We start from the raw sequence: 263,992 nt of genomic DNA, 5'->3' as shown, positions 1-263,992 counted from the left end.
CTTGGAATTCTCTTCTCCCAAACATCTGCCTGGCTTTCTCCTTCAGATTTGTGTTTACCTGTCATCTTTTCGGATGCCCTGCCTTAGCTATCTTCTCTGTATTAGTTAGGTTAACCTAGCTTCTGTAACACCTAGACCTAAACATACATCCTGGCTCAAATACAGAAGATGTTTATTTCTCAGTCACACAATGGTCCATGGCAGAGGCTGCTGATGTGAAGAATCCTTGGTTGGTGGGGAGCTTTCCTCCATGTGGTGATTCAGTTTCTATTGTATCTTGAGGTCAACCATTCCTTAGGCCAGGGACCAGCAAAAACCCGCCTGCTGGCCAAATCTGGCCCACAGACGTTTTTCTGATATTGTATAGCCCCCGGCAATTTTTTTTTTTTTTTTTTTTTACTTTACATTATTTAAGGGTTTGGGGGTGGGAGAAAAATATGCAAATGTGTATAGTTTAAAAAACTGAAAATATTTTATATCTGGCCCTTTACAGAAAAAAAAAATTTCCGTTCCCTGGTCAAGAGTCAAGGCCTTAGATTACAGCCAGATTAAATGTGATCATGTAAACGCCTTAACAGCTCATACCTTCTTCATCCTTTAAAAAAGAAACAAACAACAACAACAAAAAACCTAGTCTGTGAAACATACAAAAGGAGGTGGAGGGCTAGATTTGGCCTGAAGCCATAGTTTGCCATCTCCTGTTCAGGGCTGTTTACTTACTTTAGAAATAAAGTCCTCTTTGCTTTTTTCTTTTTCTTTTCTTTTTTTCCCCCTTCCTTTCTTCCCTCCCTCCCTCCCTCCCTCCCTCTCTCCCTCTCTCTCTCTCTCTCTTTCTTTCATTCTTTTTTTTTTTTCAGGTCTTGCTCTGTTGCCCAGGCTTGGAGTGCAGTGGTACCATCTCAGCTCACTGCAACCTCCGTCTCCTGGGTTCAAGTGATTCTATTTCCTCAGCCTCCCAAGTAGCTGGGACTACAGGCGTGTGCCACCACTCTCAGCTAATTTTTGTATTTTTTGGTAGAGATGGGGTTTCACTGTGTTGGCCAGCTGGCCTCAAACTTGGCCTCAAGTCATCCTCCAGCCTCTCAAAGTGCTGGGATTACAGGCATGAGCCACTGCACCTGGCCAATAAAGTCATTTTCTAGCTTCAATCCCAACAGACACAGTGGAATTTTAATTTTTTTTGATGATTGGTAAATGTGAAAACTATCAGCTTAATATCCTCACCTTATGTTAAAAGAGAGGGGTTGTTCGTTAAGGGGAAAAGGAGAAAATGCATTTATTCCCTCTCCAGTGTCCTTCTGTTGCTCTGATTGGTATGGTATCCAGCAGTAGGCTGGTGGCCAGTGGGAACAAAAAATTACAGACTGGAAGGTCCTAGGGAGGCCTTGGTGATGATTTTTACTTGAGCTAAATTTTTACTTTACTGGCCTGCAGGGGTAGCTACAGGGAAAATAATTTTTTGTACAAGTCAGGGCAATGAACTCTAGTTAAAAAGGGGACTTTCCCCTGTATGTCCTGATAAAGCTTAAGGCATAAAGCCCCTGTCAGTTTAAATATATCTCTGTTTCCTGTGGTCTCTGTCTGCATGCCAGCAACATTCACTGTGAATTGTAACATTTCCTTACATGTATGACCGGGATGATAAAAATAACTACCTCGTGCTAATAGAATTTATTTACTTTGTGTGAATTTCAGGCATACTAGCACATTGTGAAGATATAAAATTGTAACAAGCTGAACCAGTGACTACTATTGTTTGGAAACAGGAGAAATACAATTTTCCTAGTGTTGGGGAAATAAATATTTGGGTGGAAAAAAAGGACATGGAAACCACACTTGCCAAAATAAAAAAAGTAATGGGTGAAAGTTCCCCTTGTTCTCATGTGAACTGAGTTGATGTCAGGTGATGTTTAACTTAATAATGAGGATGCTGGTGAAGAATTGGCCACCACATAGCATTTAGGTTAGTTCACACCAGTCCTTGTCTCCATTTCACTGTATTTTGCAAGATGTAGACTGTTGAAATATCTGGATTTATAATGCTGTGAAACCAGTGCAGGCAACATGTTTTCAGTTCAATTAAACACGTATTTGCTGAGGGCCTGCTATGTGCCAGCCATGTTGCTGGTGGATGTGGATATCATAATTATTATGTGACTACCCCTGCAACTAAGAACCTATAATCCGTTGGAGAGGGTAGCAGCCAAAAAGACCATCATGATGCAATGTGGTCATCACTGCAAATAAAGCTGTCATCACAGAAGAAGTTACCTAGGCTGGAAACCAGCAGGTCTGAGTCCAACCTCCCAGTTTGCTCTGGTGACGTTAGACAAGGTTTTATGGGCCATCGCTGCTGTGTCTTCATCTTTAATAGTGGGGAATAAAACCTGCCTCACAGACATGAGAAGGTAGATAAATACAAGATAGATAGATGAATAAATAGATTGTGGGGGGGGGGATAGGTCACCTATTGATAACATTTGGCATCCAGAGTGCTCAATAAAGAAGTTTCTTCTTTCCTTTACCTAATTTTAAAGCTGGATTAACCTAACACACCTGAACATATCAAAGAGATGATCAAAAGTAGTAATATTTTTATAGACAATGTAGTTTTTTCTTTTAACACCACTCCATACATTTTACAGATACTTCATAAATTTCAAAACAGTGTCATTTTTGGCATGACATACATTTACCAGCTTGGCTTTCCTCACAGATAGCATTTTAATAAACAGCAAGACTCCCCTGTTTGTGAACTAAAGGCAGCTTGCCATATTAGATTCCTATATTATCAGTCATAGTCTCATTAGATGTAATAAAAAACACATTTGCTTTTAGTGTTTCATAGGTAATGTATTTCCTTTGTTCATTTATTAATCATAATTGGAGTGTTTCTCTTTTTTCTGTCTATGCCTTTGACTATCATTTTTGAAATACTTAGGATGATAAGTATTTGCACAGATTTGACATCTGCAAAATATTTCGCAATCAGTCATTGGCTATTCATAGTACAGTAATTAGCATATGTGAGGAAATATATGGTTTATACATCCACTTGTTAAAATTATCACTAATATGTACCTTTATTTGTAATGTCAAAGGGTCCTTGTAATGTATATCTTATTATAAATGTTTTAACTTATATTACAGGTGTGTCTTATTATACAATATTAGAGTAATGAAAATGAATTCATTACAGAATCCCACATGACCTGAATTAACAGGAACCTTCCAGGAGCATGTATAAACGTTTACTCCCAGCTGTGTGCTTCATCACAGCAGAATTAGATGTGAGAATATATCTCAAAGTTATCAATGAATTTAAAGGGGAAATATGACCGCTTTAAAGTACAGAAAAAAAAAAAAAATAGGCCCAGCATGGTGGCTCACGCCTGTAATCCTAGCACTTTGGGAGGCTGTGGTGGGTGGATCACCTGAGGTCAGGAGTTCAAGACCAGCCTGACCATCATGGTGAAACCCCATCTCTACTAAAAATACAAAATTAGCTGGGCGTGGTGGTGCATGCCTGTAATCCCAGCAACTCGGGAGGCTGAGGTAGGGGAATTGCTTGAACCCAGGAAGCAGAGGTTTCAGTGAGCGGAGATCGCACCACTGCACTTCAGCCTGGGAGACAAGAGTGAAACTCCGTCTCAAAAACAAAACAAAACAAAAAGAATAACTTTATTACATCATCTATGGACGTGCCTACAACACCTATTAAGATAATTTTCTTTCCTCTATTATTGTTTTGTTTTCATGGGTGCAGGCTCTAGTAAGTCTTCAATCGTTTTCCAGTATATTGGAAATCTGGCCATTCAGGGAGATTTATTTTTCTCATATGTGATTACTTTCTTGGATAGAGTGAGACTGATAAAAGTGTCTTGGCTGAGCACAGTGGCTCATGCCTGTAATCCCAGCACTTCTTTGGGAGGCCGAGGTGGGCTGATCATGAGGTCAGCAGATTGAGACCATCATCCTGGCTAACACAGTGAAACCCCATCTCTACTAAAAATACAACAACAACAACAAAAAAAAAATTGCCAGGCGTGGTGGCACACGTCTGTAGTCCCAGCTACTCAGGAGGCTGAGGCAGGAGAATCGCTTGAACCCGAGAGGTGGAGGTTGCAGTGAGCCAAGATGGTGCCACTGCACTCCAGCCTGGCCGACAGCGAGACTGTCTCACCAAAAAAAAAAAAAAAAAAAGTGTCTCAGGACTTGAGTTTTAAAAGCTGAAAAGACACAAAGTCATGGGCCCATCCTGAAGAGAGGGTTGTTGAATTCTTGCCTAGACAAGAAAGAGTGGTTTAGAGTAGCTAAGGGTATCAGTAGCATGGCATTGTGTGATGTAGCCCCAAAAATTCATGCATAGAAATTTGTGTTTAATCTTAAGGACGACCAGACACCATAGGGGCTTCTTGAATAAAGGTGGAAAGGGCAGAGACTCAGGCTGAAGTGCAGTGGCTCGATCTCAGCTCACTGCAACCTCCACTTCCTGGGTTCAAGTGATTCTCCTGCCTCAGCCTCCCGAGTAACTGGGATTACAGGCACCTGCCACCAAGCCTGGCTAATTTTTATTTTTGTATTTTTAGTAGAGATAGGGCTTCACCATGTTGGTCAGGCTGGTCTCAAACTCCTGACCTCAAGTGATCCTCCCACCTTGGCCTCCAAAAGTGCTGGGATTACACCGTGAGCCACCGTGCCTGGCCATCTTCACTACCTTCTATGCCTATGAGCCAGATAGGGAAAGAAGAATTAAAAGGATAGGATTCAGAGAAAAATATGAAGATTGTTTTTCCATGAAAAGTCACAGAAAGTCGCAAGACTAAACATTACAAATGTGTCAAGAAGAGGAAATGGTATTCCCAACAGCGGAAACAATTGGAGAAAGAAAAGGGACCAGGATGATGGAGTGTCATCAGATGTCATATTAAGCATATTCCAGAGATCATTTGTGCATGGAAATAGAGTTCCACAGTTTTTACAAATGAAGCATTCATATTAGTTGTGGTGGGTGCTACGGAAAAAGCTAAGTGCAAGATGCTGTCTTAACACACACGAAGCCATCTTCGCAGGCTGGAGCTATCAAAAAAGGTTGCCATGAAGAAGCAAAGTCAGAGCTGAGCGATAAAGAAAACTAGGAGTTAGCCAGGGGAGTGGGAGTGGGGGCAGGAGTGGGAGGAGTCATGCAAGAGGCGTGGGTGTGTCCAACAGAGGGAACTGGATCCTGTCCATTCCACGTAGGTCTGCCCTGAATCTTTTTGTAAGGGAGCAGCAAAGGTAGGAAAAAAAAAAGGGAAAGGGAAGGTGGAAGGAGAAAAGAGAGGAAAGTCAGATAAAAGTAATAAGCAAATGTTTAGCAGACTATTAGTTCTTTTCCACAGAATAAGTGACATATTGAATATTTTAAAACTCAGTTATCACTTTCAAGACACAATTACTTTGAATTATTTTGAAAATATCAGAATGATTCAGCCTTTCTCAGCCATCAATCTAACATATTTTGATGGCCTATGATTAGTTTCGAGTTCCTGACACCGAATTTGGTAATCAGGAGATATAGACAACAAAATTATTTTCATGCCTTCAAGGAGCCTATAGTCTAGTTTGACAAGGAATCACTATGTTAACTGGGAATATTTAAAATGTATTTTCTCGGCCGGGCGCGGTGGCTCACACCTGTAATCCCAGCACTTTGGGAGGCCGAGGAGGGCAGATCACAAGGTCAGGAGATCAAGACCATCCTGGCTAACACGGTGAAACCCCGTCTCTGCTAAAAATACAAAAAAAAATTAGCCAGGCTTGGTGGCGGGTGCCTGTAGTTCCAGCTACTTGGGAGGCTGAGGCAGGAGAATGGCGTGAACCCGGGAGGCAGAGCTTGCAGTGAGCTGAGATCGTGCCACTGCACTCCAGCCTGGGCCACAGAGCGAGACTCCGTCTCAAAAAAAAAAAAAAAAAGCATTTTCTCTTTAAAAAAATTGTTACTAATATAATTCTCATTTCCAGTTTCCTATCTCAGTAACAACTCCTTAAGAAATGATGCAACAGAATTAAGCAGTAATGAGCTGGTGATTCCCGTGCACACTTTAAAAGCACTAGTGTGTGTTTCAGAATTCTGTCAGCCATAGCAGATAGCAGCCAAAGCAGTCCAAAAAAATGTGAGTTTGAAAATGTGGTTGTTAGATCACAGTACTTAAAGTGGTTTTAGACAATTGACAGTGATTCCCTTAGAATTTCTGTGGAAATCAGTGTATCTCTATTCCAATTCTTCCAGTTCTGCAAAAGCATCAGAAACCCCTGTGTGGAAGGTGTGTGGGTGGAGGTTCTGCAGGCACCTTTCATCCTGAGGGGAGGGCTGACTTTCCTACCACAGGCTGGGCTACGCACATGATCTGCTTCAGAGACACGGTGTTTGAATTGCAAGAGTGACAGAAGACCAGACTTGTTTTTAAAACTGGGAAGTAAATTACAGATGATCTGATACAAACTCCTAATTTTATAAGAAAATAAATGATGACCAAGATGCTTAAATTATTTACTTAATAACACTTCGTTAATGACATAGCTTAGATTATAACCTATATCTTCAGTTCCTGAAACAACGTTCTTTCTTACTATGCCATGCTACTGTAAGTTATTTAGTGCAGACTTAAAAAAAAAAACACACCCAATAGATTTGAGAATGTATTTCCTTGGCAATCAGAGACAGGTTTGAGAAAAATAGTAATTGTGAATAAAATTTGATTCAAGTATTTTTAAACAGGTGCTCCCATCTGAAACAAGGGGAAAAAAGAACCTTTCTCTAGTCAACTGAACATGGGTATTATGTGAACAGAAATGCAAATTGGAGCATCATTCAGTCCTCTCTCCCCATTCTCTGAAAAATCTTTTGTTTCTAAGTAGAAATTAGCTAGAGAAAAGATCCCCTTTACAGGAGAGGCAGGGCACCCACGTTATCAGCTGTGCTGTGCCGTCTTCCTCTCTCCTCTTTTAGTACCCGGAAGGCACAATTGTATGTTCCTACTGGCATTACATTCTTCATTATGTAGTTTTTCCTTTATTCTGAATAACTCAAGAATAGTCCCAGAAAAAAAGGGGGAGAGGAGGACAAAATGAAAGAGAGAGACAGGAAGAGAAAAGTCAGAAATTCATTACCTTTTGCAAAGTACTCATTATGGTGAAAAGCCACGAAGGACACAGGAGAATGTAGAAAATTACTATTAAGCACAGACAAATGTAAGTATTCCCGACTATATTGGGGATGAGACATAGAATAAAAAAGCTTGCTGGTGGTAAAGCAAGCAGACGGGAAAAGAGTAATGGAAATGAAACATGTTGAGGCATCTTAGTAAGTGAGACCCACAAGGAGAAGGGAAAATAATGATTTTGTCATTTCTAGCTGAATGTATCGGATGAACCAATATCAAATACAAACTGCTTGTGGCTATTTTTAGCAACTCCCTCTGATTTCCTTCCATAATTCAGGAATGGTCTTTAGTGTCACGACCGTTCTTTTTCTTCCCCCTTTTCCCCTCAACCTTCTGCAATGGTTTTATTGCAACTCAAGTCCCGGAAGATCTTGTTTTCCAAATGGACTTTTCAGTGGCCACTCTGATTAGTACAAAGGACTGCAATAGAAGCCCATCAAGTTATAGGCAGAGACATTACGGTGACTTTTATATCCAACTTTAATCTCAGGTTCAAACATAAAGCCTATAGCTACAATCTCAAGAATAGATCAATGTCAAAGGTAGCAAAGGAGGTCAAACTGAATGCACAGAGAGCTTGAGGCGACTGAAAATCATATCAAGGTAGCACGTCATCGTCATTCCACTTCATGAATACTTTACAAAGCAGGGACTTGTGGTCCCCAAACCATTTAAGGCTTTTATTGCTTTGCCAGGCAGCCTGCTTAGAATCCTGACTGTCAAACATTAGCACCTAGAGGGCTCTCCAAGGTTGGTGGAATTTTCAGTTCATTTGTCGTTCTGTCTACATAAGAGCAGTTGAGTTTATAATAGACACTTTGGTGCACTGGTATAGTCATCCCTGATATCACGCTCATCTCTGCAACTGTGATGAAATAAGCAATGCTTTCAGGTTGCACATAGCAGAAAAACACAGCTGTGCATATATGGTGAGTATTCCATACGTTTCAATAAATTCAGCACATTCAAGTAAGTTTACTGAATAAAGGTGCAAAAAATGGAAAAAGAATAAAGGAAGAATTAATGAAACAAGAAAGGCAGGCAGGAATGAAAAAGGGTAGAAGAAATATAAATGGGAGAACAAAGGGAGGAAGTAAACTAGAGAAGACCTAGGTAAGAGGAAGGAAGCAGGGGGTCTTTCTTTTAGATTCAACTATAATTTTATTGACTTGTAGAATTCAACTTTTAACGGTGAAGTTATTTTTATAGTTGGTCATCAAAATGTCATTATTGAGAAAGATGTGGCTAGGAAATTAAGGGTGATAGTTCATTTTGGATTTTTAGGACAAACAATTGGAGCTTTAGTGAAGAAGACCCATATGTTATTTTCTTCGGTTTAAAATCTGATATGGGGCCATTGAGAACAAGCAAGCGGTAATGGTCAACGGAGGACACAGACAGGGACTCCCGTGCAAAAGTTTAGAACTGTAGAAATAGATGTACAGCTGTAATAGCAGAAATTCTTTGGCATATTATTGTGAATTTAGATGCTGTATTCCGTAACAGTGAATTAGTTATTATGGGTTGTTTATACAAGTTTTACCTTCTATACTCCAGATGTCTGACCCCTATGGGCCTAAATTTATTTTTGAGTTAATTCTCACATTCTACCAAAAAGGAAATACAGGATACACACAAATAAGTGCCTTGAATGTGACATTCTGTCTGCCTCTCCCTCTCTCTCCCTCTCTTTGTCTCTCTCTCTCGCATGCACACACACACACACACACACACACACAGAGAAAAATTCACTACTTAATAAAGCCATGCCATGAATCGCCTCTCTCTATCTCTACCTCTCTTTGAGATACAACATCCCATTATCTAATTTTCAGCAGCCTGGGAAATGCTTCCCTAATAATTTTAATGAAATAGCAGAATACAGACCACTATAGTTTTTAGGGTTCTGTGGAAATTATGCATAGGAAAACGCTGGAAGCAGACATAGAAGGCATAATGTTTATGCACGTGTGTGCACGCACACACACACACACACACACACACACAAGCACCTTAGCTCTCTGGTACACAATGGATTAGACATGATTTTAATTTTTTTTCTTAGTGCTTCTATGCATTCTTCAAATTTTCTACAGTGAACATACTACCTTTATATTATATCATTATTTAATGAGAATGTATTGCTGCTGTTGTTATTCCTATCCACGTGACAAGGAGAGTAAAATCTGTACTTCATAGCACAGTGACTACTTCTTAGGATTCTCTGAAACCTTAGACATCAGTGTAGATTCTTAGTTTTTATTTTACTGTATTTCTACCCAGTCCCAGATTTTACTTTATGGATAACTCAGCAGTGCCTCCAAGACCGATCAGTATCTTCCAGCAGCCTTTAGGACCATCAGGCTTCAGTACTATTTAACTTACAAAATGGGTATAGATTCAGGCAAACATACTATCCCCTTACAAACCCCATTCTAATATATTTACAAAATAAACACACCCCATTTTATATTGCATACATGTTGATCAAATTGAAAATTCACAGTCGCTATAATTTCATTGCATAAATAGCTTTTTAAAAACTAAAAATGAATTTTACACCCTGATTGATCCAAAAATGGGAAATGGAAAAACTTTGGTTCAGTTGTTTAGCTGAATTTTAAAAGGATAAAAGTATGCCAGATATGTAACACATATGAATAGTACTTCACTGGGGAAGCGATTATCTTATTTTAGAGCATTTATAAATTCAATGAAGTGAAGAAGAAAGAGAAGATTTTTGAACACCTAAGATTTCAAATGATTTTTTTTCACATTGCTAGACTATTTAATAATGAATGTGGGATTAACTAACATGACTGTTAATCGGAAAAACCAAATAAGGTACATCTATTTCTTTTTCTTTTCTTTTTTTTTTTTTTTTTTTTTTTGAGACAGACAGACAGAGCCTTGCTCTGTTGCTGGAGTGCAGTGCTGTGATCTCGACTCACTGCAACCTCCACCTCCTGGGTTCAGGAGATTCTCCTGCCTCAGCCTCCCGAGTAGCTGGAACTACAGGCACCCGCCACCATGCCTGGCTAGCTTTTGAATTTTTAATAGAGGCGGGGGTTCACCATGTTGGCCAGGCTGGTCTCGAACTCCTGACCTCAAATGATCCACCCATCTCAGCCTCCCAAAGTGCTGAGGTTACAGGCAGGAGCCACCACGCCCAGCCTCTCTTCTGTTTTTCTAAGTTAAGGGAGAATGTGGCAAGTAGTCTTTTGTCATGATGAAAGATTCATCCTTCCTTTGTCCCCACACATTCAGCAGCGTCCTTTTGTTAAATTGTTAAATTATTTTCACCTGTAAGGACACTCAAATTTCAGCTGTGTTTAATATAGATAATATTTGAGGAGTAAGGAGGGGTCGCATATAGTGTAATTTTCCTTTAGGATATCCCTGGCTAAAAGCCATGTGTTTGAGAATTGAGTTATAGGACTAGAATACAACCTCTGCATATCTTAGACACTGTACCGCTCCTGAAGAAAATGTCCGCTCCATGGTGAGCCGTACCTTCCTATATTTAAAAGCAAAGATTGAGAAAGAGATGATTGTAAAATCATAACTAGAAATGAGACGTACAGCCAAGGAGGTACACACACCAATCTCCGGCAGCCATATTACGGTCCCTAACAGCCCTCGCACACTTACAGTAGAGAACAAACCTTGAAAGTTTGTTCTCTACCATAAGGGGAAGATTTGGATTGGTAAATTCCTCCCTGAGCATTCTAGCCCCAGGTTTCATAATTCTTTATTCAGAAACCAAGCGGATGACCCATTTCAGTAGTGGTGGCAGAGCAACGTTCCCCGGAGTAGGCTTTGCATTGTTTTATTTGCATTGATAGCAATTTTCTGTCCAAATCTGCCTTAGGAAGTTTTCCTCCAGAATAGATGCAAAAGTTAGTTATTTCATGCAAATGGGAGTTCCACAGGTCCTCACACTCTCTTTAGTGTGAACCCCAGTATAATAAAAGGGCGGACAAGGAGTTATACTTTATTCTGCCAGCAAAACACTGCTAAAAGTGTGTTATACACTTGATCACTCTTTGTGCATGAATGTGTGTGTGTGTGTGTGTGTTTGTGCACAACTATCCCCACTTACTCCGGGAGTGACTCCCAATAAAAATAGAAACTTTGCTGCCTTTGTTTTTACACATTCCTTCTAATAAATCTTAAGCCCAACACATAGAAAGAAGCATAGAAATAACTCTTCTTCAGTATATTGAAAGAATAATACAGGAATGTGGGTCTCCAAAGTATGTTTTTAATTATTAGAAAAATAAATAAAAAATAGAACTAAATAACTTCATTATATGGAAAGAGTAGGGTTTGGAAGAGTGTGTATTTCTAAATGTACTCATAATTATCTGTCCTCCACAAATCATCATCTGAGCACCTGTTAGTCTTTTAAGTTGACAGTAAATCTTTTGCCAAGGCAAATAGTGTCAGGAAGAGACTGGTACCTTTACAAAGTTTTGCAGTTTTCTTTTTCTTCAAAATTTTGAAGTCATGATTTAGTACTGTGAAACCAGGAGGCTGCTGTCCTAGCAGGTTCCAAGATTGATTTCTTCAAGTTCATCCTCGCCAGCCCCATTTGACATGTACAAACACAATCAATATAGTTATACCACAGGTAATCACTCATTAGAAGGACTCCATCCATTCCAAGCACTGCATGTATCAATTTGTCATTTCATTTTCATGCATGTCAGAATGGTATGTTTACCTTTCAGTGGCATCATCTGAAAAGACAAGGTTAATACCAACTTAATTTCGTTTTAATGGTCATTTAAATTGAATACCTTGATGAACATGACGACTTGGATAGTCTGCTGAGGAAATTCAATCAGAAATTGTCTCAATAATAGGACTGTGGTTTTGATGGATGGTTGTTCATACTGTTGGATTTGGTCTCCACCCTGTTATGCAGCAGAGCAGAGGAGGGACATCACGGTGCCTGGGGCATGTTGATGAAGCTGATATTCATCACAGAACTGCACTCTTTTTTGGCCAAAGCCTGTTGCAAGAAATATCAGTTTTATTGCCTAAGGCTTTGAATGTTCTGTTTTTGTATATAATTGTCATGAAATGGGGTACACAAATGAATATTTCTATTGCTTTTTTGCTTGTTTCTCTGTGAAATTCGTTTCATAGTCAAGAGTCAGCCTTAGTATTGTTGTTTAATAAGATCTCCACCAGCTATGCCAGGGACAGCTGGTCTCTCCTGTGTGACGCCTCGGCACTTTCTCCGAATTCCCCCCATAACACTTATCGCATCCTTTTGGAATTATCTGTTCAACTGTTTATTTCTCTGACTGCATTCTGGTCTGCCTATTCCTTAGCAGCTGAGCTGACTTGTATCTCTTTTAGGTGCATACAAAGCTTAGGAGGCATCTAAAAAGCACTCTGTTGACATTAATATTCATTCATAATTAATTGTGTTTAATAAACTTTTGTTCTGTGGTAAAAATTCTTTTTTTTACTCACCTATTATTTTTCTTGTGTCCAAATTCCAACTGTGAACTGTAGCATTTATTTTTGAGATTTGAGTCATGGGTCATCACTTCTGAAATGCTTATAGTTTAAAACGATACTTTAAATCATGCTTTCAAAATAAATGAGTTCATTTAGAGCTAACAGCCACCTGTGAAGATAGGAACTGTAGTCTTCATTTGGAAAAAGGCAGAAAATAGTGACAGGGTTAAATAGGCTATGATTTACTTACTGTGTTTTTTTATTCACTCCCCCAATTCCATGTGAGTGGAAATTTCTTTTTTCATTTATTGGTAACTCCTCAACAATCAGATAATCCCTAGACATAGTAGATGCTCAATAAATATTTGATGAATAAATGATTATGTAAATGAATGAACAAATGCCACTAAACATATATTAAATCTCAGCCAAGCCTCCAATTCCTTCTTGATTAAATGTCCTGCCTTTTCTCCCTATAGCTGTTCTAAACCTTATCCATTGTGATCAAGCCTTTCCCTTCCCTCACGGCCCTCCAGATGAACATCAGAAACCACCCAAAAACCACCTTCGCAGAGAAGAAAGAGGCCTTGAGGAACGACTTCCCTCACTTTCTTGCCCTAAGTATCAAGAGAGCACCAAAATTTCATTTTGGTCTTCTCCCTCACCCCTTCAGGGTTTAACCTTCCACCTATACTGGATTCTGTTCGACTCCAGCTTCTCCCGGATGGTTTCTCATCAGGTATCTCATCTCTCCTGCATATGAATCCATTCCCTCTTTGCCTTCTTTCTCAAATCCTGGACATGATACAGCCACTCTTACTCTCTAAATTATATTTCTCCTCTTGGTATCAGCCTCCCTTTCTTCCTTCATAGACAAGAGTCTCCTAGGAGTCTCCTTGCTATGTCCACACATTTAAATCTCATCTACTTCTCCCATCATTTTATCTGATTTCTATCCTCACCAATGCTGCTAAATGGATGATCTGTGATCTCTTAATTGCTAAAATCAATGAATGTGTTTCAGTTCTTACCGTATGTAGTCTTTGTGAAGTTTTGCTTTCTCTTGACCTTTATGTGGATTTTATAACTCCTTTGCTTTCATGACACGCCTCTCTGTTTCTGCCTCTGTCTTAATGACCAGTATTCTTTCCTTTTTACCTGTTCCTTAAAGTAACAATGCTTCCTAATGTGTTCCCTTGGTTCTCTGTTGCTCTTTTTTATATGATCCCTTGGAAAGTCATCCCTATTCCAGCGATTTGATTGCCACATAAATGCTGATATCTCCTAGATCTAACTCTAATGTCTTGAGTTTTAAATTATAAATCTAACTTTTCACCAAACCCAATATTTTAAAAATTGAATTTCTTATTTTCCCTGGAACCTGTTTATGTTTGAAATTTCATGTCCTTTTAAAATGAGTACTACTATCAATGCAGTAACCTAAACCAGATAATTTAGCCTTAACAATTTTTTCTTCATATGCCACATCTAATTGGTTTTTAATTCCTCTCAAATTGTATGACTGAATAGTTCTTACTGTTCTTTCTACTCATGATACTTTCACTTGAGCTTTTATCATCTCGTGTCTAGAAAACTGTAAAGGTAACTGAGGGCTGTCATTGAATCTGGTCTTCTTTGTCCTTCTATCTATCCACCCTCTATATTGCCGCTATCACTTTATTCCTGACAAAAATCTTAATATCATGCACTGCTGTTTTATTCTTTCAGTGCCTTTTAGTCATCACAGAATAAATGCTAAATTTGTTAGCTTGCCGTACAAAAAGATCTGGCATGTCCCTGACAGCTTCGTCAATTAGGAATCTATGTTATTCCCTGTCCCACCCTCATTTCCTGCCAACCCTGTTCTATTCGTTCCAATCACACAAAATCATTCAAAGACCTCGAATTGTGTTATAGCTTCATCCCTTTAAAAGTATTTAGTTGGTCTAGAATAATCTTTTTGTTTACCAATCCTGCTTTCATCTGATAAGCTATTCTTTACTTTTTAAGATACAATTGTCAACAACTCTGTTATCCCTCCCTGATCCCATCCAAAGCGTAATTGATGACTCAATCCTTTGAATATCTACCATGATTTGTTCATCAACATAAATTTCTTGAACTGACTATAATTTTTCATCTTTATATTTCCAGGGTCTTACAAGAACATATAGTAACTGATCAGTAAATATTATTTGAATTAATTTAAAATTATCTATATTATAATACCAATTATGTATTATCATTTACTTCTATGTACACCTACTCATTAGTAATGAGCAATTCTTAATTAGTAATTAGTAGATTAGTTTGACCTCATGACCCGCTCTACTTCATCATTGGCTCTGTAATGTCTGTCACATCAGGTTGGTAAATATTAGGTGTTGATAAAAATATTTTTAAGAAACTTACTTAGGGAATTAGTAAATTGTTTCCTAAAATTATGTCGAATACTTGAGAGGATTGTTATATATGCTGGGGGCTGTTATGACTTAAAACTATTGCTTCATTTTTTGTTTTTTTGGGGTTTTTTTTTCTTTTTTATTAGTTTATATTACTAAGGACCATATAGTGTCAGAAAATAGGAAGTAGAGCATAAACTATTATAGAGTTTTACTTGAAACACATGAACTACAATATAATAAATATCTTTTAAAAATTTTAGTGAGGAAAGAACACTTAAAATGAGATCTACTCTCAACAGATTTTTAAGTGTACAATAGGGTACTGTTATCTATAGGCACAATATCGTATAGCAGATCTCTAGAACTTATTCATCTTTACAACTGAAATTTTATACCCATTGATTAGTAACTACCAGTTTCTCAATTCTCCCAGCCCATGACAAATATAATTCTATTCTTTGCTTCCATTGATTTAACTATTTTAGATACCTTAGATGTTGGCATGGATGTGGTAAAAACAGAACACTTCTACACTGCTGGTGGGAATGTAAACTAGTACAACCACTATGGAAAACAGTGTGGAGATTCCTTAAAGAACTAAAATTAGAACTACTATTTGATCCAGCAGTCCCACTACGGGTTATCTACCCAGAGGAAAAGAAGTCATTATACAAAAAAGGTACTTACACATTCATGTTTATAGCAACACAATTCACAATTGCAAAAATGCGGAACCAACCAAAATGCCCATCAATCAATGAGTGGATAAACTGTAAGATATACATATATGTGTGTATATGTACATACATATACATATATACACATGTGTGTATATACACATATACATATATACAATGTGTGTATATACACATATACATAGATACACGTGTGTACACATACATACACGTGTGTGTATATACATACATATACATTGTGTATGTGTGTATATATACATGTGTATATGTGTGTATATATACTTGTGTATATGTGTATATGTGTATATACATATACGTACATATGTGTGTATATGTATATATGCACACCTATATGTGTACATATACACACATATATGTATATATACATATATACATACGTACATATGTGTGTATATACATATACGTATATACGTATATACGTGTGTATATATGTATGTGTGTATATACATATACGTATATACGTGTGTATATGTATATGTGTGCCTATACATATATACGTGTGTATATATGTATATGTGTGCCTATACATATATACGTGTGTATATATGTACAGGTGTGCCTATACATATATACGTGTGTATATATGTACAGGTGTGCCTATACATATATACGTGTGTATATATGTACAGGTGTGCATATACTTATACATATATACGTGTGTGTATGTACATATATACACGTGTGTGTATACATATACATATATACATATATACACACGTGTGTGTATATACACATTTGTATATGTATATATATGATACAATACTACTCAGCCATAAAAAAGAATGAATTAATGGCATAGCAGCAACCTGGACGGAACTGGAGACTATAATTCAAAATGAAGTAACTCAGAAATAGAAAACCAAACATCATATGTTCTCACTCCTAAGTGGGAGCTAAGCTATGAGGATGTAAAGGCAGAGTGATACAATGGACCCTGGGGACTCAGGAGGGAAAGGGTGGGAGGAGGGTGAGGGATAAAAAAATACAGATTGGGTTCGGTGTACACTGCTTGGGAGACAGGTCCACCAAAATCTCACAAATCACAACTAAAGAACTTACTCATTTAACCAAATACCACCTGTTCCCCAAAACCTATGGAAGTAAAAAATTAAAAAAATAAAACTTACATAAGTGGAATCGTGCAGTACTTGTCAGTCTGTGACTGGCTAACTTCACTGAGTACAATGTCCTCCAGGTTAATCTGTGTTGTCATATATTGCAAGATTTTCTTCTTTTGTTTGAAGTCAAGATCTCAAAGATATATCAGCACTTCCATGTTTATTGCAGCACTATTCACACTAGCCAAAATACGGAAACAACCTACATATTCATTGGTGGATGAAAGGATAAAAAATATTGTATATATATTCAATGGAATATTATTCAGCCTTAAAAAAAGGAAATCTTGCAATATAAAAATCTTATAAAAGAAACACTATGAAATTGTTTATTTGAATACATAAAATTGGGTTTTCAAGCGTAAGATAACTTGCTATTCCTCCAGACAAAATGAGCTCTTAGAAATTATAATCAAATAAATGTAATTGTGATGAATTAAGTAAAAAAGAACCAGCAATGCATACACTTATGTTTCAATAAAATTCAGAAGGATATAAAAATGTGAGTAAAAAGGAAATTGGTAAACATCTTTCTATTTTGGCTAAACTCACAGTGTTTTAATAATGGCTGTGAGTATTTTGACAAACACCTGCAGCCCACTTTACCCATCCTTGGTTGGATTTATTATACTGTACACCCAAAGCCGGGAACCCGCAGGTCTGTGATCATTCATATTACTATTATATGAAATTAAACTGGTGTAAAGCCCTAAAAGAAGAGTTCTTAAGACCCTAGCATTACCTGTATATTTGCAAAACAGTAATCCTGGAAATAATCCCCTAAGGATTCCAGAATAGTGAAAGCATATTTAAATAAATTATAAGGCACAGTCAAAATTCACCAGGCTTATATTCTATTCACTACTTAACTGGTGAGTGAGACCTTGATATCAAATACATTATTTTTTTCCTGACATAGCCATAATATTATCCTCACATTTTACCTAAACCTTCAACTGCAGCAGTTAAAAAAAAAAAAGAGGAAAGCAGTACCTGCTGTAATGTATCTGTTGGTACAGGGCTACTGCACAAACTGGGTATACTTTTCTTGATAGGAAAGCAAGATGGACATAGTGTATCCTCCTCAAAATGTCTGGAAGCTAAGGTCAAATTCCTAGTTCTTCCACGTATTCGTTGTATGTCCTCTGTCACCTTACACACATCACAATGAAGTGAAGCCTGTTCCTAACCTTGTGAAGTCTCCAGTTGCAGGTGGGGTGGGGAGAAAATGTATTTGTTGGAAATATGATAGGACTATCAAAATATATGCAATCAGCTACCTAAACCGTTAAGTTCATTCTGTTGCAATATAAAATATATTTTTTCATGAAAATAAAAAACTATGAGAAATTTGACATGTTATTCCAGCTTAACCCTTTAATTTTTAACCTACCTCTCCTGCCCTTTTGAAATTATTTGTTAATAATAACAATGTGTAGCTTAACATTGCTTAGCATTCACCATTCTTAGTAGCATTCGAATTTAATGGTTCAGAACCATATCATTTAAAGTGAAAGAATCATGGGTTTGAGTTTTAGTCCACACCTGCTTTTGTGTGACTAGGACAAGTTACATTCTGAAGTTACTGTCTTTAAACTGAAAGTGTATATAATAAAAATACCCACCTCATATTATAAATGTTTTTTGTGGTAGCAACCATAAAGAGCTTAGCACGTTGCAAATATGTAGTAAGCGTAAAATAATATTTAGATTATTTTAATCCCGAAGATTCATTTGTTGAGATAATTAATGCCACTGTTTTTAAAGGCCAAAGTCAGGGCAGGGATGGCTGAATATAATATGTTTTCGTATAAGCAGATGTTCTTTTCTCCCAATTAAACTTCCATGGCCTGTGGTAAGGAAGCAGCAGTGTAAATACCTAGTTCTTCATTAGAATTTCTAAAGGACTTGACTTTCCAAGGAATCAACATGAGAAGGACGACTTTTATGGATTTGCAGTTACATTGGAGACAAAATGAGGAGGGTCTGGATTTCTCTGTAGCCTGTGGGGATACAGCTGGAGTTGTACCAGTTGGTTAACAGTTTTGACTTGGTAAATAAGCTATAAACAAAGGGACTCAAACTATAGGACAATCCGCTAATAAGAAGTAAGAAAAAGTGAGCCAAAAAGTTCACTTGCTTAAAGATTCATCTTTGTATTCAGTTTAGGGAGTTACTTAGATAAATTTAGTTATTAAAGGACTAGAGGCAAAAAAAACTCCCAGTGCTAGGAAGGGCCTGGTATATTACGGAGCAAGCACAGTTTCCTTGCAGCCATTCTCCTGCCCCCAAAGGCAGAAAACCAGCTGATCTAGGGCTCCTCTCAAAACTTGCCAGCCTTCCTGCTTCCATGTGTGCACATTAGTTATGTTATTGTCTAATAATATCTGCTTGCTTTCTATCTCACAGGGATATAGTAAGAATTAATGGTATGAATTCTGCAAGCTCTTCAAGACCCCTAGAGATATGCAAGATAAATATGTTATGTTTGTATATATTATTTCTTCAACTTGTTTTGTACCTGGTACATGAGAGAGGAAGATATATGCATTTATCTAGCCAGCTAACTGATATTTCTGATTTAATCATTATACAATGTATACACATACCAAAACATCAAACTGTATCCCATAAATATAGATAATACAAATATATGTTGATTTAAAAAATTTATGAGGAATTTCTTTTAAAATAAAATCAGATTTTATTCTTTGAATTTTGAAAAATACATAATTAAAAATAAATTGGTCTTGACTTTTTTGTATCCTCATCAATGATTTATTTTCATGATAGCTATACTACTAATAAATATCTATACACCTAATATATTTTAATTCTTGGAAATAACCATCAGACCATTCTATCTCAACATTATTTTGTTGTTGTTCAAGCACACCTGCTCTCTGCCTACTATCCTGGCTTCTCCCATCTTTTTATAAAAACTATCTGAAATAAAGGGATTGGAAATGCACAAAATATGTAAATATATAAAATGCATAAAATAAACCCAATAAACTACTACAGTTATTATTTAGATTAAATCATTATATTTTTCTTTAGTAAAAGAATATATTTTATGCCCAACTAATTAATGCCTAATGGCATTAATAGAATGCCATTCACTTCAGATAAATAATAATGACAGCAAAGTATTTTAATAAGATGAACAGCCAGCTGACCAGTGAGTCCAGCCCCTTCCTAAAGTGTGCACCCAGTCCCGATTCATCTGAAAGACACCTGCACACGAAGAGGACGTGCTTCTGCAGATCCATGTTAAACTGTCCTGTTTTTGAGGAAGGGAAACTTTCCGTAGCAGTATGCTGAGAATATTTTTCCCCTCAGAGCAGCAATGAATTATTTAGTACTTGATTTGTCAAAGAAAAGCTTGGCTACACTACGGTGACAGAGTTATGCTGTAGAAATAGAATATTGTTTAAGAAATTATTGGTGCAAAAAAGGCAACTAAAGCAGAAGGCACAGTTGGTTTTCCAAATATACATACATAGCACTCACATTTATCATTATTCAAGGGCTTTATGGGAAAAAATTCTAGCATGTTTTGCTTTTATAAAACTGTCTTTATGTCCTGTGTGCATCTGTTGGCTGGCTTTTTCCCCAGTCCCTGTCTCTCTGGCCTTCTGTATTGATTTCTTTTAAGGACCCCTTTTTGTCACTTAAGTTGAAGATAAGTAGAATATTTCTTTTTATGTTATCTGCCTACTTCTTAATCTCATATTGCATGGAATTATCTATATTAAATGTATTCAATAACATTTTCAATTCCTTTAATGTGTTTCTAAAAAATTGAATTTTGCTTGTTTTTAACAAATATCCCCCTTTCTCTCCTGTCTCTCTCTTTCTCTTCAAAACTGGCAATTTTCACTATTCAAACTCCTTGTGCATTAAGATCACAATACAGACAGTTCTTGCTTTTCCCAGTTGTGATATGCACAGATTTCAGTTATCCTGGTTTAGTTAAATAATGCCAATTCCCAATGATATGTTCAAGTTTCAGGTACCATGGCATATTAACTGTAAGTAATTGCATAAATTGCAAACTTTGCTGCTAGCCTTTTAGCTCACACATCACTACATACCAGAGGAGCATCATTACCATGACCAAGCAAGCCTCTTCTTTCGAAGTCTTTTGGTGACTGATCCTTCACAGCTGTTACTCAGTTCACACACAGACAGCAAAGCATGATGTTGTCTTTCTCTCTTTCTTGTCTCCGTGCTAACACCACATGACTGCAAAAAAATAAATAGATACTCCAAGTTGGGAACTGGCCATCAAAGATGGAAATGCAGCAAAGACACAAAACATGCTAACACTGGAAGCGAAATCTGGATTGAACATACATGGAATTGTAGAAGAAATAGCTGATCTAGGGATGCTGACCCTGCTGCCCTAGATTTTACACTCTGCGTAAGCTGCCTGGACTCTAGATATACAAACAGAGAATCACTGCAAAGGCAAACTTACTGACATTAATGAGGAAAGCAATTGTAATCAAAAGGATAAAGATGTCCCAGATCAAGTGATGCTAACACAAAACTTCACACAAAAGAAAATCTCAGAGATATTTTATGTCATTGGAAACTAAATGATACAATGTTTACAGCTAATAGAAACTTAGCAAAGGAAAACTGCAATCTACTACAATGTAGAAAAGATGCTCACGGCTTACTGTAATTTATGCTATTAGAAGGCAAGCATTGTTGAAATGACTCTAGATCAGCATTTTACAAAGAACTAAAGCAGTAATTTTCTTTTTTTTCCTCAGAGAAAAGGTCTCGCTTCATCACCCAGGCTAGAATGCAGTGGCATGATCATAGTTCACTGCTGCCTCAAACTCCTGGACTCAAGGGAGCTGGGATTACAAGCATGCACCACAGTGCGCAGCTAATTTTTTCCTTCCTTCCTTCCTCCCTCCCTCCCTTCCTCTCTCTCCTTCTTTCCTTCTTTCTTTCTTGCTTCCTTTCTTCCTTTTCCTTTTCCCTTTTTCTTCCCTCACTCCTTTCCTCCTTTCCTTTCCCCTCCCTTCCTCCCTTCCTTCCTCTTTCTTTCCTTTCCCCTTTCCTTTTCTCTTGCCTCACTCCTTCCTTTCCTTTCCCCTTCCTTCCTTCCTCTCTTTCTTTCATTTCCCTTTTCCTTTTCCTTTTTGCTTCCCTCACTCCTTTCCTTTCCTTTTCCTTTTATTCTTCCTTCACTCCCTCCCTTCTTTCCCTCCCTCCCTCTCTCCCACTCTCTTTTCTTTCCTTTTCCTTTTTCCTTCCCTCCCTTCCTTTCTCCCTCTCTTCCCTCCCTCCCTCCCTTCCCTCTTTCCCTCCTTCCTTCTCTCCCTCCCAGCTTCCCTCCTTCCTTTCGAGATGGAGTCTTGTCATCTTGCATAGGCCGATCTCTAACTACTGGGTTCCAGCAAGTCTCCCTCCTCGCCCTCCCAAAGTGTTGGGATTACAGGCATGAGCCACTGGGCCCAGCCTAAAGCAGTAATTTTCAATGTATCTAGCGTTTGAAATGACAGTGTACTACATAAATATTGGTTTTACTATTTTTCATTCCTCTATACATTTATAACTGACAATAAGGTTTTTAACGTGTTGGCAAAATTTTTTAAGGTCACATGACAATTGTACTTTTCCCCACTGATAAATATGATCATATTGCATAGTTTTGCCCTGCACAGTCATATTTACAGCATCGCTCTGCTCAGCCAAGTGAGAACTGCCTGTACCTAAAAGTTTAAAATGTAGGAACGTGTGTAGTTCTGTCAATATGGTCTCTTGGATTAAGACTTTAATTATTATTTAAAATATTTACCATATTTTAACATCACACTGTATACTTCATGATACACTGACTACTACAAATCAGAGGTACACCTTGTTTTAAGGCCATTCTCTAAGTGTGTATGTTCCAGAGAATTCATGTCAAAAAAGCTACTGTTCAGGTATCAAAATCATGATCCTAAAGGACAGTAGGATGCTATCATTATTTTTATTGTAAGAGATGAACGTCATTTTAATATCTAAGGATTTTTTTTAGTTGGGGCTATGTTAACTGTTTGTTTGTTCCTTAAAGTTCTCCAGGTTTCATCTATGAACCCCATCCCTCTGACTTCCTACTGTGGGTCATTTTTCACTTTAAAATTATTACTAAAAATAAGATAATAAGATAGAATCTTAAACATAATAAAATTAATGAATAAAAATAAACAGGACAGCCATATGAAGAATGCCTCTGCAATTTTCTTTGGCTTTTTATTTTGTCTTGTTTTGTTTTGAAAAATTGCAATTGGGATCATTGTTCATTAGCTTGCTTAATTAACCTTTTATAAAGCTTCTAGGAGTAAAGTTATCTTTCTAAGCTCAGGAGCAAGGACACTTTTTTTTCCTTTCCATAAACAGTCTTGCATCTTCAGATCTGTGTTAGTTTTCTATTGCTGCTGCAATTAATTACTGCCAATTTAGCGGCTGAAAACAAGAAAAATTTGTTATCTGACAGTCTGGAAATCAGAAGTCCTAAAATCAAGGTGTCAGCAAGGTTGTGTTATTTCTGGAGATGCTAGGGGAGAATCCATTTCCATTCCTTTTCCGATTTCTTGGCCTTCGTTCTTGTCCTTGCATGTAGCTCCCTACGTTGTAGAACCAGCAACAACATGGGGAATCCTGAGGCTGCCATCACTCAGGCTCTCTGCAGTTGAGGAATGTTCCCCACAATTTCAAAGACTCGCATGATTAGATCAGGTTTCCCCGGACAATCCCCATCCCAAGATCCTTAACTTGAATCGTTACTGCAAAGTCCCTTTTGCCATGCAAGCTAACATGGTCACAGGTAACCAGAGTTAAGGGATGGGCATCTTTGGAGGCTTTTATTCGGCAGCCACCATATGTGAAAATGAGAATGAGAAAAGGGTTGAATTTCTCCTGACTAGGCATTTACGAAACTCAGAGCCATGAAATATATCTAGTTGTCTTAACTTCAAGTTCTGCTTTGCCTTCTTGACCTCTTCTCTGCTATTGCCTCTTTCCTATCTATTTGCTGTTTTTTTTTTTTTTTTTTTTTTTAAATTTAACAGAGTTTAATTGAGCAAAGAATGATTCACAATTTGGACAGCCACCAAACCAGAATAGGTTCAGAGAGATTCCATCAGGGCCACGTGGTAGAAGAAGATTTCTGAACAGAAAAGCAGAAAGTGATGTACGAAAGATGGAAGTAAGTTTCAGAAACAGCTGGATTGTTTACAGCTTGGCCTTTGCCTTATTTGAACATGGTTTGAACAGTAGACTATCTTTGGCTGAAAATCAGTGATTGACACAAGAGTAGATTATAGGCTGTTTACACATCCAGTTAGGTTACAGTTCCTTATGCAGGGAGAAACCTTTAGGCCACACTTAAAAGGAGGCAGCTTTAGGCTAAACTTAATTTAACACAGTAATGGGCTTGAGGCCCAAGCTGGGCCAAGTAGAATTCTCCTTGAATCATTCCTCTCATTTCAGGAGAAAAATGAAGGAAAGAAAATAAAGATAGGATGCAGAACAATGCTGAAAGAAGCAGTAAAGAGAAGGCAAGAAAGAGAAAGACCCTGAAAGCATTGAAACCCTGGTTTCAGGCACCCGTAAGTCTAGCAGTGCCTCTTTTTTTTTTTTTTTTTTTTATTATACTTTAAGTTTTAGGGTACATGTGCACATTGCTGTTTTTAATGTGTTAAGTTTCTTATTATACCTGTGCTTTTACTACAAATGAATAGTGGTTTTATTTTTTCCTTCACTAACAAGTAAACAAAAATAATATTTGCAGTGCATATTTAATACTTCAGCCTTTTAACTTGCCAAACAGTAATGTTAAAAAGAAAAAAACTGATGCCATATCCGTTTTATTAATAATGCAAAAATGTAAAATGGATATGATTATAGAATAAAGGCATTTCTTTCAAAGAAAATAGAATGGCAAATTAGTATTTATAACCCCATCTCTCTAGTTTCATTTAAAATGCAGATAAATGAGATTGTGTTTTGACTTTGTGTACTTTTTTTTCTTGTTGTGAATATATTGACTCGAACTGTCTTGAGTAATGACAACGGAAGTAGAGATCAAATGACGAAAGTAATTTGGTGTTTTATAGTTATTCCGTTTCACACGGATAAACTGACCAAAATGGAAGCAACATACTTTTACTTCACTCAATTTGGAATATTTGGTTTTTGAATAAAGATTTAGTTGATTTTTCTCTAAATCTTCTGGTAGGTTAGTTTGGATAAAAATTGCACATGAGGATATAACCGTATTTCTTTGCAAAATGGCAGAATCTCAAACAGGTACCGTTTTGCCGAGATGAATACAAATGCATTAAAGATGCCAGTCAATCATTTTCTCTGCAATTATAGACTTAGCACCCCACACCTCTCTTTTTGGAGCAGCTGCTTGCTTTCACCTTTCATAGAATGTGTTTCCATGGCCTCTTTTGAGTGGACAGTGAGCCAGGCAGCCCAGATTGAATTCTTGCTTCCAAGAACTTAGACTCAGAACATGGAGAGACTGAGTCAGTTAGTTGGCGGCGCTATTGCTGTGAGCTCATGTAGGAACTGGGCTGGAGTGACTGTTTTCTGTCATGTGTATGACATCATAGCAGAAAAATCTAGGTGAGGAAGTAAGGAAAGAATGAAGAGATTCTGAGAGAGAATAAATGTTGAAAGAACGAGTGAGGAGGGGAATCACTGGGGCCACTCGAGTTTGTTACTGGTGCTCTGTTTTATGTTTTTGATCTTGAATCCCATGTATCCTTCTAATAAATTCATAAGTTTATATTTAGATGAGGCAAAGGTGGGATTTTTGGTTTGTTGTTTGTTTTTTGAGACAGGGTCTGACTGTCGCCCAGGCTGGAATGCAGTGGTGCAGTTATGGCTCACTGCAGCCTCAGCCTCCCGGGCTGAGGCAGATCCTCCTACCTCAGCCTCTCGAGTAGCTAGGAGTACTGGCACGCACCACCATGCCCAGCTAATTTTGTACTTTCTGTAGAGATGGGGTTTTGCTATGTTGCCCACGCTGTTCTCGAACTCCTGGACTCAAGATGCCTGCCTTGGCATGCCAGAGTCCTAGGATTACAGGCATATGCCACCGTGCCTGGCCACAAAGGTTTTTTGTTTTTGTTTTTGTTTTGTTTTGTTTTGTTTTTTGTTTTTTGCCATTCGTAACCCAAAGGTTTTGTAACTAAGACCTTAATCTATGTGAACACTCCACTTATCTAAATTGTGCAATAAAATGTTTTGATGAATATCTTGAGGTCAATTAGGCATGTCTGGTGTAACAAATACTTAATGAGTGCTTGTTATGTATCATATGCAGAACTAGGCTCTAGGACTACAAAGACAGGTAAGACATGGATCCTATCCAGTCAAACATTTTTCCTGCAAAAGGAATAAGTGCAAGTCCTGCTCTGGGTCAGACAAAAGAAAGAAGCTCCCTTTACTGTTCATTTTTAATGCAGGGTAAACCTTCAATATTCAATAACAGTGTGTTTCCATGTTAACAATGATTGGATGTACTGCAGCAATTTTTCTGATCATTCAGATCTGTCAAATTTGAATTTGACTCTTTATTGAAATAGAACGAGTATAGTAAAGGAATGATGGAAGTGTGATGAATTTAATCAGAAGAATTTCCTAGATGAGATTTTTCAAGGATTCTATGAAATCCAGTTATACTTAGCCTTAAGAAATTTTTTTAAAAAATTGTATTTTAGGGGAAAGGCCATTTGCAATTGTTATGCTTTTTTTCCTCTGCCTCCAATGCCAAATCCCTTTATTTTGAAGTATAGCTCATTGTTCAGGAGCTCAGGCTCCTGAGACAGACTTACTCGTTTTGAATCTCATCTTGCCATTTTCTCATTAGGTGATTTCAGCTAACTCAAATACTTGCTCTCCTTTCCTCATCGTTAAAAAGGGGATAGAACATACCTACCCAATATAGTCATTTTGCAAACTAAGTGAGATAAAAATGTAAAACTCTTAAAACAGTACCCAGTACATATTAGCTGCTGAATATGTAACAGTTGTTGTTATTGCTCTCTTTAAATGTATACGCAGAAACACAGCACAGCTGTGCTCACACAGCAAACACACTCAGCCCAAGTAGAGGGAAGCATGGGGTCTAAACTCATTATATTCTATAGGGCCTAAGGGATGGGAAGTGCTCCAATAAATAAATGTATGTAGAGTGACTACATTATGTTCAGCATCTTAGAGTTAAGTTAGTTAATTATGCAAGCCATCCCTCCAAAAATAAAAACAAATGATTTCTTCTTCCTTTATCCAGCTTTGCTATTCAGTACAAATCAGTTTTATTGTTATTTATTTGAACATTGATTTTTCTCTGGTGCAATAATTAATGGAAAACGAATGTTTATGGTTACCTTTTTTTCATCAGAGAATAAAGATGACTGGGATACAGAGAGCAAATACAGATTTATTTCTGACAATAGTAGTTTAAATAGAAAAGTTATATGCTAAGTTATTCTTTCCCTGTGAAACTTATACAAATATAACTGAATTTATTTGATGGATTGAGGTTAAGTGAATGTGGTATAAATATTTATAAAACACAATTGTATTATATACATAATTTATATATACAGGTATATGTGTGCATATATATGTGTGTGTGTGTGTTTATATATATATATTTTATATATGTATGTAATGGAGTATGTACTGCAGAATAAACTCGACACACAAAAATAGTGCTATGAGATTTGAGATTTAAGTATCCCTGTCACAAAATGAGAAAATGAGAAGACAAGGAAATATATCTCAATCATCAAAAACAAACCTACAACGTGCCTCTAGGGTTATTCAAAGGATTGGGACATTACGGTTACTAATTATATATAAGAATGTTCATTCTTGTAATGATCAATAAATGCTTAACCCAGATAAAATATTATACTGTTGCCACATTATCCTGTTCAAGGAAATATATCCCTCATGTTATCTTAACCGTCCCTCCCTGTACTAATCAAGTGTTGATGACCATGACTTAAGGCCTGAAAATATTATGGCAGAAAACCTTGGCAGAGGGAAAGCCAAATTGTAGTGCCTGGGGTTATTTATCAAGCTGTCACTGAACACCTAGGGAAGTGCAGTTCCAGCTAATTTATTACAATGTTGTTTTCATTTTTACTGGGCGCAGAAGGACTCACACTGAGGCCATCGAGCTGTGATCTGCACTGGAACAGACGCAGTGACAATGCTACTTCACTTGCACATTTTTTATGGCATGTATTTTTCCCTGACTCTGCTATTTTCTCATAACATTTAAGAATGTTCGTTAAGCTCAAAAGAAGCTAAGCGCTATTTATATAGGTGGAATGAAGATGGAGAGGGGAAGGTGAGAAGGTTGAAACAAACGAATGCTGCCCCAAGAACTACGCGCATGTTACTTGCAAATGTGACTTGTTTAAACCCCGAATGTCTTACATGGGGTGACTCTATCAACGAGACCTTTAAGCTGCAATCCAAATGCGGTGGTGCTCCACACGGAAAGGGTTGAGAGTGGTATCGAGCTGCTGGAATTGCTAACTCTTTCTTTTTCCAATATAAATGCACATACAAAATGAAATTGGGGATAGTGGAGACTGATGAGTGGTAAGTCACAACACCTAAAGAAGTGAAGAATTTGTCTTAATCTTGTGCAAACATCACATAACAGATTCTCATATTTTCCTCCCATACACTTAGAAAGTAGCTGATTTTAAATACTCATTTAAGATTTGCCTCCTCAAACATATTATCAACTAGGAATCAGTCATTGTGAGTTGTGGATATTTCCTGATGACATGCAATAAATCTAAATAAATACACGTATATGTAAGTATATATACACATATGTGTATACACATATACAGGCATACACAAATATAATTAATATAAATAAAAGCAACATCTAATAGAAATGCCTACTAAATATTTAGTTCAGTTTTAGAGTGGAAGCAAAACACAAAAAAGTCCTTTATCCACAAAGTTTAGGTATACATCTTACGTTAGCCCATTCTCTGTTACCCACATGCCATTACAGACTTTATCCATATGAACGAGCATTTGCATTGGAGAGTGACGTCTTTGTGCATCAATCATCTAAGAATGTGCAATGATATTAACAACACATGTTGTGTGAATATATGATACATCTATAAATGTAGAAATTGCTTTCACATCTGTTATTTCATTTTAAATGTCCAGCAATCCCTAAGAACATAATAAAGTGGCTTATCTTTTAGCAGCTAAAGTAACTGAGGAACAAAGATGTCAAAGGTCTACTTTATGTTATTACTTCATTAGTGACAGTCACAACTAGAACTAAGGACTATGGGTTACTAAATTGTGTCTTATATGGATATTTTAATAGAAAATTTGGATGTTATTACTGATGCTTTATACATCTATGCAGATGTTAGATCTTTTGTTGCAATTACACTTGACCCTTGAACAAAATGGGGGAAGGGACACTGTCACCACCACAGCTGAAAATCTATGTGTAACTTTTGACAACTCCAAAATTTAACTACTAATAACCTACTATTCACTGGAAGCCTCACCAATAACATAAACAGTTGATTAACACTTATTTTATATGCTGTATGTATTACATACTGTATTCTTAAGTTATAAAAAAGAAAGTGTTACTAGGAGAGTCACAATAAAAGAGGCCAGCCCCAGTGGCTTATGCCTATAATCCTAGCATTTTGGGAAGCCTAGGCAGGAGGATCACTTGGTGCCAGGAGCTCGATACCAGCCTGGGCAACTTAGTGAGATCGCCATCTCCACAAAAAAGAAAAAAATCAGCCGAGTGTGGCGGTGTGTGCCTGTAGTCTAGGTACACCAGAGGCTGAGGCAGGAAGATCACTTGAGCCCAGAGGAGGTTGAGGCTACAGTGAGCTGTGATTGCTCCAGTGCTGGATGACAGAGCAAGACCCTGTCTCAAAAAAGAAAAGAAAAGAAAAGAAAAGAAAATATATTTACTATTCATTAAGTGGACCTGGATCATCAACATAAAGGTCTTCCTCCTTGTTGTCTTCTCTTTGAGTAGGTGGAGGAGAAAGAGGAAGAGGAATGGTTGGTTTTGCTTTCTCAAGGGTGGTAGAGGCAGAAGAAAATCCACATGTAAGTGAATCCATCAAGTTCAAACCCATGTTGTTCAAGAGTCAACTATGTTTAACTGGTTTGAGGGCACATACTAACATGGTTACAGATTCGGCATACTTAGGGGCCGGGTGATTACATTATTACGGACCATAATCTAACTCCAGCTATGCTTCTTCTCTTTTGGGATGTATCAGTCAAGTCAATAAACATTTATGGAGCCCCTACTTAGGAAGGGCTTGGTTCTAGGATTGGGAAAGTTAGTTTACAGTATAAATTAAAAAGCAAATAACTACAACTAGAAAAAATCCTCATATCTCCCATTCTACTGACAGTCAATCAGTAACATTAGCTTAGTAAATTGAGAGATGATGTCATCATCTATCATTAGAAAAAGTTAACATTCCCCTGAAATTATTATGGTCTAATCTCTCTGATAGCAATATTAAACAAACACTAGCTGTAACTTTTTCATTTCACAGACTGAAATTAAACTTACTGTTCTAGTTTTGGAAAGCTATAAAATAAAGGTCTTGGGAAATTATTTTGGCAGTTTCTCCAATTATAAACACAGACTTTCTCCAACATAATCATTGATTAGAGACATACAAGAAAAAGAATGGGTGACTAGATGTAAACATATCTCACCTAGCGTTACTATCCTATTTAACACTGAAATAAAAGAAAAATAATTATGGATAAATTATCAAAAGTTTTACACATGCTAACAGAAAAATCATTTTCAAAGGTTGTTAGTAATCTAGTTTACAGAATATTGAAGTTTACATTTTTTTACCTACTTTAATCAAATTTATCTTTTTCTATACCAAGGCAGTAAAAAGTTAAAAAAAAATTGAAATTCTGGATCAACTTAAAAATAATTTTCGCCTGTAGTCCCAGCTACTTGTGAGGCTGAGGCACGAGAATGGCGTGAACCCGGGAGGCGGAGCTTGCAGTGAGCCAAGATAGCGCCACCGCACTCCGGCCGGGGCAAAACAGCAAGACTCCGTCTAAAAAAAAAAAAAAAAAAAAAAAAAAAAAAAAAAAAAAATTTGTGTGTTTTTCCTCTTCTGTCTGCCTTTTAAAAATACTCCAAACTAAGTATGTTCAATGTCCTCAATGTGAGATTTTTGTTCTCAATGTGTCTTTTGTTTGTGACAAATATCTCTTCAATAAAAACTTCAATAGACAATGTTGTAAAAGTATCCAGAATACTTTTATAAAACCAAATTCAGGCCTAACTAACAAAATAGAGAGGATCCTGTTTGCACAAATGCCATTGTTCTGGACTCTTTTCCAAAATCCTCTCTACTTCACTTCTTAACTCCAGCCTTTGCTGCCACAAATATGGTAGCCAGTATACACATATGGCTGAGAACTTGAAATGTAGTTAAACCAAAATGAGATGTGTTGTAAGGATAAAAATACATATAAAATTGTAAAGACTTATTTAAAAAAAGGAAAATATTAATAATGATTATTTAAATTATGTTGGATATGTTGGGTTAAATTATTAAATGTTATATATAAAACATACATAGGTACAAAATATATTAGTAAAATTATTTCAATCTATAGCATTTGAATCTTTCATATGAAAATTTAAACATGTCTGTGGCTAACAATATATTAATCTACATTATTTGGAAAACAAGTACTTATAAATAATTTATGGTGAAAGGAGAAATCACAAGGGATATTCAAAACTTTCCAACTGAACAAATATGAGAATGTAACATTAAAAATTGTAGAATGATGATGAAACAATGCTTTGAAGAAAATTTATAGTTATTGGTTTATTGATTGTAAAAGAATGATGTACAGTCATCTTAGTTTCTAGCTTAAGAACTGAAACATTATACCAATTTTAGGGGCAGTCAGAACAACCTCCCAACCCATTTTATGAGGTTTCTGTACTGTTGAAACAAAGTCTGACAATGACAACTCAGCCAAACAAAAAGTTTAGATCAGAAACTCTCAGGCTACACATGCAAAATTCTATAATAATCATTAGCAAATCAAGCCCTCTAATGCATCATGACATCATGAAAGAAATACACCGTGACCAGTGGGTTTACCCCAGAAATGTAAGCTTGGTTTAACATTAGGAAAAATCAATCAGTTGATATAATTCACCATATGAACAGAATGAAGAGAAAACCCCTATGATTATCTCAACTGATGCTGGAAAGAGGTCTTGACAAAATTCAACACCTATTTATAATAAAACCTCTCAGCAACTAGAAAATGAGAGAAACTTCCTTAAATAATGAAACACATCTATGGAAAATCTACATCTGACATTATTAGTTAAATATTAGAAGAGTTTCACCAAACTTGACAATAAGAAAAACCTAAATACTGAAAAGAAATACAACATTCATCCATCTGGAGAGTCAATATTTTCAATATAGTCTTTCACTCCAGATTTTCAAAATTTCATCAGGGTTTTGGTAAAATTGACAAGCTAATCAAAAAATTTCCATGTATTGTAAACCACCTAGAACAGGTAAAGGAATTTTTAAAAGAAGAACAAAATTGAAAGGTCTTTTTATTATCTGATTCCAAAATTTGCTACAGTGCTGTGGTAATCGTGAGAGTGTAGTAATGTACTAAGCACACAAAAATGGATAAATGTAACCCACCACAAATAGACCCTGTAGAACTAATTTATGGCCACAGCACCAATTCAACTTAATGGGGATATCTTTCAACATACAGTGTTGGAACAAATAAATAAATATTTTTACTAAAGACAAGAACCGTGACCTAGATGTTACTTAATGCACAACTTTAATCCAGGAAGAATTATAAACCTAAACATAAAAGCTAGAACAATAAAGCTTCTAGAAAAAAAAAAGGATCATATGTTCATCGCATTGGAATAGGACAATTTTTTACAGGATATAAGAAGCACCAAAATGAAAAGGACAAAAAAGAAAAAAAATGACAAGTTGGAATTCATAAAAATGAAAATTTAAAGATGTAAAAATCAACCACAAAAAAACAAGTGACTGTGGTAGGCAGAATAATGTCCTCCACTTCAAAGATGCTTATATTATAACCTCCAGCACCTGTGACTATGTTACCTTGCTTGGCAAATGGCACTTGTAGATGTGATGTGATTGAATTAAGGATCTGGAGATGGAAAGATTGTCTTGGAGGACCTGGGTGCTCTCAATCTCATGACAAGCCTTCTTACAATTGGAGAACCTTTCCTTGCTGAGTTCAGAGCAAATTACTTTGAGTGACTACTCTGTACTTTAGTTAGTCAGGGATTTGTGACTACAGAAGAATGGTTAGAGAAATGCAACAGGCTTGGCTTGAAGACAGAGGAAGGGTCCACCGGTAAAGGAATATGTGCAGCCTCTAGAAATTGCAAACAGCAAAGAAAGGGACTCTGCTCTAGAGCCTGCAGAGAGGAGTGCAGCTCTGCCAACACCTCGATTTCAGCCCACTGAGACCTGCATCAGACTTCTCACCTACAGAACTGTAATACAAAATAAATTTGTGCTGTTTTAGGCTACTAAGTTTGTGGGAATTTATTACACAGCAACAGAAATGAAAAATGGGCAAAGACTTGAACAGATACTTCACCAAAGATAAAAAATGGCCAGTAAGCAAACAAGGTGCTCCACTTCGTTAGTCTTTAGGGAAACACAAACTAAAACTAGAATGAGATACCATTCTACACCCACTAGAATGATTATTGTTTGAAAAAACAACAACAACAGGAAACATATTCCGTTGGCAAGGGTTTGAAACAACTCATGGGACTGTAAAATGGCCCCATCATACGTAAACTGCTCAGCACCATTGTGCTAGAGCTAAATATGTACTCTATGACCCAGGAATTCCATTCCTAAGTGTTTACCCCCCCCAAAGAAATATAAACATATTTCCACAAAAAAACTGGTACAAGATTTTTCAGAGCAAACTTATTCATAAGGCCGCAAAACGGGAAGCAACAATGCCATCAATAAGGAACTGGATAAGCAAATAGTGATCTATTCCACCAGAAAAATACTAGCCAACAATTTTTTTTTAAAAGTGTACTACAGCTACCCATCATCACGTGGATGAACTTCCAAAACATTATGTTGAGTGACAGAAGCCATGGACAGAGGAACATATACTTCTTTTTATTACATTGTTATAAAACAGATAAATTAAAATTAAATCCCCACTTTACAGTGATAGAAGTCAGAAAATAGTTGGGAAGAATTGAAGAGAAAGAGAATTTAGAGCCCTTCTAGGGTGATGGTAACAGTCATATGAGGTGATGGTTTCGCCTGTAATAGAAGATGCTCAACACCCTTTTAAATGAACCCTTACGATCTGTTCATTTTACGTAAATTTAAAGGAGAAATTTACTCTAGTCTTGCACAGGTATATGTGGGTGACACATTGCCTCACTCCTGTACTGCATACCTCCATTCTCTGCTGTAGCTCTTCTGAACGGCTGAAATGGGGGAACGGGGAGAATTTGCTCTGCTCTCAGGCATACACAACCCAGGAGTGGAGGAGTGTGAATGCCCATTTGACCATCATCGTCCAGCAAATGATGGGAGACAGCAGATAAAAGCTTCTCTTCTTTCATTCCCTAGGGAAGGAGATCTAAGGTCTATTTCATTAGTGTCCTCTGAGGCTTCTTTTGGGATAGAGTGGCTAACACAAAGCCTCACCCACATGTTGCTTTTCTCTGCTAGATCTTTTATACCACAATCTGAATCGCCAACTCCCAAGACACATTACCACATACACTGACTGAATACAAGAATTTGTCTCAATCTCTTCTTGGGGAGTGGGGAACAGGCTAAAGTGTCCTATTAAATGTAACTCCTCCTCCCCAGTAGTACGGATATATATTTTTCCTATCACTGACCCTTTTGCAGCTATGGTATTTTTAATAAAGAGGTTGCCCTCCTAATATAATACTTACATATAATATTTGTATTGAAATTTATGTATCTTTTTAAGATTTATATAATATAAACAATCGTAATCAGAAATTACTACACAGGTTTTTAAAGGTCAAGTTTATTACAGCATGTTTTATATGTTAACTAGTTAGAATACTTGCAGAAATGTTTTGTCTACTACTCGCAATCCTTTGATATTGGCATATATCTCACTGCTTAGGTCCTGATTTGTGATTATACATATGCTGAGTATTCCTTTCACATCATTTACATATTAAAATCAATACTACAGTTTACATCTGCAAAAACCTTAGCCATAATTGTGATCAAACTTAACTTAAAATTTATAGAGTTTTAAAGTTGGAAGCTTCTTTATGGCTACTTGACAAAAAGTCATTCAAATAATATTTAATTCCCATGAACCAGCCTGGTGTGATGCCAGTTTTGTGAAGTACCCCAGTTTGCTTTCATTTTGTCTTTTTATGAAATTTTATTTCCCTGAAGATGTCACCTCTCCATCAGGATGTATTAGTCAGGGTTTTCTAGAGGGACAGAACTAATAGGATATCTATGTATACAGAAAGGGGAATTTATTAAGTAGTATTAACTCACACAATCACAAGGTCCCACAATAGGCTGTCTGCAAGCTGAGAAGCAAGGAAGCCAGTTCAAGTCCCAAAGCTGAAGAACTTGGAGTTTGATGTTCGAGGGCAGGAAGCATCCAGCATAGGAGGAAGATGTAGGCTGGGAGGCTAAGCCAGTCTAGCCTTTTCATGTTTTTCTGCCTGCTTTATATTCGCTGGCAACTGATTAGATGGTGCCCACCCAGATTAAGGGTGGGTCTTCATTCCCCAATGCACTGACTCAAATATGAATCTCCTTTGTCAACACCCTCACAGACACACCCAGGATTATACTTTGCATCCTTCAATCCAGTCAAGTTGACACTCGGTATTAACCATCACAAAGGGCTACTCCCATTCAGCTGGGGTTAGTATGTCCTTACTGTTGCATAATTGAAAGAAGGATTTGTTCTCTGCCCCAGACCTTACCAGCTGTGGATCTGCTGAGTAAATCTCTTAACTACTCTATACTATAGTTTCCTCATTGGAGCATATTATATTTTCAAAACAACATCATGGCAATATTTCTGATCCCTCGTGCTCTTCCAGAACCTCGCCCACTTCCTATCAAGAGGTGAAGCCTCCCCTCATCCTCCCTTTCTGCTTGGACCTGGGCAGGCTTTCCACTTTTATTTCTGGGCAGAAATAATACTACATGACTTCCACAGCTAGATTAGGAAAGACCACATAGCTTCCTCTTGGCTGTCTTTCTCTTGGGATATTTGCCCTTGGAACGCAGCAACCATGCTGAAGGGAAGCCCAAACAAGTTCACTTAGAGAGGTCAAATGAAGAGGCCCACAGGGAGAGAAACCAAGGCTCCCAGACCAGTCAGCATCAACAACCACACATTAAGTGACTTCAGTACCTTCAGATGATCCTAGTTCCAAACTTCCAGTCTTCCACTGAGACCCCAGAACACATCAGGGAGCAGAGGAAGCTATCTCCGCTGCATTTTGTCCAAACACCTGAACAACTCAATCCATGAACATAGAAATGGTTGCTTTATGCCACTAAGTTTTGGGATGCTTTGTTATGCAGCCATAGTAACTGGAAGAGATTTGGGTACTTGGGACTACTGGGGGTCTACCACTACAAACCCTAAAAATGTAGCAGTACCTTGAGGACTAAGTGGCTGCCCAGTCTGAAGGACCTTGGAGAGTGTTCCCCGGGTGTGGCCCCACTCACAGCCCAGAGTAACAACAGGAACTGACAACTGTCTGTGGTTTCGATGATGCCTTGAAGTGCTTCCAGATCTGAGGGGAAATAGAAAGATGGGAGTTTGGGCATGGTTACTGGGAAATAACTTTCTTATTGACAGCATTAGGACTGATTTCCTGTTTACTATATTTTCGATCCTTCTGAGGCTTGATTTGTCTACTTTTGGTTCAGAGATATAGTATTTGATAAAGAAAGAATACGATATTTTGAATTTCATTGTTTTCTCAAGTGATAAGAGATCACTCCCTATATGTGATTCTATCACTTTCTCAATAAACATTTTCCTCTCCTTCAAGTCCCTTTTATTTTCTTATCCTTTAAATCAATCTACTCCTATCCCAGAGTTTACGGTAAGAAAACAGCTGACAGGGATACAATATAATTTATCAGCTTTACCATTTCCTGCAGTTTTAATAGTTCATTTTTCTTCCTATCTAGACAGTAACTCAGCTTGACTGTTCCATCTTCAAATGCTGAGGAAGCCATGGATACAAAATTCCTGCAAGATTCCTCATTCCTGGATCCTATGCTGGTGAAAGAGTGAACTGAAAGGGATATTATTACGATGTTAGCAATAACTCAAGTCTGTGAGCTCTGTCTATTCTTTTGTTGCCCTTTTTTTGTTTCAATTTTTCTTTCCTGTCCTTTACTCTTTCCCTGAAGTAAAAATGCGATTGTCAAACTGTGCACAGGTAAAGATAAAATGGTTTAAGGAGCACCAAAAAGGTGCTTTGTGTCTTTCAAATAAACGCAACAACTAGAGCCCAGAGAGGTTTATCATTGCACTTTGTAAAATCCTTTTGGTTCACTTATTTATTTATTTTTATTACACCTGCATCTCCCCCTCACCTTCCTCCTTATACTCTATGGCTGCTGGTTCCTGTTTATCATTTATTTAAGGGGCATGTTTTCATTTATTCACAAAAAGGTGACATCACATCTATTTCAAGTGACAGCTACCAAATAGCCTGGTCTAGCCTGATTAAGTGCACAGATAGTTTATTTCCTTTTTCCCTAAAGAAGAATCATCCTCATAGATTGGAGGTAGGTGAGGAAGAAGTAGAAGGGCCGTTGGAACACATTAATCTTTTACTAATAATTGTTAAAATTTAGCTAAGTTTTAAGGCTTTGTAGATTGGGGACATTCTACATTTCTGAAAATATTTGTTTAATTGCCTGAAAAGGGAGAGCTGCATTTACCAAGGCAATTATTCAGTAAACATAGGTAACAATGAGCTACTTGGAGGACTATAATTTTATACTTAAATAAAACATAAACAGTTCAGTTAGCCAGGCTAAGACCAATTTTCTATGAATCAGTCAAGTAAAGATTCGGAAGGAACAGGGTACAAATTTTGGCAAATATATAACCTTGCTAAAGTAGATAGGAAAAGCATAATGACAACCGTTTCTTAGGCCCTTTAAAAGTGGGAGACTGGGCATTCCTCCTCATGTAGAATTAAGGTATTAGTTAAGCATGCTAAGGAAACTAAATTAAGAGACTGTCTAACTTTCTGCACATTTAGTGGTTAGAATTCTGTTTTTTAAAAGTCTAGATGAAAACAAAAATCGCTAATGCCAGCTAGAGACTGGGTGCATACTTTTTGATGTCAGATGGTTCTATCTGGTTAGTTTCTTCTGTCCTGAGAGCAATAGAAACTTGGATAAAAGCAACCATTTAGGTCTGTTAGCCTCTCTGGCTCTCCCTCATGCCTGGAGAGAATTGTGTAAACTGTATATCACTGTACATATCTCCTTGAAATTCAAATATACTGTTTATTTGTTCATGTTGTTTGCTTTCCCACATTTTACAATTGAGCCTCATAAATAGGCAGTCCAGGATTTTCCTCTCAAACTGCTCATCTGAAAACTCTAAAGACACATGGAGTCATACTCAGTTTAAAGGCATTAGGGCTATTTCCAAGTGCCAGAGGGAATCAGAAAATGAGTGTCAAATCAATGAAAGTGATATTCTTGCCTGGCTCTTTTCATGGTGCTGTGTGTGGGACTGTGTCTACTACAATGTCCTTATTAGCTCAGTTCTCTGCACAGGACCTGGTGATACCCCAGAATTGGATGTAAAAAAAAAAAAATAGGTTTTTTAGTTTAGACTCACAGACTTGGCCGTTCTCTCCCAGTCATGGCATTATGGCAGGGTAACTGAGCCCTGAGTGTGTATAGCTTCAGCCATGGACTCTGCTGCCATCCAGCCTTCTCCACAAAATGCCAGAGCTTGCTGAAAAACTCAGATGGCCAGTCCAAGCTCTGCTATCCCTACAGGGCGTTCTCCTCTGGGGCCTGTATTGTCCTTTACTGCCCCCATATCACAGTCACAGCCACTCCCATCCATCCACTGAATCTCAAAATGGAGTCAGGTTTGAAATTTTCACCCAGAAGGTCTCCTGAATCCAGGGAAGATTTACCCTGTGACTTCCAGGAATGTGCCAAACAAGAATGGTAAAAACAGTAACACTGGTTCAGCTAGAGAAACGTTTCAGAAGGGAAAATGACACCTCCTAGATTTGCATTTTTATAACTAAAAATGATCATTTAAGAGCTTTAGAAGGAGGCAAAAAAGTTTTCTACCCAGACGACCTTCTATCTAAGTTGCTAAACACAGAAACCTGGCAGGATGTTTAAAGCTTATCTTACCAGGAGACCTATTTTATATGCTTAGTTGAGTTTTTGTTTCATTATGTTATTATTTGTGAAGATCCCCAGTATATGACACTCATAAGTAACCTCAGTAAAGTTTCAGTTTACAAAATCAATACAGAAAAATTGGTTCCATTTCTATACACCCATAATGTTCAACATGAGAACCAAATCAAGAATGCAATCCCATTTACAATAGCAACACAAAAAATACCTAGGAATACACCTAACCAAGGAGGTGAAGGATCTCTACAAGTGGAACTACAAAACACTGCTGATAGAAATCATAGATGGCATAAACAAATGGAAAAACTTTCCATGCTCATGGACTGGAAGAATAAATACGATTAAAGTGGTCATACTTGCCAAAGAATCTACATATTCAACAATACTCCTACTAAGCTATCAACATAATTTTTCAGAGAACTAGGAAAAAAAACTATTTTAAAATTAATATGAAACCAAAAAAGAGCCCAAATACCAAAGCAATTCTAAGCAAAAAAGAACAAAGCTGGAGAGGCCTCACATTACCTGACTTCAAACTATAAGGTTACAATAATCAAAACATCACAGTACTAGTACAAAAAGAGAAACAGAGACCAAAGAAACAAAGTAGAGAACCAAGAAATAACACCACACACCTACAGCCATCTGATCTTCAATTATATTGACAAAAAAAAGCAATGGAGAAAGGACTCCCTATTCAATAAATGGTGCTGGGATAGACAGCTAACCACATGGAGAACGATAAAATTGGACCCCTACTTTCACCATATACAAAAATTAACTTAAAGTGGATTAAGTATTTAAATATAAGACCGCAAACTCTAAGAATTCTAGAAGAAAACCTAAGAAATACCATTCTGGACATTAACCTTGGGAAATAATTTATGATTAAGTCCTCAAAAGCAATTGCAACAAAAACAAAAATTGACAAGTGGGATCTAATTAAACTAAAGAGCTGCACAACAAAAGAAACTATCAACAGAGTAAACTGACAAGCTACAGAATAGAAGATTTTTCCAAACTATGAATCTGACAAATGCCTAATATCAGGGATCTATAAGGATCTGAAACAATTGAACAAGCAAAAACCAAACAATCCCATTTTATAAAGGGGCAAAAGACATGAACAGACACTTCTCAAAGGAAGACATACAAGTGGCCAGCAAACACATGAAAAAATGCTCCACAACACTAATTATCAGAGAAATGCAAATCAAACCCACAATGAGATACCATCTTACACCAGTTAGAATGGCTATTAATAAAGGGTGAAAACCCAACACATGAGGGCAAAGTTGCAGAGAAAAAGAAATGCTTAAACACTGTTGGTGGGAATGTAAATTAGTTCAGCCACTGCGGAAAGCAGTTTGAAGATTGCTCAAAGAACTTAAAACGGAACCACCATTTGATCGAGCAATCCCTTCACTGGGTATGTATCCCAAAGAAAATAAATGTTTCTACCAAAAAGACTTAGGCACTTGTATGTTCAACACAGCACTATTTACAATAGCAAAGACATGTAATCAACCTAGGTGCCCATCAGTGGTGGATTAAAGAAAATGTAGTACATATACAACATGGAATATAACACAACCATAAAAAAGAATGAAATTATATTCTTTGCAGCAACGTGGATGCAGCTGGAGGCCATTATCCTAAGCAAATTAATGCAGGGACAGAAATCCAAATGCCACATGTTCTCATTTATAAGTGGGAGCTAAACTCTGGATACTCGTAGACACAGAGATGGCAACAGTAGACACTGTGGACCAATAGAGGAGGGAGGGAGGGAGCAGGGCAAGGTTTGAAAAACAAACTAATGGAAACTACACTCACTATCTAGGTAGCAGGATCATTCACATCCCAAACCTCAGCATCATGCAGTATGCCCACGTAACAAACCTGCACATGTACCCCTGAATATAAAATAAAAGCTGAAATTACTTAAAAAATAAGCTCTTTTTTTTTTTTTTTCCTTTGAGACAGGATTTTGCTCTGTCACCCTGGCAGGAGTACAGTGCCATGATCTCGGCTCACTGCAACCTCTGTCTCCTGGGTTCAAGTGATCCTCATGCCTCAGCCTCCCGAATAGCTGAGATTACAGGCACCCACTATCATGCCTGGCTATTTTTGTACTTTTAGTAGAGATGGGGTTTTGCCATATTGGCCAGGCTGGTCTTGAACTCCTGGCCTCAGGTGATCCGCCCGCCTTGGCCTCCCAAAGTGCTGAGATTATAGGTGTGAGCCACTGTGCCCAGCTCGAAGCTCTTCTTCTTATAGGTTTCAAACTCATTTATATATTTAAAAAATCAATACATGGGGTACGGTATACAGCTACATGGCAGTATAATCCAAATATAACTGTTAGTAATTTTAAAAAGGAATACATTAAGTGCTCATAGCAGCCACTTTTCAGTTGTTTGATAATGCATTACTCCTCTTAATTACTAGTATCAGAAATAAATGTATATTATTTTATAATGAGAAAAATACTAATTTGAAAATCAACATGTAAGAGTTGGTAACTGTGGTTTTTCCTTATTGTTTTTGAAAGTAGAAGTAACATAAATTTCCAAAACATATGTATATAGTCTAAAACATAGAACTATAGGGATTTTTATATTGCTCTATGGTATAACTTTTTAAAGGAGAGTATCTGAAAATAGAAAACAAAAGGAAAATTGGTAGTTGCTGTTCACACAATTCTACTAAAATATTATTAGCTTCTATTTACCCTCCTATTTATCACCTGTTAATTTAAGTCAAATTTCTTAAATTTAGTCTAAGAGTCTCTAATAGCAACACATTCCAGGTGTTTACTTGCAACTGTGTAAAACTGTACTGATCTTAAAACTCTTTCCCTTGCAGTGTAGATTTCATCACCTTTAATACCCTCCATAAAGTTGTGTACTGCTATTATGTATTCACTTGCCTTTCACTTTCCCTAATGAAAGATCTTGCTATCATTTTTCACTGTATTCTGTACCAGGAAATGGCTGAAATCTCTTCATAATTTAATTTGTCTTTCTTATAACAATTTCAAAGTTTTCTGGAAGGGTGCTGACCTGACCTGTGTAGGAAGTGTTTGTGGATTGTGTTTTCTTGCTTTTTCAAACCTGGCTAAGATAATTCATTTGACGTTATTTTGAATGTCTCTTTTAAAAAATGCCTCAATCAAAAAGGGACTCTTTAGGGAGGGCTTTGGCATCACAGCTCTGCTTCCCACATGCCCCCTCTGCTTTTATTTTCTCTTCAAATATATAAACAAATAAATGAACAGTCTGGACAGCACTTAAGTGAGAAACACAGAAAAATAATTCAAGTAATTTTTAGCAAATTCAAAAGTTAATAGTATTTTCCTATGGTTATATCTGGATTTTGCATATGCTTAATCTCTAATTAGCTCTAGTTCATAAAGAAGGTAGCTCTGGTCCTCAAAGCTTTACTATGAACCCACTCCCGTCTTTATTTATATGCCAACAAACAGCTAAATTTGTTTGTTGGCCTCAATGTTTAGGTTATGTTGGAGTAAAAAAATTATAAAGGCATTAATTATATTCATATATTATTAAAACCCTTATATTAATCATTTTCTTTGTCTTGCATTTATATATATATATTTATTTGTTAAATTGAAGCACACGAACTAATTTTGTAAATGGAACTTTCTTTCTCTCTCTCTCTCTCTTTCTTTCTCTCTCTCTTTCTTTCTTGGTGTGGGGGACAGGGTCTCACTCTGTCACCCAGGCTGTGATCACGGCTCACTGCCACCTCGACCTCCTGGGTTCAAGTGATCCTCCTACCTCAGGCTCTCAAGTAGCTGGGACCACAGGTACGTGCCACCATGCTTGGCTATTTTTTTTGTTTTTTGGGTTTTTTTTGTTTTTTAAGAGACAAGGTCTCCCTATTTTGCCCAGGCTGGTCACCAACTCCTGGGCTCAAGCAATCCTTCCACCTTGGCCTCCCAAAATGCCAGGATTACAGGGATAAGTCACCATACCCAGCATGAACGTTCTTTTGGTAAAAACAACTACAAGCTATCAATTGATGCTAGAACTACTGAGTGCAAGATGTTGGGATACTGCATATTTACTGGGTTTAAAAATATCATTCACTCATTAATGGAACAGGTGCCTTTATAACACGCAGATTGCACAGTGCCACCTTAACCAAGTGATCAAATTTAGCACCACCAATAGTGAAATAAAATTGAAGTTAAGTGCTACTTGCTATGAAGCAATAAAAAAAGTACACAAGGTCCCCCATGTGGTATTTTTGAAAACAAAAAGTTAACATAAATGTAATCAGTTATGAGGAAACAATCAAAGAGACCCAGACTGTGAGACAGTCTACACAAACTCCAGCCTGAATGTTTAAAAAAAAAAAAAAACCATGTCGGGGCCAAGTGCAGTGGCTCACACTTGTAATCCCAGCACTTTGGGAGGCTGAGTCGGGTGGATTACGAGGTCAGGAGTTTAAGACCAGTCTGACCAAGATGGTGAAACCCCGCCTCTACTAAAAATACAAAAAAAAAAAAATTATCCAGGCACGGTGGCGGGCACCTGTAATCCCAGCTATTCGGAAGGCTAAAGCAGGAGAATCACTTGAACCTGCAGGGCGGAGGTTGCAGTGAGCCGAGATCACACCACTGCACTCCAACCTGGGCGACAGAGTGAGATTCCGTCTCAAAAAAAAAAAAAAAAAAAAAGTCATGATTCAAAATATGGACTAAATATCAGTATAATTAGATTTACTGCTCACATGTGTTTAATTGTGAGTATTCTGGTTATATGCAAAAATGCCTTTATTCTCAAGAAACGCATGACAAAGTATTTAGAGGTGAAATATCACAATGTCTGCAGTTTACCTTCAAATGGCTGTCCACCACCATTAACAAAGTATTAGCATTTAAGACAGGGAGAAAGAAAACAATAATAGCTAAATATTGAATTAATTTTTAAGTGAAGAATAGATGAATGTTTGTTGTGCTATATTTCAATTTTTTATAGATTTGAGAACTTCCAAAACAAAATATGGGACTGAAGAAAAAAAGAACACTAAATGTAGCAAGAAAATTATCCCTTACGAATAAAGTTGCACAGAGTCCTGAAGTTGCATTTCTGTTTACTGTTTTTGCACTTAGAAACATTGCCCTGATGTCTCAAAAGGAATTGTGTCCTCCTACATAGTTAATGTGACTGCTTGTTATGTTTGCCATTTCCTGAAGGCATGTATTTAGTAGATGCTGAATGATCTCTCCTACTCTTAGCTAAAATATTTGAAAACAAACAAACTGAAGGCAGCTCAAAGCAGCATGTTTCCTTCCAGGGTTTCTTTGCGAGCCATGTGTGCAATTCATTCATAGTCAGGTATCTCTTAATGGCTTGAGATTGTTTAGAGGGTGAGTACAGAATAGATATCACAGAGAGACATCTGGGAGTGAAATTTGTGGCATATGTGACCATAAAAGTATGAATATAAATGTGCGGGTGTGGATAAGAGAGGGAATATATATGTATATATCACTATATGATGTTTATAGCTGTAGTAAATTTAGAAAGAGCTATTTATAATTAAGAGCATATTGAATGGCTTCAGATCATCTATAAGACTGTGCACATTCTCACTCATACATGATTCTTCAAGGTGCATGGGAGAATGACAGGAAGATCAATACCACTCCGGTTGATTATAAGAGGCTGGAAAGATTAGGTTGAACATTTTCACAGACTAAATGACAATATAACAAATCAAAAATGTTGAGGTCAAATAAAAGGCAGCTTAATTCCCACACCTCTGTGGATAGTACTGAGATCATACCTCAGCCTGACACAGAATTAGCAAACACAGATACTTGCTTATATATTTCACCTCTTTATGTCACTGGAAGCCATTGTTCCTATTATCTCAAACCTTCTCTAAGACCAGCGAAAGGAAAGGCTCGTTTTCCCTTCCAGTTAACTTACTATTTCAATTCATTTTATTCAAAAAACCTTAATATTACAAAATACAAACACAGAAGTAAAATCAACTTGAAATTTCTTTGGAAAAAGAATCACTCCTTGGCCATATGTTAAATATATTCAAATAGGTCTGGCAGAATGTTGCATCTGTTCTTGTCTTCCCTTATAGCTTTATCAGCTTTAAAGGTCAGTTATGATGGTGTTTATTAAATAAAAAGAACAACGGAGTTTGCTTCACCTTTAAATCTTCCACCTACTTTGCATTAGGCTCTCCGCTCGAGACAGATAACCCATTAAAGCAATTTCACCATATTTGTAGATTATATATCCTGCACTGGTTTTTCTTCCTTATGAAAGGTCTTATTTTCTTTTTAATTATTACAGGTTAATTCAGAGTGTGAGTAATAACTGGAAATTGAAAAAAAGTGTTATGTGCATGTATCTTGAATTAAATCATTAATATTGAATAATATTCTTCTTGAATTACCAGTCAACATAAGTACTTGGGAATTTTGCAGATATAATTCAGTAATGGACACAAAGTGAGATCATCAATGTTTTTTGCTTGCATATTATTTTTAATAAAAAAGAATATCATTTTAATAAAAAAGAATATCCATCCAAATTATGTTATTCTTTTAAGGAGAAAAGTGAATATTTTCTATTTATCAACTCCTTTTAAATCAACTCCTGAGTAAACTGACTGGAAGCCTAAAGAAAACTTTAACATTTAGGTAAATATTTTGTGTGGGACAAAGCATTTCTGGAGGTTATGATTGTTTTTGGAATTGAGGTAGATACATTGGCAAAGGAGATGGGGAAGCCATGCCCAGAGACATAGGCTGGCATCCAGGAGAAAGTGACATAGTGGGAATCAAGGACAGAAGGAGCCTTGAAGAAGTCAAGAATGCCAACTGGGTCAAATGCTGCTGAGAAAATATGATAAGGTTGGCAAGGGTCCATTGGATTTATTGTCATAGAAGTCATAGGCGGCCAATTTGGAGGAATGGTGAGCACAAGAACCAGACTGGAGTGGCTACAGAAATTCAAACCAGGAGCCAGCACTGGTTTCAATGTTGAGAACCCCTTACATCCTTCAGAACCGTCTGACGGTGAAATGGACTCCTTAAGAGATCATGTGTTTCCTGTACATGGAAATGCTCAAGGCAAGGTTGAATTGCCAGTTTTCAAAGATGTGATGGCATGAATTGAAACATCTGTTGAGAGATGAAGAAAGGTATCTATTTAATACTCCTAAGGATCTTCCAGATACTAAAAACAAGCTTTCTAACTTTTACAGGGTTTGGTCTTATTCAGCCATAAATAATAATATTATCAATAATAGCATGTATTATTATTATTATTTGAGACAGAATTTTGCTCTGTCGCCCAGGCTTCAGTGCAGTGGCGTGATCTAAGCTCACCACAACCTCCACCTCCCAGGTTCATGCAATTCTCTCACCTCAGCCTCCTGAGTAGCTGAGATTACAGGCGCCCACCACCACGCCTGGCTAATTTTTGTACTTTTAGTAGAGACTGGGTTTTACCATTTTGGCCAGGATGAACTCCTGACCTCAGGTGATCTGCCCACCTCGGCCTCCCAAAGTGCTGGGATTACAGGCGTGAGCCACCATGCCCGGCCAACATGTATTATTGATAGTTAAGTGCTTTATAGCTTATACAAAATAAGTCTTGCTTACACAGTTTGCCTAATCCTCACAACAATCCTAGAAAGTAGGTAGGCAGTCATTAACAGTAGAGCTGTTAAATGTTAAGGCAAAAGCTTCATCCCAGGTCTTCTAACTTTAAATGCAGTGCTCTTTATACCACATTATAATTCTTCACATTTATTCACATGCTTCTGATTCATTCTCTTTTGATTCAGTGGCAGCCAATGTTGCACTTTGTGAGGTTACAAATGGAAGAAAACCCTCTAACCACATAGTTCAGTATTCTGTGCTACAACCATGTCTGAACCTTGGGTCATCTGAGAAGAGGCCCAGGATAGGTGGCAGGAGTGAGGTAATGTACACTGACGATAACCATTGCATTTTTAATCACAAGGAACTATGACAAGTGGCTACCAAAAATAATGGCTGTTGACCCTGCTAAAATAGCAAAGACAGATCATTTATATATTGAGGGTACAGCCTCTGGGGCTCAGTGGATGCCCAATATCTTTTAAACTTAGCTGCTCTCACATTATTGAATACAATATATTTCTTGTGAAAATGAGCTCCATGCCCTTGATTTCATTTCTGGATAAACGTCACTAACCCCACTTTCCTGTCTTGGACAAATTTGTGACATAGGTGAATACCAGGGATGCTCATTTTCTACTAACAGATTCTGAAGGGAAATTGAAAATTCAAATGAAAAATTCAAAAGCACATGCATCAGTACATCATGGTATTGGTATATGCTGACTATGAACAAATATGCCAGATGCCCATTTCTAAGTGTCACCTTCCTAAGCCCTATTCAGAGGTAGGCCATGTCATGGAAAAGGCCTACCTAGATGCTAGAGAGTGGAGAAAACCCTTTGCTACTTGCTCCCTTGAGTCTTTATTGGCAAAGTTGTTGTTGAAATTAACCACAGTTGTAATCTCATAACCACATACATGATGGAAGTTCTCAAAATGGTTTTATAAGGGTCAGGCAACAAAAAACAGAGGGAGAATTTTTGATGTTGGTTCACAATACTATTAAAATGAAAAAATAATTTTTGACTTGAATATTACCCTATTATAATTAATATAACTTATAACCTGAAAATGAGAACATGTACATTTTGATCTATCTAAACTCAATGAGGAAAGAGACAGTTTATGAGCTAAAGAAAATATAGGAATTTTGTTTATATTTCTATATATTTCCATGCAGCCTTCTTATGCTTTTAACTCTAAATTAGCAGTTACAGATCATGATAGAGATGTACAGATTCTGAGAACTTGCTACAAGATTAAGCAAATAGAAGTCTCATGTAGTTGGAAGGCAAAAAGGAATTAGAAATATCTACAAAATCGTAACAGAAACATCATTCCCTCAGAATTACTGGGGAAAGAGAGATTTTGGTTGACAAATATACAATCCCTCTAAATATAATCTAGAATAATAATGCCTTCAATCTAAAGTAAGTAAAAGTAAGAAGGAAAAAACAAACAGAGAAAGTAGGAAGAACTTTGGCCTTAAGAAATTAAAATATATCAATAAACAAAATTTTGAGTATAAACATAAACATATTTGTACATGAGCAAAAAATGGATTGTTAACAGCTAAAAGGTAGATAGTAAAAGTGTCAAAGTTATTCTGAACAATAGTAGATCTCACAATAGGAGATATTCTATTCTGAAACACAAAAATACGAAATATCCTGTCTGCGGCTCCCCATGTCAAAGAAGGCATGGTATTAATAGGTATATGAATATGGGATTAATGTAACAAATATTTATGAATACCTACTCTATCCAAGGCATTTTTCTGGGTACTAGGGAAATATCAACAAACAAAACCGAAAAAAATCCCTGACTTAATGGAATCAGTGTTCTAATACAAGACATCAGCAATTAAAGGATCATTAACTAAAATGCTATGCTAGAAGCAATAAGCATCCAAGGGAAAAAGTAAAATATACAATGAGATATGCAGTGTCAGGGAACAGGAGCCAACATCTTAGATGGGTGCCAAGAGAAGACATCACTAACAAAGTAACTATTTTAGCAAATGACTGAAGAAAAAGAGGGAGGGAACCAGAAGAGTGTCTGAGAGAAGACCATTCCAGGAATAGAAAAACTTCTACCTCAATGCACACTTGAGGTAGAAGTGTGCATGTCTTGTCAAGGAAAAGCCAGAGGCCAGCATGTCCAGGGCAGCAGGAACAAAATGGAGAATAGTTGGGGATGACCTCAGAAAGATAACGAGAAGTTGAGTAGATCCAGTAGGGCTTTGCAGTCGTTGTATGGATTTTATCCTTTACACCAAAATGACAATCCACCAGAGGGTTGAAACAGAGGAGTAATGTTACCTGTCTTAGATTGTAAGGTTCTCTCTGACTACAGGGTTGGGATTGCACTGAAGGGTAGCCCTTGAGGAAACAATTAAAGGGTGACTTCAAAACTCCACATGCTCATGCTGGTGGTCTGAGCCAGGAGTATGACTGTGAGGATGGAAATAAATGGTTGCATTACAGACACATTTTGGAGACAGAGCTGACAGTATTGGCTGAGAGATTTTCTGTAAGTTGTGAGTGAAAGAAAAAAGTCAAAGATGGCACCATAGCCTTTGAAGCCTGAACACTGAGAAGAAGAGACAACCCATTTCCTGAGATGAGGGAGGAGTTCATTTGGGGGTGTGGTTAGGTTAAGATCAGGTTCTCCTCTTTTAGATACGTCAAATTCGCAATCCCAAATTAAACATCCAGCTGCAGTTCTTAAAAAGGCAGTTAGTTAGAAAAGTCTGAAATTCAGAAGAGAGATCTGGGCAAAATATAAATTTTGAGACTCATCAGCATATATATGGTAATTAAAGAGTTAAATCCGTGAGAGATGATGATATCATTGAATGAAACCTTTATAGTAATTTAAAAAAAAAAGTATAACTAAAATATCAAATGATTTTGTCATGATTTTATATACAAACAGCCCTTTGTATGTGTGGGCTGGGTTCCCACATCTTTAGATTCAACTAAGCATAGATAGAAAAATATTCAATAAGTAAATAACACAATAAAAAAGTACAAATTTAAAAAATGGTATAACAACTATTTACATAGTATTACATTGTAGTAGGTATTATAAGTAATCTAGAGATGACTTAAAGTATATAGGAGGCTGTGTGTAGCTTAAATGTAAATACTACACCAATTTATATAAGGGACTTGAGCATCCCTGGATTTTGTTATCTCTGGGGGTCCTAGAAACAATCTCCCAAGGATACAATTGAACCACTGTAACTTACTAAATGTGCAGATGTCCAGTCACTGTAGCTATGCATGCATGGGTATATATGCACACACTTTTATATATACATATGCATATGTATGTGTATTAATATTGTATAATATTAAAGATATTAATACTGTAAAGAAAAACTAGCCATTGTATGAAAAAGTTGTTCATATGTACACCTAAAGAAGAAAAATATCACAGAAGTGTAGTGTTTCTTTTGTAGAGAAGGCTATCTCTACAGTCAGCTGTCTGTCTATCTATCTATCTATCTATCTATCTATCTATCTATCTATATCTATCTGTCTGTCATCTATCACAGTCTATTCCCACAAGCACCTCATTATGTGACATCTATTACCTTGTGGAATTTACTATTCATTCAAAGGTTGGCTGTCAGCCTTATGGTCTCGGAAAATGGATTTTATCAGTACAATGAGCCTATATTGTGATAGGCTGTTAGTGGTTGAGCAAGGCTATTTTTTCGTCTTCTTGGGGACATACTAGACTATATTGCTCATCTCCTTTGCAGTTATATGTGGCAAGAAGCAGTGGAAGTGATGTATGCCGATTCCAGTGCTGGCATCTAAAAATATCCCAGGCATACTTCTCTATGTTCTTTTCTCTTTTACTGAGTTGAATAAAAACTGTTCCAAATGATCTAAGAGCTACATCTGCATACATTTTTACTGTTTTGTTATTCCTGTACTGTTAAGTGAATAAGAACTAAACGTTTATTCTTTCTAAGCCATCATTGTTAATCTATCAAATAAGTAGATTTGCATTAATCTTTCTGTTCTGAAATATAAAACAGAACACCATTGAGAACACCAGCTTGAGCCTACCAAGGTTTCCATAAATTCTTCCTGCAAACCTCCCCAATTTAAATGCAACCAAATTTTATTTTAAATTTTCACATTATTTGAATGCAGCCTTGAGCCTCCCCTTTAATTCTATACTTCCAGCTAATATCTCCCCAGATTGAAATTTTAAAGCTTCTAATGTAGATGTGTATAAGAAGCTAAAACATAATCAAAATGTTGCTTGGTGAACACATATTTGGAGCAAAGAGAACTGAGTGAATTAAGTATTTATCAGGATAAGATGGCCAAATATATTTATTTAATAATAGAATAGGGATACATGTGGGTGGTGCCAAGATGACTGAATAGGAAGAGCTCCAGTCTACAGCTCCCAGCATGAGTGACAGAGAAGACAAATGATTTCTGCATTTCCAACTGAGCTACCGGGTTCATCTCACTGGGGATTGGCAGACAGTGGGTACAAGACAATGGGTGCAGCGCACCGAGCATGAGCCGAAACAGGGCGAGGCATTGCCTCACCCGGGAAGCGCAAGGGGTCAGGGAATTCCCTTTCCTAGCCAAGGAAAGGAGTGACAGATGGCACCTGGAAAATCGGGTCACTCCCACCCTAATACTGCGCTTTTCCAACCATCTTAGCAAACGGCACACCAGGAGATTGTATCCCGCACCTGGCTCGGAGGGTCCCACACCCACGGAGCCTCGTTCATTGCTAGCACAGCAGTCTGAGATCAAACTACAAGGTGGCAGCAAGGCTGGGAAAGGGGCGCCCACCATTGCCAAGGCTTGAGTAGGTAAACAAAGCAGCCAGGAAGCTCGAACTGGGTGGAGCCCAACGCAGCTCAAGGAGGCCTGCCTGCCTCTGTAGACTCCACCTCTGGGGGCAGGGCATAGCCAAACAAAAGGCAGTAGAAACCTCTGCAGACTTAAATGTCCTTGTCTGACAGCTTTGAAGAGAGTAGTGGTTCTCCCAGCACGCAGCTGGAGATCTGAGAATGGACAGACTGCCTCCTCAAGTGGGTCCCTGACCCTCGAGTAGCCTAACTGGGAGGCACCCCCCAGTAGGGGTGGATTGACACATCACACAGCCGGGTACTCCTCTGAGACAAAATTTCCAGCGGAACGATCAGGCAGCAACATTTGCTGTTCATCAATATCCGCTGTTCTACAGCCTCTGCTGCTAATACCCAGGCAAAAAGGGTTTGAAGTGGACCTCCAGCAAACTGCAACAGACCTGCAGCTGAGGGTGCTGACTATCAGAAGGAAAACTAACAAACAGAAAGGACATCCACACCAAAACCCCATCTGTACGTCACCATCATCAAATACCAAAGGTAGATAAAACCACAAAGATGGGGACAAAACAGCAGAAAAACTGAAAATTCTAAAAATCAGAGTGCCTCTCCTCCTCCAAAGGAATGCAGCTCCTCACCAGCAATGGAACAAAGCTGGACAGAGAATGACTTTGATGAATTGAGAGAAGAAGGCTTCAGACGATCAAACTACTCCGAGCTAAAGGAGGAAGTTCGAACTCATGGAAAAGAAGTTAAAAACTTTGAAAAAAGATTAGACGACTGGCTAACTAGAATAACCAATGCAGAGAAGTCCTTAAAGGACCTGATGGAGCTGAAAACCACGGCACAAGAACTACTTGACGAATGCACAAGCCTCAGTAACCAATTCGATCAACTGGAAGAACGGGTATCAGTGATGGAAGATCAAATGAATGAAATGAAGCAAGAAGAGAAGTTTAGAGAAAACAGAATAAAAAGAAATGAACAAAGCCTCCAAGAAATATGGGACTATGTGAAAAGACCAAATCTACATCTGATTGGTGTACCTGAAAGTGATGGGGAGAGCGGAATAAAGTTGGAAAACACTCTGCAGGATATTATCCAGGAGAACTTCCCCAATCTAGCAAGGCAGGCCAACGTTCAGATTCAGGAAATACAGAGAACGCCACAAAGATACTCCTCGAGAAGAACAACTCCAAGACACATAATTGTTAGATTCACCAAAGTTGAAATGAAGGAAAAAATGTTAAGGGCAGCCAGAGAGAAAGGTCAGGTTACCCACAAGGGGAAGCCCATCAGACTAACAGCAGATCTCTCGGCAGAAACTCTACAAGCCAGGAGAGAGTGGGGGCCAATATTCAACATTCTTAAAGGAAAGAATTTTCAACCCAGAATTTCATATCCAGCCAAACTAAGCTTCATAAGTGAAGGAGAAATAAAATCCTTTACAGACAAGCAAATGCTGAGAGATTTTGTCACCACCAGGCCCGCCCTAAAAGAGCTCCTGAAGGAAGCAGTAAACATGGAAAGGAACAACCGGTATCAGCCGCTGCAAAAACATACCAAATTGTAAAGACCATCGATGCTAGGAAGAAACTGCATCAACTAACAAGCAAAATAACCAGCTAACATCATAATGACAGGATCAAATTCACACATAACAATATTAACCTTAAATGTAAATGGGCTAAATGCTCCAATTAAAAGACACAGACTGGCAAATTGGACAAAGAGTCAAGACCCATCAGTGTGCTGTATTCAGGAAACCCATCTCACGTGCAGAGACACACATAGGCTCAAAATAAAGGGATGGAGGAAGATCTACCAAGCAAATGGAAAACAAAAAAAGGCAGGGGTTGCAATCCTAGTCTCTGATAAAACAGACTTTAAATCAACAAAGATCAAAAGAGACAAAGAAGGCCATTACATAATGGTAAAGGGATCAATTCAACAAAAAGAGCTAACTATCCTAAATATATATGCACCCAATACAGGAGCACCCAGATTCATAAAGCAAGCCCTTAGAGACCTACAAAGAGACTTAGACTCCCACACAATAATAATGGGAGACTTTAACACCCCACTGTCAACATTAGACAGCTCAACGAGACAGAAAGTTAACAAGGATATCCAGGAATTGAACTCAGCTCTGCACCAAGCCGACCTAATAGACATCTACAGAACTGTCCACCCCAAATCAACAGAGTATACATTCTTTTCAGCCCCACACCACACCTATTCCAAAATTGACCACATAGTTGGAAGTAAAGCACTCCTCAGCAAATGTAAAAGAACGGAAATTATAACAAACTGTCTCTCAGACCACAGTGCAATCAAACTAGAACTCAGGATTAAGAAACTCACTCAAAACTGCTCAACTACGTGGAAACTGAACAATCTGCTCCTGAATGACTACTGAGTACATAATGAAATGAAGGTAGAAATAAAGATGTTCTTTGAAACCAACGAGAACAAAGACACAACATACCAGAATCTCTGGGACACATTCAAAGCAGTGTGTACAGGGAAATTTATAGCACTAAATGCCCACAAGAGAAAGCAGGAAAGGTCTAAAATTGACACCCTAACATCACAATTAAAAGAACTAGAGAAGCAAGAGCAAACACATTCAAAAGCTAGCAGAAGGCAAGAAATAACTAAGATAAGAGAAGAACTGAAGGAAATAGAGAAACAAAAAACCCTTCAAAAAAGCAATGAATCCGGGAGCTGGTTTTTTGAAAGGATCAACAAAATTGATAGACAGCTAGCAAGACTAATAAAGAAGAAAAGAGAGAAGAATCAATGCAATAAAAAATGATAAAGGGGATATCACCACCGATCCCACAGAAATACAAACTACCATCAGAGAATACTACAAACACCTCTACGCAAATAAACTAGAAAATCTAGAAGAAATGGATAAATTCCTCAACACATACACCCTCCCAAGACTAAACCAGGAAGAAATTGAATCTCTGAATAGTCCAATAACAGGCTCTCAAATTGAGGCAATAATTAATAGCTTACCAACCAAAAAAAGTCCAGGACCAGACGGATTCACAGCCAAATTCTACCAGAGGTACAAGGAGGAACTGGTACCATTCCTTCTGAAACTATTCCAATGAATAGAAAAAGGGGGAATCCTCCCTAACTCATTTTATGAGGCCAGCATCATCCTGATACCAAAGCCTGGCAGAGACACAACAAAAAAGATAATTTTAGACCAATATCCCTGATGAACTTTGATGCAAAAATCCTCAATAAAATACTGGCAAAACGAATCCAGCAGCACATCAAAAAGCTTATCCACCATGATCAAGTGGGCTTCATCCCTGGGATGCAAGGCTGGTTCAACATATGAAAATCAATAAACATAATCCAGCATATAAACAGAACCACTGACAAAAACCACATGAATATCTCAATAGATGCAGAAAAGGCATTTGACAAAATTCAACAACCTTCACGCTAAAAACTCTCAATAAATTAGGTATTGATGGAACGTATCTCAAAATAATAAGAGCTATCTATGACAAACCCACAGCCAATATCATACTGAATGGACAAAAACTGGAAGCATTCCCTTTGAAAACTGGCACAAGACAGGGATGCCCTCTCTCACCACTCCTATTCAACATAGTGTTGGAAGTTCTGGCCAGGGCAATTAGGCAGGAGAAGGAAATAAAGAGTATTCAATTAGGAAAAGAGGAAGTCAAATTGTCCCTGTTTGCAGATGACATGATTGTACATCTATAAAACCCCATCGCCTCAGCCCAAAATCCCCTTAAGCTGATAAGCAACTTCAGTAAACTCTCAGGATACAAAAGCAATGTGCAAAAATCACAAGCACTCTTATACACCAATAACAGACAAACAGAGAGTCAAATCATGAGTGAACTCCCATTCTCAATTGCTTCAAAGAGAATAAAATACCTAGGAATCCAACTTACAAGGGATGTGAAGAAACTCTTCAAGGAGACCTACAAACCACTGCTCAATGAAATAAAAGAGGATACAAACAAATGGAAGAACATTCCATGCTCATGGGTAAGAAGAATCAATATCATGAAAATGGCCATACTGCCCAAGGTAATTTATAGATTCAATGCCATCCCCATCAAGCTACCAATGACTTTCTTCACAGAATTGGAAAAAACTACTTTAAAGTTCATACAGCACCAAAAAAGAGCCTGCATCGCCAAGTCAATCCTAAGCCAAAAGAACAAAGCTGGAGGCATCACGCTACCTGACTTCAAACTATACTACAAGGCTACAGTAACCAAAACAACATGGTACTGGTACCAAAACAGAGATATAGATCAATGGAACAGAACAGAGCCCTCAGAAATAATGCCGCATATCTACAACTATCTGATCTTTGACAAACCTGACAAAAACAAGCAATGGGGAAAGGATTCCCTATTTAATAAATGGTGCTGGGAAAACTGGCTAGCCATATGTAGAAAGCTGAAACTGGATCCCTTCCTTACACCTTACACAAAAATTAATTCAAGATGGATTAAAGACTTAAACGTTAGACCTAAAACCATAAAAACCCTAGAAGAAAACCTAGGCATTACCATTCAGGACATAGGCATGGGCAAGGACTTCATGTCTAAAACACCAAAAGCAATGGCAACAAAAGCCAAAATTGACAAATGGGATCTAATTAAACTAAAGAGCTTCTGCACAGCAAAAGAATCTACCATCAGATTGAACAGGTAACATACAGAATGGGAGAAAATTTTTACAATCTACTCATCTGACAAAGGGCTATTATCCAGAATCTACAATGAACTCAAACAAATTTACAAGAAAAAAAAAAACTCCATCAACAAGTGGGCGAAGGATATGAACAGATACTTCTCAAAAGAAGACATTTATGAAGCCAAAAAAACACATGAAAAAATGCTCATCATCACTGGCCATCAGAGAAATGCAGATCAAAACCACAATGAGATACCATCTCACACCAGTTAGAATGGCAATCAGTAAAAAGTTCAGGCAACAACAGGTGCTGGAGAGGATGTGGAGAAATAGGAACACTTTTACACTGTTGGTGGGACTGTAAACTAGTTCAACCATTGTGGAAGTCAGTGTGGCGATTCCTCAGGGATCTAGAACTAGAAATACCATTTGACCCAGCCATCCCATTACTGGGTATATACCCAAAGGAATATAAATCATGCTGCTATAAAGACATATGCGCATTTATGTTTATTGCGGCACTACTCACAATAGCAAAGACTTGGAACCAACCCAAATGTCCAACAATGATAGACTGGATTAAGAAAATGTGGCACATAGACACCATGGAATACTATGCAGCCATAAAAAATGATGAGTTCATGTCCTTTGTAGGGACATGGATGAAGCTGGAAACCATCATTCTCAGCAAACTATCGCAAGGACAAAAAACCAAACACCACATGTTCTCACTCATAGGTGGGAATTGAACAATGAGAACACTTGGACACAGGAAGGGGAACATCACACACCGGGGCCTTTTGTGGGGTTCGGGGAGAGGGGAGGGATAGCATTAGGAGATATACCTAATGTTAAATGACGAGTTAATGGGTGCAGCACACCAGCATGGCACATGTATACATATGTAACAAACCTGCACGTTGTGCACATGTACCCTAAAACTTAAAAGTATAATAAAAATAATAGAATAGGGATAATCTCGTCAATGACACCAGGATAAGATTAATTTTAATTTAGGTTTTCTATATCTGAAACACTCCTCCGAGGACACGACCAACAACTAATTTTGTTTTTTTTCCATGCTTCTACTACCTGACCATCCTTGTTTTGATTAACCCTCCCCTTCTTCACACTACTGTTACTATGATGTCTCCCTGGTCCAGAACATTCAACTCTAACTGATTGGGCTTTGCTTTTACATTTTAATAGAAGATAAGTTGTTATCCATTTTCTAAGTTCTTGGGGAACAGGTCGAACTTCAAGTCCAGAGATATAGTTTAAGCTAATAATCTTTGGCCCCCTCCAAGATCTCTAGAAACTAATTCCCATAATGCCCAAAGATTAATGATACAAGCTTCTAAACCACAGATGTCAAAAGCCTTTCCTCTACTGAATGCTCCTGAGAAAAATTATCGTGAACTCCCAAAGTTTATGCTGGTCGTCAGTTGTCACTAACTTAGCCTCCTAACCTGCCAGAGCATTTCATCTTGGATCTTTGTGGATTAACTCTTACAACAGGCTTCTCCATATGTCTGCCAATTACTTTGCTGGGAACTGCTTGCCCCAAGCATCGACATAACTAGTCCCTCCATTCCCCAGAGCACAGCTTACACTAAGCTCTCTCTATTGCAACTTTAGAGGTCACTGGAAAATAACAAAACTAAAATACCAAGAGAAATTACAATTGCTGGGACCTGTCTTGTAGGCTAACTTGGGGACAAGGTGAACCTCTCATTCACCACTTCAAGCCCATCTCCCTCCTTTCCTTCTCTAAGATAAATGATATGAGACTAGCCACGCCACTCAGGGGAAATCACTCATCCCAACCATGGAGATGGTCTTCAGATAGAAAGACACACATATTTCCAAATGTCTGTCCTATTCTGTCTTAAATTATGTCATTCACATGATGCCAATAGTTCAATGTATTTTGTGCTACATTAAGTCCTGTGCAGTTTTTTTGTCAAAATTTCCCTCTAAGGTGAGATCAAAAAGAAGTTCAAATCTTTAGGATTTTTGGTACTATACTTTTATTTCAATTCTGCCACATTGTTTTTCAGTACAGAGAATATTTAAATACATATTTTTTAAACTTCCCTTGTTGTCACTTTCTTACAGTTGGCAGGCAGGCAGTTTCCCTGACCCATTTGTTATAAATCTAAAAGTGTTGCTTGGGGTCAGTCCTATACTAGCAAGAAGTCTATGTCCTGATACATGTGACTGTCCCCATCTCTCACTGTCCAAGGATTCTTAGCCATGGCTCTGGAAATGAAGTTTTTTTAGAGGAGTCAAAAGTTATTAGGAAAACTGTAGACATCTGAAATGCCCATATGTTTCAAACACCACTGTCAAAAATGCATGTGGTGTGTGCCTGCAAGACAGAATATAATTTAATCTTTTTTTAAAAGGCAAGGCAAAGAAAATATTTTAATATCATTATACATTACTGGTGGATAAAAGCCATGATTCCCTGAAATGTTACATACTGTTTTGTGTAAAATGGAGAAATTTACCAGAAAGATACTATAGTAATTTGGAGTCCACATACTCATAGATTCTTCTAATTCTAATTTGTCCTTTCCTGGTAGTCAGCAAGATCCTAATGCTTTGCTTGACTACTCAAAGAGGTGATTTCTTTTCAGTAAATTAAATCAATTTCCATTTGTTCTGGGTCTAGGAAATTTTATTTTCTCTTGTCTTTATTCAATTTTCAATTCATTCTTCCCAGAGCATAAATCAATGTCTTCCTTTGATTTCATGGCAGGTATTCCTATTTCTTCTGCATTATAGTAAAGCCAGAAAATAAATCATTATATTAAGCATTATTCCAGGCTTTAAAACTATAGTGGTAAAAGTAATGAACTAATATCAGGGCATTTCTAATGCTATGGAAAATATCAAAAGCTTAATGTCCAAATATATTAAAAATTTAGGAGAAATAATTAGATCCCCTTGGATAGGTTTACCATTTCAGCACTGTATCATGGAGCAGGAATAGTATAAACCGAGTGAAAAAAATGTTACTCCTGTCTTAACTCTCAGAAGAACTTAGGTCATAATGATAATTTTATTAAGACTCTTCTCTTCCTAGCACAATTCTACCTGTCTTGGTTTAGATTTGCAATTATATATAGAGAGAACTAATATAGTTCTCTCTATAATATATAATATATAATTATAATATAGTTCTTTATATATTATAGATAGTATCATATATATTATATATTATAGATAGTATCATATATATTATATATTATAGATAGTATCACATATATTATATATTATAGATAGTATCATATATATTATATATTATAGATAGTATCATATATATTATATATTATTATATATCCTATAATATATAATATTCTTTATATATTATATATATTTATGTATATATTTATATATTATATATAAAGTACTATATATTATAGTATAATATATAATTATATATTATAATATAATTATACTATATATATATATATAATATACAGAGAGAACTATATTAGTTCTCTAGGGCTGCCATTGCAAGGCACCACAGACTGGGTGGCTTCAGCAACAGAAACAGAAATTTGTTTTCTCACAATTCTGGGGCTGGAAGTCTGAGATTAAGTTGTCAACAGGACTGGTTTCTTCCGAGGCTTCTCTCCTCGGCTTGAAGATGGCCATCTTCTCTTCCCTTTATCTTTACATGGCCTTCCCTGTGTGCATCTGTGTCCTAATCTTCCTTCTTAAAAGGACACCAATTATATTGCATTGGGGCCCCCCAATACAATATAATTAGCTTAATAATTATACTTTTGTATAAACCCTGTCTCCAAATAAAGCCACATTCTGAGGTCCTAGAGATCAGGACTTCAACATAAGAACTTGGTGGGAGAGGGACACAATTCAGTTCATAACAGGAACAATTATTCCTAAAGAGCACTATGTGTGGCCTGGCAGAGATCATAGAGACATTCTGTCAGGAAACTAAACACTGAGATGAAATTTGTATCTGCCCTAATAAAAGGTAAAATATAAAAAATAAGAATGCATACTTTTAGCCATATGTGTCAAAACAATGGTGGATCAATGAAAACTTTAAACTTTTCCTGTTAAATAGCATTGAGTGGTTCAATTCTTTCTCCAGCCCTGTACTCTCTTACTCCCTTGCATTCCCCTCCATTTTCATGGACATTATGAATACAGGGCTTTGATGTTTCCTGCGTTTATGAAAGGAGTGATTTATTTTTGACCAATTGAATCAATATCCCATCAGTTTCAAGAATTCTCTTATCATTATGTAACTTATCATTTAATCTTTGTAGTGTATACATAATTTTTATTCTTCTTAAAATTATTAACCAATGCAGAAATATTGGATTAAAAAGTAGAATATTCCTAATGTAGATGATGGGTTGATGGGTGCAGCAAACCACCATGGCAAGTGTATACTTATGTAACAAACCTGCACGTTCTGCACCTGTATCCCAGAACTTAGTTATAATAAAACAAACTTTTTAAAATGTAGAACATTTGTTTTAAATCACTATTTACCATAAAACAACAGAGTTGGAGATTAAATGGATTTTTAAAATTAGAATTCATTTATACCAGTTGATATGTTCATGCAATACTAAAAAAAAAAAAAAGAGAGAGCTATAGCAAATGACATCATGCCAGAACCTTACTCCTATGGGTATTAGGAATTACAGGTTAATCCTGGTGGCAGGGAATAGTGGTGAGAGTGACCCAGAGCCACAATATCTGGACATGTACTTCCTTAGTTTAAAAGTCACTTTTAATGTCCTCTTAGATGAATTTGTAATTGTACAGTTTTTAACTTATACTCTCTTAGAGCAATAAACTCAAGCTGATTTACATTCAATGCTGTCAAATTAATGGAAAGTGTAAAAATACAATAAAAAATTGCTAAATTCCAACCCATTCAGGTGGAAAGTATATTGCATATTTATATCATATTAAATATCCATACATTTAAGAAAATCTAGTCACTAATGCTCAATAATTCAATTAATTGTCACTCCAGTTGGTGACAAGCTTATCAACTGATATTTTACATTATATGAGGAAAAATATAGATGGTTGATAGTTTCACTTTTATCATCAATTCCAGGTGCTCTTTAAACTCACTCTTTATTGTTCTGAGTTTACTTCTGCAGTTGCCCTTGACTTTTTTTGTGTTTCTTTTAACTTCAGAAATGTTAAATGGTGAGAAATAAACTTAAGGTCTAAGAAAATCTCCAAGGTGTTTAATTCTGTGGCTTTACCAAAACATGAAAGCCAAGGACAATTATGGCTTAATTCATTTCAATCACTGAGAGGTTTTTTATGCAGTTGTTGATATTAAAAATGTATAGCAATCAAAAATTTTCTTGTGGAACATGCTCCTAAGATGCCAAGATACATTAAAAGAAAGATCATTTCAATAGAACTTTCACTCAAATGACATACAGTGTCAAACTATAAAGAACAGAGATTAAATAAAGTGGACCAAATGGTTCTAAGCTTTCCCAGCTCAGTTATTAGACCTGCTTGAATAAAATAAACATGTCAGATCAAGACATTTGCTTTATCTCAATTTATGTATATGAGCACCTAGCAAACTGATAACAGTTTTTCAGCACTGATTCTCACAAATATTATATTTAAAGCCTTTTTAAGTGTCATTATTTTTTAATATTACATTAAAATTATGTATGCATATGTATAACAGATATATATACACACACATATATATTTATATTCCTAAGTAATTTATAGTCATGACACATGTAAGAAACCACAAATGCAAATGCTGGACCATATGTAAAATGTAAAGAATCGTATAACTTCTCATTTTATGTGGCTTGTTTTTGTAAAACAAAAAATACAATATTTTCTGAGAGCACATATTTCCTTGAACCCTATCAGCACCCAGAATATTGTTGCTCACGTATTAGATACTCAATAGATGTTTGTTTATTTAATTTAGTTTGAACTGGATAGACAGATATACACTTTGTTAATGACAGGAATTTTTTTCCTCCCTCTTAAATTGTTTTTGGTTTAACAAAAATAACACTTGGATAAGGACCAACAAAACAAAACAACAACAACAACAAAAGCAAGAAATGGCTTTTATCTCTTACGTTTTATAAAAGGAGAATGCTGACCTAAATTCTTTTGGTCCTTTTAATAGAAGTAAAAAAGACTGAAGACTATAGTTGTATTTTTTTAGCTTTCTCATAAAAAAGAATTACAATATAAAGTAGTATGTAATTACTGACTATATTATGTGCAAGGCATTGTTCAAGGTATTTACAAACAAAAACACATAAAAGGTTGAAAGAAAATGGATTATATAATATATACAAAAAGCATTCTATTAAAAATTGTGTGTCATATAACACACATTAATTTATTATAACACACTTAATTTATTAGAAGATAGACATCAGGATCTTTCTTTAAAATATTAATAGTGGAAGGCCTAGCCAGAGTAATCAGGGAAGAGAAAGAAATAAAAGGCATCCAGAAGTAGTCAAACGATCTCTCTTTGCTGACAACATGATTTTATACATAGAAAACCCTAAAGACTGTGCCAAAAGGTTCCTGGAACTGATACACAGTTTCAGGAAAGTTTCAGGATACAAAATCAATGTACAAAAATTAGTAGCATTTCTATACACCAATAACGTCCAAGCTGAGTGACAAATCAAGAACACAATCCCATTTACAATTAACCAGAAAATAAATAAAATCCCGAGGAATACATCTAACCAAGGATGAAAAAGATTTCGATAAGGAGAACTACAAAACACTACTATGAAATAAATCATAGATGGCACACACACACACAAAACGGAAAAACATTCCACATTCATGGATTGGAAGAATCAATATCGTTAAAATGGTCATACCGTCCAAAGCAATCTACAGATTCAATGCTATCACTATAAAACTACGCACATCGGCCGGGCGCGGTGGCTCACGCCTGTAATCCCAGCACTTTGGGAGGCCGAGATGGGCGGATCACGATGTCAGGAGATCAAGACCATCCTGGCTAACATGGTGAAACCCTGTCTCTACTAAAAAATAAAAAAAAATTAGCCAGGCATGGTAGCGGGCGCCTATAGTCCCAGCTACTCAGGAGGCTGAGGCAGGAGAATGGTGTGAACCCGGGAGGCGGAGCTTGCAGTGAGCAGAGATCACGCCACTGCACTCCAGCCTGCGCGACAGAGCGAGTCTCAAAAAAAAAAAAAAAAAGAAAAGAAAAAAAACTACACAGATCATTTTTCACAGAACGAGAGAAAACTATTCTAATATTAATGTGGAGCCAAAAAAAAGAGCTTGTATAGCCAAAGCAATCTAAAGCAAAAAGAACAAAGCCGGAGGCATCACACTGACTTCAAACTATATTATAAGAATACAGTAACCAAAAGAGCATGGTACTAATACAAAAACAGAAACATAGACACATATCAAAGTTTTTAACCATCTGGTCAACAGCCCTGGATATCTTTGTACTAATATATATTAGTCATATTAGATAAGGAAGAATTATAATTTTATCCTTGTTGCTCTTAAAATTACAGATAGATTGTGAATTATGATGTGGTCATAATGTCTTTGCTATAGGTTTTCTGAAATCTCTAAAACTCTTTGTTTATATTAACTTGGTAATTATTTGAATAAGTAGGATTATGATGTTATTATTTTGAAATCTCAGGTTATAGTATAAAAACCCTCTCCCATTCTGGTCAATCACTTAAAAGATTTTTGGGCATTCCCACTGTCCAGATACACAATAATTTAGGATTTTGCCACAACCAAACTTGAAACTGCATTACAAGTTGCATATGAATCTGAGGAGTCACTTATTTGTGATTCTAACTGATATTTGAATTCTAACTGATGGTTAAAATTAACATTCTCTGAACAGGTTCAAATTTTAATACCTTTTCTTAAGAAAGAGAACCAAGAAGGCTATGCTATAAAAAATGTGGCTTTTTTAAATAAAGAAAAAATAGTGGTTTTTTATTCCATTAATCCCTGAATCTGAATAGATGGATATTCCTTTTCAACCAGGTACGTGCACATATACCTTATCTATATATAAGATAATAGAGGAGACAAATAAATAGAGAAAGAGATTAATGCAATCTGGAGTTAGACTTCTACTGCAAGAGGTGATAATCAAATGGCATTCATCATTATTTAACAATCTTACGTACTTAGGATAAATACTTGCTGCTACAGCTTAGAGACAAGGACATCAACCAGAATTCTATTCCTTCCATTTGTCAATTCATCTCCTCTATTGCCTCCTTATCTCACTCATTCTCCCATGCCAAAGCAGGATTATTAGTAGATCTTTGGGTTTGGCTAACCAATTTAGTGTCAGGATGAATGGAGAATAACATTTGTTCCAAAGTGTATTGGGACAAAGAAAAAAATGATAAGATTAACTAGCTATGACAATGTAACATATGTATTCTTTCTTCCTAATTAAAGACAAATGTTGAACTGGAAATTAAAAAGCAACATATTCTGAGTAAATGTGATGCTTAAATTACTCTAGTTTAATTTTTTACCTCCCTCTTTCTGAAAAAAAAAAAAAAACAATTTTTCAGAGCAGGGAGTGACAAAGATGGTTCATAGCAGGGTGAGTAGTTGGGAGGTTGTTGAAAGATGATCTATTCCAAACATAACAGATGACATGGTGTTGGAAGAATGTGACTATCAGGGCTACCTGTGATGATGACAGGACTTTCTATGCATACTTTATTCATGTCAACAGAACCAGGAGTTGACTCTTAAATATTCTTTTCAATTTCAATAAGAACTTCAGATTAATTCAGAACAGGTTCAACTGGAGTCCAACCATAGTAACAGTGAAGTACTCAGTCTGTGGCAAGAAATGATGTCCAATACTCTTCTAAATATTGGTGATTTCATATGAAAAAGAAAAATAATGGAAGTCTAACATACAAGATAAAAGTTTTCTCTTTACTATTGGTCTTTCTATGTGCATAGTCATGATGACATAATTCCTTTCCCTATGGTCTTATTTATCTAAAAATGCAGTTCCTGGAACTTGGAAAGCACCTTAGAAGAGTGGGGAAGAGGATGTCATTGAATAATGTTACTTCCTAAATCACAAATCTCTATGTTAGGATTATATCACAGAAGTCTGCCTGAAACTACATTGTGAAGGAGAAATACTCTATCTTGGGCTCCATCTCACTCTCTGTTCTTTACTTCTAGTTCACAATTTGCTTTCCATGCCACAGAAGATCCAGGGAGTCTGCTATTCCTTCCTAGAATAACTAACTATAACAGAATCCCCAGTGTCAGGTCTTCCTTGGGACATCACCTTTCCAGAGAGCAGGTCTTCTGTTCCAGGTCAGGAGGGCAAACAATCTGAACATGTGAAAGATTTTCACATAGTAAGAGGGAGATTTCATGAAATAATAATATGTTGGCAACCATAAGCTCTAGCCAGGCTATATATGAGTAGGACAAATAAATAATGCAAAATTCCTCTCCCTAAAGGGTTAATTAACGTTTGGTAAAATTCAGATCAGACTTAGGCACGTCTTTCTAAACAGCTTACACATTCATCTCAGTTTCAATTTTACTTACCCTAAATGCAAATCAAGTCAAATCAAAACATTTACTTTGAGAAAGTGAGAAACATATGCCAGTTCATGGTCTCTATGTATACTTGGTATAGATTCATGCTACCCAAGAACCTCAACATGCATTTTAAACTCAGTGCTCTTTTGGTCAATTATATTCCCAAAAGTTTGTCATAATCAACTGAAGTGAAGCAAAGTGATTTTTCCTCTAGGGAGTCACTAATTAGAATAGAAATATTGGTGATTCAGGCCACTCTTTAAAGTCCAGAGAGTGCTCTGGTTTCGGCATTAGGCACTAATTCAGTTTGTTTGACTGTTAGAGTTGATCCTCCAGGCATAAAAGGATGTTTAGTCATCAAACAAACAGGATTACTGCATCTTGGACTCCTGCCACTGGAAACCATTAGTGGGGTGTGTCATGGGAGAAGGAGATGGAGATACAGATGGGGAAAGTTGGGTTCCTATCCTACAGAGACCCATTTCAATGAAATAAATTTATACTTACTAAAAGACTTTAAATGCCAGTCCCTCTCTGTTCCCAGTCCATTCCATATAATCTTGGATTGTAAAGAATTGAAAGGAGCCTTAGGTTTTAAGCAACTTGCCATCTTGGGCAAAAAGAAAAAAAATCTCTAGAAAATAATTATGACAAATGGTTATCACAGACTCAAATGTAAAAATACATCTTATATTCAGTAGAAATTTGCTTTCTGTATATTTTATCTCTTGGAGATATTTTACCCACTGGAGCAATGAAGATCAATAAATCAAATCCCAATTTCTTTTTGACAAACCTGGCAGACAATCTAAAACAATTATATCCTCTAAATTCGCTTTTTCTAAGATTAACAAGCACAGCTTTGTTATTTCCAATTCTTTTCATGAGCCAAATAACGTAACCTCACATATCTGTGGAACAGATTGTATTTGGAAATTCAGTTTCCTGAAGAAGTACTCTGAAGCCTTGTGACTTATGAGGTTATGAAGGAGATTATATTGGGGTTTGAACCATTGCTTATTGGGTTCAAAGTCAACTGCCCTAACACTATTCCACAGTCTCCTCAACACATATGACCACCTCATTAAAGATGACTCCTTCCCCAAACTATATCAGCCAAAAGCAAAATTAAGACTTATCTATGAGTGGGTTTTCTTATAAAAGAAAAGAAGGCTGCCAAAATAGATAATCTGTGAATAATTCAGGCACTGAAATTCCTCATGCAGTTTCATTGCCCCACATGTCACAGTCTTCTCTCTGGTCCCTCAGTGTGTTTTCATTTTAATATATCCTTGATGGTGGCTGCACCCTAAAGCCCTGTTCACTTGAAGTGGTAATTATATGGTTTTTCAAAGTTTAAACTAGAATGCATGCAGAGAAATACTGAGTTATAAAGAAATACTGAGTTATAAACGTGTTGCATGTTGTTGCTAAATATGAATTTGCAGGAATGGTAATGGCAAGAGTATGTTGTTACATCATCAAATTAAATAGTTAAAACTATTTCCCCCATACATACACGCCCCCCCATCACCAGCTTTATGGCCAATAATTATAACAATGCACTTAGATGCAAGCATGGATATTATTAAATAATGCCTTAAATTCAAAGTGGCCTCATCAGCCACCCAAGGCAAAGCATAATTGCCCTGTTTTTGTGAATACCAGAGAGCAGACAATGTTGCTGAATGTTATTACTTAAGCATTTTAATTTTTCACTGGGTAAGGAAATTAAATTCCAGCTCTAAAAAGTGATGTGTCTGGTCAGGGAAGGGGTTGCTGTGTGGAGGAGACCTGGGCGCATAGTTGGAAAGGGTGAGGTTTGCGTTGAGAAGACATGCATTTTTCCTCTCTTGTAACACACAGGGAAGAGAATCTTCTTAGCCCCTGCCTTCTAAGGAAAGCAAAGCTCACTGTTCTCAGTTCACTGAAGACATAAGTGTAACAAAAAATTTTCTGACAATCTGTCAAGCTTTTAATTTTTTTTTTTTTTTTTTTTTAGACGGAGTCTCACTTTGTTGCCAGGCTGGAGTGTAGTGGTGCGATCTTGGCTCACTGCAACCTCTGCCTCCTGGATTCAAGCGATTCTCCTGCCTCAGCCTCCCGAGTAGCTGGGACTACAGGCACATGCCACCATGCCTGGCTAATTTTTGTATTTTTAGTAGAGATGGAGTTTCACCATGTTGGCCAGGATGGTCTCGATCTCTTGACCACAGGTGATCTGCCCGCCTTGGCCTCCCAGAGTGCTGGGATTACAGGTGTGAGCCACCGTGCCCAGCCTTGTTTTAATTTTGATAGCGGAAACTATCCTTCTTCACTAGAAGGCAGAGGCCATGAGGCATTTAGTATTATCACAAGCCACCAAGATAGATTCTCCTTGGCCCATGGTGCATCTTTATACTGCTGTTGCTGATACAAGCAGCCATGCCAGATGTGTGACCTCTGCTAGGCTGATAGAGTATGTATCCATCTGTTGGAAGAGACTCAAGACTGCAAGGGAATGAGCTGTGTCTCTTGCAGTCTGGTCCCTCTTGGAGTAGAAACCAATTGCTATATTAGGGACTAGTAGCAGGTCACACAGAATAAGCATTACATTTCCCTGTTCATCTCACACTTTATAAGCATTTCATTATGTTAGAGTTCATCCAATGGCATTGCTGGAGTTCAGTTTCTTTGTTGGTTGTTTTTTGAGTGTTTTGTTTTGGCAAACCTCAGAATCATTTTCATTAAACTTTGCTTTGGTTCACTGTCCTCATGTTGAAGGCCAGATTTGTTAACACGGCTTATGAATCCCTTTATGATCTAGTTACCAGCATACCACTGTAATCTCCCCTTTCCTTCATTCTTCATGCCCTCTGTGCACTGTGCAAACTTTCAGTTCTCAGAATGGCCATTACTTTCTCCCTTCAGGGTCTTTGCAGTCTTTACCCCTATGCTTAGAAGACGCTTCTCATTACTTCTCCAATCATAGGACTCACTTGCCTATCTTTTCATAGCTCCACTAGGCTGCAAGCACCGTGAGGGTCGGGAGGGTGTCTCTCCTTCACCATTGCTTCCCTAACACCCAGCACTCATTATATATGCCACCAACAACTGTTGAATAAATGGGTCATGGGAAATTATTAGCCATTATTGTCATAATCATTAAACATTAAAATAAAAAGTCAAAAGAAACTTCATATCACATCTATGACCAGGAGGTTTTAAAGACTTAATCCAATCTCCCTGCTTGTGGGTCCATGGTGGAAATTCCTTTCAGTTCTCACTTCCAGAAAATATTTCAGAATCGAGAAACTGGTTTGCTTCATTTATTTATTCATGCATTTTTAATTTATTTATTTATATGAACCAACAAAATATGTTTTGTTCTTTTTGCTGGCTGCTGTGAAGCACAGATCGAAATTTGAGGCTGTATTTGGTTCACTGATGTAACTCCTGGGTACATCATATTTTACTTTAATTCTCTTTTTTTTGTGTTGGTTCTGAATGTCTGAAAGTTGCTTCATAGGATCCCTCATCTTTATTTTTATTTGGTATATTTTTGCAGAATGAGACAAAACATAAAATTGTTAAATGAATTCATTTTCATTTTCAAAGTTTTCAGAATTTTATTTTATTGGAAATCGGGCTCGAAATACGTTTTTCCCAATTATGCTATGAAAATTTAAAGAATTCCTTTTTACAAATGGATAAACAAAGGCAGAGACAGAAAGGAATTTTTTTTTTTTAGTTGTACAAAAAGCCACTACTCTTACCTGAATGAAACAAGCAGTTTTTCAACTCAATGCTGGAGTCCCATTTAAAAATATATTTTATGCCTTACACAAGAAACTATTAGACTGAAAATTCAGACTGAGCTATTTGGTCTGAAAATTCAGACTGAGGTACATGTTATTGTCAGAAAAGTTCTAAGTAATGGGTTTGGGTTAACAGCTGCCGTTTTCCTAAAAAGGTGTTAAATGGTTCTAGAAATAATCATTTCTCTAATCCTCCTATTGTATAGCTGATTTTTGCTAATTGATTTGAGCCTGTTTTAGTCAAATATAAGCTCAGAAATATTCCATTTGTAACCATGTTTATTCTGCCTCAAAGAGCTCAGGGAAGATAAACCTTAAAACATGCACGGCTGTGGGGCCATCTCTTGCCACAGTTTATAGCCTGTGGTTTGAATGGATATTATGAGGGTCTGATCGAAAGTGAAGAAAAGGAAAAACATCCAGCAAATTATCTTTAAGCTACTTTTTAAAATTTTATTAGTTCAATACCTCCATTTAAAAAGTATGAATTTTAACTGTTCTTTCATTATCTTATTTTGAAGTGCACCACTTGACTAGTGAGGTATCGCGATCATTTCATAGCTAGTAAAATGACCTCACAGTTTTTTCTTAGTAAATAAAAATGCTCATGGAGCTTTTACTGAAAATTTTGAAAAATAAAACAGTTAAGGACGCCAAAGGTCCTAACTCCGTGGATGTTAAATCTTAACTGATCAAATCTGGTTTTTCCAAAGATTTGAACTAACAATACTGATATTTTCTGTGAAAACTGATTTAAAAAGCAATGCTATGGTTATTTTCTGTTTGTTTTCTGTTCTGTTCTTAGTCTCTACATCTAATTGAATTGTGATATGTAAAAATATAACTGACCACCTAGGACTGTGTTTTGATTGTGAAAAGCATTCAATGTAGCATACTTGATCAAAACATCCTGTGGTAGAGACTGCCATGAATTCCCATGTCTGGTTCTATACTCCTTAACAAGCACAACCAGTGACCCTGACCTTTGAACTAGATGCAGAGACTGGATGCCTTTACATTGGGTCACTTGGAGAGAGGTCAGTCCATTATGCTTATGGAAAGGAGAGTGCATTTAATTAATACATGGTGACAAGGGGGGATAACTAGGTAGAAACTGGCCAAGGTAGGGTCTAGCAGGTCTTTATGACTAGTTTTAGCCAAATAAAGGACACCAACAGTGACATATAATTTTGGTCCAAAGCAATGGAGAGCTCACCTGCTGCCTCCAGGGCTGCTTACCATGCTGCAACCAGGCTGAATGGTGCATATTGGACTGGAACCTGGATCCCTGAGTAAATGAAAGGAGAAAAGCCCCTATCCAGTATATCAGATTTGTGTAAACCAAAAAATAAACTTTCAATATGGTAAGTCTCCAAGATTTAATTGTTATCTAAATTAATATATCACCACTAAACCACATTGTGGTCCAGCCTTTTCAGTTTTGTAAACACAAACTCAGTTCTGCCAACTCAATTGTGTTCTAGTTTATTTTCACACCTTCTCTTTGGAAATAATAAAATGAATTAATATTCTACCTGTGTTTCTTGGGTACATGAATATCAATCAATCCAAAAGAACTTCATTGCTAATTTTTTGAAGAATGGTTCAAATGAACTCTAAAGTATCTTTAAATGGTAAGATTTTATAACGTTTGGGTACAATGTAATTAATTTCCATGCAGATTTTTGATGAGATTTAAAGAGTGTCTTAAAGATAACAAAATAGAAATCTGAGAAACCAACAATTCGTTCAAAGATTGCTTTGGGAAGACTCAATTAAAGAATATAGCAAATATTTTGAATTTTTAAAAAATGGAACTATATGGTGAAACTGCTTCTAAACATTGGTGTTAGTCTAAGGATGAGCATGGTTATTGTCACATTTTTATTGATGTAATTTGAAACAAACAATAAAAAATAGATTGGGTAAAGGTAATTATGATAATAAATAAAATTTTATCTTTGAATATAAATAAAAATTAGCTGACATTTATTTATTTTGACATCTATAGTTATTTACTGAACTACTTACACCCACTCACAATGCGAGGTGCTGAAAATAGAGTTGAAAAAGATCAGACTTGTGCCCTCAAGGATTTCACTGTTACTATGGGGAACAGATTAGAAAAACACATGATAGCAATACAGACTAAAAGAGATGCTATGAGTACATTCAATAAGCTAGGGAACCATGGGGTAGGAGTCGGGGGTAATATGAGCTAGGTAGGGAAGATTTTTATAATACTGGTGTGTATTTTGAGTCTGCAAGAGATATATAAACAAGTCGTTCTACATTAGAATTTCTCTTTGAAGTAATGAAAATAACCAAATTAAACAATTTTCTATGAACTAGATAATTACTTCTAATAAAGGAAAGGCTAGGATCATAAGAGAGGGAGAAAATGCAAAATTGATGAGCAATGCAATAAAATAATGTAGGAATAGGGAAGCATCCTTACAAAATCTTTCACTTGACAGTATGTCGGGAAACACAAGGTCATCTTTAACAGGTAACACATAAGAAAAAGATAAATTACATACAGTAGATCTCTTACTAATTACAGTCACATGGTTATTTATCTGTAAATAAATACAAAGTCATTTTTTTCATAAGTCCACTTCCCAGAGCCCTACAAGTCTGAAAAAATAGACTCCTCTTTTTAATGAAATATTTAATTTTAACTATGAAAAGCTAGACTATAATGTCAAATGTTTTCTATATAAAATCACTATTGAGGAAACCAAGCATGGAAAAGGAAAGGAATTTTTAAAAAATGTCTCTAATAATAGTTGAATAGGATAAGGGGAAGGAAGAGAGAAAAGTAATGGTAAAATTTAAGTTGATGTTTTAAGGAAAGAGATCATGAAGCCTTGGCCAAAATTGGACAGAAGAGCATTGATTTGATTTTTAGAAGCTCACACATGTTGAAATAGGTGCTTAGCTTATGTAGTAAACACTAATTCTGGCAAGTTTATTTTGTAGGTAACTAAACTGGAATAATGCATATGACGGGGGAGAGTTCCCTGACCCTCTTGTGAGTCTTGCCACAGGGAGGGTGTAGGGGGTTGGTGGTAGCTTGTTTTGCTTTGTTGCTGAACTCAAGCCCCTTGCAGGAGGGGGAGCATGTAGGTAAGTGGGTACGGGAACCAGGGCTAGTGCCTTTGGGCGCCAGGGGCAGCATCTAGCAGTTGACCACAACCTCTGGAGCCCCAGAGGGCATGTGTTACAATTAATGCTCTTTTAGCAGTTGCTGTCCACAGAGGGCTAAGTGTTAAACAGTCCCGTGGAGAATCAGGGTGACATATACCCTGCCCTCTTGGAACCTGGGATTCTTGTCCAGAGTACAAGAAGAATCAGGTCACATGGACTTGAAGGATGGTGAATGCAGAGGTTTTACTGAGTGATGGAGGTGGCTCTCTGTGGGTTGGGGGGCTGGAAAGGGGATGGAGTGGGAAGATGATCTTCCCCTGGAGCTCAGCTGTCCCCAGCCAAACTCCTCTCTGACTGTCCAGCTCCCTCTTCGACATTCAGACACTTCTATTCTTTCCTTCTCTGCTGTGCCACTCTATTCCTCTGCCAGTGGAGTTTGGGGTTTTTATAGGTACAGGATAGGGGGCATGGTGGGCCAGGGTGGTTTTGGAAAAAGCAACCTTTGGGCAGGAAAGCAGCAATGCCTGTTCTCATTCAGGGCCACGGGTCCAGGCTTGAGGGTGGAGCTCTCATCAGGGACTCTGCCCTCCTGTCTCCTCTCCGTATCACATACAATGTGGAGTGCATGTAACATTCCTTCCCAATTTCTTTAATTTTATAAGTAACCTCAGGAGGTAGCCTCACCACCGTTAGTCGATGAAGACAGAATGTCAGAAAAGAAAAAAGAGCAGCTTTATAATGAGGAATGGATATAATTATAGTTATTATTACAGAGAAAACGAGGCAGAACATGTTTAAAAGAATAAAAATATGATCAAAGATCAATTTAAAATACATTCTCATCTTGCTGTAAATACCACACAATATACCTCTGAAAAATTTTGATCACATATTTAGATTGGCCCATTTAATATTTTGGAAAGTCCTAATCCATTCCTGCCCTCAAAACACTCAAAATAGAGACCCAAATTTATCTCACGTAATCATCATACACATAGATGTTAACATTTATGTCTCATTTTTCTTTTCTGTAAAATTGGAATAATAAGCCACTTGTCCATTTCACATAGTTAGTAGTTCACTAGGATTTCAATTCTGATGCCTTTCCATGTTGCTGGAAAATTTTCCTTTATTATATAAGGTTTAACAAAAATTCCTTCCCACTTCTTTAGCCTTTTTCAACCCTTCAGAACAAAATACATTTCAGTTCAACAAAATGTGTTTTCAAAAAGTCTACTTACAAGCAAAGGTTAGGGTGGTACAAAATCAAGCATGGTTACAGCCTCCCACCTCCAACCTGTTTCCTCAATGGAAAGTATTTTGATACCTTCATCTAATAAATCTGCCTTGCCTATAGGGGATAAATGTGCAAGTCCCCCATGAGTTATTATTATTATTATTTGTAGAAAGAGTCTTGCTCTGTTGCCTATGCTGGAGCACAGTGGTGCAATCTTGGCTCACTTCAGCCTCTGCCTCCCAGGTTCAACCGACTCTCCTGTCTCCCGAGTAGCTGGGACTACAGGTGCGCGCCACCACGCCCGGCTAATTTTTGTATTTTTAGTAGATATGAAGTTTCACCATGTTGCCCAGGCTGGTCTTGAACTCCTGGCCTCAAGTGATCCACCTGCCTCAGCTTTACAAAGTGTTGGGATTATAGGGGTGAGCCACTATACCCCATTTAATTAATCTTGTGTACAAAAGAGTCTGGAAAACATTCTAGTTGAGAGGCAGCACTCTTCTCTACCAGAAACATTTAAAGTATCTTTATTAATAAAACAGAATAAAAAGATACCAGGGCCAAAGTCCATCAATGTGACCAAACAGGCCTGAATTCATCCTTTTGATTGGCCTGACTCCTTATGTTTCTTTGGCCCTACCACCATATGACCTGACCCAATTGAACAACATTGGTTTTGCTTTCAAAAAAAGTGGGAAAGTGGATCCTGATAAAGTGAAAGAGTCTGTACCTGAGTCAACCACAGAATGAAGTTCTTGAAGTTGTGGTTACTCAGACCTTAGTGACATTGAAGATATTGCCAAAATCTTCTAATTATCCCCAAAGCACTTAGGTCTCTTAGGCTCTATTATCATGTTATACCGTGCCTCCTACAGTCCCCTTTTTTGCACAGTGCTTTTGCTTAGATTTTTATTAGCCGTTTGTCACAAGAGTCCTGTAAGATGTACCAGCCATCATCGCTCTATTGTTACAAGGCAGTGAGGTAAAAGAGACATGGATACATTAAACGATTTGCCCCTGGGCTCCAAGTCTTTGCTAGCCTGTGACGCACAATGTCACTGCAATCGGCTGGGGGTGGAGGTTGCTGAACCTTGTTCCAGCGTGCTTGCAGTCATTTTTCTGGATTACATATCTGTGTTCAGGGCAAATGAGCACGTGTAACACGAACAAGGTTTCGTTAGGCCATTCTTCTACTGCAAGTCAGTTAGAAGGATAGATGCCAAAATCTCCACATCTTTGAGACACGGGACTGGTCTCTGACTTCCCATGGCTGATTTTAAGTCTCTTAAAGTTAGTGGAGAAAAACAAGTGCAGAAGATTCCTGTGGGTCTGGAAAGCATTAGTGGTAAATCTTGAGTATAAAGCTCATATACACCACTTTCCCTTAATGAACATCTAATCCAGCAATACAACACAGTCCCCGTTGTCAGGACTACACATCTGCTATCCACATCCCGGCAGGGGTTCCAGTTTTCTTGGAAGAGGACTCCAAGTCCCTGCAATATCCATTATGCCCTTGAAATCATGCATGGGCATTTGGAGTAAATATAGCCAACATACTTGGCTGAATGCAAACTGTTCAGGACTTTTCACTATCCCTGAAATGCTTGAAAATAAATGTAAAAAATAAGTATGCCAAAATATGTATATTGATGCCTCTTCTTTATTTTCGGTAAATATTTAGCACTAATTGCAGTGAAGGTGCTAAGGTAAGTAATGAAAATGTAAAGTGTTTGAGGTAAACAAAGCGTTTTAATATAAGAGGAATCCTAATAGGAAAACAGATATATAAAACAGAATCAATAGGAGCCCGGGTAATCCCAGATGGTGTAATTTCCAGTCCAAGAGCAGAAGACCAATGTTCCAAATCAAGTAGGCAGGCAGAAATGAAAACAGGCAAATTCCTCCTTCTGCCACCTGTGTTAGACGCTGTTCACCTACACTGGGGAGGCAACCTACTTTATTGGGTCAATTGATTCAAATGTTAATCTCTTCTGGAAACACCCCCCAAGACATACCCAAAAATAATGTTTAATCTGGGCACCCCATGATGCAGTCAAGTTGACAGATAAAAGTAACCATCACAAACACATAATCTAGAAATATTTCATACACAGGAATACCTCTATAGGCATACACGTAGTTCTTTCTTACACCAGTTCTGCAAAACCCAGGTCAAGAAGACCCATCAATCACCAGGTCCTGGTATTCATGCTTTTGTGTAGTTTCCTCCCACACTGAATTAAGCTGACCTGTGTAACTCACAAGACATTGCAGGAATGATGGTGTGTGTGCTCAGGCTGAACATAAAAGACTCTGAGACTTCTGCCTTGCCCTCTTGTAGCAGTCTCCAGGAAAAGCTGCCTGCTAGATAACATGAAGACACTCCAGCAGCCTCATGGGGGTGGAGGGAAGAGAGGCCTCATGGTGAGGAACTGAGGCCTCCTACTAAAAGCCAGCACTAACTTGTCAGGCATGAAAGTGAGCCACCTGGAAGCGCATCTTCAGCCCCTGTGGACCCTTTAGATGACTGCAGGCCCTGCTGACATCTTGACTGAAACCTCATGAGACGGCTAGAACCAGAATCGCCCAGGTAAGCTCCTCCTGGATTTCTGACCCATAGAGACTGTATGAGACAGTTTCAATAAATATATTAGGCCTCTATGTCACTGAGTAATTTATTATGCAATGATTAATAGATAATGAATACAACTTCTATATTATAAATCAACATTATCCACATTGTACTTAAGTCAAGAATAAGGCATAATCTTTGAATTGCTGTCATATGATTTGTGGTAAACTTAGTGAAGGGACACCTTATCTAAATCCCCTCATCACCAGAAATTCAAACTGATAAGATGGCTGGTCAGAAAGGTACGGTCTGCAGCCATACAGGGAGAAGCTTTCTGTCTGTTCGAATATTTAAGTCTACCTTAATTGTGCTCTAACCTATTCAAAGAGTCTGGAGTACTGGTGTGATTTTTAAAAAATATTTGTTACTAATAGCTATGTTAGAATTTATAAAAGTACTAACTTAGAGATGATTTAATGTTATTCCTATAACATAATTCATATTCATTATGAATAGGAGGAAAAAAGGAGAATTTACTGCAAGTGCTCAGGGAAAAGATGAGCATTCCAAGGTGTCCTCATGAAGAGTATGCTATCCTAGTGAATACCATATATCCTGTGTGTCTCCATGCAAAAACAATCTGAAGCTAATCCACTCATAAAAATAGCAGATGAGTTATACCATTGAGTTAGTATTTTGTAAGGAGTCTCTGACAACTTCATAAAGGAGGTGAGGTTTTCTCGTGCGTTTACAAGAGACAAGTTTGACTGCAAAACAGGCAGAAAGGTTGCCTTGAAATCTCAGATAATCCATGCAATGCTCAGAGGTGGAACAGAGAGACCAGGTACAATGTGGTTGAGTTGGTTAAGAGGGTGAGATGAGGATGTATACATGTAAGTAAAATAAAATGAGTCATTCAAGACATGGTGGAATTAAGTGGAACTAAACAACTTAGGCTGGAGAAAGAAAGTGGAGACAGACGTGTGATCACATCATGTCTAATTGTATTTAAGTGCAGAGAGAAGAACATCAAAGGTGCGGGTTTAGGGCCCAGAAAGCCACTGGCCCCTTAATATCCCGAAAAGGACAAAAACTCAGGGGAGTCAAGCTCTGTTTGCCTGGAAGAAGAAAGATAAAGACACTGACAAGCCTCCCTCCCCCACCAGTCAAAAGTACTATTCTACCTGTTTCCTGATTCTGACCCACGTATATTCACTTGTTTCATCATTATCTCATTCAAAAATATATTCATTCAATTAATAATGATTTACTGAGTGTGTATTATGTAGCCAGTGCTTGCATGGAACTCAGGTTACAGCTGGAAATGAAACAGATCTGGTCTTACACCCTCTGTACATCTTCCTCCTGTTACCACTCTATCCTGTCTTCAACCTCAACTTCACTACTAATTTCATACTTAATAACTTAACAGCTCTCAATAAAAATGTAAAAACATAGACAAAATTATTCCTTACTCAATATTTCTGGCAAGGCTACTGCTGTTCTCTTCTCTCTCTCAATTATCTGAAAAGAGGAATAATACAATCACCTCCTCTTAATCCCTCAATCCTTAGCACTCTGATTCTATTCCCACCTCTGCAGGGAAACCACAGTGGACTTCTTTATGAGGTCATTTATAAATTCCTTCTGAGTGCTCTATGGCATTTAAAGCAGTTTTCCACAACTGCTTCCATTGTCACCTGGGACCTCATTATCTCTTGTTTTTCCTAATTCCTCAGTGCTGCTTTTTTGGCATCAAATGACATTATCCATCCAATGTTTTGCCTACGGTTTCACTCTATGCCCTATTTCATGTCCATTGCATATAAGAAGTAAACTCCTCTGAAGACACCTTTTCAACTACAATTCTGAATAATTCATCTTTTTAGTAAATTTTTCCTGAGTGCTCCCTGTGGTTCAGGCACAGTTCTAGATGGTGGAAATAAAGCAAAGTTCTCACCCTCGTGAAGTTTATTTCTAGTCAGGGAAGACATGAAATAAAGAATGTGTCAAGAGATCATACATGCTATGATAAAGCACTGCACAATCTCAACCTCTCAAATTTTTCTTCTCTCTCTTATGCCCAAATCTTGTCTTTCCCACTACCCTAAACATTTCTCTGAATATGTGAATTCAACATATTCCAAACTTAGTTCATCATGAATTCCCCTCTACTTGCCACCCCCTTAGGTCTCTATCAGTTCTCATTCTCAGCGACTTGAACCATGATGTACCCAGTGGCTTCAACTTTGATACATTTTCTGTATTGCCAGTGGTATCATTTTTTCTAAAATGTAATAGTTGTGTCTTTGCCTTACCCAAATTCTCCTAGCAGTTCTCCATCCAGGGTCAAGCCCAAACTCTTTAGGATACCAGAGATAGCCTTCCTGCCTCTTGTCCCTTCTGTGTCCTTCAGGATACACTTTCTTGCCTTCACCTCTTGGCTCAAGCTCTTTCTTTTGCTAATCATGTCCCCTCTCACTCAACCACACCTCCATTTAGCTAACTCCAACTCAGGCATTCTTCAAGGTGACAAAGTAACATTTTCTTGGAAATATGTAGCATTCTTTGCCTTTCTACCTTTCTACTTGAGATTCACATGTCTAATCAATGTATCTCTCTTTTTTTTTTTTTTGAGATGGAGTCTCGCTCTGTCGCCAGGCTGGAATGCAGTGGCACCATCTCAGCTCACTGCAGCCTCTCCCTCCTGGGTTCAAGCGATTCTCCTGCCTAAGCCTCTTGAGTAGCTGGGACTACAGGCGCGCACCACCACACTCGGCTAATTTTTGTATTTTTAGTAGAGACGCGGTTTCACCATCTTGGCCAGGATGGTCTCGATTTCTTGACCTTTTGATCTGCTCACCTCGGCCTCCCAAAGTGCTGGGATTACAGGCATGAGCCACGGCACCCAGCCCCCAATGCCTCTTTATGTTCCCTTAACACTCAGAAACTTACCTTGTCATTGATTGTAACCACAATATATGATAAGTTATTCTATTTCTTGTCTTTCTCCCGCATTCATCTGTGACTTCCCTGGAGGGAAAGACAGTTTCCTGCATCTTTTCCCCCAAAGTATAGTGCAATGCTACCCAAAGAGGAAGTTTAATACTTTGCAATTATGAATGAGCTTAGTATATTACTAACTCACAAGGTTGGCAAGCAGATCGATACATTGTACCAATATTATGCTGACTAATGTTTCCACACGCTTACAGGTATTGCGCTGTTGGAAAATAGTAGCTCCCCCAGTCACAGTTTCACCTTCTGCAGTTTCAGTTACCCACAGTCAATGGCAGTCCAAAAATATTAAATGAAAAATTCCAGCAATAAACAATTTATAAGTTTTAAATTACCCACCATTCTGTGTAGCATGATGAAACCTGGTGCCCTCCTGCTCTACTCTGCCTGGGACGGGAATCATCCCTTTGTCCAATAAATGCAAGCTGTAGATGCTCTCCACACAAGTCACTCAGTAGCCATCTGTGATCAGATTGACTGACGTGGTATCACAGTGCTTGTTTTCAAGTAACTCTTGTGTTACTTGATAATGGGCCCAAAGTGCAAATATTTAATAAGGAAAGAAAAAAATATCCTAATGCTGAGGTTGCTGAGATCTACAGTTAGAAGGAATCTTCTATACGTGAAATTGCGAAGGAAGAAAAAGAAATTCAGGCTAATTTTACTGTCACACCTCAAACCACAAAAGTTACGGCCACAGTGCATGATAAGTGCTTAGTTAAGATGGAAAGGCATTAAATTTGTGGGTGGAAGACAAGAAAAGAAATGTTCCAACTGATGGTGGTTTCGGGCATTCACTGGGGAGGGTAGGGGCTTGGAACTTATGCCCTTTGAAGAAGTGCAGACTACCATCATTTCATACATCGGTATTCATACACAGCCGTGTGCTCTTCTGCAATTTTAAACTTGAAGTGGTAACTTAGGGAAGTATCCTGTTCAAGTCAGTTGCTGGGCAAGGTCGTTTTGTTTATTCTCAATTCTCCTTAAGAGTAGAGCAGTGTAGTTTCCATATGCAGCCAACTGTTTAAATCCAAGAGAGTTTCATTAGAATACCGTGAATCATTCCTCAGCAGCCATACCTGACCCTCTCATGCTGTGGCATGAGCCTCTCCCATCGTGTCTGCCCAAATAAAAACAAAGAAACTGTTGTTCATGTTTTCTCTCTGAAACCATCTGTCATCTTCCTCACCTTAATTTATGCCCCTTGTATTTATAGGAAAAGGGAAGAGAAGAAGAGAGGTAATTTGCAGAATATTGTTTAAGAGAAAGTAATCTTTAAACTCTTCACTATTTACCTTACCTCCAACATCCTTTGTATGTTCAGCTCCATCCAGGAGCACATTATTTGACTGTGGCGTGACTCCTCCTTTCTCATTACCAGCAGTTAAGCTGGGCGTAGTGTGTCAGAGGCTTAACTCATAGCCAATGGTCCCGCTGTCTGGTGGAGACAGAGGGACCCAGGCACTGGCAGCTATGGCTGAAAAGTAGATCCTGAGCTGACTTTATATTGCAGGGCATAAAAAAGAGAGAAACTGTGGCCCTTGGCAAGGTCGAGTTTTGTGGAGATTTTTCCCCCCCACAGCAAGACTACAAAAAAAACAAGCAGTGTTCTTTGGAGACTCTTGAATGCTCACTCAAAGGCATACTGCCGCGCAGCTATTTTGTAAAAGTGGAGAAATGGGAAATGATCATGTTCCGAGGTAGCTGGAGGCTGTCTGGGCTCACAACCAGGCTGCACTTCCTTGGGAAGAATAATTACCCTGCCATATGTGGCACTCTGGAGAAGAATGAGACAAGAAGTGGCTATGAACTAAGTCGTAAGAAAGTAAATTAGGCCAAGTACTAATGCAAAAACTCACTACCACTTACTAATTATTCATTCATCAAATATTTTTTGAGCACCTACTTTATGCCAAGCACTCTTATAGGTGTGGGGGATAAGTGAGTGAACAAAGCTGACAAGAACAACAACAAAAAATATATTTTTATGATGCAACATTCTAGTGAGGGAAAAAATAAATAAAAAACATACCAAATCAATGATATAGTATATTAGAGAGGGTCAGGTGTTATAGAAAAAAACAGAACAGGATGGAGGAAATCAGGCGGGCTAAGAGAAGGACTGTCGTTTTAAATGGAGCCACACTGAGAAGGTGGTGACTGAGCCAAGAGTTGAAGGAGGAGAGGAAGCGAACTATGTGGCTTTTGGAGGAAGGTTATTCCCTGCAGGGAAACAGTGCAAAGGTTCTGAGACAGGAACGTGGCTATAAGGTTTGTGAAGAATCAAGGAGAACAGGCCATCGGAGCAGCCTGAGCCAAGAGAGGGTTATAGGAAATGAAGATGAGCAGATAACAGGCCAGCAACGAGGACAGATAGTGCTGGGTCTTCTGGGCCACTGTCTGGACTTTCGCTTTCACTGTGAAAGTATTGAGGGGACATCCATTAAAGAATTTTGAGCAGAGGAGTGGCATAAGATGACTTCAGTGTTTATAAGGGCTATGTTTGCTGCATTGAGAATGGTTTGTAGGAAGATTGTGTTAAGTCCCGGTCACTAAGGCACTGAGAAATACAAGTTATCTTGTTAAATCATTTTAGCAAAATAGATATTATTATCTATTTTGTAGATGAGGAAACAGAAAGGGGCAATCGCCTGAACAACGTTACATAAATAGAAAATGATAGGTCTAAGATTTAAACCATGAAGTAAGCAATAACATATATTCTCCAAGCCCTATAGCAGTGTCAATTCTGGTTTAATTGCAGTGAGGCTCAGGGTTACCAATGGAGTGTTGTCTGTGTCAGGAAACAGTCTACAGACTTTTGGAGTTACCACATGAACTAATTTCCGGGCCATATATGACTGATATAATTAAAAACTTTCACTAAAATTGTGGATGCTTTTAATAGTTAATCAACTAGTTTTCTACATAAAGAAGAAAGAGTTCCCTGTCTCTCCTCATAGATGTATCTGCAGATTGCTTTGTTCTCCTGCGCAAGGATTCCTGCATCATTGAAGAGGTAGCACACTTGTTAGGTTACTAGCACAGGCTGAGTTGACATCTTAATAATTTCCTAATAACTCCACACTGTTTCTGAAAGATACAGTATTTTTCAGAAGCAAATATCAGAAAAAGTGATCAAACTAAATAAAAGCAGGGACCACAGGCATAATCAGTGGTTTTTAGTGAAGGCTACCTGTTGAAGTACATCCTCATGATTCCTGTATCAGTTTGTTTTTAACAAATAATATCCCTCCTTTTAGCTAAGAAATATGCAGAAAGGCTTGTAGGGAAAGATCAAAAAAGGTAAAAAAAAAAAATACAAAAACTGAAATCTGCAAGGTTTGGTACCTGCTCTAGAATCAAAATATTGAAAAGAATTAATACACTATGAGGACTTCACATTCATCAAAGCAGGTGAGCCATCACTTTAAGATGCAGATCAAAAAGCAAAGATGTAAAAATATTTTCTGCAAATGTATTTGATTATAAATGTTACAATTACTTGAGGAGGTAATTTAGAGGATATTGTTAATTTGCTAACTTATTTGATTATTTAATTGCACACATTAGTTTTCAAACCATTTAAATTCCAGACTTCCTGAATATAATCAGATGTGATTGGACATGACTTTCTTGAGCTAGACCTGCCAAGAATATTGCTCTTGTTATTTTCCTAGTGGCAGATGACCAAAATATAGGCTTCTGCTATTTTCTTCAGGTAAAATTTAGTCAGGTTTCAAAGATCATCATAGAATTCAAAAGAACTGAATTTCAGAAATTTTAAAACTCCACTCGAGGGAAGAAAATCCCAAAGTCTATTTAAACCATATAAGGCTCACAATTATATCCATGCACTACCACATGAAACTGTTTTGCTTATGTGATGTGAAGCATGAGAAAATAATTAGTAGCATTCAAAGGTTTGGCCTCACATGGAGAAGAACATCTGGATAATCAATTTATTAACTAAAAGAATCTGAATGTTTGGGTGTAAAGAATTGTTCCTGTTCTTTGGTTAGAAAAGTGGACTTGAAGTCATTAGAGAGAAGTTCCTTAGGAGAAGGAATCTCATTAAAGTTTCAGTGCGACTTATTTTAAGCTTGACTGGAAAATACATAATAGTTCTGATAGAAACCAGGAATAGAGCAAATCAACATCCCAGTAAAGTGCCTGCTTCTACATAGATGCCATAAAGATTCCTAGGAAAGTTGACACTTTTCAATGTATAGCATCTGAATGGAAACACAGTTGTATGTGAGATTGGTTAAATAAGTTTCATTACTTTACAGTCACACTGTACTTGGGTTTGTGCATTCTACTAAATTATTCTTACCAAATTATTTTATAACATTAAAAAAAACTGTCTCTGGTTCTGATGCTGTCATAATATTCAGGGAACTTTTCTGTCATTTTATTTTTATTGCCCTCTGCAGATGGCTTTCAGAAGTTCATCTACAACAATTTATTGTATATATATTGTCTTTGTTTCTTATTGATTCAAAGCTACATTCAGTTGCTTTTAGGTATGCTTCTATATGAAGTAATGTGACCCATCTTTCAAAACCATTTTACAAAGACTAATGCTGTTGGACTCCTGAATTCTGATATTTTTTCAACTGCAGAAACACTAGCTAGCTATTGAAATTATGGCAGGTATTTCTTTGATTGATTGACCCACATCAAATTCCAGTGAGAAGCCATAATGAGTGAGTGGCTTGACTTTCTATCACTGAGGTATCTGATTCATTTTATTAGTCAGAACTACATTTTAACCTTATAGAAAGATTTTTTTTTCATTAGACACACATACATACATAAATACCCCTAGCCTAGGCACACCCCATATGTAAGAAAGTTAACACTAGAAGAAAAAGCATGTGCATGTGTGTGTGTGCTTATTTTATCTGTCTATCCATATGTAGATACTATATCATCAGATCTAGATCTAGATATACAGCTAACTAGATATGGAAATCACTTATGTCTGAGAAAAAGATAGGGACTTATAGTAATATGGGCAATGCATTTCTGTTCCCTTAAGTGAGTGTCTTCATCTCATTTTACCTGTTGGATCCAGGCTCCAGGTTACTAACATAAATCTGTCAGTCTCAAAGGCTATGGTGTAAGGTTTCCTTTAGAGGAAAAGACATAGTAAAGCATACATCATCTTATTGCTATGGATTAGTTTAAAATGAATTAATCATTTTTGTCAATAATTTTCTTTCATCTCTCTGTTGTCACCTCATGGCAATGTCCCTGAGGCCATCATCTCCCCAAAAGGCATGGGGTGGAAAAAGAGGTAAAATCCTATGATAACTATTTTACTATTTAGGTCTAGCAGCTCTTCTAAAGAACACAGTAGAAAATGAAACACAGAATCTTCATTAATTTCATTATGATTGGTTTAGATTGTGCAAGCAGTTCTCAAACTTTCATTTCTTTTATGCCCTGTTTTTGAACAGGCTTACAAAACAAAGATCATTGGCAATGATATGGTTTGGCTGTGTCCTCACCCAAATCTCATCTTTAATTGTAGTTCCCGTAATCCCCACATGTTGTAGGAGAGACCAGGTGGAGATAATTGAATCATGGGGCGGTTTCCCCCATTCCGTTCTTGTGACAGTGAGTTCTCATGAGAACTGATGGTTTCATAAGGGGCTTCCCCTTTTGCTGGGCACTCATTCTTCTTCTTCCTGCTGCCATGGTGAAGAAGGACATATTTGCTTCCCTTCCACCATGATAGTAAGTTTCCTGAGGCCTCCCCAGCCCTGCAGAACTGTGAGTCACTTAAACTTCTTTCCTTTATAAATTACCCACTTTCCTTTATAAATTACCCAGTCTCATGTATGACCTTATGCAGCAGGAGAACAGACTAATACAGGCGGCCAGTTAACCTTTTTTTAGCATATTGCCTCTAGTTATCCATAGTGTTCAATTATAGGAGTTCAACTTATGTTATTATGTCCTGGTAATGCCCTTTTAACACTCCACTTATTAAACTATCTGGTTTTCTTTCACAATCCCAATATAAAAATAACTATTCCTTAACTTCGACAATTCAGAAAATTGGCTATAAATGTGCTAGGGGATAAGAGACAGGCATGAAGAATAAAGATTATAAATACCAGTTGTCGTCTTCATTCCAAGATCAAAGTACTCATCCAGTTACAAAAGTTTCCATAGTAGAGTATTTCCTGAATCTTGAAAATATCTGCCTTTGTCTTTTTATATTCTCTAGATGTACAGTTTATTAGTCTCAACTCTTCCTTTGATAACTCTATAGATATTGTTCCAACATTTGTAGACACTTTTATTTGCTTGGCTGCTTGTAGTATTTTTTTTATATCCATGTAATTTCAAACATGCGTCGGATTATTTGGAGTGAGAATTTCCAGTCTGTATAATCCCTGACTTTCTGACATAAGAAGCTTCTTATAAAGAGTCTCATGGGATATAAAGAGCCTTTTTTACCTCTTTAAAGATGCTTTTCTGAAGAACCATGTAGCTAGGCCTTGTGACTTACATTGGGTAGATTACTTTCTATTTAACTTTGTTTTTGCCATCGCCAATGTTTATTAGTCTGCACTTTATGTTATAGATCCTCTTGTCTTTAGTGTATTTTCATAAGCATTCTGGTGGGATATTGGGAGAGGCCATATTAGTGGGTTAGAGAAGGGTGTAATGTTTTAAAGCTGAAGCCTATCAGTAATGAATATGAGTGACCTGTAAAGAGAAGGGCTACCAGGATTAAACAAATAAAAATTGTTGCATTTTCTTAAAAAAAAAAATTATAAATACCAAATAGCCCAGGGCATATTAAAATAGCAATAATAAAAATCATACTATTCCATAACCAAATCAAGTTTTGATGGAAAGAAACACATAACTGATTGCCTTCTCATTAGAACAACAGAAAATCAGTTGTCCTATTGGGCTCTAATTGAGAAGCCAGATGGAGGCTGGCAGAGTGGCATTCCTGGGACACACAGAACCACAGGAGGCAGTGAGCAATAGGTTCATATTTCTATTTGCATATAGCCAGAACTGCATTTGACAGCAAGAACAGATTTCCCAAACCAAGCATCTCTCATCAAACATATATTCCTCTGGTAGACAGCAGGAGCAGCTTCTCTTTTAACAGGCATTTTCTAGTTTTTATGCACACTCCTAATGATTTTAATGTAGAGAGAAGAGGTAGGTACAAATATATGAAGATTTGAAGAAACGATAGGTAATGAATTATTTCTCTGCTATTTCTGATTTGAACAAACATGCTGCTAGAATGAATAAGGATGTTTAGCAATATCACATGATACACAGTCTATACATATAAGTCAATTGTACTTCTGTATACTAACAATGAAAAATTGGAAATTGAAAAAACAGCTGTGATAGCATCATAATGTGATAATTTAGGGATGACTTTCATAGAATGTGTGCAATACATGTACCTTAAGATTACAAAATATTGCTGAGAGAAATTAAAGAAGACCTAAACCAATAAAGACATACACTGTGTTTGTGGACTGGGAGTCTATATATCATTAGGATGTGTATTCTCCCCACAGTGAAATATACACCAAAAACATTTCAATCAACATTGATACATTATTTTTGTAACAATAGGCAATTTGATTCTTAAATTTACATGACAATACAAAAGCAATAGAGAACCAAGATGATTTTTAATGAGAATGGCAAAACAGACTACTTACACTACCTGATTTCAAAACATGATAAAGTTACTGTAATGAAGATGATATGGTATTGACATAAGAATAGACATGTAGGTAAATGAAATAGAATAGTGTGTTCAAAAATAGACATATACAGTATAGTCATTTGATTTTTGACAATGTTGCCCAAGTAAATTAATGGGGAAAGAGTAGCTTTTCAATAAATGGTGCTGAAACAATAGAATATTTGTACTTAATTATACCATATACAAAAATTAAATTAAAATGAAGCATAGGCCTAAACATTACATTTAAAACTATGAAACTTCTAGAATACACGGCAGAAAAAATTCTGGCATTTGCTTAAGCCAAAATATTTTTATGACACAAAGCATATGAGAGAAAAAGTGATTTTGTATATGGTATCGGATGGGGTGGAGTTTCACTGTTTCCATATTTCCAGCATATTAAAAATTTTGATGAATATCAAAATTATCATTATAATTTAATATTTTTTCCAGAATTTTTGTTTCATGAAGACTGTGGAGTACAATCCATCTCCAAATAACCTATCTGAAGCCCCTATTTGAGATTTCATTATTAATGTTGAGGTCTAGTTGTCTATATCTTCATCTTATGATTTTAAACTTTTCAATGTGTCATAACTTTTTTCTCAAGTAGATACAAACCTTGAGAATCATCCTTGCTATATGCTTGTTGACATGATTTATTAGCTGAAGGGATATATTAGTGGGCCAACTGGCATTTGTTCATATTTTTATTACATCTCTCAGAAAAGAGAGAGGGAAAGACAGCAAGGGAGAGATATGGGTCTTAGCAAAGATAAGAAGTATAAGAGAAAACAAGAGCGCCGTGTTTTCCTCTTTTTCTCACAGTGGTGTTCTGGCACAGCACTCAGCCTCTATTGGAACCACCTGGCTCCCTTCACTTCCGCAACCAAGAATTACAAAATATACCTGAAAGGACACTGAAACTCTTCAAGATGGTGATAGTGATGGTGGTCTCTTTGTTCCTATGCATATCAATCTCTTGTGTTTCCCTCTTCTGATGCCTTTACCATTATCTTCAAATGTTAGTTGCTTATACAAAGAGAGGTGGTCAGGGATCTTAAGACCGACAAAATTTATTTGTGTTAGCAACTGATTATTAACTTGGTTGTCATACTGACAGTGAGAAGAACACAAGATTAGAAATAAAGATCTAATATTTACTTAACTCCAATTCCATGATAAGCCCTTTTTAACTTTTCTCTTGCTTAGTTCTCAAAAATTTCATACAATGCTAATGACTTTGGTATTATTTCCACTTTAAAGATAAGGAAATTGAGACTCATTGAGGAAAAAGACACTTGACGAAGCCTAAAGAGAAAGTAGACAGCAGTGTTTTAATTCAAACTGAGATCTGTCTGAAGTCAGAATCTGTGCTCTTTTTGCTACTTTATCCTACATGCAGGAGGATCAGTAACCTAGATTCACTTTTGTGGCCCTGTCAATGAGTAGTGGCAAAGATGGTGCATTCATCATCTATTGCTGTGTAACAAATTCTCCCAATAATTACAGCTTAACATAGAAGTAAACATTTATTTTACATAATTTCTGTGGATCAGAAATTAGGGAGTAGCTTTGTTAAAAATGCATCCATAAAGTTTTATTTTATTTTATTTTTTTGAGACGGAGTCTCGCTCTGTCACCCAGGCTGGAGTGCAGTGGCGCAATCTCGGCTCATGCAAGCTCTGCCTCCTGGGTTCACGCCATCCTTCTGCCTCAGCCTCCCAAGTAGCTGGGACTACAGGCACCTGCCACCATGCCCAGCTAATTTTTTTTTTTTTTTTTTTTTTGTATTTTTAGTAGAGACAAGGTTTCACTGTGTTAGCCAGGATGGTCAAATTTTAATTTTTTGAGTGATGGCATAGGGAGGTATATTCATTGAAGGAAGAACGTCTTACTTGCAATTCCCCAGAGCAGGTGGGTAGGCCACTCTGCACAGGGTCATGTGGGGATGCGCCAGAGTTGGTCAGGAGGCAGAGGAAAGAAGGGAGGAGAAACTATGGCCCAGAGTCTTTATTGTGTTTTCTGTGAAAGAGGCACAGCGGGTCAGGGATAACGTTTAGCACTGACTGACTAGAATAATGGGGGTTTCTGTGCTGTAGGGGTGGTCTCTAGTTGTGTGATACCTTCCTGGCCTTGGGTTGATTTAGGGCAGGAAAATATTGGCTTGGTGTGTGAGTCAAATAAAGCAGGTGGTTGGAGGTATTGACTTGAGATTGAGATTGGCTGGTTCACATAGGAAATATGCATTTTTGATCATCAGTGAGTTGTTTATTATCTCTGAATTTGCTAGCCATAGGAGGAGGAGTTTATCCTGCCAGCTAGGCCTCTAAAAAGATGTTAAAACGTTATAAAATATATTTTTAACCAAACAGGATGTATACAGGAGCCTAGTTATGCCATTCTGACTTAGAGTCTCTCATGAGACTCCAGTTAAGATGTCAGCCAGGACTGCAGTCCTTGAGGATTTGATGGGGGTTGGAAGATCCACTTCCAAGATGGTTCATTCATATGATGGTGGTTATTGGCAGAAGGCCTGAGTGCCTTTCAGTATTAGTTTTGCATTGCTCTATAACAAAGTACTACAAATGTAATGACCCAAATGAACACATGTTTGTTATCTTACAGTTTCCATGGGTCAGGAGTCAGGGCATAGGTTAGATGGAGGTCTCTGCTCAGAGTTTCTTCTGAAGCCAAAATCAAGACATTGGCTAGGCCGTGTTCTCAGCAGGCTCAGGGTCCCTCTCCAAGCTCACTCAGGTTGTTTGTCAAATACAGTTTCTTATGGTTGTAGGGATGAGGTCCCTGTTTCCTTGCTGATTGTTGGCCAGGCATCTCTTCCAGCTCCTGGAGGCTGTCCTCAGGTCCTAGCATGTGGCCTTCTCGCAGCATGGCAACTTACTTCTTCAAAGGCTGCAGGAGAATCTCCTTCCAGTCTGCTATGACAGTGTTACATCACATAATATAACCAAGGGGTAACTGTCCCTTTACCCTTTCCATATATGCTTATTTGTTCATGCATGTCTGATGGTATTCATATGTTCTTCCCACACTCATGGGGCAGGGCATGCACATCAGGGGGTAGGAAGCTTGGGGTCCTGTTAGAATTGGCCACATGTAGCCACTACATAGGAAGGTTATGTTTCAGAAATATGAGTGTCTTATAATAAAGATGTTTTCTTCATGAGGCAATGTTCCTAAAATATATGCTGGGTAATCTATGATCCACTAGTGAGTCTGAAGCTTGGGGCCCTGTTAGAATTCTCTGTTGACATGGACATGGCAGCTGGCTACTCCCAGACCAAGCTATCCAAGAGACAGCAAAGAGCCGTGCTATTTATGACCTAGTCTCACAAGCCCTGTACCACTACTTCTGCCACATTCTATTCTTTGAAAATATTAATAAGTTGCTAAATCTGCTCTACCCTCAAGGACAGGGAAATTGGGCTCCACCGTTTGAGTGGAGCTTATAAAAACTTGTGGACTTATTTTAGAACTACCATAGATGACATTTAAATACTTTAGCTCTCTGTCTAATCAGCTACAGAATGAAAAGCTTCAGCCAGTTGGTTATTAAGTTTCTTGGAGTATAATATGTGCATGTTTATGTATTTGTCTCTTTAGTAACTTCACTTGTGCCTCCAGAAGGAATATCACTGGTGAGGGTGTGACCCTTTCTCTAAGGAAAATATAATTTATGTTGAAATTAATTGGTCTTGATTTTATATTATTGCCTTTTTCCATCAAAGTGAACAATTTTTCTCATTTCTATAATTGAAATAATAGATAAGAACTTACGTGAATGATTTTAATGTGTGTGTGTATGTGTGTGTTGGGGGGATTATCACAACATGTTTTGCCACATTTCAAACTATGAAATTGTTTTTATTGCTTCTTTTTTTGCAGAAGGATTTTTTTTAATAGGTAACTTTTTCTTCTGAAATAATGAGTGGAGTTAACTTTGTCTATTTTGTGAAAGGAAAGGAAAAAAGTGAAAAAAAGTTAACTTTAGTCATCCTCACCACTCTTGACATTCAGGGAAATATACAAATCCACATCGAGTTTTCCCATCAAGGAATTGCTGTGGTTTATGGCATATATCTCAGACCCATTACTTCATGGATTTAGTGGATCATGGATTACCTAGCATACATTTTAGGAACATTGCCTCATGAAGAAAATATCTTTATTATAAGGCACTCATATTTCTGAAACATAACCTTCCTATATAGTGACTACATGTGGCTGCACTGCCTAGGAATATATATTAATAAAAAGCCTCTGTCATTAAGATACCTGATCTTAGACAAAACAGTTTCTTCTGGAGGGCCAAGTGAGCTAACACTATTTCTTGCTGACATTTTGTGAATTAAATACTGCTATGCAATTCAAGAGAATATTTGCCAGAGGAAATTCCATTAAAGAAAGCTACAGCCATGTTTTCCTCTTTTCAGAGTTTCCAAATCCGCAACAGTCCAAAATTAATCTCAGAAACTGGTCTTCTCAAGTGGTCAACTAGCTGTCACTTGATTTTAGCACTGTTTATTTAATAAGTTTAAATAATTGGCTGGGCATGGTGGCTCACGCCTATAATCCCAGCACTTTGGGAGGCAGAAGTGGAAGGATTGCTTGAGCCCAAGAGTTCAAGACCACCATGGGCAACATAATGAGATCCTGTCTCTTTAGAAATACAAATAAAAATAAATATATAAATGATCAAAGAAGATACTGAAAACCATTTTGTAAGGCCCTTAAAACCGAACCCAAATTAAAGAGTGGAAATCCAGGCACTTCTTCAGGGTGCCATTATTCTAGGGCTACTAAAAAGTCATATGGCAGCACACAAAAGAGACGCACTGGAATGAAGAAGAAGGTTGGATGAAATAGTCTAAAAATTTAACATAGGTATGGAAGAGTTATGATCTAGAAATGTCTAATTTCTTATGTGTATATATTTTTTGAACTTTTAGGTTCAGGGGTACATGTGCAGGTTTGTTACATGGGTAAATTGTGTGTTGTGGGGGTTTGGTGTACAGATTATTTTGTCACCCAGGTAATAAGGATAGTACCTGATAGGTAGTTTTTCAATCCTTAACCCCTTGTCACCCTTCACCCTCAAGTAGGTGCCAGTGGCTATTGTTCCCTTCTTGGTGTCCATGTGTATTCAGTGTTTAGCTCCCACTTATAAGTGATAACGTGGTATTTGGTTTTCTGTTCCTGTGTTAGTTTGCTTAGGATAATGGCCTTCAGGCCCATCCATGTTGCTGCAAAGGACATGATCTCATTCTTTTCATGGCTGTATACTATTCCATGGTATATATGCCCCACATTTTCTTTATCTGGTCTACTGTTGATGTGCATTTAGGTTGATTCCACGTCTTTGCTATTGTGAACAGTGATACCTAATTTTTAACAATTTACTATTTGCCAGAAACTGTCCTAAGCACTGTACCTTTATCTTAATCCTCATTACCTTGTAAAAGAAATACTATTTTATATGCAAATGAGAAGAAAAAGGTACGTCAAGAAAAGTCAAGTAATTTGCGCCCAAGGTTGTCTCAGTGGGAAAGTGGCAGAATTAAGGTTTCACCCAAGGAAGGCTGATTCCAAAGCTTGAACTTTTAAACATGGTACTCAAAAAATCTGACACAGCAGCTACTAAGGAATGTTAGTTCAGGTAATTCCGAACTTCTGATTTGCTAAATGAAATATCTAAGCTAGGCACTGCCACCAGTAGAGCAGCTTCTTTGTTCTTCCATGCCATAACACTCAGCCTCTTTTCTAAAGAAATACAATGAAACAATAAGAATATTTGTTCAAAAGGATATTTCATTAGTTATATTTCTTTTCTGCAATAATACTACATAATAAAAAGCTCCCAAAATCTAAGTGGTTTTTTGTTTTTGTTTTTGTTTTTGAGACGGAGTCTTGGTTTGTCACCCAGGCTGGAGTGCAGTGGTGTGATCTCGGCTCACTGCAAGCTCCACCTCCTGGACTCACACCATTCTCCTGCCTCAGCCTCCTAAGTAGCTGGGACTACAGGCACCTGCCACCAAGCCCAGCTAATGTTTTTTGTATTTTTAGTAGAAACAGGGTTTCACTGTGTTAGCCAGGATGGTCTCGATCTCCTGACTTTGTGATCCACTCACCTCAGCCTCCCAAAGTGCTAGGATTACCAAAGTGCTGGGATTACAAGCATGAGCCACCGCGCCTTGCCATCTAAGTGGTTTTTAATGATTAACATTATCTATAATTTTTTCCTGTGGACAGGCCTATGGGCTGACGGAGATGGCTCTGCTTCATATAAAGTTCTGGGATCTTCCACATGTGAGTCACCCTGATAAAGAGATGTCTAGGGCATGCTCTTCTCATGGCAGATGCTAGAAGTATAACAGCCACGACAAACTGCATATGCATACTTCAGCCCATGTTCACAGCAAAACGGCTTATATTCCATTGGCTAAAGCAAGTCATGTTCAAGATCAGAGCCAATGGGGCAGCGAAGTCATGGCAAGGGTAAGGAGTGAACAAAGAATTGTGGGCAAGTAATACCATCCACCACAAGCACCAATTCATTAGCTCTCTCATGTTTAAGTGACTTTATGGGGCTTTCCTTTAGAGTAGCCAGCCTTTCTTCAAATGCCATGTTACCCATTTTCTTGTTTTAACACTCTAATTCTCATAGTTTCTTTGTTTACTAGGGCTTCCCTTATTTTTTGGTTATTTATTTGATTTATAGAGGAAACATTCTCTCTGTATGAAGCCATACCATTGACTGCCAGTCTTGGGTATTCTATATCTGCATATCCACCCCATTCCCTGTACCAAGACACATACACACTTTCTTACCCTAATGATCTAAAGACCATTTTTCTGGGCACAGTATGCAATCTGCTAAGCCTTTTATCTTACCACTCAAAAATTCAGAAAGTAAGGCCATCTCTTTCTCATAAGCAGGTCACAGCGATGCCATCTTCTCTAAGAAATCTTCCTCCTCCTCTCAAGTTCTGATTAACTGACCATAGAAATATGATCCCTTAGGCCCTTGAACAAACTCTCTTAGCCCTCATCACACTGTACAGCCTCTGCCCATTTTCTCACCTGTATGCCCATTAAATTGTAAGATCCTGGAAGGCAGACTTACTACTATATCAAGTACCTTGATTAGTGTCTGACACTCTTAGATAAATGTTATTTCTTTTTATTGTTACAGTCTTCACAATTATATCCCTATACTTAGAACATTTTCTAGCACAGAGTGAATGCTCAACAATTACTAATTGAACTTTTTTTTTTTTTTTGTACCTTGAGAGCAAGTATGACGAATTTCCAATCAGGAGATAAGAGTGAAAAGTAGCTGGTGCTCACTTTGGGTCAGGACATCATTTACTGTGTCACATTTAGTAATCACAAAAATCATGTGAATAGGTTTTATAACTGAGGAATCAGAGAACAAGCAACTTGTTCAGGATTTGACAGCATTGAATTTAAACCCAGATCTGTCCCCCAAATTTGAGCTCCTATCACAGAGGTTATAAGCACAGCAGCATTGTGAGAGTAGAGGCAGTGGTCACTGTAAACTAGGCTTGCTTCACTCAGTTCAAGAATGAGAAAAACATCTTTGCTCTTGGCTTGTGATATGTGTCCTGCAGGATTTTTACTTTCTCTCCTTTATTAAGTTTGTATATTCCTGATTTTGAAACAGATCATAATAGGTATGTACTCCAAACTCATTTTCAACCTTAAGATTGTGCAATCCCCAAACCCTATCTACTAGCCAAGAGCTTTGCCAATTTGATTTTCTAGTAAGACAGAAAATTCTATTGCAAATTTATCCTGAGGCTTATAACCAGTATCTATTGGCAAGATTTAGGAAGACAAACATAAAATGCATGCTCTGTAGCAAAGCACCCTCCTGAATTGCCTCCATATTTCCTAGCAAACATACCGAGGGCTTTTATACCCACAGTATATAAAACTATGAGCCCAGCTCATATGGTTCAGCATACTTTCACAACATACATTAAAAGATATTACCTGTACCTTGTAACATGTTTGCAATTTTCCCATGAATTAGCATTTATTTTCAATAACTCAGAGAGAAAGTCTGTAATGCTTATAAATTGATTTCTTTTGGCATGCTGATGGAATGAAACAGAAACTAAATGCATAGGAACATCAGTGAAAAGATGAGCATAAACCTTTTGTGAGAACTGTAGCTTTAAAATCACCTAAATTTTCTTCTCTTCAGAGAGAGAGAAAAAGACAAAGAGAGAGGCAAACAAACAAACAAAAAATCATGAACATTGAGATTTGAGTTTTATGCTTGGGCTACAGTTATTCTGCGTCCCATAATATACTTTTCTTGGTAGAACCAAGATTATTTTTGAGCAGATATTTAATAACGTATTCTTCCATTAGGTATTATTCCCTACATATGCTTTAGGTTATGTTCTTTTACTTAAAACACAAGGTTACCTCTTCTACTAGAAAATTTTAATGAAATGTTTCCTGATGCAGTGATTTGAAGGCTGACCCTGAAGAGGCAGGGTTTCCTGTGTCCTGTTACAATGGATTTTTCATGTCCTGGGATCTCCAAAGGATACGGGAGCATAGTGGTAAATTCAGTCTTGCTACAGAGAGCTTACATATGTATGTACACTTCCCTCACCTTTCCTTCCAAAGGCCCCAGGAGCAGATGTTTGCAGATTGATTTATGCTCCATTATATTTAGCTGTCACTTCACCCAGAACTGAAAAGCAGTCATCTCTGGAGAAAATATGACAGTAGTTTAATGAAGTACATGGATACTGCAACGAAGGGCAGGAAGTGAAGGCGCGTGTGAATCTCAACCTGCTATCATAGAAATGTAAGAATGGTTTTTCTGTCAGGTGTTCTGTGAACAAATTTGGAACATGGAATTAACATTCAGAGAGGACTTGGTAATCACTCTAGACCGTAAATTCTAATGCTTTCAAACATCTCCATTTATGGGGACCTCTGCCCTTCAAATGTAATGTCATCCAAGAAAAGTACCATCTTCCTCTTTAATTCTTTATCTCATTGAGCAAATAAAACTTTGTTTACTCTTCTGCTTTATTATATACTTTATTTGTTGCTTTGTGCAGCACTACATTATGCATTTATTGACATATATGTTTATTTTTAGTAGAGTCTTGGTGCATAGGAAGCTTTTGGTCATTATTAGTGAGATTGGATTACATTTGATTAATCTGTGGAGAAGCAATTTATGCTTTCCCTGTTTTGCAGGAGCTCATCTCATGGTTATTGAAACAAATAATTTCAAGAGTCTGGGGAGTTTCCTTGGGCTCTGAGTGGCCCAGTATGACACTAAGAACCCGAGGTGAGATTTGGGAAGGATCTTCTTACCTCAAGACAGGGCAGGCATTTCTGTAAACACTCTATAAGGATTTCAATACACTGTCTGCACTAGGCTGGCCATGCTCCTCTGTCTTCATCTCAGTCATTGCCCCTCATGTTTTGCAAGTCAATGGCTGTTTCATCTGGGAAAAAGGTATTTCCCAACAGTCAAATTAAACTCATTCATATTTTTATCCAATAGTCAATTATTGGAAGCTTTCTGTACCCCAGGTCTTTGCTAGGTACTTTAATATGCAAAAGCAATTTAAGGCCTTCAAAACCACTGTGTGATAGGCATTATTACACCATTTTACAGTTGAGAATACTGGAGTTTAGGGAGGTTAAGGAAGTTGCTCAAAATTAAGCATCTAATATGTGAAACAGACTTCAAATTTACAACCAAATCTGCTGACTCCAGGCCCAACATCTTTTTCACTTTACATCACAACTGCTCATCAAAAAAGATTCAAGTTGTGTTCAGTCTTATCTGATTACTCCCAGGTGTTTATCACTTTCCACAAAGTGTGGCATTAAAATTTTGGACTAAATCTACCAGATCAGATTCGAAGTGCTGCCTACCACTCTCTGGACAAATAATTTTTGCAAATATGGTCCAGTGCAATTAATGGAACCCAACACACTCAATTTCAGCTCTGGTTCTTTGTGTCAGAGTGTACACCTGTTGAAAATAAATCATAATTCAATCAAGAGATCAAATATTACTCTAGGAAATGTTACAGAATAGTTCTTTAAAAGAGACAAGTATTGTGAGCCTGATTTAGGTTATTTTATTTGAGGCTGTTTTTTTTCTTTTTTTAATCCATGTGTATGTTCTGGCCTGTTGCCAATGCAGTACCATCCTCATCTGCCTAATTGGATACTGATACTGGTCCATGTATATCTGTATATGTGTATTGTTTTGAAAGAAACTCTTTTTCTATGCAATTTATGAATAAGTTTATTTGAAACAGGGCAGAAACCCTAGCCAGTTTCTAGACTTTTGACCCCAAATGGGAGAATAACAGCATATTTAGTGATGGAATTGGGTGGAGGAAAGCAGTGGTAAAATACAGTGCTAACAGCCTGTCTTCATCAGGAATATTCTCCATGTGTGCCTTGCTGAAACATTTTCAAAGCAACTTTTTCCTCTATTCTGAAAGGTGTTAAGTATCTCAGAGTGCCAGAAACACATCATTCCCAGCCAATTCTAGTGAATTATTTTTTGCCAATATTGCATTTCTTCCTTCCTGCCTGAAGGTATGAAGCTAACTGAGAGTTAGGAAAGTTATACATATCAAGAAGAAAAGCCTGTATTTTTTTAAAGTGTGGTTTAACATGCCTTTTAAAATTGCAAATATCCCCCCAAATGCTCGACTTCTCATTGTTCCCTCATGGAGGCAGGCCACCTATTCCTTGGGGATGGTCTGATCATAGATATACTTCACACCCATTTGGTAGACTGTCAAGAAAATCTTTGTTTGTGTGTCCTGTAGATAATAAAATTCCCATAGCTGGTTATTTATAGAGAAATTTGGAAATATGATGGAAGAATGCCAGGTGTTCTGTGAACAAAGTAGGGATGTGAAATCAGCATTCAGAAGAGATAAAGAAATGCAAGAAGAGGGGCTGAATCTTCTCCAGCTGAATACCTCTTCTCCAAAGCACCAGGGAGAGTTAGGTTTTGAAAGGAGAATAAAAGTCAATGAAATTGAGAGGACAGAGAGGAGAAAATCATAAAGAGGAAGCTAAAGAAGACAGAACAGATAAAGGCTCTGAAACTCCCAGAACACAAAAGTAAAGTATATTTATGTACAACAACTTTGCCTATGGGAGAAAAAAAAATATACTATCAACTTTGTTTCCTGTTTCTTCTTATCACCTTGCTTGACCCACTTCCCTTCCAACTGTCTATAGCAAAGTTTTGTTTTTGTTTTTTTAGGAAAAGCTTCATGTTACAGCAAATGATACTTATCACCTCCTGCCCAGATCCAAATTTCCTGCCTGATTCATCCTCTTTGTGTACTTTATGCTCTTGAAGTGCTTACTTGCCATGCGCTCTGAGCTCCACACACATGCACACCATACTGTTCCATACCCTCATTCCTTTGCTCATGCTGTTCCCTCTGCCTGATCAGCACCCCCTGCAAACATACCTATTCATTCTTCAATGTCTGCTCTAGAGAACAACTGCGGACATTAGCCTTTCCTGAACCTCACAGACCTCAAGCTTCAGCTGTGTTTTATATTCTGAATTTATATATTCTTCTGTTATTATAACTTCTAACAAATATATTTTTTCTATACCTTTTCTTCCACATGAATGTGAAATTCTGGAAGTCAGGAACCGTGTTTGTCCACATTTTTATCTCTAGTACACAGTACAGTGCCTGGTATAAGAAAAACTCAATGTATTTTACCATCCTAACATATTAAATAGAGCTCTATGGCAGATAAATGTTAACTCTCATGATCATATCACTAAGAAGATGTAGCTGTAACAGCCTGTCGTTGCTCCAAAAATAAAGAGCCAAATTCTCACCACTGCTGCAAAGGCCTGCCTGATGGGTGCCCTTCCTTCCTGTCTACGTTCTCGCTTTTCCCATCCCTCTTCCCTTCTCAGCCTGGTTACCACCTACCCTTCCTTCAAAACCTGTTGAAGCCTCACTTCCCCTTGGATGCTTCCCTGCCACCCTTGAATAGATCTATAGCTTCTATTAATCACTTCCATAGCACCCAGTAATTGTCCATTAAGTATCCTGCCTAGCTCTTATCACAGCTATCATTTTACATTTATTTGTATAATTCTTTCATATATTTATGTCTCTCTCACTAAGTTCTATGAAGATAAAAACCATGTTTCTCTCTTTTTTTAAATTTCTATTTTCCAGAGCTCAGAACAATGCCTGGTACACAATAGATACTCGATAAATATATGTTGACTAGATGAACAAATGGTGTCTTCATTTTTATATTTAAATATTTTAGATAATGAGTCAAGATTGATCCTTTTTTTTCTCTTTTAGGGGAACAATAATTTTAAACACTGGCAACTTCAGATATTTGTCAATTCAAAGGCAGAGCATGACCAAATGGCCTATTCATTTCTATGGTTTGTTATTTTATTATTTTAAGTAGGTGATACAGTTTGGCTGTGTCCTCGCCCAAATCTCATCTTGAATTGTAGTTTTCATAATCCCTACGTGTCGTGGGAGGAACCCAGTAAGATGTAATTGAATCATGGGGGCAGTTACCCCCATGTTGCTGTTCTCGTGATAGTTTCCGTGAGATCTGATGGTTTTATAAGGGGCTTTTCCCTCTTTTGCTTGGCACTTCTCTATCCTGCCATCATGTGAAGAAGGACATGTTTGCTTCCCCTCTGCCATGACTGTAAGTTTCCTGAGGCTTCCCCAGCCATGCATAACTGTGTGTCAACTAAACCTCTTTCCTTTATAAATTATCCAGTCTTGGGCAGTCCTTTATGTATAGTTCTCACTTTACAGAAGTGAGAACAGACTAATACAGTAGGTTACAGGGCATAGGGTAAGAAAAAAAAAAAAAAAGGCTGGGTGCTGGAAATTCAAAGAATAGAAAAGACCTGATTCCTGCCCTCATATTGCTGCTGTTTCGTAGAGGCGTAGAGAAGAAAAAATTTTAACTACAATGTGAAGAGGAGTAGAATGGTGAACTTAAAAGATATAATGGGCATACAGGAGAAGGGATGTCTCAGGGCCAACTCAGGGAGTAGACGGCTTTCAGAGAAGGAACTGTCCTCACACTGAGACCTGAGGGCAGGTCGCATGAGTACTGCATCAGGTAAACCAACAAGGAAAGGGTCTTCCAGGCAAAAGGACTAGTGTGAGCCTGGCCCAGAGACGGAATCAATAGCAAAGTCAAGCTGTTACAATTCACTGGCTATTGGTAAAGTTTTACATTCCCATGCAGGAGCAGAAAGGAAGGAAGCTAGAGAGCAAGGTGAGAACAGGAAGGCCTTGCCCTGAAGAGGAGCTTAGATTTAATTCATGATCAGGATTATGAAGACTCCATTTTACAATTGATACAACTGACTTTCATTCTTTAGAGACTATAAAAATTATTCAGGAACTTTTAACATTTTCTCAGAGTCATTTTAGGATCAGATACTACGCTGTCTTGGGAGGTACCTAAAATTAACTGAGATATAAATACATATACACCACATATTTGGATAAAAAATAGAATTTTCCTAAAAGTTGAACCACCACTTCAGAGAAGGGATGTGCCTGCCCCATTTGTTGCATTCCCAAAGCAGTCCTTCACCATCACAGGAAAATAGATCACAAATCTTATGATTTTTTTTTTATGGAAAATTTACCACCAAACATTACATCACCATGGAGAAAGGAAACGCTAAGTATTATAACAAATGCATATCAGATAAGAGATAATTTTGCTTCAGTTAGAATGATTTGGCCTTCAAAATATATTGACAATGAGTATCCCCCACTTCAAATGGGACAACTTTATAGATAATGAAAACATTGGGATTGAGCCCTTCTTTTGAAAGTCAGAAGTGTGTGTGTGTGTGTGTGTGTGCATGTGTGCACAGAGAGGCAAAAGGATGGGAGTAGGGGCGGGGGCATAAATAATTGAAAATTATTTTATGCGTGGGAGTTACTCAAGACTCCATCATACAACCCCCCTCACTTCTCACTTTGTAGCCCCTAGACAATTTCATTTAAATCCATGGATTCAATTATCATCTATCTGATGATGACTCACAAATTCTTACCATCAGTTCAGATCTCCCTTATGAAATGTAAGAGAACTACTTATGCTTACTTATGAAAAGTAAGCGGTGAGATTATATACTCTGTGTCTCTGTATAAAGAAAATCAACATGCCTAAACTAAATCAATAGTCTCTCCTCTGCACCCACCCAGGCTACCGATCCTCCAGTGTCCCTCACTGTAGTAAATGTCACCACCATTTATTGAGTGGAGTAGCAGCATCTTTTCACCACCTTTCTCAGAATCCCACCCATCTCCAAGTTTGTCTATTTTTTACTATTTCTCTATTTCATACATGAATGTTTATCTGCTGCTTCAAACCAGGATCATCCTTTTTCTAAGTTATACAATGACCTCCTAAATGATCTCCTTGCATTCATTCTTCTCCCTTTCAATCATTTCTCTTTCTGTCATCAAAGTAATCTTTTCAAAGTCAAATCTCATCCTGTCACTCATCTCTCACCAACTCCTGCCTAGCCCCTGTGCCCACCATGGCCAAAAACCTACATGGCTTCTCCTCGCTTCTGGGACCAAATAGCCTGTAAGGCATTATAGGATCTGGCTCTGTCTTAATCTGCTTGGGCCACTATAACAAAATACCATATACTGGGTGGTTTAAACAAGAAATTTGTTTCCTCACATTTCTGGAGGCCAGAAGTCCTGGACAGGGTGCCAGCATGTTTAGGTTCCGGCGAAGGCTTCAATTTCTGGCTGTGTCCTCACTAGGCCTTTCTTAGGTGCTTGCAAGTAAAAGAGATGGGGAGTGGGGAGGAGAGGGTGCCAGGCAGAGAGAGAAGGCATACCTCTCCTCTTAAGTACACAAATCCTGTGGAGTTAAGATCCCACCCTTAATACGACATTTAACCTTAATGATCTCCTAAAGGCCCTATCTGCAAATACAGTCACGTTGGAGATTAGGGCTTCAACATATGAATTTTGGGGAGACACAATTCAGAACTCTAGCAGGCTCCTACTGCCACTATTTTTTTGGTTTCTGACCTCTCTTATTTCCTACTTTCATCATGCCATGCTACTTTCCACCTCAAGACTTTTGTACCTGCCATTTGCATGCCCCTTTTCCTGGTTAATCCTTATTCATTGCTTAGATCATTTCCTCAAGCAACAATTCTCTCATTACCCAGCCACTCAGGCTAGGAAAAGTTTTGCTGCTAAATGCTATAACAGAAAAGTTCACCTTGTCTTTGTAATTGTTCACTTATTTTTATGTTTACTGTGTTCTCCACTAGACTTCAAGGTACTTATGAAGAGGGACTATGTCTGAGTTTATGCATTATTATGTTCCTAACACCTGGGAGAAGGCCTGGTACCTAGTTGACACTTGGTAAGTATTTGTTGAATAAATGAATGAATGAATGAACAAGTGTTTAATAAATATTTGTTGAATAAATGAACAAATAAGTCCTGATAAAGACGTGAAATTGCTGAGTTTAATTATTAGTTTCATTGTTCAGGTGAAACATTGAGATGGAGCTGTCACTCCTCTCCACCCCAAGTGAAAGATGCTGGGGGAAGCAAAATCATACTTCAGAAAAAGCCAATAATACCATGTTCTTTATCAGCCATTTCTACCTGGAGGAAGAGCATGCCTGGTCGCTGGAGAATAAAGTCCTGGAACAAGGCCTGAGTGAAGAGTGGGGGCCAAGGCAGTTCATATTACTTTTGCTTTATCTACAATACCCTTTCTTTCTTTTGTTTTTTTTTTTTTGGTTTGTTTTTTGTTTTTGTTTTTGTTTTTGCTTCATCTTAAATGTTTCTGGCATTGAATACTCAACTTGGCCATTTGGGCAAGTTAAGAAAACTTGGAAGCAGTTTTCTTTAATTTCTCTAGTGAGCCATTTATAATAGGCTTGATGACCCTGGAAGGTTATAGCTAAGAATTAAAAAGAATACTGAAACAATATCAGCTTCTAATCCCAGATTTAGTAAACAGTATCTAAAAATTGATTTATAAAATTTTGATACACAGCTTATACCAAGTTTTCAGTAGCTGTTTTGGGTTAAATCCCTTCTCACAACACAAGTAATTAAGTCATCGACACCAGCAAGCAATTTGAACAGTTCAAGATGTTTTCAAAACAAAGATTAGAAATCAGAAAGATTTTATTTCTTCACCTAAATTTAACAAATTTTTGTTGAGCTAGCAAAATCTCCAGGGAAAGGACATCACTAAAAAGACAAAAATATTTATTAAAAATAAATACCAGATAAAAATAACCCTACAGGATTTTTGTTTTTGTTGTTGTTGTTGTTGTTTTGTTGTTGCTTTGGGTAGACTTTAGTCATGGAAATGAATGAATTGTATTGCACCAGAGTCATATCTTCTATATTTAGAGAAAAGCTTTGTGTTTAGGAAAAGTGTCATATTTTGCATTACAGATAGGCTGAGCTAGGTGAACTTCAGTGAGACAGGAAACATAGGTCCTGTTATTCTTTACTTTCAGAGGGATATAGAAAGTACTAATGGATCAAATCCAGTCATAACCAATTGTGGGGTGATGGGAAGGCAGGGAGCCCAGTATTGCTGTATTTTCTAATTGTAAAGTAAGTCAAAAGATGAGAAATAATAAACAAAAGGCTGAATTCAAATAAGCAGTTTACAAGGAAGCTATTCATGGAGTAAGAATTCCAATGGCAGGACAGGTTTGATGATGCCTAGCAGATATAAGACAGGGAGGTCGGAAGCTGTCACATTAAAACACAGTTGATAAAAAAGAAATTAAACCTATTTATTACTCTGGGATTGAATTTGGCTAGTTAAACTCCAGGCTTCAGCACCAAAGACACAATGAAGGGCCTTGGAAACCATGAAGTCAGCCTTTGAGTTACCAGAACGTAGAACAGAGTAGTATAATAATTCCCAGTTATTGGACAATTACCACCCTGAGGGCTGCCATCAGTAACAAGTAAGAGGCAGTTTATGACCCAAAATAAGACCGCCTGCCCACTGTGAAGGGTACACATATATCTGGAGTAGAACCTCTGCAGACTACCATTGGCAGGCATCATGATTGTCCAAATATTCAAAGTATGAGCACCTCTCTTCAAGAAACCTTACCTCTATTAGCAGAAGCCAAGTAGGTATGCAAGAACTCTTCCTGTCTTAGGAACACCCTACAGTGCCCCCTCCCCCCACCATGTACAGTCTTAGAACGGTGAGGACTATCCAGGTTTAATTTCATCACACACCTTGTCCTGTTTGTGGAGGTCACCCACGGAAGCTCAGAACTCACGCTCATCCCTTTAACTCTAATCCTGATACCACCCAGACCTTAGCCTTTTTTTGACTTTCTCTCCTACCTTGCCCCAATGTGTTATCTTAATTCACAGAGCTTCTGGAACTCGAAATCGATCGTTAGTGAACCCTCCTATATCTTCTGCTTCTTCTTTGAGCATTCACTTTATCTTCTTGCTCCAACTGAAATTTGACTCTCCCCTCAAACAACTGCTTTCCCTACAACCTTCTCATGGCTTCTCATACCCTTGGGGCCTGTCCATGCGATAAGTGTCTTCCTTGCTGCTTATCACCATTTTCAGACCATTGTTCTTCTCTTTACCATGTAATCATTCACCTTGAACTCTCCTGTCATCAGACAATATCAACCATCCCCCTGGTTTTGCAGATAAATACTTCCCCTCTTCAAGTCATGGAACTTCATTCTTTGAAGAATTGAGCTCCTGGCTCACTTTCTGTCTCTCCAAAACTATTGCCATGGTCCTTCATGGTTATTTGAACATGCACAGAGATGACTCTTCCTACAGGTGGGCTTTCCATTCCTTGACCTCCAAATACCTTGTACTCTATTCCCTTGTATTCTATTGTACCCTTTCCCATCAACTCATTCTCATAGACTTACCTTGACTTTTGTGATAAATACATGCAACCCCTCCATAATCTCAGTGGCCAACAGACCACTCAGTGCCCATGTGGCTATAAACTGATGTAAAAGAAAGGAACAGGCTGCTATGTTCTGATAATAAAGGAGGTTGGCCTCCACTGGATATGTCAGGCAGGTTTCCCACAAGAACATGGTCCTTGAGCCAAAAGCTAAAGTATGTTTAAGCACTCAGTAGAAGGAAAAGGATTTATGTGGGGAAGCAGAAGACAGGGTATGGGGAAAGAAGTCTCCAGGTAGCAGGAAGACTATGCATCTGTTCTGGGGTTAAGAGGCAACATACTTAAAGAATAGAAAACAAAACAAAAATAAATACAGTTGTGCAGTATGCAGAGCTGATACATAAGGCCCTTAAGCAAATGATTTCCCCAACTGTGAGTTGCTCCTGGAAATGAATGCCTAATGCTCCATTAACCATCACCTTTTCTAATGGTACCTGGATCTGTGACTTATTTTTGGACATTAAGACCATGAAATTGACCCAAGGTCTCTATTAGCTTATATGGTCATAAGATATCCATTCCTCAAATAATACATTTTTAAGTTACTGTATTATGGATTACACTCAACTGCTCTGTGCTGGGGTCACCTAGTACTGAGGACAGCGACCCTAGCTTCTCACAAATGATCTTGCCCACTCATTATTAGATAGCAGGGCACACAAGCCATGGGCAACAGGATGCTCCTGGCCCTACTTTCCCTTTTCCCTGCCCTGACCACAATGCTGGATTCATAATCCAATGGGGATTGGGCCCAGGGGAGTAGCAGACACACTAAGAGAGTGTGACAGCCCAGGACACAGCCACATCCATGTAGTCACCAGTGAGTGTGCATGCACATTCTCTCCCATGTGTGCACATGAGTACATGGCCAGGAGTGTTCGCGAGGATTTATGGAAGAGGAGCTTTCTCCCCTTCCATTCCAGAACTTGGTTGGGAGCCTTGGAACCTCCATGTTATGTGCCCACTGCCATTAAGAACCACTTTATGTCTACAGCATGAATAGTTCTACCTTGTGCAGTAGACACTCAGAACACTGATTTCTTGTGTCCTGGACTTAACCTCTTATCTCTGCTTTCACTGTCTACTTCTTGGACTGCATCTCCTTTTGTTTTGACTCTTTGACAGTTGCTGTCCTGACTTCCTGTTAATTAGATCTTTAATTCACTTTTGATCACTCTTCCTCAAATGATAACATTTTTACATGCCCTATCAACTCCCAGTAACTGATCCAAAACACTGACTTTTAATCAGTCCTCTCATTGGGGCGCCTGGTACACTAGGCTGTATAACCTGTTTGACCAGATAGACACCAATCACATAAATATATGCTCATTTTTCTGCCAATGGGAATAACTTCAGTTTTATCGCTTTGAAGCTGATAGTTAACGTGATGTTTGAGGACTTCTAGTTTGAGTTCCAAGAAGTATGAACACTATATTTTGGTCAATGTTCTTCAAACCACTTTTTAAAAATTTTTAATTCTTGTAAGTGGAAGAGTGTATATGTTTATGGTGTACATGAGATATTTTGATACAGGCATGCAATGTATAATAAGTACAACCAGCGAAATGGGGTATCCATCACCTCAAGCATTTATCTTTTATGTTACAAATAATCCAATTATACTCTTATTTACTTTAAAATGCAAACTTTTTTTTACTTCTTAATTATCAGTGTGTGCAGTACACTTTAATAAATTCCTAATGCCATTTGCTGAAAATCACAAACCGCATTTTATGATCCTTTGAAAATGAAAAATGCATGGGTGTATGAATGTGGCAAAAACATACTTCATCATTTTCAACTGTTAAGCTTTTGCTGCAGAGGTTTTTCCTAGGCAGAGTGTTGGAGTTTTAACTTTGTACTCAAGAATATTGATTTAACAAAGGGGGAGAGAGCCTGGCGTTTTTTGTCAGCTCTTTCCACTTGAAGACTGATCACTTACTTTTGGCAATCCCCTTGAGCCTAGCGTGTCTGTACTTATTTATATAAGCAAACTCAGTCAGAAGATTGCAGCAGTAGACATGGTCTACTATTTTGTTAACACAATGACTCCTGCCATATCTAAGCAATCAAAAATAAGTAGAAATTTTAAATAATAATCGAAGTTTAATAATCGATCATTAAAAACAGAGGACTTGTACTTAAGTTGCATGGAATATTGTATCATTGATCAACTTCATCTAAATGGTTTTCCAGCTCTTCTTGGCTTATTCTCATTTCCCCTAAATGTGCTTTTAACAATAATCAACCATCAGAGGTTCTAAAAAAATTAGCAGTGGGACGTTTGCATGGGAAAATGATTGAACTAAGGTATAAATCATAATATTTGATCATCAATGTTTTGGTTTTAAGAATAGTAATAGTTTTAGTGAAATATTTATAAAGATTTCCTAACTGATTCTTTGGAAAATTATTTGTTTCTAGGGTATTTTTTTTGGAGTTAAAGTTATATATAATAAAGATTCAGAAAAACAAAAAATACACAACTGTCTTAAAAATCCATTTGAGTTGGCTAAATGTTTCTGATAAAGTATGCAAATGACCGCTACTACTTTTTTCTTTGTGTTAAGATTAAAAACAAGCTGGAAATGAACAATAGCACACTATTTACAATAAAATATATCAAAACAATGAGAAACCAAGGCAGGTAGTAAAACATAATACTGCTGCACCTTCCAGAAAAAAAGATAAATAAGATTGGGAATTTTTCTCCTTGCTTGTATATATCATGTTATATCACACAATAGGAAATCTGCTGTGAATACAATAATGGAGAGAAGCCATTTAAATCTATCTATTGTTGTAGGCATATAACAAATGAACCTTCATTGTATCCTCCCTTCAAGGTGGTTCAGGAATAATAGCACAGTAAAAGCATGTCAATACTGATGACACATCATTTTTCTCCACTTGGAGGAGGAGGAGAAAAAAATACATTTAATAAATGTATTTTAACAATGTCATATTTTTATATCATAAGCATCTTAAGCCGCATGGCCCCACACAGCACAAATAGGACTTAGTTAGCAGCTCTCCTTTAAATTGTGTTTTCACAAAAAGCTGATCTGAATAAATCGAGATTAAAAAGTGGATTTGCCCTAAGAGAACTGAAGTATAGATAAATTTATGAAGAGAGCTGCCTTTCCCTTCTTTTGGTTTAGACGAAGCTGTCCCTTGTGGAAGGCAGACTGCTTTCAACATGTCTTGGCAAGAGTATTTGAATCATGGTGCTTATTATCTGTGTGGCTTTCAGCAAGTTGCTTACCTTTTTTGAGAGTCAGTTTTCTTATAAATGAGGATATTACAATATTGTTGTAAAGCTTGGACATGACAAAATATTATTTCATAAATTATTATTTACAAACGAATCTATTCTAGGTATAGACTGCCTAGAACCTTAGTAGCAAATAAGCATCAAAGAGCTAAAATAGTTCTAGAAAATGATGGTGATGATCAAGATAGACAGACAGATAGACAGACAAATAAATAGACTCCAGTGGCTATAGCATGTTTTTACTGAAATTTAAAATAGTTAATTCAATTTGGAAATTCAACTACAACTTAAATGCCATATTTAAGGGCATTATTTTATGAAGGGACATAGTTTTCCATCTCAAATTATATACTTTTAAACCCAAGTTTGCATATATTAGATGTCCCTCCAGAAAAGCACACCCATATATCTGGAAGGCAGCCATTCATATATTTCAATGAAAGAATAATCTTTATCTAGTCCTAACTCTGTTCAAAGGCCTGAAATTTAATGAGCAAAGCTGCCCAGTGCAAAGTAAAGCTTAGCATGTACAGACATTAGTGAACTCTAACTTCTCAAAACATTTTTTTCCTTGTGCTTTTATGTTGATAGGCACTGGCTGAATGTCAGTAACTTATGTGGCAACTATTCAGGCTGTGTAAACAGCCAAAGTATCCATATTCATTGTTTACACTTTAGAACACATTAAAAAGTGACATTTGTGTCAGGGTTCTCTTGCTCTGTCTCACTTTCCTCTATTTCTTTCACCTCCAGTATCTCAAAACCAGAACACGGCAATGCTGGCCCTTATACCCTCTCCAAGGAATATTCAATAAACACAGTTGAGTGATGGAAACTTGAGCCCAAATTTACCAACCCAATTAACCTTTGAACCTTGGATGATGATCCTTACTGCCACATGCAACACCAGCAAATGGTCTCTTGAGCAAGAGTTTATGGTGTGTTTGCTTTTTATCAATTTGCTTTCCAGTCAAGCGCATAATAACTTTGAGTACTTGCTGCTTTTAGTTTGCACTGGTTCACACAAATAGACCAGAGCTCACGTGGGTAATAAATATCTAATATGCTAACAATGTGTGTTTTTCTCAACACAAAATGGTGAGTGAAGTGGACAAGATGAAAGCCCACCCACAGTCCCTTTAATTGTATCCTGAATATTCAGCAAAGATAAGTAATGAGTAATTTGCAATGAACCTAAAAGGACACATGGAATTGGTCTTGGCCCTTCACAGATTTTCAGTACTGTTCAATATAGCTTTTCCAGAAATAAAGTGAATTTTTTGTTTAAATGTTGGAATGCATTAAGGAAATACAAGGCCTTGCTCAGGAAATGCAGGAAGCTTCTAAGCACAGACTTCACTCAGGAACTTTAGCAGGTGCTAAATCTTAAATAAAAACTTCAACATACTCTTAATTGATCAATTTGTCTTGAATTTAAATGTCAAGATGTTTCATTTTATGTTAAAGAAAACAAAAAATATTGTGAACACAAGTTTGCTGTTTTGCTGTGTTCCTGACAGTCTATGCAGCCCAAATATTTTTCACATGAAAAAAGCACTGACGTTCATTCTTCACTTGAGAGCATGTCATGGAATGAATTTGCAGGATTCATGAAAGTAGACTTTATCAGATCTTAATATTTCTATAAAGATTTCAACTTTACCCATAGAAAAATATCTTGTACAAAAATTACTATTCTTAGTGCATATATCTGATTCTTGTCTTGACTCTATAATCCTATTATTTAGATTGCATATCAGAATCACTTCAAAAATCAGCTTTTATTGATGTCCTTCAAAGAACATCACACATTAAAAAAAATATATTCAGCAAGCTTACAAACATGCTGAATATAATACAAACATAAGCAGGATATGAAAAATGTATACTTTGCAATAACTGTGGATAGTTTTTGAAATGTCACCTGCTCTGTGGGATGTAAAGGAGATGAACATTATCATTTGGCATAACTGTCTATTTCTTTGGATGTAGAAATAAAGTACTGATCATTAATCTATTTGATTTTATAGAACACTTAAATGTCTTGATGTATGTAGTTTTCAAAAAAACTGACAATGAGTCTGAATCTGGATTTAAGAATGCTGGGATAATAATGCTAACAAAAATGGTACTCTCTAGGATATTCTGACAAGGACTGTAGAAAGCACCTATCACTCAACATGACATTCCATTTTACCCATACCAGTTTTAATAAATTACTGATAGAACCATTAGTATCTTCATATATAGTCAAATTTTCTCCATCTAGTGAATCAGGAATGTAAATTTTGCCTTTGCCAGATCCTCTGGAATTAGATTTAGTGAATTTCCCAAGGTCATAAAAGGTCCAAATTGCACATCATCCAGTGTGACACGACATGGTTGGTCAACTAAAATGCAACTACAAAGGCACAGAAGCCTTTCCAAAGATACTTACAGAGTTTTCCTTTTAGTCCATAGGGTAGTGTGGATGAGATTCCTCAGGAATCGCTAGTGAAACAAACAAGAAAACCACAATATTAAAGTGGTTCAGCTATTTTTATCTTCATTAAAAATATTTCTTTATAGCTCTCTTCCCGTGAATCAAACACTTGGCCATTTGCTCACACAAAGACTACCTCCCTAACTAGTGCTGCCTACCACTTTAATTGAATCCAGATGTCTTTCTTCTAGGTTTCTTTGTATTCCTGAGCATGTCCCATAAAATAATTGAATTGATAAATTATTTCAGTGAGATTCTTGCCCTTTAATTTCATCTGTAACAATTTTTATCACACATTGAATAACAGAATCCTTCCACTTATACAACAATATTACTATTGCAAATTTCTTCCATACCTTCCCTGTCCACAGCATCAGGTTCCAGTGAATTTCAAAGTCAGTAAACAAAAGGAAAACTCAGTGTTCACAAAAGCGTCTTCAGGATTTCTATCAATTTCCTCTTTTCTTTCACTTTGGCTATGTCATTTAGAGAATGACTGTGAGACAGGGATCTGGCTAAAATATGAGTCAGCAGCCCTAGTTTTGACACACAGTTTTGCAAAAGGAACTCCTATTTTATCTAAAGTTGTGGCAAAGAAAGGTCCCCAAGTTTATTTGTAGATTCAGTTTCCTGTATGTGTGCGTGTGTGCACGTGTGCGTGTGTGCGTGTGCCTGCGCACACACACGCATGCACGTCGTTTTGACTTTGTGAAGCAGAACAATGCCTCTCCTTCACAAAGATACCCATGTGCTATACTCCAGAACCTAAGAATATGTTAGGTTACATTGCAAAGGGTATTTAAAGTTGCAAATGAAATTAACTTTTCTAATCACCGACTTTCAGATGGGTGATTATTCTTAATTATCGAGGTGGCCCCAATATAATCGCCAAGATACTTAACAGGAGAGGCATGAATGAGAAGAGGTCAGAGTAACATGTTGTGAGAAAGGCCTAGCCCACACCATTGCTGAGCTTTAAAGGAGTCACCGTCAAGGAATGTGGGCAGACTCTAGAAGGGGGAAATGCAAGAAAATGGATTTTTTTTTTTCTAGAGCCTCCAGAAAGGGAAGCATCTTGATTTTTAACCCCATGTGACTATTTCAGACTTCTGACTTCCAGAAGTGTAAAATAATAAATTCATGTTATTTTAAGCCACTAAGATTGTGGTAAATTTCTTATGGCGGAAACAGGAAACTAATAAAGATTTCCTGTAGTTCCATCCTGGAATATTATGTACTTGTGTCCTACACTATTGGCATAGTGGGTGCCAAACAGACTGTGGTAACGGTGCAGTTGCAGCAGGAGTGGAGAGAGGGTTTTGAAATGAAATACAATGCTAGCTTAGAAGAGCATCATGTCACCAAAGAACTGTCTCCTTGAAAATTTTCCATTTCAATTCCCCTTTGCAATGTTAACCATGGCAACAGATTGGTAACACATAAAATATTATCTAACTTTAGTTTAATCTAGAAAAAGAGAGTCTGATTTCAAAGGTATTATTTTTAATATGCTTTTCCTTTTGTAAAATAAAAAAAAGTGTGTTTCAATATCCTATTTAACTAAATAAGATTAAATGCCATCTGAAACTTTTTCTACGTTATAAATCCATCTACTAAATGTGTGTATCATAAAAATCTGCATTTACATGCCATAAGTCATTTTCCTTGCAACTACCTCTCACTTTATACATTAAATTCCTTTCCGTTTTTGTTCTAACCAATTTCTGAAAAAGTAGAGACCACTCTATTTTTGAGTTAAATGACTTTGTATGGATTCTGCATGTGATTTATTGCTCTAAGCTTAAATATGTGAAGACTTATATCTTAAGAGAGATATGCTTAGCCTGGAGATTTTGCATTTTTAGTCACTGAAAATCTGAATTACAGGATTGGAAGGGAAATCAGAATTCTCTAACTTCTCTTTTTGTAGACATCTACGCTAATGTTTTAGCCAGATATTGTCCTTTTCCTTTTTTCTTTTGGCTTTTCCAGTTTTCCTGGGAATACATTTTCATAGCACATAAAAATAATGTGAAGTTATATTTCAAATCCATTACACCATGTTTTGTTATGTCTAACCTAAGTCCCTTCTAATCCATTTCAAATTCACTTCCTATTCTGGTCTTCCCAGTAATATGTAACAGCTCTATATCTTCTGAGTCATGCTTTTCATACTTGAAGTCTTCTTAAGTCTTCACCCTCAACCAGCCACAGTTTTGTTATTTCCAAGCTTAATAAAAGCTAACATTTTTTTTAACTTGTAAGGAAAATTCAACAATTAATCACTTTTATTTTTCTCCCATGGATGTACCCTATAGATCAATTGTGGAATACAAACAAGCTACTATATCCTAATTCAATTGTGATCATTATGAATCAAATAATATTAAGATGTTTCAATTGCTGTTATCTGTGTCATTGTCATATTTCTTATAATATTACTGCATTAATGACTCATATCTAATCCATAGCCTCCATAGCCTGATTTTTCTAAACACAGTGAAAACTAAACCACATTCTTTTACAGAAATTAGTTTTTTTGCCCTCTTTGAAGGGGTAATATAGTTACAGGCCAAAGACTAATGAACTGGGAAGCAGGGAACAAAGCGTTCACAAGACCTTTCTCTTAGTTGGGCCTCAGTTTATTTTGTAAAATTAGACAACTGAAGTAGGTAGATTTACTCTCCTATGTTCCTGCTCTTGGGATGTTTTTAGAGTAAATGTGGAACTCATGAACAAAAATATTTCACTGCTTGCTGTGAAGTGCTACTTGATTTTGTCTCACATAGAATATTTCACTAGTCTGTTAAAACTAAGAAAGACAGTGGAAAAATCCACAAAGCAATTGGTCTATAATCATCCCCTTCTAAACATTTTGAAACAGCCTCATTGTCTGGGGTGCCACCAGAAGTTCTCTGTCTCACAGCTGAGGAAATCAAGGATGCAGACATGCCAAGGGTGAGGTTAGAGCAGAAGTTAAATAATCAGAAGAGAGAAAGCTGTCTGCCACAGAGAGGGGTCCTGAAAAAGGGTTTCCATTTCACAGTTGAATACAGAAGCTTTTATAAGAAACCAACGACAGCTAGGCATCTCATTTGCATATTGTGCAGATTTCTGGTAGCTCCACCCCATCCTCCTAGTATGCATGTGGGCCCTTAGCTTGAGTTACTCCATATTGCTTTGTTCCCCTTACTGTGTATGTGTGATGGGACAAAATTTTCCATTTTGGGCATGTCTGGGTAAATCTCCTGTGTAGCCTTTCTTACCTATGAGGCTGTGGGCATGCCTCAGGCAAGCCTCCCTGTGCAAGTTCCCTTATCTATGCCTGCAGGTTGTTCTTTTGTTTGAAATAATTCAACTGAAGACCCATCCTAACTGCCTGCCTAACCAGTTTATTCCTTCCTCCTCTCTCAATTTCACAATTTTTAAAAAATATTTTCTCAGGTGGTAGTTAAGGTAGCACAAGCCTCTAATATTCAAGGTTATTATTCTTGTTATTCAAGAATATAATATTCAAGGTTATTATATTCTTGTAATTTTGAGATAGATTTTAAATTTATGAGATCTTATCTGAGGCTATCTACCTGAACATTAACAAGTTGAAGAAGATATACTTATAAACAAATATTCACTGTGAAATTATCTGTACTTATGAAAAAATGAAAATTAAGTTTCGTTAAGTAAATCTTAAATGTTAGGACCCTTAAGAACATGAAGAAATGTTTAAGATATAATTTTTAAATAAATTAAAGCAACATAAGTATCTAGATATTTTGGCTGCAACTTTATAAACATATTAAACATATTTGTTGAATATAAGAAAACACAACTAATGAATTAAAGACTTTTATTGCAAATTTATCTTTACTCATGCTATATGTTTGAAATTGTAGCTCATAGCTTGAAGGTAATTCAATACATTTTTAAAGAACTGTTACGTAATATAAAGTTTAAAAACCTCTATATATTTAGTTAGACATAGTCAAAGACTCCCCATTCACAATGCTCTATCTGAGCTGTATTCTAGTTATTGCAATACTGCTGAGTTTGTGGTTATTGGTTATATCTTGAAATAATTTGCTTTATCCTTTTAATGTTTTATTATTTTTTCTTCCTTTTATATTGCTTTTAGATTTGTTTTGCTATTTTTAGAGATGAGGATATAATGGTGATTTTTCAAACAGTAGTTAAAATTGACTCCATTTATAACCCAAGACATAATTCTCTTCGAAGAAAGTTGTCTGCCTCAGCAATAGCACTCCCTTTGGAAGAGAGGACCCTGAAGGCTAAGTAGGAGTAATTGAAGAGGAATGAAATGTTTTTAACTATTAAAAATCACCTTTGGCTTACAAGATTTAATTAAATGTAGTTTGTACCTCTTCAACCATTTGTATCCAACATTAAAATTGTCAGCATATTTTTCTGCTAATAATAGAGGACAAACCAAAAATTTGTATATCCGTCTCCAAATTGAGAAATCAATGTATAAGGAGCATACATACACACGTAAGTAGAATAGTTTGTTCCCTTTGACCAAATGGTGGCTGAATATTCTTTATTTTCTTCTAATGTCTCATATATTAAGAAATTTTTTTGTTGTTATTCTCAAAATGTAATTGTCATCTAAAATTGGCCAATACAATACATGAACATCTCAGTGATGAAGTAGCTACTAACAAATTCAGAAGACTGTTCCAGGAAATATAGTTGAGTAATTGAAAGATGTGATCATCTTTCTTCACTCCCAGTTTGCATGAAAATTGTTCCAGGAAAAATGGGTTCACCTATAATGGTGCCTGTCAGAGTCTTCCCATGAGAAACACAGATTCTCAGTGACACACTGAAACACGGGGAGACATAGAGATGGATCGCAGTCAGACCTTGAACTTCAAATTAGTGGACAATAGCTCTATAGAGATACCAACTAATTTTCTCCCTACAGGAATACCATGCAGGCTGACAGGCCAACATCATCCATTATTTTTAATTGGAGAGAAAAATGCCACAGTTAGAGTGACACACCACATATCCATGGCCTAACTTTGTGATGGGTAGGAAATTCACTAGCAAAGTGGACTTTCATTTTGTATTCAGTTCCTTTTCACACCAACGGGAAGAGGTGAGGGGAGAAATGTCTAAATGTCAGACAGTCAGTGAGAAGGAGCCTGCTGCTTCTTAGCAGAAGTAATTAGGTGGGCCTTTCTCAACCCTGGACTAGGCAGTGAAGGCTCCTTCCAGGTAACAGTGCCCTTTGTTCTGTTTTCAAGAGTCGCAAACTGATGTGTCTTCTCAAAAAGGAGCTTTCCCCTCCGTGATTAAATATTTATCACAGCAAGAAGCTAGTAGTGGTACTATGTGCCTCCAATTAACCACAACAGAGGATGATTAGTGCCTACAGGACAAGCATCACTATTTTGAAAGGGAGGGGCAGATTAGTGCATCCATGTGGCCAATCTTTACTCCCCCCCAATAAGCCCATTACAAAGAATATTGTTTGTTGGTAAACATCAGCACTTGCCAGTCTTCCACTCTATCAGCAAGCTTCTGGTGGTGAGCCTGTCTCTGGCCATTAGAATGTAACTTACGTGTACATCTCTTGGTTTCCAGATGGTCTTACGAGTAAAAGAAGCCTTTTAAGATGAGACTGATCAATTTCAATGCTATAAGACTTAGAAGAGTTGCTCACCGGGAAATAAATTGGTTTATGTTCAGGCAAAAATAAGCTCCTTGAAGGTAGGGGCTGTACTTTCTATGGGTTCCATCAAGAACTCAGTGCCTGATGAAAAAGAGTGTTACATGGAGGGATGATGGCCACATTACACTCAGCCATCTGAGTCAAAAAAGGTAGTGCTCGTTTTCAGAAAAACACCATCATTACATTCTTCAAGGATATGAAAGTAATGTAAATATGACAAAATGTCTCCATAGTGCCCAGAAAAGAAAAAATATATATATAGTATAACTCCTTAGAAAAGAGGTACCGATTTAGTCATGTTACATTTCAGAGTTAGGGTACAACAGCATTTATATGATAGAAAGTCAATAAAAATTCCTGTTTTCAGTGAGAAATTCAGATGTTTCACACCTGTTAAAAGCTTTAAAATTGAATTTGAAAGTACAATTGTTTGATACTGTGTAAGTAGCCCTGTTTAGCTTGAATCATAGTGTTTTTATCACCCATAAACATGGTAGTAATATTTTCTACCTCATAGAGATAGTACACTATAAGTAAAAAAGCTGATAGTGTAGATGTTCTCAACTAGCACTGTGCCTGCAACATAGGCATCCAATAAAGGTTTCTCTTTTTCCTTAGTAGAGATCTACATGCTTGAATTGCTAGTTTATCATAACAAGTTTTTTATAAAAATAGTAAACATAAATGATCTATTAATATGTTTTCTGGCTGGGCGCAGTGGCTCATGCCTGTAATCCCAGCACTTCGGGAGGCTGAGGCGGCCGGATCGCGAGGTCAGGAGATCGAGACCATCCTGGCTAACACAGTGAAACCCTGTCTCTGCTAAAAATACAAAAGATTAGCCGGGCATGGTAGTGGGCACCTGCAGTCCCAGCTACTCTGGAGGCTGAGGCAGGAGAATGGTGTGAACCCGGGAGGCGGAGCTTGCAGTGAGCCAAGATCACACCCCTGCACTCCAGCCTGGGTGACAGTGCAAGACTCTGTCTCAAAAAAAAAAGTTTTCTAGTTGCCAAACTACCAGCAGGTCAGCTTTTACTGATATGATAATTCAATGGATATTTCCTCAATTTCCTGGACCTTTCCATGGGCCTATCCATGAAAAATCCAGATGATGTAAAAATTCATATTTTAATAATAACATCTAACATTTATGAATGGCCAGCCTCCACTGGAGTGCTTTATGTACTTTAATAATCTTTACAAGAACCCTGAATGCATCAGATCCTTTGTTTACTATGATAGCCTCACAATTTGCATCAGAAATATTTAAACAAACAAACAAACTGGCCTCTCCAATGTCTCTTGGACCAGCCTTACTATTTCCCAGCAATGCATTAGTGTTCACACGCTTTCTTTTCTTTATAACCCTACTACCCTCTTCTGTATATGAGCCTTCTTCCTCAGATGGATGGTTCATGAGACTATACTCAAAGTGTGCTCAAAATTGATTATCCCGAGTTGGAGATTCACTATTTTGCACCATTTGGCTATCACCTAATTTCAGACCCAGTTCCAAATAATGGCTGACACTCCAGTCCCATGCTACATTCTACTTTCTCACGTGGTAATGTGTCCAGAATTGGCTCCTTCCGGTGGGTTCTTGGTCTCGCTGACTTCAAGAATGAAGCCACGGAAACTTGCGGTGAGTGTTACAGTTCTTAAAGATGGTGTGTCTGGAGTTTGTTCCTTCAAAATGTTCACATGTGTCTGGAGTTTTTTCCTTCTGGTGGGTTGATGGTCTCACTTGACTTCAGGAGTGAAGCTGCAGACCTTCGCAGTGAGTGTTACAGCTCTTAAAGGTGGCACATCGGGAGTTTTTTGTTTCTTCTGGTGGGTTTGTGGTCTCTCTGACTTCAGGAGTGAAGCCACAGACCTTTGCAGTGAGTGTTACAGCTCATAAAGGTAGTGCAGACCCAAAGAGTGAGCAGCAGCAAGATTTATTGTGAAAAGAGAAAGAACAAAGCTTCCACAGGGTAGAAGGTGACCCAAGCAGGTTGCTGCTATTGGCTCAGGTGGCCAGCTTTTATTCCCTTATTTGGCCCCACCCACATCCTGCTGATTGGTCCATTTTACAGAGTGCTGATTGGTCTGTTTTTACAGAGTGCTAACTGGTGTGTTTACAAATCTTTAGCTAGACACAGCGCTGATTGGTGCATTTTTACAGAGTGCTGATTGGTGCGTTTACAAAGCTTTAGCTAGACACAGAGTGCTAATTGGTGCATTTTTACAGAGTGCTGATTGGTGCATTTACAAACCTTTAGCTAGACACAGAGGGCACTGATTGGTGTGTTTACAATCCTTTAGCTAGACAGAAAAGTTCTCCAAGTCTCCACCCGACCCAGAAGCCCGGCTGGCTTCACCTCTCAGAAATTTAGGATTAATTTTGTTAAGACTCAACAGAATAGTAGGTTGTCTCCCCAGTGTCACACAGAGAAAAAAAGAAGACTGTCAGAGAGTCTTGGGGAAGTTTGTTTCTATTTACTTTGATTTTTGTATACTTTTTTACAAGATAGATGGTAACTCATGGCTATGTTGTTTAACTGTGCCCCCAAATGAAAATTTTCAGTGTGGAACTATTATGTCTATTCAGTAATCCAGCTTAACATAATTGAGCATTAAATATGTTACTATCAAAATGTATTAAATAAATGTATCAAAAAGATGTGCTAGTTAATACTAATCTATGCCAAAAGGTCAATTATTAGTTATTTTTAGTTGTTATTGTTGTCTAAGGAAAGACCATTCATTCAAGGGGCAGTTTCATGTGATCATAGTCTAGGTCAAAGACTATTTCAAACTACAGAGCAGCTTGTATGACTCTTCCATACATATTTACGAAGAAATGTTACTACATTTGGTAAACTTTGCAATTAGAGTTCTTTTCTTTAGAAGGTACTCCTTTCCTTCCTTTAACCCTGGTTAGTTTACTAATATTTGCAAAACAAAAAGAAAAATAATAATAATAAACAACAAAGAAAGAAACCTTGATATCAGCTGAATGGCCTAATTGACTTAGGTTAGTTTATTAAAAAGATATATATTTCCTATTTATGAGTACTCATCAAATTTGTGTCCTCCTTATTCTGTGTAAACAGCACCACAGCTATTATGCTTATGAAGAAAAGTTAATATTTGTCTTGTTTACTTGGCATCACAATGCTTAAAATAGTTCCAACAAGCACCCTCTAAATGTGCATTTGGTTGTTTTGCTCATTAGCAAGTAGGTCAGTAAGCAAAAGAGGTGGCTGTGTAACTGAACCTCTGCATCAGTAAACATGTCAATGGAACTGTAGATACATCTTAGAACCTATAATGGCTTTTGTTATGAGTTCTGAGTTCTGTGATTCCTGGAACAGTAGATAAGGTTGAAGTACTTTTTTTTCAAGGAAGGACATACAATTAAAATAAAGTTAATTGACAATTGTCTTCTTGAAGTCACAATATATTCCACTAAACTAACAAGTCATCATCGATCAAAAAATTATATAAGCATTATTTCATACAGTGTATAAATTGCAACTAAACGGCTAATATTTATCATCCCCAAATGGTGCAGGTTGGAATAAACCTGTAATATCTCACATGTTCCCTGGTTATTTGAAAATATAAAGGATTTGAATGAGTTACAAGATGAGTGTCAGGCATTTCACTTCGGAACAAACTACAATCGCTACCAGAAGATCATTTATATGGCTGTTCTCGTGTTCTGTTACAGCACTATCTGTCCAAAAGTTCTTTATATTCATCTTATCTGAACAAATTTTTAAAAGCAAGTAACAATGCTTAATTTTTGTGACACAGTCAAAGTCGTACGAGCAAAAGAATAGCCAAAAAGACCCTAATAGAATGTAAAATGTGAAATTTGTTGTGTATGTATGCATCCTCTGAGTGGATGGCCCCATAATAAGCCATGCAAGACAGTATAAGCCTGTTCCCAGAGATCAATGCCATGACTGCAGCCATCCATCATCTCTAACACAGGCAGGATGCAATCAATGGTAATCCATCTCTTTCCCATTGGATAATTGATTTTTTTAAAAAATTTGTGGGATTGATCTTTTTTCATTTTAAGAAACCGTCATTGCATAATACAGCAGTCTTAAGGGCTGAGGGAAAAGGGGTTTCGTTGTTTCAATAAAATCCTAATGACATTAGATTTAATTATACTCTCATCCACAATTTGCCCTGAGAAAAATTATGAAGCTTTTATCTTGAGTATTTTTCCATGTTTCTATCTTGGCTATATTCTCCACCTTTGGGGTGGGACCATACATAACCCTTTTTAGGTGCTGATCAGTTTTCTGTTTGTGTAGGTTAACACACATTAAGGTGTAACATGGTTTGGCTCTGTGTCTCCACCAAATCTCACCTTGAATTGTAATCCCCATAATCACCATGTGTCAAGGGAAGGACCTGGTGGGAGGTGATTGGATCATGGGGGCAGGTTCCCCCATCCTGTTCTTATGATAGTGAGTGAGTTCTCATGAGATCTCATGGTTTTATAAGGGGCTCTTCCCTTTTCACTTCCCGCCCTCTCTCTTTCCCTCTCTGTGTGTCTCTCTCTCTCGCTCTCTCACCTGCCGCCATGTGAGACATGCCTGCTTCCCCTCCCACCATGATTGTAAGTTTCTAGAGGCCTCCCCAGCCATGCTGAACTGTAAGTCAATGAAACCATTTTTCTTTATAAATTACCCAGTCTTGGGCAGTTCTTTATAGCAGTGTGAAAACAGACTAATACAAGTTGTTTTCTAGGAAAGATATTACCAATCCTGGTACTTCCATCTTCACAAAGGTTTTTTAAAATATAAAAACTTTAGTTACATTTTCAGGACAATGACAACTAATAAAACATATTTTTGTGTGCAGGCTTGCAAAAAGATACAAATATTGTATTTCTATGCCAAGCTTCTAATTTTCTCTTCCAGTTTCATATTCTTAGCACTTGAAAACATACCTCACATTCATTTATATGTCTATTCATTCATTCAAGTGGTATTAATTTTTCATCTTCAATGTGCTAAAGACTTTTCAATGCACTGAATATGCATTAAAAAAAATAAAACAATCTCTCCCTTAAGGAACTTACATTGCAATAGGAGGAAAAGCAGAAACAAACAATACATAAACATCTTCTAGTATTGATAGGTTCTACAGAATATAAATTAGTCTAGTTTCAGAGTGATAGAGTGATATATATATCTAAATATATCTGTATGTGTATATATAGTCCTATGTATCACTAAAGCACTATATACACACACATATATAAAATATATATGTCATCAAGATTATAATATTTGAAAATTATTAAGACTTATTTTATGGCCCAACAGATAATTTGTCATGGTAAACATTCCACAAAGAAACAAATGTATATTCAGTTGTAATTGGGCATAATGTTATATAAACATAAGTTAGATCAAGTTGGTTGACTGCATTGACTTTTACTATCATTTATACCCTTACTGAATTTTTGTCTATGTCTAATGTACATTATATACTATGTATATTGTCTAATGTACATTATATACTATGTATGCTGTCTAATGTACATTATATACTATGTATACTGTCTAATGTACATTATATACTATGTATGCTGTCTAATGTACATTATATACTATGTATACTGTCTAATGTACATTATATACTATGTATACTGTCTAATGTACATTATATACTATGTATAATGTATAATGTACATTATATACTATGTATAATGTATAATGTACATTATATACTATGTATAATGTATAAGGTACATTATATACTATGTATAATGTATAATGTACATTATATACTATGTATAATGTATAATGTACATTATATACTATGTATAATGTATAATGTACATTATATACTATGTATAATGTATAATGTACATTATATACTATGTATAATGTATTATATATTATGTATAATGTATATTTTTATTTTATATATTAATATAAGATATATATTTTTAAAAAGCAGAATCTCTCCCTTAAGGAAATTTATAGATATATAAAACATTATGTATTTTTATATATTATATAGATATTATACATAGACAAAAATTCAGTAAGAGTATAAATATATATGTATGGTTCAACTGGTTACATACATATATGGTTAAACTGGTTTCTTATATATAGATATAGTTGAACCATGTAACCAGAGTGCAGTGAATGCCATCTGGCGTGGCACCCCTCAACAGACAAACACCATTGCCACCTACCTGACAGTATCTCCCACAACGAACTGAGACTATTAACAAAGCCTTCTTCATGGAAGATTCCCAGCCTGATTTCTTTTGTTAGGGTCTTACTTTGAGCTTATCGTAATAAACGCTAACTTCTATAAAATTCATTCATCACAGTATTAATTTTCACCAAGCACCAAACCAGAACTTTCACAGGACAATCTAGAATTCAAAGTCTTAAGTCCCTTGAAATAGTCCTAAGTATATTGATTGACTTTAGCCTTTAAGTATACAAGATAAATTTTCTAAGATAACTTCTTAGAATATAGAAGTATATTAACTAGAAATATTTTCCTGTAACTTTCCTTTTCTTATAATGTCTTTGTCAGGTTTTGATATTGGTGTGATGCTGACTTTATAAAATGAGCTGGAAAATGTTGTTTGCTTCTCTATTTTGTGCAAATATTTGGGTGATATTGGTCTTATTTCTTTCTTAAATGTTTGCTGAAATTCACCTGCACAGCTGGGTTTGGAATGTCTTTCTGGGAAATGTTTTGTTAATTTCAATTAAATGTTTTGAAAAATATGGGGCTATTCAGATCTATTTCTGATAGTGTCAGTTTTAGTAGTGTTTTTCAAGGGATAAGTCCATTTTATTTAGATAGTCATAATTATTTTTATAAGGTTGTTCTGATAATCTGTCATTCATGATGTAAATCTCTGCCAACTGCAAAATCAAAAGTGATATTTTCTCTTTTAATCTTGAGATTGGTAATGTACATTTTTATAGCCTCTTTTCTAAGCACTATTTCTTGGGATTATTCATTTTAATAGTCTTTTGAAAGGTTTCCTTTAGTATTTCTTTTAGTGCAGTCTTGTAGGTGACACATTCCTTAAATTTTGGGGTAGCAGAATATATCTGCATATAGAATTCTGGATTGAGAAGTTTTGGCTTTATTGATTTTTCTCTTTAATTTCTATTTCATTGATTTCTGTTCTTTGTTATTTGTTTTCTTCTATATGTTTTGGGTTAACTTTGCTCTCCTTTATTTAGCTTGCTAATGTGACAATTTAGCAAGTTAAATAAAGGAGAGCAAATTTAAAACTCTCCCTCAGTAATTTACAGAGAGAGTTTTGCCATTACTTTTAATGCCAAAAACTGCAAGTACTTATGCACCAACTTACCATTTGTGCAAACTTTTCCTTTTTTCTAATACAAGCATTAAAACATACAGCTCTCCCTCTACGCCTTAGTATAACTATATCTCACAGACTTCGATCTTGCCTTTTCTTTATTATTCAGTGTGAAATTAATAATCCTGTGATTTCTCCTTTTACCTGTGAGTTATTTAAAATTGTCTGGTCTAACATTGTATTGCATTGGTAGCTTTCTAGAAATCTTTTTTGTTGTTGTTGATTTCTATTTAAATTCTGTAGAAGTCAGAGAACATGCTTTGTAAGATTATAATATTTGAGAATTATTAAAACTCATTTTATGGCCCAACATATAATCTGTCATGGTAACCATTTCACAAAGAAATATATGTATATTCGGCTGTAATTGGTTATAATGTTGTATAAATGTCAATTAGGTCAAGTTGGTTGACTGCATTGTTTGACTTTTACTATCATTTATATACCCTTACTGATTTTTTGTCTATAAATTACTTTTTCTTGATATTACTGACAGAGAGTTTTTAAATCTCCACTTACGATTATAGATTCACCTATTTTACCCTTCTTTCATTTTTTCATATATTTAAAATACTATTTTTAGTTGCATGAACATTTATGATTGTTGTGGCTTTTTGATAAATCAGTCATTTGATCATTATGAACCGTTCCCTTTATCACTAGTAATGCAACTTCTCTTGATGTCTACTTGGTCTGAAAGTCATGTAACCACCTCATCTTCTTCATGCTTAGTGTGCACATTACATTTCTTCTTTCCTCTTACTGTCACTCTGTCTGTGTCTGTACATTTAAAGTGCTTTTTTAAAGCACTTTAAAAAGTACTTGGTTGGTCTGGTTATTCAGTCTGATAATATCACTCTTTTAGTTGAAAATTTTAGTTTATTTACTTCTAATGTAATTAGTAATACAAATATATCTAGGATATATGATGTGTAGATCTCTGTACATCATATATCCCAAACTCTCTGAAAGTACTTTAGGCTTGCCTTAGATATATTTGTAGAGATATTTGACCATATATATATATATATATATATATACACACACACACATTTATAGATATTTGACACTCTTTCTCTCTCTATATATATATTTACACATATATACAAATATATCTAAGCCCGAAATGCTTTCAGAGAGTTTTATATCTTGTGGCAGCTACTACAGCTATACAGCCTTGCTCTCAAATAAATATACAAATATATCTACATATATCTCTATATATATATCGGATATCTAATTTTTTCTTTAGTTTTTAATTTACACACGATAATTTTATATATTTATGGGGCTTGGCATGACGTTTTAATACATGTACACATTGTATAATAATCAAATCAGAATATTTCATCTCATATGTTAATCATCTCATATTTATTATTTCTTAATGGTTAGAACATTCAAAATTCTCCCTCCTAGCTATTTTGACATATACAATACAATACTATGAAGCATAATCACCCTACTGTGCAGTAGAGATCAGAACTTATTCCTCCTATTAGGTTGCTGCAAAAGTTATTGTGGTTTTTGCCATGACTTTGATTGCAAAGACTGCAATTACTTTTGCACCTACCTAAATATAACTTTGTATTCACTGACTGGCCTTTCCCCATCTCCCCTTCTCTACTTCTTTCCCCAGTCTCTAGTAACCACTATTAAGCTCTCTACTTACTGAGATCTACTCTTTTAGATTCCACATATGAGTGAGATTATGTGGTATTTTTCTTGCTGTGCCTGGTTTTGACAGACTGACTTCATTTCCTTTTGATGTATACCCAATAGTGGGATTGATGGGTCATATGGACATTCTACTTTTAAATTTTTGAGGAACCTCCATACTGTTTTCCTTTATGGATGTATTAATTTACATTCCCACCAACAGTGTATAAGAGTTCCCATTTTTCCATATCCATGGCATCATTTGTTATTTTTTGTCTTTTTGATAGCAGTCATTCTAATTGGTATGAGATAATATATCATTGTAGTTTTGATTTGAATTTCTCTGATGGTTAGTGATTGCATTAGTCCATTCTCATGTTGGGGAGGCCTCACAATCATGGCAGAAGGCAAAAGGAGAAGCAAGGGCCCATCTTACATGGCGGCAGGCAAGACAGCATGTGCTGGGAGCTGCCTTTTTATAAAACCATCAGAGCTTGTGAGACTTATTCACTATCATGAGAACAGCATGGGAAAACTCACCCCCATGATTCAATTACCTCACACTGGATCCCTCCCATGACACTTGGGGATTATGGGAACTATAATTCAAGATGAGATTTGGGTGGGGACACAACCAAACCATATTGATGATGTTGAGCATTTTTCATATACCTACCTGTTGGTCATTTGTATGTCTTCATTTGAAAAATATCTATTCAAATCTTTTGCCCGTTTTAAAATTGGATTATTTGTTTTTTGCTATTGAGTTATCCATCTATCTGTTGTTGTCAATACTTTCAGCAGTAGACAGATTATTTGGTTTCAGTTACAAGATGGCATGTGCAGCAGCAGCTTGGGTCACAAAGGGGAGGGGGAACAACATGGGCTCCTTCTCCTGGCCAATGCAGCCATGCAAGCTCCTGGAAGCTCCCCAAACTGGGCTCAAGTTCCTTGAGGACTGCCGTATTTTAAAGCAGCAAAGACTGAAGATGTCCACAGCATTAATGGGGGCTGCTGGATGCTGCCTGCTTACCTTTATTTCCAAAGTGTAAAGTGCCTCCTATTCTGTGCTGATCCTGACAGAGATGGGCAGCAGTGGCTCAGTGTTTCACTGCTTTCTGTATGAGGCCATCCTGAGTCTCCACATTTCACGAGGTATTAACCACTCCCTTGTTGTACTTCAGTGCTTTACTTCAAATGCTCTTGTAGAAATGTAGTTTTTTATTTGTTCTTTTGGTCTTTTCTTTGGAGGGTTGGGGGTTGGATAAGTATTAGGTACTGGTACTCATTCATTTTGCTGATGTCCTCTGATATTTAAATTGTTGTTTTATTTGTAAGTAGTTAGTAAGGAGGAAAAAAAATGCATAGGATATCTTGAATTACCTCCAAGGTTTTACCTTTTATCAGTATAAAACGAAAGTCCTAATGGCTATGTTGATGCTACCAACTTGAATCTACTGTGGTAGTAAGGGATACTAGGTTGCTCACATTTACATGGATCAACCAGGACACACTTTTGAGGCTGAGGGTTAACCCACTTTCCTTGAAACATATATACTTCATGAATGAGAAGTGATACCTGGAAGGAGAGTTGGAGTATTAACAGAAGTAAGGGGATGGATGTTGGCGTGTCAATCATTTCTAGCATAATGTACCATAGGTCATTGTATCTTCACACATTAAAGACATGACAAAGAGGAACTGCGCTCTCAATGCTGGAGTTGAGGAAACAAGGACATTGTTACTTCATGCATTAAAAACAAATATAACGGTATTTAATAATAAAATGACAATTAGTAAATAGAATGCTTTACTAATAAGACAATAATAAATAGAATGCTTTACTAATAAAGCATTAGGTTGATCTGTATAAATGCCCATTTATAAGCACTATAGTTTACAGAAGATAAACGTTAATTAAAGCTACATTGTTATAGATTGTTATATGTGTTCCTGAATTCTTTCTTTTTCTTTTTGACAGAGTCTTGCTCTGTCACCCAGGCTGGAGTGCAGTGGTGCAATCTCTGCTCACTGCAACCTCCACCTCTCAGGTTCAAGCAATTCTCCTGCCTCAGCCTCCTGAGTAGCTGGGATTACAGGTGCATGCCACCACACCTGGCTAATTTTTGCATTTTTAGTAGAGACAGGGTTTTGCCATGTTGGCCAGGCTGGTCTCAAACTCCTGACCTCAAGTGATCTGCCCGCCTTGGCCTCTCTCAAAGTGCTGGGATTACAGGCTTGAGCCACCATGCCTGGCCGGTGTTCCTGAATTCTTGCAAACAAGGTTAATGGTTATATTATTACATAGACAACACAATGACATTTATGTTCCTCCCATTGGGTAAATCCATTGTCAGCTTTTTACCCTCTTCAGAAAATTACTATTCTGACCAAAACTGTAAAGTCTACTTCCAAAGTAGGGGTAGAACACAGACGCAATAGGTCAGAAAAAGACAAAAATAAATAATAAATAAATAAGCACAGAACATTGAGGTAGCAGTTGAAAATGTGCAGCATGAAGCAGAAACATGGAAATCATTCCTCTGGCATTAAGCAAAGCAGGCAGCCAACAAATTACAGACCATTCTGGAGGAAAAGCAAAACTTTCTGAGAAGCGCCATGATGATGTATAAACTTTGAATGTACTCATTAACAAAGATTGAGAATTTTATGTAAATAGAATGACTGTGACCTGGAAAACTGCACACTCTCACGACAAGAACAAACTTGCATAGAATAGTCATGGTTTTGGGGCCCCCAGATTATTAAATATTATCGACCGTTGCTTTAACAAACGTAATTCATTCCCAATGCGCTACTCGTTAAAATTGAGCTGCTAAATCTTTATAAGTTTTTAAAAGCAAATTTGTTATGGCAAGATTATTCATGGATATATGTGCGCATAAATTTAATCACTTCCAAAAATCATTCCAATAAAGAATTTATTGAACACCTATGAGTACACATCTCATAAGCAGGCTTAGGAGAGCCAATTACAGTACCCAAAGGAGCAACTCCATTGCTAATATCTTACAAATAGCTACTAAATTCATTGAGGTTAACAGCTACCCAGAAGTGTATAGATATTAATTCACCGTATTTCTTTGCTTAAGACAAATTACTCCAAAGCACTTATATTTTTGACTGTCTACTTCTGCCATATTCTAAACATTTTCATTTTCTAGCACCTATAGGAAACTAAAGATCTGTAAGATACTCTCTATTATGCCAAGAAGCAGTGCAGTTATGTTGATGGGCTCTAGAGAACCTGCTGCAGCTCCTTTTAGCAGCTGAAACTACTCACTCCATCTCCCACCCCAGCCTCCTCCAGGTATCTGTGGTCTTCCTGTGGGAGTATCATAGAGGTCTTTGTTTATAAATCATTGGGTGTCATTTATTTAAATATTTAGATCTGCTTAACTTTGGGGAAAAATCTCCAATGACCCTGACTCCCTACTACACATTTAACATAATTTAAAATCTATTCTCAATAATTCTTTGTTAGAATTCAGCAAAATCTATCTGAATTCTCTAGCTGGTGTCCTATAAGGCTCAGCTGCCTTAACCTCCATAGTGTATGACCATCTGAAAAGTAATTCATGGGCTTCTGTTTCCTCATTTGAAACATAAAAATAATTGTACTACCTATCTTATAAGGCTGTTTTGCAGTTCAAAGAAATTAACTCATAAAACATTCAGAACATTACCAGTTGTGTAATAAGTGCTCAACAAGGACTGGTAATGTGGTCGCATTATTTATCTTGCAAATAGAAATAACTTTGGGAATAGAAGGGTATTACCAATATTACACAAGGCCAAAAGGTATGAACTGGAACTGCTTAGAGCAAATGAAGATGTATGGTTAACTAATAGCTATTATTAGCTAAGAATTCATGACTTACAATGTAGTGCTTATGATTTGGCACTCCTGATTCAACTTAGATAGATCTCATCCCCTAATACCTGTTTTGTTTTCCACTATGACACGTATACATGATAATCAGTCTGACTTGCTTGCCAGTGAGCCTATAGTCCATGCCATAATGTGAAATACCATTATTACTTGGGGCCATTAATGTCCCAATAAGAATCTCGAGAGTATTCCATTTGAAACCCCCATCTTTATAGATTCTTGTCTCTCCTAACATTTCTTCTATGTGTAGCTGTACACAATTTCATTCTAACCCACACACCCATGTGTGGACCTACAGCCATTATAAGTGACTGAGTATCAACGCCCATTGGTATCATGGCTAATTCCAATAGACAGTGAAATAAAAGAGGTAGGAGCCAGAATAACTTCTTCTGATTACAGCACTTTGGGCATAGTCTACAATAGATTAAACTCTGAAAACTCAAATTTATTCCTCTTTTCCAACCTCCTCTTTGAACTCCAGCACAATGCAGATGGCTCAAGCTCTTCCTTGGTCACAAATTTTCTACAGTTTTCTTACTATAGCATCTATACTAACTCTATTCCCACATTTTTAACAGTGCCTATTTTTACATATTTTAAGCTGGCTATTCCTTCAACTCTGCCATCTTGCATTGTCTAAACTGAGAATGCCTTATCCTAGACCCCAAACCTAAAGAATACCAGAACTGTTTCTACAGTGGGAAACTTCAGACAAGCGATCACTGAGGCTTGGAGTAATTATAGAGGTCTCTAAGGCTGGGCAAACTTTGAACATGTTGAGGTAAAAGAGAGTGCATTTCTAAGGAAACCATGTCTAGCAGTACTAATAATAGCACACAGTGTACCCAGTGGAGAATAGACTGATAGGAATAGATGTTTATCCGGGGCTGGGCGCAGTGGCTCACGCCTGTAATCCCAGTACTTTGGGAGGCCGAGGCAGGCAGATTATGAGGTCAGGAGTTTGAGATCAGCCTGGCCAACATGGTGAATCCCTGTCTCCACTAAAAATACAAAAAATTAGCCAGGTGTGGTGGGATGTGCCTGTAATCCCAGCTACTCGGGAGGCTGAGGCAGGAGAATCGCTTGAACCCAGGAGGCGGAGGTTGCAGTGAGCTGAGATCATGCCATTGCACTCCAGCCTGGGCAACAATAGCAAAATTCCATCTTGAAAAAAAAATGTTTATCTGGGTAAGGTGGAGACTCGGTATCAAGGGACTTAAAAATGAAAGAGAAAAGTCAGGGTTTAGTGCAATCAGAACATAAAGTTTAGGAGTATTTATCTGGACAGCAACATTAAGACTGTTAGAAGAAAGTTGCAGCATTCTGCAAGTAGACAGTGACTTAAAAAATAAAAGTCTGTTTCTTATTAGGCAATTTGTTATCTCAAATCTTGAATTGAGGGCATTTAAAATAATTATTCATTTGTGCGTTTTCTCATAATCTACTTCCTACTTGCTTTAGGCCAATTATTTTCGGGCTATCCTTAGTGCTTATTTTCATGTGTCCTATAAATGTGTATAACATGCACTCTGTCCTTAGTATTCTCAGCGCTGAGCATTCATGTCAGGGAGGAATGACAGTAAACAAAGATGTTAATTTTGTAAGTTAAATGTAGCTATTTCTTCAATATTCAATTTAGGGAGAGAATTTTATACAAAAGCACTGATTGAATATCCATCTGGTAAGTCTTTAGCATTGATATCTAATTTCTTTCCACGGCATGTGTAGCTGCTGAGACACCTCAGGGACTGTTTGTATAACATCGTTGCTGCAGGCCATGGAAAATTCTGTGCACTGCTTTCCATACATGTTTGGTTACAGCTGGATCTGGTTTGTGTGTTTTGGGGTTTTCCAATGTAATTACTGCCTCCTTCATGTATACCAAATGGATCTGCCTCTTTCCGTTTCAACTGAAGGCTTTTAAACCGGGCTTGGAAATGTGAATACACTGATTAAAAAATAAAAATGCCCAGACAGACTGAGGGAAATGCAGAAAGACCCAGAGAGAATCCCATTGTAACGTTTTCCTAAGCAAGAACTACCAGAAGTACTAAGAAAGAGAAAAAAAAGAAAAAGAAAAAGAAGAAAAAGATGTTCTTTCTGTTCCATGTTCAAGGTTCTCTTAGAATCCGTTGTGAGTGTGTTTATTTTTGTTTCAAGTGTTTCATTGGAGGGAATAATTATTTCCCTTTTCTGTGGAAAGAATTCTCTCACCAGGAGCAGGATGCATTCTGCCTGGCCCTGACAGATCCATCCTATTTCTACTAGATCAATGTGGGCCTAGTCTTGCAGTCGCTGTGGCTTTTGTTCGATCTCAGTAATTCTCAGATTGACTCCCCACAAATGCAGTGAGGAGGAGCCAATTATCCCACACAGCCACTGACTTGTTATTGCCATACACAATTATTGAAGAGGTGTGCAGCATAAACCCCAGGAATGGCATCCAGAAGGAATGGCTTTTTCCATCATCACAGTCTCAATAAAGTCAGATATTGCTCTATCAACTGGCTTTTTAAATGAAAGTTTGCATCATTTTACTGAAAATATGAACAAAATGCATGGGCACTGACAGAGAAAGGCTGTGCCTTCCATGTATGCCAGCAAGACAATTCGTATTTTAACTCTAGTTTCCTTTATGCTGCTGATATTGCTGACAGCAAGTGAAATAATACTCAGATGCACTGGCCCTTTCGATGCTGTTGAAATGACACCTGCAAACATGATGATGGATTTGTGCTTGGGACTCCTTCGGCGCTGTTTTCTGACATACATGCATTTAGCACAAGAGAATGCTAAATAGTTATGCATTAACAGTATGGTTAATATCTCAGTGATAGCCTATCTTTCAGTTAATAATATGATAACTATATAACAGGCATTTAACTCACTCACTATGGATTCTTAATTACATGTATCAATTGAACATAAAAATAGAAAAAAAATTCTTTGAAATGAAAGAAGAAAAATCCATTGCCAAGAATTGTAAAGCATTTCTTCTAGATCCATTTATTCAAAACAAAGTTGAATTGAGGTATGGGCTATGACTCTTCTCATGGGAAGGCCTTGTGGACCAGGAAAGCAAAGAAAGGGAAATCTGGCAGAAGGCTCCAAGTATTTCTGAACAATGATATTTGAAGGATTGAGGGCGGTGTGTGTGCCTGTGTGAATGATGTTTGGGGAAGCATGAGGGTTGGGGAACATGAGGAAGTAAGAATTCTGGAGGACATCTGAATTCCACTAGGGACTCTGGAAAGTAATTCTGGTTCTGGGTACATCAAGTCTGGAGGTCACAGAGGCACTTATCACCTGTTTACAGCTGGTTTGGCTCTTTATTCTGGGCAAACAGAGGCTCTATCAGGGCTGGCTATAGATGAAGAAAGCCATGCCAGGCCAAAAAAGTAAAAATAAAAATAAAAAAGAAAGACACTGTGCCAGTATAGAAATGTTTTAATACAAGAAAAGAAAAAAAAAAAGCAAAAACACATCACTACATTTGCCTTTCACGAGGCTCTCTCCCATCCCTCCCTACTTCTCTAACTTGCTCAATCGCTGACCAAGTAAAGGAAATACTGTGTTAATTCTAAACTTCACACTTCTTACATCATCTGGGCCTGATTTAGGAAATGACTCCCACAGGCCTTATGCAAAACCTGGCTCAAAACATAGTAAGAAAATGAAATAATTGTTTTAAGTTGACTAAATACCTAATTCTATGCAGCAAAGAGCTTCTGCAATTAACAAATATTTAGGTATCTAGTGGAATCCACTAATACTTTTCAGAACCTTAAAGTTACACGTCATTTACATACTTTCTCAAAAAATAAATTTCAGATAGGTTGAGACATTAAGTACAGAAAAAGAAACAATAAAAAAGCAAAGAGAAAATATAAATTAATATTTAATTTGGGGAAGAAAACAATTCTTTGTAAATATATAATTGAAGAGATAGACCAATTGAAAAAATATTGATAGATATTACTATTTAATTATAAATGCCAAAAAGTGTCACAATATCTTTCTTCAAACTGGGGAATACTTACAACATTTCTAATTAAAAACAAATTGACTCCCTCAATATGTAAAGAACATGCCCAAGTTCAAAAACAGAAAGTGCATGAAAGAAAAAATACAAATGACCTGTACCCCCCACCACACACACATTTCTCCTAACCTTTACTTAAAGAGACAAAAATTAGAAGAAAATTCCAATATGTCATCCTTTAGAGTAGCAAAGATATTTCACAAAGTACAACAGAGTCGGGCATAGTGGCAAAGGAGCACCTGTGACAGTTGCCTTTGGTGCCATCTTTATGGGGAGCAATTTGGTCATATTGTGGAGGGCATTACAAATGTGTATGTCTAATCAGACATGAGCACCAAGAATTCTGTAGCTGGACTTTATCAAGGTATTGTTGATAATAAGAAAAATTATACCAAACGGCAGAGGCTAGAAAATTGTTTAAAATGGTCAAAAATCCATACACGGTATTGTGCAATTATGAAGATCATTTAAAAAATAATTTTTAATTGAAATTATGATCATAATAAGAAATGGGGAAATCAGAATAAAAGCATCATATGCTATTTAGCCCCAATTTTTAAAAGAGGAAGAATGTCAGCATTAGCACTGCATGAACCTTGGACGGAAACAGAGTGGTACCATATATGAACAATGATGTCCTTGAGGATTATTCCTTTGATAATAGACATACTTGCTGACCTACTCCTTCCTTATCTTTATCCAAACCTGATTTTATTTTTTCACAGGTGCTTACAGCCTTTATAACTCTGCTGCCCAGTGCACCAATATGGTAGCCACTAGCCACAGGTGGCTACTGAGCATTTGAAATGTGGCTATTGGAAATGAGATGTGCTATAAATATACGCCAATTTCAAAGACATAGTATAAAAAGTCAAAGTGTCTCTCTAAAAATTTTTAATATTGACTATATTAAAATAACATTTCACAGAATGGGTTAAATAAAATATATTATTAAAATTAACTTCACCTATTTCTCTTTTTTCTTTGTTTCAATGTGGCTACCAGAAAATTTAAAAATACTTACGTGGCTTACACTGTACTTCTAGTGGACAGCCTTATTATAGAATATGGCGATGCCTTCTGCTAACATTCGCCCTCTGTCCTGTACCGCCCCCAAAACTTTGGCATTCTTTATTACAGTAGCTTTGTTTTCAGGGCTGGTTCTACAGCTTAGAAGATGGACACAGGGGGTTGAACAGGCAGGAATTTTAAAATTAAAACTGCTTTTGAGGAGTTGTTATCCCTGACCTTACTAATAGGAAATGTTGCTTCATGAGGTTGCTCAAGAGTATGCCAAATAGAAAATTCTGGAACAGAGGAATAGTACTACTCACACCTCTATCAGAGTAATCTCTGCTAGGTTATTTTACTAGTTTTTACTCTTTAATGTATAACTTGTCTGAGGCTAAGCAAGTAATAATGTCTCTGGGGCTCAGTTATTTTTCAACTCTAGGAGGAATAAAAAAATTCCTCATCTGTAAAACAAAACAGTAAAGTTTTAAAATGATAAAGTTGTGAAAACAAAATGAGTAAATAATGCAAATGTTTAAAGAATAACAAGTACATAGTTAAAAAGTTAATATATGCCACCTATTAAACTTTGTTAAATATACAAATACATGTAGGGAAAAAAGTGAAAAGAATCTGTTAGTTGAAGAATATGTTTATCTTATTAGAGAGGTAGCTTAAAAGAGCAGTTAATACTGCAGGCCAGGGAATAGGACTCGCTGGCTCTGAAACTTACTCTGGCTTTCAGTAGCTTTCATCTTGTACAAGTCACATAAAGTCTCTGTGTATAGTTTCCTCTTCTGTACCATGGAGCAATGTAACTCACAAGGGAGTTGGAAAAATGAAGTGAATAAATGCATTTAAAATGCTAAGACAGTGCTCTGCTCAGTTAAATGGTTTAATCATTGTTACCTATTATTCTTACCATGATGGGGAAAGTTGTCAACAAATTCCCATACCTTAAACAAACATAAATCAGAAAACATTAGCAAATATCATATACTGTATTCCACAAGTGAAATTCTTCGTGTGGGTTAATGATCCTCATGGTATTTCTGAAGGCAGGAAGATCAGTAGCCTAGAGCAGTGCCTCTCATGCTTTACAAGGTGCAGATACATGACCTCAGACCTTATTAAGATGCAGACTCTGATTCAATAGGTCTGTGGTGGAGTGTGATTGAGATTCTACATATTTAATAAGCTCCCAATTGATGCCAGTGCTGCTGGGTCTCCCACCACAGAGTACCAAGGGCTAAGGCAATATTGTCTACTTCGACAGCAGGAGTAATTAAGGTGCAAGATATAGAACAAGTATCAGCACAAGTGTGCGAAACAACAATCCTTTCTGTTTCTTGCATTGACTGCTTGCATAAGGATAGATTAGCTTCTTTCTCCTTTAATTGAATTCATCTCATTAAGTTAGACAGGGGTCCGACAACATCCCATTATAAAGATTATGATTCTGTAGCACAATTTATGACATTTGCTCCGAGTTTCATGACAAATACTTTGTAAAGAATAAACAGGCTTTTCAAAATGCAGTTTTCTAGAATAAACCATTGTTTTAACACTATGCTTTGAATGGTCCCTTTTTCACTGAGGATTTTGTGGACATCAGTTATTCAGTTAAGAAAATGCCCTTTTAATGTTAGTGTGCGAAGAATTCTAACGATGAAAGAGTGTTGAATTATATCAGATGCTTTTCCTGCATCTGTGGGTTTTCTCCTTTAATCTTTTAATATGAAGGCTTGCCATATTTATAGTTTTCTAATCCTAAGGCCTTGCATTCTTTGGGAAAACTAGACTTGGTCACAATATTATGTACCACTGGATTCAGCTTACCAGTGTTTTGCTTGGCCTGCAATGTACTTTTTTTGGTTTTTATATCAAGATTACTAAATCCTTGTAGAATTATGTGAATGTATTCCCACTATTAATCCCATTCCCTGGAGAAGTTTGTACAGGAGTACTTTTCCCGACACAGGGATTTCTTCAATGCTTTAGAATAGTCTGAAGTTCAAAAGTTCACAGATTTTTTTTTTTTTTTTTTTTAAGACAGAGTTTCACTTTTTGCCCAGGCTGGAGTGCAGTGGCACGATCTTGGCTCACCTGCAACCTCCACCTCCTGGGTTGAAGTGATTCTCCTGCCTCAGCCTCCCAAATAGCTGGGATTACAGGCATGTGCCGCCATCCTTGGCTAATTTTTTGTATTTTTAGTAGAGACGGAGTTTCGCCATGTTGCCCAGGCTGGTGTCAAACTCCTGACCTCAAGTGATCCACCCACCTTCACCTCCCAAAGTGCTGGGATTACATGGCCACCAAGCCTGGCCATGAAGTTCATGGATTTTTGCACATTTTTCCACTTTTACAAAATTTGCATTTCTGATAACTTTCAGCTGCTACTGTCTGTCAGGTACAATGAAACTTTATGCCAGGGGTATGCATTATCTCATGAGCAGTGAACACATGAATGACTATTTAGATAAATATGCAGTTTGTATCATGTATAGTAAATTATAATCATATAGACTTTTAGTTCACAGTTTTGCACTAATTTACTATTTGAAAATACATGAATCTTTGACCTGTGCCCTGGGGATGTTAAATGTCCACTTTCTGTCTCAATCATATGATAGAAACCATAACAGATGCAGAATCTTTGCATCCAAAAGATCAGGAAGTCAGTTGCTGAAGGGAGAAACACCCCATGTTCCTTGGGCCTTCAAGTAATTTGCCATTACTTATTAACTTGGCCATGTTACACAGACTTAATGCTTTTTAATTATCTCTTTTCATCCTCACGATAAGAAAGAAACTACTTTTATTCCCATTTCATGTAAAATTGAGCTTCAGAATGGTAATGTCCTAGAGTCAGAGAGGTTAAATGAAGAAGGCAGGCTTCCAACTCAAGTGGCTGACTCCAAATCCAGATACTTTTTATTATAGTGGCCTCTCTCTTGTAATTTTACTTCCCAAAGCAGTGTAGGCAGTCTCCCATTATTCTCCAAAAAGCCCCATATTTTTATTTTGTCCCAGATTCTGGGCGAAAAGGTCATGAAATGGAAATTTTCATCAAGCCTCCCTCTTCATTCCTCATTCTCCATTTTCATTGCTCAGTTTCACTGTTCGTCTTATAATTATTGTTTCTAAATCACTATATACACACAAATAAATGAATAGATTATTTATAATCAGGACTGTCAGTTTGCTCTTCATTGATTCGAGCACTTGGTTGATCACTTAACAAACATTTTTAACAGACAAATTCTCCAAGCTTAAATCCTAAAGTCTTTCTTCTTTTTTATACTTAAAATGTTGAAAGCTGAAAAATACATTTCTATGAAACAAATAAAACTGCATATAAAACGACAGAAGGAGTAGCATTAACAAACTAAAATAATTTCAAGTTTATATCATTTAGTATATAAGCTTGATCAATATGAACAAAGGTATTGGGTGTACCACGAAAAATGGCTTTGTACACCACAAATATTTAACCTGCCTCCTCAGTAATGTGTTTTCTAATTTCAAACACCATTGCATTTGTATTCCAGCCAATTTCCATGCTATAAATGTCAGTCAACATAGGCTGATTATTTCTAAGAATGATTTAAAAAGAACCTTAACAACAGTAAAAGTCATGTCCGCATTTTCATTATGCATCTGAGCCTTTGGATTGTAAATATTCCCTCTGAGCTAATATTTTAGAATTCAAGGTCATATACAGGGGATTCTTTCCTTGCTAATTAGAAAATAGATTACTCCACTTGAAATTATGTAGGTGGAAATTCTTCCCTGAGGAATCTATCTCTTTCAGATGTGTTTGATCATGTTCAATATTTTTTTAAGTATATTATATTTGCTTTTCCCCTCTCACCTACCAAATATGATGCACAGAATGCTTAAGGATTTGACTTATTATTCTGACATTAGTAATAAAGTTATATTAAAAATAATGTACTAGAAATGTTTCACCTGCTTACAATTTTCCTTATTAGATTTCCTTGTTATTTCACTTGTAAAATTTCACATCTAATGTTCCCTCTGTATATTTATAAAAAAAATACTTTGTTGCACATGAGTCTAATCACTATGTAAATTAGGTAATTATTTGGTGAATATTAACATTCTTTCTCATAGAAAATAATACATATATTTTGAATCTTCTTTCCTTGCTTTTGGGGGGAATATAGCAATTACAATAGTTATTGAACCTTATGTGCATGCAAATGAGGCAAGTGAAGTAGCATCTCAGGATATGCAAAAGTACATTTAATTTTCAATTTCAAATGTATTTCTTATTAGTTAGACTACATTGTTTTCAATGCAATTTTCTTTTAGTATGTTAGAATCATGTATTACAGAAAGCTTTTCTGTTAACTACTTGCTTGTAGGAATGGGCTTTTAGTTTTTCTGAGTTCTTTTATATCACGACAAAATAAATCTTTTTAAAGAGAGAAAAAGTTAACATGATGATATGATTAATAAATAGTGAGCATAAAGTAGGTACTTAATATCGTATTGAATGGATGGTTTGAAAAGGTAAGAGAATTATGAGAAGATATGCTGATCATAAAAATATGAACATACAACTGTATCTGAAAGAAAATAATAGATATGCCTTTGGGTAAATTATGAGAGCAAAACAAAAACCTTTCTTGTAAAGAAGAAAACTCTTGTTATTGATATTTCTATAAACATGAATAATGTAAAGACAGTCAACAAGGCCTGGTGTGGCGGCCTGTAATCCCAGCACTTTGGGAGGCTGAGGCAGGTGGATCACGAGGTCAGGAGATCAAGACCATCCTGGCTAACATGGTGAAACCCTGTCTCTACTAAGAATACACAAAAATTAGCCGGGCATGGTGGTGGGCGCCTGCAGTCCCAGCTACTCGGGAAGCTGAGGCAGGAGAATGGCGTGAACCCAGGAGGCGGAGTTTGCAGTGAGCCAAGATCGTGCCACTGCACTCCAGCCTGGGTGACAGAGCAAGACTCCATCTCAAAAAAAAAAAAAAAGACAGTAAACAAATATTTAGATTTCAAGTGTTGTAACCTCAGAGGAACAAGGGTATCTCTTGATATTTAAAGAAAATAGCTCTAAAAGAAACAAAAATACTACAATGTTAAGTGAGTGATGAATTGAGGAATATCATACCCTAAAGTGTAATGAATATAAACATGTGTAACATGGGTGTGATCTTTAGATCTGGCTTTCAGCGATGAGCTACTAAGGGCAAGTTCAGGTGTGTCTGTCACTCTGTAAGGTTGATGGGATCGTGTTTACAGTCACACATACATTCCGTAGTATTGATATCAGACATCAAAACTGGCTATAAAGCCTATTGGCTGGACTTAGTGAGACATGTTTCAGATGTTTTTAGTTTGAGACAAAACAATACTTCTTAACAAAAAAGTAAAATATGTTTCAAACCAGAAATAGTTTTTTGGAAATTGGATGTATGTTATTAATATGATTAACTATCATTGTAATGGCACTTATTAAAGAGGATTAGAAATTATTTCCAATAACCTTAAGTCTTTATTATAGGCTCTCTTATCTCTATCTGCCTCTAACCACCTTTTTCTTTTTCCCTGCCATACCATTCTCTGACCTTCCTCAGTGAATCACATAGTCTTCTCTGATTTCACTACCATGGCTCTCTGTATAGCCTGAATTCTGATCGCTCCCTTGATTTCTGTGGTACCTGTGTTGATATGAGAAATTCTGTCAGCCAATCACAGCCTTGGTAAGAACCCCAATTAATATGAAGTGTGCTTACCTTCCCACTAAGGGATGAGGGCCGATTTGGACCTACGCTCTGTCTGAGGTTTTTGGAACTTTATCTGAAATATATATTTATGGTAAAAACTGAAGCTCTCTCTCTTGTTTTTGTACATTTTTGTTTGTCTTTAATCCAAGGTAATTGAAAAGAATGAGACTGGCATATTAATCAGTTTATAGATTATTCAGCATAACAAACAGGTTAATTGAATGGCTAGTCAAATGCCCAAATAAGAGCAAGCCTATTTATTTAAAACATACAGGATTTTAATGTCTCTAACCTCTCTAAAGAAAGTCAGGTTCTCTATTACTAGTCATTATGACCCCCCACCCCACAAGCAGAATTTCTCAGGGTTGCAACTTTACAGTCTATTTGTAATCGCCATATTCATGTTTGTATGTATCTATAGCCTGATCTGTCCCAAAGACAGAGATGGTGACTTTTTTTGCTCACCACTGTCTTACCAGAGTCTGACATGCAGTCAATCTGGAGTAAATTAATTAATAAATTGAGGTTTAGAAACAACTAGGTTTAAGCTCAGTTCAACCACTTAATAGCTGCATGATCCTAGCCAGGTCCTATAACTACCTATGTCTGTGTCTCACTTTGCAAAATTATTATGTGGAGCAATAAAAAGTGCATGACTGAAAGCAATATACAGATGTTAATCATCATTGTAATGACAGTGTAATAATGAACTATGTACAGGCTGTCAGGAAAGCAGTCACGTGCAACTCAGTTTTGGTTTATCTGTATGTTACATATCTTCCTTCTTTTGTCACAATGAATTTTAAGCAGAACCAACAGTCACTGAACACATACCATGCAATATATGCCCTGAATTGACCACCAGAATGTTAGAAGAAAAGGTCAAGTCAGTGACAATGCAACCACATTTACTTCTTTGCTATTGCATGATAAGATGCTGTTTTAAAGAAAGATAACACATTGATACAACTAGTGTGGCTGGTACAGATAAAGTTTCATCTCCTACATGGAATATTGCCCCAGATTCCACTCTGTAAATCTACAATTGATGATATCTGATTATTGTGGAAGGACCATGGGCATGTTGTGGCAGGTGCTTGTTAGAAATGGTCTCTGCCTGGAAGCAGAATTCCAAAACTGAGATCCTGGAGGGAGGGTGTTCAGTGCAGGAAAATAAGGTCTATGAAAATTGAAGGTAATGAAAATCTTTTGAGACTGCTGTTGGGCCTTTCCCCAAAACTTCAGAGATTACCAGTATAATAAATATGTGTGGAAAGCTCAGGTATAAGAAATAAAGGGCTAACAAGGGGCAAACAGAGAATGGGGATGAAATGAGAATGTTTCCTGCAACAATAAATGAGATCATAACAAATATGATCAGAAATATTTTGGACTGAATTATGTCTCTTCAAAATGTATATGTTGAAGCCCTATGCACAATACTTCATACGTGACTGTATTTGTAGATGGGACCTTTAGCGCGGTAATTAAGATGAAATGATGTTCTAGGGGTAGAGCCCTGATCTGATGGGACTGGTGTGTTTAGGAGAAAAAAAAAGTGAGTGGTCTCTCTTTCTCTCTCCACCCATTGACAGAGAAGAAACCATATGTGCAAGAAGACACCAAAAAAAGCAGCCCTGATGGCACTTTGATCTTAGACTTCTAGCCTGCAGAACTGTGAAAAAAATAAATTTCTATTGTTGAAGTCAGTCAGGCTGTAATATTTTGTTATGGCAGCCTGTGATGTTATGATATATGTATATGTATTGGTTTTCATCCACGGTTCCTGGTTCATAACTCCCATAGCCCTTAGTTAGTCTTTTGTTATAATCTTAGGTTCTTTAGGTTTCAGGAGCAAGTCTGAGAAAATAGAATCCCTCTGCCCTTTTCCTGCCATCCTTTCATCTGTGCCAAGGCAGGATTTTAATCTTCCCCTGCCTTTCTGATTATGGGTCTTAAGACCCTCCCCAGAGAGGGTCCTGCTCTTTACCCTGGGGGAAGGAATGCTGACATGCTGAAGTTTCCATAAAAACCCAAGAGGGGCTGGGCGCAGTGGCTCATGCCTGTAATCCCAGCACTTTGGGAGGCCAAGGTGGGCGGATCACAAGGTCAGGAGATCGAGACCATCCTGGCTAACACGGTGAAACCCTGTCTCTACTAAAAATACAAAAATTAGCCGGGCGTGCTAGCAGGCGCCTGTAGTCCCAGCTACTCAGGAGGCTGAGGCAGGAGAATGGCGTGAACCCCGGAGATGGAGCTTGCACTGAGCAGAGATCACGCCGCTGCACTCCAGCCTGGGCGACAGAGTGAGACTCGGTCTCACGAAAAAACAAACAAACAAACAAAAAACCCAAGAGGACTGGGTTCCAGGAGCTTCCTGATAGCTGAACATGTGGAGGTTCCAGTAGGGTGGTGCACCCAGGGAGGGCATGGAAGCTTCAGGTCCCTTCCCCCATACCTCACCCTATTCATCTCTTTATCTGTATCCTTTGCAACATCCCTTAGAATAAACCAGTGAATGTAACTCAGTGATCCCCTGAGTTCTGTGAGCCCCTCCGGCAAATTAATTGAACCCAAAAAGGGGATCGTGGGACCCACCACTTGAAACCAGTTGTTCAGAAGTCCCAGAGGCTCAGACTTGTCACTGGTGTGCATGGTGAGAGGGCAGTCTTGGGGACTGAGCCCTCAGCCTGTGGAATCTGACACTCTCTCTAGGTAGATGGTGTTGGAATTGAATTGGAGGATACCCAGCTGGTGTCATGCTGCGTGTTGGTGGAGAGAAGAGAAACTCCTACACATTTGGTCACAGAAGTCTTCTGTGTCGATGGTTGTGGTGTGAGAACAGGGGAGAAACAGGATTTGAGAGTTTTTCCTGAAACACGCCCTTGGCTGACAAACATAGGAAAGTACAATTTAATTTTTCCAAGTTTAAAGAAGAAAAACTCAGGTTTCTGGATAACTCACTAAGCACTGATGGTCTCTGACTTACTATGCTTCAACTCAGAAGATTTCAACTTTAAAATGGTGCAAAAGCAATACACATTTAGTAGAAAATGTACTCTGATTTTTGAAATCCGATTGTTTTCCCAGGCTAGTGACATGCCACAGATATTTTCTCCAGATGTTGGGCAGTGGCAGCAAGCAGCAGCTCCCGGTCAGCCATAGGATCATGAGAGTAAACACTCCTTACCCTACAATCCACTGTGATGCCATATGATTTTACCCAACCGTAAGCTAAAGTAATTGTCTGAGTACATTTAAGGTGGGCTAAGCTAAGCTATGATGTTCAGTAGGTTGGGTGTTTAATAACCCATTTGTCACTTAGAATATTTTCAATTTATGATGGGTTTATTGGGAAGTCACTCCATCATAATTCAAGGAGCATCTATTGCTAGATGAAGGTAGGTATATGAGGTAATATATTTCAAATCATTTTAACAGTGAAAAGAAATACAATATTAGAGTAAATGAGATTTTAAAAAATATTGAGCAAAACAGTTTCCTCTGTTTTCCGGTGCTTTTCCCTGATCTTACATACAGCTCAACTTTTTCACAAAGGCCTTAGTATAAATCCCCAGATGCACTGAATTGGGAGCCCACAGATCACAGTTCTAGTTTAGGCTATGACACAGTCTTAAAGATCATGGTCATATTATCTACCTTTCCGGATCTCAGTTTCCTCCTGAGAGTAGTTCAGTTTCCTCCATCTGAGAGTAGTTGGATTAGGCTAACATGACCGATGTGCGAATGAATTTTATGCCAACTACAACAACAGAAGTCCATGGTGAAATATATTACAAATATTGCAACACTTCTTCTCAGAGCATTTTAAATGTTAAACCTGTAAGAAGACCCAGCATTTCTCAAGTGTGCTTTTACCATACATCCCTGAAAAGACACTGCCACTCACTGTCATTCACTTGGGGTCCCAAATTGTAAGATCCTTTGACCATGATATATTAGGGTCACATAAAGAGCTCTCCTCATGGTCCTTTGGCTGTTCATCCACGAAAGAAGAGGGATAACAAAGAATCTTTGAGGAGATTTACACCACAGAAAATATATTTTAAGGAAACACAATTATGCTATAGATCCTAAGGAAAGTGTATTTTAAGGAAGAGTTGGAGGATTTGACATGGAATCCTCTAACTCCATACACTACTCTTTCATTCTCAGTAAAATTTTCCATTAGCCACTAGAACAATCCCTATTTCAATTAATTGGTTTCACTCTTCTCTTATAAACATAGGTGTGTCTCAGTCCTATTGGCCTACTTTAACAAAACACTATAGACCGGGTGGCTTATAAGTAACAGAAATTTCTTTCTCACTGTTGTGGAGGCTGGGAAGTTCAAAATCAAGGTGCCATCATATTTGGTGTCTGATGAGGGCCTGTTGTTTTCTAATTCATAGATTGCACTTTCTAGCTGTGTACTCACATGGTGGAAAAAGGAAAGAGAGCTCTCTGGAGTCCCTTTTATAATGGCACTAATTTCTACTCATGAGGGGTTTACCCTTATAACCTAACCACCTCCTAAAGTCCTCACCTCTTAATACCATCACTTTAGGGGCTAGGTATCAACATTAATTTTGGGGAGATACAAACATTCAGACTATAACAATGTGCTTTTTGTTTGGGGGGCTTTGTGTTTGCTTTTTAGCATGGGATAACATATGCATGCAAACAGCGAAATGTAAGGAAATGCAGGCAACAACGGGCAAGTCATTATTGATAAATCAGAATTTGTCAGAATTATCTTAAGAGACAGTCGTGGCACAGCCACAATACCCAAGCCTCATGAACTGTATTCTGCTGAGGGAATAATTACTGACTTGCATCATCATTCTCATCATGGAAGTACAGCACGTAACAGTTCCTTGCTTACGATTGGTGCTGTGTGGTATAATACAGCTTCCTTTCTTTAATCTGCCTTAAATGGTGCATAATTTACCAGGTTTTCTTATACTTCCTTTTCTTAACCTGAGTAGAAACTGCCTCAGATGGACTCATTGACCATCAGTCATAAATCAGCCCTTTATTGGTGAAGAGGTGAGATGGGTTAACAATGGATTTACTTGTAAACTGAGAAGAGATAAATCTTTGTTCCTTCAAGGGTAGCAGTGTATTTATAGGTTGGGAGGCAGTATTACTTTTCAAAAAGTACTTTATAGGAAGGTAAAGTCTTCAAGACCTTGGTGTTTATGATCTCTGAAGCTCGTGCATCTGTAGAATTGTTGTAAAATACACTAATAAAATAAAATAGGATGTTGCTTTATATTTGCCTGTGTTACCACATGAAGTACTTATATAGGTAGAATAGAGGTTCCATAAAGTAAACTCATAACTAAAATTGAATTCTTTGGGGAAATCTGCCACTTTCATTTACAGGTCTATAAGCCTAGCAGATAAAAGTAACTAAGAGAAAATATTGCAAAGATATTTCATATCACCTTACAATCAAGGTCCCTGAATGATCTGTAAGCATTTCCAACCCATAAACCTATCTGGCAATCATTGTTGACTTGAGTACGTGGAATTAATCTCCTCATCAGCAATAACCTAAACCTACTTGCAGAATAAGATAAACCTGGGATAGACTTAGTCTTTAGCTGGGTTATGGTTATATTATTACACACTTATATTCTTGACTGCAAAATAATAGATTACTTTAGAAATTTGCTGTATTAAAAACAATTACATTTGGCATATAAAATTGTGAGAGAGATCTCAGAGCAATATTAAAATCTGAATTAGATTTTTTAAAAAACATGGAAAGTTTCTTCTAACAAGAGTCAAGCAGTTTAAACATTTTGAAAGAAATGACTGAATCAGTTTTTGGATATTCTAAGCTATTTCCATTCCATCTAAGTCAGCTTTTTGGATAATCTATGCTATTTTCATTCCATCAGAAAGCATTCAAACAAATAAAAAGGAGTTTGATAGGCTATCAAGAATTTGAAAATTAGAAAACTTGTATATATTATTTGTTCTGCACAAATATGCTGTACTGTGTCATTTATTCATGTACTACTCAGATGACATGTTACATTAGGTGGGAGATGACCACATGATCCATGCTGCCAACTCTCTGAAATGCCGAATTCACACCTCAAACTGAAATCCTCCAGAGCTGATCTGTTCTACACCCTTCATAAACCTGCCCCACCCACAGTCTTTCCACCTCAGTTGATGGCAGCTCCATCTTTCCAGTTGCTCAGGCCAATCATCTTGAAGTTATTCTTCGCTTCACTTTTTCCCTCACGCCATATATCCAAATGTGTCACCAAATTCTGTTTACCTTTAGAATAGAACCATAATGTGCCACCACCTCATCTCTTCCCTTAACCATAATACAATAGCTTTTTCCCAGGCTTCTTGCCTTCCTCTTCCAACCCCCACCAAAAGGTAGAAAACTTCTTTCCACACAATAGTGGGAGTGATCTTTTATAAAGCCTCCGTCAGATCATGTCTCTCCTCTGCTTCAATTCCTCTAGTGACTCCCCATCTCAATCAGAAGGAGAAGGGAGAAGCCGATGAACTGGCCCCTCTATCTCTCCGATGCCACAAGGTCTCTCCCGTCTCTGTGGTGTTCTTCTCTCCACAAGGTCTCTCCTGTCCACTGTGGTGTTCTTACTCTGTCATGTGCTCTCTGCCCTCAGGGCTGCTTCACCAGCTGCTTCCTTTCCCTCAGATATCCCATGGTTAAATCCTTCATCCTTTGCTTATAAGTTGATACTGAGAGTTGTTTTTTTTTTTTTTTTTTTTTATGGAGTCTTGCTCTGTCGCCCAGGCTGGAGTGCAATGGTGTGATCTCAGCTTACTGCAATCTCAGCCTTCCGGGTTCACGCCATTCTCCTGCCTCAGCCCCCCGAGTAGCTGAGACTACAGGCACCTGCCACCATGCCAGCTAATTGTTTGTATTTTTAGTAGAGACGGGGTTTCACCGTGTTAGCCATGATGGTCTCCATCTCCTGACCTCATGATCTGCCCGCCTTGGCCTCCCAAAGTGCTGGGATTACAGGTGTGAGTCATATTTTAAATACAATGTAACTCCTAATCCTCCTGCTTGGTCTCCCTTTCAGTGCTCTCCTTTCAAGATCTTTTTATCTTTTCAAGCACTTATCACCTTCAAACATACTCTCTTTGTTTATTTTATTTACTGACCATTATCTTTCTCTTCTCTCTGGAATGTAAGCCTTCTGAAGTCACAGATTTTTTAAAACTTTTACTTATTCTAAGTGTTTAAAACTGTACTATGTACATAGTTTAAGTATTCAATAAACTCTTATTAAATGAGGAAATAAATACTGAAAGTATATAAATGTAAGAACTGCTCAAAAAACAATTGATGTTTTTGACTGTTATCTCACTGTAACCTGGCTCAAAACAAAGAAACATCATATACTTATAGATATGACTAGAAACTTGGAATTTTGAAGATGTTTTCCAATATAGTTTCTCAGTAGAGTGCATAAAAATATCATGAAGATAGCTGGGTGCAGTGGCTCACACCTGTAATCCCAGCACTTTGGGAGGCTGAGGTGGGCGGATCACAAGGTCAGGAGTTCAAGACCAGCCTGGCCAATATAGGGAAACCTCGTCTCTACTAAAAATACAAAAATTAGCTGGGCGTGGTGGGGGGGCGCCTGTAGTCCCAGCTACTCAGGAGGCTGAGGCAGGAGAATTGCTTGAACCTGGGAGGCAGAGGTTGCAGTGAGCCAAGATCACACCACTGCACTCCAGCCTAGGCAACAGAGCAAGACTCCATCTCAGAGGGAAAAAAAAAATTATGAAGACAAAAAATTGATTCGGTCCGATAAAGACAACGAGGCCAATGAGGTTAACAGAAGTGAACACAGGTCAATGTACCTGTAGTGGTGCAACCGGGACAGACTCCAGATCTCCCGACTCCTGGTTCTTTTATGTTTTCACTGGAGAGGTAGTAACCACAATGTGGTTATTTTGATCTGTACCTCAGATTATTTTTAGCACAAGTCTGATCTTGAGGTAGGCTTCCAATGAACACGAGATCATCTTTCTATGATAGGTGCCAGGCGAGGTGTCAGAGCCCCAGCATCGAGAAGCAGTTGAGTCACAGGTTGGTAAGAAGAATGTATCGATAACAGTACAGGATTGAAAAAGAAAAGTTTATTAGAAAGAAAGTAATGCGGCAAAAGTGCAGTGGAGAGCCTCAATGAGCGAGGACTGAGCTCATGGAGGTGGATTTTTTTCTTAATGGTATTTATGAACCTTAAAATGGAGCTGATGGACAATTTGCATAATAAATTATTTGTGGACATTTTAGTGCCATAATGTCAGCAAGAATTGCAAAATGAGTTTTGGCATGGCATTCCGGAGGTGTATAGAAATTCTGGTTACTTATAAAAGTTGAAAGAGGCCTGGAACCAGGTGCCGACTTTAGATACTAGGGAAGTTTAATTACTTCTAAAGTCTCCAGAGAGGGAGCTCTGCCTTCTGATGTCCTGTTTGATTGTCACCAGGCGGTCTTTGCTCCCTTCTAAATTCTTCATATAAGGAGTTCTTGTATCTGGGGCCTGTTTAATGGTCACCAGGTGATTTTCGCTTTCTTCAACAGCTAGCATTATATTTCATCCAACTATTCAAGTTCAAAGTCCAGCTACTCTTGTATTCCTCTTTCATTCACGTACTCTCCACCACCACACACACAAAAACATTTAATCAGTAAAGTCCCATTAGTGTCTACTAAATTTCTTCTGATTGTATTTTTCTCAAGTCTCTTTTTAATTTCTCTAATTCAGAAAACAGACATGTCTCTTCTAACTTTCTAAAAAAAACTTCTTGTTCTTTTCTCCCTCCTTCCTGTTACAATAAAGGAGCTGTATATATTTTTTTCCAATTCAGGATAACTTCCTCTGTGTACAAGATGGGTTACACCACTATTTCTCAAGTACCTTTCACTATTGTATATCCTTTCTTCTTCTCAGTGTCTTTTTCTCTCAGCTGATCCTTCCCATTGGCTTTTAAGTTTGTGTCAATTCTTCCTTCATTACAAGATAAAATGAAGTAAAATAAAATACGCTCCTTTTGAATCTACATCCTTTTTCATTTACTGCCATATCTTTTTTCTTGACAAAGTTGTTTTTACACTGTAACCGCATTTTATCACTTTCCATTCTTTTCTGAACCATCTCCAATCTGGCTTCTGCCCTCATCTCTCCACTAAAGCAGCTTCTGCTACTTGTCACTCACAATTTTTGCATCAAATTTGAACGAGTATTTTCTATTTTTCAACTTAGTGGATTTCTTAAAAATTTGGTTAAACATTGAAGAGATACAAAAAAATGTATAAAGGCAATTTAATACCAATGTATCCAACACACAACTTAAGAAATAAATTTCTACCATGGCATTTGAAATCCCCATTACTTCTTCCCATTTCCATTCCTTTTCAAACTTTCCTCAGATGTATTTTCAAAATATAAAATAAAATATATCAAAGCAGAAAACCTAGTAAATATTAATTTATAAAGGCTTATTTTCACTGGACAGCTATAAAGAATTTATTTTTGATGATCATTTTAAATTAATTGTATAGTATTTTTACTTTAAAACACTTTGATCAATAATATGTTCTGTATGCTTTCGAATTAAATAATAATTAGTGTTGCAAAAGCTTCAAAACATGTATTCTTAGGCTGCTACTGTGCAACAAGTATTTTATTTAAAAATCTATCTAGTTAACTTTGAGTGAACCTGTTCTCAGGCCAGATGACAAAAAAGGAGTTTCTTAATATATTAATAAGGGACCACTCTCAAGAAAACAATTTCCATTCGTCCTATTTTAAAGTACAGTTTTCCCTGATTATACTGAAATTCTGGCTTAATTTTCTTTCAAAACCATTTATATTCTATTCTGTTTGCATGTTACCAAACATCTGGGATAAAAAAATGAGAAAAACTTTATAATTAACACTTTATAAATCAAATTGTCAAATAAAATGCACAGCATTTAGCAATATATTTGGTAAGTTTTGTAGAAATTGTTGCCTTGGAAAGAAATAGCAAGGCAATTGTGATGATTAATTTTATGTGTCAACTTGACTGGGCCAGAGAGTGCCCAGATATTTGGTTAAACATTATTCTCAGTGTGTCTTTGAGGATGTTTCTGGATGAGATAAACATTTGAATCAGTAGACTGAGTAAAGCAAATTGCCTTCCTTGGTGTGGGTGGGTCTCATTCAATCCATTGAAGGCCTGAATATAATAAAATGCTGAGTAAGAAAAAATTCTCTCTGCCTGTCTTTGAGCTGGTATATTTATATTCTCCTGTCTTCAGTCTCAGACTCAGACTATAACGTGTCTCCCATATCTCAGGTCTTCTGACTTCTCCCATGTCTCAGGTCTTTCGACTTAGAGTGGAACTACCATTGGCTCTTCTGGGTTTGAATTTCTCAACCTTCATAATTGTGTAAGCCTATTCCTCACAATAAATCTTTTTATATACTTATATACAGTATATCCTATTGGCTCTGTTTGTCTGGAGAATCCTGACTAATACAACAATGCCCAGAAAAGACATGTAGTTTAATATATTAATTAGCTTTTCCTAGATTATTCTATAGTAACAAAGGTTATTTCTGTGGTAACGAAGACTTCAAAATCTTCATCATTTACAACAACAGTTTATTTATTTATTTATTTAACTGCAATTCCCATCCATCATGGGTTAATAGAAGCTCTGTTCCACAAATTCTCCATTTTGAATCCTGGCACCTACCAGGTCATGCTGGTCTCATGGGAGAATAAAAAACCTATGTAGTTACTCTTTAGGTTTCTGCTAGAAAGCAATATATGTCAGGTTCATTCGCATTTCATTGACCAAAGCAAGTCATATGGCCAAGTCTGACTTCCATGTTTCAGGGAGGTATAATTCTCTCATAAGAAGGGGCAGTAAATAATAGAAAACAATAATGAAATCTTATACACCTAACCTAATATAGAAGATTATGATTAGTGCTTCATTTGCATAAGGGGATTTGGAGTCAGTTTCTTCCTTTGAGGCTGAATCAGAGAAGTGGATTCAAATGATAGTGTGGTTTCTAATAGTTAACTCGTTATTAATAAGTAATGTTTGTTTAATGTGAGTTGGCCTTGTGCTAGTGCATTCCACTTAGTATCAGCACTTCTAATAAATATGCTTCTATTTTACAGATGAGGACACTAGGGCTTAGAAATATTAAGTCAATTGTCCAAGCAAATATAGAAAATGAATGATAGAGTTTGAGATTACACCCAGGCAACCTATTAGCAGAGGCTATTTTTTAAACGTATACGAACCTTGACAAGTCATATAAACAACAAAATAAGGGAGTTAAGATAGATAATTTTTAAATTCTAAAAACTATATTCCTGACACACTCATCATACATATTTTTTATTTTTTATTTTTTATTTCTTGAGACAGAATCTTGCTCTGTCACCCAGGCGGAGTGTAGTGGTGCAATCTCAGCTCACTGCAACCTCCATCTCCCAGGTTCAAGTGATTCTCCTGCCTCAGCCTCCCAAGTAGCTGGGATTACAAGTGCCCGCCACCATGCCCAGCTAATTTTTGTATTTTTAGTAGAGACAGGGTTTCACCATGCTAGCCAGGCTGGTCTTGAGCTTCTGACCTCAGGTGTTCCACCTCCCAAAGTGGTGGGATTAGAGGTGTGAACCACCACTCTGGCCCATAATATATAATTTTTAAGTAAATGAATTTTGAATTTATATGTTACATCTCTGATTAATTGTAAAAACAATTTTTAAGCTAAAATAAAATCTACTAACATGACACTATATACTCATTAGGCATATGTAAGGAAGTTTTAAAAAAAGAAAAAACATATTAAAGGAAAGCAAGAAGGTTTTGGTCAAGAAGAAAAAACAGACACTGAATTTGCATCATCTCCAAATATAACAGCAACAACTACAAAACAAATGTGCACAAAACATTATAGCACTTCAAAGATAATTAAAATGTCAAGTATCAGAGACAAGAAACGAATATGAACTCTACAATCATCCCATGAGTTCTACGAGATGCTTCCAAGCCATGGTGTAGGAAGGAGAAACTCAGATAGCACTAGGTTATCTCTCTGAATTGAGGTAAGGGAGCTGGGACTCTAGTGAGGTCAAGATGGCTTGACTTCATGGAGCAGAGTGTGGACAAGAAGGGAGATACCAGAGAAAATTTTCAGAAATCTAAAAAGAGATCTTTTTTGAATATTCAGCTGAGAACTGATTATCAAACACTTCTGAGGAAACTATGTGAACCCAGAAAAACACAAACTGAAAGGATTAGAGAGAACAGTGCCAAGCACTGCTACCGTGGAAAACCTCATAATTCAGGGGGCATTGTTCACAGTATATAGAAGGCTCTTGCCTCAGTGAGGGAACGTTAGCTTTAGGAAAATGCAGTTCTGGTTTCACTTAGCAGCCCTTAAAAACAAGACCCAAAAGATCAAACTGCTTAGAAATAACTTAAACATGTCCAAGAATAAAACTTGATAGTATTTGTAGGAATACAAAGCTATACTTGCCCAATAATGTAATATCCGAAATGTCTGACATCCAATTAAAAACTACCAGACATGTAAAAAAGAATTAAAATAAAACAAAAATCAATCAATTGAAACAAACCCAGAAACAACACAGATGGCAGAATTAGTAGACAAGGATGTGAAAACAATTATTATGACTGTATTCCATATGCTCAGGAAGATAAAGGAAAGATTAAACATATTAAGATGAGAAGAGATAAGGAAAGATGTAAAAAAAAGTCACTCATTAAACTTCAGGAAATAAAAATTGCAATGTCTGAGATGAAAAGTATGTTGAATGAGATTAATGTGTGCGAAAAAATTGCAGATGAAAACATTACTGAGTCCAAGAAGGCCGAATAGGAACAGCTCCAGTCTAGAGCCCCCAGCGTGAGCGACGCAGAAGACGGCTGATTTCTGCATTTCCAACTGAGGTATCGGGTACATCTCACTGGGGCTTGTCAGAGAGTGGGTAAATGACAGTGGGTGCAGCCCACCAAGGAAGAGCCAAAGCAGGGCAAGGCATCGCCTCACCCAGGGAAGCGCAAGGGGTCAGGGAATTCCCTTTCCTAGCCAAGGGAAGCTGTGACAGATGGCACCTGGAAAATCAGGTCACTCCCACCCTAATACTGCGCTTTTCCAAAGGTCTTAGCAAACTGCACACCAGGAGATTATATCCCGCGCCTGGCTCGGAGGGTACCACGCCCACAGAGCCTCGCTCATTGCTAGCACAGCAGTCTGAGATCGAACTGCAAGGTGGCAGCAAGGCTGGGGGAGGGGCGCCCACCATTGCTGAGGCTTGAGTAGGTAAACAAAGCGGCTGGGAAGCTTGAATTGGGTGGAGCCCACCGCAGCTAAAGGAGGCCTGCCTGCCTCTGTAGACTCCACCTCTGGGGACAGGGCATAGCTGAACAAAAGGCAGAAGAAACTTCTGCAGACTTAAATGTCCCTGTCTGACAACTTGAAGAGAGTAGTGGTTCTCCCAGCACAGAGTTTGAGATCTGACAATGGACAGACTGCCTCCTTAAGTGGGTCCCTGACCCTGGAGTAGCCTAACTGGGAGACACCTCCCAGTAGGGGCCAACTGACACCACACACGGCTGGGTGCCACTCTGAGACGAAGCTTCCAAAGGAACGATCAGGCAGAAACATTTACTGTTCAGAAATATTTACTGTTCTGCAGCCTCCACTGGTGATACCCAGGCAAACAGGGTCTGGAATGGACCTCCAGCAAACTCCAACAGACGTGCAGCTGAGGGTTCTGACTGTTAGAAGGAAAACTAACAAACAGAAAGGATATCTGCACCAAAACCCATCTGAACGTCACCATCATCAAAGACCAAAGGTAGATAAAACCACAAACATGGGGAGAAACCAGAGCAGAAAAGCTGAAAATTCTAAAAATCAGAGCACCTCTTCCCCTCCAAAGGAACGCAGCTCCTCGCCTACAACGGAACAAAGCTGGATGGAGAATGACTTTGACGAGTTGCAAGAATAAGGCTTCAGACAATCAAACTTCTCTGAGCTAAAGAAGGAAGTTCAAACCCATTGCAAAGAAGCTAAAAACCTTGAAAAAAAGATTAGATGAATGGCTAACTAGAATAACCAATGGAGAAAAGTCCTTAAATGACCTGATGGAGCTGAAAACCATGGCACGAGAACTACGTGACGCATGCACAAGCTTCAGTAGCCAAATCGATCAACTGGAAGAAAGGGTATCAGTGATTGAAGATTAAATGAATGAAATGAAGCGAGAAGAGAAGTATAGAGAAAAAAGAGTAAAAAGAAACGAACAAAGCTTCCAAGAAATATGAGACTATGTGAAAAGACCAAAACTACGTCCGATTGGTGTACCTGAAAGTGACAGGGAGAATGGAGCCAAATTGGAAAACACTCTTTAGGATATTATCCAGGAGAACTTCCCCAACCTAGCAAGGCAGGCCAACATTCAGATTCAGGAAATACAGAGAATGCCACAAAGATACTCCTCGAGAAGAGCAACTACAAGACACATAATTGTCAGATTCACCAAAGTTGAAATGAAGGAAAAAATGTTAAGGGCAGCCAGAGAGAAAGGTCAGGTGACCCACAAAGGGAAGCTCATCAGACTAACAGCGGATCTCTCAGCATAAACTCTACAAGCCAGAAGAGAGTGGGGGCCAATATTCAACATTCTTAAAGAAAAGAATTTTCAACCCAGAATTTCATATCCAGCCAAGCTAAGCTTCATAAATGAAAGAGAAATAAAATTCTTTACAGACAAGCAAATGCAGAGAGATTTTGTCACCACCAGGCCTGCCTTACAAGAGCTCCTGAAGAAAGCACTAATGGAAAGGAACAACCGGTACCAGCTACTGCAAAAACATGCCAAATTGCCAAGGCCATCGATGCTAGGAAGAAACTGCATCAACTAACGAGCAAAATAAACAGCTAACATCATAATGACAGGATCAAATTCACACATAACAATATTAACCTTAAATGTAGATAGGCTAAATGCTTGAATTAAAAGACACAGACTGGAAAATTGCATAAAGAGTCAAGACCCATCAGTGTGCTGTATTCAGGAGACCCATCTCATGTGCAGACACACATAGGGTCAAAATAAAGGGATGGAGGAATACCTACCAAGCAAATGGAAAACAAAAAAAAGCAGGGGTTGCAAGCTAGTCTCTGATGAAACAGAATTTAAACCAACAAAGATCAAAAGAGACAAAGAAGCGGGGGAGGAGCCAAGATGGCCGAATAGGAACAGCTCCGGTCTACAGCTCCCAGCGTGAGCGACGCAGAAGACGGGTGATTTCTGCATTTCCATCTGAGGTACCAGGTTCATCTCACTAGGGAGTGCCAGACAGTGGGCGCAGGTCAGTGGGTTGCGCACCGTGTGCGAGCCGAAGCAGGGCGAGGCATTGCCTCACTTGGGAAGTGCAAGGGGTCAGGGAGTTCCCTTTCCCAGTCAAAGAAAGGGGTGATGGACAGCACCTGGAAAATTGGGTCACTCCCACCCAAATACTTCGCTTTTCCGATGGGCTTAAAAAACAGCGCACCAGGAGATTATATCGCGCACCTGGCTCAGAGGGTCCTACGCCCATGGAGTCTGGCTGATTGCTAGCACAGCAGTCTGAGATCAAACTGCAAGGCGGCAGCCAGGCTGGGGGAGGGGTGCCCGCCATTGCCCAGGCTTGATTAGGTAAACAAAGCAGCCTGGAAGCTCGAACTGGGTGGAGCCCACCACAGCTCAAGGAGGCCTGCCTGCCTCTGTAGGCTCCACCTCTGGGGGCAGGGAACAGACAAACAAAAAGACAGCAGTAACTTCTGCAGACTTAAATATCCCTGTCTGACAGCTTTGAAGAGAGCAGTGGTTCTCCCAGCACGCAGCTGGAGATCTGAGAACGGGCAGACTGCCGCCTCACATGGGTTCCTGACCCCTGACACCCAAGCAGCCTAATTGGGAGGCACCGCCCAGCATAGGCACACCGACACCTCACACGGCAGGTTATTCCAACAGACCTGCAGCTGAGGGTCCTGTCTGTTAGAAGGAAAACTAACAAACAGAAAGGACATCCACACCAAAAACCCATCTGTACATCACCATCATCAAAGACCAAAAGTAGATAAAACCACAAAGATGGGGAAAAAAACAGAACAGAAAAACTGGAAACTCTAAAAAGCAGAGCGCCTCTCCTCCTCCAAAGGAACGCAGTTCCTCACCAGCAACGGAACAAAGCTGGATGGAGAATGACTTTGACGAGCTGATAGAAGAAGGCTTCAGACGATCAAATTACTCTGAGCTACGGGAGGACATTCAAACCAAAGGCAAAGAAGTTGAAAACTTTGAAAAAAATTTAGAAGAATGTATAACTAGAATAACCAATACAGAGAAATGCTTAAAGGAGCTGACGGAGCTGAAAACCAAGGCTCGAGAACTACCTGAAGAATGCAGAAGCCTCAGGAGCCGATGCGATCAACTGGAAGAAAGGGTATCAGCAATGGAAGATGAAATGAATGAAATGAAGCGAGAAGGGAAGTTTAGAGAAAAAAGAATAAAAAGAAATGAGCAAAGCCTCCAAGAAATATGGGACTATGTGAAAAGACCAAATCTACGTCTGATTGGTGTACCTGAAAGTGATGGGGAGAATGGAACCAAGTTGGAAAACACGCTGCAGGATATTATCCAGGAGAACTTCCCCAATCTAGCAAGGCAGGCCAATGTACAGATTCAGGAAATACAGAGAACGCCACAAAGATACTCCTCGAGAAGAGCAACTCCAAGACACATAATTGTCAGATTCACCAAAGTTGAAATGAAGGAAAAAATGTTAAGGGCAGCCAGAGAGAAAGGTCGGGTTACCCTCAAAGGGAAGCCCATCAGACTAACAGCGGATCTCTCGGCAGAAACCCTACAAGCCAGAAGAGAGTGGGGGCCAATATTCAACATTCTTAAAGAAAAGAATTTTCAACCCAGAATTTCATATCCAGCCAAACTAAGCTTCATAAGTGAAGGAGAAATAAAATTCTTTACAGACAAGCAAATGCTGAGAGATTTTGTCACCACCAGGCCTGCCCTAAAAGAGCTCCTGAAGGAAGTGCTAAATATGGAAAGGAACAACCAGTACCAGCCGCTGCAAAATCATGCCAAAATGTAAAGACCATCGAGACGAGGAAGAAACTGCATCAACTAACGAGCAAAATAACCAGCTAACATCATAATGACAGGATCAAATTCACACATAACAATATTAACTTTAAATGTCAATGGACTAAATGCTCTAATTAAAAGACACAGACTGGAAAATTGGATAAAGAGTCAAGACCCATCAGTGTGCTGTATTCAGGAAACCCATCTCACATGCAGAGACACACATAGGCTCAAAATAAAAGGATGGAGGAAGATCTACCAAGCAAATGGAAAACAAAAATGGCAGGGGTTGCAATCCTAGTCTCTGATAAAACAGACTTTAAACCAACAAAGATCAAAAGAGACAAAGAAGGCCATTACATAATGGTAAAGGGATCAATTCAACAAGAAGAGCTAACTATCCTAAATATATATGCACCCAATACAGGAGCACCAAGATTCATAAAGCAGGTCCTGAGTGACCTACAAAGAGACTTAGACTCCCACACATTAATAATGGGAGACTTTAACACCCCACTGTCAACATTAGACAGATCAACAAGACAGAAAGTCAACAAGGATACCCAGGAATTGAACTCAGCTCTGCACCAAGTGGACCTAATAGACATCTACAGAACTCTCCACCCCAAATCAACAGAATATACATTTTTTTTCAGCACCACACCACACCTATTCCAAAATTGACCACATACTTGGAAGTAAAGCTCTCCTCAGCAAATGTAAAAGAACAGAAATTGTAACAAACTATCTCTCAGACCACAGTGCAATCAAACTAGAACTCAGGATTAAGAATCTCACTCAAAACTGCTCAACTACATGGAAACTGAACAACCTGCTCCCGAATGACTACTGGGTACATAACGAAATGAACGCAGAAATAAAGATGTTCTTTGAAACCAACGAGAACAAAGACACAACATACCAGGATCTCTGGGACACATTTAAAGCAGTGTGTACAGGGAAATTTATAGCACTGAATGCCCACAAGAGAAAGCAGGAAAGATCCAAAATTGACACCCTAACATCACAATTAAAAGAATTAGAAAAGCAAAAGCAAACACATTCAAAAGCTAGCAGAAGGCAAGAAATAACTAAAATCAGAGGAGAACTGAAGGAAACAGAGACACAAAACACCCTTCAAAAAATTAATGAATCCAGGAGCTGGTTTTTTGAAAGGATCAATGAAATTGATAGACTGCTAGCAAGACTAATAAAGAAAAAAAGAGAGAAGACTCAAACAGACGCAATAAAAAATGATAAAGGGGATATCACCACCGATCCCACAGAAATACAAACTACCATCAGAGAGTACTACAAACACCTCTACGCAAATAAACTAGAAAATCTAGAAGAAATGGATAAATTCCTCGACACATACACTCTCCCAAGACTAAACAAGGAAGAAGTTGAATCTCTGAATAGACCAATAACAGGAGCTGAAATTGTGGCAATAATCAATAGCTTACCAACCAAAAAGGGTCCAGGACCAGATGGATTCACAGCCGAATTCTACCAGAGGTACAAGGAGGAACTGGTACCATTCCTTCTGAAACTATTCCAATCAATAGAAAAAGAGGGAATCCTCCCTAACTCATTTTATGAAGCCAGCATCATTCTGATACCAAAGCCAGGCAGAGACACAACAAAAAAGAGAATTTTAGACCAATATCCTTGATGAACATTGAGGCAAAAATCCTCAATAAAATACTGGCCAAACAAATCCAGCAGCACATCAAAAAGCTTATCCACCATGATCAAGTGGGCTTCATCCCTGGGATGCAAGGCTGGTTCAATATACGCAAATCAATAAATGTAATCCAGCATATAAACAGAGCCAAAGACAAAAACCACATGATTATCTCAATAGATGCAGAAAAAGCCTTTGACAAAATTCAACAACCCTTCATGCTAAAAACTCTCAATAAATTAAGTATTGATGGGACATATTTCAAAATAATAACAGCTATCTATGACAAACCCACAGCCAATATCATACTGAATGGGCAAATACCAGAAGCATTCCCTTTGAAAACTGGCACAAGACAGGGATGCCCTCTCTCACCACTCCTATTCAACATAGTGTTGGAAGTTCTGGCCAGGGCAATTAGGCAGGAGAAGGAAATAAAAAGTGGGAATGATAGTATTTGAAAAAATAATGGTCAAAAATATTCCAAATTTGGTGAAAATTATAAACCAACTGTAGTAGCTCATTTTCACATTGCTGATAAAGACAAACCTGAGACTGGGTAATTTATGAAGTAAAAGAGGTTTAATGGGTTCACAGTTCCACATGGCTACGGAGGCCTCACAATCATGGAGGAAGGTACAAGGCACATCTTACATGGCGACAGACAAGAAGAGAATGAGAGCCAAGTGAAAGGCGAAACCCTTTATAAAACCATCAGATCTCATGAGACATATTCACTACCATGAGAACAGTATGGAGGAAAACCTCCCCATGATTCAGATATCTTTCGCTGGGTCCCTCCCATAATACATGGAAATTATGGGAGCTACAATTCAAAATGAGATTTAGGTGAGGACACAGCAAACCCATATCACCCTCAGATCCAAAAAGCTTATCTATCCCTAGTGTACCCCTTTCCCACCCCCACAAACACTAAATATGATGCAAATTCTATCAAGAACCAATATATTCAACTTGCTTAAAATCAGAAACAATGCAAAATTTTTAAAGCATTCAGTGAAAAAGATATGCTAAACACAGAAAAACACTCATGAGACTGACAGCAGACATGTTTTGGAACTATTGCAAGCTAGAATGTAAACAGTGAAGCAACAACTTAAAGCACTGAAAGAAGAACTATAAGCACAAAATTCTTTTTTTATCTTTTTTTTATTTTACTTTAAGTTCTGGGATACATGTGCAGAATGTGCAGGTTTGTTACATAGGTATAACTGAAGCAAAAAATTATTTACCAAGTGAAAACATCTTTCAAAAATAAAAATCAAACCCTGTTTTAGAAATTTAAAAAACAAAGAGAATTAATCAGAATCAGATGTGAATGAGAAGAAATGTAAAGGAAGTTATTCAAGCAGAAGGAAAGTAATACCAGAATATATCAATAATTATATGAAAACAATCTAAATATACCAATAAAAAGATGGGTTACGTGGATGAAATGAAAAACATGACTCAACTGTATACTGCCTAGAAAGGACTCACTTAAAATATAGGTGAGCTGAAAGTAGAAAGATACAAAAAGGTTTATCTTGCAAATGTTAATCAAATGAAACAGGGTTACTTATATTGATAGCAGGTAAAGTAGAGTTTAGAGCATAAAAAATTGCTAGAGACAGAGAAGAACATTATATTATGATAAATTATCAACTACCAAGAAGTATAAAATAGCCATTGTCAATGTGAATGCACCAACAGAGTTGCAAAATACGTAAAGCAAAAATTGATTGATAGAAATGAATGGAGAAATTGCTAAGTCCATAATTATAGTTGGACATTTTAATATCCCTTTCTCTAGAATAACTAGATAGAAAATTAGCAAAAGTCTAGAAGAAATTAACACCATGAACCAGTAGTATTTAATTGACTATTATAGAACATTCCACTAAAATAACAGTAGTATACACCTTCTTTTCTTTCTTTTTTCATGTAAGTAATAAACAGTTAACTCTCAGTTTTAATGGAGGAGCATAAGGATAAATAAATAAGACAATAATAACAAAAATAAAAGTAAATATATGTGGCTTGTCAACAGATGCTGGCATTTTGTGAATTATAGAGTCTTCTTTCTTTTCTGAGGGGCAAGAAGGCAGTCATTTTAAAATCCTGAAAAACTGTATTTATGTTTCTCTATTTAATTGTATTGCTAACAGCTAAGTGCATTTTTATTTTTTTTTTACTTATTTTATATATATATTTATATATTTTTTTAAATTTTACTTTAAGTTCCGGGATACATGCGCAAATGTGCATGTTTGTTACATAGGTATACATGTGCCATGGTGGTTTGCTGCATCTATCAACCCATCATCTAGGTTTTAAGCCCCACATGCATTAGGTATTTGTCCTAATACTCTCCGTCCCCTTGCCCCCCACCCCCTGACAGGCCCTAGTGTGTGTTGTTCCCCTCCCTGTGTCCATGTGTTCTCATTGTTCATCTCCCATTTATGAGTGAGAACATGAGGTGCTTGGGTTTCTGTTCCTGTGTTAGTTTGCTGAGAATGATGGCTTCCAGCTTCATCCATGTCCCTGAAAAGGACATGATCTCATTCTTTTTTATGGCTGCATAGTATTCCATGATGAATATGTGCCACATTTTCTTTATCCAGTCTATAATTGATGGGCATTTGGGTTGGTTCCAAGTCTTTGCTATTGACACACCTTCTTTTCAAGTGCCCATGGAAAGTGTACTAAGATGAATGATATATTTTGTATTTCTGTACATAACAATTGTATTACTATATCAATACAATTATAGTATAATTTTATATACTAGCAATAACCATATGTCCACCAAAATTAACAATGGAGTATGATTCACAATCAATCAAAAGTGAAATATTCAGGTGTACATCTAGCAAAACATGTAGAAGATTTGTATAATAAAAATTACAAACACTGATGAAAGAAATCAAAGGAGATTTAAATAAATGGAGAGACATATTATATTAGTGGATTAAAAGATTCAACATAATAAAGATGTTAATTTTCCTCAAATTAATATACAGCTTTAGCATAATTTTAATCAAATCCCAGCAAGACTTTTTATAGATATAGACAATATTATTCTAAAATTTATATGAAAAGGCAAAGTACTTAGAATAGCTAAAACCATTTTTAAAGGGAGCAAAAATAAGAAATCAGTCTACTCAGTTTTATGTCATATTATATAAAGTCAAAGGAGTACATCCACAGATAAACGGAACAAAATAGAGAACCCATTAGAACCATGCAAATATGTTCAACTGATTTTTGACAAAGGTGCAAATGTAATTCAATCAAGGATATATATAGCCTTTTCAAAAAATAGTGTTAGGGCAATTAGACATCCATGGGCAAAACATTACATTTAATGTAAGTCTCATGTTTCACAAAATTTACTTCAAAAAGGATCACAGAAAAAAACATAAAATGTAAAACTATAAAACTTTAGGAAAAAACACAGATAATTTTTAGGATTCAATGTTAGGCAAGGAATTCTTAGATTTGATACCAAAATCATGTAAAAGTGAAAAAAATGACAAATTGAACATCAAAATTTACAGACTTTTGCTCTGCAAAGGAGACTTTGAAGAAAATAAAAATAAGAGATTCACGCTGGGAGAAAATATTTACAAACTACATATATTACAAAAGACTAGTATCTGTAACATATAAAGATCTCTCGAAACTCAACTGCAAAAAAATGAACAATCCAATTAGAAAATTGGCAAAGGCTTTTGTCTTTGGCTCTGTTTATATGCTGGATTACATTTACTGATTTGCGTATATTGAACCAGGCTTGCATCCCAGGGATGAAGCCCACTTGATCATGGTGGATAAGCTTTTTGATGTGCTGCTGGATTCGTTTTGCCAGTATTTTATTGAGGATTTTTGCCTCAATGTTCATCAAGGATATTGGTCTAAAATTCTCTTTTTTGGTTGTGTCTCTGCCCGGCTTTGGTATCAGAATGATGCTGGCCTCATAAAATGAGTTAGGGAGGATTCCCTCTTTTTCTATTGATTGGAATAGTTTCAGAAGGAATGGTACCAGTTCCCCCTTGTACCTCTGGTAGAATTCGGCTGTGAATCCATCTGGTCCTGGACTCTTTTTGGTTGGTAAACTATTGATTATTGCCACAATTTCAGCTCCTGTTATTGGTCTATTCAGAGATTCAACTTCTTCCTTGTTTAGTCTTGGGAGAGTGTATGTGTCAAGCAATTTATCCATTTCTTCTAGATTTTCTAGTTTATTTGCGTAGAGGTGTTTGTAGTATTCTCTGATGGTAGTTTGTATTTCTGTGGGATCGGTGGTGATATCCCGTTTATCATTTTTTATTGTGTCTATTTGATTCTTCTCTTTTTTTCTTTATTAGTCTTGCTAGCGGACTATCAATTTTGTTGATCCTCTCAATAGATGCAGAAAAAGCCTTTGACAAAATTCAACAACCCTTCATGCTAAAAACTCTCAATAAATTAGGTATTGATGGGACGTATTTCAAAATAATAAGAGCTATCTATGACAAACCCACAGCCAACATCATACTGAATGGGCAAAAACTGGAAGCATTCCCTTTGAAAACTGGCACAAGACAGGGATGCCCTCTCTCACCACTCCTATTCAACATAGTGTTGGAAGTTCTGGCCAGGGCAATTAGGCAGGAGAAGGAAATAAAGGGTATTCAATTAGGAAAAGAGGAAGTCAAATTGTCCCTGTTTGCAGACGACATGATTGTATATCTAGAAAACCCCATTGTCTCAGCCCAAAATCTCCTTAAGCTGATAAGCAACTTCAGCAAAGTCTCAGGATACAAAATCAATGTACAAAAATCACAAGCATTCTTATACACCAACAACAGACAAAGAGAGAGCCAAATCATGAGTGAACTCCCATTCACAATTGCTTCAAAGACAATAAAATACCTAGGAATCCAACTTACATGGGATGTGAAGGACCTCTTCAAGGAGAACTACAAACCACTGCTCAAGGAAATAAAAGAGGATACAAACAAATGGAAGAACATTCCATGCTCATGGGTAGGAAGAATCAATATCGTGAATATGGCCATACTGCCCAAGGTAATTTACAGATTCAATGCCATCCCCATCAAGCTACCAATGACTTTCTTCACAGAATTGGAAAAAACTACTTTAAAGTTCATATGGAACCAAAAAAGAGCCTGCATCACCAAGTCAATCCTAAGCCAAAAGAACAAAGCTGGAGGCATCACACTACCAGACTTTAAACTATACTACAAGGCTACAGTAACCAAAACAGCATGGTACTGGTACCAAAACAGAGATACAGATCAATGGAACAGAACAGAGCCCTCAGAAATAATGCCGCATATCTACAACTATCTGATCTTTGACAAACCTGAGAAAAACAAGCAATGGGGAAAGGATTCCTTATTTAATAAATGGTGCTGGGAAAACTGGCTAGCCATATGTAGAAAGCTGAAACTGGATCCCTTCCTTACACCTTATACAAAAATCAATTCAAGATGGATTAAAGACTTAAACGTTAGACCTAAAACCATAAAAACCCTAGAAGAAAACCTAGGCATTACCATTCAGGACATAGGCATGGGCAAGGACTTCATGTCCAAAACACCAAAAGCAATGGCAACAAAAGACAAAATTGACAAATGGGATCTAATTAAACTAAAGAACTTCTGCACAGCAGAAGGAACTACTATCAGAGTGAACAGGCAACCTACAAAATGGGAGAACATTTTTGCAACCTACTCATCTGACAAAGGGCTAATATCCAGAATCTACAATGAACTCAAACTAATTTACAAGAAAAAAACAACCCCATCAAAAAGTGGGCGAAGGACATGAACAGACACTTCTCAAAAGAAGACATTTATGCAGCCAAAAAACACATGAAAAAGTGCTCGTCATCACTGGCCATCAGAGAAATGCAAATCAAAACCACAATGAGATACCATCTCACACCAGTTAGAATGGCAATCATTGAAAAGTCAGGAAACAACAGGTGCTGGAGAGGATGTGGAGAAATAGGAACACTTTTACACTGTTGGTGGGACTGTAAACTAGTTCAACCACTGTGGAAGTCAGTGTGGCGATTCCTCAGGGATCTAGAACTAGAAATACCATTTGACCCAGCCATCCCATTACTGGGTATATATCCAAAGGACTATAAATCATGCTGCTATAAAGACACATGCACACGTATGTTTATTGCGGCATTATTCACAATAGCAAAGACTTGGAACCAACCCAAATGTCCAACAATGATAGACTGGATTAAGAAAATGTGGCACATATACACCATGGAATACTATGCAGCCATAAAAAATGATGAGTTCATGTCCTTTGTAGGGACATGGATGAAATTGGAAATCATCATTCTCAGTAAACTATCGCAAGAACAAAAAACCAAACACCGCATATTCTCACTCATAGGTGGGAATTGAACAATGAGATCACATGGACACAGGAAGGGGAATATCACACTCGGGACTGTTGTGGGGTGGGGGGAGGGGGGAGGGATAGCATTGGGAGATATACCTCATGCTAGATGACGATTTAGTGGGTGCAGCGCACCAGCATGGCCCATGTATACATATGTAACTAACCTGCACAATGTGCACATGTACCCTAAAACCTAAAGTATAATTAAAAAAAAGAAAATTTGCAAAGGCATAAACAGACATCTCATCAAAGAGGTAAAATAGGTGGCAAATAAGCCCATGAGAAGATTGAAAGAAACACTTAACCAAGAAGATATATGGATGACAAACAAGAACATGAACATCATTCGTCATAGGGGGAAGTGAATTAAAACCACAATGATATAGCATACACATCTATTAGAATAGCTAAAATAAAAAAATAGTGGCAACATCAAATGTGAGAATAGATGCAAGAATGTGGATCACTAATGCATGGTCAGTGGAATCTATTCTTTATTTATTACTTGAAACAACATGGATGCCTTTCAATGAGTGAACGGTTAAACAAACTGCTGTGTATCTGTAACATAGAATACCATTCATTATTTAAAAACTAGACTTTTGATACACACAATAACCTGGATGAATCTCCAAAGAATTATTATGCATGAGAAAAATCAATCCCAAAGGATGATGTACAGTTTCATTTATATAACAATCTTGAAAAAACAAAATTACAGAAAATAATAGATTAGTGGTTGCCAGTGGTTAAGGAAGGGGTAGGTGCAAAAAGAAGAAGTTGTGACTACAGAAGATCAACATGATGCTTACTTGTGCTGATGATAAATCTACAACATTCTAAACATAAGAAGTTTAAATAATAACAATGGTATTTAAATTAAACAAAACATAAGTAAATAGCATAAATCTTCCAATTAAAAGAAATTGTCAGATTAGATAATGTACTGAGACCCCACTACACAGTGGTCACAAGAAATACACTTTAAATATAAAACCATAAATGAATTCACATTTTAAAATGGAAAAATATGTGTCACTGTAATCCTAATCAAAGAAAGATGAAGGGGCTATTTAATATCAGACAAAGTATTTTTGAAAGCAAAGATTAAAGATGTTTATTATATAATGATCAAAGAGTCAGCTAATCAAGAAGACATAAAAATTCTGTGTTTTAATGTAACTAATAACAGACCTTCAGAATATTTAGAGCAAAAGCTTATAGAAATGCAGGAAGAGATAGGGAAATTCACAAATATTATCAAAGATTTCAATACATTTCTTTCAGGAGATTATTGAGCAAGTTGATAGAAAATGAACAAGAATGTAGATTAGAACAATACTATGACTAAAATTACCTTAATATTTATAAAATACCCAATGACAGAAAAGTACACAGTGAATACAATATATAAAAATATATTCTGGGTTATAAAACAAGTATTAATTTATTTAATATGATTTAGGCATACAAGGTGTTTTCTAACCACAATGAAATCATATCAGAAATCAAAAACAGAAAGACAGCAAAATATCCTCTAAATAATTAGAAACTAAAGAACATAATGCTGAATAACTTGTGTCAACAAAGAAAGAAAAAGGGAAAATAGAACGTATTTTGAGTTGAACAAAAATGGAGACACAGTATAGCAAAATATGTTGGTTGACATTAAGAAAATATTTAAGGGAAGTTTTATGTTACAAAATGCCTGTATTGAAAAGAAGACAGAGAGGTGTCCAAACCATTACCTCTGTTTCTGCCTTAAGCAAATAGAAAAAAAAGGAACAAATTAGATCTCAAGTTCTCAGAAGTGATAATAAAATATATATTACAGAAAAAAAATCACTCAAATAGAAGCAGAAAAACAAAAAGTTTGTTAACTGAGAAGATGGAAAAAAATGAGAAACTTCTAGCCAGATTGATCAGGAGAAAACAATTGAAGTTAACAATATCAGGAATGAAAGAAGTGCCATCACTTAGATTCTGCAGATATTAAAAGATTAAGGGAATATTATGATCAATTTTATGCAAGTAAACTTGAAAATATAAATGAAATGGACAAATTTCTTGAAACAAACGACGATGAAGAAAAAGCATTTCACAAAATCCAACATTAATTCCTGATAAAAATGCATAGCAAACTGAAATAAAAGTGAATTTCTGCTTGATAAAGAATATTTATGAGAACCCTATAACTAAAATTATACTTAATGAAGAAATATTAAACATTTTCTCCCTAAGATCAGGAATACCAATAACAACAACAAAAAACAAACTTGAATTTTAAAAGCATTTAAAATAGCATCAAAAATATGCAATACATAGGAATAAACTTGAAAAAAGTGTGAAAGATATATATACTGAAAACTACAAAATATTACTGAGAAATTAAATAATTAAATAGATGGAATACTGTGTTCATAGATGGAAAAATTCAATACTGATAGGTTTTAAATTTTCCTGAAAAGAGTTCTGTAAATTAAAATATTTTAAATCAAACTATCAGCAGGGTTCTCTTTGTAGAAAATGGCAAACTGATTATAAATTTCATATGGAAATTCAAAGAACCTAGAAGAATCAAAACAACTTTTAAAAGAAAAAATATTTTCGAAAGACTAATACCTGAGTTCAAGTCTTAATCAAGAGTAATCAAGGAAGTGTAGTGTTGTCATCAAGATAGACAAGTAAATCAATAGAACAGAATAGAGAGTCCCAGAGATGGTCCCAATTTATATTATAAATTGGTTTCTGACAAAGGTGCAAATATAGTTCAGCAGAAAAGAATAGGTTTTCAAAGAATATTGCTGGAACAATTGGATATTCACTTCAAAAGTGAACTTTGATCTATACACCACATAAAAATAAATCAAATGGATCATACACCTAAATGTTAAACTTAACCTATAAAACTTCTAGAAAAGATAAAAAAAAATCCTTGTGACTTTAGTTATTCAAAGATTTTTTTAAAACATACACCAAAAGCATTATCCATTAATGAAAAATTGACTAATTGAACTTCATAAATATTAAGAACGTATGCTCTTTGAAAACACTGTCAAGAAAATGAAATGGCAATCAGAGCATTGGAGAAAACATCTGCAAATAACGTGATCTGACCAGAGATTTGTAAGCAGAATACATGAAGAACTCTCAAAACTCAAAAAGAAAATAAACAGTTTAATTTTAAAAACGAGCAAAGATTTAAATAGACATTTCACCAAAGAGGATATATGATTGGCAAATAGGTAGATAAAACATGTTCAACATCATTTACTTATTAAGGAAAAGCAAATTAAAACCATAATGAAACAACGTTAAACACCTTTTAAAATTTGTAAAAGTTAAAAAAAAAAACTTATAGCAAAGGCTGACTAGGAAGTGTATCAGCTGGAACATTCAAACACTGGTAGGACTGACTGTAAAATGATACACAAGCCTCAGAAAAGAGCTTGGTGGTTTCTTTAAAAATTATACCTGTCGTACAATTTAGCCACTCTGCTCCTGGGAAAATTCCCAAGAGAAATGAAAGCCTGTGGCCATACAAAGACTTGTACACAAATGTTCGTAGAAGCTTTGGTTGTATTAGCCAAAAATCTGAAACATTCAAATATCCACCCACAAGTGAATGGATAAATTGTGGCCTGTCCATATATTGGCATACTACTCAGTACCAAAAAAGAATGAACACTGATACACACAACAAAATGGATGAGTCCCCAAAGCATTATTCTCAGTGAAAGAAGCCAGAGGAAAAAATCCAATATATTTTGTATGTTTACATTTATACTAACCACTAGAAAATATGAGCTAATCTATACTGACAGAAAGTAGATCAGTTATTGCCTGAGGATCAAGGAGTAGGGCAAAAAGGAGCAGGTAAGGATGATAAAATTACAGTGGGGCATGAGGAACTTTTGGGGATGATAGTTTGTGTTGATTATTGCACATATATTTGTATGAATTTATATGTATATACATAAGTAAATGTCAGATTTCACTTAATTGTATGCTTGAAACAAGTGCAGTTTATTGTATGTCAATTACATCTCAATAAAGCTGTTTAAAAAAATGAAAGCAAGAAAAGAATAAAAAAACATTTTGGATGATGTTTATCCCACTACAGAGATTGAAGTGTATGCATTGCAGGAAGACCTAATGGTCAGCTGTATTTCATTGTTGAGATTTTAGCTTTTCTGTTGAGTGATGTGTTCATGGGTGTTGATTATTACAAATAAAATAATTAAATAAAACCAGGGCAGAATAATCCAATAATGAGAATGTATTTTAAAATAATGGTAATGTTTAATAATTCTATTTTCTATACCTCTCTATACCTCTCTTCCAAAAGTTAATTATAATAACAATATTTTTATAGGGTCTACTCAAATGTTCATGATAAATTGCAGTAACAAGTTCTACAATATCTCGGAATTGAAGACTATTTCTAGTTCTATCTCCAGTTTTGATCCAAATAAAAATAAAGATGCACCCAGTTTCCTCAAAGATATGCTTTTAAGCATTTTAGCTGTTCTACTTCAGGATGTTTTTAAATTTAATAACTCTAGCACATGAAAAATCACTTGTTAAAATGGGTTGTAGGATGCTCTCTCTCACCTATGACTTAAGCCGTTTCATTGTGCATTTGGACATGAAACTTAACAATCTGGCCTGCCCAGGGTGGTTGTTACTGCCTTGATTTTGGAAAAGGTGGAAATATGTTAGCCTTGTATTGCCTTATTTATTTGTGGTGAAGGGTGGAGTGATGTGTAGATATGAAGTTTTTCCAGGGTTTCTGGCAACCATTACACCCTCTGACCATGATCTCAACTGGAGGACTTGAGCCAATTATTTCCCCACTGGTTTTTCTTCTCTAATATATGGGCTTGTAACAGGCCTTAAATCATGGTTTTGTAATGTATTTAAAGCTATGACTATAACAGTCCTGAAAGGCTCAGCTTTTGCTAGAAAGATAATGAAATAAACTAGATAATAGCTACAGATTCTTCAAAACAGATGCTGGTGGAGGCTTTTCTCATTGCACAATTCCAGGCAGAAAACTCAAATCAAATACAATCTGAAAGTTGCCCCTGGAGTTGTATAATTGTTCAGCCCTTGAAGTTTAGAGATAGATGAAGAGAACAATTTAAGATACATCAAAGTCAGTTTCTATTCTGTTATATACATTCTTAAGTTTTGTACTCTAGAAGTAAAATCAGTTGTTGGCTATATAAGGGAATATTACATAAGGTTTTGATTTTATCAGATTATTTGATTCTTTTAGTAAAATCACTTCCTAACAACTTTTGAACACACACACTTAACTTACTGTTCATACTCAAAAATATTCAAAATCTTGCATAAGAAATCACATAAATTTCTATTTTGTATTCAGAAGTGCTATCACTTTTTCTTCCCACAGTTGTGAAAATAACACATGACTAAACAAAGCAAAGCAAAAACAAAACAAAACAAACAAAAACAGCAGCTGAGAACAGAGCTTTGAGGTGGGGCACAAGAGGTTTATAATACACTCCAACTCTGCCTTCTCCCTCATCATCTATGCATATCCAGTTCATTATAGACTCTTTAGGATGCTGGCATGCTTGATCTCCACAAAAGTCACAATGGAAGAATGTTGGGGGAGTAAAATACAGTTTCCTCTGCCAGGCCTGTGTCATAATTAATATCATTTCTCTCCTGTGCCCCTCAGTCTACTTTTTACCCACCTCCAATCAGTACTTTGGCTTTGGTTGATTTTGTGGTTGGAACATTCAGTTCAGTTTTACCTGTTAGCCTATGGTTATTGCAAATATCAGTTTCCAGTTATTATCAGGCATGCAACCATCAAGAATCCCTTGGTCCCTTAATGTATCTCTTCCTACTAAGGGTTACCAGGGTGATCAGATAATCACTAATGTATAAAATTCTTTACTTGCCTGTTAGTACACCAGAATAAGAAGCCCCAAATAAGCAGGTAGTTCCTAGTTTCCTCAATTTCACTAGTATTTTTATTTCATCCCCTTGCAGAAATTTTCTGTCTTCCACTCCCACTCCTACTACCAAGAGGCAAGATTTCTTGGTTGTTGTTGGTTATTTAAGGGATCATTACATAAGGTTTTGATTTTATCAGATTTCTTGGTTCCCATAAGTTGCAAAAATGGGAAGCACAGATTACACAAATGAGTCAATATGAGTGATGGTGAGTGAGGTTAATCATACTTCAATTCCTGAGTTCTCAGGCTCATGTATTTTAGCTGTTGGGGATACAATGACATAAAGGTCCAGTTACACAAATAGTTCAGTTTCACATACTGTGCATGTGAACATACTACCCCAGTTCTGCAAAAAGTTTTCCCCTACCTGTCACCATAGCTGAATTTTAAATGGCTATCTATATTCTGAATTCGATTCTATATTCTAAAAGAACCTTAAGATCCTTATACCATACTTATACCAACTTATATATACTTATACCAACTTAAGTCTTTGATTTGTAACATTGTGGTAAAATATACATAACATAAAACTTTCCTTTATAACCAATTTAATTGTACAGTTTGGTGGTATTAAGTGCATTCACAATGTTGCGCAACCATCCCCATTATCCATTTCCAGAACTTCTTAACTGGCTACTCCGGGTGATGTTGCATATGGCAGAACAAATGATTGCTCTGGCCATGTGTCCATTGTCACACTTTATTCATCTTAGTCTAAGGCAATAGTACGCGGGATCCCATTAAGACCAAAATAGCTGGGCTTTTATACCCTTATCTTGCTTGATCTCCACAAGTGGGCTGTCCTGGAAAGTGCATGACCTTAAATGAAGCAGCTCTTTGGAGTTGCAGCCAACCCTGTCTAAAGTTGAGGCTGCCTGTTGACCTCACTTCTCATAGCTGTACATCAAGTTTTTCCAGAAAGGGAATCTGGATGACATATCTCCATAGACAACAGTTACTTTGGCCGACTTTCCCTTTTACATTTGAGAAAGATCTTCTCCAGGATTCCAGTGGGATTCTCCTTGAGGCAAAAGTTAGAAGGAGCAGGTTAGTAAAATGAATGGCAGTCCCCACTGCTATAGTTGGTTTCAGGGCCACAACTGACACTCATAATTTTCTATTTCCACTATCCATTCTAGATACTCCTTAATCAAAGTTACCATTTCTGCTGTCCTTGGAAAACTATCTGCTAGTATAATGCAGATCCACATCTGTGAGAAGCTTGAGTCTTTGGTTATCATGCCATCTCAAGCCAAGGTTGCTCCAACTGCCCTTTTAAAGCCACAGTTGGGCAAGATAGCATCAAGATGTGTCCAAATGGATTGCCTGGGTTCCAGTTCCATAAATAATGTCTTTGCCTCATCTTGTTTATCAGGGTCAATTATTCATACAAAATGACAACACTTAGTCTTGCATCTTGATTCCTGTACACACAAAAGTACCAATATGCCGAAATGGCAACCAAAGCTTATTGTTCAGTGGAGCTCTTGCTATGTTCCCTGATGAAAGTACACTCCTTGATGACCAAGATCTCTAACCCTACAGGTCCTAAAATTGCAAGAATGGGAAAAATCCATTCTTCTGGTGGCTCTTGGTGACTTGTAAATGAGTCCACCATTGCACTGACTTCCTGGTTTCCCAGACCCATGTAATCTTCATATTTGGGACATGGAGCTATGCAGAGGTTTTGGTTCAATATATGGATAGTGTCCTGTAGAATGGAACTGTTCCGTGTTGACCCATCAGTTGCACCTTTACTTTTTTTTTTTTTTTTGAAATGGAGTTTCACTCTTGTCGCACAGGCAATAGTGCAATGGCGCAATCTGAGCTCACTGCAACCTACACCACCCAAGCTCAAGCAATTCTCCTGCCTCAGCCTTCAGAGTAGCTGGGATTACAGTCGCCTGGCACCACACCAGCTAATTTTTGTATTTTTAGTCGAGACAGGGTTTCCCCATGTTGACCAGGCTGGTCTCGAACTCCTGACTTTTCAGGTGATCCACCTGCCTCTGCCTCCCAAAGTGCTGGGATTACAGGTGTGAGCCACCACACTTGGCCCAGTTACACCTTTAGCAGGCCATTTTCATTCTCTATTAATCCAGCTTTTGGGTGGCCAGTATGGAGCACAAAGAATGAATTCCTTGGTTTGGGGCTTGCTCTCACATTTCCTTTCATATATAGTGAGTTTCTTAATATAACATGACATTATGTGGAATTCCATGTTGAATACTGGTGCTGGAAAAGGAAACTGTACCTGAAAAAAATGAATTCTAGGAATAAAATGTTGGCTTTCTCAGGATGGAAGAAACCAAATGTAGTCAGTTTCCATGAAGGAGTCAATTGACGTCTTTGAGACATGGTGCCACACTGTGGGCTCCATGCTAGTTTTTGCTGCTGAAAGATTAGATAATGAACATGAGCAATGTGTAGCTCAGCCTCGGTAATTGAGAGTTCATTCCGCTGGGCCCGTGTGTAGCACTTGTCTTGCTGTCACGGTCACTTCATGTGTTCATTATGCCCGCTCTGGGATGGCTGATCACAGAAGCTGGCTAAGTCAACTGGCTACACCACATTTTATAGTTGGCTGTTTAGTCCCTTTTCTGTGTGGATGTTGTCTGTGGGTGTTTACATGTCGTACATAAATCTATAAATCTACACACTTGATTCTCATTACCATATATTTATCTATTTGCCTCAACTCGGACCTCATTGTCTATTATTTTTTCATCTTCTTTTCTCTAGGCCTTAGACTAATCAGGCCATTTGCAGCCATAAATATACTAACTTCAGGGAACTTCTCTTTGCACATAAAATGGATGACCAGATGCATTCCTATAGCTCTGCCCATTGGGAAGATTGTTTTGTCACCATTATCTTTTAAGGCTATCTCTGAATAAGTCTACTGTATAATGCAGCTGTCAACCATTTGGGGCTTGCTCTGACATAACAAGCTGACCAATCTATAAACCAAAATAGTATTTTTTCCACTCTTCATTTAGTTAATTATTTAGAATCCCTATACAAACATAGATGTGAGATAAGAGAGAGGCAATGGTGCAAGAGTGGAAGACATGGGATACTGGAATAAAATCAATGTGTTTTTGTTTATCTCACAGGTCATTTTCAAGCTTAATTTTATGAACAATTTGAGGTTATGGGCCTTTATTTCCTTCAAGTCTTTCAAATAAATTTAATTTATATAGCATGCCAAGTTTCTTCTAAAAAATATATCATTAAAATGCCAAAAGAAAAATAACCAAAGAATAAAATCTACCTAAGGGTCTTAGGAGGCAAAATTTTGAATTGTACCCAGAGAATCACATGGCTAGATTAGTACTGTGCACGTAAGTTTAAGAGTAAGTAGGACAGTGAGAAAATCCACGAGTGTATATAATACAAATATTTGCAATGCAGGCAAATATTTGCAGGCCTGCAAGGCAGGCTTGCTCATCTTGGGTACTGGTAGACATTTTATAGTAGACAGTTTTTAGGTACTGGTAGGGATTTAGGATATAATAACCAGATTGACTTTTTAAAGGTGATTGTTGCTCTTTCTACTACTCATATATTGGGCACAAGTGAACAAAATGCTAGCCAAAAAATATCATTAGGAGTTTCTATGTTGTTCAATTTCTTTTTCTTTTTCTTTTTCTTTTTGCTTTAAACAATCTTTTTAATTCTCATAAATCATGGGAAGAAGTGCTAATTGGCTACTTTAAATGTAAAAAAAATTATTGAGAAGCAGGAAAAGATGGAAGTGCTAGATTATGGTAGAAACTTGATTCACCCTTAAAAGAAACCTATGGGGAGGGACTGATATGTTAAAAATATAAGAAATATATTAGTTTGCAGATAAATGGCCATGAAAACACACATTTTATTAAAAAAGGTGGTTCACAAAACTTTATATTTTCTTTACCTTTTTCTATAAGGTATAATTCTATGTCTCCAAAGATAATATACAAATGGCCAACAAGCATGTAAAAAGATTCTTAACATCCCTAACCATTAGGGAAATGCAAGTAAAAAAACACATTGAGATATTATCTCATATCCATTAAAAAAAAAAAAAACAGAAAATAACAAGTGTTGGTGTGAACGTGGAGAAATTGGAATACTTGGAGACTTGGTGGGAATGTGAAATGATGCAGATACTATGGAAAACAATTTGGCAGTTCTTCAAAAAACTTAAAAATAGAACAGTTATATACTCCAGACATTCCACTTCTGGGTATATGTCCAAAAGAATTAAAAGAAGGATCTCAGTGAGATATCTGTACATGCATGCCCATAGCAGCACTATTCAGTAGCACTATTCACAATAGCCAAGAGTGAAAGCAACCTCAGTGTCCATCAATGGACAAATGGATAAACAAAATGCAGTGTATACTCACAATAGAATATTATTCCGCCTAAAAGAAGAAATAAATTCTGAAACATGCTATAACATAATAAGCCAGTTAGAAAAATATAAATACTGTATAATTCCATTCATATGAGATACCTAGAGTAGTTGAATTCATAGAGACAGAGAGTAGAATGGTTTCCAGGGGCTGTGAGAGAGGGAAATGGGAAGTTATTATTTAATAAGTACAGAGTGTCAGTTTTACAAATGAAAAAGTTCTGGAGATTGGTTGTACAACAATGGGTCCATACTTAACACTAATGAGCTGTACACTTAGAAATGATTAATATGGTACATTTTATGTTCTGCATTTTTACAATATTTTTAAATATATAATTGTATTTCTTTATGAATTGGATGACAATTATTATTCACTGATGTGTGGCCACAAAGCACAAGCATTTTGACTACAGGTATCTACTTAACCAAGAGGGACATTAGAAAACACTGGATCTGCACAAAACATCTTGATTTTCACCATTCATTGTTTACCCCCAAATACAATAATCTCCCTGAAGTTTCTCATCAAAATTTATTTGATAGAAATATTAAGATAATTAAGTAAAAAAGGAACTTGCATTTTTAACTACAGTTTACCAAATTTTGAGGATAGACAAAAATTTGCTTCTTCAAATATATAAAATAATTAATTGCTTTTTAAGGGAAAAAAACCATCAATTTGTAAATTGCAAACCCTTTATTTAACATTTGTAGAATACAAACTCACTAAGTATGTGCTGAGTTTATGAATCAATGTTTTACAAGAATAATTTAGACAGATTTTCTGTCACTGATCACTGTATTGGCCAATCCCAAATGATATAGGGAAAAAGGTATGAACAAGTTAAGACATTCTTGTGGCCTCTTCCAGCTGTTTATCAACTTCGACATAACACAAAGGAGACTCTAAACAAAGCTACATCAAAATGTAGGTCAAACCTAGTTACTATTTGCTACTGATAAGGATTAGCAGCACTTTCTGAGTGCTGAGTTTCAGGCATTGTGCCGAACTAACTCTACATACGTAATGTATTTGTCTTCATGACCAACATCAGGTTAAAAATTATCAGTACTACTTTACAAAGAAAGTAGCTGAGATCAAGCAGTTGATTAAAATACTCGAGGTTACACTGAAGCTAGGAATCCAGATCAGGTGTAAATAAATTTGAATCCCATATCACTGATGAATGCTACACAATCATTTCTTTAGTTCCTGTAGTATACAATAATTGCTTGTGAAAATAATAATTACAGCTCTTATTACCAAAAACTTACATTGTTCTGAGATTTTGTTCTGTGTCACCTTCATTTAAATTTCACAAGAACGTTATGGTTGATACTACCAGTGTCTCTCTCTTATTCATAAGTAAAATAAAGCACAGGAATAAAGCCAGTCTGCCAAGTTGACACAATCAGTAAGTGGTTGAATTGAAATTAGACTTCCAAGCCTATTACTCTTGAACACTACTCAGAATTTCCTAGTAGTAGGGGCTTTATATCAATAAATACTAACAATAAGTGATTTGGGGTCATTTTAAAGTTCCACTTAAAAAATAACTTTTGGAGCTTTCACATTCTGATTTCTACTATGATGAACGTAGGACTTAAAAGTCATTCCCATCCACCTTCACCCAACAAACAACCAAAAAACTAAACTGAAAATGAATGACTTAGATCCATGAGAATTGAGCTGGACAAACCACTAACCTTAAAAACCAACCTTAAATACTAGAGAAACAGGCAAATACAGAGAATATAGTTTGGCTTCCCTGAAGATGAAGCCTCTGGAGCCAGTAATTCATAAGAATGCTTAACTTTGACCAGTTCTTGCAGGCTTACTTCAGACCACTTGACAGTGAGAAGATTTTGAGGGCCAATCCCCCGGGGCCCCACACTTTTGTGAATTTTACTTTCAGGAGCCCCACAAACTGCTCAAGGTAAAGATTTAAAAACGGTTTAGCCAGTGGGATGAAAAAAGTAACCATTCTGAAATACCCTGAGGAAAAGTAACCATTTAAAATAATCCAGAGCATTCCCCACAACAGAAGCCTACCTAGCAACAGAAATAACTACACCAGAGCATTGAAATAAATTACCCAAATGCACCCCCTCTAGCCTTGCTGCCTCTCATAAATGGAAAAAGCAGGCAAGAAGTACTTGTGAAGGTCACAGCCAAGGAGCACAAATCCATTATAAGACTGAAAAGACTGAGACTTAATCATAAGGTTATACACTGCTTCACCTTTCCTACCCTTGTTCACCACAGAGATCCAGTATAGTAACAGTGGATTACTGAAAGAACTGCAAGCCTCAGACTCTATTTAAGAAGGAGATTCTAGGGAAATCCAAAAACAGCAAAGAGACAAAAACGACAACAGAGGCCATTGAAGCCTATGACAACTACAGCTACAGAAAACAGTAAACACAGATGAGCTCTTAGGCAAACAAACATAAAAATCTCACACTAAAGACCTACATACCTTAGTTCCTATTAACCAATATATTATTTATAGTTTACAACAAAAAATTACAAGGCATGCTAAAAGGAAAGAAAAAATGAACTAAAGAGACAAAGCAAACACCCAAACCAGTGAATATTTTGAAATTATCACTCTAAATGTAAAGTAACTATGATGAATATGCTAAGGAATCAAATGGTAAAAGCAGATAACGTGCAAGAATATGTAAGTAATGTAAGCAGAGAAATGGAATCTCTAACAGCATGAAAAGGAAATGTTGAAAATCATAAACACTGTCACAGAAATGAAGAATGCCTTTGATAGATCATCAGTAGGCTGGACACAGCCAATATGTTAACAGAAACTTAGCCAAATTAAAAAAAAAAGGAAAATTAAAAATGGGATAGAATATCCAAGTACTGTAGGACAATTACAAAAGGTATAACATACATATAATGGAAATACTGGAAGGAGGAAAAAGAGAGAAAGTAGTAAATACTTGAAATAATAATGGCTGAGTATTTTCCAAAATTAAGGTCAGAAATAGAACCACAAATTCAGGAAGCTCAGAGAATGCCAAGCAGAAAAAATTTAAAAGATATATATTATAGCATATCATATTCAAACTATAGAAAAATCAAAGGCAAAGAGAAAATTGTGAAAGAAGCCAGAAGGAAAAACAAAAGAAAACAAGAACAACAGCAAAAAACACCTTACCTATAAAGAAATAAAGAAAATTGTTATATTGGACTTATCTTCAGAAACATGCAAGCAAGAAAAAAAATGAAGGGAAATATTTAAAGTGTTCAAAGAAAATAAAAAACAAAACACTGGCAAATTAGGATTCTGTACCCTATAAATTTATACTTTGAAGGTGAAGAATAAAGACTTTCTCAAAAACTGAGTGTAATTGCAGCCATTAGCTCAGTCTTGCCAAAAATGGTAAAAGAAGTTCTTCAGAGAGAAGAAAAATAATATAGGTCAAAAACTTGGATCTTCTTAAAGAAGGAAGTCCAGAAAAGAAATCATAAAAAGGCAAATAAATCTTTTATTTTTCTTATTTCTATCTGATATAACCAATATCTGTTCACAGTAATAACAATGTTTTATATATATATATGTGTGTGTGTGTGTGTGTGTGTGTGTATTCACACATCCACAGCATATGGATAAGTAAAAAAATGGCAACAATGTTATAAGAATTGAGGGAAGAATTTAAAGTATTCTGTTGATTTATATGTGCACTATCTTTGAAGCAGTATAGTTTTTTTGAAAATGTTCTTAGACTTGCATAGTCTTTGTTCACAGATGACATCATTGTTTATGTAGAAAATATCAATGAATTAGCCCTCTTCATAAAAATCTTTTAACTAGTAGATGATTTTAGCAAGACTGAAGGTATAAAGTCAGTATGCAAAAGTCAATTGCTCTCTTATATAGTAACAATGGACAATTGGAATTTAAAATTTTAAACACACCATTTGTATTAACACCAAAAAAGGGAGACACAAAATATATATAGAGGATACTATACGTATTAGAGAAAATCTACAAAATTTTGATTAAAATAATCAAAGAAGATCTTTAAAATTGGACAGATATTCTATATTCACGAATAGAAAGACATAAAAATGTTTAATATACCAATTTTCCTCAAATTGATCTATAAATTCAATAATAATCCCCATCAAAATCCCAGCAAGTTATTTTGTGGATGTCAACAAATTGATTTTAAAGTTTATAAGGAAAGACAAAAGACCTAGTGTAATCAACACAATATTGAAGAACAAAGTCAGAAGGATGACACTATCTGACTTTAAAACTTATAAAGCTACAGCATTCAAGATAGTATGGTATTGAGATAATCATGTGGTTTTTGTCTTTGGCTCTGTTTATATGCTGGATTACATTTATTGATTTGCGTATATTGAACCAGCCTTGCATCCCAGGGATGAAGCCCACTTGATCATGGTGGATAAATTTTGATGTGCTGCTGGATTCGTTTGGCCAGTATTTTATTGAGGATTTTTGCATCAATGTTCATCAAGGATATTGGTCTAAAATTCTCTTTTTTGGTTATGTCTCTGCCCGGCTTTGGTATCAGAATGATGCTGGCCTCATAAAATGAGTTAGGGAGGATTCCCTCTTTTTCTATTGATTGGAATAGTTTCAGAAGGAATGCTACCAGTTCCTCCTTGTACCTCTGGTAGAATTTGGCTGTGAATCCATCTGGTCCTGGACTCTTTTTGGTTGGTAAGTTATTGATTATTGCCACAATTTCAGATCCTGTTATTTGTCTATTCAGAGATTCAGCTTCTTCCTGGTTTAGTCTTGGGAGAGTGTATGTGTCGAGGAATTTATCCATTTCTTCTAGATTTTCTAGTTTATTTGCGTAGAGGTGTTTGTAGTATTCTCTGATGGTAGTTTGTATTTCTGTGGGATTGGTGGTGATATCCCCTTTATCATTTTTTATTGCATCTATTTGATTCTTCTCTCTTTTTTTCTTTATTAGTCTTGCTAGTGGTCTATCTATTTTGTTGATCCTTTCAAAAAATCAGCTCCTGGATTCATTAATTTTTTGAAGGGTTTTTTGTGTCTCTATTTCCTTCAGTTCTGCTCTGATTTTAGTTATTTCTTGCCTTCTGCTAGCTTTTGAATGTGTTTGCTCTTGCTTTTCTAGTTCTTTTAATTGTGATGTTAGGGTGTCAATTTTGGATCTTTGCTGCTTTCTCTTGTGGGCATTTAGTGCTATAAATTTCCCTCTACATACTGCTTTGAATGCATCCCAGAGATTCGGGTATGTTGTGTTTTCGTTCTCGTTGGTTTCAAAGAACATCTTTATTTCTGCCTTGATTTTGCAATAGATGCAGAAAAGGCCTTTGACAAAATTCAACAACCCTTCATGCTAAAAACTCTCAATAAATTAGGTATTGATGGGACGTATTTCAAAATAATAAGAGCTATCTGTGACAAACCCACAGCCAATAGCATACTGAATGGGCAAAAACTGGAAGCATTCCCTTTGAAAACTGGCACAAGACAGGGATGCCCTCTCTCACCACTCCTATTCAACATAGTGTTGGAAGTTCTGGCCAGGGCAATTAGGCAGGAGAAGGAAATAAAGGGTATTCAATTAGGAAAAGAGGAAGTCAAATTGTCCCTGTTTGCAGACGACATGACTGTATATCTAGAAAACCCCATTGTCTCAGCCCAAAATCTCCTTAAGCTGATAAGCAACTTCAGCAAAGTCTCAGGATACAAAATCAATGTACCAAAATCACAAGCATTCTTATACACCAACAACAGACAAAGAGAGAGCCAAATCATGAGTGAACTCCCATTCACAATTGCTTCAAAGACAATAAAATACCTAGGAATCCAACTTACAAGGGATGTGAAGGACCTCTTCAAGGAGAACTACAAACCACTGCTCAAGGAAATAAAAGAGGATACAAACAAATGGAAGAACATTCCATGCTCATGGGTAGGAAGAATCAATATCATGAAAATGGCCATACTGCCCAAGGTAATTTACAGATTCAATGCCATCCCCATCAAGCTACCAATGCCTTTCTTCATAGAATTAGAAAAAACTACTTTAAAGTTCATATGGAACCAAAAAAGAGCCCGCATCGCCAAGTCAATCCTAAGCCAAAAGAACAAAGCTGGAGGCATCACACTACCAGACTTCAAACTATACTACAAGGCTTCAGTAACCAACACAGCATGGTAGTGGTACCAAAACAGAGATATAGATCAATGGAACAGAACAGAGCCCTCAGAAATAACGCCACATATCTACAACTATCTGATCTTTGACAAACCTGAGAAAAACAAGCAATGGGGAAAGGATTCCCTATTTAATAAATGGTGCTGGGAAAACTGGCTAGCCATATGTAGAAAGCTGAAACTGGATCCCTTCCTTACATCTTATACAAAAATCAATTCAAGATGGATTAAAGACTTAAACGTTAGACCTAAAACCATAAAAACCCTAGAAGAAAACCTAGGCACTACCATTCAGGACATAGGCATGGGCAAGGACTTCATGTCTAAAACACCAAAAGCAATGGCAACAAAAGACAAAATTGACAAATGGGATCTAGTTAAACTAAAGAGCTTCTGCACAGCAAAAGAAAGTACCATCAGAGTGAACAGGCAACCTACAGAATGGGAGAAAATTTTTGCAACCTACTCATCTGACAAAGAGCTAATATCCAGAATCTACAATGAACTCAAACAAATTTACAAGAAAAAAACAAACAACCCCATCAAAAAGTGGGCGAAGGACATGAACAGACACTTCTCAAAAGAAGACATTTATGCAGCCAAAAAACACATGAAAAAATGCTCATCATCACTGGCCATCAGAGAAATGCAAGTCAAAACCACAATGAGATACCATCTCACACCAGTTAGAATGGCAATCATTAAAAAGTCAGGAAACAACAGGTGCTGGAGAGGATGTGGAGAAATAGGAACACTTTTACACTGTTGGTGGGACTGTAAACTAGTTCAACCATTGTGGAAGTCAGTGTGGCGATTCCTCAGGGATTTAGAACTAGAAATACCATTTGACCCAGCCATCCCATTACTGGCTATATACCCAAAGGACTATAAATCATGCTGCTATAAAGACACATGCACACGTATGTTTATTGCGGCATTATTCACAATAGCAAAGACTTGGAACCAACCCAAATGTCCAACAATGATAGACTGGATTAAGAAAATGTGGCACATATACACCATGGAATACTATGCAGCCATAAAAAATGATGAGTTCATGTCCTTTGTAGGGACATGGATGAAATTGGAAATCATCATTCTCAGTAAACTATCGTAAGAACAAAAAACCAAACACCGCATATTCTCACTCATAGGTGGGAATTGAACAATGAGATCACATGGACACAGGAAGGGGAATATCACACTCTGGGGACTGTTGTGGGGTGGGGAGAGGGGGAAGGGATAGCATTGGGAGATATACCTAATGCTAGATGACGAGTTAGTGGGTGTAGCGCACCAGCATGGCACATGTATACATATGTAACTAACCTGCACAATGTGCACATGTACCCTAAAACTTAAAGTATAATAATAATTAAAAAAAAGAAAATTTAAAAAAAAAGATAGTATCGTATTGGAGAAGTAATAGACAAATTGATAAGTAGAGCAGAATAGAGAGCAACACAAATATTGCCAACTTATCTATTTCAAAAAAACAAAGGCAATTTATTGGAGAAAGAATAATATTTTCAACAAATGGTGCTGGAACAATTTGATATCTATTTGCAAAAATATGAATCTAGACATAGCCTTACACATTGCACAAAAATTAATATAAAATAAATCTAAGTGCAAAACACAAAACTATAAAAATTTTAGAATACAGCATTGGAAAAAACCTAGATGATATTAGGTTTGTCAATGAGCTTTTAGATATAACACTAACAGTGTGATTAAAGAAAAAAATTGATAAATTTGACTTTATTAAAATTCAAAAGTATAAATGATAGTTCTGAAAAACTTATCAGTATTGGCTCATTAACTGTAAGAAATGTACCAAATAAAAGCAAGATGTTAATTATAGGAAAATCTGTGTGTCTGGGATGGGTGTGGGGTAGATATACTAAACTTTATGTACTTTCTGCTAACTTGTTCTGTAAATATATAAGAACTGAAAAATAAATTTGATTTAAATAAAATAAAAATAAATTGTATGGAAAAATAAATTTTATTAAATATTTTTAAAATTTATTCATTTCATTTCCTCATGCAAAAGCAATATGTTAATTTTAGGACACTCACAAAATAAACATAAGCAATAGAAGAAAATATTTATAAACACTTATAATCCTTATATGGAGAGGTAAGCATTGTTAATGTATTATATATGCATAGTTTTATTATTTTTTAATGATATTTTACAAAATGAATTCATAGGGTATATACTAATTTTTATTATCCTTTTAAATTTAATATCATTTTTGTGATCATTTTATGGGTTGTTAAATATTTTTCCAAAACAGTATAATTTTAGACATAATGAACAACATACTGAATGTCTATGTATCTAATACCTAATAATATTTTAAATTATTACCTTAAGTAAGAAAATGCATATTACTAGAGGTATAATTACTATACGTAATAAAATATACAACTGTAATGATTTTAGCTTTATATTGATTAATTTCCTGCCAGTTAAACTAACTTCTATTTCATTAACAGTAAATGAGAAATCAGCCACATTCAACTCTAACCAACATGGAAATTTCCCATTTCTTTTGAAACCTCTCTTTGATTTAGGTATTATGATAAAATAAAACCCAGATAATTAAGTTATTAGGTAGCTTGGTCATGAGTCTTTCTACTACAGCTTTCAGGAAAACCTCTTCAATTAACTAGCTTTTGAATATGAAGCTCAGTATTTAAACATCAAAAGCATAATAGAAAAATTTACCCAGAGTGTTCCAGCACTCATCACACATTCTTACTCTCTGGAGGATCAACAATTCAGCACCTTTCTCTTTTCAACTTGCTTTCTCCTATTCTTTAACTTGACAATTTCTACTTTCCTTAAGAAATAACTTTCAGTATTGACCCAAATTGCCTAAGTGAATATGCATTATTTATGGGAAGTCTGATAACTAATATGCACTCCCCCTACCAATCTGATAGCAATATACAGTGCCCCACAGTGATGAAACTCATTAGAAAATGCAGGGAAATTGGTATTAAAATTGAGTAAGTCTAATAAAAATTTACATTGGATTAAATAATAAAAATGAAAATTATATTCAGTAAGAAACTAAACCTTAGTCTAAGCTTTTCAGTAGGATTGATAAATTAGAATGAAAATAGGAAAGAAGGGACAAGAAAAACATGTTAGATCCTCTTTGTGCTGGCAGTTTCTTTTTCAATTTTTATTTATTTTCTTTTTTTTTTTTCTTTTTCTTTTTTTTTTTTTTACTTGAGACGGGGTCTTGCTCTGTAGCCAGGCTGGAGTGCAGTGGCGCGATCTTGGCTCACTGCAACCTCTGCCTCCCAGGTTCAAGCGATTCTCCTGCCTCAGCCTCCTGAGTAGCTGGGACTACAGGCGCCCGCCACCACTCCCGGCTAATTTTTGTATTTTTAGTAGAGACGGGGTTTCACCATGTTGGCCAGGATGGTCTCGATCTCTTGACCTCGTGATTGCGCGCCTCGGCCTCCCAAAGTGCTGGAATTACAGGCATGAGCCACTGCGCCCAGCCCAGTTTCTTTTTTTAAACTTTTACTTTAAGTTCAGGGATACGCGTGTAGGTTTCCTTTGTAGGTACACTCATGTCACAGTGGTTGCACAGATTATTTCTTCACCCAGGTATTAAGCCTAGTACCCCTTAGTAATTTTTCCTGCTCCTCTCCCTCTTCGCAACCTCTACCCTCAGGTCAGCCCCAATGTCTGTTGTTGCCCTCTATGTGTCCATGTGTTCTCATCATTTGGCTCCCAGTTAAAAGTGACAACAAGTGGTATTTGGCTATTTGGTTTTCTGTTCCTGTGTTAGTTTGTTAGGGATAATGGCCTCTACCTCCATCCATCTTCCTGCAAAGGGCACGATGTTGCTTTTTTTTTTATGGCTGCATTCTACTGGAAGTCTTGCTTTAAAAATACTCTATTGAATACATTTGCACATGCATATACACACACACACATATCCTCGAAATCCCAAATAATTGTTTCTATCAATTTTGTATCCATTGTTTAACAAAAAAATTTATATCTTTCCTTGATCAAGTTTTAAGTCTTAGATAACTACATGATAATGGTTTTAGATCAAGATGGCTTAAGGATTTACATAAATCCATAATCATTTATTCTCCCATTATTTAATAAAATCTTATTTTTTGAATTGATTTCTTTTTCCTCAGTTACCCTTTCTTTTGTGACTGTATGTTCAGTCTCTAGTTTTAAGAATGTATTCTATGAATTCTATTATCAATGAAATCGCTAAGATGCCATGGATGATTGACTCAGAGCATCACTGCTATCAGACAACATGACTCTAATTACATTCCTTATTGAGAGTTCATTCAAAAGACTGCACCATGTCTTTTATCATACAGAACCTTGCAATATTTACAGATATTTTGGTGGATAAAGGAGAGGAATTTAATTCAGAAAGACTGTTAAATACATAAATACCCCCACTTCTTTGCTTGTGTTTCTAAGGCTTTTTAATTATTTAAATTAAAACTAGAATGTGCATTGCAGCTTCCATGGTTTCTTGGATATTTACATGTGGCTATAGCATTCTTACTGCCCCAAAAGAACTCTTTCTCGGGCTCCATTTATTGATAGACATTTAGGAAAATGATAACTGGGCAACTCATGATCCTTTATAGAACTAGGTAACCAGCACAATAAGCTCGAATAGTCTTAGATGTTTGAAGCTTCTTGTGCTTGGAGAAAAAATGATCAAATGGAGGATCAATTATGGCAGACAGGAGGCAGGACTAGATTGCAGCTCCGGACAGAGCGGTGTGCAGAGGCTCGCATTGTGAATGTTAGCTCCCGATCGACTGCAAGAACAAACCAGCAATCCTGACAGGTCCCACAGACCCTTTGAGGGAAGTGGGCTGCTCCTGCAGGACCCAGGGGACACCCCAAATACTGTGAATGCCCCAACTGTGGAAGTGGGAAAGGGAGACCCTCCTCTCCCGAGACCCTCCTCTCCCAAACACACACCCCCACTGGAGAAACTGAAGGGCTGTTTGCGGGAGAAATTTCCAACCTTACCTGGAGCTGAGTCAATGTAGAGAACCAAGCAAAATATACGGGTAGAGGAAGCAGCAGAAAGGTCCTGGGAGCTCGCTGGGTCCTTAAGCAGGTCATTCCTGCCTGGCACCACAGGGATCCATCAGGAGGGTGGCCAGAGGAGCAGAAGATAAAACTCCACAGGAAGAAGGAACCCTCTAGCTGAACTTTGTAACAATTTGCAGGGGCGAGAAGCCTCCAGGCCAGAACTCAGGGGAAGATGCAAATCCGGTGTGCAGACTCCTCAGTGGGGGAAGAACCACGCCCTTTTCTTGCGCAGCTGGGAGGCGGGTAGCCTGGGGCAAATTTTCAAACCCCTCTCGCCCATCACCTGGAAACAGACTCAGGGCTGTTGTGGGGGGCCCGGTAGGAGTGAGACCGGGCCCTTGAGTTTGTGTGAGTGCTGAGTGAGTCCTGTAACTGCTGGCTTTCTTCCACTTCCCTGACAACCAGCATGAGTCAGCAGAGGCACCCATAATCAGTAGGTATACAACTTTAGTGACCTGAGAGTCTCATCCCCATTCCCCACAGCAGCCGCAGCAACACCCGCCCAAGGAGAGCCTGAGCTCAGACATGCATAACCCTGCCCCAATCTGATGGTCCTTCTCTACCCACCCGGTAATGGAAGACAAAGGGCATATAATCTCGGGAGTTCTAGGGCTCCGCCCATGGCTCGTCCCTCTCCATACTACTAACAGCTGAGGGTCTCTGGAAAGTGCCACCTCCTGGCAGGAGGCCAATTAGCACAAAAATAGAGCATTAAACCACCAAAGCTAAGATCCCTCACAGAGTCCATTGCAACCCCGCCACCCCCCGCCCCTACAACCATCTCCACCAGAACAAGTGCTGGTATCCACAGCTGAGAGACCCATAGATGGTTCACATCACAGGACTCCGTGCAGACAACCCCCAGCACCAGCCCACAGCCGGGTAGACTCGCTGGGTGGCTAGACCCAGAAGAGAGACAACAATCACTGCAGTTCAGCTCACAGGAAGCCACATCCCTAGGAAAAGGGGGAGAATACTACATCAAGGGAACACCCCATGGGACAAAAGTATCTGAACAACAGCCTTCAGCCCTAGACCTTCCCTCTGACAGGGCCTACCCAAATGAGAAGGAACCAGAAAAACAACCCTGGTAATATGACAAAACAAGACTCTTTAACACCCCCCAAAAAAATCACACTAGTTCACCAGCAATGGAGCCAAACCAAGAAGAAATCCTTGATTCACCTGAGAAAGAATTCAGGAGGTTAGTTATTAAGCTAATCAGAGAGGCACCAGAGAAAGGCAAAGCCCAATGCAAGGAATCCAAAAAACGACGCAAGAAGTGAAGGTAGAAATATTCAAGGAAATAGATAGCTTAAAGAAAAAAAAATAAAAAATTCAGGAAACTTTTGACACACTTTTAGAAATGCAAAATGCTCTGAAAAGTCTCAGTAATAGAATTGAACAAGTAGAAGAAAGAAATTCTATACACCAACACCTACCAAGCAGAGAATCAAATCAAGAACTCAACCCCTGCCAGGCGTGGTGGCTCATGCCTGTAATCCCAGCACTTTGGGAGGCCCAGGCAGGCAGATCATGAGGTCAGGACATAGAGACCATCCTGGCTAACACGGTGAAACCCCATTTCTACTAAAAATACAAAAAATGAGCCAGGTGTGATGGCGGGCGCCTGTAGTCCCAGCTACTCGGGAGGCCGAGGCAGGAGAATGGCGTGAACCTGGGAGGTGGAGCTTGCAGTGAGCCGAGATGGCTCCACTGTACTCCAGACTGGGCTACAGAGGGAGACTCCATCTCAAAAAAAAAAAAAAAAAAAAAAAAAAGAACTCAACCCCTTTTACAATAGCTGCCAAAAAAAACCAAAACAAAACAAAAAACAATTTAGGAGTATACCTAACCAAGGAGTTGAAAGACCTCTACAAGGAAAACTACCAAACACTGCTGAAAGAAATCATAGACAACACAAACAAATGGAAACACATCCTATGCTCATGAATGGGTAGAATCGGTATTGTGAAAATGACCATACTGCCAAAAGCAATCTACAAATTCAATGCAATCCCTATTAAAATACCACCATCATTCTTCAGAATATTAGAAAAAACAATTCTAAAATTTATATGGAACCAAAAAGAGCCTGCATAGCCAAAGAAAGACAAAGCAAAAGAACAAATCTGGGAGCATCACACTACCTGATTTCAAACTATACTATAAGGTCATAGTCACCAAAACAGGGTGATACTGGTATAAAAATAGGCACAAAGACCAATGAAACAGAATAGAGAATGCAGAAATAAACCCAAATACTTACAGCCAACTGATCTTCAACAAGCAAACAAAAACATAAAGTGGGGAAAGGACACCTTTTTTGACAAATGGTGATGGAATAATTGGCTAACCATATGTAGGAGAATGAAACTGGATCCTCATCTCTCACCTTATACAAAACTCAACTCAAGATGGATGAAGGACTTAAGGCCTGAAATTATAAAAATTCTAGAAGATAACATTGGAGAAACCCTTCTAGACATTGGCCTAGGCAAGGCTTTCATGACCAAGAATCCAAAAGCAAATGCAATAAAAACAAAGATAGATAGCTTGGACCTATTAAACTAAAGAGCAATTGCACAGCAAAAGGAACAGTCAGTGGAGTAAACAACCTACAGAGTGGGAGAAAATCTTCACAATCTGTACATCTGACAAAAAGCTAATATCCAGAATCTACAACGAACTCAAACTAATCAGTAAGAAAAAAACAAACAACGTTATCAAAAAGTGGGCTGAGGACATAAATAGACAATTCTCAAAAGAAGATATACAAATGGCCAACAAACATATGAAAAAATGCTACAAGAATGGCCATAATCAAAAAATAAAAACAGTGATGTTGGCGTGGATGCATTGATCAGGGAACACTTCTACACTGCTGGTGGGAATGTAAATTAATACAGCCACCATGGAAAACAGTGTGGAGAATCCTTAAAGAACTGAAAGTAGGACTACCATTTGATCCAGCAATCCCACTACTGGGTATCTACCCAGAGGAAAATAAGTCGTTATTTGAAAAAGATAACTTGCACATGCATGTTTATAGCAGCACAATTCACAATTGCAAAATTGTGCAACCAACCCAAATGCCCATCAATCAAAGAGTGAATAAAGAAACTGTGGTATGGCTGGGCATGGTGGCTCACACCTGTAATCTCAGCACTTTGGGAGGCCAAGACAGGCAGATCACCTGAGGTCAGGAGTTCAAGACCAGCCTGGCCAACATGGTGAAACCCTGTCTCTACTAAAAATACAAAAATTAGCCGGGTGTGGTGGTGGACACCTGTGATTCCAGCTACTTGGGAGGCTGAGCCAGGAGAATCACTTGAACTTGGGGGGCAGAGGTTGCAGTGAGCCGAGATCACACCACTTCACTCTAGCCTGGGCAAAAGAGTGAGACTCTGCCTCAAAAAATTAAAAAAATAAATAGTAACAAAAAAACAACAACTGTGGTATATATATATGATGGAATCCTACTCGGCCATAAAAAGGAGTGAATTAACACTATTTGCAGTAACTAGATGAGATTGGAGACTATTATTCTAAGTGAAGTAACTCAGGAATGGGATACCAAACATGGTGTGTTCTCACTGATATGTGGGAGCTAAGCTATGAGGTCGCAAAGGTATAAGAATGATACAATGGACTTTGGGGACTTGGCAGGAGGAGTGGGGGGTAAAAGACAACAAATATAGTGCAGTATATACTGTTCGGATAATGGGTGTACCAAAATCTCACAAATTACCACTAAAGAACTTACTCATGTAACTAAATACCACCTGTACCCCAATAACTTATGGGAAAAAAAGATCGGTGTCCTACTTCTGGTATAACAAAGTAATTTCAAACAGGACCTAATCCTTATGCATGTGAGAACCACCAACAGGTCAATTAAAAAAAACCACAGTGACAGTAAGTGAGCAACAGCAGACAGGTTTTGGGAGGAGTAAAAACTTGGAAGAAAGGATAGCTTGTATGATTTTCTATTTGTTAAGTGTTTAGTCAAAGTGAGCTGCACACAAAGCAGCTAAAACTTTGAAAACATGATTGTGAGTCCTGATGAGCAAGAGAACTGAGTTTGAGACAATTAACAGATGCTTGAAAGTAGAGGGGATCAAGTAGAGGTGAGGCTAGAAAAAAAATAAAAACCAAATTTTTTTGTATAAACTCTGCCCAAATCTGTTTCACTTCTCTTTGCTACACTTTCACACCTGCTCATGTATGAAAGATAAACAGACTAGACTAAACTGAGATTTGAGATAAAGAATTTTCAGTTGAATTTCTACAAGTTAAATGCCTGCTAAAACAATAAAAAGAACAACAAAATTAAAAATTTTACAAATGAAAAAAGCAAAGTCCTAAGACTCTATGACTTAACAATACTCAAAATACAATCTAAAATCATTCTACACATGAAAAACCAAAAATATTTGACCCATTTGGAATAGAAAAGACAATCCTGAGATAATTGATATTACAATGAGCAGACAAATATTTTTAATAGCAATTACACACTATTCAAGAATGTAAGAGAAATTATGCTTACAATGAATAAAACAAAAGGAACTATCAGCAAGGAAGCAGCAACTATTAAAAAAGAAACCGAATAGATATATAAGTACAACATAAAATATCTGAAATTTTGTAAAAAGTGAACTCTTAACGAATAATGCAGATGACAGAAAATAAACCTAATCAATCAAGTGATAAAAATTAAATAAAAAAGAATAGATCTTCAAGAACATATGGAACTATATAAAAAGATCTAACATTGATGTAATTACAGTCCCAGAAGAAGACAAGAGTAAGAATGGGGTGGGAAATATATTTAAGAAAACAACGTTCAACATTTTTCCAATTTGGTGAAACATGTAAAGATTCATAATATTTTGCAAATATCAAGCAGAATAACTGCGAAGAAAACCATGCCTACGGCACATTAGGTGAAACTACAAATGCCAAAGATAGAAAAAATCTTGAAAGCAGACAAAAAGCACCCCAGCATATTATCTACAGAGGAAGAGTCATTTGAATTAACACTGATTTCTCATGAGAAAATCTGCAGCAAAGAAAGCAGTGAACCAATATCTTGAAAGCAAAAATGAAAAACAAACCCAACTCTGAATTCTATAACCAGCAAAATTACCTTTTAAGAATGAAGATGAAATAATGCCACTTTCTAAAAAAAGAAGAAAAAGTAAGATAATTTATTTCCAACAGACTAGTACTATTTTTCTTCCCTTTAATAAAAAAAGTACGATGATTTAAAACAAATATTATTACATTGTCTCTTGCGGGGGGTTACAATTTTAAGTGTTTGTGATATATATAATACCTTAATACGAAAGATAGAAGTTTTCTACACATAATGTGAGATGGTACAGTATTAACACTAAATACACATAAAAATTAAGAACATATATTATAATCCCTACAACCACCACTAAAAATTAATGTAAATGGGGAAGTCGAAAAAGCCTATTGTAACATTAAAACAGAATACTTATAATACCAAATTAATCAAGTAGAATATAGGAAAGAAAGAACTAAAAAATAGAAACAAGTAACAGAAAACGAAAAGCAAAAGGGAAGAACTAAATCACAGCTACATCAATAATCATATTAAATGTTAATGGACTAAGCACTCCAATTAAAAGTCAGTGACTATCAGAAAGGATTAAAAAAACATGAAAGACTTGACTATCTGTTATCTCTAATTGATTCCCTTTAAATACAAAGACAGAGATAAGTTGAAAACAAATCAATGGAAAAAGGTTTGTCATGCTTACAGCAAGCCTAAGAAGGCTGAGATGGCTATGTTAATATCAGGCAACCTATTCTTTGAGAGAAAAATATTTCCAGAGGTAATGAGTGATATTTCATAATGATAAAATGTTCAATTTATCAGGAATAAATACAATTATATAGCTTCATGTGCCTAATACTGGAACTTTAAAACATATGAAACAGAAACTGACAGTATTTCACAATCACAGTTGGAAATTTTAACATCACTCTTGTCAATTGATAGAATGCCTAGACCAAGAAACAAACAAAAAAAATCAATAGCCAGATTGCTTCAATAATAGTGTCAATTGCCTTGACCTAATTGATATTATAGAACACTGCATTCACCAAATAGAAAAAATATATGATTTTCTTGAGCATATGGCATGTTCACCAAGAGAGACCCTATGTGGAAATATAAAGGAAGTCCTAATAAATGGAAAATAAATAATATAGAGTATACTCTCTGGTGAGAAGGGATTAAAACCACACAATTCTCTGGATAACTAAAAATATTTTCTAATCAAACACTACACTTCTATATGACCCATGGGTCAAAGAAAAAAATCACAAATAAAATTGAAAATTATTTCAAACTGAATTGTAATAGTGATTCAGCACATCAAAATTTGTGGGATACAGCTTAGTCTGGGATAAATGGGAAACTACAGCTTTAAATGCTTATACTTGAGATGAAATAATGATCACTCTGTATCAGAGATAAAGGAGAACTCTTAACAGAATGAGGTGAATTTTAAGTTCCCTAATGCCATAACAGATTATGTGATGTTTTTGGGAAAATGGTTCCTACTTAAACTTAGACTTTTTATTTTTTAAGTATTTTCTGTCGGACTAAAAAAGTCCCAATATTTAGCTAACTAGACAAATTTGGATTGAGTGCACCTGTTTTTTTCTTTTTTTTTCTTACTTCTCTAACCCTCATCACTTGATTTTGGGTCCTTGATTAGTAGTACCTGAATATAGGAGGCTAAATTAATCTTTAGTCACTTTCAGTGTTCTTCTTGTTCTAGCATCTATACCAGTACTGACATAAATACATCACTTTCATAGAATTTTCTGAAGATTAAATTGTAACAGCTCTGAAGGATTGCAGTGAGCTATTCCTACAGGCATTTCTTACCAAAGCCAAATTTCATCTGAAGGAGTAACTGAAAATGTGTATCTGGTTCACAGATACCCTTCAAGTGAAGCTAAAAGTCACGTTCAGGGCTTTTATATTTTAAGGTGGTTTTCCAACCTTAGTCTTTTAAACTACTCATTTGAATGCCTGGGTTTAGGTAATTCAGAATGAGAAAGAGATTATGTATGATCCTCACATCAATGTTGATGTCTGAGAGTAGGGAGTAGGGATCCACCCTGGACCTGACCAAAGAAGCATCATTTTAGCATTACAGCCACCAGACAAACTCCTAGAGGTGAAAAAAATTAGGTTGGCATTTTTTACAAGCAAGGCATTGCAAGGCATTACATTAGCAGTCAATAAGCTGTACTTCTTTCCATTATCTTACTTGGTAAAGAAACACAGTGTATGGCATACATGTAATTCAATTTTAGTGGCCATTACTTAATAGACACATTTAATTTCTAAAAATGTCACTGGTGTTTTGGAGTTTGTGGGAAAACCTGCCCCATCTTATGTGTGTGCTAAATTTTATCACATGTAAATTATGGTGTTGAGGTATTAAGATATTATTATTCTGTGATCTATTACGGGAAGTCTTTTAAGAGATCATTGTCCTATCTGTTGGAGGGAAAGAGACAAAACTATGGGATTTTTAGGGCTACGTATTAATCACCACCATTTTATAAAATAGTGCTAATACCATGTCTCTCTCATAATGGCAAGTTGATTGGGCATATCAGCAAAACAATTGTTGTTTAAAAATAATATTTGATTGAGGTAAAAAAAATCTAGGAAGACAATATTCTAGACAGCAGAAAACAAGATGAAGTCTGGACCCCATCACCAAAATTCAAATAAGGGTATAAAATAAATCTGCACCTCCTTCTCTGGCAATAGATTTGCCGTGGTCATATCAGAGCTTGACTAATTTTAGTATCTTTTCTCTCTCTTTTCATTTTTCCATTTTTTCCCCTGGATGTGAAGGGATTAGTAACTGTGGAAATCATTACAAGAAAAGGGGGCAACAAGTGAAGCAAAATCTCCAGGAGAGTAAATCAGAAACTGTCTTTAGAATTGATCCTTCTGAGTTGGATATTTTATTTCTTGAATGTTTATTTTCTCAAATAATATAGGTAGATAATTTTGGAAAATCTATTACTGGATACTATTTTCCTAAGAGAGCACTTATTTTTATATTGTATATTTATTTTATTATTATTTTACTTATTCTAAGAAATTAACATAAAATGCAATTTTTAATGTACTCATTTTTATTAATTAGTTTATTTATTCTAAAAATCGGATAACTGGGGTGAAGAGAGTGGAACATAGTTAACACTTCCTTTAATATTAAGCTTACTTTATACATGTTCTAAGGGTTATACATGTATTAATCATCACACACACACACACACAACCTGTAGTATTTTAAAGTAGATACTATTAGCCAACTAAATTTACAGATAAGGAATCAGGTTCAAAGAGATTTGAAAATGACTTGTCTAAGAATAGATGAATAGTAGATGGCAGAGGTGGAATTTGCTCTTGGGCAATTTAGCTCAGAGCCTGTATTCTCAACCACTATGTTATATTAACGGAATGTCCTTCTTGAATTAAGTATTGACATCATGTGAAAAGCCTGACAGTGATATCCAACTCTTGGTCTCAATAAAGCGGACTTCAAATTCCTCTGTTCAGAAGATCTCTGTTAACAAGTTGTGAGTCTTATGATGAACTCCATCTCTACATTGATTTTTGCTCCCCAAAAGAAAGGAGTGATTTGAGTAAATGATCATTAGATATTTGAGTGCATAAAATTCCATGATTCTAAAAACAATTATCAATATAACATCATCTAGATTTTCTTTTGATTATTATTTAAATATTTCACATTTCTGGCTTTGCATTCATAGACAGGAAGAGTAAACAATAATAATACATTTAGACTTTTCTTCTTGTGATGATCTCGCAAAAATTTTCTGAGAAAGGAAACAGAAAATATTAACAAAAAATGGTTGAATTATTGTGGTTAATTTATTCAATTGATCCTATATTTGCAAATAATAAAAGTTTCAATATATAAAATAATATGCTAATAGAAATAGATATATTCACAAAAAGCATTTATCACAATGACATTGAACAATATGCATTATTTTATTTATGACCAGTGTGAATTTTTAGTGATTTCACACTGACTCTTATCGTGAATGGGGAGAAAAATGTAGCAGAAGCAAATGAAGGTGAATTACAGAAGCACATATATTTAATGCCAAAGCCCATTATAAAGTTATTTCCCAAAGTAAAAATCTGTAACATTTTCACATTGTATGCAGTTTTAAATTATCTTTGTTTTAATATGAAATAGTGAATTATTTTGACATACATGTTTTGGTAAATCCAGTTGCCTTTGATATTTCAGTTTGCAAGATTTCACTAAGGAATATTTGACCTTATGCTGTTTTATGTTCCTAAATATATCTATACATATTGAATCATGGTGAACCATATAATTTGACAAGCTACAGTTTGTTTCCTTTTTTCTGTCACAAATTTCTCCAAAATCTTGTTAACCATAGAAAATCTTTGCTTTTTTATACATAAATCTCCTAGTTGCTCCTATGCTTTCGAGAAACTTCTCTTGATACATAGCATTCAAAAGCATGTGGCAAAGGACGTGATAGGCAAATGTTATTTTTATGCTATTTTTTTTAGCAGACAATTGCCTGCTAAGGGGAAAATGATCCTGATTAATAAAGAAATTTCCAAAAACATTCCAATAGTCAACTTACAGGAATTTCAATTGAAGCGATTGAAATGCTCAACATACCAAAACATGTTTTGCTTTTTTTTTTTTTCCCAGAATTGTCCTGATACTATTTGTTCTGTCATAGAGTGGGATTTACCTGCTACTTTTGCTGTTGTTATCAGTATCCAAGCATTTTCCTCCCATTTCCTCTCTGGGCAGTTCTCTGGCCCAGCTCAATTAAAGGACAAATCCATTGCAGTCTGTAGCCTAGGAATTATAATGAAGTCAGCTGTCAAACTCTTATCTCACAGCTGCCCCTCTGTGGGTAATCTGATGGCCACTTGTCAGCTGTTTCACCCAGTCAAGCACAGACAAAGGGCCTCTGATGGCCTCCTTTATTCTCATCAATCTACATTGAGGCAGATGTTGAAATCCCAACAGGAAAAGGTATAATTTGATTTAGCATTCAGAACTGCCTCCTCCTATTGATACATCAGATCTTTGTGAACTCGATATTCTTTTGTAACCATGAGGCAAATGACTTACTGTTTATTTATTTTCATCATTCTACCATTGAAAATAATGCTTTAGAATGATGTCTGGGGATACAGAATATTGCTCTGTGGAATATACCACAATACAATAAATTACTGGATCTCTCAAGGTGGAAGGAATCCAGATGACTTTGATTTTTAGAAGAGATTTCTATAATTTTCTAAATACTCTAAAGTGAGCCAAAAGAATCAAAGAGCTGTGCATTCATTCTTTTATTTTTTTTCTATCAACAAGGATGGATATTAGAAAAAAATTAGATTTTTTCCTAGAATAATTAGGCAGAAGATCAAAGTGCAAGATTTGATTGAGAGAAATGAAGATAACTGATATTAATTATACTCTTAAGTTTTTCATTCTCCAACCAAAAGATTATAGAAGTTAGCTGTTTTCTTAATGCAGCACTTTCTTTTTTCTAAGAATAACTTAAACCAATATACATCCTATTAAATGTATTCAAAACTGTCGAAAATATGATTTTGATGACAAGATTACTATCACTCTCTGACTACAGCAGTTATATTTCCTACCTTCTTGAATAAGACAAATAAACTGAAAACTATCTAGCTTCCAACAAGTTCGTCTTCTGATTACTGAAGACCTACAATTCCCATCCCTAATACCTGCCTCTAAGTAATAAATGTGTCTTGATGATATTCAAATATAAAGTTCATAAAAGTGTTTATTGAAGACATGATTATAAAAATGGTTTGGGGAGCCAGCCCACTTATCTTAATATCTGCTTGATAAAAGGGAACAGAAATATTCATGATTGCATATTTGGGGTTCTTTTACATTGAGAACTAGTGTCTTCCGCAACCCAGGTTCTGTTATTTATTAATGAAATCACTTTCACCTCAGGCATTGTTCTTTACATTAATTTTGACTCTAGCTGTCAGAATGTAAACTTTATTCTTTTTAGGTCTTTTAAAAGTCAACATAATATTAAAAATTATGAAGTAAAAAAGCAGGATATATTTTTTCCTGCATATCAAATTAATGAAAATCATTTTTCAGTAGCTTGGAGTACCAACTTTGCAGTGGTTTTGATAATTATTTAAAATGCCCACGTTTCTAAGAAGAGAGTAATATTGTAGATTGAAGTTCCATTCCAAGTATTTTAATTGCTAATATTGAAAGAAACACAGAGAGACAATATATGATTGTAAGAAGATAAGGCCAAATCTTTGGTGGCAAAACATTCAATGACATTTAATAAGAAAACTCACTTTGATGCCAGTACTAGAAAAAATGAGTTATAGAAATCATGGTGTTTTTAAGAATTTATATTTCAATATTACAGTGATGTTTCCTTATGAAAACAATTTCAATAAATGCTTTCCTATGTTTGAAGATCAAGATGGGATGTGTGTATGTGTGTGCCTATGCACCCACGTGCTTTAAGGATGACAAGAGTTTGCTGTACAAAGAGAAGATGAGGACATAATCATTCCGCCATTCCTGGTAAAATCAATATCTGCCTATCTTTTGTCGGGCCTGTGAGCACAGCCCTGAAGTTGATTTGTTCTAAGAGAAGAGTAGGCTATCATAAAGATAAGAATGAAAGCTTATACCTGCTTGGGGTTTGTGTGTGAACATGGTGGCAGGATGCACTAAGGTGGACTGGCCCTTTAATTTCTGTGTATTGTCCTAATCTTCAAACAAACAAAGGAAATCCTGAGAATCCAAGATAGCTGCTAGAAAAGAAGTTTAACAATGACTTCTTTTTGGAAGAAGCGCTTATTTTAAAAATATTCAGATAGCTCAATTTTCTTCTATATGAATGGTTTCCAAAGTTAGTTTGGGGACCACAGGAAATCACCTTTTAGGTTGTATGTGACGTCAAAACTATTGTCATAATAATACTAAAATGCTATTTGCCTTTTTTCATTCTATTTTCCCATGAGTATAAGTGGAGTTTTCCAACAATGAATGAAATGTGCATTGGAGTATAGTGTTTATAAATTCTTTTGATATTATTTCTAATATAATAAATATCAATGGATATAACCCATAAAAGCAAAAGCTCTTTGGGATGCTCAGTAATTCCAAAGAGTGTTGCGATGGACTGAATTTTGTCATGCCCCCCGCCCCAAATCCATATGTTGAAGCCCTAAGTCCTAATGTGACTATATTTGGAGATAGAATTTTTAGGAAGTAATTAAGGTTAAATGAGGTCATAAGAGTAAGGTCCTAATCTGTTGGAACTGGTGGCCTTATAAGAAGAGAAGATCTCTTTCTCTCTCTCTCTCTGTCTTTTCACAAACACAGAGGAAAGACCTCATGAGGACACAGTAAAAATGTGGCCATCTAGAAGCCAGGAAGAGAGCCCTCACCAGAACTTGACCATGCTGACTCCTTGATCTCAGACTTCCCACCTCCAGAACAGTGAGAAAATCAATTTCTGTTGTTTAGGCCACCACATTTTGTTGTCATCTGTCTGAAGCACGAGGAGATTATGACAATTTAAATGGGTCTTGAAAATTCTAAGAACCACTGATCTATATCAATAAAATGATGATACTGGAGTACCCTCTAGGCTCAAAGAAGAAAACCAAAATCCATGAGCACATGGGCTGCAAATATGATTTTGAACAAAATGGATAACACATTATGCTGAAGAATGCTTTAAAATGCTACAGTGTTTACCATAATAATGAGCTATGAGATAAATCTGTGATACCTCTCCACTTACTCCAAAATTCTTAGCTCTGCATTCAAAGCCCTATTCTTGGGGCCTCAATCTACTCAGTCAAGAGTATCTCCTACTACCCTCTTCTTTAAACCGCTTCATTAGAAAGGAAACCTCAAATTTCCTTGGATATGCATTGCTTAATCTAGTCTCTGCCACTGTGTTCGTGAAATATTCTCACGATATGTTTTGGGTGGTTTCTTTCAACTTAAATAACTTTCATCACTACCATCTTATGATGTGCATTATCACAAACTGTCTTCTGAGGAATTCAGCAGCCACAGCATTATGTATGTATGTACGATGTATGTACACATGTATGTATGGTTAGTACTACAAATCTAAAACATAGTCCTGCATTTTTAAAGAGGCTCATATAAGTACCATTTTGGGACCAAAAAAATCTGAGAAAATTAATCTTTTTCTACAATGCACTATGTATTACATACATGTTTTAAAGTACCACTCTTCATAATGTAAAACATGTTCCATCAAAAAGTATACTCATGTAATTGGGAAAAATTTTCTTAACACATGCTTTTCTCTTTTGCATCTGTATTCTCAACGTTCTCTACAGTAAAGCCTGTGCCATCCATTTACTTGTGGTGGTGAGTGTAGGGCTATGCAAAATAATTTTTTTTTTTTTTTTGAGACGGAGTCTTACTCTGTTGCCCAGGCCGGAGCGCAATGGCACAATCTCCGCTCACTGCAACCTCTGCATCCCAGGTTCAAGTAATTCTCCAGCCTCAGTCTCCTGAGTAGCTGGGATTACAGACACCTGCCACCACGCCCAGCTAATTTTTGTATTTTCAGTAGAGGTGGGGTTTCACCATGTTGGTCAGGCTGGTCTCGAACTCCTGACCTCACGTAATCCACCTGCCTTGGCCTCTCATAGTGCTGGGATTACAGACGTAAGCCACCGCACCCAGCTGTAGAATAAAATTTTTAAATGTGAAGCAAAATTATAGAGTTTAACTCTAGAATTATTTTTTAAGATCAAAAAAGATCTTTCACACTGTTATATCATCTCCTGTAAAACAGAATAAGCCCAAAAGTTTATGTTACATAATTTAGGTACTTCAATGCTTTAGTTTTCAATATATTATTGAGTTTACTTGGAGATTCAGTAAAGAAGGCCTGGCCATGGTTTACCATAATGGTAAATCTGTTATTGATGAACACATTCACTCATTTTAAACAACAGTAAGTTAAATGATGCAGAATTATGGCTTACTAAAAAAGAGATTGTCAATCACATTTTGATTGTAATGGTCAATGAATTAATAAATCTTTAATTTTAAGGGATTAATGACTTTGCCAAGGTTCTGAAGACATCAGAGAATATACAGTATGAGACTCTATTACCTGAGTCCAGGGTGCAAGCTCATTAGTGTGAATTTGCAGAGAAATAAATTTTTCAGTTTGAGACTCAGTTTGGTAACAGGTATTAGAAACTGCACTCATGAACACAATCTTCTATGTTACCAGAGAGTTTAAGAGTATAAATAACATTGTGCAGATTAATTAGAGCTTGGAGTGATTTCTTTGGTGGTCCTTTGTCCATTCCTTGATTTTGCTTATTCTTACCTGTCTTGTTTTTATACAAACAGGCCTACCCCATTTGATGAGAAAGATGACTGCTGACAGCCCCAAGCTGTGTCCTCCCATACAGTCCTCATTTTTTATGCTCTTCTGCAGTGTCATTTTGGCAATCCCCCATTAACAGACAGAATCTAATCTCCCCTTCCCCCTAACTACCCTAGCTACGGCCACCAACTGAATCTGGGCTGGCCTTAGTGACTAACTTGCAATTAAGAGAATATAAGGGAAATGACATTGTGTGACTTCCAAGGCTCTGCCAGAAAAGCCTTGCAGCTTCAGTCTGGGTCTCTTGTAACACTTCCTCTCTGGACCATCCCTCTCAGATCACTGCTTTCTGGGACTAAGCCACCTTGCTATGAGGAGCCCGGGACACATGGAGAGTCTACATGTAGGTATTCTGGTCAATGGTCCCAACTGTACTCAGCCTTCAAGTCATCCCAGCCCAGGTACCGGACATATAAATAAGTGATGACACCTCCAGATGACTCCGACTTCTACCCAGACAGCAATTCAAGTCTTCCAAGGGAATGACTCAGACATTGTGGAACAGAAAGACAGGTTATCCTGCTCTGCCCCAGTAGAATTATTAAACCACATAAGACTTGATCATAAGAAAATGGTTGCTTTTTAAAGCCACAAAGTTTGGGATGATTGGTTATGCAGTGGTAGATGATCAGAACACTAGTAAAGTACACTTACTTCCAACTGTCAAATTGCAATACCAGGGAAGAGTGATTTGCCTCATGTGTACCCAAAACACAAAGGGTAGGCTAGGGTGAGATGGTTATCTTGTGTCACATTCCCATCCTTGTGCCATGAGTGAGGCGTTATGACTGACAGACTCACCAGACCATACAGAATGAAATAAAAGTTTCCCCAAAATACCAGCAGAAAGAAAACAAGAACATAAGCTGGAGAGAAAGAATACATATTGTTTACATCCCAGATAGCAACAGGATCTGGTCACAGATAGCTTCACTCAATTAGTTCTTTTGCAATAATGAGTCAGCAGCTTAGATAAGATGCCCAACATAACTGGTCAAGCCTTGCCACAAAAACTGGCTGTTGGTTTCTTTTCATCTTCTTATAAGCATTGACAGAAGAAGCCTTATCCTTGATGCTCCCAAGAAAGCCCTGTTAGAACTTTTAAATTTTTAAAATTCTGAGAAACAACTTTAAAAACCCTTCACTTTACCTATTCATCATAGATTTTTCACTCTGTTGCCTAATGTGTATTGCAGACATCTCAGAGACACATAGGCTTATAATAGAAATTAAAAGATAATTTTCACTTAATCATGATTATTCAGGATGCATATAGAGAGACTACCAAGAAACTTGGTTGATCTGCATATTAGTATCTTTTAGTAGAGAATGTGACATTATATACAAAAAAAAGTCAGTTTTGTTGTCATTTAAAGGGTACCATGTGAATGGATCAACTAAATATTTCCATTTCAACTTAATTTATCTAGAAATAAAGTAATTCTGAAAAAATAACATAGGGTATTTTCCTCTCAGAATAATAAAGTATAGATGATGGGATAAAGTAATAGCTAACATTTATGGTGTGCTTTCTAATATGGGAACTGTCAAGAACTTCTCACTTTCCTCATTTAATCTTAACAAGAATCTTCTGCTAAAATAAGAGGCAAAACCCAAGGACTGGGTTCAAATCTCAGCTCTTGTACTTGCTTGGTCAGTGATCTTAGACAAGTTATTTAACTATTCAGTGCCTCAATTTTCTTATTTACAAAATGGAATAATGATGATGATGATGATAACCTGGACATCATTGTGTTATTGGAATATTAGATGAATTAGGTATCTAAAGGGCTTAGAGTACTGTCTGGCTCACAGTAATCTCAATAGGAACATTAGATCTTATTTTTCTCATTTTACTAATAAGGATCTGAGACTTGAAGAGGTTATGTATCAAGGTCAAAAACTCTAATATGCTAGAGTTGGAATTTAAATACAGACATTCTAATTCCAGAATTCGTGCTTATAACCTTTCTTCTACATAGCCTTTGCCAGAATAAAAACAGAGTATAAGGGAAAAATTAGAAGAGAGGTATTACTTAAGAAGCCCTCAGAAAGTTTTGTTGATGGAGTCAAAACCAAAATGTTGCCACAAGTGTGTACCACTTCACCTCTCCTAACAAGAATTTGGTCAATTAGTTAAAGCAAATATTATTCTTCTCATCTCACAGATAATGAAAATGAAATGGAAAAATTTTAAGGACTTGCTGAAGGTTACAATGTTAATGGTTGAGTCTCAACTAAACCTGAATCTTCTGATTGTGGACTCAGGACTGTAAATATGGAGAGGTCAAGATGGAGAACAGACACTGATCTTGATTTTGTGTGGGATATACTAGACTGTCCTTCAAATTATTTGCTTAACTTTTAGATTTGAAAACCCAACTAAAGAAGATTTCCTATTGAAGCAATTATCACACTAGGATCTCCTAGAGAACAGGTCAAAACATTTTTTTTCTGTAAAGGATCAGAAAGCCAATATTGTAGACTTCGAAAGCTAGGATAGTCTCTATTGCAACCACTTAACAATGGCTTTGGAGCCCCCAAACAGCCAGATACGATTTGTCAATGAATAGCCATGACTGTGTTCCAATAAAACTTCATTTACAAAAACACACAACAGGCAGGATTTGGCCTGTCGGCTGGAGTTTGCTGACTCCTGTTCTAGAAGCTGATTAATACCTTGCCATTAGTTCCTTATCAACTACCGCATATAATAAGTTTTCCTTTAATACTTGTGAGGGGACAGATTAAGGTTAAGTAAAATGTGATGGGATTAGCCTTACTGTTAATTCAATGAATATTTATTGAGCATCTACTCTGTGCCAGGCACTTTTTTAGGTGGTGGTGAAAAAAATGTTAAAAGACAGACAAGGTCCTTGCTCTGGCAGAGGTCATAATATGCACCATAAATTAATGTGTTTGATTTAAGTATTTAAATATTAATACAAAATTAAACACATAAACACATAGATAATTACAGAGCAGAAAAGAAGTGATATGAAGGAAATAAACAGAAATATGTGTTAGAGACTCGTTGGGTGGGTGGGTGAGTTTTGCAGATGGAGTATTTTAGGAACCTTAGTGATTGACATCATCTGTAAGGAGGTCACTTGTGATCTGCAACAAGAAGGCAAAGTGCCATGGGAAGGGTGTTCTCAGCAGCAGACCCCTCAGCAGAAAAGGCCTTGGTAGGCCCAGTTACAGAAAGGAAGTTTGTGTGAAAGTAAGAGGTGAAGCTGGCTGGGCTTCTGGGTCAGGTGGGGACTTGGAGAACTTTTCTGTCTAGCTAAAGGATTGTAAACACACCAATCAGCACACTGTGTCTAGCTAAAGGATTGTAAATGCACCAATCAGCACTCTGTAAAACAGACCAATCAGTACTCTGTAAAATGGACCAATCAGTGCTCTGTAAAATGGACCAATCAGCAGGATGTGGGCGGGGCCAAATAAGGGGATAAAAGCTGGTCACCTGCACCAGCTGTGGCAATCCGCTGGGGTCCACCTCCACGTGTGGAAGCTTTGTTCTTTTGCTCTTCACAGTAAAGCTTGCTGCTGCTCACCCTTTGGGTCCACACTACCTTTATGAGCTGTAACACTCACTGCCAAGGTCTGCAGCTTCACGAACCCCCTGGAAGGAAGAAACTCTGGACACATCCGAACACCCAAAGGAACAAATTCCAGACACGCTATATTTAAGAACTGTAACACTCACTGAGAGGGTCCGTGGCTTCATTCTTGAAGTCAGCAAGACCAAGAACCCACTGGAAGGAACCAACTCTGGACACAAAAGGATATCAGGAAAAGTGCAGAGTGTGGTACAAAGTGGAGGAGGAAAGGTAGGTGGGAGGCCAGCTTTGGAAGACCCTTGTTGAGACTTTGTGTGTTATTTTAAGGATATGGGAAGCCATCAAAGGATTTAAGATGGAAAATGGCATGTTCTGAATTTTGTTCTTAAAAAAGCTCACTGTGGTTGCTGTAGGAATAATAGAATAGGGAAAGGCCATGGTTAAAAGTGGGTGAGCAGCAGTAGAATTTGCAGAAGTTCCAGAAAGAGGGGGATGGGTTGGACTAGAGTGGTTACAGTGGAACAGAAACAGTAGAAAAACGTGAGATGTACGTTGAAGATACATTTCACTCTTGCTTAGCAGATGCATGGGAAGAATTCTGGCTTGAGGAAACTCAGTAAATGGTGTTTGTTTACTGAAATGAGACAGAAGAAATTTAGGGAGATTGTAGAGGCAAGATTTCAGCTTGGAAAATGAGTAAGTATGCGATATTTATAGGACATCCCAGTAGAGTTGCATATAAGCAGTTGGGCAAGTGCATCTAGAATGCAGAGAATAGGTCAGAGCTGGAAATATCGATTTAGGAGGCAGAAGCCTCTTTAGGTGGTTTTTGAGGCTATGGGGGCAGAATGGAATGTTTTAAGAGTTCATGCAGATACAGCAGGCAAGAGATGTCAGCCCACTTGGGGCAACACAACAATCGATAAACATTTTGAGAAAAGACATTTGTTAAGGAGATAGAGAAGGAACTGCCAGAGAGGTAGGAGGAATACCAAGAAAGTGTTTTCTCAGAAGACAAAGAAGCCAGTGTAGTATCATTACCCTTCCTTAGAGGTTAGCCCCTATGGCAAAGGCTGCTAAAATGCTATGCCCAGTGACTATAGTGAAATGTATACTTTAATTGCTAACTTTAGGGGTCATTGATAACCATGAAAAGAACACTGGTATGGTAAAGAAAGAAGAGGACCTGGGAATGCATGGAAGAGAGAATAGCAGGTGAGGAAATGGGTTCAGAAATTGTCCATGAATAGAGAATTAACGTTTAGGAGGGAGATGCCAGGGACCAGGTTGGTTGGTTTGTCTCATGATGGGGAATGTTGGAGCATGTTTGTATTATGATGAGAATGATCCGGTAAAGAAAGATAAATTTTAACTATGTAAATGAGCAGATCCAAAGGCGGAGACTAGATATAGAAATATTTGTATGGCATTTATATAGCATAATCTCCATTTAGAAATCTGTGTACAGCTTTTTTTAAATGCCATTTTGAGGTTTGTTTTGAAATTTGGGATGAGTGAATCGTAAGAAAGAAAAAGTTTTTGCACAATATTTATAAGTAAATGGATTTCAGGTTCAAACCACAAATAGACTGAAATCAAAAAGAATAATAACTATACTTGCTTGAATGAGAAAATGAAAATAATTTACTATCATGGTGCATACTGCAGCATATAAATACTGACAAGTAGTTTTTTAAAGTACTATAAAATCAGCTTGTTTCCTAAAAAGCTAGATACCATCTTACTCCTCAAACACAAATTGTGTTTATACTTTTAATTTATTTTTCATATTGTGGCAGACATAAACACCTGTCGCATCTATATTTGAATTAGGACAAATTAGAGAGAAATATTCAGAGCTATTTAATGGTCCTAAGGAGGTAGACTGTATGCCAATATAAATTACAATTATTATGCTGATGATCAATATTTATGTTGCCTCTGCCAGTTGTCTGCGCACTTTCTGTGGCGTTCTAAATGAGGGGGCTTATTTATGGGACTAGCTATCTGCAGCTGGCCATCAGGTGAATCACAATCGTAATATCATGACACTAATGCAGGCTGAGCCATGATTGGTTTCCACCTGAGTGATGATATAGTTGTGGATGGCCCCGTTTCAGCCAAAGTGGAAGAAAGTCATTATTTTTATTTAACAGTTATAGTATGTTGTTGTCACCTTTTTATGTGAAAGCTTTGTTTTCCAGGTGAACTGAGGAAGAAGATCATTGAGACATTGACAGGTAACGTTTTTGTTGTTATTGTTGTCGTTCTAATGAACTAGATAAGATGCTGTTTGAGATTTTTGTACGTTTTTTGTTCGTTTAAAAATCTATTTGTCTTGCTTGTTATCAAATCAGGCCAGATACATGTTTTTTAAATTGCTCATGTTTGACCAATTTGAGATTCTCAAATCTCAAGGATTTGAGAGAGAGGAAGATCTGGAGCCCAACATGGCATCACCCTGTAGTGTGAAGATGGCACAGCAGACGAGGGTGTAAAGAGGAAATAAAGGACTTGCATTGAGCCCAAATTGTTGAAATCAGGCCTTAGAGTCTCAGGCCTAACAAGTCACGAACATATTTACTTGTAGAAGTAAGAAATTAGGAAGATGATGGGGAAATCATCAGAACATGATTTCTTTTAGGTTCTCCCTTGCACTTTACTTATTTTTGAAAACCTATCTCTATGCATCATTGCGAGTAACTGAAAGGATTTTTTATCCCAAGCATATAGATGCGATGTTGTGGAACAGCACGTACAATTTGTGATCAGAACACATAGATTTGAAAATCAGCAGCAACTTGATTAGATTATGTGTTAGATATGATCGCTCCGTTTCTTCGTGATGAATAACTTCAGTTTCTTCATAATGAAGATGGGTAGCATCATAACGCTTACTTTATAACAGCTCAGGTTGCAGCTTCACACACCTTGGTTTTAAACTCCAGCCCTGGCACCGACATGCTGCCTGAACTTGGAAAAGTCACTTGACATCTCTGAACCTGAGCTTGTTCAACAGAAAAAGAGAACTCATATCACCTTGCTCAAGGACATGTGATTGATTTCGCGAGGGGATTAAACAGGGTAATAGATTTAAATTGCTGAACATTGTATCTTCCAGGGAATAAATGCTCAGTAAATATTAATATTTTTTTTCTAATTCTACAGATTTCTACCAGTTTAGGAGCTACCAATTTAGCTCATTTTTTCTCAAGCTCATGAAGTAGACTTAATAATATACCATAAAGTACTTTGATAGATTAGAATACTAGGGAGGTTGATAGAGCCCCCAAATATAGAGAATGGGCTGGTGCAAATGTTGCATATATGTTTGAAAATGAAATAAAATAGAACACAAAAAAAGGATTTTTAGTATTAAAATAATATGAACTCATTGTAGAAAAGCTTTATGTTATTCCATTTTGTATCTTGCAAAACAATATACAGAGTACATTTTTTCATTATTTTTCTGAGAATAAAATTTTTTAATGCTGTGTATCCTTGGATTAGTCTGTTTTCACACTGCTATAAAGAAATACCTGAGACTATGTAATTTATAAAGAAAAGTTTAATGGACTCCTGCAAGACTGGGGAGGCCTCGGGAAACTTACCATTATAGCAGAATGGGAAGCAGACACATCTTACATGGCAGCAGGTGAGAGAGCGAGCAAGAGCAGGGAAAACTGCTTTACAAAGCCATCAGATCTCGTGAGAACTCACTCACTATCATGAAAACAGTATGAGGGAAATTGCCTCTATGATCCAGTCACCTCTTTCATGTAGGGATTACAATTCAAAATGAGATTTGTGTGGGGACACCAAGCCAAACCATATCAATCCTGAATACTCATTCTTTATTCTCCCATTGTTAAGTTTTCTACCTAAAGTTGCTATTATAATAGTATTATTGAGTAGAAATTACTGTTTATATATACAAGTACCTGTTAAGGATTAACCCTTAGAAGGGATGTATGGGATCATATATATAAACACGTCGAATATTATCAATTTGCCTTCTAGAAAACTGCCGATTTTGCTCCTCCACTAACCTCAAAGAATGTATTTTTAGGTTCAGACATAAACCGCTAGGGTCAAATATAGTCTAAAGGTATAGACTGAAGGAGAGAAAAGGTGGAAGGAATTGATGTGTGTTAACAATATTACCTTTCCCCTTAGCAATACTTCAGATTAATTTTAGCCACTTCTGCAAACATGTTCACATCTCTTTTACCATGTGATCCTGTTCACTTAGCTTGTGCTGGTCCATACAGAGATAATAATTTCACAAGAGCTATGAGAAGTGTTCGTAAGAGTTCCTATTTATTTCTCATAACTCATACATCATGTCATAAATAAGGCCTCTCTGGGAAAACTTCCATGGATGGTTTGGGTCAGTTGCCCCTCCCCAGTGCTCCCACGGCGCTATGTTTCACTCCTACCATTTACACTGTTTTACAATCGTTCTCAGGGTTGAATTTCCCCACCAGTAGTTAAGTTTTCTGAAGGCAGACAAGGCAGAAAGGCAACAATTTGTTATCTGTCTTGTTCATTTTTATATCTTCAGGACCTGTCATAAACTAGCCTCTCACATAGCTGTTGAATGAAGGGAGGAATAAATGAATATCTGGATGAATGAATAAATGAAGTTGTATTTAACCTCTTTCATGTTGGAAACATAGAATTGTAGATGTCAATAACTCAAAAGTCGCCTAGCTAGTTAAGTGGTGATGGTCATATGACTAGAATGAGTAAAATAATTACATTTTATTGGCAAAATAAAATCATCTGATGTACAGTAACAATTCAACTTTGAAAGAAAAAAAGTCCCTTTCTGGACTGGAAAAATACATTGAATCCATTGAAGTCTAGTTATATCTAATGCCTTCTTAAATGATCTGATGATCTGATTTATACTTCCCCCAAATTCTTAAAAATATCTTAAATACTTGCATGCTGTTATCTTAAACTTATATTCCTATAAATAAATACTGAAGTTTTCAGTAATGCTTCTTAGGTAAGTCCCTACATCTGCATTATTAATTAGTATAGAACATCTATCTGAGTCCCCTAAATGTACTTATTCCTACGTGTCGTAGACTTTTATTTCTATTTGTTTTGGTGGCTAGAAAAAGGGAAATAATGACATTTCTAAGGAGACTCAGAAATCATTTTCTAGGTTCTTTGTAATTATTTTCTATATTTGAAGTGTGTTTAGCTGAGAACTACTCAAAAAATAAAACCAAGCTAAAGTCATTAAATAAATCCCACATTCAATTTGTACTTTAATTCCTTAAAATAGCAGAAGGGAAGCTGTTTCTAAGCTCAATGACTAAGAGTTTCTGTTAAAAGAAATCCATTTGGTGGCTGGGCAATGTAAGAAAATATGAACACTTTTAAAGAAAAGATGAGAAACTGATGAAGTTCTAACCAAATGATAATTACAAAAAAAAAAACTAATCAAAATAAAGTAAAATTCTATATTTATCAAGGCATCGAGCCGAATTGGCTACAGATGTAGTTATGGCAGCAGATTGGACATTGATTGCACTTCCCAGCAGGGAAGAACAATGAGAAAATTACTGAACTCAGGTTTGATTTGCTCTTGTGCTCTAACTTAACATTCTTTGCAATGGTGGGGTGGATAAGGCTAAAAAACTTCTGACCAGTGCATCTAAATGGTGTGCTACAAAAGCACTCAGTGATCCCGCCATATTTGTGATTGTTTCCAAATATAATTGTGAAATTAACTTCCTTATGTTCAAGATCATTAGCAAAGTCAGATTGCCTACTTTCATCTCTTAATGATAACGATAGGCAATAAGAAGTATGAACAGTATTACAGTGATTACAGCTGTCAATTGTTTACTGCAGGTCCTCGAATAACATCCTTTTGCCCAATGTAGTTTCCTTATATCATTGATGAGAAAAGTATATATTTCCATCCTGGGCCATCAGTGTGGAGTTTGCATGTCTAAGTAGGTTCCTCCAGTTCCTGCAGTTTCCTCCCACATCCCAAAGTTATGCATGTTAGGGAAATTGGCATGTCTACAGGGTCCCAGTGTGAGTGAGTGCAGGGGTGTGTGAGTGTGCCCTGCCATGGGATGACAGCCTGGCCAGGGCTGGTTCCTGCCCTGCTCCTAAGCTGCGGGGAAAGCCTCCTGCCACCCGCAACCTTAAACTGTAGTAAGTCCTTGGAAAATGAATGAGTGAATGAATGAATGAAGACAAATCATTTGTGAAATAAAAATTCGTAAAGTATATAATAATCATACAAACACAAAATGATGTACTACAAAAGCACTCAGCAACCCTACAATATTTGTGATTGTTTTTAACTGCCTAGTGGTAGGAGGTGCACCTTACAGTTGTTACTTTGCAAACATTAATTCCTTGACTTAATCCACAGGACTGTGACTGCAGTCACTAACTGATTCACCACAAATTACAAACTAGGCAAATCATTATCTTACTTGTTTTTATTCATTTTCGTTAAATGTATGTACAGCTCACATTTACGTCAATGTTTAATATTAGAAGTGTTCTGCGTCTTTAAAAATGACCAGAAGTCTGCCATAGGAACCTAACTTTTGTTTATATCAATTAGCCTATAGTAAAATTCACTCTGTTATATGTTGTTTCATTTAAAGTTGCAGTTTTCAATAACCTGTCTATGACATTGAGGACTTACTGGATTGTTACACTCATGATCATTCCAAGGCTTCTCATAATCTCTTTGAAATTATGGCAAGAATAATATGAATAAATTAGAAAAGTTTGTATATGAGCATTTAGAAAAAAAAATGAGAAGTGAAACTTTGTAAAATTCACATTACCTTTTAAATTTGTAAAATTTGTAAAATTCACATTACCTTTTCTATCTTTTTATGTTTTGGCAGTGACACTGTCAGGGAAACCAAGAGCCAAGGAACCCATGACTATTGAGGTCAAACATAAAACAACAGTAGGATCAGGAGTGCACAGTCACTAGGAGAGATTCTGGAGATAGGGGAAAAGTTTAGAAACAAAATCCATGATTCAACTTATAGCTATAAAGGAGGGTATTCTGCACCTGAGGTATGCTAAAAGATTGAATTATCTATTTAATGCTTTTATTATTGAATTTTTAATTACACAAGCAACACATACTTATATAAATTAGAAACTACAGGTAAGCATAAATAAAATTTATATCACCTGTTTTACATTTTGCAGTATAGATTTCTAACTTTTATATAAAATGTATTTTAACACTTTTGCCCAAAAGTAACATTATACTCTAGGTGTTATTTTGTAACTTTCTTTTTCTTGTATTTAACTACATATTTCTAACTATTTCTAAGTCAGTACATGTACCTCTATAAAAAATATTTCTAATAACTTTATAGGATTCAATTATGTTTTTAGCTCATCACTTAAAAATCAATTTTCTATTGCTGTTTTTAATGTTTTGCTATTATAAACAAAGCTATGATAAAGCTTTGTGTGCTACGGGTTCTGTGCTATCATCTTTTTAAGAAATATTTCTCTATGTAGAATTGTTGGGCAAAAAATCTTATGAATGTATATACATACATATATATATATATATATATATTTTTTTTTTTTTGAGATGGAGTCTCACTCTGTCGCCTAGGCTGGAGTGCAGTGGCGTGATCTTGGCTCACTGCAACCTCCACCTCCTGGGTTCAAGCAATTCGCTGCCTCAGCCTCCCGAGTAGCTGGAATTACAGGCATGCACCACCACGCCGGGCTAATTTTTGTAATTTTAGTAGAGGCGGGGTTTCACCATCTTGGCCAGGCTGGTCTTGACCTCCTAAACTTGTGATCCACCTGCCTTGGCCTCCCAAAGTGCTGGGATTACAGGCATGAGTCACTGCGCCCAGCTCTTATGAATATTTTTAAGGCTTTTGATACTGTACTCAAAATTGTTTCCCAGAAAAGTGAAGGCAATCTAGACTCCTACAAAAATGTATATTAGCACTGTACTTTTACCTTTCCCTCCAAAACCTAACTACCCTGGGCATACGGTATTTTTAAATTTCAAATATGATATGCAAAGTGTTACCTTTTAGGAATTTCTTTTGCAATGTTTGATTTCTAGTGAATTTGAACATGTGAACTTTTTTTTTAAATCTACATGTACAATTTGTGTACTACCTCCTCCTGACACTACTGATCAGCTCACTAAAATTATCGTTTTATCATAATGATTCATAGTGATATCTTAGGTACTAGAGAGCAAGCAAATCTCGCAAAGCTGCTTGAGGCTTAGGTTTAGAATTGGCAGTCCATCAAGACTGCCTCATTCTATTAATAACAGCAAGTTATGTGCCCAAAACCAAACACAGAAGGCAGAGAGGTACACTCTACTCACAGAGGGAGGTCACCAAAACATTTCCTGGAGGAAGACGTGTTTACTGGGAGGGACGAATAATTGGAGCCAATGATTTCATCTACCTCATTCATTGTGGTGGTTAAATTTAATTGGGTGGATTTCTTCTATACATTTTATAGAGTTACCATGCCCTTATCACCATTCTTTTGACTGGATCCCACAGCTAACCAGAGGGTAGGAAATCCAGATATCATTAGGTGTCAGAGTGGCAGAAAATACAAAGCGCTTGAGAGTGGTAGTACCTATAGTCAACTGAAACATCAAGTCTGCCTAAAGACAAATCAAACTTAACTAAAACAAAACACCACCAGCAACAACAGAAACTCTTGCTGACCAAATTAAGCATCTTTGTGGGTGGATTTGATTTGGGCCTCAAGCTTGAGACCCGTGCTCAAGTCAAACACCTTGATTTTACTATACCCTAATTTGCCTACATTAGTAGTCTGGGCAGAAATAATGGTAGAATTTTCTTGTTTTACCCAAAATTTAGTAATTTATCTTAAGCACTTTATTAAAATGTAGTGAAATTACTGTATGCCTATTGCACATGTAGTGAAAATTGATTTAAGATTCATCTCTTGGCCCAGGTGTGGGGGCTCATGCCTGTAATCCCAGCACTTTGGGAGGCTGAGGCGGGTGGATCACTTGAGGCCAGGAGTTGGAGACCAGCCTGGCCAACATGGCAAAATCCCATCTCTACTAAAACTACAAAAATTAGTCAGGCACGCTGGCATCCACCTGTAATCCCAGCCACTTGGAGGCTGAGGCAGGAGAATCGCCTGAATCCGGGAGGCGGAGGTTGCAGTGAGCTGGGATCACGCCACTGTACTCCAGCCTGAACGACAGACAGAGACTGTCTCAAAAAAAAAAAAAAATGTATCTTTCAGATTCACCAATATATCTTAACATGTTCTTTGGTAAGAATGCAATTTTTAAATGTAATTTTTAAAACTCACTGAAACTTGTGGCACCTCTTTTTAGTGAATTGAAAGCAAGTATGAATAAACTTTCCTTATAGGATTAGATTCGATTCCAGGAAGTAGAGTCATGTCTCAAAGTCAAAGATATCCACAGAGATGGCATTTGTCTCTCAACCCCCAACCCCAGGGCTTTCGTGTGGAGAATTTTCCTCTTTTTCTTATTCTTTTCTATCATTATTTCTTGGCCCACATTTGTGCATTTCCAGCTGACTCTCATCCGTGGGCTATATTATAAAGCAGTTAGGTTTTTCTCAATCCAGCCAGCTGGATGAAATCTCAGCTTTCATCTACTTAATTCTTCCTTAGAACCTTTCCAAAACAGAGGGAGGTCTACAGCTTGCTTTTAATTCTGTCATGCTTATTCATTAATAACCAGAAAGGGAAAATTTTATGACAAAATCAATCCTCATTTAATTTACAAACCAAAAATTTGTCTTCAAAAGTACCTCCTGTTGTATCAAATACTGCACACAGTGGCAGTATTAGGGCTTAACTGAGGGCTCAGTTTCCTGATCTGACTAATGGATTTGTTGTCATGCCACTCACCAACTGTGTAGCATTGTGTGAGTTACTTAACCCTTCTGTGCCTCAATTTGCTTATCTGCAGAATCAGGATAATAATAGTATGTATCTCATCTGAGTATTCTGAGAATTCATGAACATGGTAAATGTCAGCTATTTTTCATCCACTAATAAGTTGAGACTATTGGTTGCTCCGTGGCTCCTGGGAGAATAGAAGGCAGGCTTGTGTCATAACAGGAATGGGCTCTGTTCTTGGCCCACCAACAAGTTAGTTGGACTTCACGTCCTCTCCCTCATTCATATCACCATTTGGGCTGATTGTCCTCCCAGAAAAATGAGGGATTTAGACTAGATGATTTTTAAAATCTCTTCCAGATTTGCACCTTTTATTATGAGAGGTAGGATGATGGGGGCTATCTTTCCATTACAGAAATAAAACTAAAAGACAGAACACTTCATTTGGTTCAAAGTTTTCTTGGTTTGTTTTGACTGAAGATTTGGGCTTGGTAAGGAGGGTACAAAAATTCTCTTGACCACAAATCTAGAGTAAAAAATTTTAATCTCACTTAAACATAAGAATAAAAATTCTATGAAAAAAAAATTTCAAATAGTTCTGAACTCAGGAAGGAAAGAATCTTCATGCTGATCATTTTTAGCAGACACCTGTTTCTATTATTAATAGTTATAACAGATTATTCATTCTAGTCTCAAAATGATTCTTAATTGTTTTATGGCAAACTCTCAAAATTTTAGTGCATATATAGACCAAGGGTTATACCTCTCACGCTATACGTCATTTGGTCAGTTAATATTCTTTGAATATGATGACAAAATAGTAAATATTACAAGAGAAATCTAGGATAAGTTACATATATCATCTATACATTCCTATTAAATTGTCATGGAATTAAACACTCGTTTTATTTAAAAATAAGAATTGACTTCCAAAATTACCTCCCTATTTTATGAAACATATATTCTGTAGCAAGGGAATATACGCTACAGTAAAGAAATAGTTTTCTGAAATCTTACAATATTCAAAATGCATACAAGTTTAATATGGAGAATTTATAAGCAGCTAGCAGAAAGGACAGTGAAAACAAAATCCCAGAGCGACTTCACTAATAGGAAACAGACTAGTTGAATTTAATATAGACTCTGTGTGGACAAACAGGAATACATTGTGTACTGTGTTTAAAGCAAGATAACAACAAATAAAAGACATTCTAAGATAAATCCAAAACCGAGAGTTTATTATGACCAAAATGTTTTTACAAAAATTGCTTTTAAAGAAAGTGTATTAACAAAACTGAAACACTAGCCAAGGCAAAAGGAATTAAAGAAGAAATAATCAGCAAATAAATTAGAAATGTATGTTAAACTAAACAAAAAGTAACTGTAAAATGATGTCCAATAGGTTGGACTCCCACCAAAATGAGAACATTAACCTAGATGAAAATGGCTTATAAATTGAGAGGTGATGATCATAAATGTTAGAACATTTTTATATGTATTTATGGTGGGAGTGATGGGGTGAAGTGTTTGAGATTAGATTAATTGTAGGCTCTAGTTAGTATGTATAGCTTAGGAAATAGAGCAAGTTTTCAAGAACAAATAGTGAAAGACTAAAAAATAGAATGCTTATCTGATGTATTAGTGGAGTACAGGTAGGAAAAGGAATCAAACCTGGAAAGAGGTAAATAACAAGTCAATTTTAAAAATGCAGGAGAGAGAGAAAAACAATAAAAATAAAAAGCAGACCAGAAGACACAAAAACAGTTAATTAAAACTAGCTAAATTTTTGAATAATATATAATTATTTCAAGATTGAGATTAGATTAATGAATTCTGCTCTATGTTAATTATAAGAGATACATTTAAAACATAAGTATGATTGTTAAACAATATGAAATATATAATATATATACAAACATACACATATAAATATGTAAATAAATCCTAGTCAAAAGAAAAGTCAAGAGAACCTGATTTATATCAGAAAACATAGACTTTAAAACAAAATTTTTCTTAGGGTAGAGAGAGTTACCAACTAATGACAAAATACTCCATAGGGCTGAATATATATCTATCTATCTATATATATATATATACACACACACACACACAAACCCCTAAATATGACTTTCAAATTCATGAAAAAAATTTTATAGAATATACAGATAAATTTAAAACCCCACCACAATAGTTGGGGATTTCAAACATATTCTCTCAGTCATCCATAGATCTTGAATATGGAAACTTAAATAAGCTACGGAAAAGTTGAACAAGAGTACTACTAATCTTTAACCTTGTTTGTTTCTCATGTTTTATTTCTTAACAACTTTATAAAGATATAATTTACATACCATAAAATTCAACTGTTTGTCAAAAAAAAGTAATAGGAATTTTAAAATAAATGAATATTATTATTTGGTGTAAAGTGGCAAAGGTCAGAAACTACCTTACCTGTATGTCAACAAGGAATTAGTTACATAAACTATGGACTATAAAACAAACTGTAATGTTGAGAATAGTTCTATATACAAATAATGTTCTAATTACAAATCTGGTGGCAGGTTTGTAGGTAGATTTATAGTTGTTATAGATACTGTTTAATGCATCATAGATCATATTTACATATTCTTCTGTATGTATTGCATATCAAATAATTTTTTAAAAATTAAAACACTCCTAACAGTACATGTATTGATGAATTAAAGCAGCACAGAGCCAGAGAAGATTCCATGGCTGATCCATTCTTCCTTTTAACTCTTCATACAGCAGAGAGCAGAAATTCTTAACCATAACTCCAAAGAGCTTCTCTCCCACTGATTACAAACAAAAACAACTGAATGTTTTAACTTACTGAAGTTATTTTTCAATCATCCATTAATTTCCAAACATTTCTATAGAATTTACCAATCGAGGTTTCTGATGCTTCCTATAGTGCTTGACATAGTAGAGCACGTTAGATGTTTGTTGAATAAATGAATAAAAAACAGTCCAGATAGCATGTTAGGTATATGGTCCCGGGAAAAAGAGAAGGTAGAATAACAACAACAATAGCAACAACAACAAAAAACCACATAAATCCCAATCACAAGTTTCACAATTACTTTACTTTTTCATGTGGCACCTACACTCCAAGTTATATAAGTTATAGGCTAAATATCTTATTGGCCGATGACCCAAAAGTGCATCTCATCCTAACTATGTTTAGGTGTCATGATCTCATTCCTGTTGGATAAATCAATGGAAAAAAATATATTTTTATTTATTTTAGTAGATATGTTCAAAATAAGCTAAGAAATAAACACAGCAGGGCACTTAACTGCTTTGAACAATCATAAAAGTGTACTGTCTTAAAAGAAAAATAAGATTATATAGATATAGATATTCTCAGAGAAATAAAGTGAGGTGATACTAATATAGAATAATTCAGCATTGAATTCCTAATCTTCACCCATAACATAATTCCGTGGACAAAATGGAATCCACAGCTGTTACTTTATCTGTATGACTATTCTTTTTTTTAAAAAAAAAAACCTGTGTGACTATTCTTGATAATTAAAATGACTCTTACCTACTTGAAGAGAGACTATACAGATTTTTCTGGCAAATTTTAAAGAGATTTTTCAGCCTGTGAAATAAAAATAATTTTTACAACAGCGATCTCTTTAAGAAGGAATTGCAATTTAAAAAGAAATACTTTTTGGCCATTCAAAGATGAGCGCTGAATAATACCTCTATGTAGAATTGTATAATTAACTGGGATACTTATTCTACTGTATTAGCCATCGAGGTAATGATTATATAAAAAAATTTAGTCCTTATTGAATAAATCATAAGAACTCATTAGAATTGGGTTATTAGGACACTAAAATCCTGACAGCATGATCCACAGATACAAAAGCTTCACGTCAGTTGTTTTCTTAAGAGAGGATTTACATTTTACAATATCCAGAAGCTTCCTCTGCCTACATGTGCAGATTTTATTGGCATATATAAGCAATTCTAGTACCCCAGCTTAAACCAGGATTTACATATGTGAAGACCCTGTGTCCCATTGCTTAGCATCTCACTTTGTGATTACTATAGTACTATATATGACTACACAATAATTATCAGAAGTGAGCATAAATATTGAACGCTGCAGTCTTTCCATATATTATCTCAGTGAAGGCAGAACTTCCTAAAAAGTGAACACATCTAACTGGTCAACCACTAAATTTTTTAGTGGCTTTTAAATTACTTTGTATTCTAAACTCTCTCGTTTTAGGCCATTCTTGCATTGCTAGAAAGAAATACCTGAGGCTGGGTTATTTATAAAGGAAAAGAGGTTAAATTGGCTCACAATTCTGCAGGCTGCAGGAATCATGGCACTGGCATTTGCTTGGCTTCTGGGGAGGCCTCAGAGAGCGTTTATTTATGGCAGAAGTTAAAAGGGGAGCAGGCACATCACAAGGCAAAAGCAGGAGCAAGGGAGAAAGAGAGAGGCACAGGAGGTGTCAAACACTTTTAAGTGATCAGGATCTTGTATGAACTCACAGTGAGATCTCACTTACTACCAAGGGGATGGCCCAAGCCATTCATGAGGGATCTGCCCTCCATGGTCCAAAAGCTTCCACCAGGCCCCCACCTTCAACTTTGGGGATTTTAATTCATGAGATTTGGAAGGGGCAACCATCTAAATTATATCAATTGAATTATAAGCCAGCTGAACCAAAAATTATTAGGAAAAGCATACAGTTATCATACTGGAAGTGAAATAATATGCTTCTGAGTGTATCTAAACTATGAAGGGCTGGTTAGTTTTCCTACGCTCAACATGGACTACTACAAACCAAAGAGCTGTCCATTAGTTACTCAGTTCTATCTCTTTTGCCCATTTAAGAGCAGACTGTAAGACTTAGCAAAGCTTAAAACTATCAGTTAAATTTAGTGGGTCATCTATGTAACTATAGAACATCTGTGTAAGTATTGGCAATGTTTGCCACAGAATGCACTAGTGTAATGGTTTTATAAATGGAGCAGCAGACAGAGTCCACGCTAACATGCAGTAAAATCTTGATGATGCTCTGCTTAAACACAACAGAGTTCTGTAAGCAGCTGGCATTCCAGGGAATCTGGAAAAAACAAATAGTTCAGGCGAGCTGACAAATCCAAGAACACCCAAAAACTGAAGAGCAGAAAAGAGTCAACATCCAGTTGGCCTGTTTTCATCCAATAATGATGTATTGATGATGGCTATAGAAGTTAATACGCATGTAGAAGTTAAGAGTGTTGCAGTTTGAAACTGTTTATTTGAAAAGATCAAGGCACCACAATATTTATCATTAGGAGAGTTACAACCATTGCACTTCATGGAAATAAACTATAAATGGAAAAATGCTAGTGCAAAAAGATAGCAAGCAAAATCAGAAGGAGGGGGTCAACATTGTAGTCTATAAATAGTGATCAAGTATTTATCCAGTCTCATTCCAGTAGGTGTAAATAAAAGAGAGAGAGAGAACTTATCCAGATTAGCACATAAAGCAGGTAATCAAAGCAATGCATCTGGTAAGTTAATCATATGTTTCCTGTCGTGGAATATGGCCATTTCTAGTAATTTATGCATTCCACCCAGCTATAATATGTGTTATCTCAGACATGTATTTCTCTTTCTCTCCCTTCCTTCCTTCCATTCTCCCTCCCTCTTGCCGACCTTCCCTACTTCCTTCCTTTCCTCCCTACCTTTCCCTCTCTTCCTTCCTTTTTTTTTTGTTTGCAGATAAATTAATTGACTTCTTAGGCACCACTTTATCTCCAAAATTTGCAAAAATTAAACAGTTAAAGAGGAAGAACTTGTTTGTTGGAAGGTGAATGCTTCAATATTATGGATATTATGATAATATTTTGCCTGTTAAAAAAAATCTAAGAATTTTCTTCTTGACATGGATATCCCAGATCCATACCTCTCCAATACAGTGTAACCCAAGAAGTCATTCAGAATTCAAATGAGTGCTTTCTTACAAATCATCATAAATGCAATTCCTGATTATATTTTTCAGAATGGCTGAATAAAAGAAACTGCCTTTTTATACATTAGCTATTTTGTAAGCCCCTCAAGAACCAAAACTATGTCTGATTTCTGTTTAAAAGTATATTGTAATATTTAGCAAAGTTTAAGGTATCAATTCAATTCAGTGCATCATTTGTAACTATGGAATATCTGTGTTAGTACCAGTACTGCTTAAAGGTCATAAAACAAGAGTTAAGAAACAGTCTAGTTCATGGTTGCATTTCACATATCCACTATAGTGTATGATACAGAACAGACTCATAATTATCAATTGAATAAGTCAATCATTTCTTTGTTTCTGAAAACATAAAATGATAGAATATTAATCATTTACCTGTATGATTGAGATAATGTTTTAAAAATACTGAGTAGACATTTACATTTTTTCTTAATCATATAACCTTGCTATGTCAAACAAACATAAAATAATTGTAATATAGGTGTGCTAACAAAGATAGAAAGGGATGGAAGTATGAAGTGAAAACTAAATATTCTTGATGCACCAAATATACGAGGCTTATGGATCACTTAATATGAGTGAAGTCTTGTATCAGAAACCCATTGGTGGTAGAGATTCTTACTCTAAATATTCTTTTCGTGAGACTCTCGAATAAAAACCTGTGGCCACTCAACAGTCATGGATAAACTATAGCTCTGAGATATGGCCAGCTGTACCTACCCCTGGGTCTCTCTGATAGAATGAGTATTTGAGTATTTGTGTTGGTCCCAGGCACATTCCATCTGCTGGACTCCCACGTAAAACCTCAACTCCAATCCTCATAATTGCACCATTATTATGGAAAGCTTATTCCACAGAGAAAGAAATAGAATTCCTGAATATTGCATGATAACCTAGAATTCAGCTAGTGCGAGTTACTCTGTTTCTTTTCCTATGCTCTTCATTTTGTGTTCTAAATTAAGTAACTCATGTGATTGGCTCATTCACTTTGAGTCTATGAGACTTTCCACTCCATGACTTGGGTATAATTTGCCTGGTTGTATACTTAGAGGCAACCATTGCATCAAAGTAATTTCCCACATAACAGAAGGCCATTCCTCCTCCCAAGGAAAAAGCTGGGACATGGAGAAAGGAGAAAGCTGCACATGGAGTTTGTGGACTGGTGGATAGGACATGTGGTCCTTGCTTTCAAACTGGGGGAGGGATCAGTAATGAGATACATTGCAAAGGCTGTATGTCAAGCCCTGCCCGAAGCCACTTCAAAAACAAACAAAGGATGGGTGGAATAGACTAGCTTGAGGATGAGTCTCTGGGTTATCTGGCTTGCCAGGATCTGCCCAGTGTCTAGAGGAAGGTCAAAAAGGCTGATAGATCTGAAGAAGGTTGTGAGTATAGACAAAGAGGTCACAGTACAGGGAACTTCATTACCTAAGGCTGGTGGTAGAATAGTGGTGTCCAGTTCCTACCAAAAAATGCCCCAAATGCTCGATAGGACTTGGATCTACAGGTAAGATCCAGGAACCTCATCAGACAATAAACCAGAGAGAGATACTAAAAGGACCATCCTGACTGTTCTCACCTAGACATCGTGGAGAAGATAGGCAGGGGGAATCTGAAAGATCGAGACACGAGACAAAATCATTCAAGAGACTCATCAACTCCCCATAAATTAAGATACTATGCACTGGGCAAGTTCACAGAATTTATCATTTGTTTTTGTCCCAGTGGCCCTACGGCATGGAAGCGGGTAAAGAAAATGACATTGAAGACACTTAGAAGCTACGTTTTCTTTGTGCATATGAGTAGTATGTGAAAATATTTGGCCCATTTTATGTGGTTTACTAATACAAATCTTGCTTTTACCCCAATAATACAGAATCATTGAGTTACAAAGATTTAGTCATCTAACAAGAAGCATTCATGTGGTTCATAGACCTCTATTTATTCCCTAAAATCTTAAGTTAAGCTCTTTCAATAATTTGTGATTTATTACGTCTGAAGTAAGGCTGCTCAACTTTTTGACAGCCGTAATTCTTATGCAATACATTTTTATATTCATCCAAATTTACTTCTCAATAATTTCATCCCTTGCTCCTAGTTCTACTGCACTCTGGTGCAAAAGAGAAATTTGCTTTCTTATCCATATTTATTCAGCAAACATTTATTGAGTGCCTATTTTATAACATTGCATATTAGGTGTTGGAGGTTGCTATAAAGACTTAAAAATCATTACACATTCTTCTGTTTCCAATGTTGATATCTCAAAAGACTGTTGCTTTCATCTTTACAATTAAAACAAGCCAGATAGGTTACATAAACATAGTTGTAAAACTTACCAGAAAGAATAGGACTCACACAAACATAAAAGAACTAAAACTCTAGAAAGTGGCAAAGCCTTTACAAGAGTGGAAAAAATTCTAGGCTTCTCTCATTGCTGCCTAAAGTGGAGGGGAGTGGGAATAAAGTTTCCATGGACAGGATTCAGGAGAAAGGAGTGTAACACTTAAACTTTTAGTGGCCATATGTGGGCTGACATGGCAGATTTGAACCCAGATGACTCCTGGGCAGTCTCAAATATTTAATGAGTGCTAATATCAGCACACCCAATACAGGCACAGGGAAAGAGAGCTGAGAGAAAGCTTTTGAGGTACTTTGTGCTTTCAGCTAAGGAGGTTGATGAGAAATACCCCTTTCCTGGCAATACCAGCCTCACAGATGGTAGGGCAACTACAGCTGAGGTCAAAGGCTGAGGATGGCTCAGAAGAGCTAAAAGAGATCACCCTCAACACAGCAGACAGTACTAGACAGCAAAGAAATCCCCCCAGATATCCAAAATGGTGGCAGCAAGTGGCGATGTAGAAAGGGATCACTCACAGTTTAGAAAGGAAGTGGCTCTTCTGTGGACCACAGGCAGCTCTTCATAACCTCAATGAGGCTTAAATCCTAGGTCAAACCTATCCTCAAGATATTTGGCTACAATGTTGAACTAAGTTAAACTGGCATTCTAACAAATCCCAGACCTCAACCACCAAGTATATTGACCCAGCCCCTACTCTAGCAAACTGACAGAAGGGGCATGTTTTTTCTGGAGACAGGTATCAATTACTTCAGTTTCTATTATGTTTTCATAAAAATGTTCAGCAAACAATTAAGAACAAAAACATACACAAAGGAAAACAATAAAAAGTCACCAAGAGTTAAGAAAGGAAATAATGGTAGCTGAATAAGAAAAGGCATGAATTTTGAGATTACCAAACACGAACTTTAAATTAACTATGATGAAACACTAATGTGAAAAAGGTAAACAACCTGTATAAAGTGATAATTTCAGCAGAGACATGGAAACTACCAAAAATAATCCAAAGAGATAAAAAATACAGTATGAGAAATAAGAACTTCAGATTTTGTCTCTCTTGGGTCAATGTTCTATCTTTCAGATCCCCGCTGCCTGATTTCCACGATGTCTAGGTAAGAACAGTCCAGATGGTTTTTGTAGTATCTCTTTCTGGAACTTAAGGCTGTACACAGCAAAGAAAATGATAGGGAAAGAAGAAAGGTCAAACAAAAATACCCAAACAAATCAAAAGAGAAAGAGAGTCAAAAAGAAGAAAAATAGAAGAACAGATCAGCCAAGTCCTGTTGAACAATATCAAATACTGACAATTTAAGGCAAAAATCATCCTAACGTTCTGCATGCAGTGTATAGCTTATGTACGTGTATGTATTCTTGACATATTTGTAATATTCCCTAATGATGTAAGAGCTTATCATGTCTATAAATATCAAACATTGTCACATTCATTTAACAAATTTTATGTTTTTTTTAACTTATGTGGCAAGCAATGCACAACTTCTGAAAATATTAACACATTAGCATTGAACACGTATTCCCCTATGTGACACTCAGCATTCTCCAGTAAAATGTTTGATTCTCCACCAGAAAACCATCAAACAAATTCTTTTCTGCATCAAATTAGATGCTTCCCAACAATGAAAATCTTAGCTGCTGTCTGTTTCTTAAACTGTTGTTTCTAGCTTCTTATCCTTGCTTAAAGTTTCAACTGTTTAACATATTCTGGAACTTCTGTGGATCCAGGGACAAAGGAAAACTTACCTAATGACTTTGTTTATTACTTGGAAGAGTGTGAGGTTAATTCATCTTCAAAAGGCCCAGATGTCTTTGGAAGGCTGAGGCAGGCAGATCACAAGGTCAGGAGATCGACACCATCCTGGCTAGCACGGTGAAACCGTGTCTCTGCTAAAAATACAAAAAAATTAGGTGGGCATGGTGGCGGGCGCCTGTAGTCCCAGCTACTTGGGAGGCTGAGTCAGGGGCGTGAACCCAGGAGGCGGAGGTTTCAGTGAGCTGAGATCGGGCCACTGCACTCCAGCCTGGGCGACAGAGCGAGACTCCATCTCAAAAAAAAAAAAAAAAAAAAGCCCAGATGTCATGTCCCTCCCCTGCCCCCATACCCTCATTATTATTTACTTCACAGTAAGGTTCTTTAATTTTTACATGGAAATCATCTTTGTGAAATCCTGGTTTGGGAATTTTTATCTGGAAGAGGAAGTAGCCACTGAGGCCTCTTGTCTTTTCTTTAGTACATTAAAAATAATATTCTCGTTTCTAACTAATGCTGGCAAGTGCAAAGTATCCAAGTAAAATATAATTCCTTTGTGTAAGGAAAAAGGATTAGATTACCTGACAAAAGTCAGCCCCATAAAATCATCATATTAAACTAGAATAACTATTTATTTAAATGTTACCAAAAAACAAGACAAATAAGCTAAGAAACAATTTGAAAAACATGTTGTAGGTAAAACTAAAATGCCCCTTAAATCTTAGCAAGGGTCAAAGATGCCTCCTCGAATATAAAGGAAATTGTATATAATGAGGAAATTTTTATGATAGAGGATAATGGTGTCTGATAAAGAATATAGGAAAGGAGGATGGTCACGAAACAAGGCTCAGAATAACAGCACAGATATTTATAGACTAAAAAAGGTTTATAATTCTCCTTTTTCAAAACTGAATGCATATGAAATGCCATCCAGAAAGGACTCCAAAATAAATAAATAAATAACTCATTTCAAATAAAATAATTACATAAGATGCCAATTAGTTTTGAAGTATAAAAACGATAGATAGCTCACCAATCACAGAATGCCAACACATGCCTGTTGCAGTTTTCCAGCCTGACAATTACATTAAGATTCTTTTTGACAGAGCAATTCTCCACATCAAGACAAAACAATGACACTGGGGAGAAAAGCACCTTGACATAATTCTCAAGTCTCTTCTTCTTGCTACATTTCTAGACTAAGCAAGTCCTAGGTATTTTCCTTTTTTTTTTTTTTCCTGTAGTCTGATTAATCAGAAAAGGAAGAAGTGAGACACAACATGTATCAATGTTAATAAATATCAACACTGGGCCACTCATATACAGAATTAATGTGAAGAATCATCTGTAAGAGAACTTTTCATCTCTAAGATTTGGAATTTTCTACGTTGTCTCTCATGAGGAAATATCAGACAGTGAAATGTACACTATTCTGAAAATCAGAAGGCTGTTTTTTAATCCACACCATGCAGCTAAACCACTTGGCATGGCTGACCCTCTGTCTCATTCTATAAAATGAGCCAGTTAGATTTTATTACTTCTGAAGTCTCTTCTATCTTTAAAATCTAGTTATGGAAGGATATCCTATTTAATATGGTCCTCAGAATTTCACTAAAGTTTGTAAAAATGTGGCCTGCATATATCTAAGCAAACGAAATTATAAGCAAAAAGATAAAATAGCTTATTTGAGAATTCTAGAATGAAATAGAAGTTGCTTTTCCTGATTGGATGCATCTAAGTTATTGAGATATTTGTATTTGTGAGCATGTGAGTATATGTATGTCTATGTGTATGTGTGTTTGTATGAAAGATTTTACTTGATTAATTTAACCTCTTTGTATAATACTGTTTCAATGAATTGTATTACAAACATAAGATTCTAACATTACCATTGGGATGGCAGGAATCTCTAATACATTAATCAGTGCGAACATATTTAAAACATTGAGCAGTAAACTCTGCCATCAATACAATAAAAACAATATCAAATTTCTCAGTATTAAATGAGTTTGAAAGCTATAAAATCAACATAGTTTGCATAAAATCTGAAGAAATGAATTATTCTTACATAAACACCATATTTGGCAGTCAAAAACAAACAGTACTTATTAAAATATATTTTCTTATAATTCCTGGCACTCTGTATTATTTAAAAGAATGGCTAGACTGAACTAAATTAGCCAGAAATATAAGAGGCTTTAATATCGATTCCCAGTGCAAAACTTCCCAAATATCCTTTGTTAACAAAATGAATATTGCAAATTTAAAAGGTACTCATATTTTCTCATGCCTCCTTCTATCACTATAAGAGTTGTATCCTACTTTTTGCAACTTTCTATTTTGAAATGATTCACAAGAAGTTGCAAAAACGTTGCAGAGAAGTCCCTTGTGCCTGTCACCCAGCTTCCCCTCAATGGTAACATGCATAACTAAAGCGTATTATCAAACCAAGAAATTGATTGACACAGCACAAGTAACTAGTCTACAACTATTACTTGGATTTAACCAGTTTTGCATGCATTTGTATTTTTTTGTTAATTATTTTATATTAGCTTTTACTTTCAGAGATGGTGTACCAACCTTTCCAACCTTTCATTTTGTTCTGTAGTAATTTGAAACCTTAATGGTTAAAAGGTATAGGCTTTTGGGTTTTTTTTTTTTTTTTTTTTTTGCATGCCTTGAATAATCAGTATGGCTTATGGACTTAAAATGAACCTCTAGGCATAGAATCAGCTATATGCAAAGCAGTGATTAATATTTAGCTTACCAAAGTAGATTCCTAAAATATTTTAGCTATCTGTGCTATCTATGGTGAGGGACTCAAGCAGTGAATTAAATCCTATCTCACATTAGAGACCATTAAGATATTCATTGATTTAGGAGATGTGTATTGAACAGCTTATTCTGAGCAAAGAAACCACATCAGACAATGTAAGAGATAAAAATACACATAAAAGCAGTTCCCCAGTCATCAAGGGACTTGTATAATATGGCAGGGAAAATACCATTGTAGAAAAATAAATAAAATAAACTGCAGAGATTGAGAAGTAGGTTGGGTGAGGGAGAGGCACGAGGGAATGCCCTTATGTTTGTGGAGAGTTTGGCATGCGATAATCTTCCCTAGCCAAGACCAAGAAGTTTGAAATTACACGACTAGTTTAATATCTCTACCCCAGTACTCTCTGGCCTTCCACCTTGACATGCAATCCCACCTATGTTATCTTTATTACCACAGTTTAGAAACCTACTCCAACGTGTTTATTTTTAGAAGTAGAACCTCCCCTTCAAAACTACCGAACCTCAGAATAAGGACAAAAATGACATCTTCAGGAATTTTTGTAACTTTTTTCTTTGTTGGCTGGTATATTGATTGGTTCACTTTTTTTTTTCCTGTTCTAACTCACAAAATGTATACAGCTTTCTCAACAGTAGAGTTGACTATTCATGGGGAATGCTAACATTGCATTTACTTGAAATTAATGTCAAGCTCCAGCCTTTAGTTGGTAAGACTGAATATTAGGACATGCTCCCAAACCTAAAACTAGTACAAACATTCAGCACTACAGAGTACTCTACAGAGACAAAGTTATAAAAATGAAAATTAGCATCCTTTTTGTAACTCCTAACTGATGCTTGAAATTTTCTTTGGCTCAAGGAAGCTTGTTTATTCTAAAAATATAGTAGGAAATATTTTGTACACTATCATTACCAACTTAGTTTTAGCCAGAAGTGAAACTAATGTCAAATCTAAGAAGAACATAATTAGTTACGTTGCAGTTTAGTATAATGGGTAAGTATTTAGGGTATGGAGTCAGATTGCCTGGGTTACAATCTTGGTTTCCCCAAGAGAATCTAAGCAAGTTACCTAACCTTTCTGAGCCTCAGTTTCTCATCTGTAAAATGGGAGAAATAATAATAACAATGTATGTTGTAAGGTAGGCTTGGTGTCATAAGAGGTAAATCTCGAAATGTCAGGGGTTAAACCAAATAAAAATCTTTTTAATTTCCCTATATTCTAAGGTATGTTCCAGGTTGAATGGCTCTCCTTCAAGTGGGCTCCTTCTATCTTGTGGCTCCATCTTCTTCGGTATGTCCATTCCAAAGACACCATTGTGTGTGTGTGTGTGGTGGGGGGAACCATCTGGATTTCAGCCAGATGGAAATAGGAAAGAGCATGGCAGAGTGTGCATGAAAAGTATAACTTGGCCTGGACTGAAAATAGGTGATGCACATCTATCCACATTACATTAGTCAAAAGTCAGTCAAAAAGCCATAGGTAATTACAAGATAGGCTGTGATATACACGGATGAAAAGAAATCAATTTTGGTGAATGCCCAGTCAATCCAGCCAGAATTATATATCATAAGAGTTCTTACGGGATTTAAGTGGATGGAAACACGTGAGTCTCTTAGAATTATGCCTTGTAACACAGTCCATATAAACCATTTGTATATTGTTTATTACTACCTTTTCATAATCTCACGTGCTAGGTATTTTTTCATAATCAATTCTAAAACTCCAGTACTCTATTATACAAACAACCTGGCACATCAGACTCTTTACTCAGTTACCCCAGAAGAACAAGTTGCCTATATCATTGGAAATTCCGTTAGCAAGGTATTCACTTAGCAGCTTAGCTTTTAGTGCTTCAGAGAGGCCTATATACCCAGATCAATTAAAAAAAAAAGATACAATATATTTAAATATTTATATGAAAAAATAAACAGTAATGTGAACCTTCAACTCAACAAAATGGAATCTCCAATGTTCCTGTTATCTCTGCTCCTAGATTCTAAATTATTTCCCTTAATTGATAGCACTTAGACACATCATTTATTGACATTTTATCAGAATGTCCTTGTGATTTAGGGAATATCTTTTATTTCCCTATTTTAAAATGAATTTTTGTAGTATTATTTGAGATTTTATTTTTCTATCATATTGCTATATTTTGAGTCTAGCATTTTGAGGGCAGAGACTAAATATATATTTTAAGTATCTATATATGCCCAGTGTCTTGCATTATATTTGCAAGTGTCCTATTAGTGCTTATTTGATTGTGTCTCAGCTATACCATGGTAAAGAATAGACTTGAAATCTGAATACCATAGAGTAGCTTGTGGGACCGTGAACAAGTTGTTCTAAACCTCAATATCTTCCTCTAGAAGTGGAGGAAATGGTAGCATCTACCTGTGAAATTTGGAGTTGGTATAAAGTGAGAAATTAAACTGAGCAGGTAATAACCCCTCATAATATTCTCTACTATTTGTTTTAATGATAATGGCTAAGGGATCTTGGGATAGGTAGGGCAACAAATGAAAATAGGAAGCAAAGAGTCCATACTCGGATTAAATAACTCAAAAATGCCCGAAACCTCCAGACCTGATAAAGAAAGTTGCACAGCAGAATAAGGCAAACCATTACTTTTTATCTTTCTAGAGTCCTTACATTTCCAAGAGGCTAGATTACTGTGAAAGCATATTGGGAAACTGCTGGTGGGCAGGCCCAGACCTAGAAGATTTTAAAATAGTTATACATGATTCATTGTCTTTCCCCTAGAGCGAGATGTACATCACAGACAGAAGAAAGACTTCTTTCCTTAACCTGCTTTTAAATAATCCCATGGAGTGAGGGTGGATATCAAGTGGTGTCTCCATTTGTGCTATTGTTTGGCAGAGGAAATAATTGTTTATCAGTATTATCTCAGGATAATCCATCGTACAAATCTTATATACGTAATCTGGCTGGATGATACAGTTCTCTGTCCTCCTGACCAGTCTCTATGGACAACCCGCAGCATGAGTGGCTATTAGGGAGTTGAGTGTTATTGAGTTGGCAGAAAGCATTAAAACCAGCATAAGAGTCCTTCACCCACTGGGGAGGGCTAAATAGATGAGCAAAGTTTCTCTAAGCTTCAAGACTCCTTAAACTTCAACATTAGAGACAGCCTTGAAAGGAATAATGCTTTATTCAAAGAAAGCTACCCTTTAAATAAAACATGATTTACTCCTCCTGTTTCCCTTGAGCGGTTTTTCCCCCATCACATAATTTTTGACCTTGTAAAATTTGGCAAAAGCATTGTGAGCAAGCCTATAACTTGATCTGGAGTAGACATAAAGTGACATGTGAAAGCTGGGTCTAAATACATGTCTGTTTGACAGGGCGTGTTTAGGATAGAAGGCTGCTGCTTTACCACAACTTATTTTTCAGGCATTTTCTGAGGCGAACTTGTCAAACTGACTGGAAAATCCACAAAGAAGCCTTTTGGCTAATTTAAAGAAAAGAAATGAAGCCATAAATAAGTCAAATAAAAGTAAATTTAGAAGTAATAAAACAAAGACACTGTTGCTTACTTGGGTCTATGGCTCTCTTGAAATATACAAAGCCTAGTTTCTACCTCATTCCTACAGCCCAGGTATAGGAGACAGGGTCCTACACTAACTTATGTTAGGAATTCACAGGTATGCTTTTGTGTTGTAATTGCATATAATGGATGCGAGGAAGATGGGCAGGATTTGTCTCTGTTCTCCTGATGAACAGAGGAGTGCACCTGGCTCCCACCGAGCCTAATCACGCAGGTTTAAAGGGGTTTGGCTCAGGGCATCCCAACGTGACGGAAGAAGATGCTAGTTAAATGTTGGTCATTTTCCATTCTCTTCAGGGGAAATCTCCCAGTGCCAATCTCTGAAAAGCTGTAAGACTCTGAAACAGATCTCCCCAGAAATCCCACCTGGAAGGACAGTAAGGTATGCTATTTATCTCTTCCTGAATCAGTTTTCTATCTGTGCTTCAGCCATCTAGGTATCGTACCTCTTGCTTCGTAGTGCCCTGATTTGTATGTTCGTCCTTTCTCCAACCCCTATCCAAATTGCCTCAAAGCATTCTGGAAGCACATATCATGTTAAAGTGTAAATAATATCCTCGGTGATTTCCCTTTAAGTCTGTTTCCTTCGATGAATAAATGCCCAAGTAGTAGCAGTAGTATAAAAAATACGGAAAAGGGAAGGAAGAGATATATGGGATTGTTCTGGAGATGATATCAAACAGGACCCTTTTCTATAGCACCAATGCTTCCTCTATTTATCTTTCTTTCTTTCTTTCTTTCACACCTTAGCAAACAGATAATGAAACACATACACTCGAAGGAAGGGAGGAAGGGAGGGAGGGAGGGAGGGAGGCAGGCAGGCAGGCAGGCAGGCATAAAGCGACAGTTCTCCATCCTCCTGACCAGTCTCTCTATGGACAACCCACAGCATGAGTGGCTGGAAGGAAGGAAGGTTACTGGCTTTGCCTAAAGTGACATTTTTCCCTATAGGAAAGGTCTGATCTCAGACACACCATTTAACTGGTGATGTGGAGAATCCAAGGACAGCAACTACAATCAATTCCAAACCCTATATGTTAGAGAGAAAAAACCTGAAACTCAGGGAGGCAAGACCCAAAGTTAGGGGCAGTAGAACTATAATGAAGCTCCAGACTTCCTGACCTGCAGATGAATGTTCTTCCTATCACACGGTGCTTCATAATGCTTGATTTAAATCTGTAGGAGACACAGTGAAATCACAGAACTCGAGAGCTCAGGGTCTTCAGTTGGGAAAGCCAGGGTTTGAAATTCAGGCCAGCCATTGGGCAGATTGCCCAATCTCTTTAAAGCCTTGCAACTCAAAAGGAGGTTCAGAAACCAGCCAATATCAGCATCACCTGGGCACTTGTTAGAACTATAGAATCCCAGGACCCGCCAAAAATCAACCTAACAATGTTCCCAGGTGGGTATGAATAACATTTGAGAAACACAAGTTAAAATCAGTGATTCTCATTCTTGGATGCTCATTAGAATCGCCTGGGAAGCCTTAAACACTACTAAGGCCCTGGCCTCACCCGCAGAAGTGAACCATGTTTGGCCATCAGCTACAACCAATTTTAAGGAGTAATCAGGTGACTTTAATCATACAACTAATACGAAGGCACCAGAGGGCACTAGCAGAATGTCTACTCTCCCCTTCCACAAGGCTCTTTTAAAGATTACAGGAGATAATGCTTTTAAAGCACATGGCACATACCTAGCATAGACTGTGTACTCAAAAATGTTAATTTATTTCTCTTTGTTCTACTCTTTCTCTTCTTCCCTTTCTGCTTCTTCGGGTTCTTTATAATGTAATGCATAAGTTAAGCCAAGTTGCTTACCTTAGATATGTCAAAAGTTTTTTTTTTTGCTTTGGTTTGGTTTTTGTTATTTATTTATTTTTTAAAAATTTTTGAATGAATAAAATTTAATGAGTTAACAGAATATGCCTGGCACTGTTTTATGCACTGATGAAACAAGAGTGAACCCTCATAGAACATAAATTCTGCAAACACAGGGACTCTTTTTTGCTATCCCTGTGACACGCCCAGCTCTGAGCCCAGTGACTGTTTCATTGTAGGAAATAAAATAAATGTGGAAATATATATCCCCCCAAACCAAAAAGTATATTGTAGTTACCTTTTCGAGGAGGGTGACAAAACCAAAACCCAAAACACAAGCTTTTCATTTTAATATCTAGAATAAAGAAATAATTGAATGATGTCTTCTTAGTTCAGTTTTTAGTTTTAATTTTGAAAATCTGTTATGTCCTCCTTGAAACTAATGATAGATAATGATGTTGTTTCTTATTATACAATTATCAGAATAAATCATGTTCAAAGCATTTGTGTAAGAAACAAAAACAACTGGAGACCAAGCCCTCTGTGGTCAGACATTACTGACCTTGACGGCCACAGCGCCTGGGCCCAGTCGGACCCCCGATCTCTGCCCTGTGGCTGTGAGGAGCACACAGTAAAGATACATGAAGGACTGCTTCAGGGCTGTTATGATCAAGGATTTATATTTTAATACATCCATGCTTTTGTCTGCCTAGAAGATTATCATTCATTGTTTCTAATTGCTCCATTTCTGGATCTGTTCGTAAATACACATTGTAAGAACATTTTCAAAAGATCTGTCACAGGATTCTCTATTTTTTGTGCTTTTAAATGTAAAAGCCCCCAAAAGAATTGGCAGCAACTCAAAATAATGATTATGTAAATGAAAAAAAAAAAGTCCTGCTTTTAACCAAAGAAAGGCAAAGCTGTTTAGAGCAAGGATCACTCCTCCCCCTGGCAGCCTCCTTCTTCCTGGAGCGCCACTCTCTTCTCAGTTCTAGGGGATATTCCTTCCAGAGAACACCAACTGCAAAGTTGTAGTGGAGTTAAGGGCCAGTTACCAGTCTATACATTCACCCTTTATTGTAAAACTCAAACCATTCTCGGTTTTCTGGCAGTTGTGTCAGGCCAATGAATGTTTGTTTCCTCTTTTGTGGTTGAATATAAATTCTTGTTGGAAGAAGAGAAAAAAAAAAAGCCCTCCAGATATTACAATAAACACACACAGAGGAAGAAAAAAAATTCTATCTCCATTGAGTTTAACAATCAGCAGGGCCCAAATTACCTCTTATTAACATTTATTTTACAAAAGAGGCAGGGTATAATTTGGTGATAGATTCGGATTTGGAGAGGAGCTATAATCAGCCTCCTGAAGTGCTCTGCCTGAAGGACATGGCTGCTATTTTTTGTAATTATATTTTTCTGTCCCCACCCCCTTCCCCAGTCTGGAGAGTCTTTCACTCCTATCTCTGGTGCCTGCATTTCTCCCTCCCCCTTGCTCCCCTTCTCTTTCCTCCCCAGCCCCCTTCTCTCCCTTTTTCTCTTCAGGCCTCTTTTGAATAATGCAGCCTCTTTCAATAGCCCAGGCAGGCTTGAAGATTAGGAAGCCTGGTGGTGGAGATGGGGCCTGCTTAATAGGAGCAGGAGGCCTCACTCTTCTGGCGAACAAGGTTCTGGGAACCAGTCCAACTGCAGAGAGCATGTGTTGGGAACCCTGAATAGGCAAGCAGCAGGCCGGCCCATATGTCAGCCTGTGCCACAAAGACTCTTCTGCATATCTACCATGACAAACAGGATTACCGAAGACAATTAATCTGGCACGCTTTATCAAAATCAAGCAGTGACCCCGACCTCTCCCCTTGGTGTGAGGCAGATGCCACGCTCCGATTCAATAGACCTTGAGTGTTCCCTTTTTCACTTCTGAAAAGAATCCAAGGTCTGAATAAGGCTGGCATGGACTAATTGCAACGACTGTGGACGGTGACAGTCTTAATCAAATAGGACGAGTCTACCTTTTCTCTGACTTTTAGTGGAGAGGCTAGCCACAGCTCCTTGTCTGCCACAGAAAGAAAAAGAAGTGCATCTATTTTACTTTTATCTGTCTTGTCTGGCGCCTGCAGCTTGCTGGGGGTGGGAGAAAGGGGCAGGGATTCAGGTAGTTCCTATTCAGCTGTGCTTTGCCTCATATCTGGGAGTTCAATTCTAGTGGAAGAAAGTCTGCCAGTGGCTAAAGAACATAATGGTTTTTATGATTTAGTTAATTCTTTCCTGGTACTTTATGGGAGAGATAATAATGCGGCAGGAAAGTAGCAGGGCCTCCAGAATCGACAAAACCTCCAATTGTGACTCCATCGAGTCCATTCCTGTAATTTAATCCAATTTCTCTGTTTCGTCATCTGCACTTTTTTATGACCCTGATAAGAGGAACCTTGGATAGATGTCTGTTAAGAATATTTACCAAAGTGCTTAGATTGATTTAGAAATGAGAACGCTCTGTAGAAAGAAAATATTTGTAATTTTTCTTGAAGGTTTAAAGTTTTCAGAGAGACCAATGAGGAAAGGGAGGCGTTGGCTAGATCTTGTCCTACTAGGAAGAGGCTGTGGGTGAGTATGTAGGTCGGAATTGAACACAGGTGAAATTTAGGCTTTTTCTTATTGTTGTTAACCAATTCTTCTACCCATAAATAAGCCTAAATAGTCTGGGTGTAGAGGAACAGGAAGGAGACTAACTCTTATATTAGCCCATTCAACTTGGTGAGCCCTTGATTAGACATTTGGATAATGTCTCAGTTAAGATTCCAGAAATCTTTCTATAAAAATAAATAGGAAGCTACTGCATGAAGTAATATAGCTTTTCTCAAAGAATCATGCTCAGGCAACCTGCATCATGATCACCTAGAGAACTCATTAAAAATACAGATTGGTAGAGTCCACGTGAGACCTAAGGACCCTCACTCCCTTAGTGTGGGCTTGTGTCGACCTTGGAACCATATTCCATAGGTGACTCTTATGCACTCCAACATGAGAATTGATGATGCAGTTGAAAGAGAGCGGGGGTGTCAGCCAGTAGACTTGGTTCTAGGTTTATTTCTAACTAAACTAGCTCTCTCATCTTGGCCAAGTCATTCTCTGCACTGCAGTTTCTTCATCAATAATTATGGCATTGGATGGATGTCTGTTAAGAATATTTACCAAAGTGCTAATATTTACCAAAGGGATCAAGATCTCCCTTGCCAAATTTAGCTTTAAAACAACTCGTTTCTCTGAATCTGATTTACAGGAAATTCATTCCTTCCTGCCTTGGCAAATCTGACAAATAATATGTCTTTCTCAGCTCCCTTTTAATTGTATCATTTAGATACAGTGCAAGATTGTCAAAAAGGTACTAGAGTTCCAGGTTGTGTGATTCTGAGGACACAGATTAAATACATATGTTATAAGTATATATTTAATCATGTAAATACATAGTAAATAAATATTTATTTATAAATATTAAATGGAATGATATTATGAAGCTCAGTTATCAGGAGAAAGCAGTTTGTTGTTAAAGAATATGTGAGTAAATCAGAGCACTGGGAAGTCATGCTTGTATTTGATCAACTCAAAAAAATTGAAGATGTAAATTTTACTAAAAGACATGGGAGTCTGGGTAGCAAAGAGTGTGGAAATTGTCGTTACCTGAATTGTTGTTACATTAGACCCACCTGAGATTTACTAAGTCAGGGTCGTTTTCGGTGTCTGACTCATTGTAGATGCCTGGCTCTGGACCATACTGAAAAGTACAGAGATTGCCCTGCAGGAAGCACTCTGCTGACATCATTTCAACCAGGGCTGGGAGAGGACTGCTCTCTATATGGGTGGTTACATAGAATCCTTATACTTACATATTAATTTTCCCTGGACACAGAATTCTTTCTTAAAACTATGAAAATCTGGCTTGTTCATCTATGTTGGAAATTATTTGCTATTAAATTAGTAATTAGTTTCAGGATTTATAAAGTCCAAGAGCAGTAAGATTGTCTTCAACTGATGTTAAGCATCTAATATAAGCAAAGCTCTTAAAATATAGAGAAGCATTTCTAGAAAAATGATGCATATGTGAAGTAAATAAGGGAATTAAGAATATTATTTGTACTGGCAAGAAAAATGGAGAAATTAGGCATTTAAAAAAACTAGCTTCCAATTTAGAAGGAAATAATATATATTTTATTTGTTTCTTGTATCCAGTAACAAGATGTAAAACCAGATTCCTTTGACTGTCATGTGTATGTGTATATATATTATATATTATAATGTGTATGTATAACATATATTGTGTATATATAATATAATGTGTATATATAATATAATAATATGTATATATACATATATTTCAGACTCAAGAGAGGATTTGAGTGTAATCATAGGTGTATAAGGCATAAGGTTCTTAGGCAATAAAAATTTGGTCAACAAGCACTTAACTAGACAGTTTTGGCCTCTAAAACTATTTTCCATTCCTGCTTTCCAGCTTTACTAAACAATCCTGGTATTTTAATGATATAAGGAGACCCTACTCTCCAGACCTAAGTGTACACACATGGATGGGGTGGTCATGTGCTATTTATTAAAATGGTCCTGGGCAAAGCTAATTTGGTAGTGCTGTGGGACTGAGATAAAATGCAACCCTGTTCTCATTTTGTGGGGAGAGGCTCGGGCTAGTGTTTTAGGCTGGCAAGTTCCAGATCTAGGGAATCACTCTATGGTGTCAGTAACTGTTATAAGCTTCCTGTCCTGGGGGAAAAATAGCTTACTGCTGATAAGCAAGAGGTGATTGTCCTTGATGCGCCAGCTGCCAGAGTCCCAGCTTGGTGGGGTCAGGTACACACTAACCCTTCAGTGCAACACCTACAGTTGGACAACAGTGCAGGTGCTGGTGTTCTTCCCTCACAAATTGATGATCCTGCCCAGTCTGTTTCATTTCTTGTGAGTGTCTCAGCAGAAAACGCACCCGAGAATAAACCTAGACCCCTTGCAACATTCAGGAAACCTGAGTGTAACCCACGACCACCCGAACAATTGAACATTAGCCCCACCCTGTTTAACTTTCCCCTCTTGAATCCTTTAATGGTTAAAACACCACATGAATGCTGAGATAAACTCCTGCTGTGATAATTTACTGTCAGAAATATTGAGTGCACTTTAGTGGGACGGCAGTAGGAATGGTCTTCTCAAGTGCTGCAGTACAAAAGCTGGGACTATCAAGATTTTTTGGCAGGCTTTGCATTTTCCTTGTCATATTATATATTGCAGAAGTACAATTCAGGATCAGTACAAATCAGCTTAGAGGACAGGGGAAGCGGTGGGTTGCATCAGCAGCACCTGGGCTAAACAGAAGGTGGCAGCATTTTAACATTGCGGGACATATGTACACAACGGCACATGCGCAGACGCCATTCCATGATCATTGGGTTATCGTCTGCATTCCTGACGAAGTGTTTACAGCTTCCTGCTTATGGCAACAAGGAAGCAGAACACAGAGTGAGAGAGATTTATGTGGATATGATAGCACTGGACACTTCGAGGCTCCATTGGCAAAACATGCAGCAAATAGGAAACCAAGGGGTGAGCTGAAAATATCTATGGTACTGTCAGAAAGCTTATTTTCCATTCCTTGTTAAAACCTCAACACGAAAGGTGTAAATGCATCAAAATTAAGCCTAGAAAGGAATAGGAAGTTTCAATGTTTTTCGGCTTCTAAAAAACTCTATGAAACAAATTTATAACTGGGAAAACCTTGTACTGTGAGTAAGAACATTGTGGTCCAGTATGGGCTCCGTTTCAAAACGGGCTGTGAATCCTTCCGTGTAGTGTCGAAATCCCTACGCTAACTCCCAGCTCCCCTGCTGGCTAGCTTATGCCCGAGAAATCTCCGAGCCTGTTTATTTTTTAACTGAAATAATAAGTGTACCTTCCTGATAGGGTTATAATGATTTGTGAGGTCATGTATGTAAATCATATTGCCTGGTTCATACTAGCTGCTCAGTAAATGCTATCTTTATAATCATTACTGTTATTGAGTTTTACTGTTTTCAAAAAATTGCATACAGTAGTTAATTTGATTCTTACAGCAATTCTGAGAATTATGCAAGAAAAGAGTTCTTACAATAAGGATAGTAAGTGTAGGCTAAGTGACCAGCCAGGCTGCAAGCCAGGTCATTTCATCAGGGGCTGTTTTCTCATTAGTTAAATGAAAAAACTGAGCAGGAGATAGATAACCATGAGGTTCTTTCCGGTTCTAATATTTGCAACTCTGTCATTTAGTTTAATTTACAGCATAGTAAGCAGAGATCCAGAGGGCAATTAGTTGCATTTTTATCTTAGTAATTTGCTACAAATGAAAACAATGACTGTTTGCTATGGGCACACAGAGCTCTTATGCCTGATGAAAAGTAAAAGAAATATTGGAATACAGGGGTCTTGTGAAACCCAACCAATGACAAAAATCAATTCAAAGTGTGAGCACTTCACAAAAGAAATACTGCTTAATTTTATACACAGCCCGGCACTTGACTGTATATTATAGTCAACTATACTCCACATCTATTAGCTCCTTATCTGTGAGAGTGCTTCTCCTGAAATTAATCTGCCCTAAATTTATCATACATGTTCCAGAATGAGTGTGATTGTCAATAGCACTATTTAAAAGAATGACCTTCTAAGGGGAACAAGCAAACATTTGTGAAAGTCATTCAACTAACACTGCTTGCTAAGAAGTGGGGTGTTTTATTTATGGCTGTTGTTTTGATAAAATGTCTGAAACCTCACAATTGTCTCCTCTGAAAAACTGCCACGTTTAGGATTTTTTTAAACAATACTTTTGTACAATTACACCACACATGAGAAATCAGGCTTCATGTATGACCTCAGCTCTCATTAAGATCATTGTGAAAGTTTCATTGCATCACCCAGATGCATTTTAATTGTCACATCTAATGCACATCTAATGCTACAGTTGTATTTTACAGCTTTAAATTAAACCTTTTTGGCAACATCTGCTAGAGTGCTAATAATTTAGGTGTGGAAAAATATCTGTCATTGTAAGATTGTCCAAATAGAAAATAAAATGGGTTTGGTGAGAAAGGCCCTTCTTTTTCAACAACTCTCCTACTCATGACAAAAATCCCTCCTCTCTTTTCGGTAGACCTTTGACATTTAAGAAGTATATGCCCTAAGATTTCTACAGATCCTGAAATTCATCACTACGGCAGAATCACGCATCTTATGGTGAGTCAATGATGACTAATGTAGCAGAGGTGTTTACTGGTCATTGAATATCAATGTGTTCCCTCCACTTTTTCCACTACCTTTAAGTTAGACTGGATGGTGTGAATACATTATCTGACAGATGGCTGTGATTGGAAGTGATATGTCTCTCTGATGGGTTGAATCACTAAAGAACTACATTGAAACTCTCTCGCTTTCTCTTTTGCTGTCATGGAGAAAGAGATCATGAAATCACAGGAGGGAAAGTAACTTAGATCTCTGAGTCACTGAAAATAAATTCCTTACAGAACCACTGACCCCACAATAAATACTATGTGAGTGAAAAATAAACTTTTATGCCTGTTACTGCTGCAAAGCTAGGCTATCGTGACTAATCCAACTACCATAATAAAATCTATCCTATGCCACATTTCATAATAAACAGCACAAATTCGTAAGCCTGTTTGTGAGAACGCTCTTGTGTGTCTACTGATGCCATTGTAACACATCAGTAATGTGGAGGGTAGCCAGGTTTCTACCAGATCTGAGTCCATGTATGGAGAAAATTTTGATGTGATTTGGCTTCATGTTCCACCCAAATCTCATCTTGAATTGTAATCCTCATGTGTCAAGGGAGGGACCTGGTGGGAGGTGATTGGATCATACGGGTTGTTTCCCCTTGCTGTGCTCGTGTTAGTGAGTTCTCCTGAGATCTGATGGTTTAAAAGTGTGTGGAAGTTCCCCCACCACCCCCTGCTGCTACGTAAGATATACTTTTCTTCTCTTTGCCTTCTGCCATGATTGTAAGTTTCCTGAGGCCTCCCCAGCCATGTAGAACTGTGTGTCCATTAAACCTCTTTTCTTTATGAATTACCTAGTCTCAGGTAGTTCATTATAGCAGTGTGAAAACAAGACTAATACAATTTGGACAATAAATTTCAACTCTATATGTGTTTTGCAATACATGATTTAAACCCACTTTCTATTACACTTCTCCCAGAGTCATTGAAAATCACTGGTACAGATTATCTGGAGGACTATTACTTTAAATTCAGAGAGAGAGAGAGAGAGAGAGAAAAAGAAAACAGCCCTGAGAAGTGGGAAATTAGCAGTCAACAAAGCTTATTCATTTCTAAGTAAATGTTTTACATCAGACTTATTGTACCTACATATTCAGAAAACTTTTTCTGAATCATTGTGAATCTATTTCTTAGACTTCAACTAATGCCTATTTGTGCTTGGAACATATCTTGCTTATAATTCTAACCCAGATATAATCTAATAATAGATTATATATCAGATGCATTGGATTATCTGTTCTTTCATTTCTTCCTTCCTATCACTCAGGGTCCAATCAAGGGACAGAAAATATACCTATTACTTAAACAGAAATTACTCAATGCAAGAATTGTTCACTGAGTATAAAATGGTTTAATAAAGAACTCAAAAGACCAGAAAAGAATACTAAGGTGTAACAGAGATAGTATTGCAGGACAAAGCCTCCATTTCTAGGGCTACAAAAAGAAAGGAAAAGTCTGGAATTATAACAACATGGAAGCTTAGAGGAGAAGCCCTGTGGAGTAGAAACTCAGCCTTCTGAGGAGAAGGAGCTGCTTATCTTGTGCTGGTGTCTCTGAGCTCAGAGGAAGAGCTCCCAGGACTGGGACCCAGCCTTTTCCACTTCTGAGAAGGAGGCACTGGCTGGCCGTACTGCTGGAGAGGGAGGGTCGGTCTACAAGTGTAATAAAATGTGCAGTCTTGATTCAGCTGCTGTTACAGTCAGGAACTGCTTTACTATTGAGGGAAAGAATCATAGCTGGGCTGACACTCACAGAAACAGGATACAGGAAAGAAGAAGCATAGAGCCTGCAGGAAACAGACATGACACAGCAAGCCTCTTCTCCTTCCTCCAGCAGTGTAGACAACCCTAGTGCCTCCTACTGAAAAAGTCTTAACAGGAATCCAGATGCCCAAATGGAAAAGTGGTTTTCATAATTCTCATTATCACAAAACAGAGTATAGAAGAGTAGATTTGGTGCCAAGAAACTATCACTAAAAGTTAGCAGATATTTTTCTTTAAAATTAATTTCCTGGTTTACTTTGGAAATGACTGTCTCAGTAATTGAAAAGAATTAAGTGATTCTGACAATTATGTTTCCTTGCTCACCCATAGACCAGCCATATTAAAATTTTGCTAAATTCTTTACTTTAATTTGATTTTCTCTGTGCAGTAAAAATAGTGCTAGTATTGAAAATAATAAATCCTGGCCTAAGAGTAAGAAAATCTAAGTTTTAATCCTCCATGTACTATTTATGTGATCACTGGAAAACTATATAACATGCCTGAGATTTAATTACTTCTTGAGGATGTTACTGAATTATAAAAATTTAACATAAAATAATAATTTCCGTTTGGTACTCTGACAGCCATGAAAATTCACCTTATAGACCACCAACTACAGCTGTTATGTGCTGAATTCCATCACAGCATTTGCACTGAGGCCACACTTTCCCTGGGCTGCCTCAGGCTACAGACAGCATGCAACTAGCACACTGATGTTGGCCTGTTCCCAGGAGATGGGAGACTCCTAGGATAGCCTACTTGGTCCCAGCAACTCCCCAACAACCTGATTGGATTTTCTATAGAATACATGGCATTCTAGGACACTCGTACCCAACCTTTTTTTCTTTCTCCTTCACCCGGGGTGAGGCTTGCATGGTGGTCTGACGTCTCTCTCAAACTTCCATGGCTTCCTCTTCATTTTATCTCTCCGGCTTTTCCCTAATAAGGTCCTTGCATGTCTCATCCTATCTTGGAACCTGCTTTGTAACATGGTTTGTGTTTCTTAAAATGCGATTTATGAACCCCTTTGGCCAGAATCATCTTGAGTTACCTTTTGAGATGCAGCTCTCCAGGACCTATGTGAGAGGCCCCCAATTAGGATTTTCTGAGGCTGGGGAAAGCTTTCTGAATTTTTAATTAGTTCTCCAGGTTATTATTGTTAATATTAAATGTACAGCTCCACTGTCACATGAACATATCTTTCAACACTTTAATGATTTCACTCCACCCTTTTCTTGTTGTGTAGTTTCTGACAAGAAGTCAGCTGTAATTCCTATCCCTTTCCCCTTTAGTCTGATTTTCTTTCCCTATGACTTCTTTGTCTTTTTTTTTTTTTTTTTTTTTTTGCATGTGGTTTTGTTGTTGTTTTTCACTTAGAACATGATATACCTAGGTGTATAGATTTTTTGCTGTTATTTAGTATTTACCTGTTTTTTGTTTTCTAAGCTTGCTGGATCTGTGGTTTGGAGATAGTCATTAACTTTGGAAAATCCTTGGCCAATATTTCTTTTGTTTTTTTTTTTTTTTGAAACCAACTCTTGCTCTGTCACCCAGGCTGGAGTGCAGTGTCATGATCTTGACTCACTGCAACCTCCACCTCCTGGGTTCAAGCTCTTCTTGTGCCTCAGCCTCCCAAGTAGCTGGAATTACAGACATGTGCCACCATGCCTACTAATTTTTGTATATTTACTAGAGATGGGGTTTTGTCATGTTGGCCAGGCTGGTCTCGAACTCCTGACCTCAAGTGATCCACCCACCTCGGCATCCCAAAGTGCTGGGATTACAGGCATGAGCCACCATGCCCGGCCACAATTGTTATTTCAAATTTTTATTCTGCTCCATTCTTTTTCTCTTCTCCGTCTTCTGTTATTGCAATTATGTGTATGTTGCAGCTTTTGAAATAGTCCCAAAGATCAGTCACTTATCACCAACCTCATTGTTTCTTTTCTCACCTATATTGAGTCTACTGATAAGCCCATTAGAGGCATTCTTCCTTTCAGTCACAGTGTTTTGTGACTGTTTCCTTTTGATTTTTGAGTATCTGCTTACATTACCCATCTGTTCTTTCTTTTTGACCACTTTTTCCACCAAAGCCTTTAACATATCATAATTATTTTTAAATTCTCAGTCTAATTTCAAAAATCTGTATCCTATCTGAGTGATGATGATTACTTTGTCTCTTCAGATTCTGGTTTTTTTTTTCCCCACCTTTTGGCATGTCTTATAATTTCACATCAAAAGCTGGATATGTTTTATTTTTTATTTTTCTCTTTTTCTTTTTTCCTTTTTTTTTTTTTTTTTTTTTTTGAGATGGAGTCTTGCTCTGTCACCCAGGCTGGAGTGCAGTGGCACAATCTTGGCTGACAGCAGCCTCTGCCTCCCAGGTTCAAGTGATTCTTGTACTTCCACCTCCTGAGTAGCTGGGATTACAGGTGCCCACCACCATGCCTGGCTAATTTTTGTATTTTTAGTAGAGACGGGGTTTCACAATGTTGGCCAGGCTGGTCTCAAAGTCCTGACCTCAGGTGATCTGCCCACCTCAGCCTCCCAAAGTGCTGCGATTACAGGTGTGAGCCGCTACACCCGGCCAAAAGCTGGATATGTTTCATCAAGTCATAGGAACTAAATAAATAAGCTTTTAGTGTAAGAATTTATGTTAATCTGGTTATGAGTTACGCTGTGTTCAGTGTTGCTGTAGCTATAGGTGCCAGAGTCTTCAAGTTCCCCCAGTGTCATTTTTTGGTCACCTGTCTTTATTTTGAGTTTCCCTAAGTGCTCCTCCACAGAGAGAGCATGTGTCTTACAGCTTTTTCAGTTGTGATCCATTTTATTATACTGAAGTCCTGTTGGTGTATTGTTAAGTCATGGAGAAGGGGGTGTATTCTATAATCTTGGGGCTAAATCTCTAACTTTTCGTGAGCCTGTGTCTCAGGGCTGTGACCTTCACAAATGTTTGTATTCCTCTGCCTCTTAACTACCTTGCCTAGCTGCAGCATTTTCCAGTGTTTTTAATCTTTTTCTTTAAATTACTGACCTATTGACTTGGTTTGGATTTATTTTCTTTTTTGTTTTTTTGTTCATTAGCTGAGACAAGAAGGTTGGAGGGGACTGGAGTATAAGAAATTTTTCCCCCACGTGGGATAACATTCCAGCAAAATCCTTTTTTCTTCACAATAGGCTTTTGTTATGGAGAAGACTCTGGGTGTATTTCACAATGGTTACTTTTCCCCTTACTTGCCAGAGTCACAAGGGGATGTTTCATATATCTTCCTGAAGATAAAGCTCATGCAAATATAGACCACCTACAAAACTACAGCACCCAGTCTATCTTAACATTTTATCAAATAACTTAGCAATTTATCAAAGTTACCATTTAAGTATTTCTACAAATTTATGCTCCAGCTGCTTCTGCTCCAGGTACACAGATCTCAGATGTCTCTCTGGATCTCTCTCTCTCTCCTTTATTTCAGGGTAGTGGTTCTCCAATGGGCTTGAGAAAAAGTAATTGATTTTCAATTTGTCCAGCTTTTTCTTGTTTTAAAGATGAGAGAGATGACTAATAGGATCTTTACATATCAGAGATGAAACCAGAGATTACAACCACATCCCTGATTTCACAAATAAACAAATATGGATTGAGTATCTGCAACATAAAAAAAGCTGTAAGTGATAGACTCTATCTCTGCCTTCAACTTCATAGGAAATATGAGACACTCATGACTCTCAAATAGCTCTGACTATCCTGTATCCTCAGATCCAAAATCTACTTTTCCCACTAGCTCCCTGGTCTGATGACCTTGGAGGATAGAACATCAAAACTCACATGAAGACAAATCTCTGACATAAAGAGAGCACTTGTTTTGAAGACATGAGCTTATCTAGCCCTAGAGAAGTTTGAGGACTGGGCTTTTTCTTATCTGAGATATGGCTTCTAAAACGTTCACCAGCATTCTGTGTAAATCTTAGCATGAAATTTATTACATATGCATTTCTATCTTCCCACCAGTAAGTTCCTTGAGGAAAGGAACTCACTTTCTTTACATGTTTATCTTCAGAATATAGAATATGCTCTCAAATAAAAGCAGCTCCATAAGTATTCAGGGAATAAATAAATCCCAATTTACTGTTATCAGAAAGTTTCTATTTATAAATTACTAAATACTGTTTGACCACATTTCTGGGACTAGTAGCTGTTTTTAATGAAAATTCAAGAATAAGATAAATTCCAGGCAAGTAGCCTCCATAATTTAATGTCAATATTAATAATTTAAAATGTGTGGGATATGAAATAATGATGATCAGTATCCACATCCTAACTAGAAATTTCTATTTAAATTAAGGAATCTTCTTATCTCCTTAAGATCATAGTTGTCAGAAATTTTTAATTGTCTTCTTCTTCTTGGTACTCATATTTGATTATGGAGATCTAACATATCTGTCATTCAATTATTAATTCTGTCTTCAATTAAGCATAGATTTATTGAGCCTAAATTAATAGGCAGAACTTTTCTAGTTGCTGGTGATAAATTAAGGGAAAAAAATATTGTCTCTTGCTTTTAAGTAACTCCAATAGTTTAGGTACAAGGAGGCTACAGATGGGAGGGTCACCTAAGATAGAAAAAGATATCACAGAAATAGCATCCTAGGAGAGGTGATGTTCATTGACATTTTGGAAAGTGTAAATATTATTGAAGGAAAACATACATACCTAAAAGTGCACAAATAATACTCGCACAGTTCAGTGAATGTATGTAGCTGCCGGGCCCGACTTGCAGACCCTGACGGAGCGACAGATGAATAAATGCACTCAGACACAGGTTTCCAGTGAAAGAGCAGGCTAGGGGACTGGACCACTCACAGAAAGAGTTGTAGCAGCCGTGGCCCTGACAAGCCAGCACTGTGGGCATTTATTCGGTACAGATTTAATGACAAAGGCCTTGAGTCAACACACTTGTGGGTAATTAACATGGTTGCTACCCCCACCCCTGAAGAGAGTAGTCCTGCATGTGGATGATCAAAGGCCACGTTCAGAGGCCTAAGTAGACTAACTTATCTAGATGAGTTTCTTTACACTTCCTTGTTATCTAAACTAAGCTTTCAAGCACTGGATAAGACAATCTGGCTGCCTTCAGCCAAATCGTTTTCTAAAGCCTTTGTAAAACCTCCTGGCCTTCCAAGAAGGTTTGCATCTTTCTACAATTTTTCCCACCACCCTGACCAATCTCCTCCGTCTCCCCCTTTTCTGTTTTTAGCATCAGGTTTTGTTGATTGAAGAATACAGATGTGTGCAGCAACAGGTTTGTTAGGCACGGCAGTTATAACTCATACTCCAGCTTTGCATCCTAGAATTAGTAAATAATGTAAGACAAACATGAGAATAATTAGCAACAGTCTTTTCCAATCAAGGAGTGACTCCCCCCAGGAGTGGGGGTCTATCCAGGAGAGATGATCTCCTACACCCTTCCGTATGGCTGTTTGTTGGGCATGTAGATCTATGGTGTTTAGGGATTTTAGAATTTTAGTTTTAAGTGGCTTTACGTCTGCTGTTAAATTGTCATGAAAGGTTCCCCAGAGGTGTTGTTTCACCTCATCTGAACTATGTATTGATTGATTTCGTGGTAGAGAAGTGACACAGAAATGTTTTTGTTTCCAGTTGCAGTTTAATTGCTGTCAGAATACCAGTGCATCTTGTTGCTCCCCCACATATTCCAAGGCAGCCTTGAGGGCTTGCAGACATGCAAGAATCTTTTGATCTATATCCTGCTGTAAGAGAAGTTCATTAGACACATTTTTGGCCAAATTATCTACAAAAGTAGCTGTTTGTACTGATTCAGTAATAGATGCTACAGCAACACTAGCAGTTGCTAGGATGACGGTGGCTGAGACTATAAAGGCTAAAAGTATAACTGTAAGTCTTTTGTGTCTCATTTGGGACAGGGCATGTTCCAAGATGGCAAGGGCAGAGGAACGTTGCCAATCGCATGTTAAATTGACTGGTAGGAAAGGCTCAGATTGTCTTCTCAACACCATGACACTAGTAATATTTAAATTAGATATATTATAATTAGAGATACAAGAAGCAAACCAAGCCTGTCCCTGCACTTGGGTCACAAACATGGAGTTTTGGGGTGTAATAGAAATATTGGTTCCCATAAGGAAAACATAAGAATGGGTAGTACAAATCAGGCACTGATCAGTTTGATTATGAAAAAATGTTCATTAGTATAACTGTGATTGGAATTATGATATGTCTCATGCCAGGTGTTAAGAGGGGTGCTAAGATATCCCAGGTACCATAAAGCTTCTTGAGGTAGCATGGACTCTACTTGGGGTCTGGGATATCTCATCTCCCTATTGGCCCAAATAATAGGAGAACAGGACATGGCTATGAAACTGTCACTGATGCCACGATAGACGTGGACATCAGTACAATCGCCCTGAAAATGGCTGTAGGGGCTCCAGTCAAAGATGTTATAGTTGTCTAACTGGAGGCTATGGGCTTGTTCCCTGTGACAGACCTCCCAGCTAAACTGGAATCCACTACCTTCTTGGCTTTGTTTTTTAGCACAGGGAGAAATGTTTGGGAAAGTGGCATTGATTGCATTGCCTGGTTTGAGGCTGCCTACAACTAAGACTGTTAAGGGATTTCCTTTGCCATGATGTAGCCATAATTGTGTTTGGGCAGGTACACAGTAAGGGTTAGAACTTTTATAACTTACACACAGTGGCAGGATAGTGTAGTGACATGTAGTGTTACCTGGCACCTTAGTCCAATGTGTACCATTAATGAGGAACCCTACTGGGGGTAAATCTATCGCTCCTAGCCAAGTAGTTACATTATTAGAGGCTGGGAAGGGGGTGTCTGCCCAGGTGACAGGGCAAAAGAAAGGTGGATCTAAGATATGAGCCCAATAGAGTATAGCAGGTACAGGTTGCAGACAAAGCAAGAGCATAAAAAGGATCAATACTGTATGTGAGTTGCAATGTACAATAGAGAGCATAGCAGGGAACAGATTATCTGGAGTGAATGGTGTCGGTGTCTGTGTCTGGAGCAGGATTCGCTCAGCCTCCTGAGTTGTCCTCTTTAGCATCCCCCGTGTAATGTCCGGGACTTGTGTCGTCCGAGGAAGCTGCATTGTCTGGGGCTGCAGATCCTGTAGGATCCTTTTCTTCATTTCTGGTACTGGGTTGAGTCCCGACCACACCATGGTATGGTTTGATACGTTGTGCTGGAATTCAAAGAGGACCTGAGGGGGTGTGAACACAAGCATATCCTCTTTCCTACGTTAACAATTCATTTGGACAATACCATACATTACTGTTTACATCTTTCCATAAAACTGCAGGTTTTATGTCTTGAGACATTTTAGCAAAGTGCTTTTCTACAGCTGATTGAAATTTATCATATAAATTTTAAAAAATTAAGGGTAAATAAGGCTTGTGCTAGTAGTGTTGCGGGGTCCTTACTCATATTCCCCCTTTTTTGTTTTCTGAGCATATTTTTAAGGGTGGAGTGGGTACATTTGATTATGGCCTATCCTTGGGGGTTATACGAGATGCCTATGGAGTGTTGGATGTTTCCTGTGTGACAAAATTGTTGAAATTGTGAGCAGGCATAAGCCAGACCATTATCAGTTTTAATTTTTGTGAGCTGCCCCATAAAAGCAAAAGCTGAAAGAAGATGTTTAATGACATATTGGGTGGACTCTCCAGGAAGAGCATGAGCGCTAATTAAATGAGAATTGGTATCAGCTGATACATGTACATATTTAAGTTTTCTAAATTCAGGGATGTGTGTAACATCTGTTTGCCATAACTGATTAGCTTTTAGTCCTCTAGGGTTAACACCTGTTGAAGGAGGGGACATGCCTGTGAGCTGGCAATCTGGGCATTGTAGGATAATTTGTTTAGCTAGTCTCTGGGTAAGTTGAAATTGTTTAGATACGTTTTTCCAGTTTGGGTGGAAAAATTTATGCGATTGGTTGGCTTGGTCAAGCAGTGATGTAGGTCTGCTTGATCATTGCCGTAAGCCAATGCACCTGGCAGTGAACTGTGGGCCCAAATGTGTGTAATAAAAATAGGATATGTGCGTTGATCTAGCAATTGCTGAAGTCGGAGAAAAAGTGCACACAGGGTGGGCTCTAGAGTGGACTTAAGGAGGGCTGTCTCAAGGTTTTGTAATAAATAAACAGAATAAGCAGAATGACTAACAATATTGATGGGCTGAGCAGAAGAACTTCTCAAGGCCAATATTAAGTCTCCAGCCTCAGCTCTCTGAGTGCTAGTAAATCCAGAATGAGTGAGGGAATTATGTGGTCTCCACCAAACAGCCACTTTTCCATGTTTACCAGAGCTGTCAGTAAACAGTGTTAACGCTTTAGGTATGGGGGAGTGAACTATTTTTGTAGGTAAAATCACAGGAGTACGAGATAAGGACTGAAGGAGTTTGTCAGCAAGAAGGGCATGCTCTATATGGCCTGTATAATCAGAGAGTGCTATCTGCAGGTCTATAGATAAGGGCAATATTGCTTTGAATTGTTTTTACTCAAGAGGAATTTTTATGACATCATGGTCATAACCTAGCAATAGATTGTATTGTTTGTGGCCTGAATAGATGACTTTGCTAACTAACTGGATAGAGGGAGAGAGTGTTCTAGTCCTGGTATGTGAGCAAAAAACCCATTCTAGGAAGCACAGCCCTGGGGTCATCTGTCTTATTCACCCTGTAGGAGAGTGTTTAGTGGGAGAAACAAACAATTGAACTGAATACCATGGATCTCTATGATCCAGTTGCCTTTGAGAAATAGCTTGCTCTATCTTTTCAATTTCCCTTTGTGCTGAAGGAGTTAAATACCTAGGAGAGTCTAGGGCAGCAGTGCCTTTTAAGATAGAAAACAGATTTTTTTACTTATCAGTAGTTATGCCTAAGGTAGGGCAAAGCTAGTAAATCCTGCCTAGTAATTTCTGATAATCATTTAAGGTGTGTAAGTTGCCAGTATTTAATTTAACCTTTGGAGATCTTACTGACTGAGAAGTTAGTATGTACTCAACATATTTCCAAGGAGAGGACATTTGTACTTTTTCAGATGCTATGATTAAATCTTTTAACTGTGTATTCTTTACAACAGAGGCATGTAACCTTAAAAATACTGGCTCTGTTGGGGCTGCTAGTAAAATATCCGTAAAATGAATAATCTTGCAATTAGGAATTTTTTTTCTACTGGGAAGCAAAGCTTGATTTACATGATACTGACACATGGTAGGACTATTTAGCATACCTTGAGGAAGCACTTTCGAGTGAAATCAGCAAACTGACCTTTCGTCATTGATTGCTGGTATTGTAAACGCAAATTTTTCTCTGTCCTGTTCTGTAAGGGGAATAGTATATAAGCAGTCTTTTAAGTCAATAACGATTATAGGCCAATATGGAAGAATTGCTGTGGGGGAGGGAAGCCGCTGCTGAAGGGGCCCCATAGGTTGCAAATTAGCATTGATAGCATGTAAGATATGTGAAAGTCTCCTTTTACCAGACTTTTTGGGAATGACAAAAATGGTTTCACATAGCTGGCTTTTAATTGCTCCTCAACTAACTCATGGGCCCTTTGTAATTTCTCTCCCTTTAAAGGCCATTGTTCTACCCAAATTAGATCTTGAAAGAGCTGTGTCAGGGGTAGGGGAGGGATAATAACAGTGGCCATTATTAGAAAGGGGTCTGCAAAGTGACCCCCTCATTGGGCTAATAGGTCCCATCACCAAAGATTAACAAGGATGGGCATGATCAGAGGCTATATAACTGCCTTTCTTCCCTCTGAATTACAACAGGTTAGGGGGCATGTGCTCTGCTTGGCTGTGTGAGCTTCCCCAATGCTGACAATTTTTTGTTTCTGAGTGACTCAAGACCAAGTTTCTGGCCAGTTTTGATCACTGATGATTGAACTCTCCACCCCTGTGTCCAATAAGCCAGTAAAATTTTCATTTCCAATTTTTAAGGTAATCATGGGTCTCTGATCAGTGATTAATTGGTTCCAATATACTTTTGTGGCTCCTGTGCTTCCAAAACTTCCCTTTCACCTTTCCTTTCCGTGGGCACTGGGGACCCAGTATGGTAAAAGTAGTAACTGAGCTATCTTTGATCCAGGGGGAAGAATATGCAGACCTTTGCATTCCATCATAACCAATATCTCAACTTGATAGTTACTATCAATTACCCCAGTGAGCACATTAATTCCTTTACTGGATAGGCTTGATCATCCTAGGACCAATCCCACTGTTCCCAGAGGCAGTGGGCCCCAGATCCCCGTTGCAACCCTTTTAGGGTCTTCTCCTTCTTTTAGCACTAATTTGTTGGGGCAGAGTAAGTCCAGTCCTGTGGCCCCAGTGGTGGCTTCTCTGAGAGAGAGGACTGTGGGCTTTCCATCTGACCAAGGAAAGCCGCTGGCATTGCCCCAGTTTGAAGCGGGGCCTGGGGCCAGCCCCTCATGAAGTTTCCTGCCCAGTTACTTATGGGGTTGCCATTTTTATCAAATTTGGACTTGCATTGATTTGCCCAATGTTTCCGCTTTTTACATCGGGGGCATATAGAAGGGGGTTCTTTTCCTGAATTACCTTGGTCTCTATTATTGGGGCATTCCCTCTTCACATGACCTGGCTCTCTGCATAGAAAACAGTTTCACTCTGCATAGAAAACTTTTTCACTTTAGGAGGCCTTAATGCCATAGTCAATATTTTGGCTTTGTGTGTTTCAGTCCTCACCAGTTAGTGCTCATATAAGTTCCCCAACTGTGGCTGTCTCTCCTCTGATTGCCTGCATTGCTTGTTGGCAATCCACATTAGCATTTTCATAAGCCAATTACAACAATAAGATATCAGCAGCCTGGGCATGACTAATTTTTTCTTTTACTTGCCTGGGCTAACCGATTGATAAATTCAACAAATGGCTATTGAGGCCCTTGTTGAACATTTACAAAGGATCCCTGTTGAACTCTGCTTTCGGGAATTCAGTCCCAAGCCCTGAGAGCACACAAAGGCACTTGCGCATAGGCCTGGGGATCAAAATTTAGTTGTTGTTGTACATAGGCATGGGGACCCCTCCCCTGGGGCATGGCAGCTGTTATGTCTTGCCTGGCCAATTGATTCTGGTTGGCTTGTTCGCACAACTCATCATATTCTGCCCTCCAGAGGAGGTATTGGCTGAGCTCCAAAGTTGTTTTAGCTAGCACTGACCAGTCCCATGGGGTCATACAGAAGTTGTCTGCCAAAGCTTCCATCATTCCTTTCATAAATGGGCTAGAGGCTCCTTTTCTTTAATGCTTTTTCTTAGCTCTTCATAAGCATTCAAAGAAATGGGTTCAGGTACCTGATTTCCCTGTCGATCTTGCATTACCAGACAGGCTAAGAAATCCCCTTCTAATGCCGCTTATCTAAGACAAGTTCCCATAACTGTAGAATATCCTGTGCCTTTTCCCAATTTATTGGAGGAGGGGGCTTAGGCAAAACCTCCATTTCCTCTTTGTTATTTTGGCCTGGTGATAGCAGGGCTGAGGGATAAGGAGGTAGTAAGGTAGGTGACAGTTTCTCCTCTCACCGCTTTGTAGGCTCTTCTGTGTATAACGGGGCCAGAGCCACCCTAACTAAAGCCCATAATGTTAGAGATATTACTGGGACACGTTGCCCTTGCACATGATGTTGTTTAAGATTTCTCCCCACTTGTTCCCTGAACTCTACATCTAGGGTACCTTCTTCCGGGAACCACGGGTTATGGAAAACAACAGTTTGCATTAGGTCCCTTAATTGAGCCTGTGAAACTGAGGCTCCACTAGCTTTAAGCAGCTGTTTCAATACTTTTATATACTGCTTCTGTTGTGCTAGTAACTATTGTCCCATGATCAAACTCTAGCCTGAAAAATTCACTCGAACTTGGAAATCTCAAGTGGGCACCAATGACTTACTGACTGCAGTCTCTTCACCTTCGTTTTTGAGGGCTCCTTCGTGATCTGTTGCAGTGTTCCTCACACGGGGCACCACCTGCTGGGTCTGACCTGTAGACCCTCACCGAGTGACAGATGAATAAATGCACTCAGACACAGGTTTCCAGTGAAAGAGCGGGCTAGGGGACTGGGCCGCTCACAGAAAGAGTTGTAGCAGCCGTGGCCCTGACAAGCCAGCACTGTGGGCATTTATTCGGTACAGATTTAATGACAAAGGCCTTGAGTCAGCACACTTGTGGGTAATTAACACGGTTGCTACCCCCACCCCTGAAGAGAGTAGTCCTGCATGCAGATGATCAAAGGCCACGTTCAGAGGCCTAAGTAGACTAACTTATCTAGATGAGTTTCTTCACACCCCCTTGTTATCTAAACTAAGGTTTCAGGTACTGGATAAGAGAATCAGGCTGCCTTCAGCCAAATCCTTTTCCAAAGCTTTTGTAAAACCTCCTGGCCTTCCAAGAAGGTTTGCATCTTTCTACAATTTTTCTCACCACCCCGACTGATCTCCTACATGTAGCAAAGTGAAAACCGGTAGAGCTGGCACATACAGTGAAAACCAAAATGTAACTATAGCTGTACAAACACCTGCCTACCCTTTCCAATCACTTTCTTTCTCAAATTCACCATTATTCTGGTTTCTAACACCATAGATTAATTTTGTCTATTTTGAACTTTATATAAATGAAATAATATAATTTTTTTAAGGAAAGTCTATACAGGTATAAGATAGGAAAACAAGAATGGGAAATGCCAAGCAGAGGGTTGGGTCTGAACAGAGGCCTAGGGGTTAGAAACCCATTCCATCAAATGGTTTCATTTCAGCTCTGTGCCTGCTTTCGGTGTCTCCCTACATTTGCAAGCCAAGGTACTTATTTGTAGAGAACTCTCTGCTCTGTCACGCATTGTCTTTGGAAACTTCTCTCTTAAAATGGAATTGAGGTGATGTTTTTTTCCCTTCTTTTCCCTATTTGCCTTTTATATACATTGTTTTTATTTTATTACATTGGTGTTTCCCATCTGTATTAGTCAGGGTTCTCTAGAGGGACAGAACTAATGGAATATATATACACACACACACACATAAATATGTGTATACACACACACACACACACACACACACACACACACACACATATATATATATATATATATAAAGGGGAGTTCATTAAGTATTAACTCACATGATGACAAGGTCCCACAATAGGCCATCTGCAGGCTGAGGAGCAAGGACAGCCAGTCTGAGTTCCAAAAATGAAGAACTTCGAGTCTGATGTTCGAGGGCAGGGAGCATCCAGCATAGGTGAAAGATGTAGGCTGGGAGGCTAGACCAGTCTCTCTTTTCACATTTTTCTGCCTGCCTATATTCTAGCCATGCTGGCAGATTATTAGATTGCTCCCACCCATGCTGAGACCAGCTCAGTCAGGGAGACCCTAATCCAGCAGTGCTAGAGGAATTAAAGACACACACACAGAAATATAGAGATGTGAAGTGGGAAATCAGGGGTCTCACAGCCTTCAGACCTGAGAGCCCCGAACAGAGATTAACCCATGTATTTATTAACAGCAAGCCATTCATTAGCATTGTTTCTATAGATATTAGATTCAAAGTGTCCCTTATGGGAATGAAGGGATGGGCTGAAATAAAGGGATGGGTTGGGCTAGTTATCTGCAGCAGGAGCATGTCCTTAAGGCACAGATCGCTCATGCTACTGTTTGTGGTTTAAGAACACCTTTAAGCAGTTTTCCGCCCTGGGTGGGCCAGGTGTTCCTTGCCCTCATTCTGGTAAACCCACAACCTTCCAGTATGGGCGTCATGGCCATCATGAACATGTCACAGTGCTGTAGAGATTTTGTTTATGGCCAGTTTTGGGAACAGTTTATGGCCAGATTTTGGGGGGCCTGTTCCCAACACACCCAGATTAAGTGTGGGACTCCCTTTCCCAGCCCACTGACTCAAATGTTAATCTCCTTTGGCAACACCTTCACAGACACACCCAGGATTAATACTTTGTATCCTTCCATTCAATCAAGTTGACACTCAATATTAATCATCACAAGTCCACCCCTTGTCAACTTGAATCCATACATAACTCCTGAGATCATACGTAATCTTCAAATAAAGACAATAATAGAGTCATAATTATGCCTAATATAATGCAACCTTTGTACAACCGGAAACACACCAATCCCTAACCCAAATGCTATTACATAAAGTAAACAGTACTTAAATGCTGATATGAAGTCAATAAATCTTACGTCACATGATAAATGAAAAGGAAAGAAAATGAAGATATTTTCTTAGTACAAATGTATGCATGCACAAATGTGTTTTTAACAAAAGAAGGAGGAAATACTCATGACAGTTACAGTCCTGGTTTTTGCAGCTGGTCACATGGTCATAGTTGGCATTGATGACTTCCTTCTTCTGCTATGCATTCTGTATTCCCTTTGCCTTCAGCAAGCACCTCAGCAGGTCATGGCTTTTTTTCCTGGTGGAGTGACCCAAACTTTCATTCCTGAAGGGTTTGGGTCTTTTGTAGCCCTTCCTGGATTGTGCTATTGTAGTTTCCCATTGACCTTAATCACAGGGGATGGTAATACTAAGAGATGCCCTAATGGATCTCCTGTATTGCATGTGTACTCTTCCTTAACTCCGTTGTGGAGTAGTAGACTGATTTCATCTTGATAGTCCAGGTCAATCACACCAGGCAACACTGTAACTACCTTCTTAGCCTATTGACTTAAAGATAGGAGGAATCCAAAGTGTCTGCGTGGCAATCTTAACTTCCAGTTTAATGGAATCATCCTTATGTCTCCTGGGTGGCAGCATTCCAAAGAACTAAGACCTCTAGGCCAGCAGAACATAATGTTATGGGAACAGCAAGCAAAAATTTTGCTAGTGCATCACTAGCGGTGATGGTGAGTGGTGCCACTTCCACTTCCACCCCTTGATTCCTGGACCCATGAATCCTGGCTATGGGAGAAAGAATACCATAGATTGGATGCTGATTCAGAGCGTACATGACTTTCTGGAGAACTTTGCCCCAGCCCTGCAAAGTATTGTTACCTAGATGGTGTTGCAATTGTGACTTCAAAAGGCCATTCCACCGTTCTATCAATCCAGCTGCTTCAGGATGATGTGGGGAACATGGTAAGACCAGTGAACTCCATGAGCATGAGCCCACTGCTGCATTTCTTTAACCATAAAATGAGAGCCTTGGTCAGAGGCAGTGGTGTGTGGAATACCATGATGGTAGATAAGGCATTCTATGAATCCATGGATAGTAGTCTTGACAGAAACATTGCATGCAGGATAGGCAAACCCATATCCAGAGTAAGTGTCTATTCAAATGAGGACAAACCTCTGCCCTTTCCATGATGGAAAAGGTCCAGTATAATCAACCTGCCACCAGGTAGCTGGCTGATCACCACGAGGAATGCTGTCATATTGAGGACTCAGTGTTGGTCTCTGCTGCTGGCAAATTGGGCACTCAGCAGTGACTATAGCCAAGTCAGCCTTGGTTAGTGGAAGTCCATGTTGCTGATCCCAAGTGTAACCTCCATCCCTGCCACTGTGGCCACTTTGTTCATGGGCCCATAGGGTGATGACAGGGGTGGCTGGGGAAAGAGGCTGAGTGGTGTCCACAGAACGGGTTATCCTATCCACTTGATTATTAAAATCCTCCTCTGCTGAGGTCACCCATTGGCGAGCACTCACATGGGATACAAACATCTTCACAGTTTTTGACCACTCAGAGAAGTCCATCCACATACCTCTTCCCCAAATTTCTTTGTCACCAATTTTCCGATCATACTTCTTCCAAGTACTGACCATCCAGCCAAACCATTGGCTACAGCCCATGAATCAATACATCCAGCAAATCTGGATGTATTTCTCCTTCCATGTAAAGTGGACAGCCAGGTGCACTACTCGAAGTTCTGCCCACTGGGAAGATTTCCCTTCACTGCTGTCTTTCAGGGATGTCCTAGAAGGGGGCTGTAGTGCGGCAGGTGTCCACTTTTGGGTGGTGCCTATATATTGTGCAGCTGTGAACCAGGCCCTGGTCTTCTCTTGCTCTATCAACTGATCATAGGGAACTCCCCAGGATGCCATCGGTGCAGGCTAGGGGAGAGAAGGCAGGGTGGCAGGAGTGGAGACCATGGTAATTTGAGCCACTTCCTCATGTAACTTGTGTCTTCAGAACTCGTTCAAGCCTGATCACGTATATACCATTTCCATTTGATGGTGGAATGCTGCTGTGCATAACCCATGTTATGGCTAGATGGGTCAGAAAGCACCCAGTTCATGATAGGCAGTTCAGGTCGCATGGTGACTTGATGACCCATAGTCAAACGTTCAGTTTCCACCAAAGCCCAATAACAGCCCAAGAGCTGTCTCTCAAAAGGAGAGTAGTTATCTGCAGAAGATGGCAGGACCTTCCTCCAAAAACCTAGAGGCCTCTGCTATGATTCACCTATGGTGACCTGCCAAAGGCTCCAAACTGCATCCCTATCTACCACTGACACCTCAAACACCATTGGATCTGCTGGGTCATATGGTTCAAGTGGCTGAGCAGCTTGCACAGCAGCCTGGGCCTGTTGGAGAGCCTTCTCCTGTTCTGGACCACACTTAAAACTGGAAGCCTTTTGGGTCACTCCATAAATGGACCAGAGTAATATACCCAAATGAGGAATGTGTTGCCTCTAAAACCCAAATAAGCCCACTAGGCATTGTGCCTCTTTCTTGGTTTTAAGAGGGGCCAAATGCACCAACTTATCCCTCACCTTCGAAGGGATATCTCAACAGGCTCCACACCACTGGACCACTAGAAATTTTACTGAGGTAGAAGTTCCCTGAATTTTAGTCAGATTTATTTCCCATTCTCTGGCACGCAGGTGTCTCACCAATAAGTCCAGTGTGTTTGCTGCTACTTGCTCACTGGATCCAATCAGCACAATGTCATCAATGTAATGGACCAGTGTGATACCTTACGGAAGTGAAAAACAATCAAGTTCTCTCCAAATAAGATTATGACACAAAGCTGGAGAGGTGATATACCCCTGAGGTAGGACAGGAAAGGTATATTGCTGGCCTTGCCAGCTGAAGGCACATTGCTTCTGGTAGGCCTTATGGACAGGAATGTAGAAAAAGGCATTTGCCAAGTCCGTGGCTGCATACCAGGTACCAGGAGATGTGTTAATTTGCTCAAGCAATGAAACCACACCTGGTACAGCAGCTGCAATTTGAGTCACCACTTGGTTAAGCTTATGATAATCCACTGTCATTCTCCAAGATCCATCTGTCTTCTGCACAGGTCAAATGGGAGAGTTGATCATGGATGTGGTGTGAATCACCACCCCTGCGTCTTTCAAGTCCTTGATTGTGGCACTCATCTCCTCAATCCCTCCAGAGATGTGATATTGTTTTTGATTTACTATTTTTCTAGGTAGAGGCAGCTCTAATGGCTTCCATTTGACCTTTCCTACCATAATAGCCCTCACTGTACCAGTTAGGAAGCCAATGTAGGGGTTCTGCCAGCTGCTAAGTATGTCTCTGCCAATTATGCATTCTGGCACTGGGGAAATGACTGCAGGATGAGTCCAGGGACCCACTGTAAGTCAGATCTGAGCTAAAACTCCATTAATTACCTGACCTCCATAAGGCCCTACTTTAACTGGAGGACCACAATGATGTTTTGAGTGGGTGTTATTATTCTAATTTTATATGTGAAGAACCTGAGGTACAAAATGCTCTCTTAGTGGTAGAATCTGAACTCAAACCCAGGCAGTCTGACTCTTATGCCTGTGCTCTTAACAAGTCAGCCATGGTCAATGGATAGGATTGGAGACTGTTAGATAGAAGCTATATTAAATTTTTTAAAAATATCAACCTTATCTTGAAGTGTATACTCTTCATAATTAAGTTCTCACTGAGCTGCTATCATGTAGCCCAACCATACCAATATAAGAGATGCTTCCTGAAATTTGAGAATAAAGCAAGGAGGTAAATGCTCCAGGGCTAAATTGTAGTAGAAAAGAATATATGGAGAGATAGGTAAGTAGTTAGATAGATATGTAAGTAGACAGATAGATACATAGATAGATACTACTATAATAGTACATAGCAGAGAATTTTATATAAACAGCAATCATTAAAAGAAGCTGAAAATAAGAGGAAGATGTTTGTTTAAGCCTTGAAATATTGGAAGGAGTTAAATAGGCAAGGAGAAAAGGAGAACACATTTCAAATAAAAAATGATGTGCTAATGTGTTGTGCTGATGAAGCCCCTGGGATATAAGAATACCCCCAACACTTGAGCTTAGAAGGAGGGGGAAATAAAGATGCATATACAAGATGAAGCATCCAAAATCTTCAGCGAGATCCAAGATGAAGTATCAGATATGTAGTCACTTAGTATAATCCAAGAAAGATCCAAGAAATATCCATAAAGATCCAAGATGGAGCATCAAATCTACAGTCATGTGTTGTAATTCAAGAAATATCCAAGAAATATCTAGAAAGATCCAAGATGAAGTGTCAAGTTTGTAGTCACTTACTGGGAAATGTAAGTTATACTTTTGTATGAATAGTTTGGAACCTAAAAAGAATTTACTGAACATTGCTTATAATATCTCCTGCTTCAAGTGGCAACACTAGGAACCCCAGAAGATGTTTTAAGAGCATGTATCTATGGGCCTCTAAAGTGATTTTTTTCTCAGTTTTTTTCAAATTTTATTATTCCTGCTTCTTCCATGTTATCTGTTAAACTTAATAGATCTATTTATAATTTGCTTATAAAGAAGGTACCATAAAGCTCTAAACTGGTTATAATTCCCTGATCATACAACCTGCAGACTGTGGAATAAATGGGAATTTTTTTCTGCTTCATTGACCGACACCTGCCATGACAGATTTTCTTCTGTGGAAACTTTTATTTGGGGTGGAGTTTGGGGCTGGATGACAGAGAAATGAAGAAAGGAGCAAAGATTTAAAATAGACACTGCTTGTGAATCCCCTGCAAATGAATGCACACCTACCTTCATTAGCTATTCCAGCCTCTCACAAAATTGGCAGCTGTGGGCAGTGAGATTACCAGTTGAGTGGTGCTGATGACCTGCTTAGCTCAGCAGATAGGAGGTGAGAGGCCTGTGGTGTAGTTACACCTGCAACTTGGAGATAAAGATAGGCCTAGGCTGGGTTTCAGACAGCAGACTCATTGAAGAATATTAGATGTGGCTGCTTACCTGATATTTGGTACAAAGTCTTCCGTTGGTTTAGAGAAAAGAAATTCTTAGAAAAGAAAATCTGTAATATAGTTTATGTTAATAATATTAATATAGGATTATTCAACTTACAGTTTCCTAATATAACAAAAAGAAGATCCAAAATAAAATTTAAATACTTCTTATTCCCAGAGGAAAAAATAAAAAAATAAAAAGGACAATGGGACAGTGTTCAGTATGGGTGAAGATCTCCCTTCTTCTTTTTGTTCTTTTCATCCTTCTGTGGACACTTTTGTCAGGGTCTCATCTCCTCCCTGCCAAGGACTAGTTGCTTTAGCCTAGATCTTTGTTTCCATCTCCTCTGTCCTCTCAAGATTGGAGGGCTCCATAGAGCAGGCAGCACCCCTTCCTTGGGACAGGTTTTGTTAAAATGAGTACTAATGCTGCTTAAACCCAATGTCCCAAGACCTGCTTTCATGGTCATTGAGATTCCCAAATGAGGTAGCTACAGATGAGAAAGGATTTCAGGACATTATTTATCATTTTTGGAAATGAAATCTCCTCAACAAAGGACACATGGTGTAGTGGCCAAACACTGCTTTGGAAGTGAAGAGGTACAGGTTTTGGCTCTTAATTTGTTCCTTAAGCCAGTTTTTTGTGTTTTTTCTTTTTGTTTTTTTTGTTTTTTGTTTGTTTGTTTATTTTTATTATACTTAAGTTCTAGGATACATGTGCACAACGTGCAGGTTTGTTACATATGTATACAGTGCCATGTTGCTTTGCTGCAGCCATCAACTCATCATTTACATTAGGTATTTCTCCTAATGCTACCCGTCCCCCATCCCCCCACCCCACGACAGGCCCTGGTGTCCAAGTGTTCTCATTGTTCAATTCCCACCTATGAGTGAGAACATGCGGTGTTTGGTTTTCTGTCCCTGCGATAGTTTGCTGAGAATGATGGTTTCCAGCTTCATCCATGTCCCTGCAAGGGACATTAACTCATCCTTTCTTATGGCTGCATAGTATTCCATGGTGTACATGTGCTACATTTCCTTAATCCAGTCTATCATTGATGGACATTTTGGTTGGTTCCAAGTCTTTGCTATTGTGAATGGTGCCACAATAAACATACGTGTGCATGTGTCTTTATAGAGGACACAAACAA

General features: G+C 37.3%; 4 long non-coding RNA genes across 4 annotated transcripts; 1 reads left to right on the top strand and 3 right to left on the bottom strand.

The window, feature by feature from the left end:
• Positions 1-12,692: 12,692 nt before the first annotated feature.
• On the bottom strand, positions 12,693-16,994 carry LOC134810281 (uncharacterized). The gene is made up of 3 exons (XR_010157928.1): positions 16,929-16,994; positions 12,931-13,017; positions 12,693-12,849 (listed from the first exon to the last, which is right to left on the bottom strand). It is a non-coding gene; the product is annotated as an uncharacterized LOC134810281 (long non-coding RNA).
• Positions 16,995-21,033: 4,039 nt separating this feature from the next.
• LOC134810280 (uncharacterized) lies at positions 21,034-188,271 on the bottom strand. Its single transcript, XR_010157927.1, has 3 exons — positions 188,103-188,271; positions 111,632-111,684; positions 21,034-21,167 (listed from the first exon to the last, which is right to left on the bottom strand). It is a non-coding gene; the product is annotated as an uncharacterized LOC134810280 (long non-coding RNA).
• LOC112209415 (uncharacterized) lies at positions 23,996-24,511 on the top strand. Its single transcript, XR_002944144.1, has 2 exons — positions 23,996-24,135; positions 24,420-24,511. It is a non-coding gene; the product is annotated as an uncharacterized LOC112209415 (long non-coding RNA).
• On the bottom strand, positions 46,398-78,669 carry LOC134810282 (uncharacterized). Its single transcript, XR_010157929.1, has 4 exons — positions 78,565-78,669; positions 74,519-74,628; positions 66,838-66,964; positions 46,398-46,661 (listed from the first exon to the last, which is right to left on the bottom strand). It is a non-coding gene; the product is annotated as an uncharacterized LOC134810282 (long non-coding RNA).
• Positions 188,272-263,992: the final 75,721 nt, after the last annotated feature.

Source organism: Pan troglodytes, chromosome 5 (genome assembly GCF_028858775.2).
Source record: "Pan troglodytes isolate AG18354 chromosome 5, NHGRI_mPanTro3-v2.0_pri, whole genome shotgun sequence".
In the NCBI taxonomy this organism is placed as follows: Eukaryota; Metazoa; Chordata; class Mammalia; order Primates; family Hominidae; genus Pan; species Pan troglodytes.
The sequence above is the reverse complement of the archived record's forward strand: the minus strand, read 5'-3'. Positions and strand labels throughout refer to the sequence as shown.